General features: G+C 40.7%; 1 protein-coding gene across 8 annotated transcripts; it reads left to right on the forward strand.

Moving 5' to 3' along the window:
• Nucleotides 1–2,248: 2,248 nt before the first annotated feature.
• nlgn1 (neuroligin 1) lies at nt 2,249–226,860 on the forward strand. Of its 8 annotated transcripts, none has more exons than XM_015360880.2 (8): nt 2,249–3,268; nt 45,107–45,976; nt 46,450–46,509; nt 89,773–89,832; nt 93,519–93,671; nt 213,342–213,554; nt 216,217–217,006; nt 217,697–226,860. In XM_015360880.2, the coding sequence occupies exons 2-8, from the start codon at nt 45,487–45,489 to the stop codon at nt 218,523–218,525; spliced, it is 2,595 nt and encodes an 864-aa protein (XP_015216366.1). In that variant the 5' UTR covers nt 2,249–3,268; nt 45,107–45,486; the 3' UTR covers nt 218,526–226,860. The 8 variants fall into 8 exon arrangements, with proteins under 8 accessions (XP_015216366.1, XP_015216367.1, XP_069053523.1 ...); XM_015360881.2 differs by lacking the exon at nt 2,249–3,268 and adding an exon at nt 32,003–32,450; XM_069197422.1 differs by lacking the exon at nt 2,249–3,268 and adding an exon at nt 32,003–32,450 and having other exon boundaries at nt 213,342–213,527.
• The last annotated feature ends 1,038 nt before the right edge of the window (nt 226,861–227,898 follow it).

The following is a 227,898-nucleotide window of genomic DNA, read 5'->3' on the forward strand; positions in this document are numbered from 1 at the left end:
CAATACTTAGTGAGTAGAAAATAATACAAGACCTAAATTATATTATATTTTAAATCCAAATTATAGGTATATGCTTCCATTTGGAAGCTCTGAATCAAAAGCAAATTAATATTTTATATATTAATTTTAAAATAAAGTGAAGAAAAATACACTCTTGCTATTTTACAGCCATAAAGAAACATCTTCTGTATTTTATTATAACACAATACAGGACTCTCCCACAAGTCATTCCAATTGTTGTCCTTTGGCTGACTTGCAAAATGAAAATGGATGAATGAATGATGATACAGTTCAGCATGTACAGCTACAGTTATAAATATATCTGGCAATAAAATACAAAAACACAACAAATATCTGTTGCATGACAATAAAAGAATCAAATGTAGTTACAAATCAAACTTTGGTGAAATGACTAAGATATAATTGCTTCACAGTAATTTTCTTACTGCTTTCCTGCTGCTTGTTGATCTGTTCCACTCCCCTGGTCTTGATAAAAATGACACCCATTTATCATGTGCATGAGAGCTAGACACGTTTCTGTTTTCTCTTGACTGCCCAGCTGCAAAATCAAATCCGAGATCAAGTACAAAGACAAAGGTTGGTTTCCTAACACAATTAGTTTCGGCCACGCTGGGTGTTTGCTGTGCTACTGATGACAGGAGAATGAACTCTCCAGCACAACCTCATTTTTTATGAATGATCAGTTGTTCTGATTTTTAATTCCAGCTGAGTTCTCAGTTCCTCTTATTAATTAATTTTATTGTCCCCCGGGTCTCTCGCAAACAGGAAGTTTGTACAGCATGCTCTGCTGGGATCGCACGTTGCCTCGATGATAAATAAGAACAGTTATAAAAATGAGGAGGCCATTGGATCAGTCTTTTTCCTTTGGTCACACTGCACTCGACTGATGTCAGAATCTCTTTCAGATGATTCCTGAAGAACTTAAAGAAGCTTGAAAATGAGAAGTGGCCACGTGGCTCATCTAGCTTGTCTGGTTGCTGGTAGTTTCTTGTTCTGAGAATCTCACTGGCCAGTTCTTGAAGAATGCTGGAGGAATTTTGTTAATGGTCTATGAATAACTTTCCTTCATTCTTTAAGTGCAATAGAATACCATCAGGACCTCAAGATGTGTTTAAATTACATACGTCTAGTACCTGCAGCACTGCTGACTGGGACCAGATTCCACACGTTAGGACGCATGGTGAGAAGACCTGCCACAGTTCTCAACGATAAATGATCTTGTGTTTAATGCTGCAGATCTGCAAGGCAGGTACTTAATTGAAAAAAAGAGAGAAAATTATTCTATCATCGATGTTACGGTTTGAAAGCTTAACAACAGTGACCTGTTTTTCCTTGAACTACATTATTCAACGAGAGAACCAAAATCATAATATCTTCAACAAACCTTCACAGGCTTAAATGTCATTAAACTATATTTTCGTAATTACACCGAGTGTTACCAATCCAGCAAGAAGGGTCTTTTATCGCCTCATGCACCCGAAGTGTGTTTAAACCGAAGGGGTTTCTTTAATAGATTAGTTTATTCTTCAGTCCCTCTCCAACAGCGCCTCTGAAGGTCTGTGTAACGCTGGTGTATTCGCTGCGGTGTCTAACACTTGCTAATTGGATGATAACGGACTATCGGGATTAAGTGTATAATCGCGATGCTGCCGAGTCTTTCAGAAACTGAAGTTTCTCCTTTTCAAAATATCCTCTTACGTTAAATATTTATGGTAAACCCACAACTGAAAAAAAAGTGATTGTTAAAAAACGTTTATATATTTAGGTTCTTTTCATCATGTCAAATATAATTACCCTGAAAAGTTAAGAAAAACTGAGTAATAACCTAGCGATTTTAGCCCGGTCTTTTTACAAGTGGATATGAAAAAGAAGGAGGCAATTTACCGGAATTTAAGATACAATTAACCAATTAAAGTTTAGAAACCTGATTGATCTTAACACAGCGGACGTGTGAGCCGAGCTAACCGCAGAGCTGTTGCTGGTATAATTATTTCATATTTTTATTGGGATTGTACAGCAACTTGTTAAACTACACCACAGTTAATGGCTCCAAACCAATTAATTACCTATTGCGCGCACCTCGCTGCTTAATGTAGTGTGTGGTACCCAAAGCCACGTTAGAAGAAACTAAATCAAGTGCATGCATTTCTTCCACCGTGTTATATTAAAGGGGGTGAAGTGAGTCATAAAGTCCTTATTTTAATAAAGCAGACGGATGCACACGGAAGAAGACAGCGCCTTGCTCTCAGTTACTAGTACTCGTGAAGCTGAGAGATGCGGCTTTCTTTCAAGTTTTCGATTTATACCGACGATGCTTTTCCCCTTTTATCATCCCCAAAACTTAAATCTTTCCTGCGGCACGCAACGCTCTGCAGTCCAGCTCAACCCAGTGGAGGAGAGGAATTACCTCCGTCAGGACGGAGATGCGCAATTGGCACCGTCGGTTGTACAAGTGACTTGGTAAGATACGCTTTCTCTGAACCCCAACCGCCCGTCGCTGCATCATTTCAACAAGCTTCATGTGAGATCTCTTCCCCCTTTTAAACGTCATGTCTGACGCGCGCCCAGCTCGGACCCCATCACTGTCTCTGCTCAGAGTCCCAGCTTTTCACCGCCGGCCGGCGCAGAGCCGCTGATCGTGCCTGCGAGAGCTGAGGAAAGGTTTTTATTCAACTTGGGATCCGGAGGTCTAACATTTGGCGTGTTGCTGGCGTCTACAAGAAGGAAGGAGAGATGCTGTATGCCTCCACTGTGCGTCCTCTTGCTACCTATTTAGCTAAAGAAACACGAACTCTCCACCCTTAACGGTATCGGGAAATCTTGACGGCGTCGTAAGAGACAAGGAAAAGAAATCTCATCCTTTGCCACTTGACACCCACACCCGCCCCCTCTTCACCAGTAACCCGCGCAGTGTTAATAGCGTTTCAAGGCGTATGCGTGGCTAATTCAGTATTTCACGCGGCTGCGCGGGATGTCTGGCAATTAAAACGACATCGTGGATTTCCTGTCGACCTGTCCAGGCGTGCTGGCGCACCGCGAGAGAATAAATGAAATTTAAACGCAGGTACAAGTCTTCGCCTCCACGGCGCGTTGAAGAGGCTGGAATACACCTCTCCAGTGACCTTATCCGTGATTTTATTTCTCTTTCCCTGAGATTACGGCTGTGTATTTGGATTGAACCAACATTGTAAATCATTGCATTCCTATATGCCCCAGAGCTGAACACTTCTTTAAAGTTTTTGAAGAGGTAAGATCTGATCCTTTATTTCCTAATCTAATGCCGTTGCGTTGAAGGAGGACTACGTGAGGGTACTGTGGCTGATTTCTAACGCGTGGGTGTCATACAAAGCTCCTTTTCACCGAGAAGATACCATGGCACAAATGCGTAAAAAAATGAATGAAAAGGGTTTAATAAAGTGCTGGGCTCAGTTCTTTTTTAATGTGTGCAAATCTGTGAATGCCTTTTGCGTTTCCTGACACTAGGCACAAAGGATGCATAGTGTATCGCTCTCCCGAAGGCTTGGCACGCATTTGTGATTTTATATTCAGTGCATTACCAGGAGAAGGAGCGCTCCAGCCCAGAGTGCCGATCCAGCTAGTAGCTCCGTGAACTTTAAAAGAAATTGACAAGGCGTGTAGTGAGCACTTTGAGAAGAGCCCTGAGCCCCGGTTTACACCCTGAGAACCCCTTTTTAGACCATGTTTGCGGCAGCAACAGCCGACATTGTTCACAGCCGCCAGTCTGACAAACTCGCGGTCTCTTGCGTTCCTCTCCAGGTGACGGAAAGCTGCTCCGCGCAAATTCTCTCTCCCGGTTTCCCCTTTGGAAAGCGGTGATTCCTTCAGGGCTCACTCACACCGCGCGATCTCCGGGTGCAAGTGATATAGTCTTGTCTGTAATCTTCCTATATACAGCCCCTTTCCGGTAGTGGCTGCTTTCACGAGGTTAAATTTGAGGAGTAAAATGAAGTATAAATTTGAGACGGCAAACGAAAAAAAAAGCATAATTTATACGACAGGAATTACAATCATGAGCGTTTTGTGAAGTACGTGTTCTAAGTATAAACCCTAAGTTATTTTGACTCACGTTTGGCTCTGGAAAATATGCCGATTCTTAAAGCTTTGTCAGATTATATTAACAGACTGAACAGGAATTTGAAACAAATCATTGTGTATTATCAGAGGTTAAGTAGTGTAGCTCATTGTAAACTCACTGTAAATCTCACCTTAAATAATCGACCTGTAGGAATAACCTGCAGGTGGCAGAAGAGCTCAAATTTCTCTTGGCCAGCTTGTTCAACGTGTTACACAACTGACAGCGCTAATTCTAATTGAAGTTCCGTTACAAATATATATATTTCGGGCAAAGGTACAACAAAAGTACAGCATTGGTGTCATCTTCGTACTTTAAGGCATCTGTTTGGAGAATAATCATGCTGCATGTGTTCAATATATGTAAAAACCAGGAAGCACAGTACATCAGTTTATACAAAATATTCGTCTGATTCACGGTTACGTCAAAGCAAATTCCCAGTTTACCCCGGTGCGCTACAGTTGGTTTGGAAGCAGTATGTGCTGCAGAGAGAATCTGTCGGGGTCTGTGTCCGGAGCCGGGAGACGCGAAAGATGAGCATCGAGCCAACTTCTCGAAGAGGTTAACGTGCAGTAAATTCCCGACACTTTTTTTTTACAGAATAACATAAATAAAGGTTATAATGCATTATACCACAGTGCATACGGCTCGATTTATAGCTGCTGTGCTCGTATTTGCCATTCCTGAGCAAATTTCATGGTTTATAGGGACGTTTATTGCCTTCTAACGAAATGATGGTGACACGATTCGCAGAAAACGCTTCATGAATAAAATCAGCGGCTGGGAGAAAGGGATTTCTTCCAGCCGGTTTCTGGAGCGGCCTGCAGTGTAGAATTCCCATACAAAACATGAATAGAAACTGTATTTTCAAACTGCTTTAACTTGATGTTTATGATGTATATAATAGAGAAATATCTATTTCTGCCGATGAGCATCCCACTATGGAGCGGACGACTGTGGCCTGTGTACTCGAGGACAGTACCTTGCCGACTCCGAGATGTAGGATTTTTTTTATTTTCGCTCATTTTGTACGCTGCATCAGCGGGCATTGAGAGAGAGAAAAGCCGGCGCAGTCTTTGCCTGCCTCTCGCTGGAAGCGTGTTGGACTGTTTGCATGTTCCACGAGGAACGTAATTAGTCGCCTTATATGTATAATAATTGTCACCAGCTGTGCAATTAGACAACGTGATGGCAGACAGTTACCGGGTCGTGGTTTCTGGTTCACGGATGCCTCCGCTAGCACTGTAAGCACAAAAAACTACAGTGTATTAATCTGTGAATAAATGAAGTATAATGTATGCATTTCCATATATTGACATGAGGTTAATTGTTTTGTAGTTTTTGTCCATGTTCTAAACTTTTGATACTCGTATATTGATTTTATAAAAAAATAAATAAATGACATGCCATGTGACTTGAACGTCTGTTACAAAGGAATATTGGGGAAAATATAACACTTACTGTATGTCAAAATGTTATCCTTGCTATGGAAAGCAGTTGCATGATTTCGGGGTCATGCCCAGCTGCTTGACCAATCAGGACTCCTTTGTTTTTTCCTTGACATGATGACGTTCTGTCTCTACCGGGGCTTGCTGCGGTGTGTACAGACTTCAGTACTTGCAGCGAAAGCTGAAAGGCGCTGTTAATACCTCGCAATTAGCAGAGCCAGTTGGAGTTGTTTTCAGTGACCTCCTGGATTTTAAAATGTATTCCCGCCGTTTAACGTTGCTCAAGTCCTCTAACCTTCTCAAAAGCAACATCTGTTGCCCTGTTTGCATTTCAAATTTTCTCTCTCCGTCTGGGAGTGTGGCCATGAAATGGCAAACTGCTCATTAAAGAGAGTGCAGTTTGTCAACAGTTTGAAATGTGATTGGTTTTGGATTGTCTAGGGACCCAGTTGTCCAGGCAGGTGTGGAAGTGAGCCGGGTGCTGAGAATTAGTATTTGGAAACTTACCATCAAATGCTAAAGGACTGACAGTATTTCTGGATGCTGAGGTTTTGCATCGAATGGATACAAGTGTTTTATTTTTGAGGGCTGCTTTTAAATGAATGCAACTGCAAAAGCTGCAGCACATCGAGCTTTACCATTCTCGAGCCCAGGCCTGTTGAGAAACAGTGTTGGCCTACAGCGTGGTGCCCCCTATTTATGTGAAACATCTGGAAAGATGCCTGGTGAGCTACTGTATTCAGCCTGATGGGAATGGTTTTAAACAGCTGCAAGGAGCTGAAAGAGAAAAAAAAACATCATTGTCGTGACAGCAGGAGACCTGTTGGGAGTCTGAAATGAATGTCTGTAGGAAGAAAATATATTGACTAAAACAGTCTCCTCCTGATTCCTTGGTAATAATTGATATTTCAACAGCAATCCTGTGACTTGCTTAGTTCTATTCTTGTTCTGTTACAGCCTGTAGAAGGCAGGTGTGCTCACTGTGACTAGGCCTTTACATCTGTTCCACCCCTCGATTTCACTGGGTGAAGCCATGTTTTAATACAGAGAGCAGTCACACAGAAAACAACCTGTTAAAGATGTATGTACATGTTTTAAGGGAAATAATGACCATAATCTACAGGGTGCCTTGAAACCAATTACAGAATTCAGCCTTTAATACTGAAGTACAGTACATGGCTTTGCTTTGGATGTGTAGTTATAACAGATTCGGGGTTTTACATGCACTGTGTTCAAAATGCATTCTGTAGTTGGACTGATGTGAGCAGGTGTTTAAGTACAGTGTCTACAAATGAACACGTATGAGCTTTTCCAGTTTTGCTTGTTAAGGAGCCCCATCTCCCCTCTGCTGTCACGAGTTCTCCTAAGGACAGCTTTCGTTAAACATTTACTGTATTTCTTGGAAACCTGTCGTCCCAGATGGAGCCCCATGGCTTCTGCTGTGTGTTCGTGTGCACAGTCCAGGAAGTTTTGTACAGCCTGGTGCACACGGAGGAGTGCTGTATGCTAACCAGCAGGGGTTCACTCTTGGAGACCCTATGATCATTAATCATCCCTCTGCCACTGGGCTGTGGGTTTGTCTCTGAACACTTGTTGTTACGCTTGCAAAATCATTGCACTTCGACATTTTCTTTCCTGCATTCTTTTATTTTCTAAAACATTTGATTATTTTTTACATTTGTTGTAACGGGGGGGAATCCATCCAATTGTAACAACGATTTAAAAAATGTTACGTATTTGCAGTTCTCAGTACAAGAGAAAAGGATACTCACTTGTCTGTGAAACTCTGGTTAATAATGGTCAATTGCTTCTGCATGAGCTCTTCAGTGTGGCAGCTGAGGCTGTTCCTGCTTTTCATTTGCTTGGCTGTTCCTGCTCATTGCATATTAACATCTGTTTGTAAATGTGCTCTAGATGCATTAGCTGGGTCCCATTCACTCTGAGTGGCACAGATAATTCATTGCAGGCGATGCTTTAATTGGCATCGAATCTCGTTACAATGGCTCTGAAGCTGCATTAAAACGAACCCCTCTGCTGCCATCACTTTCGTCCTCTTTCCAGTTTGATTGTTATTGCTTTTGACTTGAGAGGAGTTCGTGTGCGTTAGCCATGGAGAAAACGCCCATACTTTCTGTTTTATTTTTTCTTTCCTTTAATTCAGTACTGCCAGTGGGTGGCATGGTGACCCTGTTAGCCCTGCTGCCTCACGCCTCTTGGGTCCAAGATTGGAGTTTGGGCGTCTCCTCTCTGGAGTGCCTGGTGTGAGTATGGGTCCTGTGATGGACTCGTGTGCCTTCCAGGGTGCAGGCCTGCTGTCAGCCCTCTACCTGCTGGGATAGGCTCCCGTCCACTGTGACCCACTAGGAATAAACCTATTTTTGAAATGTCTGCTGTTAATTAGCTCATTTTGCCATTACGGCTTCGCGGAGTCACAGGACAGAGTCATGTCGACTTCTCACACACCATGAACCTGGCAGGGAGGAAATCCAGCTGTGTCAGTTACTAGCGCTGTTTACGGGGCCAGTCAAAGACGAAAATAAATGTTAACTTCAAAGGTTCAATTACATTTCTTTGGCAAGAGTATTAAATTAATTGTAATTTGTATTCAAACTGCAGAGTCAAAAGGATTTACTGTACTTTTTTTCTGGGCCTTTAAATCAGCTGTGGTTAGAATTTATTTTAATTTGTTAGAGTTGGGTTTTCCCTTAAGGGGGAGAAAAAACTGCCATTGAGGAAAAGTGCATTCAATTCTGAAGAAGCGTAAATTGAAATTTAAATATGTTTATCACATGCAACACAATATATCAAGGCAGTAGTGCATCCAACACTGTAATAAGAGGCAGGGAGAAAGCAGTGTCTTAAGTCAATAGATGGACTTGGTGTGCTTTTAAACATAGATATTGTAACGCATATGGCTGACATTAGAGGTTGTGTGAGCCGGCTTACCAGTGCGGTGACGTCACCGCCCTTCCCTGTGAAGAGCAGGGACCTCACCCGCCAGGCTGACAGGAGATTTCCCTTTAGCTCAGCTGGCTGGGTCCCTGTTGAGTGATGCTGGAGGCCCGGGTTCGAGTCCCCAGAGGTGGGGGGCAGTGGCGAGGGCGCACACCCACGTGAACCTGGTGTGAATAGCATGTGGAGTTGATAAGGAATTTCTGTCATTGGTTTAAAAATGTTTTTTTATACAAGAACTTAAGGAATGTAAAGTAGTAAGTAAGGAAGCAGGAAGATGCTGTTGTTTTAGAGCAGATACAGAATCCAAGGCTAAACTGTTCATATTAGAAGATACTAGGGATTTTCATTCAAATATGGATGTTGCTATTTTTATAAAGGCTAAAGATATTAAAGATCTATAATCTTTGTGACCCTGTTCTTGATATCACTGGAGCAGAGATGGCAGAGTTCCATTTCAGCATCATTATAGATGGGGAGTCTTTGGTGCTAGCTCTCAGGAAACATAAAATACTGAAGTGACATCCCATCTGGAAACAAGCTGTACACTGTGGTCTCTAGTCACAGTACAGGAGTTTTTCCTGAGTGAGCAGGGCTCTCCCGAGAAAGAGGAGGAAAGGATGGCTGTCTGAAAGCAGTCAGTGGAAGTATTCAATTTGCATTTAACATCAGTTGCCGTCCTTTGTGAAGTATTGCCGTATGTTTCAATGCTGACGTGTGCCTAAATACCCCTTGATTTCTGTACGATAATAACAGCTTTGAGCAGCTGTTTTTTGCTGTGACGTTTTCTGTAGAAATAAAAATTGACATCTGCGAGATGACAAAGAGAAATTGAGAGCACCGCACTCAGGGTGTGCCCAGTGTCTGAGGGCGTCAGGAGTCAGGAAGAGGGATCAGGAATTAGGCTTTTCTCCGTCAAGGATGTGGAATGGAAACCTGTGACATTGCCGCTGGCACAGTGAGAAGTGCGGCCTTCTGCCTCTGCATGGGCATCAGAAATCTCTGAGTACATGGAGCCAATTGCAAACATTACATGCTTTCCCCGACGTCTGCCATGTGAAGTAAGAATGCTGGAGGTGCAATGTGCTTTCAGGCCTCTCAAGCCACGGCTCCCTGGGCCATCACCCCCGACTGACACCCCGACTTTCACATGAATCGTAACCCCACCTGTCACCCCCAGCTGAGATCTCGCCCATCACCCCCGGCCAACACCCCGACTTTCACACGAATCGTAACCCCACCCATCACCCCCGACTGACACCCCGACTTTCACATGAATCGTAACCCCACCTGTCACCCCCGACTGAGATCTCGCCCATCACCCCCGGCCAACACCCCGACTTTCACACAAATCGTAACCCCACCCATCACCCCCGGCCAACACCCTGACTGACAGCCCCGACTTTCACATGAATCGGCACCCCGCCCATCACCTCCAACTGACACCTCGCCCATCACCCCTGGCCAACACCCCGACTTTCACATGAATCGGCACCCTGCCCATCACCCCCGACCAACACCCTGACTGACACCCTGCCCATCACCCCCGACCTTGTGCTATTAGCGATTAGCCAGTCCTGCTCTTTCTGACATGGGAAATAAGATGTGAGGAAATAAGAAGTAGCACCTTCCTAGAGCTCTTGGGTGTGATATTTTTCTTGTCTGAGTTTAAAATTAACAGTATACAACATTTTTATTGACATTTCTTTTGCAAATTTGTTAAACTCTTTCTTCGATGGAGCAGATATTTTCAAGCTCTGTTGTGTTTCAAAGAATGATGAGCATGGGGATGCTGAAGACTGACAGCATGAAGTCTGAATTGCTAACCCTGAACACGGTGTATTACACAGTGCTACTGTATATGTATTACTGTACATTTTTGCAAGCTTATAATAGTGGATGAGCATAAAAGAGGATATTTTTGATCTGATGAAAAAGGCTTTTAATCTCATGTTTATAGGTAATGATAAAATATACTCAAGTGAGCACTGTAATCCATCTCGGCATTGAAACTGAGCTCTAATAAGCCTAATTCAGGATCTTAGGGTTTATCTCTAGTGTTCAGGAAGAGCATCATTACTTTAAATGTAATTATTCTAATTGTATATACAGTAATGCTTTGCTAATGTAAACAATGCATTCTGTAATTTATGCATTTTCTCCAATTTGCAAGCATTGTACTTTTTCTGAAGAGGTTTGTGCTGTAAACATTTCTGTTGTGTTATAATAGCTGCTCTGTTTGACTACCCAGCACAGTGCTTGTGCTGTGGCAATCCCTTGTGTTCACGGAGTCTTTCCTCTCTTGAGGTGGAGCGAAGGCCGAAGACCGTTAAAGACGAAAAAGCCATTGAGGGTCAACAAGAAGGAGCTCCCTTAGCACCTGAGCCAAGCCTCCACTTTAGGAAAAAAACAACTTCTTTTTATTCTTCTTCTAGCCTTTTAGGACTGCAAGGTTCACGGCTTAAACTTGATATTCTTAATCTTTTATTTAAAGGGAAATGGGCATTAGATGCATTTAATGAGTCTTTCAGGGACCCTGGTGTCTCACTGGCTGGTGCATGCAGAGTTTCAGAGGGAGGTCTCACGGGGAGTTTAGGATAGGATAAGATCACTTTATTGGCCATATGCAAGTTCTTGCATTAGGAATTCGTGTTTTCGCATGCCCCAGCTTGCTCTCCATGAGACACACAGACAGGGAGAGAAGTTTGGGGTCAGAGCGCAGGGTCAGCCATTTATACAGCGCCCCTGGAGCAGCTGGGGTGAAGGGCCTTGCTCAGGGGCTCAGCGGAGTAGGATTCCTCTGCTGGCCGCAGGATTGGAACCAGCAACCTTCCAGCCACAGTCACAGATCCTCAGCCACAGTGAAAGTACTAGAGGTAATTTAGACAAACTCTGAGGCCTGAGGCTCTAAGGGACACATGAGATGTTGTTCAGAGGCCAAAGCACATCTCAGGACAGGGGTGAGACCCGTTGGCCAGAACAGAGGATCCATCTGTTAGAAGCCTGGCAAAACCGAACTGAATTAGGTATTATAGCCTAACAAACGTTCCTGCCATTGCATGTAAGCTCACGAAGAAATACCTGCAATGAAAGTGGGGGTTAAGTAGTAAAGGTACGGAAATTGAAATCAGGTCTTGCTTTGATAACCCGCTAGAGTGCTTGAACAACCAACAGCAGGAATCACATCAAGCGTTTGATGTGATATACACTGTATGTTATATTCAGATTTTCAAAAGGCTTTTTATTAAAGTTCATCATAAAAGATTAATTCTCCAATGACAGTTTCTAGACTTGTAAGGAAATGGGTGTGCAGTAGACTTAGAACTGGTTATTGTCCGGGAAACAGAGGATACAGATAAGGCACAAACGCTCAGACTGGGGTGATGTAATTAGTGGAGTCCCTGAGTATTGTATTAGTCTGTATCTGTACAAGGACTGCTGCTCTTCCTAATTTATACCAGTGGTTTAGATTTTAGGATTATTAATAAATAGGTTATTAGGAGGATTAACTTTGCAGAAGATGCAAAGGAAATTCAAATTGACCAAATTCAGGACTGGTCAAACACCTGTTACATTACATTTATTCATTTAAACCATTAAAACCGTTATGGTATTATACCAGAATACCTTGTAAAACCAGAGGCAGGAAACACTTCAGAATAAGGAACTTTGGACTGTGTGGGAGTAAGGAACAAGGTACCCAGACAGGGTATTTTTAATGCCCTGGCAGGATGAGACAATTTAGCCACTAGCAACCAAACGGGCTAGATGAGCTGTGGCCTTGTCTTGTCCAGATTCCATCTTGTTAAAGATGAATTTGTGTTTGGAACAAAGGGCCTGAAACATGGGTGATGCTTCAGGAAGTGGCAAGATGAGACCCTCAGATCACGAAGTTCCCGGCAACAAAACGTCTTCCCTGCTTGTTGACTCTTTTGTTGAATCTGAATGTCTTCAGTATGACCAAAAAACAAGTTTGTGCATTGTCCTTTATCTCCCAGTTTTTAAGTATCCAAGCTGTGAAGTGATGGTTGCAGAGATGTTTGTTAGTGTATCCATTTTGCAAATTAAAATTAATGTCGATGAGCTCCAGAATATCGTCCCTGCCCAACTTTAGATGCATATGCCGTACGCCGAGAGTTTTCATAGTGTGGAACTTGGTGATGTTTGCTAAGACATCTGTCAATATCTCCTAATTCCTGGCGTGTTTCTGCATCAGTGCCCAAGTCCCGCAGTGTTACCTCACTCATTGTGATGCAGACCTTCATCTACATCCTGAGCACAACCCTAAACCTTTTTCATATCTACTTAATTAAAATCTCAAAATCCATCCTGCCTCACAATAAATACAGAAAAACAGCAGAGGAGAACCATGTGCCGAAGTAAATGACAGAGTGTTTGTACAATCTATGTTCTTTACTGAAGCCTGTTAGAGTCTTTTTGATAAACAGTGCTTTTACACAAGCCCAGAATTAGCCCCTTCTGAAAGAAAATAAGAAGCTGTAAGAACAGAAACAAAGACAAAGGAACTTTGGTGCATGTTGGTGATAGACAGACATCTGCTAATCGGGCTGTGACAGCTTGATTTCCTCTGTCAGAAAAGTGATGGCCCAGAGTTTTTCACCGGTGTAAAAGCTCCAAATTATTTCAGGTATCTCAGGCTGTGTTTGTCTTCTGACACTGTAAGTGACGGGAACAGCAGAGGCAGGAGAAAATGGGAAATAGTTGCTGAAACCACTTAGTGTTCAGCCATATCCCTCCCTCTGTCCGGTCTGAGTCAGCTGAGTGGCTTTGTTCCACCCATGTGTGTTCTGGTGGGGCTTTTCACTTGCTTTTTGAGGTCTGGATTCAAAAAGTGAATTCTGTAGAACCCCACCCGGTTTTATCTTGCCTGTCTGAATCATCATGAGGCCTAGAATAATATTGGAAACAAACTATATAAGGCTCTCCATGGCTTGGCACCTCAGTACGGGTCTGATTTATTATCTTCCTCACCTTGTAGCCTTAGCCTGTCTGACTCTGGTTTACACTTTGTCCCCCAAGCCCGTCTACACTCTAGGGGTGACAGGGCTTCTCCTGCTGAGCCCCAGACCTCTGGAATTCTATCCTCAAGGATATCGGAGAGTCACCTTCCCTGAGTGCCTTCAAATCCAGGCATTAAAAACCTTCTTCAAAAGGCGTTTATTTGATTGGTGTCTGTCTGCCCCTTGGATTCTAAACCCTTGTTTTGTGCTAATTCTGTTATCTCCTCTCCTTGTTTTTTCATACTGCAAAGTGGTTTAAGAAGCTTTTAAAGGCACTATATAAAAGGATGTGTGGTATTATAAAATTAAATCTTTGAAATTTCACATAGAAGTTGTTTGTTTTGGATACAGATATACAGTTCTATCTATTGGCATGTTTGTATTTGGTTGTCTTGGTCGTTTTCATGTTTTCCCTGTTATTATCTGAAACTCTACCTGTGGAGGCTGACCTGTTAGTTCAGTTTTCCCACCAGCAACAACCTTCTGGAAAACCATCGGGTGTGCCAGGACCAGGAGTGAGGATCCTTATGCTACAGGCACTGTTAGAACTGCTGATGCCGATTCTTTGGTAATAAACCATAGCGTGACTTGGGTTACATAAGCCTTCAGACTGCAGCCCTACAGGCCTCTCCTGTCGGGTTGCTTGACCGTCTCTACGGGGAGAATGACGTGCCCTCCTGAAGGCACCTCCTGCAAATCTCTTTATTCTCGAACAAGAAGAAACGGAGAAATAAACAAAAACAAATGCGCAGGGCCCTAAGACGGCCTCTTTCCTGGAACTCGGATTTGATGCCCCAAGCACTGCTGGCACACAGCAGCGGAGTCCAGGGCCCGGACTAGCTCCTCGGAGGGTGGGCTCCTCTGCACCATGTAAGGAGATTCGGGTCCTGCGAAGTTTTCCACGATGCCCATGAGTGGAATGGCGCCTGGCTGCCCTGGGCTTCTCGGAGGCTCAACAGCGGCCCTGGCAGATGCACAGCAGCGCAGAGGCCAAGAGCAGGACTGTAGAAGAGGAAAGAGGGTCCCTCTGCTGCAGTGGCCATTGTTGCCCTGCTGACAAGAACAGGAGTCGCCGCCCAGGACTGACTCGGTGCACGTGAATTCTCTGTCTGTGTCGGGTTTTGCTTTCTCAAAATGCATTGTCGTGGTATGTATTGGTGGTGCTGCTATATTTGTTCTTCAATGCCATTAAGGCATTAAGATGCGGTGGCCCAGTGGCGGGTTTGCACAGTTGTAGCAGGAAGGCAAACACTGTTGTCTTGCCTTGCCTGCGTTTCCAGGACCTGCTCGTTTAGAGATGGTCCAGCTCACGTGGAAGTCAGCCAGCAAGTGAATCGCATGCCAAGCAGGACATTGCCAGCACCCTCCGGGTACAGAGTGATTCACCGAGGTTGTGCGGTGTCCAGACTCTTGAGATTGTGTCAGTGGTGGAATACTAATATTCGCGTGAACATGCGTTTCTGGTTTCTGGGTGTGAGCATGCGTGTGGCTCTTTCAATTGCAGCCGTTCGGAAACTGGGGTGAAGACTGGGAGATAAATCAGTCTAAAATAAATCATTAAGAATGAAACCTTGTTGTTTATTAATACAGAAAGCTCCTAAGAGTGTGCCAGCAGTGCTTTGAAATTTTTGTCTCTTAATAGTATAAACATTATGGAGCATAATCTCTGATAAATGCATAGAAAATGCATTTTGACAGTGTCTGGGATGCAGTCAGAATCTGCTTCCTGCATTGCAAGCACTGGCTTTTAAAAAACATTGTGTAATAATTCTTTTCAGAGATGGGCTTTAACTTCATCAAAGCTACTGATAAATTGTAGGTAAGCTGGTAAGGAGCCAAAGAAAAGGCCCCGACAATAACAAGATTATGTTTCTGGTGCTTGTATGCACTCTTTGATATGACTTGTAGTTTCAGGTACGTTGTGTGCTTGGGATATAAGTAATGTTTTTGTGCTGGAGCGTGTCAGCAGATGATAGCTGAGCTGACGATTTTCACTTTAAGTGCAAGTTAGGCAGATTCTTTGCATGTCCAAACAGCTGAGATGCACCCATAAATAGCCAAGGAGAAAATGTTATGGGACAGTTAACTCAAAATTCAGAATTAATAAAATGGATTTAAACACTGTCTCATCTTCTAAGCCTTGTGTTTGGTTGTCATGTGAAAAAAAACATGCACATTTGAAATTCTGTTAGTCTTTCATGTCTGACTGAGACCAGAACTTGAGGATGAGAGCGTGGACAACATCAGAATATCTAGAATATCTGAGTTGTAAAGGCCAGATCTCAGATAATACTGCTAGTTTTGCTGGAGAACAAGTTCAAGTTCACGTTTGTTTGTCATTCTAGCCCTATTGAGTCTGGTGCAAATACAGACAGGACACTGACATAGACATTGTAGACAGGATACAAATAGTGCAAAGTGCGGATAGGGCAAATACATAATACAATATGCACAATGCACTGGGGGGATTTAAGCCCTGTTTCTGGAATTGGGGTGGGTACAAGTAGATTCCAGGGTGCTGAGGAGCCTGACAGCCTGCAGGAAGAAGCTGTTACAGGGTCTGGTGGAGCTGGCCTGTACCCTGCGATATCTTTAACCAGATGGTAGGAGGGCAAAGAGATTACGGGAGGGGTTGTGTAAAGTGAGCCAGTCCAGGCTCCCGTGAAGCGTAGTTCAGGACCCTATGCAAATGGCATAATCCGGAAGTAAGTGGAGAAGGACAACAGGGAAAAGAGGTAGAGGATCAGGACAGGTTGACAGAGGGGGCGTGACGACGGTGATCCGGTGCTCAGGGGGCGTGGGGCAGGCAAACAAGTCCAAACAGTCCAAGGGAGAAATCTGGGGCGCAGTCCAGGGTCCAGGTGCTGGGAGAAACATCCAAGACAGACAAGGTTAAAATCTGGAATGGGATCTGTAACAGGAACAGGGAATCGGGAAGATCAAAACAGGATAACGAGGCCAAGCGCTCCGAGAACCTTGACCCAGGTCGTCAGGATGCTGTGATGAAGCCGATGCCATTGGGTCTCTCCTGGACCTGCGGGTAGGCGGGCTTCCGGGCGTCCGTCTGCCAATGCTGAGCCAGGACTAGTGAGAGTGCCAGGCTTAAATAATGACAGACTAAACAGGGGGCAGGTGTACGCAATAAACTAAAATACGAAAGGGTCAAAGCGCACTTAAGAGGAGGGATGACGATCCTGACAGGTGGGCGGGGTCATCTACTATACTGGATTCCCTGTGTAAGCAGCGTTTGTGATAGGTGACAGAAATGGAAGGGAGGGAGACTCCAGTGATCTTTTCAGATGTTTCCACAATTCGTTGCAGGGTTTTGCGTTGCATTTTCCAAACCAAACAGTGAAACAGCTGGTCAAGGGTGCTCTCAGTGGTGCTTCTGTAGAAAAACAACCTGAATGTTTTGTTCTGTTACATCTGCTTTAAGGTTAATTACCTTGCTAGATGGATCGTAATGTGTTAATACCCCTAAGGCTCTTAAACAAACATCCTGCTGTATTTATTACAAGAGAACGGAAAACCTGAGCTGCTGTTTTAATATAGCTTTAATCAGAAGTGGATGGAGCAGGGTAGATGATTGTCAGAGGGGGGGTGTATGAGACTCCAACACACTGAAAAGCACTGAAAGTAAAGACAGAAGAGCATTCAATGCAAGGATGCAGCTCTGTAAAGAGGCATTTTAATTTAAGCATCTCCTTTTTACATATTTTCAATTGGTTCCTTTCTAAATTTAGACTTTTTATTCCTAAATTACCATCTTTCTTCAGTAAAGCAATTTGAAGTATGTTTTTTTTCATCTTCAGGCACATTGAGCCACGTGAAAGTGAAAGGAGCCACCAGAGAGGGCTGATTCCTCCAGCCGGTATCCTGTTTATTTGCAGACTCCTCCAGGAGCACAGGGCCTTTCAGACTCCTGTGGTTGCTCGGCCAAAAGGCACAAGAAAGAAAGGAGACCCACAAATGAATCTGACTTAACATAAGAATGTGAGAAGCTTTACAAATGAGAGGCTGTTTGGCCTATTTGCTCATAGAGAAATGCCTCCTTTTCCAGCTCGGGTTTCAACTTAATGCACGCCTTGTTAGTTTCCACTTGTCTCCTCTGTGATCACGAAATACAAGACTTTCAAAATCTATAAAAAATGTCAACAAGAAGCTCACTCTTATTTCAGCTCTAGATCTTTTTAGTTAATGAATCATTGATCCAGGTGTGCCTGTACAGCATGTGAGCTCCAGCTCTGTTTAGCTAGCGTTAGAATGCATCTTAGTATATGTGCACATTTGTGTGCGAATGTTTCCTTTTTTAACAACTGATAACATGATTAGCTCTTCTACTTTCGCTCACAGTAAAGACACATAAATGGTCTGGGCTGATAACATTAATTGACAGGGGGAAGAGAGCTTTCTATTTCTGTATGATAAATCCAGAACAGATTGTGCCTTAGGAAGGAATAGGTAACAAAGAGAAAAACTATGGTCAAGGACAAACAGATTGGTTTTTGTTACAGAGGCAAGGTTTATTAGATTACACAGGGCTGAAGAATCTCACTCTGACATCTAAAATGAAGCTGGAGCTGTTGAATACCTAAAAACAAATCCATATTCAGCTGAAGGGATATCCTGTTCTCTAGGAAACCAGGTTTAATGTCCATAAGTAGCTAAACCTCATTACTCTGTTGTCAGAAAAGAGCAATGACACAGAGGAGAAGAGCTAAATGTCGCCCATCAGAGGTAAAACATGTCTCAGAGGCTGAAATGAAATGGGTGTTTCTCAAACAGTGGTTTTGTAGAAATTTGTTAGTCGTGATATTGTTAAAACAGTGATGTGAAGGAGGAAAAATAGCTGTGATCGCAATGACTGAACTACTGGAAATTCTTTTAAATTATTCAGCACTTGACTGGGCTTGATCTTCCCTGAGAGTAATGGATCTAAACACAGCGACAGGAAGCTTCCAGCTCGTCTCAATAGCAAACGAAAGGGCAGCAAAGGAATTTGAAGTGAGCCCTTGTGGAAGCTGCCTGTGTTGTATGTTTGCATGTTAATTTCACATCTCTTGCCATGGTGCTGCTTCTGGATTGTATATCCATTTACTGCACTGTGCTTGAAAGGAGCACAGCTGCGTGCTTGCCAAGTTATAGAAGTGGACTAGTGGGCACTGTTTGAAGTGGACTAGTGGATGTTGTCCTGGATAGAAGGCCCTTAAAGACATGGCATGGGTTATTGGTTATAAGTGCTGAAGTATAGGTTTTGAGCGATTTGAAGCACTTTGCTCTTCGTTTTCCAGATGACACTACATTCGTCTGGGGCAGATGCGTGGAAGCAGACTTTCAGAAAGCCCTCGGTTAAGTGTCAGAGGTGTTAGGTGTGGCACTTCTTGTGGCTGTTGTGGCACCATACAAGTCTTGTGCTGCTGCCACTCAGTGACACCTCGCTCAGTACGTGACATGTTAACGAATGTTTTGTTTCATCGAAACGCATCCCATGGGCCCGTAGAAAGCAGTCATGCTTCTCTATCCCATTTCTGGGAAGAGCGGGCTGGAGCTGAGCAAAATTCAAACAGAAAAACTTGTTGGAAGCTTGCAAGGGGGGTAATGCTTACTTCACAAATGTTGGGCATAATCTGTATCAGGTACAGTATGTTGTTACTTTTTAGAGGAATTTTATTTTAAAAGAGGGGGAAAGTCATGGAATAATTAATCTCTTTGCACTATTTGACCTTCTCATTTCAGGGCTGGGCGAGATCCACAGAAAAGGCTGATTTCTGGTCATCAGTGTAGTAGCTGTAGAGTCTTGACTTAGGGGACACTATCATTAGTAATCTTACTCAGAGGAGATACAGAACTGAGGAGGGCCTGGCTCTTTTAATAGTGTGAGTCCTTTTTATTGAATTTCAAAAGGGAACAAAATATGGTTTAGCATTTCCATATAGGAGTCCTTGTGAATGTGTTTTATGTGCATATATATGTAAGCAAAGAATTGTATTTCCTGATACGGGTCTTTCTGTTCGCTGATGTCATGGATGTGGGTGATGAACTGATGAAGTTAGCTGGTAAAAGGTTTCAAAGGTGCATAAATCAGCTCGGTGGGCTCCTTTGTTCCTGCTTTGACAGGAATCGAGGCTGTGCTCCTCTGGTAATGGGTTACTGTGTTTAATGTTCATACAGAGGAGGCAGAGCATGTCATTTACAGCCTCAGGGACGAAACCCCCCAGAGCTGGCAGACAAGCCTGAGGGAGAGACAGCAGTGGGACATGAGGACGAGAGAGCTGCTGCAGAGCTGTAAATGAGCTATGTAAACTTGGTAAGAGCAGAACAAAGGATCCCCAAATCCACTGTGCATCATGTGTTCAGGGTAACAGTCTTGACACAGTGTCTTGGCTGTCAGGAACCCTCCTGATATGACATGATAGTGCCAAATGTCATTCAGACGAAGGGTAGATGTGGCATATTGATACAGTCTATTGCCTGGGAGACAATAGGATATTGTTCTGGGGGCGTTCTTAGCTGTCGGGGATTTTTTTAGGCTAAAAAATTCCAAACATGGACGCCTTCACCTTCATTGTGAATTGTTCACCTTTCTCTAACACTGTCAGAGGGGTTATAATTCCAGGGAATAGCCGACACGTGTTTGGTGTGCTGTTGTAATGCTCTGAAACTGGTCATCTTTTTGGATCCGGTACGACATTGAATCCAGAGATACGGAGTCCCTTCAGCCACACTGGGAGGTGCATCTGTAGGTTTTCTTAGTGAAAAGGCAGAAATCGTCAGTCACCTTGGTGCAAGGCAAGGTGAAATGGATTGTAGTCATGTTTTTGTGCAGATAAGTTTCAGAGACTGAAAAAAAACATTAAACACAAATGTGTATCGGACCCAATTAGTATCTGTTGTATTTTTACTACCTCTCAGTATATAAATAAAGTATGTATATATACATAGTGTAGGCAGATTGACTTTTCTCACTGTATGAAGGCAGAAGTTTGAATCCCCATGTAGAGTTGAAGTACCACTGTGATTTATACAGTCCTTATAACTCAGCACAGCACCATCAGCTGCTGATGCAGGGAACTGGGACTGCTGTCCATGTGTGTCCTGTTCTCCTGCGTGAGAAAAATGCTTATTGATCGTTTATGGTGAATAAGTATGACAGTAACACTTACTTCACATCATTCAGTAAACATTCATTTGGAAAATGTGGTTTATTTCAATGGGATGAATGACACTTATGATCAAAATGGAAACCAAGCAAGCTCCTGCTTCATGAAGGTCATTCCTTCCATTTTAAAAGGTTAATAAATTGCTCCCTTATTGAGAGCTGGAGTGTGGAGCAGGTAGCTCTGGGATCTTTTCGTGTTTTGTGGCAGCCGAGTCGCTGGTTACCATGTGACCAGGCCCTGTGGTACAATCGTGCCTGGCGAAGAGATGTGTGACCTAGATACAGATAGATGCCATCTTTCAGGAAGCAGTGTTCCTGGCTCAGGCCAGGAAGGACCAGTTAACTCACAAATATGGAAGCATGAGAGCTGTGAAATGTTCTGTTTACCTCTGAGAATTGTGAGGGTATCCCTGAAGATTAACTCAAAAAGATGTATCTATGAACTGTTTCCCCACAATACCTTTAGATGACTAATAGTGAAGCATGTTTAAGGCTGGAGATGGGTTTCCTTGTTCTTCGCTCTTTTGCAGTACAGCACTCTGGTGCAGAGACTTTGCATTTCACATTTTTCCCTGAAGTCATTTTAAGCTTGCATACTGTATGAACAGTCACTATGAATTATAGTAATATTGTATCTCAAATCTTACACTGTATACACATACCTTCAGATTTAATGTGAACAAATGTAATTAGTTTTTTTTAAAGAAAATGTTCCAGTTCTGAAATCCATCACCTTTGTTAGTAACAGACAAATCACACATGTGAAGTGAATGATCACAGCAGAGATGTACAGATCTCTGACAGGTTCAGACTGCAATTCCAGGTGTAAGGATTAGCTCCTCGCTGTTTGGAAGGACAGCGCGAATTCTGAGTCTTTCTACTGTATTCACCTGTAACATGACTAGAATGAGAGGCAGAAATTATAAGCTCTGCATAAAGGTTTAGAGGAAAAACTGTATTTTTACAGCGTTCTTTTGTGCTAAAAATGACTTTTGAACTTCACTTGAGAGGATGAGAATAGGAAACTGGCATTATTGTTTTTTCTACTTATAGCCAGCGCATTATCATCAAGTAACTGTCTTGCATCCATTGGAAAGAGCTGGATTTCAGGAATAAAGACCATTGTTTCAGCCTAAGCTCATCATCCCTCTAAAGCATCAGAGAGAGCCAGAGGAAAATGAACTTAAATGAGCTTTTAAACTGCAAATGGTTTTCTGATTGTTGTTTAAAGACTAGCGCTCAACAATGCGCCAAATTATAATAAAGAGACCATTAACAAATGAATAGTAAAAATCTCAAATGAAAATGTTTCCCCATGGGGCACTTTCTGCACAGTGGAACGTTATGATAACCATTCTGTATCTTGCATTAGAACAGCAAAAAGTTAACTTCAGCATTTCAGCCAGGCACTAAATAACTTGTAAGTCAGGAATTCAATTAATTACTTGTAATGGAAAGACTCTTTTGAATAGGAAATTTCAAATTCACAACATTAAAAACAGCCACTGCTAAAGGAAATACATCACCCCTGTACTGTACACCTTCATTTATTGTTAGCAAGGGCATCGCTACAGTATGTCATGGAGACAGCATGTGAATTTTAAGCATGTGGTGAATATGAAGCTCTTTTAAAATACAAGTTCTCATCTCATTTTCCTGAACATATGTATTCAAGCCTGCTTGAGGAGTAAAATTATGATGTCATGTCCATGCCAGCCATCTTTTAATGAATTGGTCATTACAACTAGAGGTGTCATGGCTCATTTCATTTGGGTTTAGTGAGCAGAAGTGTCGTTCTCTTGTCTGTAGATAATCATATGCCTTGAGTGTAAAATGGTAAGTGGTCTGTCTGGGAAAGATGAAGATATAAGATGTCAGCAGCAACAGAAAGACACTACATGTGCTGTTACATTGAAATGAGCTGCAGTACAGCAACAGGGCTAACATGGGGGAGTGGACTTCAGCAGGGGCAGAACTGCACTGTGTCTTGCATGTGAATCGATACAACAGGGCCATCTAAAATACAGCATACAGCTCTGCTAAGCAGAAAGATGTCAGATGCCGGATGAGTGCCCTGCCCTCTGCAGACTCCCCAAATCACGATGTTTCTCCTCAGCTCACGTGAGCTTGCTTGAGCCACGTGCCAACAGGAAGCAGCTGACCGCGTTGCAGGGGCTTCTTGTTGGTTAAACTCCCATCCTGACCCGTCATCCTGTGCGCAAGACCGAGGGTGAACGTGGAGGGGAGAACGAGCTCGTGGAGAGCTCTTCGTGGGAATAAGCCTTACATCTGCTTCTCATACAGCAGGGATCAGCACGCTCAGATAGCATATGCAAATTCACCGGAGATACGTTAGTCTGCAATCTAATCCCCTTACTGTACTTTCCACATGTGCAATAGTTAATAGCCAAGTCATGGAATGAGGAAGAATTTCTATGCAGGTTTAGCTGTTGGCATAAATTGGTCTGTCATTCTGTTTGCTACACAGCGTATGGAAACACATCCTCCGATTTCCTAAATAAAAAAAAAACATTATTACTTTGACTTTGCTGGGGGAGTCTTTGTTAAATAATTATAATTAATATTTAATTGCTTTGGCAGATACATATTGTATATCCACAGCAGCTTACTATGATATGATATAATAGAATAAAGTAAAAAATAAGGACACTGCAAACTGGAAGTGTAATGCAAAGTTTGAGACAGGCAGAATGTCATAGTCATAGAGTATGGCTATTAAATAAGGCACCCCGAATGGATGTGAATAACATGTCATAGTAATAATGACATATACAATAAAACTGAACCAAACAGGGATTGATTTAATAGATACATTAGCACTGCTTTCTAAGATGCATGAATTGAGATTTTCAACTTGGATTTAAAATTGCTTGTGCAGTAAGACTTGCAGCACACAAACACATTTCACCCACAACACTCCTGAGCTCACAGAGGTATGGGACTCCTTCCCTGTCCCCAGCTCTATTTTGTTTTGTTAACTCCAGCCCATGGAAGCAACAGCTGCCTACCCAATGGCAGGGTGAGACCAGTCGTTATCACTGACGTTTCCCCAGGAAGGTATTAAAAATAGCAATCCACCTCATAATCCACGTCGGCACTACCCTTTGAAGCAAGGACTGGGACTTGCTCAGACTCTAAGTAGTAAAAAGGAGAAACTCTTAGCATTGAACAGGGAGAAGCTATGGTGTAATATTGTGTAATCAGGCAAAGGGTCTTGGAAGAATACAGGACGAACACGTTATTTAGTCGCTTTGTAACTCGTGATCTCACAGCAAGGTCCAGCTGGCAGATCCTCTTCTGTAGGAGTTATGCTGCTTTACCAGGAGATTTGCAAAGACCCACCAAATACAAACCTAACAGACAAGCTCACTCTATGAAAGAAAGGCAATACAGCTGAAGAGGCACTCGGGAATCATGCGCTATTAACCAGTGTACTTACAGCAATGAAAAACCTGATTACATTTGACCAAAGTGTTGGGTTATCAGAACACACTGGACTTTCCTTTTGGAATAATTAAGATGTGTTTTGATAAACTCTGGGACTCTAAAGTCATATGCAGTCTGTTCTCATAACAGAGTCGTTGTTGACTCATTTTCATCAGGGGTATCTTAAGACTGCGTATTAAGGGAAATGTCTTTCAAAATATCAGTACTTGTTTAGTAGGCATACTGTAGCAGATCTATTTGAAAATAATTATGTTTCTTTGATAATTCTCTTTTTTTCTAATAACCTTTGGTTTTAAAACCTGTGTTGAAAGAGTAACTGTATGTCAATAAAAATAGAAAGAATCGAAAAAAGAATTTAACCATTGTGCCTTTTTCAACTGCTAAAAGCAGACTAAACATTCCTGGCAAACTGATTCCTCTACTATTCATTGATAAAGTACAAAATAAAAATTGTTTTCTGTGCAGTTTTCATTTTACAGGCTTTATGCGTGCGAGAAGGGAAATTAAAATCCATTTTCTATTAAAATATCTCAGACTGTAAGTACTCAGCCTTTGTCTAATTAACCTGCAGCAGACAATGTTTATGCATATAAAATAAGCAATGATTTAATACATCCATATGTATACATATGCAATTAATACATTAATTTAATCCTTAATCAGAGCTTGTATGCCGCGACCAATGCTAATTGTAATTAAATTCAGCTTGAAATTTATTCAGTACACCATTTAACAATTTCAGATTTAATCAAGGTGAAGGTGTTATACAGTTTACAATAACAGAGGTCACTTTTCCCAGAAAGTTGGTGATATGGGCCTTAATTTATGTTCTTTGTGTTTGTGGTACAGGCACACTTCTTACCAGCAGCAGTACAAAACTATCAGTACAGGAACTTAAATGCATTACACTTGGCCCATTTGCTCATAGTGAATTGACCCAGGATGTCAGCTTCATGAGAAAAGCTGGGCAGTTTATTGTGCGGAGAATTTAGTCTTCAGTTTTCAGTATCCTGTACTTACAGTAGCTGTCCTCATGCCCCCTTTGTTTTATACCTTTTCTGTTGGGGTGGGCTGTCTTTATCAATACCTGTTTAGAAATGTAAATGCAATGCCCTCAAAACCTGTCTTCTACATTAAAGATATTTCATTCTTTCTACCTGCCTGTCTCCAGCTTTCCTTTGAGCCCAGGGATGGGTCTGTTTTCTCCCTGACCTGGTGTGTTTGATTCTGTTCTTAGTGCTTGAGGGAGTGCAAGACAACCTTCAGATATCATTTTTTTTCAGATATCATTTGATGTTCTTTTCTTTCACAAAAGAACACACGCCATTTTCATTAGATTAAAATCACGACAGTCAAATCTTGAACTCTTCCGTGGCCCCTCTAGAAACTTCACTTAAATACAGTACGTTCAGTACAGATCTCAGCAGCTGACACCTCTACCATCTGGTTTTACACTATTGGCTGTATAAATGGTTACCTGCCTTAATAAATGAGGTGGCTGTTTCAGTTTTGTTTGAGTTTGCAGCAAGGTAAAATGGATGCCATGGTAACCGCTATTTCTCTTTATTTAACACTTAAACTCTACAATATAAATTTCCTTTGAAATTGCATGAGCTGTACAAATAAAGCTGCACTTTGTGGGGAAAAAAACATTTTTAATACAATACTTCAAAGAAACATTTTGTCCTGGTGTTTTACTGTATATCTGTCAACATCTTTACCAGCAACACCTCATTTGTAGCTTGTCTTAACATGCTAGCATGGTTACTGATGTTATAGGATGTTATTCTAAAATGTGTGGAAGTGTATTTGATGTTTTTATGTGTATGAAACACATATATGAAGGAAAAACAAATCCTTACTTTTCAAAAAGGATTTTTTTCTTTAGTTTTTCTTTGCTTGCTGCAAATTCATCCTTACTAATTTCTAATGATTACATCTGATATTTCTAATACATACAGTGGCTTTTGTGATTCTGTTCATTCCCTGCACAATCAGTCAATAATTTAATTAACAGCATGTTCTGGCAATTGTAAAGATTTTCTCTTTCCATCCCACTTTCTTCAAATAGTCTAAATATGATAATATACAACAAAATCAATATTGGAGAGACAGCATTCTCGTTTTTGGGAGTGTATTATTTCATTATGAATTACAGATGTGTTAGGTGTGTATCAAGTTTCTAAAAACAGACAAATGGTCTTTGACTGGAAAGCATATTTTTCATGGCAAAATCCAGTTAAAAGTGTTTTACACACCTTTTACAGTTTCCGTCTTCAGGATGTAGATCTTGTACTTTGGGTAAATGGATAATACTATTCTGGAGAAAATAGAATTGTGTGAAATGTATACATTGAAAAAATCTACAGTTAACGAACTTAGAATTGTTAAGGAATAAAGAGAACAACAGAAAAAATGTTTGATATAGCACCTGATTTAAAAAAAAATTTTTTGGAACATCCCACTTTTTTGAGAAAATTCCCAAAAGATTTGTATCATACAGTCTACTATGTAATGTATATCCCCTGCAGAAGGAAATGTGGCAAAACTACTTTTGGTGAGTTAGTAGTTAGAGCTGTAATTTAAACTTACTAAAATGGGGCTTTTCTTCATTCCAGACTATTTTTACGTTACTCTTTTATTTTTATTTATGTTTTATTTATTGACAACCTAGATAATGTGATCCCCTCTGCACAATGAGAGACCTTGGAGTTCAGGAGTGACATATCCCAATATCTTCGCAAATGCTTGGCTACATTGGTAGCTAGCAGTGCGACTCATCATTCAGTGAACAATCCAGGTCAAAAAGTTAATACGCTTTCCACTTTCTTCTAGGTTCCGAGATTGAAATCCATGCTGTTGAAATACTTTTTATTTATTTTACTTATTACAGAGACAACGGAGCCTCGTTCACACTGAGATTCCAGGTCAGGGGGTTGGCGAGTTACAACAGACATAACACTAGCACAAAATAACAAGGTTGAGACAATTTAAACTGAATTTCATACCAACATTGCTTTCAAGTCCATCACCGTGGTTATTAAAAAAAACATTCAAATGGAATACTCTGCGGCATTTAATAGCGATTCTTGTGAATTTTATCGATCAATGAAGGATTATTTTTTCGTTTGGAAAGGGACAATTATCCGCCGACCAGCAACAAGAATTACTGCACAGTAATTTAGTACATTTTCAACACCAGCCATCCAGATAACCCTAAGGGCTCCTTTGTGCATAAAAGGGAATAAACTGTAGCTGAATTAAACGTAGGTATTGCAAAACCAGATCTTTGTTACTTACTGTAGAGGGAGAATGAACACTGGGACTTGCAAAAGCACTAAGAAAGTGGTAGCAAACAGATTTGACATCACAACTGAAGCAAGTTTTTCTTATTTGGTAGTATAATTGGGGAAAAAAAGGATATTCATGCTCAGGTCTGACCACATAAACAAGGCACTTTTCAAAACCTCATCTGGAAGCAATAAAAAAGGTTTAAAGGTTAAAAGTGAGCAAAATATAACGCGTGCTTCAAAAACAAAGATGAAACTAATGTGGAATTTATAAGTACTTAAACATAACTTTAGAAATGCATCTGGAGTGTATTGCAATTTTAGAAAGAACAGTGAGCAAAGAACTTTCAGTGTCATTCTGCCTGGATTAGCTGTGCAACAGAACAGCAGAACTATCCTGGCTCCCTTCATGTCCTCATAAGGTTTTTTTGGTAAAAAATTAAGTTCTTTGCCATTATTTACACAGCCATTGAAGTGATATATTTCAGCACCCTGGACAGCTCTAGTGAAGGGAAAACTGCAGTGCTTTTAAGAAATCACTAGCTGTCTGGCCATTACAAAAGGCGAGGTGTTAAATTGTCCCACGTGCTGACTCTTTAGCTCAGGGGTCCCCAGTTCTGCTCCTAGGGGTGCTTTTCTTCAGGTTAGTCCTGCAGCCCTCTCAGAAACCTACATCAGCTCGTTACTGACTCAACACTCTGGTGCTTCTGCTTTGAAAACACCTGGAGACCAGCAGACGCACCGGCACCCCCATAGCTGAGGGCCCCTTCTTTAACATGACATACCCAAGAATCGCTGGCTGGGACATGAGCCAGGCTCCGTCAGCTCCTCAGAATCTGTGCACTGGTGTCGCAGGGGTACCTGTGGGATCAGTGCTACAGATCTAGAACAGAGGTAATCCTCTGGGCTGCTCCTGAAGTAAGGGGTGAGATTGGCACCTTCTTGCCTATGCAGCGGAGTGGCAGCAGCTGTGCCGATGTTAGAATTCCACAGCCCATACATACGAGATGAAAGTCATCATTTATATCTCATTGCTCATTTCCTCTGCCAGCTCTGCCTGCAGTTGGTCCTGGCTGCTGTAGTTGATGTTCAGAGTTGGCCTCTGCAGTAGGCATATTGTTTTGTCCACTGATTCGTTACAGTCTGATGATATCAAATAATTTGTTCTCGCTTCTATAACAGCCTGCTACCTTCCCAGATGGCAGAGCTGAGTTTGATGTCTTTATCCACCTTGTCATCAGTCTGAGTCAACAGCAACAACAGAACAACAATAATAACATACAGTATTAATAATTCCTAATTGTTATCAAGTCTTCCTTAAGGAGAATAAATAATGGTGTAATATGACAAAAGAATAAATGAAATTAACTAGCAAGGAGAACTACGTATAGAGAACCCATTGGGAAAATATGATTCATGTTTATGAAGGTATTGCGTAATATGTTTCGGTACTGCAAGCCAGTACTCCTGGTGGATTATGATATTAGATTCTAAGAAACTTGCTTATTATTTTCTGTTTCTCAGCAGTGATTAATAGTTAAGAATTCAATGCAGTTCTTGTCTTTTCAGATTGGAGGCACCAAGACTTTTTTTCTATTAATCAGCTGCTGTTTTATGGCATAAACTGATATTTTGTAACTGCGTGAATTGCTGTTCAGTAATTTTAATACATTTTAATAATCTTTTTGTTTTGTGTTTCTGCATGTGCCTGTTTTGCTTTTGGTAAATCCTCTCTACTCTGCCAATATTATTTTCTTATTCAAATTTGACATGGCTGAATGAGTCCCAGCCAACAGAACTCCTCTGCTTTCTAGAGAATGATTTATCATACTTCAGGATGTGTGCTCACCCAAAATAAAAATAAAAACAAAACCACTTCAATTATAAGACCTTCTTTGTTGCAGACATTTTCTGTTTTTAAGTAGGAAGAAGAAGAGCTTGATCCTGTGTTGGAATTATCCTGGCTATATGATATATTTATATATATTTGTATATCAAATATATGCAGCAGATCTATTCTAAATAAAAATCGATCCATTATAAGTGTATATCACACTTTCTGCTCTTAGACTTTCTCTCATCTTAGACTTTCTCTAAGAGGCAAGGCAGAGTTCTTGATATAAGTGTGCATGTACTGTAGCTTTGGTTACCTGCAGCTCACCAGAGAGAACCTTGCTCTGAGTGAGGACATCTCCCTGAGCAGAGGAGAGTCGAGTGAGGCAGTTAGAGCACTGTGTGTGCTTGCTGGCAGCACCCAACATGTGGCCAGACCCAAGGAAAACACAGGAAAACCAGTGTGATCACCGGCAGGTTTTTCCTCCAGCACATGTGCCACTCGGTCTCTCTGAGTGGGGCTTGCTGTTTTCCTGATGCTCTCAAGGGCGGACTGCCAGTGCCATTGGGAATCTCACCTCCATGTTCCTCGTTGCAGGGGTGAGGCTGGCTGGGAAGAGAGATTCCAAAGCAGGACATGTTAAGATAGCCTACACCCTGTACAGAAGAGCAAAGGGCAGGCAAAGCATTGTTTGGGGGATAGTTGAGAGCAAAAAGAAGGAATAAGCGAACCAGACGGTGTGCTGTTGACTTTTTTTCTTACTAAAGACAAGATTCTTAATTGAGATGGTGAAGCAGGAAGCCAGTGCTCCATCTGCTTAATTATGCGAGGCTTTACACTGATAAATCCACTGGTTACACTCAGCAGGGGAATCAAGGAGATGGAGCGGGTTGTCCTGTAACTGAGAATTAATTCTCCCCACTACACCAGGCCAGGAAGGCAGTGTAGTGGAGGTTAGAGCCGCGTCCTTCTCAGAAATAACCAGAATATCTAAACCCAAGCACATAACATTCTCCACTGACTAAAACATTTTTGTCCACTAGTGATAGTAATGCTGATGACTGTCATTTATGATACTCGGTAACCCGCACGAGTGTACATATTTTGATGAGGTGCAGACAGGAAAAAGTGTCTTTAAACTGTAGTTCATCAGTTCAAAGCTGGAATAGTAAAATAACACTATCTTGCCCAGTGAGAGAGCCGTAGTATTTAAGTTTCCATCTTGATGTGAACCAGCCTGTTGTTTTCATCAAGATATTGATTACTGAACCTGTGGCTCAAGGCACTCGCAGCACATCAGCGGCTGCAGTCGGCAGCCTGTGGGCGAAGCTGCAGTGACCTGGAGCTGGGAAGCATTCCCGGAGTTCCCTGCAGTCCCGGGAAAGCTCCTGGAGCCACCCGGGCACCCTGCGCTGCGTGCCAGACACGACCCGTCCACCAGAGGTGAGAGGGGGCGTGTCTGCAGAGCAAAATATAACATTTATTGGAAAATATCTGAATTCTTACATGAGATTTAATGTGTCTCCCTCCTCTTGGACATGTTACACTGGTTGGCCTCCTGGAGCGCCAACCAGCTGTCGCCGCTGTCGCTGTGCGCAGGGGCTGAGCCTGCTGAGGAGGCAGACTTTGCCTTTCGAAGGAAAGAAGTCTGGAAAACATGCCAATCCATCTGACCGTATATATTTTAAATTATTGAACGGAATGATTTAACCTTCACATGGCTTTATTTTCTAGAGCGACTATGAGCAGATGAGGTATGAGAAACAGTCGTGGGACACGGCAGTGGAGCACAAATACAAAATGAGTACAGTATCTCACCACAGAGACCTGGCACCAGCCAGCAGAGCCTCTTCTCATCGCCGAACACGACGGGTTGTTTTTGTTTTCTTTACATTACTGAAGCAATCTATGCCCCTTACGTCTCTTTGCAAATTTATTCTTGATTTCAGCAGTGGTAATAACTTTGTGTCTGGGTTATGGGTCAAAGTGAATTTCTAGGAGCTGTACAGACCTGCAGTCAGTGGAACGGAGGAAGGAGTTGGACCGGTTTCTTCTGCAGAATGTCTGCATGGTCAGAAGGTGGCTGTGAACACGCGGTGCCCGTGCTGTCTGAGGCTTGAGGTTGCTGAACCCAGTATTTAAAAGTGACCTTCCTTCTTTAAAACAGGACCTGACTCTTTGACATGAAAAACAGTTGTCTGGCTGTTCTGGTTTCCTTCAAACCTTTGTACAGTGTTTGATGAAAGGCCTCAGGTGAAAAATGCAATGGTATCGAACATGAGCTTTCCTGTTTTTGAAGGAATATTGCTTTTAAAAGAGCTAAATGATCTACGTTTTCATTACTCTTACTCTTTTTTTTTAATTACTCCTGCTCTTTCATGTGGTTCCTATTAATACTGTCGTAGTTGAGGGGTAGGCTTTAGATGTGTAAGATCTACAGGTTTCAGGTTATTCATGTGGCTTAGATCCACTCACACTGTCAGTCATATGGATATAAAAAGGATCTGTATCACGGCATAAACAAATGAAGTGAATTGTACAAAGTACCTCTGAATCACCAAGGAGAAAGGTAACAACGGTTGACGCTATTACGGAATCCAAAAACCGCTTGTCTCTTTAAAACTGGACAGCAGCTATTGCAGTTCTACAAAGCACCACTAGGGGAACCTTTGCTCCATTTTTACTCGGCTCGTTCCTCTTCAGTTCGGCTTGTCTGTGTAAGGGACAAGAAGAGATCTCGGCATTTTACCAAGCAATGCACCCAGAATCGCGAAGAGTGGGGGGAAAAATCCTTTAGTTCTTTAACATTTTACAGAGTGGAGATCTCGGAGGGGCTCAAGCAAGAAACTGAGCCTGGGGCCATTTCTACCGAACACGGGCTGATTGGATTAACACCATTCTCTGAGTTAATTACATTTTTAAAAAGAAGAGGAAAATGGTTTGAGAATTTGCCTTCTGCTAAATTGCTGGATCTAAATAATGTTGAACTGTGAAACCCGGTCTGCATCCTCTAAGTAGGATTTTCCATGTTTTTCATTCGGCTTTTTGAGGGATTTTTTTTTCTGGTGTAACTGAAGAAAAAGAAATGGACAATTCCGAATTAACAGAAAAATCCATGGCAAAATTCTCTCTAAGGTGACAACGAGTTTGGATTCCAGTTCATGGTAAATATCGAAAGATTCGTATCTTCATTATGAAAGTTTGTATTTGTGTTTCAATGTTTAAATAGAAAAGAGGTTCAGAAACTAAACACTGTTGTCGATCCTCAGTTGGGGTATATACCACCTAGAAGATTATAGCTGACATTAGTAGACTTCAGTTTTTTTAACACTTAATTTAAATATAAGGGTCGCTCAAATGCTGGTATATTTTTCATTAATTAAAAAAAAGATGAAGTTATTCTTTGGTTTGAAGGAAGTTTGTACAATGGAGGTATTAGTGATTCAAATTGTAACCATGTTGATACAGTAGCAGAGGTAAAAATAGACCTAAACTGGGCTTGTATAACGCTGAAGGTCTTATTCTCTGTTCCTGAGGAACGAACCAGCAAAAAGAAAAAAAAACATCGAAGTTATTTGCGTCTTCCCTTTCCAGCAGTGCAGGATACATCTGGATATTCCGGTCACATTTAGAGGGACATGCTCTGGGTGGGAGACGCTTGACGGACTGGGTATAAAATAATGCGTGCGTGCACTTTTTGTTAAATAAGTAAATCAGGATTTTTAAAGTGTAGATGTGTGTTTGGATTTGTGTTACTAGTGATACCATCGCCACAGAAGTCCGTAATGCGACCTTTATAAATACCACCTGCAGATTTTACTAAAGGACCCAAACACAACAATTCTTTGCAGTAAAGAATCAGTAATTCATTCCTCTGCAAATTGTAATAGAACATCATCCTCACTTGGTGAAGGAAAATCAATTTTCAGCTGCCTTAATTAAAATTAATCAGACAAATTACTTGATATTAATTGACTTATAATTAAGGCTCGAAGCTAGCCGTGAAGAAGATAGCGTGGTCTCATCATTTGAAGGTGCATGTGTTTTTGAAGATAAAGGAGATCAAATTCAAAAGATTCCTCTATTGAACCAAAATTTTCTATTAGAAACGTTCTAATTAACCAAACACTATGGATTTGTATAATTTAATGTATTTTTTCCAGCACAGCAGTATCTTTTATAGGCTGAAAAGTTGAGATTGAGTCGGGATTATGTAGCAAAATCTCGGATCTGTTTATGCGTAGAAAACACCCTAACTTCTAAGGAGACCGGAACCTAGAGGGCAACGTTATTGTTGGCTATTGTCAATATTATTGCATAACCAACGATCCGTAAATTGGATGATTAAATACTAGAATTAGGCAAGTGCTTTTCTACGCGCGTAAAGACCAAACTGTGGAGTATTATTCAAAAGATCGTTTGCTATTAATCATTGGACACCATTTGATAGTACTGCTGTTTGCATACGTGGGCATTTTTCCAGTTCAGTAGAAATAGCTTACTTTGCTTCTAATTACCACTATATAGATGTGTATAGTATATCAATAGGCTTTAAGCGCAAAGGATGTCTTATCTTTCATTAAGGCAGTCCTACGCACTTTAATATAAGTGAGATCCGCTGTGCTCAATTGTGGGGAGGATAGCTGCTAAATTGAAATTAAAAGATTAGAGTTCTTGGTATCTTTTAGAAAAAGGGGTTCGTGTTTTAAAAAAAAAAACTCACCTGAAGATTTACCGAAATATCTAAAATACAAACTGGCCAGTTTGAATGTAACGTGTTCCTCTACAGTATGGGCTTCGCATTAAATACTGTAGCATGTTAGCAGTTGTATTCACCTACTATTGTAGTGTGACTTAGAATAATTGCAGCAGTAATTGGAACAGGGGGAGCGGAGGGGAATCGTTAAAGAAGACGGCGCTAAATGGCTGATAGCCAGTTCATTTTCACGTCTTGACTGTCTTTCATCCGAACACCTTGCACCTCGGGGTACCTACACAGCAAACCTTACCCTGTGCGCACAGGGGAGGGAGCTACGCGTTCATAAATAATGAAAAGACTCTCCTGTCGTAATGGAGGGTTTACCGTGTTTTAAAAAACTACCGATAGTGATTTAACATCTCCCCTTTATGCGCAGACATCTTTGATAGTCTGTTCTGCGTTGGAAAATAAAGAAACAAAGAACGGAGCCGATGACAGAGAGGGCGAGGAGCCTGCGGAAAGCTGCCCCGAGCGGTGAGGGTGTGGGTGGGACGCAGATGTGTGTGCGGTTGACCACAGTGACCCTGACGAGGCCGAGGCGCTTTAGAAGCTGGGTAAAAGCATGGCGTGTGTAAGCGTGGACAAACCGTGGGAAACGTACTGTACATGTATTCTCCGGGGCACACTTCCATAACAGCACAGTTTTGTTCTGTGTTGAATCTGCACGTTATAACACGAATGTTGTTGCTGATGGCCAAGCTGGTGGACCTGTCGCCACACCAATGCAAGCTTCAGGCGTTCATGTAAAACCAGACTTTTGCTCTGACAGTGGAGTCCTCAGACTCATGCGTCTTTAGAGGTGGCTCTCGGAGCTCTTATCGCCAGTGATAAGAGGCTGCTCCTGGAAGTCAAATACTGTAAACACAACAAGGCTCCGTCCACTCTTATTGCTGTACAAAGAAGAACATGGTTGGTCTAATTAATATGGCTTGAAAGTGATGGAAACAAGTACTTGACCCACCTCTTGGAGTTAAAGGCTGGCTGGTGGTGAGGGCTGAACAGGCCTTTCCACTGGAATCAGTGATGTGGGCCCAGCCAGCTGGAGACCCAGTTTTATTTCTAACCAGCCCACTGGCAGCGAGTGCGATCCTGATGGATTCCTCCTAGACCCGGCGCTGTCCAGCCCTGGAGCTGAGCTGGATGCTCCAGTGTTTTCGGTGCCACTCGTCCTGGTCTTCAGCCTTCAAGGAATTGTCTGGCTGCTGTGTTCTCGCTGATCCAAGGGAAGAGCAGGAGGGTGCTTGGCCCTTATTGTGTGCCCTGTCTCTAGCTGTTTGTAACCTGATGGGCTGTCTAGTTTGCATTGCCTCTTGTTTCTATGTGTCTTAATAATTGTATCATGACTTTTCAATACCTAAATAAGCAGGAGACTAATTTGGAATTAAATTGGAATTTGGAATGGAGATGGTGATGGTGTAAAAGGGAAAATCCTTTTTTCTTTCCTTCTCCTCTACTGAACAGTCCAGATCCACGTTAAGATCTTACCGTGTGTTTCCTGAATAGCCCAGTTTTCACTGTCAGGTATGCTTATACCTGTGACTCAGTGGAGCACCAGGCCTGTGGATTGCCTGACCAAGTCCATCAGTTATACAGAGAATACTGACATCCTTAAAATGATTGAGAAGACCTGTCTCTTCTCTGTAGGTTTAAATGTGGAATTTAGTTTTACTCTTGGTTTTACCATGTCAATATGCTAGGCCTTTCTCTTTCTTTTCACTGCTGTGTGTTACTGTGTGTATGCACCACAGTACATCACCTTGAGTATCTTGAAAATCATTCATAGATAAAATTGTATAATTTATTGTAAAATTGTACCTTTCACACACATGCTGATTAATACAGTAGTTACAGTCTCGGGATGTTCTGGTCACACCTTGCACAAGCCTATAAGGATCTGTCCCTCTGGCTGGAAGGTTGCCGGTTCAAATCCCATGGCCAGCAGAGGAATCCTACTCCATTGGGCCCCTGAGCAAGGCCCTTAACCTAAAACTGCTCCAGGGGCACTGTGTACAATGGCTGACCCTGCACTCTGATCCCAAGCTTCTCTCTCCCTGTCTGTGTGTCTGTGTCTCATGGAGAGCAAGCTGGGGTATGCAAAAAGATGAATTCCTAATGCAAGAAAGTGTATGTGGCCAATAAAGTGATCTTATCTCTTATGTCTGAGCTGCTCCTTGTGTGCAGGTGGCGGTATATATGTGAGATACAGCTGGCCTCCTTGTGTCTGGGCTCCTCCTTGAAAACAAATAGGGGTGATGGTGACACAGCCCCATCACAGGTAGATAGCTTGTGTGATGCAGGACTAGTGCCTGAGGATTCAGGTAAAATGGATGACTATGTTGAGACTAGCTGTTAACATAGGTCATCCTCAGTCGGGGGTCTCCAACCCTGGTCCTTGAGAGTCCCTGTCTGTATACAGTCTATGATTGAGGATAACCTGTAAAACCGGCGGGACTGGGGGCCCTTTAGGACCAGGGCTGGAGGTACTGGACCTGGCCTTAAGTAATCTTGTCAAAATATTCCCACTTTTAGTGGGATGTTATTTCCAGTAGTGGGAGAACTGGAAATGCCATGCGAGCAGTGCTGTCAAATTTAAATCAGGCTCAACACCTCCGTTTTCCATTTCGTTTTTCAACCAGGCTTTTTTTATTGATCCCTTGTTTATTTCAACAACAGAATGGAACATGTCAGCAAGACCGTAAGGTTAAAGAGCATAAATTAAGTTTAAAACTATTCACAGCGTAATCAATGTTTGAAATAATAAAGTGCAATAAACAGAGGCAAGACTGTGATAAAGACTGTGTGCATTTGCATACCTGGCTATGAATCCTAATGAAATTATATTCAGTATTTGGAACAAGGGGAGAGGCGGAGTCAGCTACAGACCCTGGGTGTGTAGCCGGGTCTTGAACAGAGGTGGTCCACACCTTTATAGTGGCTGGACATGATTTGTTGATTTGGCCTTTGGCGCATTCCAGAAGAATAACATCCCTGAAGCACCATGTCGGGTATCGTTGAAAGAAAGAGCGTGTTTCCTCCACGTTTGTGGAAGAGATTTGTTGGCTTAACTCAGTCCTGCCAGGAGAATCCTGCACTAATGTCAAGAAAGGCAGAGTCATTATTCCAGAAAAATAGAACAGGATTATTATTATTTGTAAATCTGAACCTTCAAAAGCTGGGAAACAGTTTTCACTGCATACATCCAGAATCTCTTCACAACTGGGTATTCCCAAAATATATGCCCCTGACAGAATGTCCAAAAGGATTTAGTCTTTTCATTTTATGAAGTATGTCTGGAATACACTTTATCTACAGTATGAGTTAAAAATAATTATTTATTTTAAAGGTTTTCAAGTGTTAAGGCTCCTAACATGAGAACACCTGATTAAACTAGAGCATCTCTCTCTTTGTTCTGCGTTAAAATCCTGGCGTTTTGCCTCTCCGGAGTCTGATCTTGTCAGGTCTCGGAAGCTAAGCAAGGTTGGAACTGGCTGGTTCCATGAGGACAGACCATTAATCATGTCCGGGGATAATTTCCCTCTTAGTAGGATTTTAAGCACAGCAATGCAGGGTTTGGTGGCACTGTACTTCAAGAGAATTTTACTCCTAGGTACATTATAAACCCTACTTCCACTTGTCTCCTAAACTTAATTTATTTTATCAATGTTTTTTAAAGAAACAGAGCAAAAAAACAGGCTTCGGCGATGGAATACAAACTGTAAATGCAGGCCCACAGTATGTGCTCACAATGATAATTGTGGGCAATCTACACTCCCTTTCATGCCTCATTGCCTTTTAAATAAAACATAAACTGTCGATGCCCACTGGGTTACTCGTTGAGTCTCAAGGGACAGGACACGGTACACAGTACTAGCAAAATATGAGTGGGTTTGCACTGAGTGGGCCGCCTGTGAATTCTCCCCCACTGTGAGGGGCTCAGCAGTCCTGGCCTGTGGGAATGTAGTTCCTCCTGGGACAGGGTCAGTAGGATGGACAACTGGGAAGTCGGTTTGCTGGGCTGGTTATTCCAAGGTCTGGTGTTGTGGTACTGTCACAATGTCCAGCCTTCTGTAAGTTAGTGTCTGCTTGTGGGGTTGTAAGGTAGTTTGAGGAAGTCTCCTTTTTTTCTCCGCACGGAAAACCTAAAACAAAGTTTTGAGATATTGACTGGAAGTATTTAGGATAAAAAACCTGTTTAAATCCCTTGGTATATTGGGGAAAAAACGGCCACATCACTGTAATGTCAAAGGCATAACCACAAAGAAGGTAATGCTTTCATAAAAAATGAAACGACAAAATACTTGTCCCTGTGATATATTTACACAAGAGATTATGGCCTGACAGAGCAGCATGAATGAGAGTAATGAGTTGGATTACTGCACACACTGGGCTTGCCACGAAGAATAAAAGTTAAACTAGTTAAGCATGTAATGTGTTTTGAAACATGTGTGAGTACTGGTGATAGTAAGGAACAGTAATTGTACTATGAAGCAAGTGCAGCACAGAGCAGAATAAATGCAGCACATTAGCTGTTCCACACCTATGTGTGGGCTTGGCTGTGGGCATGTCACCTTTGAGTCACATGTGAGTCCTGCAGACCATGAAGGGATTGAAGTTTTCTTCTAGTCCCTGGTGTCCAGGATGATGAATTTAGCACTCATTTTGCTTCTCAATGGTTTTTTGTAATTTGTCTTTATCTACCTGTCCCTGTTAGTTTGCCATTTTTGCTTGTTTTGTAGTTTTGTTTGAAATCGTAAGATCATCATCACAATGTAAGCTTGCTGCAAGCACCCCCAACCCTTTGGCTGAAGAATTGCCTCCTGTCTCCATTTTAAATGCATGCCCACATTGTTTGTACTTGTCCTCTGGTTCATGTTTCACTGTTGATTCTTCTAGTCCACTAGGTTGTCTTTCTTGGTGCCTTTGAGGATTCTGAGTACTTGCATGCATTGTCTTTGTTCAAGACTGAAACGGTTCAGTTCTTTGGCCTGTCTGAATAGCACTTCTGTTTAAGGAATGTATCCTGTGCATTAATATGCGTCTTGTATTTTTTTAGATTGTGGTAACCAAAAGTATACAAAGTATTCTAAATGAGGTTTTACAAGTGCAGATGTGTTCTTACTTGTCATTTTTATTTTAATTGGACCTTTGGATGATCTGGGAGGATGACCTCCCATAAATGAGTGTGACCCATGCAAATAAGGTAAAATAAAAATGCATAATAAGCATAAAAGTCTCACTTTTTATCGGGAAACCCTTGAAGTGGTGCATGTGAGCAGTAGAATGAAAATGAAATGCTCACGACAATTCAGAAAGAAGAAATGTCCGTTCATGATACTGCTCGGTCAGGGCTTTGCAGTGTGAAGGTGACTGGCTATGTGACAGCACTGGGGAGGTGCAGTCCTGATTCCACAGTACTGTTGGCCAGTGGTTGACTGAGTGTCTGGCAAGTCAAATCCCATTATCAGAAACCTGAAAGCAGAGGAAAAGGCTAAAAACAAGATTCACAGATATGTTTTTCTTAAAAAAAAAAAAAAACAACAAACCCTCTTCGATTTTGCAGGCGCTGGAGCTGTTATATCTGTGTCTTGGTCTAATTTGCTGTGATGTTCAGCATTTAAACCTGTAGCTTGGTTTCCCAAGAGTCACTGCTTTTCATACTGGTTAGAGTTGTGCAAGCTTACATTGTCTGAAATAGTTCTAAACTGGCTTATAAATGTAATGAAAGTGTGATGGGAGGTGAATTGAGATCATTAAGGTCAGTTAGAGCTTGCATTGAAGTACTGTATAGGGATGGGATGTTTAGCCTGTGATAGTTCTGGTTTGAACTCCTGTTTTACAGTATAGACCGCTTCAGCGATCCTAGATGCTCTTTGTAATAACCTATAGCTTTCATCCTGTATTAAAAACAAAAGGCAAAAAAATACGTTCGAAAATCTTACTCAAATGCAAGAGATAGCATCTCCTCCATTGGCATGCAATTAGGATGTACAGTAATTATTACAGGGTAAAAGATTGACAAAGAAGTGTTTTCTCATGGAAAGACTGCATTTGGGGCTAAAAGATAGATATGTGTATCACCATAAATAAAATAGAGCATTAAGGCGAAGGAATTTAACTAGAGGAATTGAAGGTCTCAGAAACGGTTTGGGTCGGATATATAAAACACATTCAGAGGAGTTAGTGGTAGGGTTGTGCCACAGACAGATCGAGTGTCTGAGCCACTCCCTTTTGAGGGCTTTTGTTTCACTTAGAGCTGGGCGATAATTCGATAACGATAATTATCCCGATATAATTTTCCTCGATATAATTTTAACAGAAGTTCGATAAATGTTCGATATATATGTTTATGCTTTGCGCATGATATGCACATGCGCACAAAATACTGCGCGAGTGTGCGTGTTTGTTGCAGACCGGGCAGCTAACAGATTTGTTTAATGTTTCTGCTGTTTGGCAAGTGTTTGTTGTGTTCTTAAAATAAAGAGTTGTTTAATTTACCAATTAACTGTCTGGTTTCTTCAACTTTCAAGTTTAAAGGCAGATTTTTCTCCTGAGTGAAAGAAATTATGATTTGACATTTATCATGATAATTATCGATATCGATTGATGAGCAAACTTTTATCGTGATAATGTTTTTGGCTATATCGCCCAGCCCTAGTTTCACTCCTCATTTCTTTATTGCATTTATGTTGGCAAGCCTTCAGAGACCGTGTTTTTTTTGCTGGTTGCTTCCCATATTAAGAGGAAATTGAGAGAGTTCAGTTGCCCTGAACTGGCAGAAATGGCCGCCCTACTGGAGCAGTGCGTGAAGCGGCGGGCTCTGGTTTTCAAGGCTGAAAGGGCCGAGGTGAGCTTGCAGAGCTGTGGCAGGAGCGAACGTAAATACCCGGGTGTCAGCTATTCAGCTCTTGGTCTTGAAGCTGGAACTGGTCTTGTACACGGAAAACAAAAAAAGGACTGAATGTAGGACTGACCCTGGAGTAGTAATATCTGCCAGTGGCTATATCACCCTGCAGCTCACAGCTGGCAGCACACTGAAGCTCAGCAGGTGTGAGCCTGGTCAGTATCTGGATGGGAGACTCCCGGGAAAGCTAAGGCTGCTGCTGGAAGAGGTGTTGGTGAGGACAGTAAGGGGGTGCTCACCCTGCAGTCTGTGTGGGTCCTAATGCCCCAGTATAGTGATGGGGACTCTAAAATCTCATCGGATGAGATGTAAAACTGAGGTCCTGACTGTCTGTGGTTCCTCGGAAAGAGTAGAGGTGTTCACCCGTCGCCCTGGCCAAATGTCTCATTGGTAAAGGCCAGTCATGGCCGGGTGGTAATCCAGGTTTATGAACTGGCTTCGTCACTCTGCTCTCCTCCCCACTGAGAGCTGGTGTGTGGTGAGCGTTCTGGCGCACTATGGCTGCTGTCGCATCATTCAGGTGGGGCTGCACACTGGTGGTGGTGGAGGGGAGTCCCCATTACCTGTGAAGTGCTCTGAGTGTCCAGAAAAGACCTATATAAGTGTAAGGAATTATTATTGTCTGCCAGTGTAAAGTGGATGCAAAGGTCCAGGTGAACTTTTGCCATGTTGCAATATGCAGCTTCGAGATTTGGCTGGAGTGTGGAAGGGTCACAGGATTTCATGAATACTGGGATGAGTCTAGATTGTTTCTTAAGTATTTCTGATACCTCTGTAGCCGAGAAGAGTTTGCATTTGCAGTTTCTAATCTATATGCTTTAAATTTGAATGATTATCTTGGGTTGCCCACAGTCTGTACTATTTCTACTTCAATTTCTGTAAATAATACTACACATTGCATATTGAAGTGATAGTTTGCTTAATGTCAGCAATGTCTCTCAATCCCTGGTTCATCTGTGATCTATTTTTGATGCCCTAGGTGCTCTATATTTACATTTTTTGCAGTGGAGAAAACCATGCTGCCTCTGAGCCACTGGATAAATACTACTAATATCTTCATTCTGATAATTAGTCCATACAAACTATTACACTAAATTATTTTAATAATCAGACCAAACAGGTGGGCACATTTTTTACAAGATTGTGTCTCTGTAATAAAAATGAATGTGCTACCTCACAGTGTTTACATCTGTCATTGCTCTTCCACTTGCTTTAGGTCACCTAGATAAGTTGCAGTCTCATTACCAAATTGTAATGGTTAGGGGAATGACCTATGTGTCAAGTCTTTTAAACTTAAAAACTTCCGATCTCATCGTAAGCTTCCTGGCTCTTCTTTCCTTTTTTTACCTACTTCTGGTTCATAGTCCTTCATTCAAAACAAGCAAGTGTTAGTATTTTAGAATGGGAATTTGAGATTTGATCATTATGCATTCAGTAACTTCTTGTGACAACATTTGGAACAACAGTGGAAGTTAAGAGGAAAAGACAGTAGGAAATAAAGGGGTAAGTGAGAACAGGAAGCACTTCTTTACTCAAAGGTTAATATGTACTGTAGTTATAGGTTCCCTAGAAAACTGAAACCTGTTTGAAACGCTGAAACCTTGGGAAAGCAACACATAGGCTGGGAATTCTGAGGTATTCTCTGTCTAGGATTTCCTAGGAGGTAATGCGTTCAATTACTGAAACTGTCTACTGTCTTCCCCCTAGAGAAAGAATTTCATTCTAGGTGGAAAGAAGAAATGAATTAGTTAATTGATTGATTAATGTATAGATTGTTTATAGGATTAAATGTCTTACTGAAATAAGTTGCCAGTGACCTGGGCAGAACTGAGGTATGTTGAAGAGATTTTATTGGCATCCTGCAATGCTTCATAAGCTTGAAAGGAGAGCAAACAATGAAGAAAGTGCTCGGTGAAAAGGATGTCTGATCTTAATACTCTCAGCCTGTTGCAATCAGTGATGCTATTAAAATGAGCTTGAGGAAAGAGGGTTTAAAGCTTCTCGCAGCTTTTTTTAATCACTTCCAGCAGTGTTTTTGCCCTCCCTATTGTACCAAGAAGATACAGCAGATTTTTCAAGTAAAGCCTCTATTTATAACTCATGCAGCTCTTGGAGTTTCTTAATTGTTCTCTGCCTTGTTTTCTGAGGTGGTGCGTTACTGCAAGGTTCACATGGAGGTCAAACATTAAACATTAAACACTTAAGGTGTGGAAGAACATGTTATTTCTACAGGATACTGGTTCTGTAAAAAAAACACAGTGGCACACCCATGATCTGCAGTGGCCAAAGGCCAAATGGTTTTTTATTTTATTTTTATTAGTCATGCTGCACTGTTATTAAAATTGTGATAGTACAATGTCATTCATTTTCAGGCAGGTCAGTAATCTCAAATTTGCCAACTGTTAGTTAAAATGCAAGTTTGTCAGCTTGGTGGTTGTCTCTTTATGTAGAATGCATGTAAATCCGGATCTTTAATAAGATGAAGGGTCATTGCATGATTGTTGTATTACAGTGTGTTTGCAATAGATCATGTGCTACCATTAAAACTCCACTGAGGCCTGTTGGACATAGAGGTAAATGACTATCACTGTACCTGTATAATTGTGGTGGGCTACAACAAGTTACACAGTTGTATTGATTAAGTTGATTATCTAAGACCCTTCATAGATAATCATCTAGGTTTGAGTATCAGCATCACAGTGTTGGTCTTTTCCAGTTTGTAAGCTTCACCCTGTTATTTTGCACTGTTAAAACGCCCAAGGGTTTTCTGAGAATGACACATCTGTTCTGGCTCCATAAGAAGTGCATTTTTTAAATGGTAAAGCTACTGCAGAGTCTGAACCCCAGATGCACCAGTTGAAAAGACAGCCTTGAAGAGCCAAGACATGCCTTCTTCACACACTTTCTATCAATAATCGGCTCACAGAACAGACAAGTGTGGCTGAACAGCTTCAGTTCAATTCAGACAATCCCCTAAAGGCAGCAAAGTGCAAAATTTCATTTATGTGCAACTATGAAACGGGTGGAGTGTAAAAAAAGCATGGAACAATTCCACAGTTACAACAAAAGCCTCCAATGAACTGAAAAAGTATTTTAGGGTAGTATGGATAACATGAGGATTTGAGCAAATTTCTAATGTGAAGAGCCAGCTGTGGTCCCAAGTGGTTTCCAATTAACCAGCCTGCTTTTGCATTTGTCTCCAAATGAAATAAAGGAGACTTAATGTTGATTTGAATTGACCTCTTGTTTTTCTGCTCCACAGCATCTATGATTCTAGCAAGGTATTACTATTGAATAAGTAATAGGTTTATTCCATGCTGAAAAAAGAAGAAAGAAAACACAACGTTTCGGCCTTGGTGCCTTTTTCATGGAGGACAACACACACTTCTTCAGAAGGCTCCACGGCCGAAACTTTTTTCAGCACAGAATAGACCTATTACTTGTTCTTTTGCAGCCTACGCATGCTGACACAGCTCCCCACCTGAACTACTATTGAATGCCAACATTCCCATTTGGGAAAAGTAGAAACTACATGACATTGCACTGTAGATCAGGCTGCGTTTTACTGTCTGTCTCCGATGGGAAAAGGTTGTTTCACATTATAAATGTGCTCCCATACCTCATTAACACTGTTGCTGTGGAGAGTCTATATTTAGTTGTCATATACATGGAAGCTTGATGTGTTAAGATATATTCTGCTTTACAAAGACAGCCATTTCTGTGAGCAATATAAAACAGATTAAGAACGGTTTAACATTATCATCGTGTCTGTCAGTAATTATTTTTTGTAAGTGGTCTGGTGATATCTATCTACAGTCTCTGTTGAATGTGAAATTTGTGTCATAGACAGATTTTACGGGTTCGGGAAACCTTGGGGGAAAAAAATCAGTTTTGTTTTGACAGACCCCATACATCCACTTTGTGCTTGGACCAGACCTACTTTTTGGGGTAAAAAGTTGTATATTCCTCTTTCTGTGCCAAAATAAGGTGCTTTCTATAGAGTGATAGTTATGTCGCCTCCAGTGACTGATACAATACGATACGATTGAAGGCGATTTCTAAATGGTCAACTTGGGGGCCACAGAAGAGATTGCACTGAAGCCGCCAATCTGCCCTCATTTTTCTGCCTTATACTAATGACCCCTTTTTTTTTCCTGCAGGACACCGGCCCCGCCGCTAACTGGATTTGATTTATAAGAGGAAGCTCTGCAGTAAATGGCGTTGCTCTTGCTATCGCTGAGATGGAAAACAGCATTGTCGATAGGATGTGTCCTGATGAATAGCGGCGAGTGAAGATGTGGCTTCTTCTGTGTGTGTGAAATCGATGGGAAATAACTTGCCATGAGAAGAGTCTTTGAGGGCTTTGACAGTGCTGCGCTCAGGAGGCTCGATACGCTTCTCTTTGACCCCCCTGTTTGGCACCTCAGGAGTGGATATAAATAGGGTTCCTTTCGCCCCTCCGCTGCAGAGATCTTTGCTGCTGCTGCTGCTCTTTCCTGGTTGGGTGGATTTGTGGCCCGGGCTGTGGGGGAGGGGAGCCATGTCTCTGCACAAGCCCGCTCGGCTGAGCTGCGTGTGGAGAGGGAGGGGGCTCCGGCTCGGCTCCGGGGTCGACGGCCCCTTCGTTCTCTGGGTTCTGGGATTTACGCTCCAGGCCGTCGTGGCCTCCTCGCAAAAGCTGGACGACACGGACCCGGTGGTGACCACCAATTACGGCAAGGTGAGGGGATTTAAAAAGGAACTCAACAACGAGATCCTGGGTCCTGTAATCCAGTTTCTTGGGGTACCTTATGCAGCGCCCCCGACTGGAGAACGGCGTTTCCAGCCTCCGGAGCCCCCATCCTCTTGGTCCGATATCCGCAACGCCACCCAGTTCGCCCCCGTTTGCCCCCAGACCATCCTGGAAGGAAGGTTACCGGAGGTCATGCTTCCTGTGTGGTTTACTAATAGCCTGGAGGTAGTCTCAACATATGTCCAAGACCAGAGCGAAGACTGCCTTTTCTTAAACATATATGTCCCAACCGAGGATGGTGAGTTAACAGCAGCAACGAACAGGGACTTTTTTCTGCTTTTTTTCCAAACAATTCCAAGCATGATGATTCGTGCATGTTTTTTGTCTTCTATATGTGCATGCTGCTGCTTTCTCTGTGTGCGCGTGCGCGTGTGTGTGCGCGTGTGTGTGAGCATCAGTCTCCTAACTTCCTGTCCACACTCATCCTGCCTTCCTGCACAGCACGCTCATCCAGGTGACCCCAGTTCCTCCTCTGCCTCCCCTCTCACGCTGACTGAGAAGGTCCATCATTTTGTCCATTGTGTGTGCAGGCACAATGAGTTGGGATAATAAAAGAAGGATCTATCTGATGTTAAGTAATGATCATGATGAATAAGAATTAAACCTTTAAAGAATATTTTTTTTCCTCTAAAGTTAGATAGTGGTGTTGCATGCTCCGACTGTCTGTGATGGAGCTCCATGTTATTTTTTAGTCTTCTATTCATTTTGCAGTAAAAAGAATATCCAAGGAATGTGCCAGGAAACCCGGCAAGAAAATATGTAGAAAAGGAGGTATGTATAAAATATAATGAACGCTGTGCCACGGAAGAGATTGTATTTATCGACATCAGAGATGGTCGTCCGCTGGTGTTCTGTGAGGTGGAGAAGGTCAGAAACTTTCCTGTACTTAATGACGTCTCTGAAACTTCATTAGGAAAAGGAGTTTGAATTAGATTCGAGGAAGTTGCACTTGCAAAACGTCTCAAATAAAACGGATGGTATCCGTGTTCCATTGGCTTACACTAGCTGTACCGATCACGATCTCATCAGGGGCGGCAGGGCCCAGTGGAGAAACCAGGACAGGAACCATGATAAGATATACTGTATACCGTTAATATGACTACTTTGGCTGGAAACAACATCATCATCAAAAAAGAAAAATCGTTGCACGCTATTTTTAATCACTTACCTGGGGGAATCTACAGTATTCTCCATATTAATATTAGATGTCGGTTCCATTAAAACCCTTAAGTGCATCTTGCAGCACAAAAATAAAACGTCTCTGTGTTGTAGACTAGCTCTCTGACGGGTCACGTTGGCAGTGGTTACAGTCACTTTGCTCTGGTCTCTTTATCCTCTGCCACCTCCCAGCTTGCCCCTTAGGAGGCTCTTCAAAGCTCCGGTGAGACATGCAGGGGGCAGCAAGTCCCCTTCAGGCTCAGGGCCTGTGTATTAACTGCCTCACCCTGACCAGGAGGTGAGTAGCCAGCCCCCTCCACCCCCACCCTCAGCCACACACAGACACAGACCTCCCCACCTCGCCCAGCACATCTCAGACAGGACTGTTCCCTGCAGCCCCCGTGAAGAGTGAACATCACATTCCTCTGCTCTCTGTCTGCACAGGGTGGGGTTTTTCATTTCAGCATAGTGGAAGAGAATTGTCTCCCCGATGTTGATTTTTAAAACATACATTTTTTTCATTTAATAATAACAGCCATTCATTTATTGTATCCTCAGTGCAACTGGTTCCTGTGAAAGAAAAGAAATGTCTCCTAAATTATGATGTATAACCAGCCTGCTCTGCATTGAATTTTGCATCCCAAATTGGAGATTCTCTCTCATACAGCAAGTGCACGCCAATGAAATCTTTCAATTATTCTTGTCTGTTGGGATATTCTTAGCAATTTTGTTCCAGCCATTTTATTTTAATTTTGAGGCATTTGTATTCATTATAGTACTAGCTGTAATGAAGAATAACATACTTTTTCCTGTGTTACAAGAAATGAATCTCAATGAAATGGAAAGAATGCAGATTTTTCCACCTTTGCAATTAAAATTGAAAAAAAAATATACAAAACTAGGTTGGCAGGTAGCTTATGCATGTTTTGGCAATTCTATCTCACCAGCTAAAACGTCTGATTCAGCCCTCTTATCTTCACTAAGCACCAGTGAAATTACACCGCAGGCGTAGTACAGCTACCTACAAGCTTATTGAAACTGAAGTTTATTGGAGCAGGAAAAGAGCAACAATGTCTGGTTTCTGTTTTCTTCCAGTCCAAAAACTTTTGAATTCATTGGCTAAGTTTCCCTGTGCGAAAGGGGGGGATGTTAATTCTTCTGATGTAACGCCTTTTCTTTCTTTGAGCAATGTGTTGAGCCGGATTGGGAATACTGTACTGTGTTCGAATCGGCCCACGTCACATATTATTTTCAACACCCAACACAGCAGTTGCATCACAGATAAATTTAGCAAAATTATGAAAAGAGTATTTTTTGTTATTAAGGAAATCCTGAATGTGGTTTACATTCGCTCTGCATTTCTGACAACAGAGATCATTCCTGTCATTTTATTTATAAGCTGCTCAGATATATATTTTCAAAGTCTGGCTGCACTGTCCTGAGTCTTCATGGACACTTTGGTTATCATCCAATTTGCAATATTTTTGGCTGCATTTGGCTGAAACAACCTCAAAATGTGCTTTTGCAAGAGTAAACACTTGCTATTACTTTTCTGTGTTCTTATTGTTACAGTGATTGCAGTCCACATGCTGAAATATTTTTTTCCAAATGTAGTCTTTCCAAGATGTACTTTTTTTCCCGTTCCTGTGGAATTATTTGCTATTTGCTTTTTGCAATATGGCCATAACAATGCTGCTTATTTTAAGCGTGCATGAAAACTTAGCAAGTGTTTCTCACAATGATGAATCTTACAGCCAACATGATGTTCTCTGTTGTTTTTTTATCCGTATGCTGTTATTTTCTTTGGGATGGTTATACAGTACTTGTCTGTAGAAGACACTAGTGGCACATGTGATAACTGCTGTAAACTGGGAGATCAATGGATTGATGGATTTTGTGCTGTAAACAGAGAAACATGGGGATGGATCACACTCCCGAAGAATGCAGAGCCTAGTCTGTGCTGTTCAGCAGTGTGCACTCTTGTTAATGCCCCCAGTTTAAAAAATGCTAATCCCTCAGATAAAAGTGTATACGTTAAACAAAAATCAAATAGACTACCTGGCTTCTTTCGGGCAGGTTTTATTAGAGACAGTCTCTGGGGAGCTGCCAATAATATTGTGTGCATCCTTCAGGATGGTTGGACACAATATCCTCATGCCCCTCTGGGAGGAGCTGCTTTGTTATTTATTTGAAACTTCAGTCTGTGGGTTTATTACAATGTGCGTATTCCTCTGGATCTGCATGCCCTTCAGAGGGGTGGCGCTGAAAATTGGTTGAAAGGAATGGGCTACTAAAAAGGAGTGTTTCTCTGTATTTGGGTGCAACACTGCAAAACAAAAGAAATCTGATCTGTTAAGTAAACCCTCAGTTAAACCCACCATCCTGATCTTTAGAAATAAGTTGCATTGTCTTTCTGAGGAGAGGTGTAATCTGTAGTTAATTTGTTTTAGAAGAAAAGGGAGTCAGTCCTGGGTTTTGGACTGCAGGGGTCTGGCTGCTTCAGTTCATCAGATACTGATTTTTATGTTATTTCTGTTTTTGTTGTGGTGAGCTTTAAAAGCACACTGCTGGTGACATTCTGCTGTTGTGAAAAATCTGCGGTGAGATTTATTTTAAATCAAGGGAGCACTGTAGGTGGTCACCACTGCATAATAGCTAAGCAAGAGTGCAGGTTTTAGTGTGGAAACTCCCAGCTTCAGGGGGACGCCTGGAATAAAAAAGCAATAAGAAAGGGATCATGGACAAATCCATCGGCATCAGCCGACAAGATAGTCAGGGGCTTTGCTGCAGGAATGTGCCTTTTGAAAATGTGAATGCTGCGGCCTGGTTTTTCGATAGATGAACTGGATCCTCAGGGAAGCTCTATGTCTGTGACGCGTGTGTCACGTTGTGGGTGAAACAAACTTTACAGCTTCTGGAAGTTTTTATCTTGTCGAACTTCCTCTGGGACACAGCCTGCTGAAAATCCTCACGTTTCGCTTGTCTTGACCTTGGGGCTGACCCTTCCACACTGCGTTGTCTGCAGCTCCTCAGCCTCCTTCCCCTTGGAAAGGATGGAAGTACTGATGCTCTTGCGAGTTTGGTTGCTTACTGTGGTTGTACATTGTTTCTACTTTGATTCTCAAAATGGACTTAAGTGCTTGAGCAAAGTACTTCTAGTCAAAGGGAAAATTATACAAGATACAAATCTGTCTGGTAAACCAGGACTGTTTCGAACATAAGCCTTGTCATTCTGGATCTGAAATGTTATTTGATATCAAAGCTGCTCTTGGGTACAGTGAGAAGGGCAGCAGTTTGTCTTGTTTCTGGCAGGAGATCATACATGTAGCTCTCAGGACCAGCTCTAGGCCTCACTTTCCCAGTGTGAGAGACAGGATAAATTCTTCAGCCCTCCGTGAGAACAGCATCCAGGGTTTTATGAAGGTATTTTATATCTTTAGCACTAGGAAAGAATTGACTTACTGATGCAATTACTTAAATAAAGTAGTTATTTCTAATGCTGTGTTATTACATGTGACTCTTCTCTGTCTGAAGGAACTTAAAATGAGTGATCTTACAATCACTCATTAATTTTATCATTATTGTGGAGTACAAAATGAATATGAAATTGTTTACACAATATAATGCTGGAGGCAAAACTACCATTTGTCAGTGCGAGTGTCTTTTGGCAACTTGTGTGGTAATTCTTGATTGTTTCTTGTGTGATAATTCTTCCTGGTTTGCAGAAACTCAGTTTCGGGAAAAAACAATTATAGGTTGAATCCTTACCTTTAAAAAAAAATGCACCACTAAGTAAGCAAGATTAAAAACGGCTCTGAAATGATTTGGGAGGTTTCCTGATTGTGATGTATCGAACACCCCAAAGCCAGTATAATTTGTCATCAAATATTGATGGCAGCGAAAACTAAATCTGTTTTGGTCCTGTGATATTTTATAAATGTTTTATAAATGACACTTAAACAGAATAAGCATGTGAGGCTAATGAGCCTAATTCCCCACTTCTGTTGACACTGATGCTCTTGCTGGTGAAGGGGGAGTGGTGACATGCGAGCAAACTGCAGCGCAGCTCTCTCTGATACGGATTCCTCCCAGACCGCCCGGGTCACTGTCGCTGTGCACTGCAGGTTCTCATGCATATTTAAGACATGCAGCTTGCAAACGAGGAGGGAGGAGGTCTGCTTCACATAAAATAGCCACCCAAAAGGCTTACCAGACGGGGGTGGGCAAAGAGCTAACTAGTCTGCAGATAATTATTTTTAACTAAGACGTTTTTTGATTTAAGATATCAGACCCATTCCAGAGATATGATCTCAGAACTCCTTGTGAGGAAGTCGGTGCGATAGCAAGAGAAAGTCCATTGCTGCAGTACGGAGCGGCGGCTCCGTGGAGACACTGCCGTCACATGCGGAGCTGTTTTTCAACGTATGAACAACCTCGCCCAGTAAGCTACAGCTATATTGTTCCTGTTTAAAATGTAAAAAAACCAAACAGATTCTTGTCTTTTCTGTGGTGCGTGCTCTCCCACCATTTTGTTTTTTGTCTTACCAGTCAGTCCTGGAGGTTAAAGAGCATAAGAAAGGTACTGACTGAGGAGCCCATCTCCAGTCCATCTAGCCTGTTTGGAAGTTAGTAGCTAATGGTCTAAGGGTCTCATCCTGCCATTTCTTGAAAGTTAACAGAATATCAGCTTAACAACATGGATGTGTAGCGTGTGTACTGCCACGCCACTTTGTCGTGGTCTCAGTTTAAAATGCACGTCTGTGTAGTTTTCACTTGTGTCCTCTGATAAAGGGAAGCTTTTGAGTCCCTCTGCAGACTGTAGTATTGTTCTGATGGTAACTGAAGGCTGAAACTATAGAGCACAGTACTGCTGTTTACTGACCCCAGAGCTCAGGAACATTTGATTACATTGCTGCAGTTACATTTATACATCTTAACATCACTAACCTCAAGAAATGGCCACATTACAAGAGCACAGCGGTTTACTTCCGAGCTCTGTTTGCCCAGAGAGGGACTCATTGCAGTGGGTGTTGGATGTGTGCAGTGGACTTTAGCCACAGACTCTATACCCAGAAGTAACCTGCTCCTCCTGAATTCTCAGCTGTAGGGTCCCTCAAAGGATAATGTTGCTTTATTAGCCCTATACAATTTCTTTCATTAGGAATTCGTCTTTTGCGCAGGGTCAGCCATTGTACAGCGTCCCTGGAGCAGTTGGGATTAACCAAACCCTAACCCAGCGCTCCACCCCGTATATATATGTACTGTATATATACAGTATATTGATATACCTTTGTTAACAGTGGATGATAAAGTCAGTGTAATGTGTTTATTTGGTGTGTATATGTCTAATATTTCTTCATTTTGACTTGACCTGGTCAGTTCCATTTCCGATTAATATGCCTTACAGGTCCCAAGCCATGGTTTGTTAGGGTGGATTATTTTGAAAATCCAGGCTTTGGTGTACCCATCCATCCATAAACTGCATTTTTATGTTGCTCAGGCAGCATAGGACACAGAAGACAGGCCCGAGAGCGCACCACTGCTCTTTCTGGATTCCAGCATGGGTTTGGGGGTGATGTACAAAACAAGCGTTTCACCAGGCCAGCATTGAATCCAGGGCAGAAATGATGTGAGGCAGCTGTGTTAACTGCCATGTCACAGAGCCGCACAGAACTTGAGTTCATTTAGCAACGTTTAACAGTCAGAATATAGACTGGTAGTGCATATTTACTGATAAATTAAGGTGAAAGCCAAAAAGGGAAGAGGTATTTGAATTTACTGATTAATGTGATCTTTAAAGCCTGGGTTTTACACATCTTTCCTGTATATGCCCTACAATTTTTGAGAGATTATGGTTCAATGTTTGTAATTGTGAACTGCGGCATTTCTCGTATTTGCTGTAGTGTAATATTGTACTTGGATTTAATTTGCTGAGAGAGGCTCAGAAGCTTTTATAATATCAGTATTACAAACAATCAGGGTTATTGTAGTAATTTTATCTCTGAACTGTGAACATTGAATTAGTGTCATGCTTAGCAGAAATGTGGGCTTAAAGATGAAGCGCAAAACACCAAATTTTGTTTGAAGATTACCGTATAAAATGTGACTTGGTCTGTTTTACCCTCTGAAGAGTGAATGTTTTGTAGGCTGAAGAAAGAAGTAAAAGAATATAACCACTTCATTTTAAAGCTCTTGTTAAAATGCACGCAACACATTTATGAGAGATTTGCAAAAATCCAGGAAGTGTGTCCATTTATCTTGGCTGAACTCTTGTGTGTTTTGCTTCATAAAAATGCTCAATCAAGCTGCCAAGTTATTTTAATTACAATTTATGCTAAAAACAAAAAGGACTCTGGGTTTGACAAACTAGTGTGTGGTACTTGGCAGTGTTCCTGGAGACGCAAACGCCGGTGACTAAACGCTAGCTAGTGAAGATAACAATGGGCAGGCCTGACCCCGCTTTTGTTTATCACCCCATTTCAAGCTCTTTTCAGCCTTTAAACCGGAGCTTAGTTTAGGGTTTTCCGGGTTTTTGGTTGAATGGCAGGTGACGGCCGTCTCTCGCTCACTCACTCGTGTTCAAACCCTCACTTTCTTTTCGCTTTAAAAAGAACAGAAGGACTTTGGTAAAACGCCAGGTATGATGGCAGTGAGTGCCTGTATACCAACATACTGTCCATGCTATTATGAGAACAATATCTTTTAGGATTATTTGTGGTGAATGTCACAGTTCATTTGAACGGTCTTGCTCCATGTTAATAAGCGTGACCACAAACGACACTATGCCAGCAGTTTTGAATATGAAGCCTAATGTGTGGAAATCATAAATGGTAGCCTGTGATTTAAAATTTACAACTTCCTTTTAAAACAATTATTCAATTAAATATTAAATAAATTGTGGGAAAATATCTGCTCGCCAGTTGTTGCACTTTGTCACAGGCTGGAGAAAGTCTTAAGAGCTCTCAAGCCTATTCGTGTGGAAGAGCTGCCTGTCTGGCCAGTACAGAGACCCTGACTAATTCCACTCACCTTCAGCAGAGCTGCTTGCTGGCTTCATGCTGGAGAACAGCTACAGTTTTAAAAAAGACATGGAAAATCTTACTGGGATTCCCCATAAGAAATTGAATGTATTGCCTTATCTTCACCATCTTGAGTTTCTTTTCAAGACATAATTAAGATGTCAGACTTCACCAATAATAGGGTTTGAAGCAAACAAATGAACTGTATAGTTTTTTTTCTGCCTTTTACTTTTGCTGCTCTTGATTTTGCATCTCTTGATTCACTCGTGTAGCGTTTCCTAACCTCCTGCTGCTTGTTTTTCCAATCTCTCGACTTGTGGACCTTGGCCAGCGTTTCGTTGGTGGTTGCACGTTGAGAGCAGTCATTGGTGTGGCTGGCCCAGTGGAGCGCTCCTCGGGGCCGGTCAGGGGAAGCCGTGCTTGTATACGAGTCAGGGGGTTTTCTCCATCCTCTCCTGTTCCCACCTCAGATCAATGGCGTTCTCCATGGCTGCAGCCATTACTAAGGCAGCCCAACACATCCTGCAGCTGTAATTATATTACTACTGTCAATAACTCATCACTCCCATCATTAAGCATATCGGCATCCCTCAGATCGGCGATCGGTGTTGTTTTTCTGCTTTTAGCTTTGTTACTTCAGTGCCCTGATCACCTGCTTTGTTTGTTCTGTGGAATTGTTCTCCCTCATCTTAACTTGAGATTAAAAATCTCTTTTGTCCTCAGTAATACTTTGTGTATGTCTGCCCCATGTGCTGCATATAGTACACGATGTGCTGCCATGCTTTGGTTATCGTTTACCAGATTGTTTTTACTCTAGAACAGCCCCAGGTCCAGTAGTTCTGCCTTCAGGCATCATCGAAATCCACTTCATTCTGTAGTGTTTTGGGAGCAAAGCTGATTTCGAGTGGAAGCAATATTGAGGTCATTAGTATTAATGTTGTCAACTAAATGTGGAACAGCAGTTTCCACACTCTGCAGACAGACTGCTGCTGCGTGTTGTTGTCCAGCGTTCGTGGTTTTGCTGCCGACACCTTATATATCACCTTATATATTATAGGGTGCGGCAAGAGTGTCCATTTTAACATCTGTCGGATGAAAGTGCACTGGCTGTTTCTTCCCATGGATTGGAAATGCAGTGAAACTCCTTGTAAGGGAGCAAAGGATCGCCAGTTTTTGAAGAGAGAGCATGAATTACACACTGAACACGTAGCAGATGCTGCTTTGTACGGTGTGGGACTAGAGCGATTCCCCCTGACCCAGGTCCAGGCTCTGCTTTCATCGGCCCCGGAAACGGAGCAGCAGGGGGATCTTTCATTGGCACGTTTATCTGCTGGCCGATAAGCCAATGTCATTTACAAGTATTTGGCTAAGAAATCAGTTTGATAAAAGCAGCTTCTGATTTTCCTAGAAAAGGCATTTGAAAGATTTTGTCTTTTGGCATTGCTCAGAATTCTCCATTGTCCTGATTAATGTTTATTGAAAGCTAAAGATCGTGTTTTTTTAAAGTATGCATGAGAAGGTTCTCGAAGTCACTGTAAACATTCATAGGAAGGTTATTTTTTCTTTGGCAGAGGAAGTCAGGTTATTGGAGTTTGCCTGATAGGGCACATCTGAAGATCTTAGGATTGTGTCTGTCATCAGTCACATCTCATCTGCGCACACCTGAGATACAGCCACAAGCAGCTGCACAGCTCCCGTCTCCGCTGCAAGTTTTCACATTAATCTTTCTAACAAAAAAGTCAGTAATCTGTGGTCTTCTATGGGGATTTCCATAGTGCTTGCAAGGTAACCTTTCAGTGAAAATCAGCTCCAGTTTCAGTGTTTCAAAATGAGAAAATGAAGTGGCTAAATTCCAAAAACCAAGCAAACCTCACACAGAGAGAGCTGATCTCCATCATCGGCTCCCTGTGAGCTGACAGCTGATGCAGACTCCACTGCTCCTACAGACATGCTCTGCTGCTGTGGGAGAACTCTGTTCTCTGGTTTATACTAAAACTTTCTGCTTTGTTTGGCTTCTGTGATTTTGCAAAGGTGCTTAGTAGACTGATCACAGATTCCTGCTGACATGTAATTGTCATTTTTTTCCAGAAGAAAAAAGCTATTTGAAGTCTAACGATGATTTGACAGACTTAATAACCATCTACTTGGCCCTTGAGCTGCTCTAGAAATTAAATTTTTGACACACTAAAAAGGGGGCCAATAAATCATTTTTCTTTCACTAATTATTAGAATGAAAGGGAGGATTAATGATTAATGAGATGAGAGGCTGTTGAAGGACAGATTGCCAGTGAAAAGAGAGATGCTGTCTAGGTAGCCTGGAGTGAAATGATCAGTAAAAAAGGGGGCTAAGTGGCACAGCTGTGACTTTCCTCACTGTAGACCCGGGTTCAAATCCATCTTAGATCTTAAGAGTGACAGGTGTTTGGCAGGCTCAATCAATCTGAACATTGTTCAGCGTAGTGAGGAGGGTAGAATGACTTTCATAGACTCTTTTTTCCCTGCACAGTAGAATTTCACCCTCATTTTTGGAAGTCCTTGTAGAATTTAGAAATACCATTGTACCTACAGATGCAATGGTAGTATTTTCTATTTATAAAACATACGTATTAATTAAAAACCTCTATCAACCTGCTGCTTGTGACATTTTGAAACTGATGCCCAATGGTGGGTTCCTTATGGTATATAAAGCAAGAAACCCGTGATAAACAGCAGCTAGAAATGATGTGCCAATAGAAAGAGGAGCAAGTTTTGTAAACAGAAGCACTGTTTCAAAAACTGCTAGCTGATAAATTACCCTCATTCTTCCTTAGAAACTCTACCTTAGAGTTTCACATATTACATTTTACATTTGTGGAAATGAGGTAGTCAGCTCTAGGATAAAAAGCAAAAGAGAGTGAAGGACAGTGACGAGTAGGGAATGATTATCAATATGATTATTATATTACCAGTCATAATTACTGAATTTGGACATTTGTCATGAAATGTAGGTATACAGGGCACAGACATTTTAAATCTCTTCTTTAAATATAGGAAACCAATATTTTGAGTACTGCAATCGAAGACTACAGCCATGGCAGAAAAGCTAATATCTTTGATAGTTTTACATTTTTACTAGCCTGATGTCCCAAAATCCAAAAGTGCTGTTATACTTCCATTTTTTATGCTAACAAAATCTCAGCATACAGGTAAAGCACAGCGGAAGGGAAATCATAGGACATTTCGTGATTAATTGTATTGTATTGTAAGCTGTATTGTATCGTGTTAGTGCAAATCCACTTAGTCTGCTCTTTTCATGAGCTCTAAATTGCAACAAAAACTTGAAATGCAAGAAATCTCCTACAGCCTTTTTCCCTTTCTCTCTGTTATTCACTTTCAAGGACCTGCAGCACGTGGTGGCAAGCTGAATTGTGATGATAGAAGATATGAAAAAGCATGCTCTTTGTTGAAAGCAAAATAACTTGAAGGAATGTGTAATTTTCAAGGCAAATCTGACACCAGAAGCTTGCTGTCTGACCTGCCAGATTGTTGCTTCTGGGTGGAAGCGCAACAGTGATTTCCGTTGCAGGTTTGGTATTTAAAGACTCGAGAAGAGAATAAAGCGAGATTGATGTTATGATGGATAGTCGTTGACTCCTCACCTTTTTCCTTGCATTTCAGCATATCGAGCCTTTGTCAAATGGCAGGGAAAATCTGCAAAGCTATTACCTCAGTGTCTTTCTAAATCATATGCCTCTTCAAAGAAATGGCTTCAGTAATACCTACCATTTACCTGCCAAATTATCTATTACATTTTCTGCTTTACTTCAGGCTTGTTTTTTTTTCCACTCGGGGGAAACACTGAAATGACAAGAAAGGTTCATTTTGTACGCTGCATGCTGTTTTACAGTATTTGCTTTATTTATTTCTGTTCGTATTGGCAGTGGGTTCATTGCAAGGTTTTAGTCCAGGGAAACAACTTCTGGATCCATCAGCAGGCAGGAGTGTTTGCAGCTCTGGAGATGTAGGGAGTGAAACCGCTCTGGCTAGGTAAAAAAACGAAACAAACTACTCCATGAGCCACCAATTATGCTGTTTATAATAGTAGTATTGTTACAACATCATCCATAACAGCTGCACATTCAGTGAATTTATAATTGTGAGATAAAAGCAAGATGACTTTAATTGAATTCACTGATGTTGGGAACTAGGGTATTAAAATCATATTGTGGAATTAAATTTGCTATGAATTAAGATATTTTGAATAAACAAAATAAAAACTAAATTTGTTAATCATATGAGATTTTTTTACCGGGAAGCCTCACTGAACAATTTAATCACAGTTCTTTCTAAATTTAATTTTCCCTATAATTAGCATAAGACTCACTTGCCATTGTGTGTGAAGTCTGCTTTGTGCGTGTCGGGGAAAGAAAAGCTGTAGCACTTGCAACATGCTCTATTTTTCACTGTAAGAAAGACTCTCATTTTATCTTAATGATACTTTCGACATCAACTTCTTCATAAAAACTAAATTAATTTAGGGTTTATTATTTAATTGCTAATAATTTCTTGGTAAAAAATGGAATTCAAAAACTGTTTAATCTAGTAGAACATTTGTGGAGTGCTTTAATGAACTAAACTCCTTCTTTCTCTTCCCTTGGAAATTCAGTATTCACTTCTAGGACTTGGGTTTCTAAGTGTCCATCTGCTCCAAAGACGTGTTCTGCCAGTTCAAGGGAAGCAAGGAAGAAGGCAGAAAACTTGAATTAAACTTTCATTTAGAAAGGAAACAGGAAATGACGGCTTCCTGAGTACACATTTCTTTCAACCCTTTACAATGAGTGAATTCTGAAGAAAAGTGTTTTGTTCATGTTTACTTTTTATAATTGGAATATAGAGAAGGACGATATCTTTTCAACCCCCTAAACTGAACTACAAAATCTGGTGTTATTTGCCAGTGTCTGGCCTCATTGTCACCAAGCTCTGATGATCCTCTGTCACGTATCATTAAGGCCATGTGGCCAATCACTATTAAACCGTCTCTGGGTCCATCTTTGCAGGCTGGGCTATTTTAATAGCTTGCAGTGTGCATACATTAAAAGATAATTAGGCGATCTCCAGTGACGATCTCAGTCAAGAGTCAATTAGAATGAGTTTTTTGTTAATGTCACAATGAATATAGAGATAGCAAGACTGCAAGAAAAGCTTGACAGATACTAATTACCGTGTTCAGTCTGGAGACCCTGTGGAGTTACAAGCACAGTACCTGCGTAGCTTATTTTGATCCTGAGACACAGAAGTTGTTGCGGAATTTAATTTTTAGGTTAACCCCAGAATCCTGTGGTTTATAATTTTACTATGTGTGCATTTATTTTTACCAGAAAGGATTTCGTTCTCTGTATTGGTAATGTATTGTATCTTCATGCGAAAACTCATGCCAAGGACTCGCTGACAAGGTCTGGTAGGCTACTCTGAGGCTACCTTTTTCTCTGGTGCTGTGATGGACTGGCGTCCTGTACAGGGCTGGTCGATTTGTTTCCCCCTGCGTTTGTGAGATCCAGGGCCCCGATAGTGCAGTCCTCACCCTCGAATGCCTCTGTGATTAGGGAAGGATGTGTGCTGAGATACCCTTGTGTGGGATAACCATCCATAAACTGTAGCAAGTGTTTTAACAGCGGTGGAATATTACAGCCACTGTTCTAATAGAGACAGGCGGCTGAACCTCCTTGAAGAGACTCCTCAAGGCTCCACTGCTCAGCTGCCTTTCAGGCCTGTACCGTTAGCTCAGTGAACTAACGGTAAGAAATCGGCTCTAAGAAGTGTAATTCAAACCACAACCTAAGCTGTTGGTAAATGGGGCCCTACGAAACAGATTTATATCATGCTGTCCAGGTGCTGTGTAAATGATTTTTAAGCAGTTGATGATAACGCACTGATAATAATGCATCGGTTCATTTAACAGATTCATCTGACAGTAGGAATCGACAAATGTCAAACTGAAGGCTAGGTTCCAGCGGGGCGAGGGGTTTTCACATTTTAGCGGTTTTGAAAATTTCACCCTGCTATTCCTTAGAACAAGAGAAAATAAGAAATAGGACAGATTAGGATAATTAAGATATGAATTACCTTTGATATATATTAAAATATTTTGTTCTTCCAAATCGTCTCGGGTTAAAAACCATCAGTAGCCCAGACCTGAGATCTAATCATGTCCCAAAACTCTCTCTTACAGTGATCAGCTGTTGCCTACTGTCTGGTGAAGCCTTGCAGAGACCAGGAATAGTTGGTCCCTGGGTTTGAGTTGGTCACAGGGTTTGAGAACCCTTGTCCACAAAGTAACAGGGTCATTCCAGTGATTAGCTGGTTTCAATGTGATGCTGGAAGGAAGGGCAGCTTTATGCTGAACCTTCAACTGTTTTCCCTTCTGTCCTTTTTCTCTTTTCACCATGACCTGGCTCCTCTCCTCTCGCAGTAGGACTGACTGTTCCTCCTTACCCATGACTTCTAGAGCTGCACCAGCAGAGCGCTGTGCTGAACAGTGCTGCAGGCTAGCACTTTATTCATCCAAATCAGCACCCGCTCAGCTTCCTCAGATCGGCATGTGACAATTTTTGGAAGAAAAAATGAATAGAATGACAAAAAAAAAAACATCCCTGCACATTTCAGTTTGTCCTTGAACATGGGAGAACTGGTGAAATAGTGTTGGGTAGATATTGAAGAACTGCCCCCACAATGAGAGCTCTCTCTCCTCTATCACCGCGGGTTGGGAAGCAGAATGTAGCCCCACTGAAAATCAATCAGCCTGCATTATTAGGTTAGTTACAGAGCAAGGGAAATGATAACCTGAGCAAGGCGAATCTGGGTAGCTTGTTCCAAGCTTCTATAAGCCTTTTCCTGTTCCTGGTTTTAAACGTTCTTCCACACAGTTTTCACTTCCTTCCTGGTTTTTGTTTCACTTTACTCCACTGGATTGACTATGTTTACTGATATCTGCAGGGATGTGAGCATATGTTGTTAAAGCTTATTGTCTATGGGCCTGAAGTTTAGAAAGCAGGATACGCACTTGGGAATATGAAGGTGTAATGGAAAAACCTTGCACTGTGTATTATTATGAAAACATGTGAAATATTTCCAGACAGTATGTGCAATAGCTGGGTTGGGTTCTTGTCTTCATGCAGTGTCTTCCTGGGGCTGTCAGGCTATGTGATGTTAAGGTGACCAGTCTCTGGAATTGTGAAGTATGGTCCTCAGCTTTGATCAGCGTGATCCTCTATACCGGTACTCACCTTTACTGTATGTACAGCACAGTCTCAGCCACCAGGAACTCTCTCCTCTTGGCGAGAGTCAGCAGTGTTGCGGTCTTCATGCGATGCAGGGGTTGGCTGTAAAATAGTCATGACGAGAATGGGACTTCCTGATGTATGTATAGTGTCAGATACCATATGTCCTTCAGGCTCAGATTAAAAACGTTGTTCATTTCCACACAGACAAAGCGTGGATTATTCTTTGGTGCCTTATAGGAGGAAAATGGCAAACAGACCATTCATTCGCTAAGGAAAAATTGTCAGGGGTCACGGCTGGAGAAACGGGGATGGGCTATTGCACAGCGCTGTTCGAAAGAGTGATCCTGTAGGTGCTGTGTGTGTGGCTGAAATGACGACAGTGCGCCGATTTGGCAGAGGCTGACACAACATCCAATCCTCTTCTAATAAATTAGGTGAAAACAATCTGGAACACTTGGATGCAAATGAAATAAAGCCCAGTAATCTGTGCATCTGCCAAATGGCATGTCGATGTTAAAGATGAAATTCCGAGGGCTTAAGAATGGGCTTATTTGCAGAGTTTCTTGTTTATGTGGTTTAAAAACAAGCTCTTTACAAAACAGGCTGCTGCTAGTGTGGAACAGCTCTCCAAACAGTCAGAATGTTGCATTCTGATTGAAATCAGGATTTCTGTCTAAAAGAGGCTTTGTTCCAGCCTTTACTTTGTTTTTAGTTCAATGCTTTCCACTTAATTAGCTGGCCATAGCAGTAATTGCTGTTTTTTCTCAATCTGGTAGTTTGTAGTAATTATGCAGAACTCTTTTAGAAATAAACAGTGTATTGGTTAACTAACCCTTTCTGGTGTCTTTCAATCATGTTTATTGTATTCTGTAGCAGTTTTTGTGGTTGCAGTTACAAAATGCAGAAATGTAATATCGCCTTTCCATTTTTTATTCACTTCTATTGGAATAGCAAAATATTTTTTTACATAGGAAGGCAAATATGCCTTGTATGTAGTTATAAAAAAAATGCAGTACTCATAAAAAATAAGAAATACAGCCCAGAAATATAAATGACAGACAGCAAGCCAGCTGTACTTTACGGTGTGGTGGTGCTCTGCTACAAAGTAACCTCTACACTAGCAATTGTACGGATTGAATGACTGTTTAGAATATTAGCACTTAGGAAAATTGCAATCCGTTTAGTAACCTCTTTCTGGTGTGGCACAGGAGTTTATTTCTATTAAGCACAGGACAGGAAATTATCCAAATGGTCTCTGCTTTCTGTTCAGCTCTAAGCAGACTTCAGAAGCATAAGGGCTTTAGATGTTATTAGCAGTGGATATTGAACTTCAGAAGATATATGGGACTCACCATTAAATTTAGGACCCTGTTTTTATCTCTGTGGTGTAATTAGGTGCAGAGGAGACTAATTGTTAATGGCATGGCCTTTATTGCAGAAGGTTTCTTTTATTTTAAATGGAACAGTCTGCTTTTGTGAGGTATAATTAGGTTTTATAGCATTACCTGGACCAAGCTTTTCCTTGTGGTTTTTACATTTTTACCAGCTGGTATTTTGAAAGCAATTAGTAGAAACATAGCTTTTGTCTCTCAAAGCACTGAGCACGGTTTATTTTCCAAAAGCCTGGAGTTTCTTTTAATATTCCAACTTGTTCAGATAAAGGGATATAATATCAGCAAAGGGAGACACTTTTATTTCTGTTACCCACACCAGTCATGGAAATAAGACTCCTTCTCCATAAGGTCCATTCCAGGTTTTACTACATATAGGTTCTTATGCAAATTGTGCAGCTGAATCGGAATAGTATTTGTAATATTTCTTTATCTCTACTTGTTCGTCTATGGAAATTTAACTAGATAGGCATGAAATATCCAGCACCTGCGGCTGGCTTATGTACAAGATTCTGTGGCTTGTAAAATGTGAAATGACCCCAACCGGTGTGTGGTAGGAGCTTTATCTCAGTCTTTGTGCAGAGGTCTGCTTCTCACTTTATTAAACATCATGTGTGGAGACGGTAGAGGTATTCCCTGAGGAAGGCAAACCAAATATTCGTTTCGCATTAGCGTGTGAAGAGCTGTCACAAGGTAAAATAACAAAGCACTTCAGAAGTGATGTACATACCCATAGAAAGTTTTATTAAAACAGTAAGTTGAAATATAATAAATAACATACTGTATACAAAGGGACTTTTTAGAAGAAAAATGTCTTTTTAAACATTTGATCATTTTTTTTGCAATGTTCATACAATAGTGAAGTCTTTATTGCCTCTTTATCTAAATGTATTCTTTAAAGAAAATTAAAACAAATGTTTAGATCTAATAAGAGTGGCGATTATTTTAGTACAGTAATACACTTGAAGTAATCACACAAAATTTGGTGGGACATTCCCGAGAGCCAGGGTGTTTGAGATTGTGCTCTGCAGTGGCATTTCTGGGGAAGCTAAATACGTAACCAGGTAGAGCTGTGCTGCATTGCGGCCACTCCAACACAACTATATGCACATTTTTTTATTCTGTGTTCAAATTGCACTATGAGACTGCAGATGACCCATTTCCGGGGATATTGATTTCTCGATAGGCAATTAGTCCAGCTTAGCCTATTTCTTGTTCAGATTATTATGTACAGACTTTGCTCAGAGCAAATACAATTTGGTGGTGTAAATAAAACATTCAGCTGACAGCTGACCTCTGTGGTCTGGGGTCTAATCAAGAGTTACCTCACTGCTGGGCTCTTGTGTCTCTGCTGCTCCTCTTTCAGAGCAGGTTTCTTCCTGTGATGTGAATCTGCTCTATGTGTGCGGTTATATTCCACAAAAAGCAGGCTAGGCCATTTACCCGAGTGGCCTCTAGTCTCGTCAGTCACGGTGCTTTTCGTGAATGTTAGTTAGAATGTGCCCCTGATCGGAAGAAGGTCCAGAATGTGGGAAGAGACACGCGTGCTGTAGACCACAGTTGTGCAAAACTTCCACAAGGCACCGCAGTTTTGTCAGATGCGAATATAAACCAAAGAGGAGTGCCAAAGAAGAGGCTGCGGCAGAGGATGTTTTTTAAGCACCAGTAGCCCAAGTAGTCAGCACTCTGCACCCAGGGCAAAGGCTATGGGGGGAAATGCCCTCTGAGAAACCACTGCTAAAGAGGGGCCCCACCTCAAGGCATGATCTGGTTTCTCCTCGGCGGCTTCGAGGTCCTCATCATTCAGGAAACTGTTCCCGACTCCCTTAACATGACCCCACTTTCGGCAGATCCGCGTTTTTTTAGATATTATTAGCAGTGGTTATTGAGCGTCAGACGGTATATGGGACTCGCCATTAAATTTAGCAGGCAGAAGGACGGGGAGGGTGCCTCTGCTGTACCAGCTGAGCCGGGTGCTGGTGCTCTCAGGTTTTGGAGGTTAAAGTCTTGAGAAGCAGGCTGTCTTTGAGTGTGTCACAGGGGTGAGGTGAAACTCCAGTGGGCCGGTCCCAGGTCTTGCCTGCTATTTTTCTCTTGTTTCCTGTAGCTCTTTTGCCATGAACAGAGGCCCGGAGGTCAGACCTTGAGCCCCCCCTCCCTCCAGCTGTCCTTCACAGAAGTGTCACCTGGCAGTGCTTCTGTTTGCCACAGGCATCTTGCATCTGTGTGATGGAAAGCTGCCCGAAAAGCGTTAGTTTTTGGGGGGGTCACCGAGACCCTTAACAAAATCGCTTACTGACCAGGAAATAACACCCTCCGCCTTTGACAGTTTTAGCAGTATTTAATTACTTGTTAATTTATCATGTATCTTTAGAAATTGTGATGGCAGTGAGGCTGATCCTGTATGACAGAAGAAGACTGAAGGCTGATTTCAGCTTTTCCACAGTCGTCTCTCCTTACCTGGTTTGCTGGAGAGCAGTGGTAATGAAAGTCGACAGGAGACCCTAGGTTGAAAAGATTGCGAAGGAACTGTAGATTGTGTTAAGTTACCATTAACTTGCTGCCTTTTGAGAAACCCTGTGCTTGCTACAGCTTCTTATGTGTGTGTGCGCCAAGGCCGATATTATTGAGCGTTTTCCAAATGGCACTGTTTTGAAAGCTGGAAAACGCAGCCCTGATGTCAAAAAATCAAATAAATGTTTAAATTGCCTACGTGGACCTAAATTAACATTCTGAAAAAATGTGCCATCTTACAAACTTTACCAAGTTGCCTTTCTTTTCAAGTACAAGGGAAAAAGAACAAGAATGAAAGTGGATGTTAATTCTGCATGGTGGCAAATGTTTTATGAAAATTACTCTACATATTTTCTGTTTTATCGATCCTAGACCATTTATCAGATGTGGCCTCTAAAACAATGGCTTTCATGAAAGTGGAATAGATTTATTCACAATGGCACTGTGCGTGCTACTAAATCACATTACAGTATTGATCTGATCTGCATTATTATTGCATAAGGTATTAAAACCAGCATGTGAGTTTTTATGACAAATGCTGTACTGTTAAAATCTATGCAGTGCTGGCTATGTTACATACTGTAACATTTCTGGCACCAGTTGTATGTTGTAGGACACCTGTATAGTTAATGCTTGTAAATGTAAATTAAAGTAATGACTTTCTCACAATTTGTTTTTATTTTAGGCTTAATGAGTAATTGTCTTTTTTTTAAAATAGGGAATTCAATTTTCTTTGTTATTATGTGGATAATATTCCACATGCCATCCAGTGTTTTCAACTGAAAACCAGGTCAAAAACAGACGTCTTGAGAATTATTGTTCTTAACTGAGAAGTGGTTATAAAAATAATGACTTTACTGTAATAAATTGATCACGGCAAGCTGAAGAAGTGAGCTTTTAATTAACGTTGACAGGAAAACCGACTTGTGCTCAGAAACACTTTACTCTAAAAATGCTTGATAAATGATTTGCTTTGACAGATCAGATAGCTTGAACAGTTGGGTTTTATCATATTGTAAGCCCTGTAAATATTTACCAGATCCTTTGATTCAAGGTTTGCTTTTTGTGTTAATGAGGGAATGCTAGCCTCATTAAAATGCCAGTAAAATTTTCACAGTTGTATATTTTACTTTGTGCTTAGAATGTACATAGACACAGTACTTGCATCATTCTGAAACTGCTTGGTAAATGAAACATTATATCAGTTTATCTTTCAGAGTTTTTTTAAAATTGCAGTGACATACTGTATGTTCAGCCTTTGTTTCATGAAACTGAAAAATCTCCTATATAAAACAGTATACATTACGAGAGAATCTAGTGTTTGTTGCAAACTTTATGAACTTGAGCCTTATCCTTTGCAGAGTGAAGTTAAGGTTTGGTTCAGAACTCTCCTCTTCACACTGGTTTTTGGACACCCGAGGCTCAAGATACCCTATAGAAAGGCTATTTAATTTAGCAGTTTGCGACACTGTTTTCTTTGAAGACGTCTTTCTGAACTTAGTATAGGGTACCATTGTTTCACGGTGCTAGCTGTGTGTCAGCTTTGAGAATTTTACATGCAACTATTGTTAGAAATGTTATTATAAGAATTTGCTTGAGTTATGAGCTTGACGTACTGTAGTTGCGTGCACTACCATAGCTATAGTGACAGGCTTCTGTTTGACAAAGTGCAAAATGACATTGCTGGTGTAAAGTTCTTTTACTCACACACCAACTGTGTCACACCAGACAAATAAAAGGAGTTTTTATTCTTCAGTTTGTCTTCTATGCCAAACCTCCACATTGCGTACTCTTTGATCCACCTGAAAAAGACCACAAATAAGTACATGATGCACAATTTGTTGTGTCGTCTGCAGTTTAAAATATTTTTTAGATAATTTGTTATTTTATGAGATATATAAATATTGAAAGTATACTGTATTTTTGCATTTGCATGCACTGTTTTTGTACCTTTCGTCACATATGCATTGTTATTGTGAAGACTGGCTGGATGAGAGCTTCCCTGACATTTTTCTTCAATTAACAGGAATTTTCTAGAAGCCGCTGTTATTTTGGAGTAATTTTCCCAGAGGGGTTTCTCCAGGTGGAGCTGTCTCTGGTATAGACTTGGATTGCTTGTAACTTCTTAGTCAGTGACAGGACACACATTCACATCAGTGAATCCAGTGTTAAAGGACTGGAAGCAGGAAATGAGAGCTGTATCATTTGAACATATGTATATAGGCAGGAGTGCTTCTTTCTTTTCAGGAGCGTATGTTACCTTTTTTGCTGCACCATGAGCCAAAAATGTGTAATAATCTCTAATAGTTCAGTTAATTTCCTCTTTCAAAAGGTGACAATTGCAGTATGTAAAAAAAACTCAAGTGAGCAATCTTTTTAATATTTCCGTCTTGCACATTGCTGGGGCTCCAGTAGTCCTTTGTTTCGATGGAGACGTGAGGCTGAAGGGGATACCGGAACCCGATAGGGATCTTCCCGAAGATGCGGCAAGCGCAATTGGAATTGGACCCGTCTTTAAAACAGACTACATTCATTTCACCTTCTGCCTATAAGTCTGTGAGATTTGATGAATCTGTTTTTTGTTATTAGAACTTCTTTCCTCCGTCGGCTTGTGGCCCTGCTATTGTCAGCCCATCTCGGATGAGTAATTGCGTCAAGCCGTTAGGAAGATATCATAGCAACCGTAACACTGCAAACACAATGAGTGAAGGGTCTGCAGTCCAGTGGTTAGTCATTAATCAATGAAACAGCAGCTTCGATCGCCAGGGCCTGAATTCATCTCTGCTATTTGATTTCCCCTCCAGCAACCAGTACAAGTTACTTTTATTAAATGACTGCTGTGGAGCAGATTGCTTCGAACAATCTGCAGGTTCATCTGGGTGACGTGATCGCAGATACCACTCCTTTAACGACAGACCAGGACTTGATGAAATTAACAAAAACAGAAACAGTGGGATTTGCTGCTATGGATGACACAACTAAAATAAAAAAAAGTCCTAACTCATTACCGGTGCTCTGCCACACAGAGGAGAAACGTACCTTAAACAGGGGGGTCTGGCTCCACCCCTGATGATCCAGGGAGGAGCTGCCCAGCTGTGAAACGGCTCAGACCTGTGGAGCCTCAGGCACTTTAGAATGGAAAGGGATGTTTCACAGAGATTGTACTGCTCTGTAATCTCCAAGCATCGGCCCTTCTGGAAACAGCACAGTAAACGTGACGGCCAGAAAAGGAAAGTTAGCTTGCAGATATTGTGATTTTGAAAACCTATATCTAAGCACTTGTTTTTCTTTTTGAACTACAGTACAGTCCTTTCTCTAGTGTTGCCTGTGTAGTAAAGGTTATTGCAACTGAAGAAGAGGAGAGTTCAGGAAAATGATATGTAGGAAATTGTCAAATTGTGAGCTGTCCTTGGTGCATCGAGATTTGAAGAGTATTATTTTGTAGATAGGAATCTAGACAACGATGTCACTAGAGAGTGGAAAATTGATTTATTTAAATTAACACTCAGGGCAATGTTGTTTTGGGGGGTTGTGACTTAGATCAGGGTATTAATTAGTCAAAAAACTCTTCAGTCTATGATACAATATCCACAAGGGCATCGTTCACACTAGATTAGGAATCTGCCAGTTATTATGGTCTCTGCCATAATAACTGTCCATAGCCAGTGTGCTGATGTTATTAATGATATCATAAACAGAAAAGCGACCAGTTCAGGTTAGGCATGTGGGTCAGACTGTGGTCAGAGCTTTACTGCTAATGTCCGTTTTAACCAGCACTACAGGATGTTTATCACATTTGTGTCATTTTATTAATGCCTCATCTATATAGATGATTTATAAAGCCTTTGTCAATGCTGCTTGGAACCCCCAGGTGTTACCAGGAGGTCTTCTCTCAAACCGCTCGGGAACGCTGATGTCTCCGCAGGGTTGCAGGGCTGTGCTCGGGGTGTAAGAAGCGCTTGAGAAGACCGGCTGTCCGGGAAGGTGTTCTCTCTCAGGGGCGTTCGTCCCAGAGCCTCCTGTCAGCAGGCCGTATCCGTTTCTGGTCGGCTGTTCCAAATCTGTCAGCCGGATTTCACAAGTGCTCATCTGAGATTTCTCCGACCTCAATCTGAGACATCTGTCAGAAGCGCTCGATGGTTCTTCCGGAGGCGCGCGATGCTGGTGTATTATTGAAAGACGTGAAATGGCGCCGCAGTTGACCTGTGGCTGATATGGAGCGCAGAGACAAGGGCCTGAGCCATCTTTTACTTATTTCATTGACTTTGATCATGACCGTAAATAGGTTTGTTAGCTGTCCAAATACTTTTTATTTTAAGTCCTGCAGGTTTTTTAGATAAATTAACTGTGGTAATTAACTTGATATCAAGATATGTTAATGGTTTCTCTGTGCAGCAAGCGTTTACTTAATTCTAGGGTCTTAATTTTTTAAGCCTTTAACTCTTAACAGGGTATTATAGGTAAAAAGACACATTTTGAAATGAAATGGTCTCTAGCAAGCATACTTGTACATAACTTTCTTTCTCTCTTCTGTTTCACCTTAAAGTCCTGAACTTTCTGAGATTTTTCTGCTTGGGAAAAATGTATTGTTTCACTCAGTTAAAAAACATATTTAAGTCTGTTTATGATTAAAACTCACAAAAAAAAAAAAGCGGACAATTTGGGTTCTGGCTCTACTGTAATAAAGGAAATTATACTTATTGACTCACCACCAGCATAATCGCACCTATGTTCACACCTTTATACCTATTTCATGTGTGTGTATATCCATATATGTTTTCTGTATAAAATTGTTTACAGAAAAAAAAATTATGATGCCTAAGGCATTACTTTTCTTTAGGTCTCCTGAGGCTACGAGACACCACAGTGCAATGATTTTCAATGATGTGGGGAATTTTTCTGCAATTAAAAAATATATAAAATTCAATTTTAATTCAGTTCAATAGAAAACTTCAGACTGTGTCCAAATGAGTTGGAAAAGGGCTGAATCTGCCTGAAGTTAGTAGTTCTTGAAATTGCCCGTTTACTGTAGAGTAATAAAACTTCCATACTGTATAATGTTATGAAGTGCTTAAAAAATGTGAACAGGGTCCATGCAACTTCAGTACTAAGTGCACCTAGACTCGAACTCTGCCAATTTCTGGATTATTGTTACCAGCAGTACCTGTTATAGTATATACATTTCAAAACAATTAAATACAGCAGATGAAGCTGGATGCCTTCAGGTTCCACAAGGATCCCAAAAGTCTGAACATCAACTGCAACTTGAAAGTGAATGAAGCTTCCCAGATGCACAAGGCCCGTTCCTAATTCTGAGCCATGGTGGTTCAAAATTAAGTGAAATGACCATATCCAATTCTGACCTGGCAAATGTGCTAGCAAGTGTGATAAAAGGTCAGTATGTTGGTGTTGAAGATAAATCACTCTGTAAAACCATAGGAGTAAAAGCTGAGTAGCTGAGTAGGTCACAATGGGACCTGCCCCAGACAAAAAATCTGCCTCCCATCGTCGCGTTTTCGTGAAGGAGCTGTTTAAAGATGTCACAGCACACCACACACTGAAGAGCTCCCAAACAAACCTCACTGCTATCTTGAAAAGGTGATACTGCCACGTGAATTGAGCTTTTTCACTGTCATCTTTATCATACATAAAATTTATGTGACCGATCGAACAAACTGGGATTTTTTCCTAATCGCTATCTTTCTGTTCACAATGTACATTTGTGACCCGGTGTAATTTGACTCAGTCAGAAAGAGTGCTATAAGACACCAAACTTCATTGGTTTTCATTGGCATTCATTTGTTTTCTTTTAAGCAATCATTTTCAGCATAAACTATATAAAAATATGCCAGGCCTTGCATGGGTTGACGGAGAACACCAAATTGTCATAATATTCTGATATTCCCACTAATCTTGTGAACTCAAATATCTCTCTGGTCAAGTGTTTAAAGGATAGCTGTGGTCCCCAATTTCTCAGCCGAGTTATTAAATCTCGGTAACAAAATAATTTTCATTGATGGCATGGAAAATTTACAGATTTTGAATTGAGTACAAAGTTGTGAACATTGAGAAAGTACTGTAAGCCTGCTTGTTTACAGTGTAGTAGGGCCTTTTCACATCACTGGATGTTTTGTTGCCTCATTCTGAACCACAGAACATGGTGCATACCTGGAAATGTAGTCTATTTTGGGATGTAAATTGGAGGATTTAGAAGTGACTGAGAAGTTACTGTACATTTTATTTTAATTTTAGTGTGGCTTGAAATGCACTCATCAATGCTGATTCTTTCCAACACTGAAATATAAAAATAAGGTTACAGTTCCCCTCGAAGCATGAGGAGCCGGGTTTACGTCCAGAATTTCTTTAAGTGGTGGAGAATAAAACTGCATCTATTACTCGTTGGAGAAACCCGTGATCCTAGCCAACACGTAAGTGCACATTGTTTTGTAGAGATGAGGGCTTCACGCATGGAGCAGTGTCCCAGAAGTCAGGCCAGGACTACTCTGCGAACTAGAGCAAGCTAATTACCTTCCCGTGAGGTGGTGGATTATGAGGCATGTAGGCACAGGCTGGACCAGATGAGTGACTGAACAGACTTCACATTTGACATCATCTACCCCCCCCCCCACCTCCTAGAATGATTCCCCTGCCTGAGATGAGCAATATTTTGCCCGGCTTTTTCCTGAATAACCGATTCAGTGTGTTTCTTTAAAATCGCATTGCAAAGTTGAGTCTCGCCACCCACCTTTCATAGTAAGTAGGGCAGAAAGGATCTCCAGATTATTAGATTTGCACAACTTTGTTTATTGTTTATTAGACATCTTGTTTTGATGAATTGAAATATGTTTTATTACAGACTTCAACTGTAATAAAAATCTACTAGACTTTCATTATAGATTAATATATTTTGTGTGCAAATGACATTTTGTAATTCAGAACTGTATTGTTATGCTGCAAAAACAATGGTAGTCAGGCAATCTGCCTTGAGAATGCTCTGATTAAAAGGTGCTATATAAGAATAAAATTGATTTATTAGGCATTGCCAAAAATGCCTCAAGGCCAGTATAAGTGTAGGCAGGCGTACCATTTTATAGTTCAGTCGACAGCCCTGCGCTGTATTCATAACTCCAAGGTTTTTTTTTTAAACTGGTATTGCAGACAATCGAAATGCTTGAGGGAGAACCGCAACTCCAGAAACTTCTGTCATGTTTCCCTGCAAGATAGGTTACAATCCTACAGATATCTTGAAAATAGCCCAGCTCCCTGTGCAGGAGTTACGGTTTCTTCAACAGTAGTGGAGACAAATCTCCCCAAAATGGCCTCGGGGGGGTATCTGCTCGAGATCCTGGGCCGAGTATAAAGGACGAGGGCAGGAAGGTCTGCTCTGCTTGTCCTCGGATGATGTGTGAGAATGTTAAATGTCGGGCTGAGTTTTGAAGGTCAGACTGTGCTCTGAGGGCTGCTCATACCTCAGTACAACACAATAAGATTTTTGCAGCTGACCCAGAAATAGCAAATAAGGGCGCTAGCACTCGGCTGGAGTACGTGGGTAGGAGGTGTGCGCGAGTCGGAGTCGCTCCCTGTCACTGACAGCACGGCCGTGCTGCAGATGAGCTCTCCGGCCTTGCGAGAGTCCGGGGAAGAGGACAGCCTCTCCATCACGGAGCTCTGGAGTGCTCCATCACACGAGGGTCTTTTGGCTTGGATTGGCCACATTAGGCCCAGCACGTCGTTCTGCCTGGTGTGACAGCTGCCGCAGCAACTGAATAGTTAGCTTCATCTTCGTCAGCCGGGAATGTCACAGTTATAGGGCCTCACAAAGCAAGACAATTTATAAAGCTCTCGCTCGCGTCCGCCTCATTGTGCCTAGTGCAGCCCGGCTCAAACACTGGAGCTCTTCAGCTAAAACAGGGATTTCCTGCACAACTTAAATTGTTCCCATTTCCATTCCCGTCACGTTGCTGGTGATCACCGTGGCAACTTAACCATTACTCTGTTGTCTTGACTACCGGGCTGATGTCAGCCCCGGGTCCGCGTTGCTAAATTTTACTACATGCACACATCCTTAAGTGGTGATAAGTAATTTATACTGAAAAGAGTAAGACCTAAAACTTTTGCTGTCGTTACCAAGGTCAAGGATTTTTCATTTTTTTTAGAGCCTTATTAGCTGTGAGCTAAGTCAGATCTGAGCCGAGCAGATTGATTGTGAACGTTCCCATTATCAGCATGGCTACAGGTGATTGTGGCCTTTCTGTGACAGAGCACAGCTTTCATGTGTTGTGTGTTTCAATAGGCAGCTGACATTTGTGAGAGCCAGGAGATGTGCTTAACTCTTTCACAGCAGTGTGCCACTGAGAGCCAGCCCTTGGAGGTGCAGGACATCCAGGAAATAAGAATCCACCTCGCTTGGCTATTACCTGCATTGGTGGCCATGACCAAGGAGATGACAATTTCCACCACATTTCACACACAGTAATATTTCACTGACAACAATGATATAACTTTGTGGAAATTATTATACTTCCGAAGTATAAGTTTATTCTATAGAGTTATTCTCTAGTTATAGTTTTTATAGTTGTATAGAATATAGTTATTCTATATTCTATAGTTATTCATTGTGATGCACAGAAACCATGAGGGGTTGATAAGTAAGCGTATGTTTGTAATCTTGCAATGAGTAGTTCAGAAAATGCACTTAGGAATTAAAACACTCTGGGTGGTTTCTGCTTCTGGTGCAGTTGCTTTAAGATCTGTGATCAAGCTAGTGTTAACAGTAGTTGCCTGTCTCGCACATCACATGATACCCTAATTCTGCTTTAGCTGCTGCAGACATCTTCCTGTGCAAGGCCCATTGATAAAATGCATCGTGTTTCACCAACTGCAGCTTCAAATGAATATGAACATTAGATTTTCTGATGCACCATATAGAAAATTGTTCAAATATTCCGATGTTTTTCATTGCTCTACTTTACATACTTGCATTGAGCATTCTATGGAGATCCCCTTAATGTATCTAAAAACTTTTTTGCACAGATGCCCCAGGCTGCTGGTGCAAGTCACAGAATAGCAGGCCATGACGTGTAAGAATTCCTCAGTGAAACAGTTAGCTGGTAGCTATTTTATATAACCACTTGCTGTTGCTTTTTGCTGCTGTTAAAGAACAGAGATTCATCATTACTTTAATATTAAAAAGGGAATTCACAAATAATTTTGTAGTTAGAGGGCAGAAAATTAGCTTTTATGACTGCACATGACACTTTACAGTTACCATTATGTGTATGTTAGTCGGTGAAACTGCTATACGATGCTTATTAAATTGTGAAATATCTTTCACATTTCTGTGTAATCCATTGAGATTCAGAGATCTCTTTAATCTTGGTTTGAATGCTTCTAAAACAAAGTGGAGGGGTTTATAATGGGAACTTAAGGCTAATTTTCAGTACGGTGCTGTTAATATCTTCTCATCTTCGGTCTTGCTCATGAGGTGCTGCACGAGGCCGCTGTAAAGGAGCTCTGTGCATTCCCAGCCTGTCTGTGGGAGAGTGCTGTCTTTGAGTTCTGATGTGTCTGCTGTGTATGTCAGGCGAGCTCGGAGATGGAATGTTTCTGCAGCTCTGATTCCTCTGGAGATCTGAAGATGGGTAACCTGGATGCTTTCCTTTTTTGTGCTTCCTTTCAATGTGGGCGAATGTCTTTAAAAGCACAGGATGTGTACACTGTGGGTGGGCACCTGTCACGGCACACTGGGGTGATAAATGTCAATTGTATTACTGCTATTGTCTGTCTTTCCAATCTGGATTCAGAGTTCAAGGGAAGAAAAATTCCATCCCTATATAACAGGGATAAAACCACAGAGGAATTTTTGGCTTTCTGAGTCTGTTAATGGCAGCTTTATGAAAGAAAACTACTAACACACAAAAAAGGAGGTTTTTAACGCTAAGAATAGAAGGAAGATAGTTTTTTTTTTGCATCTTTTAACATTAGGAATTGTAAGACGTGTGCCTCATTGTAGTGTTCGTTCAATTTGCCTGAATAGCACATAATTTGGACACAGGTTCTGAAGTGGTTTGTCGATATTAGGGGGAAAGAAACACTTGAATAATGTAGCAACTGTGCTGTCTGTGCCAGGAGCGTCCCTCCTCAGCTGCAGGCATGGGTGTCCAAGGCACGATGACAGAGGCACAGAAGGGGCGCTCATTCAACAGGTTAGACGAGGCCTTTGATGAAACAGACATTGATTATTCTGAGAAGCTAAATGCAATATTATGTTTGTGTTTGTGTTTTGGGGGTTTCGCCTTGCTGGGTTGTAAAGTACAGTGCAGCTTTGCAGTCTCCTGGCGTGTACGAGGAATCGTCCACATACGGGCCGTCAGGCAAGCTGATGTTGGGGCCCACGGCCTCCGGGCTGTTGCAGCCGAGCGCCCCTCGCTGATGGAAGAGCTGTTGAGGTGCAGTGGCTGGAGAAGGGGGACCCACAGCGTCATCGCATGTTCCAAAACGCTGGACCTCGGCCGCTGTGGTCTCACGGTGTTGCCGGTCGTTACCGGAAACGAAAGCGCGAGAGCGCGGGCTTGGCGTTTCCCGGCGTGTGGTCTGTCTGCAGGCTCTTTTTGAGGCTCCTGTGCAGAAGGAACGCGAGCTGGCTCAGCTGGCGCCATGGCAACACTGAGCTCACCTGTCCTTGTGAGTGGGAAGTGTGAAAGTAACGAGTGTTTGATATCACGGGGGGGAAAAGTACAGGAGGCTTTTAAAGGTCTCAAGCTATTAGAACAAATGTTTGTCTTTTTATTCTTTTGCTGCAGGTTGTTATCAGGAATCCAAGCACATACAGTAGGCCGGCAACACACATTTTATACCAAATCCAGAGTCTAATGTGCCTCCTTTTTCTTTTCATACTTTCTGTGCAGCACTCAGCCTACGTTTGTTCGGAATTATAGTGCTCCTTGTTGCTGCACTTTGTGCAGTGCTGGGCATCAAGATGTTTCTTTTTTAAAACCAATTGGAGCGGCTTCCCCTGTTATGCTTTTTAAGAGAAAAACGAACTCTCCTAATGGCATGTAGCCTTTTCAAATTCTTAGTATGGATAGAATCTACCAAATAAATTCATTTTTATTAAGCTGCCTTGTCCTGTTTTAAGCATTAGTATGGTTGTTATTAACAGAGCAGAATTTTAGGTCCGATATCCTCAAAGATAAGAAATAGAAAAGCTGCTTAGAGCATCATTTCAGAATGGAATATGTAAAAAAAGGAGACATTTCCACACGTTAATAAATAAAGATTGAAGATTATTTTGAAGAGTCCGTGCTTTTAGTCAAGGTGATTTTAGAATTAACTTTGATCAAATTGATTATTTTGGTCAATTATATAGTTCAGTGTATTTATTATCTCGCATATAGTTGCAAAGCGCTGCATAGATTTGCCTCATTAAAAGCATTTTCATGAGTGTTTTCAGAGTGAATGATCAATCAGCCTTGTGTTCTTTGTAGAAATCTATAGTGGACTGTATGCTCAATGATTTTCTGCCATTTTTTAATGTATCTGTAGCACAGGTCAGTGCTTCCATGGGAAGAATTGTATATTTTGCATGAACTACTTAATCATTCCTGTTGATTACTTGCAGAGGAAATCTATAACTATTTTGCTTTGTCCTATTATGAGCCAGTACTTTTTTTAGTCTTCAAAAGTGGGATGGAGCAAACTCACAGGTTGACTTCAGTTTGGCATGTCTTGATGCAGATTCAATGTTTCCGAGACTGATTTACTAGTTCATTACTCCTTTCCTTGAGTGAGAGCCTGCACAATTTCAATCACTTTTTGAAAGAATGCCTGCTCTTTGTTACAGGAGTAATAGTTTTTTTTTAATACAAAATGGCACGTTTTATTATATTTTTACACCCCTTCTTGGCCTTAATTATTTATGATGTTTCCTGCATGTGAATGCATGTTGCCTGTGTAAATATTCACACAGCTGTGGTCCACTATGAGTACACTATGAGTGTCCCTCTGAGGTGATGCACTGCTGCCCTATTTTAAAGCTACCTTATTCAGTGCACTGTATAGGAATGACAATTTTTCATTCAGTGGCCTCCACAGACAATATTATATTTCCCACCTTTGAAATATAGTCTTTTCAGAGCAGACTCACAGAAATTAAGGCCTTACCCTGACTCCATCGTGTAATTTGTTTTTTTTTCCCAGTGACTATCAGATTTTGAGTGCTCACCTGCCAAGTTTTTAAGTGTGTCAGCATATGATTTTCAGATTAGAGTAGTTATTAGGAACAGCTGTGGTTTAGATTTTGTTAATGCCCCTACATTCACTTAGATGTATATTCTATAAGAATGTTATAGTCTTAATTTAGTGCTTTTTAGTGGTAAAGAAAAGACAAGATCATTGTCTAGCAAATATTCTGGGGCACTGGCCCAGTCTCAAGTCCAGCATGTAGTAATATAAATCTTGAGATTTCTGCATTACCTTTTTCAAGCATTGTATGGTGCAGTGCATCAAACAACAGTTTTTATTCGGTAAGTGAAATCGTTTCTAGTGAACCATGAAACGGAGGAAAGTCAGCTCTTTCAAACCCACAGCCTTACGAAGCATTTCAGAATGTTCATACGTTTCTCCACGGTTCAAGTGTATAAAGAATTAGGTCTCTGTTTATTGCTAGGAAGGCCACTGTGCCTGTGATAATTCTGTCAATACAGTATTTCTTCAGGGCCTACTGTACCTGCACCTTTGAAGCACTATATGCAAAAACATTGGTGTTCCTCTTCTGCACTTAAGGCTTAAATTAAGATATTATTCATTTATTTTTTGAAAGAAGCCCAGAAGCATTTCGTATCTGTGAGCTGGAATGGGCTATTTATTGCTTTAGGCACTTTCCCATATTAATAACCAGTATAAAATAAACAAATACAATACATTACTAAATAAGTGTCAAACAGACTCTAGGGGATATGATGTAGGGGTGTGCTCATTAACTTTAAAATTGTAAGAAAAAAATCAATTATCCAGGCTTGGCTGATGATGTAATTGAGTGGCCTGTGGAAAAAATTAATTACTTTTTGACAGTAACTCTGTGCTGTGCAGGATCTGCTGCTGTTACACTTAGACCACTAGAACTTAGGACATTAGTGACAATTACAAAGCTTTAGGCACCAATTGATTTTCACTTCAGCTACCCTGAGATGAATTTTAAATGGGGGCTCTTTAATGTACCTTTGCAAGAAACGAGAATCCCTCTGTGGCCAAGTCACTTTGCGGTTAATATATACTATCCATGCCCTTGGCTAATGAAGCTAAACGTTTCATTCTTCTTGGTCGTTGCAAAGTTAACATGCATTCATGCCAACTCTGGCCAACCACAACTGCTTATGTGTTGGAACAGGAACAGGAGTTTCTGTTGTAGAACGTCTGTGTCAGCATCCAACTTCTTTTCATGTTGGACCAAAAGTATTTATTCTTGAGGTCTGAATTGCTGACATCCTATTCCCAAGCCATTGCTTGTGTTCTAGGTACTCAGTTTTATAGAAAATGTACTTTTTGTAGGTTTACATTTTTTCATTTTTCCTAAGGACGCTTTTCCTCTGCGTAGGCGACTCTGTCACCTTATCTTTTAATTTAACTTACTGTAGTTTAGTGCTGAATAACATCCCTGACATTCACATGTACTTGAGAAGTGCCTCCTCAGTAATGTCTTTGTGATGTAGTATGCACATACTGTATTCACAATTATAAAGAATTAAGATGGTCACCAATGATAGGAAGGCCACTGTGCCTCTTTTAATTCTGCCAATGTACTGTCTTTTTGTACTATTTATTTATATACCATAAAGGCGCACTTGGCTCATGCAGGATTTCAGCAGTCAAAACCCTACATGTTTTCCTAATCTAAATTCAATTCAATTAAAAAAAAAAACACCATAAACTTAACAGGTGCTGCAGGACTAGGCCTAGAAGAGTTGCCTCTCTTTATCCATCACCATGATCTGCAGATGTATCTATATATTTACACTTTTGTTAATATTGTTCAAATTCAGAACTTTACTATAATCAGAAAATAGCACAGCAGATTATTTTTATCACAAGAGCTCACAGCAAAACCAATTTTACCGATATAAGATCCGTAAAAATATTAACAAATACACCTGGAAGACCACTTGTATCTGTCGCAGAAACATTGTGATGATTGCCATGTGAAGCCTCTAGTGACTGGCGACATGTTGGCCCTCTTTTTTAAAGGATATGGGATGTTTTATTTGGTCACTTCAGGCAACGAGTCCTATTCTAGAACGCAGTTTATTGGCATCCTTTGATGCTGAATCACTGTACCCTAGATTAATGAATCTGTTCTTTTGAATATAACGGTTCAGTTATTTGAATTAATTCTATAGATTCCTTTATTTCGTTCGCTTGCTTCACCAAGCCGCTTGAGTGGAACGTCACCACTGAATCGAGTCATCGATGGACTTGGCACTGCTGAATAAATTATCCACTGAATCAAGTCTGAGTCTGAGACCAAAATAACTTTACTGAATCGAGCCAGTGATCGATACTGCACAACTCAATTGAGCGAGCCAGTGAAGAAAGCGACGCTCTGCTGCACAGTACTGAATCGAGTCCGAGTGATCTACTGAATTGAGCCCGAACAACCCAGCAATACTATGAAGCTGTAGAGTAAATAAACATTACTCTTTGTGGTTCCCTACCACATAAGTAGATATGAAGTTTGACAAAGAAGATCATTTTTAGAAAATTCTAGAGCTAATGTCATAAAGAGATATCTAATTTGATGAGAGCCTAGTCTATTTACCATGTACAGTTGTCTTTTGCCGGGAAGTGGTAGCATACATTAATAAAAATATTGCCAGTGTGATATTTTTATAATTGGATGCACCCACAAAGGTGAATTTATTAACAGACAATATGAAAAATAATAAAACAGTAACATGATATATTTAACATCTACTGTATATTCTTATTTCTCAATTATCAAATCAAAGGAACATCTTTATAATGCAAAACTAATAAAACTGCACTTTTATTTGCCGACTCATATTTGCATTCATAAGGTGAAGACAAACAGTATACATTACTGAAACTATAAAACAGGCAATATTACGTGTTTATCCTCTAGTAAAAGTATCAGAGTTAAGTATTAATATAAACTGATATTATTCAGACATTTTTGCAAAGTCAAATCAATACAGAGGATGAAACTGAAAGGAAAGGCCACTTGGCCCAACTAGCCCATTTGGTAAGAGCTCTTCTTCTTAATTGAATGTTTGGAAGGACTGCTAATTAGTAGTTAATTGTCACACCATTCTCATTTTGCAATTTGTGATTGTACTTACAGAGTAGAGAGAGCACCTGCTTTGATTTCTGATGAAATTAGCCAAGCCAAAATGTCAGATGTCTGCTATGATCTTCTTGAATTAAGGAGGATTTTTAATACTTGATTGTTCATTAGTTTTTGGCTTCACAGTTTGGGTGAGGCAGTGGAAACACATCATTTAGGAGCAGAATATGAAACGATCTCCCTACTGCGAGTGGTTGTGTGTTTGTCTTCAGGCACCTATTTCTGTGCCACATGTTGACACCACCTGTCAATACTGTAGTATTCGTCTTCCTTCCATGTCTGCAGGTTTATTAACAGTAAGGAAGATATTTAAGAATAACAAATGTAAATTCCTCTCCCTTTGTGAGGTTCATTGGAGAGTTTGAATTTTAAAATGCAATAGGTTAGGAAATTGGCCAGTGCTGTCCTGCTGTCGATGAGGAGTTTGACTTTCCTCCGGGCCACTGCTAGTACAGCTGTTCTTTTGAGAACTGGAAGGTGAAGACAACTTCTTCTGTATTTAACTGGCACCAAAGAAATAGCTGCCATCGCTTCATGCCAGATTTAAATTTAACATCATTGTGGATTCTACAGCACCATCATCATTTACCGTGTGCTTTGTCTCTTGAACAGTCTCCATGGCAGTCTTGTTTCTATTGCTGAAGTAGGAAAGCCTCACTCAACAGTGAAATTAAATGTAATACTACACCCCAGTCTTTAAGTTCCACGGTTCTGGGGCTTTTTCCATTCATGCACTAATGCTATCAAACTAAATTACCTGACTTTTGTCTTCTTCCTTAATCACAGTGCGATCGCAAGTGAGTGGACATTTGTTTGCCTGCCCTGTTACCTATTGGCTCTTGCCTGTGCAGTGCTGTGCAGAGCTGCTTTCTGTCTGTGCAAGTTGCAGCAGGTTAATAGAAACTTGTTTTCTGAGCCAATGCTACAGTATTTTAGCCTATTGCAGAGCAAACAATTCATTACCGATTCTTACTTTTGTTCTAAATTTGATTTGTGAATAGTTTGAACAACTATTGGAGTTGGTGGAACTAGATTACAGTGTGTTCAGCCTAAAGCATATATCACAGTAATTTGTAAACTAGGAAATACATTTATAAAAATAAAATAGATTTTAGTTTTTTACAATAATTACAGTAGCAGGAAAACACTAGCAGGAACTGGTGCACTGGGGTTAAAATGTACTATGGGTAAGAACGTACACTAAAACAAAATATTTGCTGGGCCTCGGTTTTAAAAGTGACGACCACAGCCGGTACGATGAGATGCAGTTTTTGCTACAGTGCTGTATGTTAAACAGTGTGCTTATAGAAAACTCCCCAGTTAGAAGCCAACAATTTCCACAAATCTGCCGCAGTTGTTCCTGGCCTGCCTTGGTGCATTCCTTTCAGGGCAGGATATTCTCCTGGACTCCTCACACCTGGGCGTCTCGGATCACCTGCATGAAGGATCTCTGAGCCGCATCAGTATCCTGCCATCTGCGGCACAGACCCTATCCGTTTAATTGGTTAAGCAGTCATGTCAAATCCCTTTATCGCCATAAGTTGAAAACCCAGTGTTCACCACAGGGATTTAAAGGGACTATATCCCCTCGCAGAGAGAAAACAGAAAATGCATTGGAAAGGAATTAAGTTAAAATACTGAATCAAGTTTCAATTTCAGAACTTAAAAGTTTCATACAAATTTTTAAATCTGTACTTAAAATCTCCTACTGTGGTCCACAGTACATTGAATGCTGCCTACCATGACAGCAGATTATATGTACATAAGAAAGGTTATCCTGTAGGACAGCAGTACAGATGCACAAGTATAACCTTTAAGACACCATTTAGTATCTGTTAAGTTAGGAAGATCAACAGTCTTAGAGGTGTGTGAAATCCTTACCTACACTGTACAGTACCTGAGCAATCATTTCACAGAAGTGAAGAATAACACCTGGACAAATTGAGGGTTGGAGAATCTAGGCCACTTCATGATTTCCTTTCCTTAACAGAAAACTTGCATAAGGTTTTTGTTATTTGGAAATGTCTCCTTGAAAGAAGCAAGAGCCTTCATCAATCTTTCAAGTAGAGAAGCTTTGCTAGAATTTGCGGGATGGGAGTCTTTGTTTTCTTTTTTTAATGTCACCTTTTCAGTTAAATTATACTTCTGCAGCAGGTTGGACTATGGAGAGACCTTATTATCAGCCAATAGAGGCCCACAAGATAATGACATGCACCAGTAATTAGTTGGCTAATTAGATTATTGTTGATGGGTTAAAAGGGCATATTCGCAGATGGGTGTGATGTGTGGTTTTTGGGTATGTAAAGGGGGTCATGGTGTTAATAGGATGGCTGGGCTTTGGTAGCAATCAAGAGTCTACTTGCGAGGTCTGTGAAGTAGCACCTGTACAATTTCTGCATTTACAGTACGCCTCCTGTACCCTACAGTAATTGCCATTTTGAGTCTACATGGGCACAGATCCCTGGAACCTCTGTGTTGGAGGTTGAGGTCTGTTTCACCTTCCAGTTTAAAGAGTGTCTTGTCTGCTCTAGAAACCAAGTGGGCTCAATGGCTTCCTCTTGTCAGCTTCTTCTGTATTGAATGGAAAATTGTGCCAGGAAAGATCTTATACTATACTACTGTATTGTACTTAAATTGATTAATAAAGATAAAATGTGTATAGACTTTATATGCTTTTTTTAAAATGTGGAATAATAAAGTATATTTTAAACCTTATTCATAGAACAAGTAATAAGGTTTATTCCATGCAGAAAAGAGAAGAAAGAAAACACAACGTTTTGGCTGTGGAGCTTTCTTTGGGTGTGTCAGAAGAAGGCTCCAGAGACTAAATGTTGTTTGCTTTCTTCTCTTTTCAGCAGGGAATAAACCTTTAACTTGTTCTTTTGCTGTCTACGCATGCCGACACAACTACCTACTTGAACTATTATTCATAGAAGATTTTTTTTTGCTGAATTTTTTTAGGGTTTAACCTCTTTCTAATAATACTCTACTGTAAGTATAGTGCTCACCCCCTCTTAATTTATTTTATTTTGAATTCTTATTGATCATTCTGGGGAAATCCAGTGTGAACTAAAACCAAGAGTTGGGTTATTGTATTTTTTATAACCTTTAATTCAGAGTAGCTGTCATTTTTAAGTCAAGTTATAGAACTTTAATTTCAGTATGAGGGGATATGTCTATGCAGAGGTTTTGGTAGAGATAAAAGGCTTCTGCAGTGTTAGAAATAATAAAAAAAAATCTTTAGATTAATACTGTACACTTTAATTCCTGTTGACAAAAACTACTATCAAACAGAATTTGCGACAGAACAGAATTAGCATTATCCCCAGTGTTTGTATGTGTGCTGAACGTTTGTCTTGATTTTGGCCTGTCAGTTGTGACCCTTGTGATGGTGAGACAAGAGTGAGATGTTTCAGCTCTGGCCTTGTTCAGAATCAGATGGCACAACATGTTACCTGCCTTTAAATGTTGTCAATTCTTGGTCTAATGAGCACCAAGCAGTTAATAATATGAAGCTATCGTGACATTTTGGTCCCCATTTCTCTGTACTCTCCTCAGGGTTTTTTTTTAAATAACCTTCCTTTTATGACATTCAGTGTTGGTATTTGAAAACAGACTTGGATTTTTTTTTCATGTAGTTTCTGGACCTTTTTTTTTACAGGTTTTTCGATTAGGAAATGTCAGCTATGCAAGAGGAGAAAGATAGATATGCAATTTCTATCTATACTTTTTATTGTTGCATTATTTTCTAGACCTAGTTTGTATTTTGTCGTGAGAAGAAAGCTTTGAACAGGAGCAACTGCAGCCTTTTGCTTTCATGCAACTTTGTCTAGTTATTAATTAGTTTGATTTCCAGGTGTTGTCAACATGTTCTGAAATGTTACTTTATTAGCTTAGACGTAACATATCAAGAAGGCCTATGGATAATGCATACCTCATTGTGAGTGCGTATGTCTGAATATGTAAAAATTTCATTTTGAACTGGTGTTGTATTCACAAATTGTCTTTTAATTATCTTTAAAAGTAGGTTTACATGAATTAATTAACTCGGTGACGGTATGAATCTGCTTGGGCAGTTCTAAATGTGATAAAGACATTGGTCTTTTGCCAATCACAGAATTGCATGTATCATAGGTCATTTCTGCTTCCATTTGTTCAAGGCAGTTGATCCCAAGAAGCAATAATACAAATAAATAGAAATCAAGAAGTGCTCAATCTGAGATCAGTTGAGTCTCCATCATTAATTAGACTGTCTCTGTCGGGTTTCCGGATTCATGTGTTTGTAGTGATGCCGGGTTTCTGTGTGCTGTCTCTCCTGTACTTATGAAGGAAGTTTAGGAAGAGACCATTGCAGTTGTGGCTGCTTGAGCACAATGTTGTCTGTGACCTCCTGAAGTCGTATGAATATTCAATGTCACTTTGATCTTTATTCTTTGGCTTTTGCACGTGTAGTGATGTGAAGGTTTTAATTTATTGTTACAATCAGAAATTGTAATGGTAAATTACTAGAGTACATGACAACTTTTAGAAATCAATCAAACATAAAAATTATAGTCTCACACATGGATTCTAAATATATAGAATACAATTTGTTATATCACCAACAACATGCATAAGAAACAACAAACATAATATATTTGTGAAACAATCTGCTGTGATATGAAAGCCAGTCATGCACAATGGGATTACAAAGAGAGAATTAATAACTTCAGCATTAAAATAAATGTACTATAATATGTTATGGCTTTCCTTGTTTCTCATATAATTACATCACATTTATATTCGCAGATACAAATAAATATGTATTTACTATATTGAACTAAACTTTAAACATGTTTGGAATACAAGTTCAACTCTCGAGAATTATAATGTGAATGAAGAAGTTTCATACTCAAAGATCCATTGGCCAAACGTCCTTGATGAGCTCACTGACTCGGTCGAGCTGACTGGATTGGCTGGTCCATGGTCTAAATTGCTGTCTCTTTGCTGGGTATGTCCTGGGAATTTCCCAGTGCAGAGAGGAGAGAGAGAGAGACAGAGCTTTGCCTTGCACTTTGGCTCAGCAACCAGCGTTGATTCTCTGACAGCTCTACCAGAAGTTAGTATTGCTGTACTTGATACTGAGTATAGTTGGATATTCAGGATGTTGACAAAAAGAGTCCAACTGTCTTATTTCATTGATCAAGAGGAAGCAACAGTGAGTTCATGAACACAAGATTTATTCTGTTTAAGAAAGAACATTTTGGGTAGAGTTCTTTACTGACTCTCACTCTCTTGGCATGGCATCTTGCAGAAAAGGAGAGGAGTTTAAAATGTGACTCGGACTGCTTGCAGTAACATGGGTGAAAAGGTCAGTAGGCCAGTTCAGTTGGAGAGAGATGAGGAGCCATGGTGGATCATGGCTCATTGATGGATCTTCCTGAGGATGATCAACAATGACCTTGGGCTAGTGGTCTTGGGAAGAAACACTATAGACTAGATTGTTCAACATTGCTTACAATTTTATGATGTCTCTTATCAAAGGGACCTCTTTAGCTGCTTGGCCAAGGCACATAAAGATTTAAATAAATATTTAATAACCCTTAATTCTAAGTGTAGTAATAGGCCTTTTGTACTGTATGCAGAAATTTAAAAAACAAACATGGTAACATTGTCTTTGATGGTAAAGCATGCTGTCCTGCTGAGTTTCAAATTTCCTTTAGCCTAAAACATGGTTATAACACTTGAGTGGATCACATGCATGTTTAACCACAGTGTCTTTGCAGTTTCTTCTGGGAAGATTTGAAGTGTTCTGACTAGAAAACACACTTCATTTCGTGAACAAAACCTCAGTAACTTAGGAAATATGAAAATAAAACTTCAATGCAAATGATTGCTATTTAATATTGAATTATTATATGTGTCACACCTCCTTAACCTTAAAATCATTTAAAAAAACAGGCAACCCTTAAATACTGTGACATTGTGGAGACTGTACCTTTCTCAAAATATCAAATAATCAGAAGATATAGTAAGCATCTTAACATTAGCTCTTTCTTTTATGGAGTAGCTTTTCTGGCTGGATGAATAAGATAAAACAAGGTTAAAATTTGCAACAATAAATTGAAAAGAGAAGAGAATGGCAAAGACCACACAGAATACTGTACTGTTTACCAGCAGGCAGGAAAAAGCCCAGTCCATTGACTTTCCTCATTGTGACAGCCTGATGATGAAATATAATCTCAGCAGAAAGCAGGGATGTTAGAGAAGTCCCTGCTATTATTCTCGTCTGTCCTCAGATTGATGTACTCAGTGAAGTAATGTACCTGCAGCCCTGCTGTGTATAGAGCATGATGAAGTGGGTGCAGTCTGCATCCACACCTTAATGGTCGATGTGTGGTCAAGAAGAGCAATCCATCTCAATCTCTGAGGTAGATAGACGTAAACTGCAGAGTGTTGTCTGAATCCAGACTCTGTATCTTGTTTGCTCATTCTTTTTTGGCTCTCACCCTCCAAAGCTCAATTTTTAGAGAGATTAAGAATATCTCTAGATCTTGTTTTCAAACAGAATTAATGCTTTCCCATTTAAAAATAGTACTGTATAAATCGCTCTTTAAATCATGCTTTTCAACATGGTGTAAAGGACTTTGAGATTTTATGCAAGGTGATTGACTGGATTTCTATCTTGAGATATCCTTGAGCTTCTGTCAGCTCCGTACGTAGTAATGTTCTTAAATTTAAATTAGTAGTTAGTATTTAAATTAAAATTTGTTAACTGCTTAACTTGTTTGTTCTTTTAAGTTTGTAGATACATTTTTTTTAAATTAGGTTCATGCTGAAAACCTTTCACTATCGACACACCTTCACATGAGTGTGCTCTCATTTAGGAAGCAACAGTTTGCTATTATGTACTGTGATCTTATCAGATCATGGGAGCCAAGCGAGACTTAGTCAGTAAGAAAAAACAGGCTGCTTACCAGAATTTCCAGATAGTGACCAGGAACACAGCACTGTGGGAGGTACATTCCATTGGATGAGATGCCAAACTAAGGTTCTGAAGACCTGGTCATTAAAGATCTCTTGGCTTTTTGTAAGAGGAAGGGTAATTCTTAGTAATTCTACTCTGGGAGTGTACAATCTGTCCTTCCTACAATTTCCCCATAAATTAACTGGAAATGTAGTGTCTCTGTCCACCCGCTGGCCTTGTGCGGTGGTGCTGCTGGCTGAGAATGACAGCTGTGCATCACCCGTTTGGGGGCTACACTTCAGGGGTTGTCCCTGGTGTATGCATGTAGAGCTTTGTGATTCTTTGGTGTGATGGACACGGTTCAATTTTGATGGTGCTACGGAGGTGTTTTCTAACACTGGGCATAACTTGTGAGTTTACCCTGCTTACCTACCCTGAGATCTTACATGTTAAACGTTACAAAAGTAAAGTAGGGATACTTAAGAAAAACAATTACAACATAGTATAAAAAGTTTAGGTTTAGAAAAATAGCTAGAATGTTGAGGAAAATGGATATTAAACATAGTATCTACTTCACTACTTCTTACTACTTCTCCTGTTTGCATTGCCCCCAAGCCAGTGATATACAGTACTACTACATCTGTTCTGCTATAAAAAAATTAAAATAGACTGAATCGAGATGCGCTACATTGAAATAGGTCTTTTCCCTTTGTGGAACAGACTAGTGCTTTCTGCCTTTTAAGACAAAAGGGTGCAAGTCAGAATTAATCCATTATTTGTCTTCTTTTGACATGAGCTGACAGATATAAATGGGTATGTTGCAATTCAGTCTGTTTTGCATTTTCTCAGAAGATAGAGAATTCATCATAAAGTGAAGTAAACTTTATGCATTTTCCTTCTTTTGACTTGGAAAAAAACTTTCTTGTTTGTTATGCCTTGATAACTTCTAATTCTAACATTTGTTTTATTGTTTTCTCCAGTTTGTATTTTGTCCCTACTGAATTACTGTAGGTGTTGTTCAGGCTTCTGCTGTCTTTCCTGTAATCAAGTTCTTATGAAAAAATGTCTAGAAATATGTCCTGCATTAGATAAATAAATTTAAATGAAGGAATGCATGAGTGTCTGCTTTGAAAGCTCATCTGTCATCTGTCATCTGTCATGTGTTTGTATCTTTCATTGTGCTTTACTGTTGTGGTGTGATTGTTCTTGAATGATATGTGAGCTTCTACATTTACTAGTGTCCTGCTGGGGAGCTGCATCCATTACGCTCTTGGCTTTTTCACCATTTATGTAACTGGAATGTTATTTTCAAATCTCTGCATGTATTTTGGTTTTTAATGCCCGTTTTTGAATCAGAGACGCTTTCTGTGTCTGGGCTGCATCCTTCAGAATTAATTCTTTGTCATTAGCGGTAACATTCTACCATGGCCTTTGACTTCCTCCCTGCTGTATTATTCTTTAATGAAAAAACTAATCTTCAACATGTAGATGATTATTAACCCCGGTCATACAGTATTTTAAGTCACTAAGAAATTGTTTTTTCATCTTAGCATCTGCATTTTGCTACCACCTACCTGCCAGCAAATTACATGTTATTTTTTTTGCCTTCAAGATTGAACTAACTGCATTGTAGAATAACATTTTTATACAGCTAATTGCCATGCACAAGTTTCAAATGACACAGAATTGCACAAACGAGCAGTCATTGTAGCTCCTACAGAGTCACACTAGAAGGAAACAGTCATGTTACTTTGGTGCTTGTCCTGTAATTCCTAAAATTGGTTGAATGATCTCCTTTGACTGCTGTTTCAAAATTGCTTGGACACATATAGTGCCGACTGTCTGGAAATCCTCTTTTTGTGTGTGGAATGTGCCCTTTTCTTGGCTGTTTTATCAATAAATAATATAGCAGTAGGTTGTCAAAGGTTGCGGGGGAGTAATGATCATGAAAATGATAGTTACATTCTCTTAATATGTGCATGTTTTTGCAACAAACGGCGTATTGCAAACGGGTCTTTTCAGGGTCCAGTTCCAATTAAAATTAAACATGTAGGTCATACTTTTGAAATGTGTTGGAACTCTAAACAACACACCAATGTTTTACAAAAGATATATTTTTTCACATGGTGGGATTGCTTTTGAACAAGGTGAAAGTATTTTCTTGTTCTATTTCTTTTGCAGTAAAATGCTTTCTAGATCTTAAGTGTCTTTTGATCAGCCCCACTGATAAAATATACAGAACGGCTTCCTTTTTTTTTTTGTCTAAAAATAGTACTTTTTTAAAAGAGACAAAGCCATTGTACAACTGCTGTGTTTTCTTAGCAATTTTTTCAGGTTTGTGTGTTCTTGAATGCTCTGTTTCCTCCATTCTCTCCATTCTTGATCCTAGGTCCCCTTACAAAGAAACAGAACGATGATTTAGTCGATAATGACGGTGCAGAGGATGAAGGTATTTTTTGATGCCCAAATGATATGCATGACAAGGAACCCTCCAGTTTTCTTCTTTTTTTTTTAAAATTTCTTGTCCTCTTTTTAAAAAGTGAAGATTTTTTTCTTCCTAATTTTTGATGGATGTGTTTTGTCTTTTTTGCTTGATGTTAACCTATCTTTTTCTTTTTAAGAGTATGTTTATTGTTACCTGTTATATAGACTACTTCATTGTAATATCTCTAAGTGAGGTTTTTGCTTGAAATCTTTCTTTTTTTTACATATTGCATCCCACCTGAAAATAATCTGTGAGACTGATAACAATGACTAATATCCCTTCTAACTATTCTTAACACTTTTTGCATGATTTTTCAATCCTCTGCTATTTTTATATTACTTCAAAACACTACAGGCACGTTTTATACCTGATTCAATAATACTAACATCTCAAATCAACTTTAATGTTAGTTAGAAACATATTTAAAACTACAGTTTCTTAAGCAACAGCAATATTCCTGATATTCAACAGATAATAATGTCTAACTGTGCAGAAGAATAATTCTAATTCAAGCAGTGTAAAAAGTCACCTTTAAATTTTGCATCAAATATTTGTATATTAAACAAACACGTTTTTGAATATCTACGAGATCACATTATTCACATTCACGGGTCAGATTAACTTTACAATTTGAAAAGCTTTTAAAAGCTAAGTAAAAAAAAAAACCAAAAGGTAAGAATGTCTTTTAATCAGCAGCCATCATTTGAGCCATTACATTGTTTTGCCATTAAAGAAAAGCAAATAACAGAAAAAAGGCAGAAATCGAAACTGAATGAAAGTATTGATCTGGGATTGATAGCCCCATGAGCTTTGAAATTGAAACTAATTTTCTGATAATATTAATCAGGGGGGAGTTCATCATTATTATTAAGACCTTGGCTTCCAAGCTACAAGATTATGGAGTCCATTCCCAGCTGTGCACCCCAATTTCTGCAATCTACCCAGATGTGTTAATAGGAGCTGCTGTTGCTTTTTAACCCACAGTGGACAAAGAAGAGACTACCTGAAATTGAAAAACGCTGATTGGTAATGAACTCGACTATGAAAGCACCTATTTTTTTTTGAATCCACCATGGATATCAAGTGCCACAGTAATATTAGAGAGCCCTTTATTTCCCAGCAGAAAAAAAGGACCCCTGGCCGCCCTTGATACAAGACTGGTGGACATTCATCAAGGCGGGACTGGTTAAACAGAAACCACTGGGAGGTGCCGTGGAAAATGATTGTCTGCTCTTTTCAGCCTCAGCAGGAAAGGGGGCATTGAGTTGCACCAGTTCAGGAAGCTTGCTGTCAGTCAGTCATTTTCCTTTTATTACACTTTAGAATTCAAGTGAGATCACAGCCTGACCAAGAGTGGAGGACCTGGCCCATAGGATTCTGCTTCAGCAGCAGGAAAACAAATCATGGCTAATCATATGATTAAAGATGAAGACAAAACAGCTCAGCAGAGCTCTGTTGCCTTTATTGAAGTGTATCAAAGCAGTATGCATGTACCTGGTAATCATTTCTAATCAGCTCTGGTCTCTGAAAATGATACCCATGATTTGGAAATGCTGGTTGTTTATGAACGCACAGCACTCCAAGATGAAAGAGAAGAGGACGGCATAAATGCATCTTCAGAAACATACCCTGCAAGCCCTGGTAGCACTGCACGTACACCGAGGCGTCAGCTGTCGGTCCAGCCTTGGAGGACATGGCCAATCTTGAACCCAAGTAGCCCTGCCAGTGCCAACCAGCTGTCTGCTGACATGGTGGAGTCCAAGTTAGAAAGATCTTTGGACAAATTGGGGCCAACCTGTGCTTTGGGATAGAAGGCTTAATGGTTGAGCATCTTTTGCAAGCAAACTCATTCACTGGTTGACTCGACGTACTTAATTATTGTGTCATTAAGTTACTGTGAAATCAGTTGTTTCTGTTTTGAGGGAGTGTAATTCGAAGGATAATTTGGTATCCCTGTGGATTTGCAGGAAAGAGCTCCTCTCTTGTCCCCTGCATCACTAAGCACTACGGACCTACGTTTAGTCTGAGCAGTGAGTTACTGCCCGATCCAATTTCGTCTCTTGTAGTTACATGAGGTTGTGCAGTGGAGACTGAATTAAACAGGGTTCCTCCCTCTAAGGTGATGGTACACACTGCCGCTCTGCCAGGGCTGTTTTTTCATGGGAAGCTATGATTCTTCCATCTGATGGTGGTAATGATGCACTTACCGTGTGCTGTGTTTTATTTGATGCTGGGAGGTCATCTGGATTACAGGACTGATCTTCTGCCCTTATGTTTCAACAGTGGGTATGGAATGGACTCCCAGCCTGGCAACACTTGTCTCCAGATTCACTGAGAGTCAGGTTGCATTTATTTCTGAGCATCACGGAAATAAGAAAGAAAACCCTTCCTGAATGCTTTTTTTTATCACGGACAATTTTATCAGTTTTGTTGGTATGCTTTTATTTTGTCCTGTGTTATTAATGCAAGTACACATCCAGCTGGTGTGTAGGCTGATCAAATAAAAGAATCAGAGTGAATTGAAGATGTTAAAGAAATCGCAAAAAATAAACCGTGGTTACGGTTATTAAACCCGTCTGCCTATAATCACTGCCTTTTAATAATGAAAACACTGCTATAATGCGACTGCAGAGGATATAACAATGAAAAGGGAATTGGTCCTTTAATTCCAGCCTCTGCTCTTGACTTTCAAATGCTGTTCTGCCTTCTGCTTGTAACCCTTCGAGAGGGTAATAACAGGAAAACCATTTTGGAGTGCTGAAGGAACATAACGTTATTTCAAAACCCAAGAGGCTGCCGTGATCTTTAGAATTCTTCATAACTGACATTTGGTTGAAGAATGTGAATGTGAAAAAGCTCCTTACTTTCTTTTTACTTATCAAGATAAAGTATGTTAAGACATGCAAAAGCATGTCCCTGAACACTGCGCTCATCAGCAAATCCACAACAGAATCTCATCTCTGTTCTCTGAAGGTGCTTGACTAAATACACAGTGTAAAACATCCCTTGAAAATGTGAGGACTGCCCTGAAAGAGAGAGAACCTAAATAAACTCTTTTATCCGATTGAAAGCTTTCAATAGTTGTACAAACATTCTGGAAAATCACACTGAGATACGTGCCACTGAAAGGACAGCTTGACTGTTGTAATGTGGATTATATGACTAATTGGATAGAGGCTAAAAGCAATGTAATTATGTGAGTAACATGATGGACAAAACGGCCTTAAGGCAGAATTAACTGTTCATAATCAAACATAATGAGTAAAATTCGCAAGTCTTGTTTTTGTTCTGAAATCTCACATTGTTCTTTTGTTTATCTCTCTTCCTTTAGTCTGTATTTAAACCACATGAAAAATTTTGCCTAAATGATACAAATTAATGGTCTTTAACAGTTTTTTTGCTTTACACTGCTAGCCGATGTTGACCTCTGTACTGATCAGATTCCTTACAAATATTTGCAAAGTACCAGACACATAACACGCATGTTGCTTAAGAAACCGAGCAAGCTGACATCTAAACCTGCAAATGATTTGTCTCAGGTCACTAGTGGTAAATAAATGTGCAGCTTGACCACAGTTCAGTTTACATTTCTGGCTGTCAGGTTGAATTTGTTCTTCAATTATTTTGTCCTATTCTTTCTTCCCTCTCAGACATCCGTGAGAGTGGGAGCCCGAAGCCAGTGATGGTGTTCATCCACGGAGGCTCGTACATGGAAGGAACAGGAAATATGTTTGATGGAAGCATCTTGGCAAGTTATGGGAATGTCATTGTCATCACTGTTAACTACCGGCTTGGGGTGTTAGGTAAGATGGTAGATATTTTACTCTCCGTCTCCTCCACAAAAATGTCTCTTGTAATGGCTTGTGTTCAGCAGTTATAAAAGAATGCCTGGAGTTCACTCCAGTTTAGGTTGTGCTGTCATTTTCTTTTCCACAAACCTAGGAAACTGTACTCGCAGGAGCTGATTTACCTTCTCGAATATCAGGCTTATGAATATAAAACTTTCAGGACCGATTTTCTGCTCCCACATGCCAGCTGCAGTTTGTGTCAGAGAAAGTTTGCTTGGAGGCAGATGATATAACATGATAGTAAATAGAACAGATATCCATTACCACTGATTCTGAATGCTGTTTGCTTGAGTCAAGGCTGCCTTCTGAGTGTCAAAGGAGCTCTCATTGGTGTCAGTATTTTATTATTTTCCACTTTTATTTTATTATTTTCCCCTTAAGTCATTGTGTTCTGCAAATGTTTGTGTGTCAAGCAAGTGTGCTGTCTGTTTTAATTCTGAGTGCTTTTGTAATGAAAATGGCTTATTTTTGCTCAGCAGTTTAAAAAAAAAATACATTCACACAATTCAAGAGGACTCGGTTAAGGCTATTTTAGCATAAAACTCAACAATAGTTTCTCAAATTTGATGGAAATGTGTAGGAAAGAAGACTCAGAAGGACCTGTAGCATAACAGGTAAGTTGAACTAGCCTGTAGCCAGGCTGTCGAAGAGCACTTCCCAGCAGTTTTTATTTTCACTGTAAATAAGGTTTTCAGAGGTTTGCGCTGCAGAAGGTAAACGGAGACACCACAGGTGCTTTGTGTGAATGTGCTTGTGAGCTAATCTCTTTGCTCAATTAATATGTACTGTAGAATGGATAGACTAATAAACACCTTTGTGTGTACAGGGTTCTACAGTTACGATTGTGCCATGTCTAGTTGTTCAAATTATATTTGAAGGAACAATTTCTAGCTAATGATTTGTTATTGTTGAGGTAGTCGTACATTTTTTCTGTGTAGTTAAGTTATGCAAAGCTGTAATGAGGTTGTATTTATTATTTATTGCCTTCTGTTATTTTTTTAATTGGGATTGGACTCTGAGGTGCTTTGTACTCTCTGCTGAAGCTTATGCAGTATTTTGTGGAGTCTTATTGAAACAGCATGAGAGGAGCAGACCCTCTGTCATTATCTGCATTACCCTGGGTGTATGCAGGCAGTCACACCACCGACGCCCTCCTGTACAGACCTCAACGCTTGCTGCTCAGTGCCACTTTACAGCAGTGCCCACGCATTTATATTTCTGATGTGACCTCTGCTCTCGGTCGACTATTGATCAAGTAATGAAACAAAGGACAACCTTAGATGGGAAAAAAGCAGCTATTTACAAATCTGTCTTTTGAATACAGTCTCTTAATTGGTATAAAGCGTGCACCGGGGAGTGTCGCTAATTGTATTGGAATCATTTGCTTCCAGGCATATCAGCAACATTCAGTACATCCTTTCAAAATAGAGACACTGGCTTTTTCCCCCAGATTGAATTGGGTTTCTTTTTTTATTTCTAAGCTTTGCAATTTTGTTGAAACAGCTTGAATTTTTCTTTGTGGCTTGTGTCCTGTCCAGTTTGCAGTCCTGTCCTGTGACCTGTGCTTCTGGGAAAGGCTCCAGGTTTCTTTGGTACTCTCTTGGATATACACTAGGCGATTTTCTGATAAAGGGTGGAGAGATAGAGTTTTTTTGATGGTTTTGTATTGCTCTGAGGGGTGAATTGCCCTGCAGCTGGTCTTCTGGATGGATTGTGTTGAGCAGGGACCTCCTTTCTACAGTATAGCTCCCTGTACATTTTGTGTTACAAAAATGAAACTCTGGGCCCTGGGTGTAGTTTCTTCTGAACAGCTGTTACTTCTTGAGTTTTGCACTGAACGTCAGGATTATTGTACAGTCATAGCGGATGAGCTGGGTGTTTATTGTTCATGTAACACTGAAAACGTGGCGATGACTGTAGGCCACAGAAGTGCTTTTAACCTCCAGAGTGTGCAAGAAAAAGTTCTAGTAGTGTATGTGTGGCTGGTAATTGTCACCATTTTGAAAATTGCTAAACTGAGTAAACTGGGCTTCAAAGTGGAATGTGCCCTGTTAGATACAAAATTGAATTGTTTCCTCTCTTGCATAAATAATCCATTCCAGTTCACCAGCTGGTTGCTCGTTCATCTCATTTCAAATACCGCTTTCGGTGCTATTTCATGTCAGGGGAACTTTCTGCTGAAACCCGCCATGTCCAGAAATGTCACCCAGATCCCATTCACTGCCTGCCCCCATGTTCTTCACCCATCTGCGTCAGACCGATGATGGGAGTGGGTGGGCAGTCTTGCAGTCTTGCTCTTGGACAACAGTGATTGCTAGATGAAGGAGGTACTCTGATGGACTTACGAAAGTGTTGGATGTTTGTATCCTCTCGATATGGCTGCACTAAGGAGAACAAGCACTACAGAGTTCTGCATTTTCTTGGGCCCTGAGAAAAACCTCAACTCATATACCAGTTTTCTACAAGTCTTAAAATGCATGGCACAAGATTTAATTTGTGTGTTGGGTGTATTTTTTTCAACCGTGTAATGTGCTGTTTTCAGAAAGTTGTTTTTAAGTTCATGAAATATGAACGTTTTACCTTGCAACATATTTTAGAGGTCAGTTTTTTTTATCTCCCTGGAAATTAGTCACTGCTGTTACAGGTCAAGAGTTTCCAGTGGGTGAGTTTTTCTAACAGATGGTAAGTGGGTATGAAAAATATCTGACGTTTACTGTCGTTATCACATAATCATCCTCTTGCACTCCTGCTCAAAAAATAGATACTAATAAGATAGACAGCACAGGAAGCAGCCTGTTCACATATTTTTGATTTAACTTCTCATGTAGCTTGCTTTTGCTAAGTGAAATATGCTGTCTCAAATAAAGTTCATGTTTTGGAAAGGCCATAAAAATGAAGCCCTGTGCTGGAGATAAATGTAAATCCTCCAAGTATTTCTCAAATACTGAAAGTATCAGTTTCTGCGATAATTCAGTGGCACAGATTTTAGCATTTCTTTTCACTTGCCTTGATTATAGAGGAATAAAGTAACTGTCCAAGGGAACCTTTCTACAATTTATATCAGTCCTTGCACTGTAGCGATCCTGCAGGTTCATTTATAGGCCCATTTCAGAGGAGATGTGCTGTTGTAAATTGTCCGCAAATATGGTTAGTTAGGAGTGTGGCAAAGCTGCCGCAGAGAGAGAGATTTATTTCCCTTGCCACTGGCCCAGAGCCTAGACCCTTCCTTGTAATTTGGTTTTACCTGTTATAGAGCTGAGAAGACAACTGAAACTGCAATGGAGGCTCCTGAATATGGCCATTGTGTGCTCAGATAGGCAGAGGGGAGTTTCGATACTCCCTGTATGCGATGACATGTGAAGGATGTTCCCCAGCGATCTTCGGGGGATCGACACTGCCTGTCTCCCCGGCACAGGGAAGCTGTGTGGCCTTGTGCAGCGATAGGTTGTAAAGCTCCGCACTGCAGAGAGGGGTGATGATGATGTAGTAGTTTTACACATTTTGACATTTCATCTCGCTTAGTGCATCACAGTGGGAGACTATTTCATTAACATTGCTGCTGAAACATCTACAAGGTCTACAGCTGGTAGTTAAAGCCCATTGACAGGGAGCATAAGGGATTCTTATCGCTCTTCTTTTCCCCCCTCTCCTTTTCCAACAAAGGCCAATGGCCCTCTTGCTTAATGCATGGATAACGCATTTCATCTGTCTCCTCAGATACGCAGATAGTTCTCTCTGTTCCAAGGGGTAAGATAATGTTTTGACTTTGAGCCTAAAATATTCTGGTACACTGTCAAGGATACAGTATGTGGTCCTGTCTCTTTTTGTTCTAGTCAGACATTCATATGGATCTACAGATCCACAGATCATTGTGTAGAAGATGAGCAGGACAGGACTTCCTGGGAGACCAGGGGAATACCAGGGCTGCTGCCGAGACATGGTCTAACAGTTGACTGTGATGTCACATGATTCAAAGAGTGAATCACTTGGCATGAGCCTCGTGAAACCATGTGAATTTAGTGCCTAGATTGTGGACCTGTCTAACATGGTGAACTGAATGAAGCAGAGTTATGGTTCTCTTTCATCATATGCAAGAGCAGCACACATGTCGTGAACACATGGAAGTGATGGATAGGAGCCCTGTTGGAGGAATCCCTTTATTTCTCAGTCTGAGTTAATGAGTTGTTGTTATTATTGCCACTTTGTGTTTAGTTCAGCTTCAATCACAAGAACTTCATTAGTTGTGATGATTCCTGGAAAATTAAAAGATAGTGTTGGTGGGTGGGGGCTTGGGATCAGGGTTTGATTCGAAGGAACAGACCGGAGCAGATTGCTTCTTGTCACTTCTAATTAGTATAATTATCATTAATTGCCATATTTAACCATAAATATCAATTACTATGATTATTAAATTTTGCCTGCTATGAAAAAAAAGGACACAGTGAATACGGTGCATACTTATCAACACCTGTGTGTGTTCCAGCTCTCTCTCCCCACTGCAGCGAGAGATGCGGAACGATGAGTTATTGCAGTCCATTTAGTATCCTACTGGGGAGAACTGGGGCACCGAGCAGTGTCTGTGTATACAAGCTGCCTGGAGAAGCATGGACCCTTTGGCTGTGGAGAGAATGCCTCAGGCACTTCAGAGACCACCACTCCGCATGTTTCCCTGCTGTGCACAAGGGAACTCATACTAGCCATTAATATTATTCAACAAAACCGTTTCATACAGAAAAGTCTAACAATGCACATCACATTGCCAGCAGCTTCTGGGCTCCTCTCCACAGCCGATCGATAAATCACAGGCCATGGCCCTGAGTCTGGAGTGCAACTGCAGGTTTGCTGGCGAGAGAGGGAGGGACGTTTGACAGTGACCTGCAGCATCACAAGATTAAGCCTTATCCACAGCCCCAGCACACACACAGAGGGCGAGAGGTGTAAGGGTAAGCTTGTGGAGTTTAAACCAAAACGAGCATTGCAGGGCACTCCTGAGAGAACAGGGGGTTTTTGATCGGTCTTTCCACTCGGGACCTTGTTTGCCATTCTCTGACACAAGATACACATGCTGTTCACCCTTTGGCTGGCTTTATGTCTTTTCTGATATTATCCTCGGTGGAGATGTTCATTTACCAAACCAAGATTATTTGCGATATGGCTTTGTGTTTTTTGGAACTCGGGTGTTGTGGTCTGCTTAGATATTCACTCAATAGTACCTTCCCAATACAGTTTGTGCTAGGCAGTACAGAGGTGATTTGTCTGACTTTGCAGAGCATGTGTCCATTACAATCCTTGGAAAAGCCATAAATAAATCTGAACCATTCCCATGGAGGGTGCTCATGGATTAGGGACAAGAGGCAGGGAAGGGCTGGTGCACTCAAGGGACACTAATGGTAGTGTTATAGGAATTTATCATTGAGCTAATCTTTATATACTGTATGTTTTCACCTTTATGAAGATATTTGGGTGTGGTGGGGGAGGGAATGTTCTCCCTATGTCCACATGGGTTTCCTGCCATGTGTTAGAAACTCAGCCATTAAAGTAGTTGGCCAGGCTAATTGGGCACCATGATCTTACGGGTGTGCAGGGATAATAATTGTCCTCATTGTTGTCCAGTCTGCTCTGAGAGTACAGCCACTCCTCACAGGACCTGCGATCCATCTTTCTGGATGCATACAGGAGCACACAGGCACTCTGTATATTAGATTTAACTGGAAGTAGCTCAGGTTCAGCTTCACGATACCTTTTACGGACAATTTGTTTTTCCTGTTTTACTCGGTTTACTGGCGGTGAGTCCAGTCTAATTGTCGGAACACAGTTCACTTCATAATCCTAAGGGATAAGTCTCCGGCTGGCACGGGCCTGACCGTACTTCCCAAGGGATCCCTGGGATAGCTTCTGGCTCCACAGCGGTTTGGTTTGGCCGGCTGCGCCATCCTTCGGCATCTGCGTGTAAATACTGTACACACTCCCGTTCCTTCCCCAAGGGTGTCAGCTGTTGTCATTTCTTATCTTGCTGTCACGATCGAGAGGCAGTATTAAATCAGATGCTTTTGTCTGAGACTGAATAAGTATACAAATCTAGCCTCTTCGACCATTTTCAGAAGATCATACTGTATCGCCCATCGATCTCATTTGGAAGCAGTCATTCCTCTGATCTAAATCTTCCTTTCCACCTAAAATCCAAATTGAAGTACTCTTTGAAATAACTATGAAGATTGCTTTGGCATTATGTTATCGAGTCTTTCTTTACAATAACCATTAACCTGTCTGACATGTCTAAAGGACAGGCAGCAAGTGTATTTATGTGAAGGTTACTTTTGTTTTCAAGTTTTCAAAAAAAACACCTGGTTCACAAAGTGCAACTTCACATTCAGAAGTGGGTTTAAACTGGAGAATTATTATTTGTTTCATGTAATGCAGATTTAATTTGCAAAACATCATACAGTAGGGCTGCATGAGGTGTTGTGACAGTGATTTCTTACCATTATAATCATTAATAACTAGTCATATTAGTCATAATAATCCAATTACATGCAACTTTACCATCTGTCTGTGCTATCTATCGAGTGTCACAGAGCACATCAGCCTGCTGGAAATCACAGCTGAGCTAATTGGCTGTTATCCTAGGAAGGACAGTCAGTCACATGCTCTAGTTGCTATGGGTCAGCGCGGCAATGCTTTCTGTTTGCTCGTGTTAGACTGTTAGAAACAGTCTTGTTATTTGGATTAAACAAAGCACTGACCTTTATTTAACTCAGAACATGGCAGTAATATCTCTGAACCAAATCCTATCTGTAAAAGGCAATGATGATTATAGTGGTCATAGTGTGCAGGATTATCTGATGTTAGCATCTAGAAGTTTCCAAATGGTATCTTTCTCATTTGAAAAAAGGAATAAGCAGCTATATCACCCTGCAACTCACAACTGGCAACCCACTGAAACTAAGTAGGTGTGAGCCTGGTCAGTACCTGGACAGGAGACTCTTGGGAGAAACTAAGGGTGGAATAGGTGTTAGTGGGGCCAACTATATGACGAGGACACCATACTGTAAAAAGGTGTCGTACTTTGGATGAGACGTACTGTATAACTGAGGTCCTGACTCTCTGTGGTCATGAAAAATCCCAGGGCGTTTCTTGAAAAGTGTAGGGGTGTAACCTCGGCGTCCTGGCCAAATTTCCCATTGGCCTTTATCCATCATGGCCTCTTAATAATCCCCATCTCTGAACTGGCTTTATCAATCTGTTTTCCTCCCCACTGAGAGCTGATGTGTGGGGAGTGTACTGGCACACTCTGGCTGCTGTCACATCATCCAGCGGTGCTGCACACTGGGGGTGGTGGAGGAGGGGATCCCCATTACCTGTAAAGCGATTTGAGTGGAGTGTCTAGAAAAGCACTTTATAAGTGTAAGCAATTATTAATTATTATGAAAATCTAATTTGCTGCTCAGACAAAGATACAGTACTTCCCACAGGTAATAAGAAACAGTAAGTAGAAGGCATTCTTGTGGTCTTGAAGTGTAGCATCTACACTACATTCTTCCCCAACAAAGAGGAACAGACAAAAATGATGCTAGTGAGAGGGCAAAGGTGTTTATTTTTAAGTTAGTAATTTCCAGGTAGGTACAAAGATTTACAACTATTAATTGTCAAACAGTAATTTCTTATCCAAGTGAATAAATTAGACAACTCATGAGACTGCATCATTTGCATAAAATTCGTAAGAGTTTTCTCTGCCCTTAAATTCTGTAGGCATATGTCCTGAATAGTAAATCTGGTTTGGCTAATGTTTAGCCAACAGAGCTTATGATAAGCAGAGCAGAATATAGTGTACAAATGGAGGAATAGAACAGGAACACAGCTTCAGCACTCAATACTGGGGAACAGAACCATTTTAATGTGAAAGAATACTGAGCAGTTGTGGGTTCTACAGGGTTAGAAGTACAAATGATCCATCTGCTCTAGTTGTGCTTGTTCTTTCTATTTTGTGTTTCATTTAAGGTCTGTGAGCTGAGATTTTAAATTAAAGTTAAATTTTATTTTGTAAATCAAAATTGTAACAGCAGGGCTAGGAGAGTCTTTCCCTCAGTTACATGAATTGAAAAAAATACACTAATACATGTTTTTTACTGGAAATCAAATTACAGCACATGAAACCCATAGCAGAATTAGTCATATAAGGAAGCTCTGGCGTGTTTAATTTTTGTGCTTTTAATTTCTTTTTATTACAGTCAGTTTGGGTTATTTATTTCTAAAGCCAATTGTGATATTAAAATTTCACAGTGAAAAACAGTTTTAGTTTATGTCTGACAATAACATTGGTATTTAAACAGATGAGTGGGTTTCAATTACTTCTGCTTTTCAAAAGTGGCACATTTTGCAGCTGTGAGTTGAGCAATATACCAGAAGGAGAGTGATATTTCATTTTTTATATTTTCTAAATATTTCATCTAAGGCACTTCTCTGGGCTTTTACTTTTAAGCCCCTTTCGGATTTAAAATGATGATGCTCTTGGCACCAGGTGAAATATGAGGCTCAAGTTGGTGTGCCACACTTGTGCAAAGAGCAGAGGGACATTAAAGAGCTCGTGGCTGCCTAATTAAGCAGTATATTACCGGTGCATTGAATTAAACATTTATCTTCATGTAACATAAATTAATACAAAATGTAATTTATAACACAGAATTAGAACTGATTTTGCTGATGACAAATAAATATTATTGTCTGGTTGAAGAGAACCTGTTTAGTACAAGCCTAATAATTAATTTTAGTAAAATATGGTTACCACTAGTCTATTAGAATTTTTCTTCTTTTTGATGTGAAGATGAAGCTCGACGGACTCTTGATGTACATGAGTACAACCCCCTGAAAGAGCACGTGTCTTCTGGGACTGTAGCTGTCTTAGGACAGTTCTCTCAAGGCTGCTCGTGGCAACAGTTTTTAGTTTTCAACCCCATTTCAGCAAGTACAGTATCTCTTGCACCCAGGAGTCAGCCTGGACATCATGAAGAGAAAAACATTAACTACATTTATTTAGGATCAAATCCTCTAGTCCTAATCCAATATGCAAAAATGGGAAGAGTCTGGGAGATCCTGAATTTTGTACTTATCCTCCAGGTCCCACATGGGACATATACATTACAGTACTGTATGGCTCCATCAATCCCTGTCTTGTGCCTCATGTATGACCCAGCACTTTCAGTTCAGTTATCGCAGTCTTGCGCCATGTTGTTAATACCCTGGGTATACATTATAGACAGACCTTTGGTGTTCACTCTTGGGACATTCCACTTGTCCGAGTCAATTTATCCAGCCCTTCTTAATCTCGAAAGGCGGTGTTCTTGTACAGATCCCCATTAGAAATGTTAATGGTCCAGGAGATGTTGTAGATCTTACTGTATGTACTGTATGGTAGGTAACCCTTATGAAAGACGTTTTCTCTCGCTGCTTAAAGTTCTTGAGCTAACATTTCCATTTCTGAAAGCTAATCTAAAAGTGTTAATCTTCCAGCAGAACAAGGCAGGGTCTGAGAGTACTACTAGGATTACAGTGGCATAACTTGTAGAAAATAGTGTTGAGGTCTTGGTGTGACCAGCGTTTTCATGCCATGTACAGGAGACAACCATAACCTTTGTCAGCTGGTGAAGCCTCCCACAGGAGTCTGTCCAGAGCTGATAAAGTGTATGCATCAGTGCTGCCATGACTGTGTTCATGCCCAGGGAGGCCATGCCCAGAACGGGGTAATGTTTTGTTATCGACAGTGTGTCATATTTCATACTGACATTTCAAACATCATGATAGGCTTTTCCTTGAGCTTGACTATTGACTTCTTTGAACAATCATTTATGACATTTGTTTTGCTGTCTATTTTTAAAATATTTGAATAAATCCATTTGACCCTGATGTTACCATCTGATCCATCAGTATAGTTCACTACGTGCAGGCACATGAACACTGAGGTAACCATCCTGTGTATTATAACTAGTAGGAAATGCAGTGGCTCTTTTCAGTTTGAAAGTGGAAAACCTGTCTGGGTTATGAATTGGATCTGCATATTTCCAGGCAGAGGAAATTCAGAGAGGTAATCCAGTGCTTCAGAGGCAGAACCACACCCTACCACACACAGATCTATTTCAGCTTAATAAAATTAATTTCAGTAGTACTTTATTGATCCTGTGAGCGAAATTGCATAACAGCAGCTTAACACAGTCAACACAGCACTGTGTAACGGAATGATACAATAATACAACAATACAATGCAATACATACAATACAATCAGTACAGTGGGAAGTGCACTAAGAAGAGTTGCTCACTGTCCAGAACATACAAAGAACAAAACAGAACAGAACACAAGAAGTTGTATTGCACAATATAAATATAAATGTATTGCACAAGTCCCTGGCATATATTGCACAAAAACAGTTGTAAATGAAAGAGCCAGATGTAAACAGAGTTTATTGTTTAGTCCAAAACCAGGTCAATGTCAGTGTTGCCTCTGCCCAGACACACAGTGGATGAGTTGTTCAGTCTTATAGCAGAAGGCAAGAATGACCTCCTGTAGCACTGCGGTTGGATCAATGTATTGCTGAACGTGCTCTTCATTCTCAAAGTAGTACTGAGCATTGTTACAGACCCCTTTTCTTTCATGGGTGGGTGAGGGTGGGGTTCCACACAATAATTTTATGTTCCTCATACCCAATATATCTGAAGCTCCTATAAGAAATACAAATGCATAATGTGATTAAGTTGCCCAAGACATTGCTTGGAAAAGCTGATTTCATCTCTATTTGTGCCTGCAGAAGAACAGAATCATTTCAGGTGCTTCCTGTCTCTTCATGTCAAATGGCGTGACGCCTACTTTCCAAATGATCTCAGTCCTGGTCTTCCTCTGGCATTCTGGCCAGGCTGCCAGGCGCCCCACTAATTTGTTCTTTACTCGTCTTTTTTTTGTGTCCAGGTTTATATCTGTTCTTCTAACTTAAAGGAATTGTTCTAGTAATTATTTGTGAACCCCTGTATAGTAAATCAATACAAATTTAACAATACCAGATTTACTTAATAGCGAGCCATTGCCTTCCTCGAGACAATTTAGGTCTATTTCAGGAGCTGCCCACAGCCTGGGAAAGAGCTTCAGGATGGCTCCAGTTTGCTCTGGTGCTCGTAAATCTGAAAGCCCCCACTGCTGTGCCAAAATGGAAATTCAGATTACCCACTCCAATCAAACGATTTCTGACTTCTACACAGTCCTTTAAAAGGGAAGTAATTTTAAACAGAAGAAAAATAAAAACAGGCCTGTGTGGAAAATTGTACTCCAGTCTGAGGAGCGTACAGAAATGGTCTGGTAATTACTGTCATCTTTCAGATGGAAAATATTTTTTTTTTAGGAAATGTGGTAATTATTCTTTCATTACAAAGACAATTGTACAGATGTAGCTTCTCCAAAACAGATATTCTGTCTATTGATGTCCTCAACAATGAGATAAGCCTTTCTTTGATTCTTATTTTTGACTTTTGAAAAATGCCTGAAAATTTGGAGTTCACCCATTTCAAAGCCCTATTGCACTTTTTCTATTTCAGCAAAAACTCAAGCCAATAAAAAATCAGATGCAAATTACAATTTAATGATGTAATGGCAGTTATTATATTTTAGTAACTTAAATCAAGAGAAATGTTTAATTAAGCAGGGCAAAAAACACTGCTGTCTTATCATTATAGAGGCATTCACATGCAAAAACTTTTCCTTCAGCTCTCAACACATTTCTGATCATATACTCACATACTGTCGGTGGAATCTAAACTTACTGTATAAGATCTGTCAGGGTGAAATCGAGATATGAGCTCTTTGGATAATCAGTAATTTTTCTAGGGACATATTATAAAGTCTTCTTCATTTTGACTCTGTAGCAGACAGTGGTGAATGCCTACTTACGGAGCTGATGTCTGTTCTGTAGGTAATCTTCCCCTATGAGATGAGAGCAGTCGTGTGCTGGCAATCAGCTTCAGAAGTGCCTTTTCTCGAGTTCATTGTTGTATCTGCATTGAGGTCTTACCTAGATACTAAAAAAGGAGAGCAAGCACTTGTCCACAACCTGCTTTTGATAGCTGTGGAACTGCTGTGCAAGCAAAAGGAATGAAACTTTAATTACAGAATGCACTCCAGCCCTAATTATATCACTGACCCATGTGCTCAATGTACTGTAATGAGTTTTTTGCTCATTGAATTCATGTGATTTAAACTGTAAATATCACTGGTAGGACATATATTGCTACCAGTTCTCTTGGTACAGGAGTTGGAGGGATACATTATGGACGCAAATCTACATATATTCCATAGTGGATCGATATTGGATTAATTATGCAGAGTATGTCAGTGCTGTGCTGTGCTTTAAATCAGCAGCAATTTAAATTCTGCCAGTAACCCACCACAGCTAACATTTTGGAGTTTTACATTTTTCATTTATTGTCATTCCCCAAATTATTATTTTGCAGAAGCGCTATAATATAGTTTGTTTTAGTGTTGCACTGAACCTGCGGCCCATTAACTTGAATTTTTTTTTAGCAAACCTTCACAGTTGCGTTTTGAAAGCCTGAGAGCCTTCTGTGGGATAATCGCTGTTTGTGTTGGTGTGCTGTAGGCAGGAGTCTTCGATGTAACCGTAGCAATGTAGGTTCTCCGGCGTGCGTGAGAATCCTGTTACAGTGCAGAAGTGCTTCCTCAGGGAAGCGCTGGGTTCTCCCCAGAATTCCATTCCACTTTCAGACCTACAGTAATTCTCTTACATGGTGGAACATCTGCACGTGCTGTTTGCCTGTGATGAAACACTCTTACTCACTGTAATCCAAGGATAATTATTTCAGATCAGTTCCTCCCTCCCCCACACCCACGCTTCCAAAAAGTATCCATGTGGGATTGTGAATGTCACTTACCTTGAGCAGGTTCTGCTCCGTTGAACAATGCTCTATTTAGCACACAGCAGTGGAATTCTCTTAGTGGAATGAAATCATTGTGCTGCAGCTGAGCAATACAGAACATGAGAGAGGTGGCAAATGGGAGGAGGTGAGTGGCTAAGTGGCCAGAGGATCTTGCCCAGCCACTTCTGCGAGGAATCCAGGCTGCCATCTTGAAGCAAATTGGCTGGGTGGCCCCTTCCAGACGCCCACCAGACAGAGCAGAACATGCTGCCATGGTTGAGTCCTCTCAACATGCGTTTGACATGTGTTTAGTTGAGTTGAGTAGCAGAATAAATGAGACAAATTCGAGAAATAAACGTTGCAACTCGGTAGGTTTGGTTTTTCTCGGCTTTGCACCCCTCCCCTCCGCTGTACAAAGTTCTGTGCATAAGGAGGCCATCGCAGTCCGTGCTGTGCTTGAAGCTGCAGGTTTCCCCAGTGAAGGATCCCTCTGCTGCTGTTTGCAGTGTCTCCTCATACGGAGTCCAGGAAAAGGCCTGTTTTGCAAGTCAGACACTCTGCGTTCCTCCATACAGAGATACACTCCTGGCTGTATCATCAAAACGAGCCTCCAGTTTCAAATATTTTTATTGTTACTTTATCTTCACGTTGCCACTGCCCCCATGTACTCAGTTGAGATTTTTTTATCATCTGTAATGCATTACTCAGTATAACAGCATTTTTAAAATGCACATTAGACATCAGTGGATTTTAGTTTTTTATTGTGCATTATCAGATGTGGGAGTTTATTATGTTACTTAATGTCATGAAGACATTACATCTTTAAACATGTCGGTGTTAAGGGAATTAATGTTTTATTCAATCAATTATGAGCACTTTTCTGCTATGTTGCTCACATACTGTACATAAACGCAGGTGCATATGGGTATTGGTATCTGTTGTTTCTTCTGCTTTATTCCCTTTCTGAAATGCTGCTGATATTTCATTGTAGATTCTGCAGTAACCGCTGGGCTGACTTTGTCTAAGGCTTGTAGTCTAAAATTCTGAATACTTCAGATGGGTTTTCTCCGACGAAAAAGGCTCAGTTCTTTTTACATGACAGTGTCAGACATTCCTTCGAGCTTTGGAATGTACTCTATGTTCTTACTCTTTTCTGGAGTGATTCCTGAGCTGCCATGTTTTATTTCTAACATGGTGACCAACGTTGTACACACTTTTGTGAAAGAGGTCTTAATAATTTTCAACATAACATCCCTTGAGTCAAGTTTTGCACTTTTAACCATATACCCTTACTTTTTTATTACCACTCCTTATTTCCTTGCTGATACTACTCTACGATATCCGGAAAAGGAAAATGCCTAACGGAAACACCTAAGTCTTTCTTATACTTAAAAGCTCTCCTACCTGCATGTAATCCTATGGTATTGTCTAAACTAGGTCTGCCAGGTGTTTGCCTTGTGTTTTGGAATTTCATTTGCTAATCTTGGGAGCTTAAACTGACTGAGAATCATATTGCCATGCAGACAATCCTGACGTTTACTGATGTGCAATAGAAGAGAGACTTATTGATCTGTGTTTCCTTGGTTGGGTTTTTGCCATCCTGTTATGGGTGGAAGATCCATGAGCTTTGTTCCAGTCAATGGGTTTCTCCCTGTCGGAGGAGCTTTGCTAATGACCGATGAACAACCATCCATTGTTTCCTTAAGTACAATTAATAGGCCCTGGAGCTTCCTGTTAAGTGCCTTCCATACTGGTAATACACGTAAGCCTCTTCCTTGCTAATGTAATAATTCCATTCTGTCTCTTTAAATAAATACAAATGATACAGTACAGTATATACGAGAGAGGTGTTTGAAATACGTTGTCATCGACTCCCACGGGGACAGCAGCAGCCCTTAAAGCTCATTACATGGTGAAATCTGTATCAGCAGACAGGCTGCACTGCAGTTTTATTAAGCGAACCACAATGACACCCGGCTACAGGAGGCTGCTAGCGCTTGTGTGATGCCTGACCCTTAGTATTCATCTCCCGGCTGCCAGCACTCCGCAAATGAAGAATATTATATATTGGGGGAGAAAACGGCACGAGGTGTAAATTACTCATTAGAGTCAAAGAAAGGACCTTGCTTTTAACCTTTAAGATCTAGACATTTTAGAGGCAAATAAGCATGTACCTCTAATTGTCTTGCCAGTTAACATTCAGGCTGTAGAACACTTCACAGGAACAGCTTACTGTGTACTTGGGGACTACTGAAATAACACATCCAGTATTAAACCACAGACCACACCTGTGCACAGCAGCAGAGTTTATTAGGGAAATCTCATTTGCAGTTTTTTTCACTTTCTTAAACTATTGTTTCCATAAAACATTTAAGGCAAAAGAACTATTCTCTCATCGTACCAGGTACAATTGGATCAAAGCTGCCTCCTCCATATTTGCTCCACTTGGATGCTGCTGTGTGCGTCCTTCTGGGTGTTAGTGATAGCAGTCAGTCTTTTTGCCACAGCTTTGACTAAAATGCAATTTATGTCACCACAGTTGTTGACAAGAGCTTTTATGTTGGGTGCAAAAGAAGAGCTCTTTGTACAACGATTAGAATTCCTTTCAAGTGTGCTCTGAAAGCTAGCACAAAACCTGCACTCTTCCAGAGCCGTCTCTGCAACAGCCCTGGAGCTGAATTCCTCCAGCTGCACTGTAGCTGCAGCTAGCAGGGAAGATCTTTCCTGCCCGCACGAGAATTGGGGTGCTTGCTGATCCTTTACAAGTGAGCATTGGCTGCTGCACTACTGTACTGTATATACAGTACAGCATACGCTACATTTTCTTTTTAATCAAGCTTGATTTCCACATCCAGAAGTTAAGCTGTCTGTATTCATTTTAAATCTGGTGTAGAGCAGGGATTGAGCAGTTAGTCCAAACTGGAAATGCCTCAACATGCTACTGCAACTCTTACTCCATGCCTCAGGACTGCTGGAGGCAGGGCGCCGACAACTGCACTCTTGGTGCACTCTTGGGGGAAATGGTGTCCGATTCCCCCGTTTATTAGCCTGTACTGTGAAGGCTGAGGCCTGTGGGCCTGTGAATATGACCGCACTCTCGTGTCACTGCTCCCCAGTGAGTGTCTGATCACTGATCCCCCGGGTAAATCTCTAAACCTGCCAGAAAGGCACACTTATATGATCACAGTCCTGTGCTCTGACTGATTTCAAATGGCTTTTCCAAAAAGGGTATTATCTTTAGGTGTCCATGGCCGTTGTCCTGTCTGGTTTATGGGACAAAAAGGATTTTTGTACGTCTGTGTGGGCGCCCTGGCCATTTTCTCTGCAGGGAAGAGCTTTGACACTATTAAAATAAGAGCAGAAATGTAGCTGCCAAGATCTTGCAGCAGCAAATGAACCCCCAACTACAGGACATCAGCTTGAATGTACCTTTGGGTCAATAGTATTTCACTGCCAGGGTGGTGTTTATGATCTGTAAAAATGAAAACCTCGAAATGTAGAATCTGCACTGAGAATTTTCTGCAGGATCCGTGTACAGTATGTTGTTAAGTAAGGCATTCTTGCTTTATTTCTTCATCCCTGCTGGTTTCTAAATTGCTCATCAATGCCTTAATCTGTGCTAAAATGACTGGCAATGCGGCAGAGATAAAATTATGATACACAGACTTTTAGCACCATTATAAAAATTGATGTTTTTTCTATACAATTCAGCAAACATCAGGGCAAATGAGATTTGTGGGAATATAGGCTCCCGCTGTACTAAAATGCTCAGCCTTGAGTTAGCAATAATATGGCTGCAACCAACACTCCAAGCCCAAAAGATAGCAGCCAAACTCGTCTGTATCTTAGCATCTCCTACTGGTGGTTGGAAAGAGGGATAACCTTAACACAGTGGGGGAAAAGTGGGTGATTCTGGAGCCTACTCAGTGGCTCATCTGGTAGAGGTTCAATCCTGGGTCATGTCACCAGCTGACAGGAGCCGATCCAAGTATCCATAATCCTGTAAGGCACTTAGTCAACCCCATGGATTTCCCCATGGATTTCTCCTGAATGAAGTGTGAACCACGAGCCAGAGGATGCCAGTGGGAACACTTGAAATGGAGAAGATAGAATAAGATCACTTTAGTTGCCATATACAGTTTCTTGTATTAGGAATTTGTCTTTGAAGCTGTTGAAGCTGAGACCCTGGCATCTTGCAGGACATGGCTGAATGTGATCATTGGATCAGTGAATAAAAACCTAAACCTTTGAGATGGGTCGAATGTCTCGGCCCTGTCTGTAACCTTTGTGACTGGGGTTCCTGCAGTGGGACAGCTCACAGCTGGCTGCGTGGTGGGGTGGGGTCAATAGGTCAGGGCTCTCAGCTCCCAGTTTCTCCTGGGTCTCCCAAGCACTTGCAGGCATGTGGTACTTCAATCAAAAAGATGTGGACCCTTCCACTGAGCCTGGTGGTGTTCGTGCCGATGTGGTAGGGCCCTGGGACTTCAGAAACTAACATGTAGAGGTTCCACTCCACACAGAAAAGGAGCTTGCACACCAAAGTAGTTCCCTGCTTTGACCTCAGTTTCTTTGGAGCAGCTCTCCATGCTATCCTCTGGATGAACGTTAGCTAAATTTTCCAAAAACCATGTTTAAGGCAAAATCCACCAATTCAGCTGTTCTCGGAAATTTGTTCTTTTCCCTGGTGAGGACTGCAGCCCAGTGCCTGTCGCAGCTTTAGGACTCCAGCGCTTAGCCATGCTGGAATGGAAGAAAGAGCACCTGGACAAGACCCATGAGAAAATGTGGGAACATGTAAACACTGAAGACTTCCTAGTCTGGATTCGAACCAGGGCCCAAGAGATGTTAACCATCACACCACTGCATCTACCTAAAGTGGAATTACACAGTATATTGTATATGTTTTTCATTTCTCCTTTTTTCCCCATTCCCAAGTTATCACTTTATATATTTGCACAATGAAATACTTTTTTTTGTTTTCAGAGGGAGAGATACAGATCTTTCCCCTGGGTAGTAAGCTTGGAAAATCCCCTTAATGAAGTTTTATCTTCTTGTCTCTTTCAGATATGCTATTCTTGTTTTACTGACAGGTTTGTCCAGGTTACTGAAGGTGACATAGCCCTCAGCAGCAATCAGAGTATTTACAGCATATTGCAATGTAAGAGGATTTCATGTTTAGGGGATTTACTTTATCTGAAGCTTAATTTTTCTAATACAGAGATATAGCAGTGACAATCCTACTAGCCTAAGTTGGAAAATATTATCTTTGTGTGGGGGAATGCTACATTTAAAATAAGTTCAATACATGTTAATATGCGTGCAGTATATACAAGAATGTTTCAAGGAAATGCACACCGCATAAAATGATCACACAATTGATGTATACTGAAAAAAATTGTGTATAACTGTAATTTCCACATAAGTAACCAATTCTGTGACCATGTTATTAATCTAGATGATGCAGCACATTTAATGCTTTATACAATGAAGTATTTTAAGTAATAAATATGACTATACAATCTTTAATAAAATAGTCTAATTTTCTTCCTCATGCTTCCAAGGTAAGCTGAGAAAGGAGGGAAACTTTATGAAATTTCATGAAAGGGTTTATTTATAATGGAGATATGGCCCTCATCTGACACTCATGGCCTGCTGTTTTGTGTGTGGGCCTGCAGTGTACCTCTGTCAGACTTTAGCTCACCCATACTGGTAAACTGGATGTTTTTTCAAAAAAACTGGTTAAAATTTAACATTTGTTTTCCCAAAAATGATGGATTACTTGGCTTGGTGATAAGGACCACGTACAGAACAGTATACTGTAGCTCTTCCCCCTGCGGTGTGCAGGGTCAGAGACATCTGCTTGTTGTCCAATCTGCAAGTCTGACACTGCCCACAGCAGGGCTATTATTGAGTAGGTGGACTGGGGGGGGGGGATCTTGTGCCCCTGATATTCGCAACACACAGGTGAGCAGCAGTTTACCCTGTTCTTTGGCCATCCCTGGGATGCTTGACCACTTCATAATCGTGGACAGATAATAACGGATCCCAGACATGGACCAGTGAGGTATTAGCTCTCCAGGGCGGGCAGTGTTAAAGGTTCTTTGCTTCGAGATGTGTTGTAAAGATTCCAGGAAGGTCTGGTTACAATCCTGTAATGTAAAGGTAATTTAAGTGGGAGGCTGTGAAAAAGATCTGCCTCCTTTATGACTGCTGTGGAGTCAAAAGCAAACTCTGGAAATGAAATGTCAGTGGCGCAAGCAGCCAAGGCAGAGTGTGAGATAGCTATTTAGTTTTGTGGGATTTCTGACCGTGGGATTTTTAAAACGAGCATTAAGCACAACACGGTACCTTGGGGAAGCCAGAGGAAAGATGAGCAGAACAGGAATGCGGTGGGCTCCAGATCCTGGCAGCACAGGGCAAGAGTCCCAGAGTGTTACGCTTTCTTCCAGAGTCCCTTTCTGTAGGCTGTAGGCCGCCTGCACAGCATTGATTAAGCTTTAAAGGTCACACTAGGGATTCTAACATGTGATAGAGGAACATATGAGGAAACGACCCTTAAATGGAGCCACTGACATTGTTATTACATTGTGTTTTGAGGAAGGTGGAAGGAATATCTTGCCATCCTACTCAGCAGTCTGCTTGTGTTTTGAAGAGAGGTTGTGATCATGATTTCTGTTCTTGACAAATTGGAATCTTTTCCAATCTTTTGAATCTTTTCCAGTCTTTTGATAGTTCTTAAGGCAGGAATTCCTCAGCAAATTTCCAAATAAGAAAATGACCAGACAGTCCCCCCCCCCAATCTTCTTTGACGAGCTGTCTCACCACATGCAACAGAGGAGGTGAAAACTGAAAAAAAATTAAAGCAGTTCTCGGAGGGAATTGTTGCCCATCTTGTTTAAAAATTCTGATTTTTTAAATGTCACCATGCTGCTCAGCAAATTATTCACCAAGAGCTGCCTCCTCACCGGGTGGCTTGGAGCTCCTGCAGCTTCATGTTCACTGTGTTCTTTTTCCTTGATCCCTTTAGCTTTTTGATTTTACTTTTTTTTTAAACTAAAATAGAGAAAGTGCTGGCACCAATCCAATCACATCTGAAACCTTCTTTATCTGGTGTTAGGTGATTACTTATCTCAGCGTTGGTGAGTTTTAGGAACCCAGTAGAGACTGAAGAGCTTACGGGACAAGACAAAACAGTGGGTGAATTGAAAAAGAAAACAGAAGAGGCACATTTATTAAGCAAAATACTTAACCTGCACCTGGCTGTTAGGCGTCCTCCACATGTCACCAGGTTTCTGTAAAACCTGTTGATAAGAAGGCCTGTCTTTAATTCAGGGCTCCAGTAAAGGAATTCTTGGAATTCGGCTGATTATTTCCTTAGTCCAGCGATTTTCTGTAGATCCTCCTACAGTAGGTGCCGCCTCTTGGCCATTTCAGTCAATTCAGTCCACTCTTATGATGTCACATTTCTTGTTGGTGCTCTAACCCACTCCTTTCTAATTCTTGCTATTCTGTGCATATCATTTTCCATAAGTCTTTGACTTGTCTCTACACAGTATCGCTCTTATCTGTCATTTGTCTACAACATACAGTTAGTGGAAAATGGAAAAGTTTTGTGTTTGAAATACCTGGTCAGATTCTTCCGGGCTAAGTGAATGAAGCAGATGGCAGAGATATAGAATTCACTGTGAGGATTAAACCCTTTAAGTCTATTTCATAATAGCAACAGTCTAACAGGATGTCCCTTTTAAACATGGTTCCTGGATGACAATGAAATTTGGAGTGCTTGCCGTAGCACAGACATAGGATTTATGCAATGATAGGAAAATAGTTTGTAAATGCTCTCCAAGTATCAGTTCTGGGCATGGGTGTCATCTGAAAATCCATTTTATGTTTTTTTTTTCTAGTGACATGTAGTCATTATAGATTATAGTACAGTAAATGTATAGTTCAGGTGGACAGCTGTGTCAGCATGTGTAGGCTGCAAAGGAACAAGTAAAAGCTTTACTCCATGCTGAAGAGAAAAGAAAGAAAACACAACGTTTCGGCTGTGGAGCCTTCTTCTTCACACCCAAAGAAAGCTCCACAGCCGAAACATTGTGTTTAATTTCTTCTCTTTTCAGCATGGAATAAACCCTTAACTTGTTCCAGTGTACTGTATATATATATAAAAGTTTGTTTTTATACTTATTTGTCTTAAAGTCTATTTACCTTATCTCTGGTCTTAGAGTACTGTATGTCGCACTTTCATTCCATCACTGACTTCTTTTGCACTTAACTGAATTAATGAAGTGGATAATCAACTGTGTTTTTCAGGTGTAAATCAGGTGCTAATTAAAAAGTGCCTCTGAAACCTGCAGGAATCTGGCAGATCTTGAGTTGACTGGAGTTTCCTCCCCTGTTGTATGAGAATAGAGATGCTTTCAAGTAACACCAGGCTAAAATAAGAAATTCAAACTTCAAGGTGTTCACAGTCATCCCTGTGTTTTGATTGTATTTCACTGTTTTGTGTTCTACAGCTTTGCATTTTTTAATTGAATCTTTGCTTCATGTTCCAGGTGTTATGCATAACTTAATACATCCATGTGCGTTTCATCCACTTTTTATGACTGATGTTAAAATTATTTCCAATCTGCAACCAAATCCTGGAACATTCCTTTACATGAACAGTTCTACTCTACATTTCCTGGTGAATAATTATCAAGGTGACTCTAGTTGGTGTGGTGGTGCAGTCTGTAACTTCGCCAGCAAAATGTGGGCTTATGCAGTAATGAAACTATAGGAGCCTTAATCCCGGCTGTATCAAGCAATGACTCTGACTTTAAATCCTTCTTTGTGCCATACATAAGGCTTAGGTATTGAAAAGTGAGAATTATATTCTGAGTCTGCTCAGAATAAAATTGAGACACTATTATGATATAAAGAAAATAAAAATAAGTTAAGACATTTAATAGGAAATAAGCTTTGGCATTTATTTTTGACAGCCTATTAGCTTTGAAATAGAAGGATTAAATTCTTTCAGGATGTTTTTGCTGGGAACTCAAAGAGAGATGTCATTGTTGTACTGCCTGTCTGCTATATTGGTCCAACGCAAAGAATACATTGCTTTTGTGATTTGTCCTAGGCTTTTTTATGAAGAATGTACAAAAGTTAAACATCTGTAATTTTTCTCCAATTTCTCTGCAATTGCCTGCATATTGATGAATATCATCAACAAAATCGATCATCAACAATCTGTTGTTAACTTTGTGAATTGAGGAAATAAACTAAATCAACTGAATTGAAAACATTGTTCTGTCTATCACCTATCTATCTATCATCTTGCCTTTCTAATTAAAAAGCAAGAAAGTTTGTGAAAGAGGATAGGTTGTTGGCTCTTAATGGATAATTGGTCTGAGAATCTCATCCTGCTGTTTCCTGAAAGAAGTTGGAGCATAGGAATCAGGAATCACATGGGAAAATAGGAATTTGTTTACAAGGAGTGGTTGTGCACAGTATAAAGGAGTAGGCGGTGTCTGGAGCTGCAGAGCCATGCTGCAACTGGGCCACTGGGAGCCTTCAGTGAGTGATTGGATTGAAAAGCCGGAACTCATGACTTTCTCACACCCTGTAGCCCCGTTCGCATCCTTTCTGATATTCTTAACGTATCAACTTGTGTTCAGTTAAAAAATAAGGAGGACATATTACTGTTGCTTTTCACCAGGTGATTCATATATAATACTGTACATACTGTATATAACACAGTATATAAGAAGAAATGTCACTGACAGATTACATGAATGCCTGGTAATTAATAATTTGGAAAGTCTTTCATGAGTTGCAGTGCAGATCATTCAAAAAAAGATTTTGCTGTATACCATAGGTTTTCTTCCAATGAATGCAAAGCTTTTTTCATCCCCCCCCCCACCCCCACCCCCCCAAGCTCCTGTCCAGACATACCAAAGAAAAGCCACTGAGATTAGTGTTATGATAGCAGTGGATTATCATTTAGGCAATTTTGTGTAATACTGTGTATTTCAGTACTGTCTGACATGCAGATGTATTCAAGTCAGTTTCTCACTGCTGGTCTTATAAAGAATCATTTGATACATTTATTTGGATAATCTACTTTTTCAGTACTGAAGGGTTTCTTGTCCTTAAGCGCTGCGTTCAGCTCTTTGCTGTCCTGCTGACAGGATTGCTCGATGTGGTGAAAAGCTTAATTCTCGCTCTGACTTGCCGGAGAGGCACCTGAAGGTTGGAAATCGCTCGTTCTCCTGGGATGGTAGACTCAACTGCCTCTCGCCATCACAGGCGATGTGTGTCTTAACTGGAGAGGCTTGTGAGGCAGAAGGTGTCATTCCAATTTCAGACCTATTAACGAGTCAATTTCCTTTTTAATATTTTACTTTATCAGAGTAATGATTTCGTCCTGAATTATTGATTTTCCCTGCAGGCCTAAGGGCCAGGGTTAGCTTGGGCATGCGGTTAGGTTCGTATCTTGCGTTGCACTGTTGCGCAGTCGAATCCACTGTAAGAAAGTTCTGTCAAAATGCTTGAAGTAATTCCCACTGGCTCAGAACTTGTCTGCATTGTGATCGATCCATTCCACCTAACTCAATGTTACCACAGTATAAGCCATTACAGTGAGGTGTTCTCTCATATTTTATTTATTATTTTTCAATTTAGTGAAAATTAAATCAATTCTTATAATGTGGCAGATTTGTTTTCAAGACCCATGTTCATTGTGTTTCATGCTTAACAGTATCAGCTGTTCCTGTTGATTTCTTTTGTGCTAGTCAGTAAATGTACAATAAATGCCAGATTTTTATTTTATTTGTTCCTGATATAGTGCTTCTCTTTTAGTTATTATAGAAAATATTTTCAGTACAGTGACAGCTTGTGTCACTGCTTGTCAGCAGACAATGAAGCTCATGAATTGTGACACTTAATTCAGTAAAATAAGGCTGCATTAAAGAGATTAAATGCACAACACCCAAAAAATTATTTGGAGGGAAAATTGGAAAAATCTGTGAATGAAAGTTTAATATAGCAAATTAAAATCAAATTAAGGAATTTGAGTTAACTTTACCTTTAAGGAACTACTAAAATGCTTACAATAGGAAAAATGATTTGATAGGATTAGGTCCTTCAAAGTTTAAATTAAATTAGACTTTTAAGTAGTAGAAAATGAAAACATAGCCGTACAGTGGAAGTGGGGAAGATTTAGATTTGGAAAGCACCACAGGAACATTACCTGCCTTTGGCTGCTGTTTTCACTGCTGGGATAAGTAGCATTTTATTTTACTTAAGAGTAAAACCCTTATGTGACTGATGTTAAGCCCATTGCAAAATTAACCCAAATGTAAAATAAAGAAAGCTAATACAAGGGCCCAGTGGTATATCTCTTCATGGGGCTACATGTTTAAGCAAAAGCAGCAATTATTCCAGTGTTTGATGCTCACATTTTTGTATTGTGGACCAGTAGTCAGTCTCTGACCTTTGTTCCAAGATTTAATACATTTCTGGTCTTACACAGACTCAACAAGGGTTTCAAAAGTGCTCTAAAAAAACAGAAAATAAAAAAAACACATTCTGAAGTTCATTTTTTATTCTGGCTCTCGAGGATGTTTATTAGATGTGAACATTGATCTGTTTGTTTCCTTGGCAAACATCGTTGCTGGACCACAGGGATGTATCAGTCTTGCTCTTCCATTTAGACCTCATGCAAATGTAAGAGATTTAGTGAAAACCTCTGGTTTCCTCTGCAGCTTTATTGCTTTTACTCCCTCACTGGGGAAGCTTGGCTGGTGTGGTTCTGCTCAGATCAGTAGATTTTTAGGAGCTGGGAAGGAAATGACATGCAGTCCTTAAGTACAGAGCACCTGCAGGTATTAGAAGGACCAGGAAAGGTTAGCTGTGCTCTCCAGAGGGATGAGAGTAGATAGTGCATTACCTTGTTAACGCTGAGAACACACTGAAACTGCAGACGTGCTCCCAGGGTTTTCCTGTGCACACTATTGCGTGACAGGATATAAAATTCAGAGCCATGACTACATGAGCTACAGTTAGATTTGTACACTCTACAAATCACAAAGTTGACCACTGCTGGCACAATTTAAGGTACAACTGTCTGTCTTTAGAATATGTAACAAATCTTATTGTGCTCCAGTAACTCTATGATTATTTTGTTGTTTTGTTGTTGTCTATCATGCTGCAGTAATGATTACTGATGAGATGTAGGATTTACTATGTTACATTTAGCCCACTAGGGGAAACACAGGCAACTTGGGCACAAGAAAACTCAAGAGAAAGTTGAGGGTTGCAGGTTAAGGGTATCAGGACCACAATCTTCATGGCACCTTATGGGCCTTAAGAAAGATTGCACACTAGAGGGGGCATTGAGCCAGTTTTGATAGTAACTCAGCCATTTCTAGAAAGAAACCAGGGTATCAGGTTCAACAATGTTCTAGGTTCTGAATTCCATACTCTATATTATAATCTTTCTGTAAAAACATGCCTCCGGTTATCTATTTTAAAAGCTTATTTTTCTATTTGCATGTACCATTTCTTTATTAACTGTCATCTGCCAGGTGTTTGTCTAGTCATGAAACTTATGTTGTTGATGTGCAATATTTGCAAATAATCCTAATTTACTATTCCAGAATCTAGATTGTTAATATGAATAAGAAAGTCTCGTGGTCCTTTGACAGATCCCTGTGGTACTCCACTCATTATATCACCCTGATATCAGCATTCACTTCTTATGTCTACACTGTTTTTCTGTTCATTAATTTATTCCCAATCCATAAACTTCCTTCGCATTGTCTGTTTCATGCAGTTAAAGAATTAATCTTTTATCTGGAATGTTTTCCAAAGCCTATTGGAAAAACTCATCATACCATATTGCAACAAACCAAGCATACAATTGCTGCTGTTGCTTGTTCAAATAACTCTTAACAGTCTTACATTTTGGCTTCTACTTAATCAAAAGACAAAACACTGGCTTTAACACTATGTACACATGCATTGGCAAGAACCCATGGATATGATAATCTTCGCGCTGTTGAAATTAGGCTTTTTGGACAAAAAACAGATTTACAGTTTATGACCTGTTGGTTGCAATTCTCATTGTTTCATGGCGTGCCAGGTTGCTTCACTTAACTCCTGTTTTCACTGCATTACACTGGTTAAATAAATGTAGTTTACAGTGTACAATATTTAAGAAGGTAGTGTCATGTATTTTTTTGAATGGTATGTGCTCTGTTTATTCATGAAAATATAACTAAGTGATGAGCTGTATTTATCATTTTCAAATTCTGAAACCTTGAAATATGTAACTGTTGTCTCATACAGTATGTACTGTATATTAGCCCTTCGTGCCAGATGTGCTTGAACTGTTTTGTTCTGAATCAATTCAAGTTTAAATTGAAGTTCCTACACTGAGAACACACTTGCCTGGACAGATGACCTTGCGGGCAGATTGTAGGGGTGTCCCGGCTGCACCTCCCGCCGATGAAGTTCTGGAGGTCCTTTCTTATTTGCAGACTGCTTTGTGATTCTTTGGGGTGTTAAGCGCAGTAAGCTATCAGACTTATTGTCAGTGTGTTTCTCCCGTGTGTTTGTGGCTCTCGCTATCGAGGCACGCTTGGACATGCGGAAAGCGGCACTGTTTGGGATGTAGAGGCCGGAGGTCTGAAGTTCCCGAGGATGGTGGTGAACTTGGCAGCTCGCACATCTCGTGCTGTAGATTCCACTGTCAACCACACGGTTGCCAGGGATACCGGCTCTGGGGCCCCGCAGCGGTGAGGGTTGAGGATCACGCGTGTTGACACGGATGTCGTGATGATTTGCGAAGAATTAGCAAATGTGCTGAGGGGAGAGGGGAGAGGGGCGGGGCAGGGCGGGGAGGGGACAGTTGGTTACAGACGGGGGGGGGGTCACCTGTCTTTTCTCCACTTTGGTGCTGAGATTCTCTCTTCACAGTGAATGCTTTCCAAAGGCCGTATGTGTGTGTGTGTGTGGGGGGGTGGGTTGGTGGGGGGATTAGGGGTGTTCTGGTTCGGCCCCTTTCTCTGGACTGGACCACTACTCCCTCCAGACCTGGTTCTGGGCTGCAGACGTCCGACTCCCCCTGTCTTCTCATGAGCTTCGGCACTGACACTGCCACCATTTAAAAATCACATTCAGGCCACAACCACTGATCCATTGATCAGATCTTCAGAAGCGAAGGCAGATCTGAAATGCGGTTTGTATTTGAAACATTTATGGCCTGTTTTTTGCACCCTGTGTGTGTGTGTGTCCTTCTGGGTTTTTGGGGGTATTTTTCCATCCATCCCAGAGATGCAGGTTGTAGTTAAGGATACGTTGCAAGTACAGTTTTCATCAAAAGTGTACTCTTTTCTTTGGAGTGGCGTGCCCTCCTCTCCTCCAGGGAGTAGACTGTCTTTCATTGTTGCCAGATAAATAAGAACCACAGGCTTAAAGAGTACAGAGGTCATTTTTCGTTGAAATATTCTATTTTATTATGAAATGGCAAAGAGTGAGTCAATTTAGGGTTATGAGATTAGCAACCAGCACTTGTGTTCTTTCGAGAATGTGTTGGATGTGGCCCTTGGATCAATTAGCTGCTATATACCAAAAGACCTGGACAGGTGGCCTCCTCTCATTTGGAATCTCTTTTATTAATACAAGTATGAAATTGCAAATACGGTATAGAAATAATTCCTCAGCAAAGCAAATAATGTCAACAAGTAGGCAACCTTTCTGCAATGACTGAGGAATGTAAAGGAAAAGACAACGGGCAGTTATTGGCAACAGCTTTATAGTTTGTACATCCATTAGCTTTCATTATAATAAATTACTGTCATCTTACGTGAGCCAAAAGAAACCGTACCTGGAAAATTAATTCTGTACCTGTTATATTTTGAAGGATTTTACACCTACGAAAAAAAAAAACTGCTGGTAAAGGGAACGGCTGTGCCTTTGGATATTAAAATGTTCTGACATGTAAATATTAAAGCTTGACTTTGTTTATAATTTTACTTGCAGTGCATTTAGCAGAGCCGTAAATATCCATGTCACATGAAAAATCCAGAAAGCTGTTTTACTTAGCAAAATCAGACAACTTTGTGTCTTCCAAGTGTGGGCTTGGATTAATATATACAGTTATGTTAATGATCTTATATGTATTAGTGTTGTGTATATTGACATTTTAGGCAGACAAATGTCACACATATCAAATGCCTAGAATAAATTCTGTACTTTAATATTTTAACAAAAATATTTTTTCAAGGGGTGCTTTTGTTGGTGCATTTCAAAACAGGTTTTATGCATTATGTGTAATATCTAAAATATGCTTTCATTGTGTGATTCTTTAAATTTGTGTCAGGACATTAAACTGTACATACTGATATTCACAAACAGTTCAGTAAATCATGTGTGCAGATTTAGAGGAAGGGTCTGCTACAGAATCCCAGTCAGTGAAACACAACAGTTCTAAACACTTAGTAATCAATAAAGGCCTCAGTTTTCAGTCTGTTAGATGAGTGTTCTGTTAGGAAAGGTTCTAGCATTCGAGTTTATCAGTACTAGTGATTATTAACTGTTTCATACAGTAATTGCAAATATATTATGATTTCTTCTAAACCAGAAAGGTTTATTGAATGGTGTTCTAACAGAGCATTTACAATAGTATTAGTTATTTGGCCATGAAGAAAGATTTTTAAGACAAACTTAAAGTTTGAAATGTAATTTGTTATTTTTAATTAAAAAAAACATTGAGCCCCAGATACCTGAAGCTGTAGATTATTTTTCATCTACCTTTCTTTAAGCAGTTTTAAATGCATTTTGTGTCAACTGTCAATTGTGTTTGACCTCATTGTTTGGCCCAGTGTTCCACTTTTCCCAACTGAATAATTCCTTTTCATTGATAGTCATCTGAGTAAGGAGCTAAGGAGGTTCATCATGCCTCTTAACTTTGAACTAATTCTTATTTCTTCTCTTGTTTCTTTTGGTGTATCACAAGAGCAGTTATTATGATGTACAGTATCAAACAGTGCCACATACAGTACGAACCTCATAAAGTTTCTTCTATCTCCATCAAAACCACTCAACCTCACTGTGCAGGGCAGGGAAATAGAGGCTCACTGTGGGCTGAGTAGAGCTTGCAATCAAGCACTAAAAGCAAATGTCACAGCAAAAGCTAAAATACTTCTATGTTCAAATGTAAAAAACGGAAATCAAGACTTAAAAAGATTCAGAGGAAAAGTTGATCTTACCAATGAACTCACCTAGTAGAAAGCTGAAATTTAATATGTGGATAGATCGATTAACTACAATGACCATGCATTGCAATTTGTCTAGCAAAGCTTTTTCCATTTGAATGCCTGCAGAAGTGTGCATTTAATTTGTGAAGAAAAGTTTTTATAAAGATGTTTAAAGTGTTGGGTTTTGTGGCTTTGCACAGTACAGTATGAATAATAGAAACCAAAGAGAATCTCTTTGAGAGCACAAACCAATCAGTACTTGTCATTTTTATTTTAAGAGTGTGAACCACTGATTCACAAGGTGATTTTTCTGTGTGGAGCTCCTCGTCATATGGACTGGGACACAGAGCTCAATGTCACACATCTTCCTTGCTTCCTGTGTTTGTAATCTTGAATTATGAGTGGAATGGGCCACTTGCTTTAGCGAGCGGGTGGTATTATTGTTTTCTTGGAGTCATAATTACATTTTAATATTTAGCACCATAAAAAAGTACTTAGCTTAATCCTGAAATTTCTTGATTTTATGGTGATTATGGGAAAGATTAGTATAATCTGTTAGAGTGTCCTGGTGGTTTTGGAAAGAATGCTTGATTTTATCTGGTGAAATTATTAGGTTTTCATATTGAATTGATGTCACAGTAACTTGCATGTTAATACATATTTTTAAAATAATGTTTTCTTGGTGATGCATTACTGCTCTCTTGGAAAAGGGCAAATCAGTTGTATCACTGCATCCAAAAACGTTAGACATCTATACATTGCTGCTTGAATATAAATATGCACACCATCTATAGTATATGCAATGAAAGTCTGTCTCCTTTGCTGTCATGTATCACTGTAGCACTGTTTTGAAATATTGTAGTGTAAAAGAACTCTATAATTTCTTTACAGAACTGCTTTAAGCTGTAATGTGGCAGAATGATTGATTTGCTTTTGAGAAAATTACAAAATAGGTTTGAATAAAAAAGCCGCTTCTCTGCATTGTAGTCCAGTGTAAATAGCGTGTAAAAGCTAGGCTCACACCTGCTTTTTAGGCATCCATCTGTTTTTTTTAACTGCATTTTCAATATTAGTGGCCTTACCCAGATCGTTAACTGTAAGGAGAAAAAATGGGAAGTAGCCAGGTTTAAAGGGTATTTGATTTTCTTTCATGGATTACAGTATCTTAGTCTCCTCATTGTCGAAATGTCCATGCTTATTTATGTTTTACAGACATTTTTTAATAAATAGCGCTCTACAGAGATCTCTTTTTAAGCTGCAGGTACTGTGCCCAGTGTATAACTCAAGGGAGGGTGTGTGGATTTTGTCTTCTGTATCAATAGTAAAAGTGTTACCAAAATGAAAAATTGGTTAAATATAAATGAAGCTGCCTCCGGTCATATAGACAATTCTTAATTAAATTGCCAAAAGCACTTAAGCCATCCTTACGGGTAAAATAATATGCCGGTGGATTTCCCTGCAAGACATTAGGTGTCAGAACGACCAACAAATAAGTTCCATCAGGAATTGGCTTAAAATTGGGAAAAAAAGGGCTTCAAGCAGGCACCTTGCAGGACAGCTATGTGAGTGGAATGCTTAGCACAGACAGGCTAATTTATCATAGTCCCGTTGCCAAGGCAACAGGAGTTCTTGGGGATCATGTGACCCAAGGCAGTTTCTGTTGACTGGTTCTGACTGACTGTCGTTTCAGAAAGGGATCCTGTGTTTCACTGTGGGGAAAAAAAAAATAGGAAGAAGAGCATTGATATGTATTGAAAAGGCTTAATAATAGTATCACCAGCTGTGAAAGCAGCTCTTTGTTTAAATGGCATTTGTTTTGATTAGGCTGAAGCCCCCTTTCCTTAATTTTGTACATAACAAGACCCTGATATTTACTGACTCACTCATTTTGCGTGTCTGTATTAACCACACATAAATGTAAATTACATTAATGAAAGTGCAGCCCTGAAACAAAACATTCCTTTTGTGACAAACTGGCTTCATGCCTTACACATGCGGGAGACTTGATGTCTCTTTGTCCTCAGGTTAGTTACAACACTGGCTGAAGCCAGAATTCCAGCACGTTATTCTGCAGGATCTCTTGCAGAGCAGACAGGCTATGTGATGGTCTCGGCTAACTCATGTCGACTCATATAACTAATATAAAACGTCATTTTAAAAATGCACACTCTAAGTCAGAATGGCATCGAAAACCTTATTCCTGTGATTTGTATGAACATCCCTGTCTGATATATACAGGAACCTGCTCTGTGCTGATTCCAGAGTGCGGGGATAAAATGTCTCCTCTCTCTTGTGGGTTCAGACGTCTCTGCTGAGTATAGGCCATGTAGAGGGATTATTGGACAGGGTCTTTTTCTCTGCAGCATGTCTTTCCTGATAATTTAAAAAAATGTTCGATGTAAGGAAATATCTCTGTGCCCTGAGATTAATCTTGATGCTGGGCTGCCCAGTTGGCCATTTTCCTTATAGACAACAGAGCCTAGGTTGCGAAGAAGCTCAGGAGCTCCCGGCCAGCAGCTGAGGTCAGCACTCGCACTCGTGGTTCAGTAAGTCAAGAAAACTGGTTCTGCTCCCAGCCGTCTCTGCAACGTTTCTCAGAATCTTTTTACCCCATTTATTCCGAGAGTGGCTCTTTATCACCGGTGTGGCTCATGAATGCTAAGAACAGGGTTGGGATCAGGGATCTCTCCCAAGTGCCTGTGGGCCCACAGCGATGTCAGTGCAGGACAAGGCCTCCAGCTGGCTCTGTGTACCGCTGCAAAGCCACCTGCGTGCCAGAAGATGTGTGGCTCAGCGATGGTCAGGTTGGAGGAGCTGGTCCTGCTCCTTCTCCTTGCGAATCTACAGGGGGTTTCCCTGTGAGCTGTGAGTCAAGACACACCTGCTGGATCCAGATTGGACGGACACCTCCGCAAGCATTGGGGTGGCTGAAACACGGGAGCTTAAAAAACGTCCCTGCAAACCTCACAAAATATCAGTTTTTTGCATCTCAGATTACTCCATCATTAAAAGAGCCGATTCCACTTACTCACTTTCCTGTGATATAAAGTCAAGTTCTTAGTGCTTTCCAAAAATGCCACTGACCTCCAGATATCCTCAGGAACGCAGTTTATAGTGACAGAGGACTGAGGTGATAATAGTGTTACTCCCTCCTCCTGACACCACAGCGTCCTTCACTGTCCTTCTGTAAGCTGAGAGCTGGGTCTCAGATCCCCCTGTAGTCTTGTCTGTCCATGACGAAGAAAGTTCAGTTTGGCCCAGCAGTGTAGGACATTGCTTTGAGCCCAGGGATGTTTCTGGTTGCTCTTATCTGCACAGATACCAGAGCAGCAACATCCTTATTATTATATGATGCTGGCAAAATCTGTATACAATATTATATATATTATATATTATAATGTTCTAGGCCCTACTAGTGCATTGTATGATTTCAACACAACATCCCTTGATTTTAATTCCATGCTTTTAACTGAATACCCTGCACCTTTGTTTGCCTTTATAATTGCTTGTCTGGAAGATGTGAAGGATGTCAACATAAATACCTCAGTCTTTTTCATTAACTGCCTCTTCCAGTCCTGCATTTTGCAATTACACTTTGTTTTTGGTACCTGCATGCAAAACCCTGTGCTTATATCTACATTAAATGAGGTGTTTGCTCAGTCTTGAAACTTGTTTATTTCTTTTGAATGTCATATGCTACTTCTATAGTGTTTGCTAATCCTCATAATAATCCTCCTAATATCATCTGTAAACATACTGTAACTAGTTTATAACAATTAAGAGCAACAATGGTCCTAGTACAGATCTCTGGTAGTCCAATAATTATACCCCCATTTTGAGTATTCGCTGCTTACCTGTTCCCTCTGCTTTCTTTGATAACTAATCCAATCACTCACAAAACCCGAATGACAACACCTGCAATCTGAGAATTGTTTATGGTGAGCTTTACCAAAAGCCTTCTGAAAATCGAAATACTTCACGTCACATACTCTGTGTATCCATTACTGCTCTTTCCTGTTCAAAGATAAATTTTTATAAATGAATCTGGCAAGATGTACCTTTTCTAAACCCATGCTGACTATTTCAAAGCACATTTCCATCTCAACAATTCTCCAGTTTATCCAATACATGTAGCAGATGTAGTAAGATGTATTGGTCTGTTATTATTTGATTTAGTTTTCTAACTCTCTTTATGTATGAGGTACTACATCAGCAATTCTCCAGTCACTGTGTATTACCCAGTCTTGAGCGACTGTTGGGAGAGTTGCATCAATGGCTTCTGAATTACATCTCTTGTTTGCTTGAGTACAGTTAGTAAGATTCCATCAGGCCCTGGGGATTTATTAGACTTGAGTGCTTCTTGTGCTCAAACACTTCTGCCTCTTCTATGCTAATACTGTTTAATACAGACCTTTAACCTTCTGCTGCACTACTGCATGTTGTTGGCTTCTTCCTTAGTGAGCACTTGAATGAGGCATGCATTTTGCGCATCAGCCATTTCCCTCTCACTATCTAAAAGTTCCCATTTCTGTCCTGGAAATATCTCCTACAATTTCCATTGGCCTTTATGATACACTCGTATCTGTGCTTGTAATGCATTTTACTCCTTTTCAGTAACTGGATCCTGTTCTTTTTTTCATTGTTTTCTAAAGTGCATTATTTTCCCTTTTATTATTTCTAATTGTTTTGTTGGAGTATTTGGGATATAATTTTTAACTCTTCTTTTAGTCGTGTTTGAGATATATTTGTACTGCGCTTCAAGCAGAATGTTTAAAATAATGCCCTCCATTTTCCACCGATTCCATATCTATCCTGCCCTATTATATTTTACGTCTCCTAAGCTGCTTCTATTTTTTTTTTCAATGTCTTCTTTCTGGAAGTTGTGAATTTGTACTGTGAGCAGTTATACAATTTACTTATAAATACATATACAGTACATACTGTTCCCAAAACACACCACATTATGATCCTGGTTCCTCAGCCGTTAGCTTACCTGTTTGCCTCACTGTCTTGATAGAAAAGACCAGAGCCATACAGGCATGTACTGTAGGTGTGGATTCTTGTCGTTAACCATGATCACAACTTCCATTTGCGATGCTGATATTGGTATTTCCCAGATAGTTTGGAAAGTTATAGTCACCCATAAAACCTACTTCTGCTTTGGTACATGAATTAATCTTAATTATGCAGTGTTGAATTAGTATAATCAACATGTATATTCAGTGGTCTGCTAATACTGTACTTTTGAATTTTTTTAATTTGTCTGAATTTTTGTTAATGAGTACTTATGCATTAATGGCATATTGATCTCCATAATGTTTGGTTGGTCATGTCTCTGTGATTCCAGTAACACCATGGAATAGGTGTTCCTATTGTTTCTTTCTGATGCTTCTGACAGTTAAGTATCATTTGTTTTGTCTGCCCTTTAAGTCTCTTGTGGTCTTCGCTACTCATGTGAATTCCTTTTTGGGCTTTGTGAGTTCTCCTGTTCAGGTTGAAATGGTTCTGGATTTCTGTCTTTATCTTCATGCCGAGGTGACTGGTGCTCCTACTATTAAGATGTTATCCATCAGGTCCGTACAGGAGGTCTTTGACCTGGACTGATTTCCAGTGGCCCAGAAAGCTGAAGGCTTCTTCTGGCAACCATGCCTCCTCCATACAGTATGTTGGGTACAAATATTATCTTATCTTTGCTCAATGCTGGTAGGATTCTAGAGAAATTGACTGATTTAGCCCTGTTCTTCCATATTATGCTGGAGAATGGAGTCTCCAATGCTCACTACAGTACATCTCTTTGTGGACTCTGCGTCAAGCCCAGTGATTGAGTCCTGTGGTCAGTGATGGAGCTGCCCGGTCTGTTGCAGGTCCTGGAGTGGGGCGATGTGATGTTGTCTGGTGATGTGGGGCACAGGGTGGAAGTGCTGGGATGGGTTGGTGGAATGTATTTTCCACCAACAAACACCAGCAAGAGGTTTGTGTACCCACGTTGTGTCTCTGCCACTCTAGGGAGGAAATTTCCATTAATGTTGTTTTTGTGAGTTCTTCAGTCTCCTGTAACCCTTTAAGGGTGTTTAGTTCATCCTCCAGTATGTTAACCTTTTCATTCAGGTTCTGAGTTTTGTGATGGATACCAAAAATGTACAGTAGTTTGGGACAAGATGCAGATTACTGGTTTAAAGTACTGGGAAAGTGTAAATAATGTCAGCCTTCCAGGCTGCAATTAATACCGTTTCAGCTACTCCTGCAACACTGACTTGCAAAACTCATTTAAAGGAAAAAAAACTCATTAGACGACATTTATAGGAACAATAAATAAGAGAAAGATTGATCGATCTCTCAGATCATTACATGGGATGAATGCTACAGTATGAACAACGATTCTCTGAATTTAGACTCATTTCCTGTAATGCATATCGTCTTAGTATATTGTGAAACTCTATCTGTTATTAATGAGATCATCAATAGGTTCATGGCCCAGCTCACCAAATGCCAGAAATGACTGGCATTTAATCAAAATCCTTGTTTTTTTCTGATGGCTCTGTAAAGCTTCTCAAAGAGAATTATTTAAGGCTTGTTTACATACTAAACTCTGGTAACCCAGAACTGAATGAAATGAGAGTTAGGGAGATTGTGAGACTGCTTCAGAAGAAAATAATGACATGCTCCACATTTAACAACAATTTAGACACTCATGTGACAACAGGCTTGACCAAGTCCTTTTCAGTTTCACCAGATTTATGTGGTTGAACACATTTTGGGTATACCTTACCACATTCAGATACTACATTATAAAAACCCGTAATCTTTGCATGTTTCAAAAGTAGGTGAATTGTGTTTTTCTTGGTATTTTCGGTTTGTCACTGCTTTTGTGGTGCTTTTAGTGGAAGTCCGGTTCAGTCACTTAAGCTGCAACCTAACTTGTTTCAACCACATGGTAAAAAAACATAACACTTACAGTAGTAAATAACTGCATTGGTCTGAATGTTACATTTCTTAATGAGATTTAAGTAAATAATTTCTTTTAAAAAGTATTTTGTCTTGGTAGAGGTTTTATTTCAGTGGGAAATTGAGTTTGCCTATTCTGATTGAAACAATCTATATTTTAGCAATTGTTTATCACTATTAAAGGACATATATTGTAATTGAGTCCATAGTGGATTATTAAATCTTGGCTTTTGTACAGGGCAGAATGCTTTAAGAAAAAACGTGCCAGCCTTCATAGTATTCCTGCATTATTTTTTATCTGTCTTCAGTTAAAATCAGTTGCTTTAAAGGTTATGACCTTTTAAGATAAATATATTTAGATTTGGTTAAATAGAACAACACTGTTTCCCATTGCTTAATTTACTATTCATAAAAGAGCTCAGTGTTGCCTTCTGGTCTGCTGAGATGAGTTGCTTGTGAACTCAAAAAAAAAACTACAGAAGCTTGTTATTAATATTAATATGAGTACTGCTTCATGGAAAATTGAATGTAAATACTTTTCTTGAGGAGAGAATGTCGCAAAAAAAAACTGTTCCCTTCAGTGAAAAAATGCAGATTTTAAAATGAGCTTTTTCCGGTATTAAGTAGATGATTCTTCATTTCAGTTCCTGGAAAACAATAATTATAAAATGGACTGAAAAAGCAGGGCATAATAACGATGACAACAACAACAACAATAATAACTTTTAATTTATAAATCACTTCTCTGAAAGCCAAGGATACCTACTAAAAAGTAGGGCAAAAATACATTAAAAAAGGTGAGTTTTAAGTTTAGATTTGAAAAGAGTCAAGGAATTAATGCCATAGTGTCAGTGCAAGGGGGTTCCATAAGTAAATAGCAGCAACAGAAAAAGCAGGACTTTGTGCACGGTCTGGCATGTGACAGGGAGCCTTTTATTGAATATGTGACTTTATAGGCAACCAGTGTAAAGAGAAAACTGTAAGGTAGGAGTGATACACTGCCGTGGTCTGTTGTAAGAAGTCCAACTGCAGAGTTTATTAATGCATGAATCAGGCACTGGACAATGATAGAAATTGCCCAATGCAGGCAATTTATGAGGTGAAAAAATAACATTTTTCATATGGGGGTCATAAGACAGGAGAGGATCAAGTGCGACCCCCAGATTTCTGACTACAACTGACGCGAGAATGGGGAAGCCCTCTACGATTACTGTGAAGCTCTCCAGCTTTTCCAGATGACATTAGCTGCCACCAGGAAAATTTCTGTTTTGTCACAGTTTAGCTTCAGGGAATTTGATGTCAACCAGAGTTTGATGTCTTACAAACAAGAGATAATGTGACAGAGGTGGGAGATCAAGTGGTGAAGATGTTGGAATAAAAATCTAAGTATCATCTGCATAACTGAAACTAAAGATCATGTTTGCATATGGTCTAAACTAGAAGATGCATACTTTATAAATAATAAAAGAAATGGTCCCAAGACTGAGCCCTGCAGCACACCAAGATTGACTGGGTCCATGGGAGATTTATGAAGACCAAGGGAAACAAACTGTTGACTGCCAGTCAGATATGAGCAGAACCAGTTAAAAACAGTACTTGATAGGCAAGAATGCTTGCAAGCATTTGAGAAACATCAGATGATTTACTGTATCAAAAGCTGCACTACGATCAAGGGCCATAAGGATACTTACAGCACCCCAGTCAGATACGAGTAAATCATTTATAACTTTTACAGTAACAGTGTCAGTGCTGTGATTAGAGAAAAAAACTGCACTGGAATGGATAAAACAAATCAGTATCCATCACATGAGCTTGTAATGGATGTACAACCACATGTTCTAAAACCTTAGCTTGGAATGCTACTTTAGAAATCGGTCTGCAGTTCATCATTGTATCTGAATCCAAGACAGGTTTCTTTAGTACAGGAGTGGTTTGAAGCAGCCTGTTTTGAAAGCAGCAGAGACCACACCCGTGGAAATTGAACTGTTGACGATATTGACAATAAACGGGCAGATGTCTGGCAGGAAAGCTTTCGGTAAAGAGTTGGGGATGGGATGTGAAGTTGTTTTGCAGCTGTTAATAATTTTTTGTAAGTTGGTCTGAACTACTGTACTGTAACTGAGCTGAATTCAGAAACGTCTATCGGGAAGGGAATGTGAATGAAAAACCAGGACTCAAATAGTGGTCAGAATCATGTACAAGGCTGAGGCTTATTCAGATAATTGTAGATTTATAGCATCAATCTTGGACTGAAAGAATTCCAAAAACAATTCTAAGACAGAGGTCAGGGGCGGAAAAAGGAGCAGAGTGTTCAGACGGTTTAATGAGCTTGTTAATAGCAGAGAAGAGCATTTGATGATTTCCTAGTCCAGAGCTGATTGTATCTGAGATACAGTATAGCAGGATCTGGCAGAAGTTAGAGCAGCTCTGTAGACTTGCAGGTGTTCATTATAAGCCTGAGTATGAACAACTAGGACAGATTTTTTGCATAAGGACTCCAGACACCGCCCAGCTAGTTTTAAAGAGTGAAGTTCAGGTGTATATCATGAAGAGGAGCACTTGAAGGGAATGGAGGGGCGTGTTAAGGGGGGAGTAAAGTATATTCAAGGAGTACTAGTCAATGCAATATTAAAATTACTGACTAGGTCAGTTGTTGAAGATCTTCAGACTTGTAAGTACAGCATTAGAGAAATCGGAGTAGTTCACAGATTTCAGATTTCCAATAAACATACAGTCATGTAATAACACAGCTTAGTGACCAGGAATTTGTAGGTCAAAGTAGTACCAGTATTATCCCTTAAATAAGCCACTGTTGATGTTACTGGTATAAAGCGAAAGATCCATGTCAGATGGAAATGTAGCTGTCCTTTCTTCAAGCCTATAATCTTCAAGACCATGATGTTTATTGGAGATCTTCTTAACATCAGCCAAGACGACCATTCTGGGGAGTAGCAGACCTGTGTTTCCAGGTGCCTGTGGTGATCAGGGTCAGGGTGTCAGGGTTTTTTTGTGTCAGGGTGTACAAAAAGGGCCATTGTGCAGAGGTGTGTGTGTGTGGCAGGTGTTGGCATTCTTTCATGTTTGCACCTACTGTTGCCCTGTGCTTTCATCCATATTGGAAATTGCGTTGACCTTTCCAAAAGGACACATGAGACTTAATTGGCCTGGGCACAGAAGGCAGATTGAGTAATGGCATTGTTTTTTAAAGAAAACAAACATTGAGACAACCATTCAAGGCTTTTTTAGTTTTTTGTACGTTTGCTTTTTATCAATGCTATCCCAGAAAATAGTTTTTTTTTTATTCAGAACCATTGCCAGCATGGATCTGCGTGGATCAGTGGCATTCTGATCTTAAATCAGGCCTTGAGCATCTGTCAGTTTTGAGTATATTCATGTGGGTTTTCATCGGGTGTTCTTGTTTCCTACCACTTATCAAAGATGTGCCAGTTAGGATTGAGTAGCTACTTTAAATTTTCTAAATAGGAAACTTATTAGGGAAATTTCAAGGGTTATTATTACTTACTGTTCCTGAATCAGCTAAGCTATGAGACTGTAGAGGGACGGGAGACACAAACAGTCTTCTCTCGTCATGGACTTTTCTGATGTTTTGAAAGACAACTCGTACAAAACACTCATTTTAAGAGGTACAGTATGTTTAGCTTTTTGCAAATGTCTATGGACGTGGCCCCCTGTGTGTGAGGACAGTGAGAAAGCAAAATGTGTATTGCTTAAATGTTCACTTCCTGTGAAGTAACATAACAGCTACTAGAAGCTCAGAGTGAAATCCTGTTTTATACAGCACATGTCTTATATAACCCTCTCTGCTAGGGCCTTGTGTGCACATCTAGCAGGCAGCAGCTGGAGAAAGAAGAAAAGGAGAAGGGGAGAAAAACTGTGCACGTAATGAAAACTTTGTTGTGGATGTAATTTGTCAGGAAGCGAAATTATGTAGTTTTCACTTTCTGTTTTATAAATCAGAGCTGTTCTAAATATGTGCCCTCAGAATTCAGAAATGACCTTTATTGTGCAGAGATGTCCTCAGCTTCCCGGCTTTCAGAATTTCTCCATTGCGTGTTTTTCCCTCTAGTCCTCTGGGGCTCTGGCTGAATGTGGTGCACTCCTCTGCGGTTCTCTGATAATATTACTGTGGAAAAGGTTGATTTGCTATGGCTGAATACCGATAAAGGTTACTCTTTCTTGTTTTAACATAACTGCTTTACTTTCATGTCTAACGCTGTCAGGAAGACTAATGAATTGAGTTTTTATAGAGGCTTTTATCTCTGTTAAACCAGTCCTACTGGACTGTGAGGTAATGCAAAGTACCATTTTTATTTCAAGCATGTCTTGTTTGTGAATTTAAGAGATGAAAAGTACGTCAATTTTGTCTCTCGCTGTATTTAAAGTCGTGGAAAGTAAATCCATTTTTTATGCTTTCTTCACTGAGAAATTAATTAGCATCTATTCATTTAGAGATGAGACATTATGTGCTTTTAATTAATAATCAAATACAGTCTTTTATGTGTGGGGGAAAATGAAAGCTGTAAACTATTTTTATTTTGTCATTTCAGACATAGTCCATGTGATACCATCTAATTGATGGATTTCTTGCAATTAGGGCAACTGAAGCCTCTGTAAAAGTACTTACCCCAAGGAAAATGGAGCTTCTTGCATTTTATTTGGCATTGAAGCTAAGTACTTTTTAGCAATTGAAAAATATGTATTCCAAAAGGACATAACTGTCAAAGTCTAGAATAAATAGACTCTTAACTCCGAAGTAGAATTGCTGAATATAGTTAAATAAGTGAATTGGGCTGTATTCTGTACAATTTTTTGTATCAATGAAAAAATGTTCATTGAAAATTGTAGTGGAATGTACGTTATGAATGGCTCTCCGATAATGTGGTGTATACACAGAGGTTCTAGGAAACACCATTCCCCATTGCACAGCAATCCCTCACTGTCCGAGTGTGCCGTTCAGGAATATTGCCCAGGACAGAAAGTGCTGTTGCAGCCCATCATAGGTGCTTTTATAGAAATTGCAGCACCAGAGTAAATATTAACATTCATACAAGAGTGTTGACTAGAGTTATAGTTTTAAAGCCACTGTCTACACAGTTTTTGTATCACTTCACCAGTACTTACAGGCAATATATTGCATCTTATGCCTTATACCTTATACCTGTTTTTGGTGCTGTATGTCATACTTAAGCATGTTGCTTTCCTGGGCGTGTCAAAAAAAGGTGTCAGACATTGAGCTTCTCTCTTTATTGAAGCCAAGGAAGGGAAGGCTTCAACATCACTGGCTATTATTATAGCCTGAAGTCTTGACAGCAGAGGCAATGTACTGTATACAGTATATATGGCACAACACCTGCAGAGAAGAGATGTCACTTACCGATGGGTGCTCTCACGTGCAGTGGTCGACTCTTGATGTTATTATCGCACTACCCAACTATGATAGGGCAGTGCTTGCTTTAATGTGGCAGGGCTCCGTAAAATGTATAGGACCATACTGTTTGGGCATCATGCATCTTTGATCCTTCTCTAAACACATTTAAGATGACCGGCACAGCTGTGTTTTTGTGTGTGTTGTGTATTAAATCAGTTTCATTTTCTTGGTTTCACACAACACACATTTGGTTAGCCTGGCCTAAGCACGGCTGCCCCTTTTTTCACTGTAAGCCCTGCCTAAGTAAAATAATTGTGGTTTCTTTACAGCTTTACAGGCACAGCACAATCTGGACTGTCAGGAACCCTGTCCAATTAAAAGAAGCTGAGTGCTCACTTACATTCTCTGACACACAGAGTGACATTTTTATTCAGAGTGAATATGACAAACACCAAAGAAATTAGGAATTAATTTTAAACCCTGTTTAGCACAGAGTCTTATCAAAGCGACAAAAGCCTTTGTCTGTGAAGAAGCAAGGTGCGCAGCTGATATGCCTAAATTGGCTCCAGGCATCTGTATGTGTTTATGAGTGACAGTTGCACTAATCATCTTCAATGGAAATTAAGTCCAGAAAGCTGATGGCAGGTCACAGCTAAAGGTTTGTATGATATCACTGGGAAAAATCAGCATGCTAAATGCTGCTAGACAAGCTGTTCTTAAACACATCACAGATAAGAGAGCACCTCAGAAAGCGAAGAAATGAAATCACAAAGAGAGGCTTTTCGCAGCACACAGAGCCAAACCTGGAGATGTCTCTGTGGCGGTGTGCTCGCAGAGACGTTAATTTAAGGGAAGATGACACTTCCAGCGTGTGCCAGTGCTTTAAGGTGAAGCATATTTCCTGAAATTGATGAACAGCCCGATAAATGCTGACACACAACTAGACCAATTCTATTCAACACAAATACCTCTGGGTAAGCCAAAAGAAACCATAATTATCTTTGGACGCACACATTAAGATTTACACTGAAGGACTAACGCAGGACCATTACTATTCAGAGTCCGTCTAATCATCCAGGGCAATCCAGGTCTCCTTCTTTTTATTCTCAGACTCATACTGATGTTTATCATCAAGCAATTTTCTAACAGTGTATTTCTTCATTGTTTATCCTGGAGCACATCACAGCTTTCAGGCCTTCAGCAGAGTAATTCAAATTAACAAAGGACCCTATACACGCATTAACAAAATTGGGTTGATCTTGCCCACTCACGGTGCTGTCCATGTCAGTTTATCAAGAGATTGGTGTAAGCAGCTACTGTTTTCATTCCTTTATGAAAAAAATTCTACAGGTTTCATAGGGAATCAGTTGGTTTGGAGAATCTCCGTAGAGGATCTATGCTATACCATGCAGACTAGATGGGCTTAATGGCTTCTTTTTTGTAACCTTTTATTCCTGTGTGCAATTTCACAGAATCAGAATACTGTATGGAAAATATTTTAATGAGAGCCACTGCTCTTTGTTTCTTATTGATAATGCTTTGTAATGGCAGAGCAGGGAAGACATGACTGTGTGGAGTAGCACCCAATTCCTTATTTTAGAAAGAGACTCCAGTCCTGTCCAAAGAAAAAGATGGGAGAGAGGGGGGTTCAGACTAAAACCAAGAAGTAATGCATAATGTCAAAGTGCTGAAAGGTAAGCCGGTCAGGCTTGGGATTCGTTCTGATTGTTTTCACTGAGACACTTCTTTAGATGATTTGGGACTATGGTACTGTATATACAGAACAGCTTCCAAAAGCTTGTCCTTGAGATAATGCAAAATGATGTCACAGGTGATGGGCGTGTCTGTACTGATTCCTTAGGCTCACTGAGAGACTGTACAGGAAGCCAGAGAAACACGTTCTACCTGGATGGAGCCTTACAAATACAAATGAGTCTCAGCAGTAAGTTTCATCCATGTGTTTGCCTTTTTGGTTGTTTTCTTTTTTTTGTACTGTACTGAGGTTTGTATTTGACATTTGTCTTCCAGATACTTCCTTTCAAAGGTTTATTTTTATCAAACAAGTACTCTTTATTTAATTCCCCCTTTATAAGGGTTTTGCACGTTATAGTCTCCTTTGATAATTGTTAGTCCCTTGTTCTCATTTGCTGTGCTTATGAACATAAACAGTGCTTCCCTGGTGGTGGCCTGTTGAGGTACAAATACTCCCTTGTGAAGGCTGGTGTTGCCCCATTTGAAGACACAACTAAAGAATTATAGCCCGTTGAAGTTACTTTTCCAGTAGAGGCATTGAGAGAATGTTAATTAACTTTTGATAAACTTGTGCCCAGACATTGACATCAAAGGAATGCCCTTCTGAATTTTACAGAAAGTGCTCCTAAACTCAATACGTTTGGAATTGGCATTAATAACACCCCACACTGCAGGCATCAATTATCCGGTCCGAAGTGCTGTCAGAAAGGAAAGTCTCTAATAAATGTAGGCCTCCCTGCTGTCGGAGGTTATTAGCTATCTTCGTTTTGAAGATTGTATCTGCAGAGATGTGAAATGATGTTATTAAGTTTGAGCCTTTGGCAGAGTGATAAAGCCTGGCCCTGCATCGTTGGTGTTTGGGGGCCTGACTGAAAGTAAACCCTGTATCAGGGCTTTGTCTGGCTCTGTGTGCAACTGCTCTGAAATATTTGGACTGTGAAAATTATGTGCATATAGATTATCTTGACCGTTGTCGTGCTGGAGAATGCTGGATTCTTGATACCTGCTGTGCTGTTTCCTTATTTGTGTCACAAATAGCTGTAAAATTGTAATTGCTGAGCTGTACTACAGCCTAAAGTGTAGGTGCCAGCCTTGTTCTCCAAACCTTTATCATAAAACACGAAGTGGGTTATTATGTATAGTTAAACACAATGCAAAAAGCTTTTGTTTAAAAAAAGAACCTGCTTCTGCACATTTGGTAACATTTAAATGTTCTTTAAAAAATAAATTGGTTTATTATTACTGTGGTATACAGTATTTAGACCATAGTACAGGCAATTGCAGTTTCTACCTGCGTTTAGGGAACTATGCATAGCTGAGATGTTGAAGAGCTAAATGAAGCCGTCATGAACTAGGAATAAACACAGATAAACAAAGAAAAACACAAAGAATGTGTTATAGTCTACCCTTACAACTGTTCATTTTCATTTGCACTGAACCCATTACAGGGATGCAGGAGGCTTGCTGTAGACACTTTGAATTGCCTATGCAAACCACATAGTTTATTATTATTATTTTTAAAAGGGGTGTAAGGTCTGTTTGTGCTTAGAAATGAATGAGAGTACCTACTGTACAGTACATGCCAGCAATTTGGTGTTAATACATTGAAAATAAAAAAATCAGATACTTTTTTAAAATGAATAATCGCTTTCGATCATACATTTTCAAGGTGGGTAGTCATGGGAGATTACTCTTTGCATATTTATAAAATGTAGGTCACTTGCAAAACAGAATGATAAATTCAAAGACCAGGGGCGATATGTCCATCTCCACAAGGAAGCCCTTGGCCACAATAAATCATTATTTGCAGTATGATCAAATACAGAAAGGCAGAATCTCTCTTCAGAAATATAGGACAAGATGCATCAGCTGCCTCCTAAGAACATAAGAATGCATGACATGCTACACTACAAACAAGAGTTTGATAGTTTGATACTTAGTAGTTAATTCATCCAGGGATCTCATCCAGCCCTTTCTTGAAAGAAATCAGGGTATCGGCTTCAACTACATGAGTGGGAAACTTGATTTAAACTCGCACCATACTTGTAGGCTAATAATATTAAGAATTCTGTTCCATCGTTAAAAGCCTAGGGTGGACAGTGTATTGACCAAAGTGTTGGCATGACTTGAAATCATGATTGAAAATGTAATTATACCTCATTGAGGGGCAGTATTTTAGTCCAAGGGGAGGATATTTGAAACTATCACACTTGTTTTTTTATGACAGCAAAATAGTGGTTTCTTATTTTGCATCTTGTTAGTAACAGCAACAGGGTGCTTTTCACTCTTTGGGGTCCAGGGAGACATTCGACCTCCATTTCCTGAAAGCAAATGCACTAAGTATAAAGAGCAAAAATTTACATAAATAACATTAACAGGTGTGAAAACGTATCTGCAGTTTGAACCTGAAGAAATGAGCAAATTTTCAACAAGAGCTAAAGCTTCTAAGATTTTCCTATTAATACCCTCACTTTATTATTTAGTCTATTAAATAAACACATGCATGACTAATTGGGTGACTTGTTTTCTTTTTTAAAAAATTGCAAAGATATCCATTTATTTTTGACACAGCGAGAACCCCTATGAACATCCAGGTGACAGCAGGCGCCTATAGCACCAGAATCAATGTTGTGTAGAATCAGATGGAAACCCAGAAACACCCTCCAAAGATAAACATAAATGTATATGGTCCATGTTTTTCTTCTTCTTTCACCTTACTTGACTTTTGGGATGTATCAACATTTCATTTTTTTTTATATTTGGAAGGTTTGTCATATGGACTTGCTCTTCTGTACCCAAGATCAAAAGTTTTCTTTTGCTCAAGATCAAAAGTCTTCTTTACCTAAGATTAGCATTCTTCTGTACTTAAGATCTACAGTCTTCGATACTCAAAATCAACAGTATTCCTTAACTGAGATCAACAGTCTTTGGTACTCAAAATCACCATTCTTCTGTATTCAAGATCAACAGCCTTTGGTACTCAGTATCAACAGTATTTTCCTTACCTAAGATCAACAGTCTTCGGTACACAAGATCAACATTCTTCTGTATCAAGATCATCAGTCTTTGGTACTAAGGATCAATAGTATCACCCACCCACCCATCAGTGTTTCCCACCAAAGAACCTCCAGAGCCGATTTAGACAGCCTACTGTAGGTAGAGGTTCAGTGCAATAAAGATCTTTACTTGTCAACAGCAGCCGAACTCCACTGTCCTTCTTGCGAATCGGGCAAGTAACTTGAGGTACAGTACAGGTACTGTACATCACAAAGATGTAATTAGAGCTTCCCAGTGCGAGATCGTTAGTGCCTTATATCTGTTTTATGGGTCGTACCTATATTGTGCAAAGTGTAAACCACAGTGCTTTGTTTTCAGGCATGCAGTAGATGGGCAGCAACGTTTGCTTCAGTATATTGTTCATCTTCAGACTCAGTTGTCCCTTCACAGATCTGAACACAGGCCCTGAAGGACCCGGAGTCTGTGGTGTGGTAGTAATTTTTCTCAAGCATTTCACATGATGTAAGAATTTTACATTGTAAAGTTCTTTGATAACCCCATTTGAAATTGACCTTGGGACACTTAATACTTTCTGGAAGTCCTTCTTCATACCTGGTTACAGTCCTTCATTGTAAAAGCAATTGCTTTATAATATAGGGTTGTTCTTTCATTTTTTTTGCAAGATGTCACTGTTTTGTGGGAAAAAAAATAGATGCATGTCATGATAGCAATTCATTTTTTTGAGTCAAGCGCTGTGTAAAAATGCAAACACCCAGTCTGCTTCAAACATATAAATCAAAACTGAAACGCCATAATTCAGATCTCTAGGCCATTAGGAATTCATCATTCATCAACAAAAGTACCTGAGGAGATGTCAGTGCCAAAACTGAGTGATTTTAATGATAGAAGGTGTGTTGTTTTATTTAATATCCTCTTTAGAGTGTTTAAGGGATTTTGGATCTGGGAGGTTCTCAGGCACAAATGTCTATACAGAATTAATGGGGCACAAGCAGCCTTGAGCCACTGTTTCTATAAGGTGTCTAACCTATCTGCTTTGAGGAGCAGCACTGTTGTTTTCTTTCCATAATCCCATTTGTCATCCGATATCTTGTCATGCATTGATTCAGCTGCTTAAATCATCTTTAACAAACATTTACCACGGCTCCAAAGCTTTACCATGCAGTTATGAAGCTTTTAGTTTGGTCTGACAGTGTCCTGTGGTGTGTAAAGTGTGTAAACTCTGCTGCAAGGTCATTTCAGAGTGATTTGCACACAGTGCTCTGTTTTTACCATGGTATGCCACAGCAAATGCTTACAGGAGAAGAGAGTTGAAAAGGATGGGACATTGTCACTTTTTAATTATTCTTTATTTAATAATTTACTTCCTGCGTCAATAGATTCATGTACAAAAACCAATCAAATCTTTGAAGTGTGAACGCATTTAATTTTTCAACACTCCAAATAACTCTCGCGGCTAAGCCCTGCAAGTGCAGATAAAATTCAGAAGATAGTTCTTTTTTCAATTTGTCTCAAAATCGAGTCTCCGTGTCAGGGATGGGAGAAATACAGACAGGAGCCGCCTGTAAGGTATTTAATGCAGAAAATAGGTGTCTGTCAATATTGATTTTTGTAAGTGCAAATGCAGGGTTTTTTAATGTATCCTCTTATAAATGCGCTCTGCCTGCATTTTAGTGCACATAAATATACTTATAAAGTTATATAAGTTTCACCATTATTTTGCCAGATGCTTTAAATGCAAAACATGCTCGTTATCTTTTTAAGTTATCTGTGTAGAAGTCTGATAACAATTAACTCTTCAAGCCACCAGAGGTTTGGATTTAATTGACTGAGTCCTCAGGGTCTATTCAGAAGTGTTCTTCTAGAGAATATCCGATGTTTGCAATGATGCTTTGAAAATGTTTAGGAAATTATTCAGTCTTATGATTCAGGGCAAAATGTACCTTGGGTCTGTGTAGATTGTGTTTCTGTCTTTTCCAGTCCTGTGCTTTCTGTTCAGCGATTTGAACCCTCAGACTCTTCAGCAAAGTTTTGTCTATGGAGGAGGAAAGAGCTTTATAATCTCAATGTAAATCCTTACGCTTAGTGTGTCTCTCTGACCTGAGGCCAGGCAGCCTGGTGAGCAGTTTGGTGCCCAATGTCAAGCTTCTGTCCTGCCAGCTTTCGAGTTAAGATCTCCGTGCGGCTGGCGAGCTGGCGTGCTGGCCCTGGCTCCACTGCTCTTTTCCTGCTCTCAGCTCTGCTGGACAGGGCAAGGGGTTAATGGCTGTAGTCCAGGGCTCCAATTGAAACTCATCCAGCCTGCCCCACGACCCCATGCCTGCCAGGACTGTCAGCTACTTATCGTACAGCTCCTTGCAGGCACCTTTGGAAGCTTTTGTTACATGAAAATGAGGCCAATGAGGGGAGAAATGAAATCAAAACCATCGTTATGTGGTTACGACAGAAGGTGTCTCTTTGTTCTTTTGTTGGTGTTGGTAATTTCTTGGATGCTGCACTGACTGGCTCATTGCAGTTCATCTCATTTTCACTCTGTTTATTTTACTCCACAAAGACTAGAACATCCCTCTGTAAGCCTGTCCTGTCGCCCAGAGCCTGCCTAGTGTGTGGCAACAGGAGAGATGGGTTAGAGCAGCGTATTTAAAGGATCACTCAGTACTAAAGGCGTAAATAACATGGGAGAAGTCAACGCCATGGCTAACACCACTGTGTAAATGGCTCTACTGTATGGTTTTTCAATAAATGTCAGTAATAATACTCTATTTATGTGGGATTTATAGTTGCATCTGAAGACCATGAAGAGTAATTGTTCGGTGTGCAGGATGAGAGAGATCTATAAATGCCTTGAGTTGTACATAGAAAAATAAGAAGGTTTTAACATCGCGATTCCTGTACTGTTCTGAATAACTCTTATGGTGTTTTTTCAAATACTTATTGTTTTGTTGCTTCCTTTCCGCCCATGACTGTTGAACAGCGGTAGTTTGTGTCCCCTTTAGCTGGTTCAGCGGTGGGGCAAACTTGGGGTCCGCAAGGCGTGGACCCTCTCGTCCTCGCAGGAGTCCCACAAGGTCTCAAGTGCTAAAGTGGAGGTTTAAGAAAGCATCTATTTCAGTTGCTGTAGTGAATTCGTAGATCCATGTTCAGCAGCACTCTCTCAACATAGAGCAGAGCCTGTTCTGCCCTTTGCTCTCAGAAGGGGGAGCAGCCTGCTGGAGAGCTCTAGTCTTATCTCTCAGCCACCAGAGGGAGTTTCAGCAAAGCCTGGGTCTGTGGAGTTGTCTGTGGAGTCCGCTCCTTCCTCCCACGTGAGATATGCATTATATATAAACTACAGTACATTCTCCCTGGCTGCCTGTCCATCTGCCGTGTTACAGATTTTCTGAAAAGAGGTGAAACTTGAGATTTTTTAGCACTTCTGTACGGAACAGCTGACGGATGCGGTCTTCCGATTGCATTTTTTAAATGTCAACATCCATCTCAACATATACTGTAAAAGTCCTTTTCCAAAGATCATGGCAAGCTAACATGAACAGCATCCGTTTGCATCCAATGATATTACACCAGAAAAGCCTGGATCATGGCTACCACCACATGCCACTTTTCTGGTGCTCTAGCCTCATTTCCATTAATTGGGTTTGCCTCTGTCATCACCATGGCATCGCCCATCCTAGAATTTCACTGTTAGCTATTAACTGTTATCACTATAAAAAGGCACATTGAAAATGAAAGTCCTGTGTTTATTATTGCTTAAATAAATTAAGAAGCATTCACAAACACAGCAAAGTCTCCTTTTGGAAAGGGAAATCAGATTTGCTATGACAAGTGCCGTTTTACGATGAGAATTACTAATATAATGAGAATAAACATCTGTCTTAATGTTATGTAAACAAATAGAATTAGTACAGACAGCTCTGCCCTGCCCTGAGCTGTCAGCAGTCAGGGGTCCTGGCGAAGACAATCAGGTTGTCGGAGGAGATGATGAATTTTGAATACGCTGTAATCACCTCTGGTAGGCTGAGCCTGACTTTATAGCTGTACTGGTTCAGCCTCAGTGTTTTAGATTAGTGAGTTCTGGGACAGCCATTGGATGTCATAAAGACTTCATTAGTTGAGTTTTAAAGAAGAGAGGAGTGTTTTCCCCCAGGGCAAGCACAGCCATGCCGTTTCTTGGGTGACATGCTGTAACCAGTGTGGGGGTTAAGTAAGCTTGCAGGTGAAACTGACACAGCTGGCACAGCTGGTACGGGCAGAGTCAGACCGTGAAAGACTGGGATGACATGCAAACTGGTCTGCCATTCACTGCCTTGAGCTTGTTCTGCAGGTACTCCCAGAAGCGTGGGGCCCATCGCAGGGCAGCACACACAAGCGTACAGGGAGAGCTCAGACGCATGAAGCATGTTTCTGGGAGACGGAAGAAAGTCTCCAAGGACTCTGAGGCAAAAACCCATGTGGAAGGTGGCCTAGGCTGGAACACAATCCCAGACCCAAGAGCTGTGAGACAGCTGCCCCGACCTCTATGATATCGGCTGTCCTTCAGTTTGCCCGTGAGGTTTTTCCTTGAGTGTCCCTTGATTTCAGCAACACATTGAAGTCAGTATTATGGTTCATGGACTCTGAAAAACCCATATTCCATACTTAAGGTGGTGGGTATTTAAGACAAAGTTAGATTTTATGAAACTGACAGCTGTTCTTCACTGCTGCAGATAATTTTCAGAACATATTAACAGCTATTAAAGCCTCTTTTTTGCTTATTGCAAATAGAATCTAAGCTGTAATATTCCCCCAAGGGGCTCTGTTTTTACTGTGAGTGTTCCAGTTCTTATTGTTCGCCGTGTAACCGAGAGCTGTATCTCTGCCCATTTGGCTTACCCTCTTTAAATTGCTCGTGCTAGACTGCAGATTCTCGGGGAATTATCTGACTCCTACAAAGAAATGTTCCACCTCAATTAGAATTTTCCCATTTGAATTGTAACTATTTTTTTCCTAGTGTCTGGTATGCACTCTTAATTATCTATACTTTCAGCAAGCTAATAAAGTATTTTATCATATAACACAATTCTTCGGAAGCAATGATGCCGAACTAATCCAGATTTGATACATTTTTCTGATTTCAATGAAAGTGGGGTATAATAGCCTCTAAAGAGATGCAAAGTCTTAAGAGATGCAAAGATGTATTGAGCACTAAGGGCTATATTTTGACCTCATTTACATGAGGAAATGCAGCAATTTCACATTTTCTTAAAGGAATATAGTACCTTTAAGTCTGGCATTGGAAGAACTACCTTTTTCTCTGAAAGTCTGAAAAACATGCTGGATAAATCTTGGGGTAATGATGATGATAATGAACAATACATGCATATATCATCATCATCTATCATCAAAAAGATTTAACCAAGATACCTAATATCAGGGATCAAAATATCATTTAAAAGTTTTAAGGGGTTCTGGACAGCGATATGGGTGATCATGAAGTCTGATTCTAGGTGAAACCTGACACAGATGAAGTAAAAAGGTAGGCACATTTTGGGGGACTGCTTGTAGCTTTCTTTCAGAAAATGCTTGTTTGGAAAAACATCCTTCTCTTTTGCACTATACTGTACATCGAGTAACGCAGTTACGAGGTTGATCCTGGGAATCCTTGGAGTTCTTCTCCATGCCTTGGTCTTTCCCTGGGAAAAACTGAAATGCATAATAATGTTCAATAGGAAGAGAATATCCAAGGCAGCTAAAAAAGAAAATAGGTTCTGTCTTGTAACTCAGATGAAAGATAATAAAAGATAGTGTACGTCAGAAGATGAATAAAGCAGGTGGAAGGAATAATCAGAGTCATTGAAGAAAGGATCTTCTGCTGGGCTGAAGGATGTATTCTAAAATGACAGCTCTCTGCCAGGCTGCTTGTCCTTGTCGTTATTCCTTTGTGGAAAATGGAACGAGATTGTGCGACCTGCGGCAAGCACAAGTTTATTGTACTGCATCATGAAAGCCAGAGCTAAAAAAAAAGACCAGATGAATTAAGAACTGGAATTAAAATAAAGCATGTGTTATTCCAGTAGATAAAATAGTGCTATTGAGACTCCCTGGCTATCTTTCCATTTGCAGTCTTGTGAGTATGGTTTCATGAGGTTTATAGAGTTTCTTTTAGTAATCTGTTTGTGGCCAGCCTGGCCTGCCATGAAGAGCCCTCTGTGGCTCTTCCAGATGTGGCCTATGACCAGGGACCACTCAGCCAAAGCTGGAGAGAAAACACAGGGGTTAAGGCAGCTGGGCATCAGGGCCCAATCTGCGATCTCAGCTTTTCGGAGTCTCAGTAGATCTTGGATCTTGTCAGAGCAGCACGTTATAATCTTTTGATTATGAAGATACAGTAGGTGTGAATACAGCAGCGTGTATCCTCCTCAGTCGGAGGCAGATGGCAATTCACTTTTGGGAAAGTGTCTAATTCTCCATTAAATGGCATACACTCATATAGAGTATTCACTGTTTCAACCTTGGAATACATTCTCTGGAGGGGACAAATGCCTTTTTATTGATTTTCAGTATCATTTGCAATATTCTATTACAATCAAAAAGATTGATTTAGCAGTGTATAATGAGGTGCCAAGACTGTACTATTGAGCTGTAAATGGGATAGTTTTGGTGCCATTTGAGGCTCTTTGTGTGGCTCTGAGGAGGAAGCAGTTGCTAAGAGACTGGAAGAAGCATGGCGGTCCACGAGCTCAGCCCTCCATCAGTCACCATGGCAAGTTCAGAGCTTGTTGAAAAAAATGCTGGCGTACTCCTGAGCTTTCCCCTCTGCTGCTGTCCATCTCCTCTGATATTTTTATGAAGTGAAAAACAAACGCAGGTTTCACATTTCGAGATAAATCCTGTGCAGACGGCAGGTTGGTTTTATTACAATTCTCAGAACTTAATGGCAGCCCCCTGCGTGTCTGAAAGGTGGTGTAATTGGTATGATACATGAGTTAGCAGCATGATTGATTGACCAGGACATTTAGAGAACACATTGTGCGAACAGCACTAGATTAATGAAAAACATTGCAATTACAACTGTGAGCTGCCTAAAGCAAGGATGCATATACATTACCACACACTAACACTTTTGTCCAAATTAATGGAGACTCACTTCAGAGAGCCTAACCCCAGCAGAGCTGCGGTACGCAGGGAGCTGTGCTGAATAGAAGGTGACTCAGCCATTAGAGGAAAAAAAAATTGCAATGAGGGTGGAAGAATGTGTTTGCAGTGCTCGATAGGAAGAATCTAATGGAGATTAAATTACATTGCCAAATGTTATGACTTTAAAAAATCCATATTGTGATCTCCCTTATTACTTGATCAGATAATTTTAGTTTAATACTTTGTTTTATGTAAAGTGGTTATTCATTTATCCAAATATTGATATGCTACAAATACTGAGATGTAGACAGATAAAGCTACAGGAAGGAGAGGTTTGCTAGGCGGAAATATAAACGTCATCAAGGCTGCAAATGACAGCCCATTGAGCCCATTGGGCTTTGAGCAGTGAATTGATCTGATCTAGCCTTTTCTTGAAAGAAGCTAGAATAACATGACCGAGGAGCATTCTGTTCCAGATTCCCATTGATTGATTGATTTATTGATTGATTGGTAGGCTTCCTGGTCCAGATCTGTAAGAGCTGTGTCATGCACCTTTATTAGTTTTTTTAACTATTCTTGACTGATACAATGTAGAAGTGCTGTTTTTTTAAAGTATTGTAAATGAGATTTGCTTTTTTAATATAATCACCTTTATTGTCAATTATTTCGAAATGCAAAGGCTGTCGTGCATGAGAGTGTAAAAGTTTCAGATGCCCGGGGCCGGTGGGCCTGTGGACAGGCTGCGGTGAGGCGTCGCTAGAGCACAGCTCTGCTGTGTTTCCTATCACTGCCGTTCAGTACAGTTCTGCCGGTTTTCACCTGTATATGTAACCTCTAAAATCATCAAAACAAATCATATGAAGTACAGTACTTCTTTTTCAATATGTTCAAGACTGATAGTCAAAACAGCATTTTCGTGTTCCAGTTTGTACAAGAGTGTCCCAATTGAATGTTTTTCATATGCCAAACAAAGTGTATTTATAATCTGCTAACCTGGGGAGCCTTAATTGTATATTATTAGTTGGTTATTTGACCTGTAAAATGCTGTAATGGTTTTCATGGTGTGCAGAAGGCTGTAAAGGGAAATTTGCTCTTGATGAAGATGAACGTAACATTACCCAACAAGTCCCTTCGCTCTGAGCACGGTGGTCTGAAGGGAGCTGAGCACTCCCGTCTGTGCCAAGCAATGTGATTGTGAGTGGCAGAGTGCAGGCGTAAAGAGGCCTAGAGGCTCTGGAGCTGCCAGTTTGGTCCTCATGCATTAACACTGAGCAGCTGGGAGGAATGGCCTGGCCTCACAGCTCCCGAGTCCAGGTGTCGGCTGCTGGTTTTGCCTGTGGTTTGTCTTTGGTACCGGTGTCTCTGTTGGTATGTTTGCTTGATTTGGAGTGGCTGAGTGATGCAGGAATTCCACTGCTGCCCCCTCTTCAGAGAGAGGGCACAGTGCACAGTATAAGCAATTAGAAGCATATCTCCGCAGATCATATTCCAGGTTAACTGTGGTGGTTGAAAACAATGCCTGTGTTTACTCAACAGACAATTTGATTAATCCTCTTTTAAGATGGCACTAAATCCAAGTATGTGAATTTGTGGCATTTTGATTTAAAATGGAAATTAAAGAACAACTCCCAGCTGTTGGTGTGACATGGGTTTATCTATTAAGATATTCGTGCACATTTACATTTTTGCATTAATTTAAGAATAAGAATAAGAACAAGAAATTTGTCACTGTCTCAGTTCTAAAACTGTACAATCCAGGTATAAGAACCAGGTCTTTCCAAAACGATTGGTGCCTCATAAGATAGCTGTAGTACTTACTTATCAGCATTAAATCTTTTCAGACTAACCATGTGCATGTACTGTAAGCCTTTATTTCACATGCACTTAAAATCAACATGTCTGGCATGTTGTATCTCAAGTGTCAACATGTTGTGCCCAGGCTGGGCTGAACCTGCAGTAAGGGTCCTTCTGGACTGGGCCCCCAGTGGTCTGCAGTGGGACCCGAGCCATGTTAATGGACAGGTGAGCACACAGCTGGCTCTGGGCCTGCCTGCTGGTGTCCTTTAACCTGCGGGAACACACAGGTAAACAGCCACTCCCAAACCCGCCAGCGAGCTACACATTAATAGAGCCCTGTGGCACTGGTGTGTGCCCACCACCTCCCCCTGCAGATTTCAGAAATGCAAGTTTTACCTCACTGTCAAGGCCCGTGAAACCCAGACTGACACTGGTGGACTTGCCGTGTGGCAATTGGCAGGGCTTTTTGTTTACAGGCATAATACATCACTGTGCACTTTTAACAAGTTTGTCTTGTGATCAGGTCACAGAGAGTGTAAGATTTTTATTGCTGAACTTGCAGCCAACTGTCTTTTTTGAAGCCAGTATATGACAATGCTTACAAAATTATTTTTGGATTTGTATGTAGTATTAAACGATAGAGCTGTGTAATCATGGAATAGAGAACTTGTTCAGCCTGTCATATGTCATTCATTCATCAGTGCCCAGAGGAACTGTGAAAAATAGGCACAGACATGGATTCTTTCAAATTGGCAGAGGATGGTTAGTTACTGGTGAATCCCAAAGTTAACAAGCATTTTCTCATCTGGAACTTAACAGATTTTAAATGGTTGATGTCCATTTTAAGTGACAGTTGTTGGAATTAAATATTTTAAAGCAGAAATTCACAAATGACGCTGAGACAGAGTTTTGAAGGGAAAGTGCTGAGTAAACCCCAGTTAATTTTGAATCCTGTCAAATGTGCAAGAGAAGGACTGATTTTAAGAAGTATGATGAGTGATGGAGTGTAGCACCAACAATGTTGCAAGGATTGAAATATCTGTTTTACTTGTATTAAATATATCACAGGTTTCATTTTATCTATCAGTATTTCTGTTTACATCACTTGTATCCATTCCTGAAGAGCAGTTTGTCGAAATTTATCTCCACTTCTTTCAGCTTTAATCTTAGTGTGAAAGAGGGATGAAAAAACATCCCTAAATTTAATCTGACCTAAATTTCATCTGATAAATCTGCTTCCTGAACTTTTGTTTTTCAAAAGTGATAGCTGCTTTACATTGATAAAGCACTAGAGGGTCTGAGGTCTTCCTTCAGACATAAACAACTTTGCCCCAGAATATTTACCCCCTAATGCAAAACAGTTTTAGTCATTCATGACAGTAATTGCTACTTGACCTAACCAGTGAATTACTGTACTGACATTTTGAAATGATATCTGGCCACACCATGAAAGTCTTTGGTTACACACGGGAAACAGTTTTAGTTGGCAGAGCTGCAGTCCATGTCTTCTTCTCCTTGTAGCATTTGTGAGTTTTTAGATCCCTTTGTTTTGTGGCTTTCTGTGAGTCCTGGAAGTCGTCTGAGGGCGTGTCACAGGGTGAAATTGTAACCTTCAGGAGACAGCATATCAGCCTTCAATAAGCTGCTTATGGAAGGAGGGATAAAGTTTAGTACTGGGTGTCAAAAGAAGAAGTGAGTGAATATTTTTTGTTTGTTGCTCAACAGCCTAACTTCCATGGCCCTGCAGGAAGGGCTGTTGATCTTTCCTTTTCCATGAGTCTGCACGCCTACTGAGGTTCTGACAGGGTCGTGTTAATTCAGCATCATGCAGCTCTGTGCCGTTTTCCTGCCCCTTACCCTTTTTAAACCTTCACAGCTCCCTGTCCCCTCCTCGTTACCAAGGGAACAGTTTCTACAGTTATGGTTTATACTCTCTTTTTTATGAAGGCGATCACCCTACAGGAAAATCATGAATTATGATTGGAGTGCAGTGCTGCCAAGTCCTGAAAAGGAATGGCTCTGATGTAGTTCAACATAGTCAGCAACCATGCTGAAGGACATCAGCCTGCCTTTTCCAACACTGGCAGCCTGTGATGGATGCTGGAGATAAAAGACCAACCCTGTTAGTTTTGATTAGATGCTTTGCAAAGTTATCTTTACTTAGTTATTTTAATGACACAGTTGGTGGAACAGGAGGATTTCATTCAGGCTTAAACAGTGCTTCCCAAACTGCTTCTTGAGAAACCAAACAGTCCTAGACCCTGCTTCTGTCCTGTCTCCAATATCTATTTTAATATCCTTTTACTATGTCTGTAGTAATATTGATGGGGAGCTAGGTACACTTGCGAGGTGTGTGCTTGTTGCATATGCACTGTACAGCACAACTCAATCAGTGAGAAGTGCAGTTTGTAAGAATGCAGTATTGTATGATACTTCCCCACACATTACTGGCTGCAACTTTTTAAATAACATTACTTTCCTTTGTTCTGTTTTTGTTATTGATCTTCTGGTGAGAGTCAAAGGACAAACACATCTTCCCCCGCTGAAAAACAGCTCATGAGAAAAGGCATTTTTAAAATGGACATTGACTTCCATGTTTTACTGGAAACAAGAAAAAAACATTATCAGGGTATCAGCTTAGTGCAGGAACATTACTTCCACAGCTGCAGGGGAAATACAATGTTACTGCTTCTTGCCCCGCAAAATAGCCCATCAAGAGCTGACCACCCTGATGCTGGAGCCGTGCTGAGGAGTGGGGTGTGGGCAGGACAAGTCAGAACTTGAGTAGCTACATTGAAATTTGATGCTGTTATGTTGGCACGTAGGTCAATTAACTAACGAGATTCCTTTAGCATTTGGGGGCGTGTGATCATTTCTTCTCCTGTTTCTTCATGCTCATCTGCAGGGTGTTGAATGCTGCATCATCAGCTCAAACACAAGTCCTCAAGGCGTGAGAGAAAAACAGCAGTGTGTGGGCAGTAGCTTTGGAATTTCACAGAAGTAAATAAGAGTCTTTTTATTTATTTTACCTTTTATGCAACTACAGCGAACAACTCCTTATATTAGAGTAACCCTTTCACACCAGTATTTTCTAGAGGGGGCCAGCCTGTGAGTAATGTCGATAGGAGGCAGTGGCCTTCCTATGAAAGGCAGGTTGATTATGCTCCTTGATATACAGTACTGTACTATACAGTAAAACAAATGCTTCCTTTGACAGAAGTTTAAGACAACGGGAGTAAAAATAGGAAAAGGGGGTGGAGGGGGCTCTGATTACTCAGTGTAATTATGTAATTAAGTGGGATTAAACTTTCTGAACTGACGTGCCTGAAGCACCCCCGCCCCTTGAGACGCAGGCCCCTTCTCCAAACTTCCACTCGGAGACCAAGCCTCTGGCACACACACACACACGAACAAGGACCCGCCGCCATGAGCTGCTGCACTGTATCATCTTTATTGCTGTTCTTCTGAACCCTTGAGAGCAAGAATTGCGGTGTATATATTTATTCTGTTTGTGCTTGTGTATATATCTAGCCTCCCATACGAAGAAATCGCAGTTTGCCCTCTCCTGGATGTTTTTCCTCTGTTCTTGATAAATGCCCCACTGGAACATTGCCATGTGATTTCCTCTGAGCTCTTTTCTTGTCCTCTTTTTCTACTTGCTGATAAATTATTTTTAAATACCTTAATTGGAGAGCAGTCACCACTATGAACCCGAGAATATATACTATAAACTGTACTGTATATACTGTATCACACACCCCCTATGTTTTTTTAGGACATGGATAATGGGGCACTTTTTTAAAAATGTGTTTGCAGGGAAAAAAAAAATCTTGAAATTGCAGTCCCCTTTTCGTCACTGGTAATTTTCTATTTTTTTTAAATTTCCATTTAACGCAAAGGCTGAAAAACATCATGTCATAGTTGTCAGTTTGAAAAATGTGTATCTCAAACAATTAAAAACATATTGCTTCAAAAATGCTTTGACTTCATACAGGCTTTTTGTCCACTTTGGAGACATCAGTATTATTTTAGCTTTTAAACATCTAACAGTTGTATTCATATACTGTATACATACATTTTTATTTTTGTGGCAGGAAATATTTCCTGGATTTGCTGGTGTTTTACAAAGGACTAGTTGGAAGGAACAATGAAATGCATGCAAACAAAATGCGAGCAAAGAGGCACTTTAACACAGCTCTATGGCCTCTTGCTTCCTTAATAAACCTGTTTGCCCTTATGAGATTCAGAACATTTCTAGAAGAAGATAATTACTCGGTTAAACTCCCTTCCCCATTTAGGTTTAAAAATATATGGTATACATTACATCAAACACACACTAGATTTCAAAGACCTGAACAAAAATCATGACTGTTACTGCACTCGCTGAAAGGGTCTAAGATCCATGAAGTGCCGAGATTTTCTATCTGAAGCTGTTTAACATCTGAAAGGAATGTTAACTTGCATGTGCAACTTGTGAATCCTTGACAATTAAAGAGGAGTCAAAGTGGGTCTTCACAAGGCTGTCTTAATGGTGTCTCAGTCTGGGGGTACACAGTTAACAGCTGACAATTAAAAACTCTTTGAGTGCTGATGAGAAATTAGAGAAGATTCATGGAGAAGCTTGGCAAATTGGTTGTTAAATGAAATGCTCTACCTGTGTCCTAATTAAAAAGGCATTATTATGTATTGTGAAGAAATGCTTCTGAACAGGTTCTCTGATTACATGTGGATATATTGTAGTTTCAAGTGGGACAACAAACCTTTTAGGAATGTCTTCAAGAAGCTTACCTAAAATTAACAATGTGTCATTATTCTTAATCTCTGTGATATTTTCTGTTTTGCTAATACATTTATCACAGACAAATTGCAAAGGCTACAATGCATGTCAATACATGTCTACTGTACATATTACAAGACATGCCATAATGCAAAGTGCATTATCGTAGGGGCTGGGGGAGGGGTAGCAGTTGTGGAAGACTTTAAGAGTATTTCTGATACTCATGTTTTTTCATGTGCAAATCATTTTCTTTTTTCAGTGGTCATTACTGTATACAGTACTCTCATCCAGGAGAAGACACTAGAGCACATGGAAGCTACAGTACAAAATTAAATGCAGATTATATTGTGTGGGCATTGAAATGAAAAAGTGACAGTGCACAGCACTTTAGAACTGCAGAGGTCAGTGAGACTGAGCGCACAGAGTGTATCTGCAAGCTCAGGTCTGAGCAGGGGAGTGTAAAGAAGATCAACTGGAGAGTGTGGAGGAGGTGATGAGTGGACTGTAGATCTACAGGAGAGTGTGGAGGAGGTGCTGAGTGGACTATAGATCTACAGGGGAGTGTGGAGGAGGTGATGAGTGGACTGTAGATCTACAGGAGAGTGTGGAGGAGGTTGTCAGTGGTCTGTAGATCTACAGGAGAGTGTGGAGGAAGGTGATGAGTGGACTGTAGATCTACAGGAGAGTGTGGAGGAGGGTGATGAGTGGACTGTAGATCTACAGGAGAGTGTGGAGGAGGTGATGAGTGGACTGTAGATCTACAGGAGAGTGTGGAGGAGGTGATGAGTGGACTGTAGATCTACAGGAGAGTGTGGAGGAGGTGATGAGTGGACTGTAGATCTACAGGAGAGTGTGGAGGAGGTGATAAGTGGACTAGATCTACAGGAGAGTGTGGAGGAGGTGATGAGTGGACTGTAGATCTACAGGAGAGTGTGGAGGAGGTGATGAGTGGACTGTAGATCTACAGGAGAGTGTGGAGGAGGTGCTGAGTGGACTGTAGATCTACAGGAGAGTGTGGAGGAGGTGATGAGTGGACTGTAGATCTACAGGAGAGTGTGGAGGAGGTGATGAGTGGACTGTAGATCTACAGGAGAGTGTGGAGGAGGTGATGAGTGGACTAGATTTACAGGAGAGTGTGGAGGAGGTTGTCGGTGGACTGTAGATCTACAGGAGAGTTTGAAGGAGGTGATGAGTGGACTGTAGATCTACAGGAGAGTGTGGAGGAGGGTGTCAGTGGACTCTAGATCTACAGGAGAGTGTGGAGGAGGTGATGAGTAGAGTGTAGAGGAGGTGATGAGTGGACCGTAGATCTACAGGAGAGTGTGGAGGAGGTTGTCAGTGGACCGTAGATCTACAGGAGAGTGTGGAGGAGGTGATGAGTGGACTGTAGATCTTCAGGAGAGTGTGGAGGAGGTGATGAGTGGACTGTAGATCTACAGGAGAGTGTGGAGGAGGTGATGAGTGGACTGTAGATCTACAGGAGAGTGTGGAGGAGGTTGTCAGTGGACTGTAGATCTACAGGAGAGTGTGGAGGAGGTTGTCAGTGGACTGTAGATCTACAGGAGAGTGTGGAGGAGGTGATGGGTGGACTGTAGATCTACAGGAGAGTGTGGAGGAGGTGATGGGTGGACTAGATTTACAGGAGAGTGTGGAGGAGGTTGTCAGTGGACTGTAGATCTACAGGAGAGTTTGAAGGAGGTGATGAGTGGACTATAGATCTACAGGAGAGTGTGGAGGAGGTGCTGAGTGGACTATAGATCTACAGGAGAGTGTTTAGGAGGTGATAAGTGGACTAGATCTACAGGAGAGTATGGATGAGGTGATGAGTGGACTGTAGATCTACAGGAGAGTGTGGAGGAGGTGATAAGTGGACTAGATCTACAGGAGAGTGGAGGAGGTGATGAGTGGAGTGTAGATCTACAGGAGAGTGGAGGAGGTGATGAGTGGAGTGTAGATCTACAGGAGAGTGGAGGAGGTGATGAGTGGAGTGTAGATCTACAGGAGAGTGTGGAGGAGGTGATAAGTGGACTAGATCTACAGGAGAGTGTGGAGGAAGGTGATGAGTGGACTGTAGATCTACAGGAGAGTGTGGAGGAGGTGATGAGTGGACTGTAGATCTACAGGAGAGTGTGGAGGAGGTGATGAGTGGACTGTAGATCTACAGGAGAGTGTAGAGGAGGTGATGAGTGGACTGTAGAGGAGGTGATGAGTGGACTGTAGATCTATAAGAGTGTGGAAGAGGTGATGAGTGGACTGTAGATCTACAGGAGAGTGTGGAGGAGGGTGATGAGTGGACTGTAGATCTACAGGAGAGTGTGGAGGAGGGTGATGAGTGGACTGTAGATCTACAGGAGAGTGTGGAGGAGGGTGATGAGTGGACTGTAGATCTACAGGAGAGTGTGGAGGAGGGTGATGAGTGGACTGTAGATCTACAGGAGAGTGTGGAGGAGGTGATGAGTGGACTGTAGATCTACAGGAGAGTGTGGAGGAGGTTGTCAGTGGACTGTAGATCTACAGGAGAGTGTGGAGGAGGTTGTCAGTGGACTGTAGATCTACAGGAGAGTGTGGAGGTGGTTGTCAGTGGACTGTAGATCTACAGGAGAGTGTGGAGGAGGTTGTCAGTGGACTGTAGATCTACAGGAGAGTGTGGAGGAGGTTGTCAGTGGACTGTAGATTTACAGGAGAGTGTGGAGGAGGTTGTCAGTGGACTGTAGATCTACAGGAAAGTGTGGAGGAGTGATGAGTCGACTGTAGATCTACAGGAGAGTTGAGAGGTTTTACAGTGGACTGTGCAGATCTACAGGGAAATCAGGTAGAGGTGATAAGTGGGTTTAAGATCTACCGATAAGTCTTGAGGAAGTGATAGGTGTACTGTAGATGTAGAGCTCAATTCAAAGAGGAAAATATTGAGGGATTTCCAGAATGCCAAACTGTTTGGATATGGAAACATTTAAAATAAATTTGACATAATATTTCTAGTAGCAGAAAAAAACAAAGTGTTTTTTATTTTCCCTCTTAAAAGTTCAATGTTATGGATCTACTGTAACTGACTTCAGCTGCAGGCACAAAAAATTTAATAGATTGTGTCCATTGCAATGTTAATTTGTTTTGTCCCAGGACTGGATGAATATATTTGTCTTCTTAGGAGAATTGAAGTGAACTCTTCTTTTATTCCCGTTGAAGCCCATTCTTTGTGGTCTTTTGTTTCTTGGTGCATTCAGTTCATGTCAAGGCATAAGTAATTCCCAATCATTCATTCCAGGCTAGACATCAAAATTCTTGCCAGAGAGATCTAATTGAATGAGTTTTCATAAAAAGGAACCTATTACTACATCACAGTTTGGGAAAGTCTATATAAATTTGTAAAGGATTAATTTTATATTAGCAGTCGCCGTCTGCTCCAACACAAATGCTAATTTTAATGCTTCAGCAGCTTTTAAATATCTGTGAATGTGTTCTGGTACAGTGGCTCTCACCTTAATCACAACCATGTGGTATAATCCCATTGTTGTGACCATATTTCAACATGGCTGGGCGAACAAAATCCGACACAGTTAAAATTAAAGACAAAGAGGTCTATCTACATAATTTATAATAGCCATGTCTAATGTAAAAACCCCTCTTTTCAGCTGGCTTCATTAAAATCCATGAATTTGTTAGAAATTCTATTATATAGTGAAGCCTTTCTTGTGGGGAGAAGGCTCTGAATGAATGAGCTGTGATTTGTATTAGGCCTCAAAAAAGTTCTAGGGAAGTTCCAGTTAATTTCATTAACATTGTAGCCTCTTAATCACAGCAAAAACAAAAATGTTGGTCTTCAGGATAAAAAAGTATATCAAAATATTGTTTTTTTAATTTAAAATACAACAAATACTATGAAAGGCTTTGCAGTGATGTTGGGACTTGCTGTTTCATTAAAATGTGTTTGAAACGTTGCAGCATTAGTCATGTTTACAAACACTATTGATAACGTTCAGTTTGTCTTTCATGTATTTCTTAGTCTCATTCTAACATTTTTTGCAATAGAAATATCTCTTAGTGACTGTATGTGCAGAATTTTTCTCAGTATAATTTCAGATGTTCAGTGATATGTAGGATCCTGAAAATCTTAAGCATGACTATGATATTAAAAGGACTACTAAAATAAACACAAGATTGAGATAATAAATCAATAAAATGATCTTAATAAAATTCTAATATAAAATATGAAATAATAAAAATAAGAATACAATTTTAATGAGGAGTGCTGCCACACAGACAAGAGCAGCTGCATTTGTCTGTTGTATTATTAACTGGAGAAGTAAGAATTTTATTTGGAAAAAAACATGACTGTCTCTACAAATGTGATGAGTCATATTAGCAAACACTAGTGGTGGCTGTCTGTTTTTCTTTAGCTTAAATATTCCTTAGGTTCGTTTTAACATTTTTCACAATACAAATATCTCTTAAAAAGACTAGCAAAATGCAAATTCCCGTTCTCAGATTTGAAAATTAAAAAATCAAAAAATGAAACCATTTGATCTAGGCACACACACCTTCAGGCCTTGAGATTTCCATTCCTATTAAATAATCCAGCAATTACATTTCAATAATTAAATAATGAGCTGCCTTTGACTTTGGAAAGATGTTTAATTAATCAGTTAGTTAAATTAAATGGTGACTTTTTTTCTTCTGAACAAAAAAGCAGATCATTCCTTTCACCCTGTGTGATGAATTACTTTCAATACTTTATGCAGTTCGAATGCAAATCCATAAGAGCATAAAAATCCAGAGAAATAAATAGTTTCTGTCTCTATTAACAAGTTACACTCGAACTCAGAGGACTTTCACGTGTGAGTTGCTTTCACAAAAATAAATGTAAGGAAACTGCCTGTCTCTCACATCACATCGTTGACTGCAGAGATCTAAGAATCGTTTGCTAGTTATAAAAATACACATTGTTTCTTATCAAACTTAGTGTCTGGTTTACATCAAGCATGTAATAAATAACACAACAGCAAAATCTTTTTTTTCCCCTTTTTTGTCAAAGACAATTCTATGGCGGATGAGAAGATATATTTGTGAAAAATGGTTTTTGGAGACTGGAAAAGAACTACAACATACTGCTGACTTGGTAGTGTAACTAACATTCCTGCAGGGAAAAAAGTGCAAGACCTGCGTATTGTACACAGTATTCAGAATGATGAAAAACAGGATGAGGTGGGGTTTGGACATTGACTTGATTATTAACCATTTTTCTCTGGGTTCAGTTTGGTCAGTTGAGGGTCTTTAAAGTGCATTAAAATTCATGTTTTTTTTACACAAGGGTTTTGGAATACCATTCCATCTAAAGATCCAGATCAGAAGTATAAAATACTGCAGCCTCAAAGTTTTCTGAAAATTAAAATATCTCGCAACTATTCACAACCAATGTACAGTAAGCAGAAAAACTAGCAGGGAATATACAGTGTTGCAAGGTGCTGGAATATGTAAATGGAATTATTTTGTATGTGTGATGTGAGATATCATACTGCATGTTCTCACACCTTGTACTGGGCTCCCTGGCACTACCCACTATCACAAACACCTCATTTAATACTCTGACGAAAATATAGATTCAGGTTCAGTATAGTTTCATGTACAATGTAGAACAACACTTAATTTAGCAATTTATTTCCAAATGCACTGACTGAGTAATTTACTGGAATAGATACTAAGTACTGTACTTAAGTTATAGATAAGAGCCGTTTGTAATTAATAATATCAAAAGATATCATTTTAATTACTGTTTCTTCTCTTTGGTCTCTGTAAAACTTTAATTTGGAACCTCCTTCATCCATGGTGAATACTTGGAAATCCAGATACAGAATACTACATTCCAGCTCTGGAAGGCACTTTCCAACATCATTGATGGCATAGTCATATAAATGGCCATCAGAATTTAACCACCTGAATTAATTCATTAGTTGTAATTGTTTGTTTCTGCATGCAGAGATTATATTAATCAATTTAGTTGTAACTGTAAAGAAGAATTAATAACATTTCAAGGACAAACAGTATTGTACATTTCAGATTAATTTATTATTATCTAATTTACATTATAAATTTTAGAATTGTTTAGGATTTAGGATTATTTAGGATTATTGTACAAATAAGATAGCTATCATAATGTATGTCTTGCGACACTGACACTAGCTGTTGATCCTGATCATGTGTTTTCCACAGCAAGAATACGTCTCAAAAACCAGGAATGGCCTGATCTAGGCCCAGGCCAGACCACATTTAACCTCTCTCCTAATTTCAAATTGTAAAAGCAGTTACCTGTTGGCATGTGTCTAGCCCAGTCCCTCAATTCTGGGACAAACCCAGAAAGAAGCAATATGGGTTTTCTCTTAAATATTACTTGTAAGACAAGTATTTGTTATTACTTAGTAGCCCGTGAACACCAGCTGTACAAAGCTTTGATAAGTACTGATTACCATGTGATGGTAACTCATTCCTCATCAGTCGGTTAGCTAGTTTAAGACGTTCATACAGGATTCTTCTAGAGGGCTTCTGTGAACTTGGAAGGAATGTGTACACCGTATATGGGTATAAAGGCTACCTGTCCTCAAAGAGTCACCAAAACATGTTCTGGTTAGAAAACCTCCAAATCTGCTAAAAGCACGAATGGAACTAACAGAAGTCATCCTTTCTAAGAGCCCATTGAGACTCGTAATGCTTCTCAGATAAAGTGCAGAGAGTACAGTGTAGCCCCATTGCTACCAGGAGGTTTCACCGTTAATGTTGTACGTTACCGTTCTAACCACAGGCCTGCCCCTGGAGAACACTGTTGCCGATGGTTTTAATTGCTCAGGGCTCCATTCAGGGCACATTTTTATTCTGCTTCTGCAATTAAGCATGTCACTGTGTGGGGGGTTAGAGGAGAATAAAGTGCATTAGAGATTTTCATTCCCCCCACAAAGCTTAATGCTCATGCTGTGTGTATTATTATTTTTTAAATTCTGGTTCTAATTAAAGGTATTTATATAAACCCAACAACCTTTGTGCTCATTATGGCAAACGTTCAATTTATCCAATTAATTTTAAGAAGGCCTTCAATTTATTTTGAAATGGTTGAATTCCTCCGGGAGAGTGATTAAGACTATCCGTCTTCCCCAAAACTGCGGTCTTTTTTTTTGTTTTCATCTATCAAGATTAAGTAGTTGCAAACTGACATTCTAGACCGAGCCCGCGTCCCTCCCGTTTAATTACATCCAATCAGTTTGCTATCCTTCTTTAATTGGGTGACCACACCATCGTGTGCATTGATGTTCCTGAGCATTGCTTCAGCAGTTGCAATTAGAAGCCTTTTAACAGCTCTGCTGAAAAAACAAACCAATAGTCTTGAAAATGAACTTGATGGAAGTGTAAATTGTGAGAGAAGCTTGTCACATTTCTTGAGGATTGGTTACAATTTTGAGATATTGTCTCTTAAAGGGTGCTGCAGATTTGCCACAATCAAAAGACATAAAGTAAGTTCACAAATGAATCTCAAGAACATAAATTTGGGAATCCAAGTCACATATCAGTATGTGTGATTGTATGTAAGTGTGAAATAGTACTTCAATTTGTCTTCTCTTTTAAAAATTAAACTCTTAGTACAGTACATGTAGAGAACTAACCTTAAATTTTCCTTTTCTGAAGAGACATTCTAAAATACATCCTTTCTGCATAACTAGTTCTTCTCAGTCCCATTAGTGTCACTTTCATGTGATTAGAAAAGGAGCGGTTTTCAGTTTTGATATGGAAGTAAATAGCTCGATGATGTGGCTCCTCCTGCTGTGGCTGGCGGTGTTTTAGAAGCATTTGCGCACAAAAAAGAACAAAGAGACAGAAGTGCCTGTTGTGATTAGTCTCTGGGGTGTGCTCAGAGAGGCCCCAGTTGATAAATGTGACTCGCAAGTGATGTATGTCTCCCTTGTCGCCATTATTTGTCAGCTGCCATTCTATTGCTCTGCTGATCAACAGAAGGACCTCAGTGGCACGTCCCTGGTAAGCGATTGCAGCTCTTCATCAGTAATGCCAATATACTGTATGCCACCTCTTGTTTGTGTAGAGTAGACAAAATAGCTTTAATTTCCCAGGAATGACCAAACCATGAAAATGTATTGTTATTAACGTGCATGTACAGGTTATTCTGGTTATAAATTTATTGGTTCCTCTTGGCTTTTTTCGTTTACGCCAATTAAAAGTATGTGAAGTGAAGGTTTCCAAACAATTACAATAACTGAAGCCACAGTCTGTGGAGTCCTTTTTGACTTATCGCATTCTTAAAGGAACCACTGTCTTAACTATCGATAGCTTTCTGCTCTTATGTATTGTCTTTCATTTGCAATCTGTTCTTCATGATTGACTCAGTGCTTTTGTTTTGTACTTTTCCATTTCCATCGTGATGTCAATCCTTCATAAGGAAATTAAGATTTGTGTTAAAATCTTTGCGCACAGTGGAATTTTCTGATGTGAATTTAATGGTATATACAGTATGTGCATTATTTCTGCACTGTAGCTATGGCACGGTGACATTTTTGCATCCTAATAAATTTAGCACTTTCATCTTCTTTACATGAGTCAATTATGCTCTTCATTTCTGTGGAATGTATTCACATTTATTCAATTACATTTTATGAAAAGTGGAATCGGAATGTTTTTGCTAGAAAAAAAGGATTACAACCCTCTACTGTGAAGGAAATATTAATGCTTTAAAAGATTTCCAAATGTTGCCAGTATCCTCCCTGCTGCAGAAGTGTCGTAATTACAAATCCTTAATTTGCCACTGGCTACAATTTGAAGGCAATTAGAAGATTTCACACCACTTTTCCCTTCTAAATTGCAGAGAACTTGGTGGAGTTGATGTGCTTTTATGATCTAATCGAAGACAAATGCTTGACACAGTTAGGTCAAATTCATGCTCATTGACCTTCTGATTAAAAATGTAAGGAAAGGTGTCAGGAGAGGCTGAAAGACTTTGAATGCTTTAATGATGAAAACTTTAAAACCTCTTTACATGGAAGGTGGTCATGCATGCCATAGCCTGACATGGCTCTGAACTAGAATCAAGATTTCTCCCTGTTCCCCAACCCATAGAGAGTCATTCAATAGATTATATACAGCCATGGCAACATGTGTTGCTTGAAATCATGATGTACAGTATGAGTATATGTAATATATCTGCGGTATGTACTGTAAGTGTGTAGATGTATGGCCAGTTAATTTCCCAATTTAATCTTGAGATAAGCTGAGGGTGGGGGCATCATATGTGGAAATATAAGGACATCGTACATGGACAGTATACCAGTATCCACTGGCTCCCCCTTCAGCTCCTAGTTTCCACTGGCTCCCCACTCCAGCTCCCAGTATCCCAGTATCCACTGGCTCCCCACTCCAGCTTCCAGTATCCCAGTATCCAATTATTTTCTGCGGGTGAAAACAATTAAAAAGGTCTAATTGGTTCAGTTAAGGGTTCAATTAAGCAACTGAGAGCCCAGCTGGAAGTACAGCCAGCAGGTGGGGGTCACCGGGGGGGGCAGCCGAATGACACTAGTTTCATGCTGACTCACTGGGACCCAGAGTGCCGACCTGCGTGCGACTGTTCACAGGAAGAGTGATTCTCTGATATTGAGGCTCAGTGGCTCATTGCGTTAAAGCCCTGCCTTGAAGTGGGGAAGATTGGAATCTGCTGGACATTTTAAAATGTTCCCTTCCGCTTTTCCCCAAGGACAAGCATGAACCAGGCTTAGGGAGTGCATCTCTTCCAGTCTCACTTCGCTCGTGTCCTGCACACTTGCAGGTTGCATTACGTTGTCAACTGCTACATCATTCTGCAAAGCACTCTTTGGCTAAATGTCACGAAATAAAATTCCTGTAGACCCAGCTGTCTCCATTGCTGTACAAATCGTTCAGAATTTATTTTACCGTCCCTCTCCGAAGACGGCGTCCAGTGACGAAGCTCCTCTTGAAGAAGGTGTCTTCTTTTTCTTTAAAGAGAAAGAAAGCCTACTAGGGGGGTCCTCTGTGACCTCGGTGTGGCATGGCATTTGTGCTTCATTAGGAGATTGCGGTGAAGTTCCGCAGTGCACAGCCAGAGACAGGGAAAGGTCAAGCAGAAAGTTGGGAGCCGATGAGACAGGACAGAACAGCCCGTGCACTCACAGCAGAGGCAGAGGGATTTATTATAGTGAAGCTGTAAGGCTTGTGCAGTGCAGCAGTCACCAGGTTAGCAATGAAATGTAAATCTTGTTCTCATTTAGTCTAACTGCACTGACTCTCTCTCTTATACTGAAGAATATGCATTTTCTAGGCATTATTGGAGTGGAGTAGGGGGCTGGGCACAGCAGTGATGCAGTTTGAATAGATGAGAAAGGAGGCATTGGGGATGCACAGCTGAAACTTGATTTAACAACCTCAGCCTGGATGCATGGATACCTCTGGTGTTTCCTTTCCCGACTACAGAGAGGTTGCATGGTTGAAGTAGCTTTATTATGGGGTCCAGATATTTTTTTAATTGGGAGGAACAGAAGGAGGTTAGGGCTGAGAGAAATCCCTGTCATGGATTCTCGACATTTGCTCAAAGCTTTAAAAACAATCAAGTAAAAATTCTCATTTTTCCTTCCTCAGTCATCCATGTTTTCTGGTGGATGTGTATTCCCCCCCAGCTCTCTAATTAAGATTTGCATGTGACTTCTTAATGAAAATTAATTTAATGAGACACTGAATATTGGTGCGAATGAGGCACTGAGAGGAAGAGCTTTGGGCTGTGTCGCCAGTCCACATGGGGCAGGGTTTGCAACACCATCTCTGTTCCCCTGTTCTGGTTTGCACGATAGAAAAAACGTTTTCTGACAAAGGTAAAAGTTTTATGACAATTTACTTATTTCTAAGGGAAACTACAGTAGATACAGTACAGTATGTGTTTTTTTAAGATCACTTTCTTGGCCATACACAATTTCTTGTATTAGGAATTTGTCTTTTTGTATACCCCAGCTTGATCTCCATGAGACACACAGATGGGGAGAGAAGCTTGGGGTCAGAGCGCAGGGTCAGACATTTATACAGCGCCCCTGGAGCAGCTGGGGTTCAGTGCCTTGCTCAGGGGCTCAGCGGAGTAGGATTCCTCTGCCGGCCACAGGATTGGAACCGGCAACCTTCCAGGCACAGGTGCAGATCCTGAGCCACAGAACCACTGCCCCGCCGCATTTCTGTAATGCATTGTTACAGTGCTTTCACAAGATACTCATATGCTTTCCTTGTGAATCACTAATTAACTGTGAAGTGTTAAGTTTTATTGAGGGAATCTATATAAACATCTGTACATATGTGGTTCTGTATAAGCCAGTATAAAACCATACAGTATATACTATAATTCTATATAAAATCATTTAAGGTTGCTTATTGCTTTGGCTTTCCATTTGTGAGACAGCTGTGGTTTTTCATCTCTCAGTCGGATATGGGGCCCTTTATATCTGTGGTAGAATTTAAAGTGACTGCACCTTGGCCTTCTTCACAGCATTCTCTGATTCCAACTTGTTATATAATATTATTAAGGTTATTACAGATGAAAAAAAACATTAAGTATTTTTAAAAAGGAAACACTTTTAATCCTTATGATGTACTGCGGTATTAGAGCTGAGCTGCGATGTGACTTAGTGTTAGCAGTCTTAATGCTCAAGTGCGGGAGACACTTTTCTGTCTGGAGGAGCTCCTGACATTTCAAAGGCCCTCACAGTTCTGTATGTTTTATTAATTGACAATTTCAAGCAGGTTTTTGTAGCACAGACAGATTACTCTACTTATGGATAATGCAGATGTGGAATACAGAAGCTTCACAATCGCAGCTGTTTCTGCTGGCTTCTGTAATGCATGCAGGCGAATGGAGCCACTGGCCGACGACAGAAGAGCAAAGGCAACTGACTGAACTCGCCAGTGTGCTGTGGTGAAGCTCCACGCATGCTGTGGGTGGGATTGTGTCGCTGAGGCTCATGAAAATATGGGCCTCTGAACTGCTGTAAAGAGCTTAGTTTGGATTAGAGGAAAAGACAGATTATGTGACTTTACATTCCCTTGGTAGGACGATCAAGTGACTGACTTTTCAATCTGGAGACAGTTGAGAAAGCATTAGCACTGCAGAAATCTGGAGGCAAAGGCGTCTGAGCAGGAGTGGAGCACGGCCACCGACCAGTCTCAGCAGCCACAAGGCCCCAGCCGGGACCTGGTACATGAGCTTTAATTTGCTCTGCATCTGGTTTCCACAGCTGTGCTTTTGGTGCTTTCTAATCTCAGCAGTCAAGTGGTACAGTAACTGCCATGAACTGTGCAGGCAGAGAATTTCTTTCTTTCTTGTTCTTTTAGTCTGTAATAAGCATGCTGAGATTACTATGTATTTTGTAATTTTGTGTATTCCCAGTTTTCCCTGTGCCAGGTCTAAAACATGTTGTCTACACATACGTACTGTGAGTCCAGCTGGGTTTGCAGATTTTTGGAAACCTGTGAAATGACATTTTCTGAGCACAGTCACGTGACACAGGAGGTTGCGCTGGGAGGTTGTGTGTGGAGACTTGAATGACAGAGCACAGTAAAGAACTGATAGAGTGAACCATTTCTCTCCATTCAGTTTGATTTCAATGGTTGGATTTTTATTCATGTCTCTGAGGTACAAAAGGTTTTCAGCTTTTAGTTTCTTTTAAAAAATGAAATGGGAATAGTCACTTTCGAACTTGGTTCCACTGATTTGCACCAGCGCCCTGGCAGTGTGCAGGGTCCTATAGTTGTGAGAAATTATGTGAATTGTAGTCCAGCTCGAAAAATGTTCCTCAGGAGCTTTCCTGATCCCTGTGAAAACCTGATTCCCATATTGTTTCATGCTAAACTTACAAATCTGTGGTATTTGAACGAAAAAATGTATTTGTAAACAGCTGGATAATCCAGCTGTGCTATTTACAGTAGCACATAATGATACATGAAGTGAATAAATTAAAAAAGTATTATCATTTCAAATGTGTCATGCCAGAGCCCAGATCATTATCAGGTAGCACAACTGAAAACAGTGGAGCCCGATGTAAAAGAAAGTTTTTTCAATATACTGTAATGGCTTATCTTAAGTAATGCGGTTTTCTATGCATTTATGTTTGCCATTAATAAACTTTCAGAAACATGTACAGGTATAAAAGTCAGGCATGCAAAAAACACTGTACTATGCAGATGATGTGTTAAGTACCATCGTAAAGAAGAGCAAATCAAAAGGGTGGTTTAAATCTATATGGAGTCTAGAATCCTGTCACTCCAATAGTCAGCTTCAATGGGAGCCCATTGGAAGGCTGTAGCCCTGGCTGATTTTAGGAAGTATTTAGGAATAACACGGATTGTTTGATCATGAAGAATGCTTTGGAGCAGGTGGACTGAGTAGGTACTCGAAGAAGAAACGCCTTGATCGAGAATGTATAGTAGATATAATACTGTTAAATAAAGTATGCATTTCCATCACCAAGAGTGATGTAAAGCTGGTTAATAATACATCATTGTGAAGTCACATCTGTTAGCTTTGGACTGGAAAAGCACCAATATTAGGGCTCGAAGTAGAGACTTATATTACCTGGTCATAACACCTTCTATCCCATGCATTACTCTGTTTATATAGATGCAGCTTGTATTCTTTCTGTGAATCCTGCAGTTTATCATGCGCTATGGTGTGCCATTTGTCTGAAAGCTTTTTCTTGCTGCAAGGCCTTGTTAAGGCACCACACATCGATTTTATGGTGCCTTTATTATGTGGATACAGAATATTGGGCTTCTGCTTGCATTATTTATGCACGGATATTTTGAAGATACAGCGCTGCGTTCTTCATTCATGATTCATAACAGCCAGACAGGAGGATATTGATACTGTTTGTCTCCTTTCAGAAAACAACCAACACACCCAAATGGATTTCCATATTCATTTCCTTAAAATTTTGAGACCAGGAAAGCACTATTGAAATTAAGTATTGTGCTTACTAGAGTTGACAAGCCACAGCAGATCATCACTTGTATGGCACAGTTCATTGCATACTGACTGTGAGTGGTGCTCGTTGTTCTAAGCATATACCTGTACTTTTAGCATCTGGTCATTGTTCCTTTTGTGGCTGAGACAGTGGCATGCATGAGACTCCTGAATAAGGTAAAACCCCTCTAAATGTCAGAAAAAATAAAACGTCAGATTAGATTAAAAAAATCAATTAGTGTATCAATGCAAACTCTACAATGTATTATACAGTAACTGAGCTCCAGTTCCATGTCCTAGGAATAACATAAGACTGTATAATATGGGTCTAACTTGCTGGCCAGTTACTGTATGTCCAACCGGTCTGCCTTGGGCTAGTTGCAAATGTCTTGTGCTGTATAAACATCTGGGAGCTGGAGGGGAAGTGGAGTTAAATGCCAAGATGCCCTTATGTCAAGGAAAAGCTATTGAACATTTACAACTGCTCCGCCATTCTCATCGCCTGGGCCTCTCTGCTGCGATATGATTTTATTGCGTCCCCACAGCCGTTGAGATAGAGGTGATAACCCTATCTTTCCAGCCAGAGTGCTGAGCCACAAACTTTCTGATTTGATCCATAAATTGCTTTTTGTCCTGAAAAAAAAAACCTCAGGAAATACAGAGGCTGGTGTTTACATAACAGGCTACTCCCAGGCTAGTCATCTGTGCTCTGGCAGCGCTGGAAGAAAGACATAACTGTTCTGATTGGAGCCTGGCGATATGAAATCCTCTAAGGAAAGGCTTTAATCTGTTTGTTAAATGGATGATAAGTGGGTATTTCTGGGATTTGTCATATGTACTGTATTCATTATAGAAAGAGAAAAACCTAACCTAGAGTACAAAGTTTGATCCACAGCAGAAATAACAGAAATAACTCGCCACACCTTCAGCAGGCTTACAAGTACTATTTTTACACGTGTGACCATAACTCCTGCATCGTCTCATTAGCTTAAGCATGTTTGGAAAAGCAGTGACAGCACTTCCAGAAAATGGTGCCATGTGTTGATTCTCATTAGCACATTCAGTCACAGGGTGCTCCCTTTTGGATCCCAGGAGAGCGTCTGTTCCTGTTTTAGGGCTGAACAGGAATGGCTTGTGCATAATATGTGTACAAGATGCTGAAGCTCTGGTGTGGTTTATTGCTTATGTGTTGTCCCCCCAGAGCTCAAGGTAATGGCAATCTAGTCTCCACTTTAAACTCTCCGTATTGTTATTTCTGAATTTCTCTTTTAACAGGTTTCTTACCAGCTAGTATTGCTTTAAATGAGCACAAACCTTTTAAAACATGCTGGATGAGTTAAAAATGTTTTTCCAATTAAGTCATTTCTAAAGATACAGAATCCTTCCGAATCACCGGAGAGATCTGATAAAAATGCACAGTGATGAGGCCTATTCTCACTGCTAAGGACACATTACCATTATCACCGAAAAGAACGTGTTTAAAATAAAAGTCGCTGAAACTGCAGATGATCTGGCAATTAACACGTTTTAACAAGGTTGTTTCTGTTGTAAGTGATTCTTGCTGGCGCTACTTTTTAAAGGAGAGATTTGGCAATAAAAACTCAGAGGAAATGTTTTCAAAGTGGCAACTAAATCCTTGTTACTTTGAGCCCTGGCCAGGATGAGTGACGCGTCTGGGTATAGGACAGGGCTGTCAGCTCGTGCCTGATACACATGAAGAGCCGGGTCCACAAGACCGAGAGCAGACTCCTAGGACTGCTGGAAGTGATCACTCTTCCACAGCTTCAGCTCTTGTTGGATCCCTCTCTTCATGCAGTGGGAAAACAGATGGCTGCGGATGAAAACCCTGTCCTGTCACATACTGTAAGTGTAAGTGCTGGGATGTTTTTAAAGACAGACCAGCCGTGTTGTCACACACACGTGGGAGCTGACTCTTCCTCTTCCGGCTCGGGCAGCTCTGTTCTTTATTTCAATAGACCGGCAGAGATATAACAACACTGGGACACAAAGAGAGACTCAGAAGAACACATGGTCATTCCCCAGCAAGCTGAGCTCTTCTCAGGGACTGGCAGCTTTGTTTTCTCCTGCAGAGCTTGATGAGACAAGGGGCTGTTTAGTGGGATTGTTTGGTTAATGTTCCCCCCACACAAGCCAGAGTGATGAATTGAGCACTTTGTGCAAGTATATGGATTGGCAGTACAGGTCAATAGAGCTCTCTATTAATCTTCAGATCACTTACAGCGCGGTGATGAGTGGACACCCTATTCCTGGCATGAGAAGATAATTAATTTTCCATAATGTTTCCACCCTGGATATTAAAACGAATGGTAGGTTGCTTTCATAATACAGCAGCTCAGCGCACTTGGGTTCTAACATACAGAGGTCTGGTGAATGTAAAACAGAATAAAATGTAAGCTGGGCACCAGAAAGTCAGGTGAAAAAAGGCATTATCTGTCTCAAGTATCAACTGCCCTCATTGCCCAGGACACGTGCAGGACCATGTCCTTCCCATTAGGACTTAATAACAGGGCAGCTTCCCGGCAATCAGCAACATTATAAATAACGGCATCATTCCATCAACAAGTTCGCGACCCTGACAGGCTGCTGAGCTGTAAGGGAGGTAAAAAAAAGTTATTCATTTCAGAAGTCAGTGATTGATTTTCGCATTCATCTATCCTTGTCAGAACCCGCGTATTAAAAGTGTCTCATGAATGTGAGATGCCGTGTTACTACATTGCTTCAGCTCACATAGCTGTAGAGAAAATAAACAGCACTTGAGAAGCATTGCCTTTGTACAGCAATGATGCCCTGAATTAGAATGTGTCTTCCTGTCGGGCAGCTGGGTCTGTGCAGGGCCGCAGTCTGGAGCAGTGGGAAGGCTCTGGACTGGTGGCCTGGAAGTTATGGATTCAAATCCTGGTTTGGGCACTGCTGTTGTGCCCTTGAGGAAAAGACTTTGCTCTGGTAAAAATACCCAGCTTGGCAAAGTCAAGTCACTTTGAGCATCTTTATTTGTCCCTAATTAATACGTCAGCTATCATCAAAGCAGATACAGTACTTGAGTGTGAGAAAAATCACTTTTGTTTCCTCAAAGGTTTAGATTTAGATGTCCAGACTTCTTGCTCATACTATAGGTACATTTACTTTCCTTTTCAAAGGTTTTTTTTGTCTTCCTCCTTTCTTACTGCACCCCTTGGTATGGAGGAATCTGGTTCATGGAGCAAGAAAGTAGGATGGAGTTTGGTGTTTGCCCAGGTAATGCGAGAGCCTTTTCAGTCTTCTTCGGCTGCACATGGGTTTCAGTTTAAGACACACCATAACCTGGAATTTCACTTGGCTTATTCTTTATAACAGCTTTGAAAGGGAATAAGAGCAGACCATGAAGAATGGGGTGCCGTATCTTTAAAAATTAATATCCCTCAATGTACCAGGCATGCTTACAGCCAACTTTAAAAAGGTCTAGATGTCGTTTTGGAACAGGAAGCAGGACAGCGGTTGTGTGGAGTTGAAACTGGTGTTTCTGTTACTGGAAACAGAAAAATAATCATTATGAGCAGAATGCAGTAATTCTAAAGAGGCTTTATGATGTAAAAGCACATTTAAAAGGAGTGCATTGTATCCAAATATATCATAACTGAATTCTGAAAAATGTGAATGTGTTTTTTTGTTCTGATTTCGAATCACAAAATATGGATTAAATATGTAGTGGGATGTGGTATTTATCTACATACCAACATACAAACATGTTAGTAGTGATATTTTTTTGTTTAAAAATAGATTATTTTTTGGTTGCAGGGGTAACCTTCATAGACTATAACCCTGTGAATTATCCCTGAAAAAAACATTTTTGTTTTCAGGACAGCAGTTGGATTACAGGTGCAAAAATAAGTCCTTTCTTTAATGTAGCTGAATTCAGAACAGCTCTTCTTAAAGCCGTTTTCTAGGTGCACATTCCTCTGCCGGAAAAATGGACAGGAGAGCAGGAGAAAAAGCTGGCTCTGCAGGCGAAGCTGGGAGCGAGACCACGTGACCAGTGCATTATGGAGACGAGTGGAATATTCGCTCTGCGCTCTGTTCTTTCCCTGTGTGAGCGCAACGGGCCAGCTGGCACAGCTCTGGAACACTGATGCCTCGCATTCCAGTGTTTCCCCCTCCTCAGCCGAGCTGGGCGCGGGTGTGCCATACGAGCGTCTTTCAGAAGCCATCAGTGAGCGAAGCGTCACACGTCAAGTTTCACCACCACCCCCTCCCACCCCAGCAGGCGTCAGTGAGACAGCGAAAGTCGATCATCTCTCCGTGAATAAGCTGCTCTTCCCTGAAGGGGGCAGGACTGGAGGTGCAGCGGTTTTCTCGCCCAGTCCAGTTTTGTGTGTTCCTCAGTCACCAGTTCATGAAGCGAGGCCCCGAGCGGCGGCCGGAGAGTGAGGCTGCCGTCCGCTGACTTGTGGGATGGGCTGAGTGTAGCCTGTGGTCTCCCTGTGTGCTGGGCCTGCTTGTCGTCCAGAAGGGCACGCGCCCACCCCGGGGGGAGGCACAGAGGGTGGCGGCCTGTCCTGCCTCCTAGACGAAGGCTGGGAATTGCCCCGTGAAAGGAACAGGCAGATCCCGCGCCGGATTGCGAACGCCGTGCTCCTCTCACATTGCCCTGGCAGCCGCTGCGTGTCGGGCTTCAGTAGCTTACAGCTTTCTACGGCTTATTTAAATTACACATTTTCCTGGCTCGGCACTTGAAAATTAATCCATCTTAATCTTTCTTACAAGTACTGGGGAAATGTAAGTCCATGTGAATAGTTTGGTTAGATGCTTCTACTTACTTTTTTTCCCTCAGCCCCCAGTCTTCCTTGGTAGTTGAATCATTAAGAGTAATTGGAGACACACTGGGAATTATTGGATGGTCATACTGTAGCGAATTGTGCATTTCTAACTTGTTTCAGACAAGGAGGGTACTGTGTTAGGCATTATGTTTCAATTCTATGTATTTGTAATGCTTGGCTCCTTTGTGACTGATAGTGGGAGCTGTGGTGAGTGCAACTGAAAATTCATATTGTCCACTTTTCTGCTGTCCATGAGCTCTGTGTGAGACCAAGGTCAGGCTGCAGCTTTAATGTCAATGTTATACAGCCAAAAGACAGTACAAGTACTTCTATAATTCAATTATTTCACATCCATGCTATATGATTTCCTGCTTGTTCCTGTCCACATTGTTTTCTCATTATTTTTCTTTTTACTAAATGACTTATAATAATTGGGAGTATTATGAAATAATTTCACGAACTGACAATTGCAGTATGTCAATTTAATCTCCCATAATGACCATTCCACTGATTTTTTTTTATTACATTAAGGAATATCATAAGTTCTAATTGAATTATATTGCAGTTCAGCTTTTGCTTAATAATGTTTTTCATCAGCTTTCAATTGCGATAATAAATGTAAATTTGTTCTGCATAGTACTGTGTATGAGCACATTAGAAAACCACATATCGTCCTGTGGTTCTACATAAGAATCTAAAAAGTACTTAAATGAGAGGCAGATATTTGGCTGTTCTTGCTTGTTTGGTAGTTTAGTACCTGAATGCATCTTAAACATCGTCCAGCCATTTCTTGAGGGAGTCGGAAATCTGGGCTCTGAGCTTTCTGGCTAGAAAGCCTTTTCCAGACACACACCTCTTCTCTCCAGCAGTCCTGCAGCCACTCACCTTGTGTTCCTGATTTTGAGGATGAGCCACTCGTTCCAGCGTGACCGCCCCAGGCCCGGCTCTGACCAGGGTCCTGTCCACTCACTCAGGAAGGTGTGTGGTCTGGGCCATTCAAGAGTCCTGTCCTAACTGAATCCTTCACCATCACTACTGTTTCTCCTTATGCTTGGGAGAATGGCCTGGGTTTTCTGGGGCCTATTCATCCCACCATTTTCATGCAGACTGCCTGTGCCCAGATCCACATCCAATAAGACCTGCAAATCTAGACAGCTATCCTTGGGGATGCAGCCCTTTTGCAGAGAGCTGTCATAAACCTTCCCTGCCGCTGTGGCCTGGTCGTCCCCCAGTTCTTTCTTCCTGCCCCCCTGCTCGTAGTACAGAGAGAGCCAGCCTGCTCCTCCAGTTCCTCCTCCTGCAGCATTTCTGTTTCAGCAGAGATCACCAAGCTGGGTCTCAAGTCTCTTTGGCTTGAGACACCCAACCAGCTGGCAGCATTGTCTTTGTCTAAACAGGCAGCTAGTTGTCCTGCAAAACACCTTCACACTGAAACGGCCTCACACTTTTTTTATTTATTAAATACTCTTTTTAGCTGAAACCAAAGTTTGTGTTCGGGTCAGAATACGCCTGAGGAGGCGACAAAAGTTGAGCCCTAAAAACCTGAGCCATAAAAACATTCTCCCTGCCCCTGAAAGGCAATCAGGAATAATTTCCAGGACAATGTGAGTTTTTAAAGTGAAACAAAGAAAAGCACAAAAGGGCTTACAATACCGATCAACAAACAGCAGTGCTTCTGGTACTGTAGCTACTTCCGGGCTTTGCAGACCCAATCTGTGTCCTGTAGCGAACCTGCGTTCTCGTGACAATCCTCGGTGAAACACGCACGTCCTCTCTCGTGTGATTTTACAGCTGTCTGAATCACGCCGCACTTAAGATAAGAAGAAAAAAGGGAGTTCAAAGATATTTATAGGACTGGAGCGCGTCACAAATCTGATGGAAATTTGTAATTCTAGTAAGAAGTTCATATTTTTAAGTGCAAAGGGAATGGCAAATCCTGGAGTATACTGTCAAAGCAATGTTAGCACCATGGTGAAATGCATGCTGGGGTAGTACCCTTCTCCTTTACCCTTTCGGCTCTGTTTGACTTCCAGCCATCACCTCTCCTCTGCTCGTCTTCAGATGAGGAAACAGGTTTCCACAGCACTTATTCTGGAATGATTTTCCTTCCTTACTTGCAGCAGCACAGCCTGCAGCCAGCGCCAGACAAGTGCCAACGTGGTGCATAATGAAGGAAGTGTTGTACATGTGAGGGAGCCAGCAGGCGTCATTAACCTGTCGACGGTGTGAAACCTGTCGCTGCTGTTCATGTCTACAGCAGCAGAAGATAAGAAGAGGAAAGACAGCATTTCCAAAATCCAGGGATCATTAAACCACGAGCCCATTCCTGAAGCACCCAGCCACTGTGTATACATAGCAAGCATATACAAAAAATGTACATTTTCTAAATGGGCCCAATGACCTCCTCTTCTTTGTTCTTAAAACTCATGCTATTCTATATTGACTTTAAAATAGGTCCTGTACGTGACCCTATTATAAAATCACAAGCATATACATCCTCAAACTGTTTACAGACTTAGTTCTTCTAAGTATATATATAATATTTCTTTCCTGCCAATGTGGATGTTCTGCAAATCTTCACCAAAATATTTTTATGTCCAAGTTTAAAAGGAGCATGGACGACTGAAAAGCTAAACAGAAATGACTGCTGTGGCCTGCTGTATGCATGTATACTGTTAGAGCTGCTCCGCTATCTACTACAGCACAGAATAAAGTATGAATCTCCTCCTCCTACTACTACTCTTCTGCTGCTACTGACTGAACTATTATTCTAACTGCTGTATGAATCATTTAGCAAGATTTATGACGAAATCTTGAAATAGAGCCCTCGATTATCATTGGCTTGCTGATAATTAAAACGTGCCCCTTTCTCTTCTGTGCACCGAGCGGCATTTCTGGATATTGTATGTAATCTATAGAAGATGCTGACAGGCGATTGGCCATGAAGCTCGGCATGGGGAAGTGTCGACAAGCTGTTAGGCCTGGGAGTTTGAGTTAATGGACAGCTAATATCATGAGTGAATGGTAGAAGTGGAGCCTGATCTCTTTGAGGATGGAAAATCAATAGTCTATTAGAGTGGTCGGGGCAGGAGAGAGAGGCGGGGAGAGGGGGGAAGGGGGAGGCACAGTCTCTTGGTTCCTCGCTCGCCTGGTCTGCCAGCCTCTGCTAATTAAGCGCCAGTCTGGAGACACCAGCGAGCCCAGAGGACTGAACTGATAATGAGGAAAGGGGGCCAGGAGTAAACGAAGCCACCACACCATAAGGCATGCTGACAAACAATTAAACCTCTTTATCAGCGCAGCCTTCTTCCTAGAAATAAAACAATAATATGGCAGCTGGAAAACATTTTAGTGGTGGGGGCAAGCATACAGGACATCCCTCCTAGCTGGGATGAAGTGCCAGTCGTGTCCTTCTTTTCCCACTAAGGCTTTTGCCTTGAAGGGTATCCAGAAGGGAACTTTGTCCAAGTTATTGAAGTTATAAACAACGTGTTGTCTCTCTATCTTGTACCTTGAGCATTAATGGAAAGTAATTTGGACGTAACAGCTTCTCGCTGTTGCCTGTAGACTGGAGTTGGCAGTGGGCAGGTCATGCTGAGCCCTGGCATTCATAAAACAGCTTATAAACCGTGGCCCTTTTCCAGGCTTCCAGCAGGAGAAGCGACAGGACACAGCCTGTTCCTGAATTCACATCCTTGTTTCAGGCGCATGTCTTTATGTGTTTCTGAATAGGAACATTAAAAAGCCTGGAAAGAACAAAGGCCGTGTAGTCGTCCCTAGGAACAGACATAAGTTCAACAAAGGGAGGGACAATTTTTGCTACTGAAGTCAAGTCCTGATTCACTATCGAGCGATATCTTTTGTGAATGAGAGAAGGAAGCGTATTAACAGTTTCTCTTCCTATCCAGCGGCGTGTTGTCACAGTTGGTCATTTTATTTTAGAGTGTGGCTGACCCGTCATTGGTTTGAGTTTCGACTCGGTGCTTAATAAAAGAGGAAAGAATTCAAGGAGGGGGATCTGTTCTGGGGGAAATGGAATTGACCTAGAAACACATTCGTGTGTTTTCAGTACTCCTCTCCTACTGCAGCGAGCTAAGCGGGTTGTTGCTCCAGGTAAATGTGTGATGTTGGCTCCCAGGGTACAGCTGGATCTTCAGCAAGAATGAGCAGCTTAAACCTTGTGGAAAGATTTTATCTGGCATAATTGACAGAAGTTGTTTGCCACACAGCGCATCACACTCTATCGGAAAGGGAAAAAGAAATCCAATGTTACATACCACATGCACCTGCCTGTGACCTAGCAATACTGGCATCTTTGAAGAGGCATGTCATGTAATATTTTATAGCTTCATTAGGTTGTTTTTATCAGAAAAAAACACAGATGCTGACCTGAAGGGGTAAAAAAACGTTATCTGAAATCTCACTTCTTCCTGGAAACTTGAGGACAATTCGTTTTGTGTCATCTATTATGCAATGCCACTGTTACTGTATCTCCACCCTTTGTATCTTGACCCGATGCAAAAGCATTGTGGATAAAAGCGTCAGCATAGCGAATAAATGTAAATGTACCAAAATGACCAGTAACCATAATGTTACTAATACAGTATGTTCCACAAACTGCTTAACAGTGGCAGTAAAGAGCTACGTGACTAAGAGACTGTATCACCTCCTGTGCTTTGAGTTAATCTTGACTTTTATATGCTGTAAATGGTAACATCACTAAAAGGTGATTTCTACCAAAATGGCGAGATGAGTCAAATGTCCTTCTCTCCTTTTCAACCTATTTTATGCTCTTAAGTCTCCTGGACCAGCTGCAGTTTTGCGTGGAAGCTGGAGAGGCCTGGGGCCTCAGTGTGACAGTGCCAGGGTGTTCTCTCCAGTGTCTTGGCAGAGCCCCAGTAGCTTCACGGTCCAAATGCCGAGATGTACAGTACATTGCAGAACATCTGGTCGTTTACCTGGCTCTTAAGCAAATTTCACTATTTATCACCCTTCTGTGTTTCTGTTTGAAAGAAAAAATCTTTCCTTTAGCTTCCCTACATCCTGCAGCATTGGCAGGAATTTTGTATGATCTTTGGAGAAACTAAAAGTGTTTCCAGGCAGAGATCACTGGGAATGAGGCGCTGTAGTAGGTGATGGGAGTCCCTGTGATTGCTATGGCAAATTAATGGTACTGTATATGAATTCAGCCTGCATCATGTGCCAGATATTTCCGTATATCCCTATGCAGCACCTACTGCCACAGGCACTTTGAATGGTGATTCGAGTGCATGTGCCTGACTTTGCCCAGCCTGTACCCTGTACCTTTCTGTTTTATGCTTTTTCTGTGTCACTATTCTTTATTCTCTTTATACCATGATGTCACTGGTATTCATTTTTTTGTATTTTTATTACACCAATGTGCTTCTCTGCTCTTTATTCTATTTTGACCATTATTTCCCACAGTGATTTATTTTTCTTTATTATGTTAATGCAAGTCTAATGGCTGCGAAATAGAAATTAAGAATTAGTCATTACTGTTTTTCCTTAAAGGAACAATACACAAATCAAACACAGAACATACAGAAAACAAAATAAGTGGAGTTTAATACGCAAGACAAAGCATTTTTTGTCAGTTAAACACGTTGTCCTTTAATTCTTATTCTCAGGATGAATGCATGTTTTGAGCAAGATTAGCAAGTTCAGTATGTATATTTACCATCTTTAGCACTAGTGTGGATTTGAATTCCTGATACTAATGATAATTGCATTTCTAGAATCACAGCAGTGGTCCAATGTGGACTTCCTGGTCCAATAATGCCAAGAGTAACTTCAATTCCTTATTATTTTGTTGGTTTAGAGATTGTTTTTTAAGTGGGTCAGGTTTTAGCACCTATATACTTCAGAGAATAATTCTATTAGAAGCCCAAGTCAAAGACATGGAAGAATTATTAAAGCAAGAAGTGATGATTTTCTTTTTTTTTACAAATGCATTTTTAAAGTCAGCTCTTTGAGTTTGTTGGCTAGATTTCATTGGCTGTTTCAGAGTTTTCCTTGGCCCACCTGGTAGATGAAAAGCAAATGAAGTGAGCTACACTAGGTGGCAGGCAAGCCAGGGCTCCACAGCAAAGCAAATCAGCACACACATCATCAGGGCCAGATCCTGACAGTGTGTCGCTCAGTCGCAGGCAGTGTGGAATTGTGGGACAAGCACAGAGACAGCGCAGACAACAGAGCAGTGATTGAGGGTGTTTTTTTTATTTGAATCATCTATAATTCCCAATAAAAATTAAATTAAAGCTTTTAAAAATGTCTAATAAAATGTTCAATTAAAACATGTAGAAAAAAATCAGTACAGTTACTAAAGTGTCCAAGATCCGGAGTAAAATGCTCAGCTGTGCAGATGTCGTTTTATTGTTTGGATTTGTTATCAGGTACTGTTTTGGGTGAAGCACTAAACATTTATTGCTCAGGACAAGCAGATATTCCCAAAGCCTTTTTATTAGGGTTTATATCCACTTTGTGTACTGTTCCACTACAAAAATGTTAGATCTGTGACAGTAATTACAATGCTTAATTTCCTGCATCGAGTCCTTGAATCCCCATGAAGTTAATATTAAATTCTTAGATTTTAAATACCTTGAATTAATGGATGTTTGATTTAGCTGTGTGTTTTTAAGGATCACATAAACCTAAAACTTGAAACCTAATCCTGTGCTGGATTTGTAGATATCCTGTTTTCTAATAAATTATCTCTGTGCGGTGTTGTGATAACTTTAAATATTGAAATGCATTTTCTCATTCAGCAGCATCAAGCATCTGCTATCTGTCAGGGATGTGAACATTGTCTTTATTGACTGTCACTTTTATTGATCCTTATCTAAAATATGTGGTCTGAAAGTGTCAAAAGGATTTCGTTCTGTTTTTTACAGTCTTTATAAATTCTGTTACCTATTATGTTTCAGACTGGCTTAGTGCACGTATCAATTTGACTATTAATGCTTGTTCCTACAATATTAGTTGGAATTAAAGTTCTATCTGTGTATTACTGTACCTTTCATGCACTGAGCTGGTCAAAGTGTGGGAATACAATACAATCATATTAAATAAGATATATTATAAAAAATGAGTATTTTATGTAAATTTAAAAGCTGAAACTGAAGACATTTGTAATAAAAATGAGGAAAGGTTTCCACATTCTGAGGGCATTACTGTATAACAAAATGTTGTACGTCAGCATCAGCAGAGTAAGATTATTATACTTATTCACTTATATAGTCAGATGTCTATCTGTTTAGTGTTTTACATGTTTGGAACAGAATTATGAAATGAATTTTATAACAAACTGGAAGCCAGTGCAGTATTATTAGCCCAGCTCATGTGCTCTTTTTTTAGCCTAGCAAGAATGTCAGCATACAGTGCATATTCTGCACATGCTACGTGACATGGCAAGAATTGCATGCATAAAGCATTACATTAGCTCAGTCTAAACTAAATAGTAAATCAAAGCATTTTCAGCATCAATTTAAAATATAGATTTTTATATATGTAGAATAATTTTGATGCCTACCTGACTTGAAATAGCCTTTTGCGTGTTTTACGGTTCTGATCTAACTGAGCTAACGTTTCACGTTATTACTTTCTATGTTAGAATACGTCATCTTTGTTGAATGTGTGCTCCTTGTTCTTGTTTTTAAGTTATTTATTATGTGGTCTTGAAAGCTGGTTAAGAAACATTTTCTAGTTTTATACAGTAATTGATTGATTGAACTTTTCTAAATGGTAAAATAAGGTTGGGTTGGGGAGCTGATGGTATCTGTGCAAGTCATGCTCTTGAGGGACCCCTGTCCAAGATCTTGCCAAGGGCCTTTCAGAAGCTTGGGCCGGCACCCGTGTCTGTCCTTTAGCATGCTTTAATCATTCTCGTCCTGACTTTACTGCTTTTATCATCGGTTACTGAAGTAGACTTTCTTTGGGTCATTCCCACATACGGTACTGTAGCAAGAAAGGGAAGCCAACCTTTGATATAAGGCGATGTTTGTTCCATAAGCACAGCGATTCCAAGCCCTTTGAAAAATCTCAGGGACTGAGTGCTGACAAAGATAAAGCAGCCTTACCCCTTTAAGAAAATGTCATATGGACAATTAAACTAACATGCTGCCTGCACAAGGACAAGGGTGCTAAATAAGAGAAGGAGCTCATAAAACGCAGAGAGGTTCTTACAGAATTATTGATGCATTGTTGTCGAGAGCAGTGGAAGTAAATAATACCAAAACATATGTTCTATTCATTGAGGGTTGAAAGATTTCGAGCAATTAAAAATCCACGCCTATGGATATCTTGCAATGAAAAAACAAAGACAACAACAGAAAAAGAGCAATAATGCTCTTAGGGCTGTAAATATGATCTGTTTTTCTTTCTTGATTTGCATTTAATTCCCTGTTTGAGAGCTGCTTCTTAGGATGTCAGTAGTGCAGTGGAATTGTACTGTGGAGAGCTGGTTTCAGAGGCTTCTGGGGGCCATTCACTTAAACCTGTCCCACTTAAGCAGTGATGAACCTCAGGGGCTGTTGTTTTCACTAATGCATCACAATTGCCTTTCTTGATTCATTCAAGAGCGGACCAGACTCCCGGCTTATTGCTGCTTTTCACCTCTGAAGTGATCTTTTGTTTTGTCACTGTCTCGCCAATCAGCGTTGTTGTTTTTTTTTTTCCCCACAAATCAAAGTAAAATTTACAATCTGGTTCAAAACATTGTTCTTTTGAAATCTATTTTGTTTTAGATTAGCAAACATATCACATCCAATGTTCTTGTTATTAAGCAGACACTGTTCTTTGAAATATATTTGTTTTTTGCTGTTTTGTCCCTTTGAGAGAGAATAAAAGTGGATGATCAGAAACAGAATACTGATGTAATGTCATACAGTGGAGGTGATAAATATGTGGCAAGTCTGAAAGTTGTTTGACAGCCTCATGTGGAGTTCTATGCACTGTCTTCAAGCAAACTGTGAAATATAGTCTGCCCTTCATGTTTAAAAATTACTTTCAACGCAGATGGTTTAAGAGTTTTTAATCAGGGGATATTATCACTGAGTTGTTTTTTTTTAGAGAAATGAAAGCAGGCAAAATGGGTCATCTGCAACAGTGTTCTTGAAATCTCCAAACTCTTCTTGCTGGATTCCTGCTCGTCGTTTGCACGTGTTGATGTTAAGCTACTGTGACAGATGCTTATTTCAAAATATATCAGACGCACATCAGCATAATTGTTTGAAAGTTGGAAACCCACTGTCGTAGCTTTAAAAAGCTCGAATGCTAATATACATACTGCATATATATACTATAAATACTGTATGTGTATCATAGCTCACACTTTAAGATCAGCAAACTGGAATTTACAGTGCTGAGTTTGTAAACCCCCTAGGTGGGTCTTTATTCTTGTATATTTTAGACATAAACTACAATCAGATCATCTTGAATGTCAAAATAAAAGATGATAATCTAATCAAATCTATTACATAAAGGCATGATATTTATTTATATTAATTAACAAAATGATCCAACTGTATACATCCTCATGTGAATGTAAGCACATACTGTAGGTTCACTAACTTTCTCAAGCATTGATGACTTCATTCTAGAAGTCATATTAGAACCTGCTATAACTGTTAATTAGTCTCTTGCGTCATCATTTAGGTATTTTGGCCCATTCTTCCTTATGGAAGTGCTTCAGGTAATGAGATTTGAGGGTTCCCTTGCGTGAACAGCTCATTTCAAGTCTTGCTGGAACATTTCAGTGGTTGATATTAACTTGACCGGTCCAAAATGCAAAATTTCATCTTCTTCAATCACTCTCCTGTAGATCTCATTGTCTGTCTTGGATCATTGTTTTTCTGCATGGCCCACTTCCAGCTCGTCTTCAGATGATGAATGGATGGCCTGACATTCTTCTCCAGAATTTGCTGATACTGTACAACACCAAGCTCATGGTTCTGTCAGTAGTGACAAGTTGTCCGGGTCCTGAGACAGCAAAGCAGCCACAAAACATGATACTCCCACCACCATGCTTGATGGCTGGGATGAGTTTGTCTGTTTGGTTTGTGTTTGGGTTCTTTTTTTTTTTTATTCCCTCAACCCACATTTACCATAAGTCCAGCTTCAGAGCCCATCTGTCTCAGGCAAGATGGAATAAGTGACTGATTTAGCACAGAAGAAAGAGCAAGCAAGACTCAGTTCTAGACTGTATGACTTTGCGCATTCTAAGTGTAATTAACACTGTATAACAAACTCTTTCATGTCTGCAGAAAACAGCCCTCAGAGGGCTGAAGCGTATACTGTATGTCCTTATTCTAACATCTATCGTGACAAACACGCTGTTCCTTGTGTTTGTCTAGTTTGACCTCTCACAGAAGATGTTGAGTGTACGGAGACAACTGCTGCTGTGACCATGTCTTGTCAGCGGCAGTGTGGTCGTACTTTTGTTGCCTGTTGTTCAGAGATAATAGCAGTGTTTCTGTGGAGACTGGGGCTTGAGCTGTAGTGCCCACCTCTAATTTTCTATGGGGGGATTAGAGGTGTAGTTCTAGTGAATGGAAGGGAGGATTTACTGTATATGCTGAGTGTATTTTATGCTGTATTTACAGTAGGACTGTACACTACCCCTCCAGCATGAACGATTGAACCCGTTTTCCGCTGCCCAGTCACTTGTACAGTACAGTATGTGTTAGAGGTGTCTGCGATTGCGGTGGTGCTGAAATTGTGGGCTTGTACCTCCACGGGTATGCAGCATGGTTTGTGCAGTGTTCTTATGCATTGTGTAACATTCAAACAGTGGTGGTCATCAAATAAAAACAGAGACTGGCATCCCTCTGAGCACGTGAGCCCTTCCTTATCGATCCCTGTCAAACATATCCCAGTGAAGCCGTATTTCTGAACCCCTGCCTGTACTGATTCTGGCTGCTAGGAATGGGTTCAGGTCTGCAGGCAGGGGTCACCTACAGTACCGTCCTCACAGTCAGCTCAGTCGGCCCATTCTTCCAAGGAAAGTATTGACACCATTCCAGTTTGGAAGAAATAGTTCCAGAAGAATGAGGTGTTCTGTCAAGACCAGCGGTGTCAGTGTGGCAATACAGGCTGCCCCCCCTCAGTATGCTGTAGCCATCTTTAGAAACACAATTTATGCAGTTCCATGTGAAAGTTTTCAAACTTTGTATTTCACTTAAAGTTCAATTAACATGTGTGCAGTATACTGTATGACACCAAATATGTAACACAAAACACAAAAATGAAGATCCAGTTCAGGTGTTTGATTCTTACGGGAGAATTGGCATTACAAGCTCAGATTCTCAGTTATTTTTCTCACTTGCAGAGAGATACAGACTCTCAGTGCCATAAAAACATTGAACAGAATGAACTGAAATACCAGCAGAGGAACTTTGTTTTAGTGATAATCAAGAAGGAAATAAATGGCAATTTGAAAGTCAGTGCTGCTGGAATGAGATCCTATTTCTTCAATTGATTTCATGCAAATCAATTAGAAGGCAGAAAGATTTTAAAATAAAAATTTCAATAGACACAGAGAAAACAGAATCACACGATTGTAATTAGAGAATGTTAAAGAGTTGCTCCCTGGTAAGCTTTTGAATCCCAGCTGCTGCATTTGAAGAGCTGGTATAATGAATATGCTAGCTGGGGCACTGCAGCGCTGCAGAGATGGAGCAGTGTTGGCCTTTCTGGGTTTCTGAGTTAATTGGCTGATTGTGGAGCTTTCTCCCTCTGTAATTTATTACTCTTCCTGCCTGCAAGTGGGACTGTGGAGGGTTCACTTGACCTTCCGGTTTTTAGATTCCTTGACAATTTGTTTAATGTCAGCTGGGGCAACATGCAAGACGCCTGTTTACTTTGAAAGTTAAAAAGCACTATTCCGTCCATGTGAGTGCCAGTATGAACTGGCCATCATATGACCAGCACCTTCTTGGAGTCACTATCGCTGTGTAAAATTCTGTTTATGTGACACATTTATTGCTGCCGTTTCTCTTTTCGACATGTTGCCAATGCCCCTCTGCTCTTCCTGCCTGGCACACCCCTTATAATGATCTTGCAATGGCCTGCCCCTGTGAACCCCTGCACTGGGCAGAGTGGACAGATCGCCGCATGCTTGGCACTTTGAGCTGGTGATGAGGGAAGTTTCCCGCTCTGACGTAAATCAGCCGCAGGGTGTTGCGGCTCTCCGATTCCTCCCTCCATTCCTTCTGCCTGCCGCTCTGTTTTATGTGACTGATAATTTTCTTCACCATTTAAAGGCCAGGGCCCCTGTTTGGGATGTTAGCTGGTTGTCAGACACAGATCTGACAGAATGACACACTAATCGGTTGACCCAAACCCAGTAAGACACTGGGCTGTGTGGCAGCAGCTGCGTGCTGCCTTTTTAGTTTTGACTTATTGGGCCCCTTCTGAGCATCTGCTGTTCTCCAGCGCTGGAACTGTCATTTCCTTTCACATGTACATGAGCATATGTCTCTGCATGGAGATTGCTGCTCCTGTTTTCCCTCAGCACAGGGCTGATGACTTAGACACAGAACCAGGACAAGCACGAATGTCACAGAAAGTATTCATTTTCATGACTCATCATGGCTCTCAACACAGCTCCCAATTAGCTGTGTTTGAAATGAGACAGTAGTATTGCAATGAAAGCTTGACTGCTGAAATTCAACAAGAGTTTCTGATGATAAGATAAGAACATAAGAAAAGTTGAGATGCAGAGGAGCCTATCCTGCTCCTTGCTTGTTTTGCTCTTTGATTCCAGAATTTCATCTACTCGTTTAAGTACATCTACTGTATATATTTAAAAACACGAAGCAAACATTCCTCAGGCACCACAGAAGCTGCTTAGCTTTATTCTGTCAGGTACTCAATTTAAAACATTTCATTTTTGTTTCCGTCTTTTTATAGGATCGACATACGTGAAAAAAGATGTGACATTCAAATATGGACCAAGGAGGGGAAATATGTAAATCAGCTTTAATAAAGATTCTGGAATACATTTACATTTACTGCAAAGTCTATTTGAGGCAGCAGCTAATGTTCCTCCTGAGTATATCCCAATGGTAACAACCGCAGAAAAGCATTCAAATCATATTGTTCTCAGATGGAGCCACATCTGTAGATTAGGACAATATATTATTTATTACTCTGTATATGTTTATTTATGGTACCAGAGAAGAGTCTTTTGATTCTGTTGCCTCTCTCCTGGGCTCTACTGGGTCAGCAGAAAAAGTACAGTCCGTGGGGAATCGAAGCTTTCATACGTGCAGAGCACTCAAATAGTGAGGCGGAAGCATGCGGAGATATTTCAGCCGCTTATACTGTATTGTGGTGATTTCAGTGTCTACCAGATAAAACCAGGCTGTTCTGTGCCATGATTACTCAAACCAATCTAAGGTGATATCAGCGTGATAGATCATGTTGAATTCTAATTATTTGTGCATGATATATTGTGGTCTACACCCCTTTCGCCTTCCATGTTTATTGAGCTGTTGTTTGTCCTTGCAAGTCGTGGTTAAGATGTTCTATAGAGTGATGCCATGCAGGACACAGGATGATCAAACTGAGGCTGAAGTCAGTGCCGCTCTGACCCCTCACTAGAGTTATTCTGGAGGTGATACTCCTTCTCCACTCACAGCCCTATGTGTTTTGTAAATAATCTAAAACTATCTCTGTGTTTCTGATAAAATACCCCTTTCGCCTTTCCAAAAAACTCTGAAGAAACACAACAAAGAGTTGTTGAATTTACATTGACCTCAGAGAAGTTTCCTGACTTGCTTATATCTGAGGTCTTCTCTTTGTGTGAACTCTTCACACTCACTGCACTTACTCTGCACAGTCTTCCTTCACATTCATGAACAATACTGCAGGAGTGCAGAGACCTCTAAACACCCATTGCCTGCAAATATTGTTGTACAACAATGAGAACTTTTTGGTCAAGCAATTCTATCGAATTCTATCAACATATAAGCACTTAATAATTTACAAAAGCAAAAATGTACAGTAGACCTTAAAAGATTAAACCCTCCCCTGAAAACTCAGTACAAGGTCACTAGACTCATTGCATTTCGATAAGAATCCATCAACTGTGGACTTGCTAAATGTGATGCTAAAGGTTGGGAAAAAAATGCTTAGCCACACAAAACGCTTTGACGTGTATCCAGATGACAGGCTACAGAGCTAGACTTACTGGGCACCATGCAGTCTAAAATATACATAAACTTCAGCTTCATATTCATATACTGTACAGTGGGTGGTCATTTTCACTGGCTATTAACCAAATATGACTACAAACCTTTAATCAGTATTAAATGGAAGAAGACACCCCAAAACACCCAAAACTGTAGATGGTGTCTACAAAAACACTTGAACTCATGTTTATTTTTTGTAATAAAAGCCAAAAAAGCAGAAGCCCACATTCTAATTTCTTAAAGCCTTTGCCTTGCCTGATTTCAAAATGTAAAGGTCTGCTGAGAAGCTCCTTTTGCACGCCTGAAGATGAGTTTGAAAATAAATGGCAGTGCATATTTCTGCAGAGTGTATTGGTCAGGACACACGTAGAATTAATTAATTATTCCAACACACGGGCTCAATGATTTCTTCAGTTATCGTTGTAGCACCACGCTAGGAGATATTACTTCTTTGTGAGAGCTGGGTCTTTGATCTAGCAACTTAAAATAAAAAACAAATTTAACTAATACTACGCTTGTTCATTGTTCATTTTATCCCAGAATGCTTTCCAGCCATGTTGAATCTCAAAGGGGTGTTTAGAAGTTAAGGTAAATAACAGTTTTATGGGAAACAAGCGATATGAGCTACTGGTAAAGACCAGAAGTGGTGGCTGCCTCTCTCTAACCCGGGTGGCACTGGCTCCTAGTGTGCACAACGCCCCTCTGTCTCTCACAGCAGCAGACCGCCTGCTTCACCTCCATCTTGGCTCGGCAGGGGCTGAAGATTTGACATTCAGTGGCTCCCATTAATAGTGATTATACCCCTTAAATCGTGCATTGGTAATGATGAGGATGTTTCAGATGCCCAACTGAGCAAGAGCATTGTGGAACTTTGCGACAGAGCAGACTTTGCCCAGACTCACATATACTGTACTTTATGAATGTTCCGGCAAGTCAAAAACCAGGAGAAGCCAGCGATCCTGGCACAAGGCGAAGGTGACACAGACCTTGAAATTTAGCCGCCTTCAGTATTTGTAATTATCGTTTCTACCGTGAGGCAATTAAAACCCAACAAATGAGCATGTTGTATTTTTAATGGCCCTCAGTATATTTTAATGCCTCAAATATTCAGTACATAGAAGCCTCTGTGAATGCAGATGGATAATGAGAAGTATGTAAGGCTCTGCCTGCACTGTAGAGTGTAGCACTGCTGGAAAAGACAGAATGGCTCTGCAAGTGACCATCCTTGCAGCCTCATGATGCTGCATTTTCATATATTTTGACATTTGGGTTTTCTGCATATTTCAAGCAAGTACAGATACTGTACCTGTACCTTACTATCACTTCAGAGAGCATCCTAGAGCACACGGATATGGTATTGTTTCTCTGCACGGGAAATTCAATAACATGTCCAATAAAATCCATTCCAGAGGAAAAACTTCCCTTGCAGCTGGTCTCTTCCATAAAATTTTCATTATTGCTGCAGTACCATAAGAGGAGCCTGTCCTTAAAATAACTTTTAAGTGAACAATTTAAGTGTAAAGCAGAAATATTAGGTGAGTGGGGACTGTGTGCACTGCCCTGTGGCTTATCCAGTTCAGCTGGGTTATTAAAAGAATTAAAGGAACTTCATTTCCCCTGGTTTTCATTTAAAGCTTATTTTTAATACAAGTAACAGTGCTGTATAAACACACTCTATATTAACAATTACAATAATTAAATATACCAATTAGTTTCATGTAAATTATTCATATGCTTTCACTGTTGTACATAATTATACAGTACTGTATATGAGACAGAAACACTGTCATTTGTTTCTCAGAACCTTGAATATACTGTAAGCCCTCCATTAATTTGATTTTTTTACATGTAACACTACATTTACCAACTGTCAACACTCACTGAAAACTCCAGCCCCGTAAGTTAGATAAATTTGCATTTAGCAGTATTCCCGGGATAATTGAATACTGTATTATTGACTATGTGTCAACAGTATGTTTCTCGGGAACTAACTCTGTTAGGGACAGTTTATTGTGGTTGAATGTCTGTGTCTTCTATCTGTGCTGCAGAGGCCGGGCAGTCTGTAACACGAGAGGAGAAGAGACTCGCCATTCTGTTTATAACCCTTGGTCCCGAAAGGGAAGAGTCCACTCCTGCTTCTCCGTGAATCTTGGTGATGTGAAAGTGTGTCCAGTCAGGCCACGGCAGCAGGTTAAAGGACAGGTTAAGGTTGTGGGAATGAAGGACACGATACCCATCCGTGTTGTGGAATACCCTGATACACTGGCTTCTTCCCAGCAACGGCCAGACAAGCCTCTTTCCAATATGACATCACTGCAAACCTTGTTTCGAGCACAGCAGCTTGGTTTGTACTCGACGGGGTACCAGGAGGTGTTGTGACGCCGATGATGTGTTTCTGTGCTCTGTGACGCACTGACACGCTGTAAAGCGCCTCCAGTTCAACAGCCCTCTGTTCCTCCAGTTGCTCTGCTGGCTCTGCTCCTCGCGCTCCCGCCGCTTCTCCCAGCCCTGTTCAAACAGCCCCTCTGGAGGGGGTTATGCCAGGGCTACACAGCTACGCTCCTCGGGGCCTTAGAGTCCCTTGCAGTTTGCATTGCGTCTGAGCTCCCAGCATGTTCATTTCCCAACTAAACCCTTCCGTTTGTGCTGTTATCTCTGTGAAACTGTCAAAAAGTTTTCAACGGGTGGAAACTTTACATGCAACTCTGAAACGTTCCCGAAAACGATGTTTCCGAGGCGAAAACGGCCGGCTCAGCGGCAGGAGCGGGGCGTGGATGCCCAGCAGGAGTGGGCACTGGGACCCCTGGGGAACGTGCCGGTGGCGCCACGTGCACGGGGAGGGAGCCGCGCGGAGTTCAGAGCACGTCGCTCTGCCACGGAGGTGAGGGCCGGTAATTAAAAAGGCCAGCTATCATGCGCATCGCAGGCTGTGCTCTGCTGAGTTGTGTTCGTATTGATTAGATATCTGCGGGCCAGGCCAATCAGAGCGGCAGGCATTCCAACAGAGCGAAGGCGGCGGCGCTTGAGAGATAATTGCTTTGCAACTGGATCTGAAATGCCATCTGAAAAAAAATCAACTCCAAGCTGTTCAAGGCACACACTGTACAGCTGGAATGGAATGTTGTTAGCATTTTATCTGTTAAATATTCAGCTCATATTCAGTCTCAGGGCCTGTAAATTACATGAAGAAGTACAGCTCATGGGGGATTTAAGCTATGTCAATCCGTTTTGTCGTTTTTCTCTCTCTCATTCACCTCATCTTTCCATTCGCACTTCAATAGAACAATTTAAATGTATTATTTCCTGTGATACCTCAGCTTTACTTTAAATGTAACTTATACATTTAGTATATCAACAAACATTATCCGCTTATTTTTTGAGGTGATAGCTTCACAGCAGCGCATAAATTCTCCTCATCACGTGACAGTGCATCTCTTCGAGGAGTGTACCTCATCAGCTTCATTTAAATCCACAGATTTAGACGAAGAGTCACAGGAACTGGCAGCTGTTTGAAATTTGCTCAGGTGACTATATAACACGATGACTTGTTTAATTGAAAGAGTTTGCGTCGTGAATGAACATAGACATGTTACAACTGGAAGTAGTTTCTCTTTCCTTTCCTACATGGCCATACAAGAATGAAAGACATGATGAACGATTGTCACCGCAGGAACGGTGTTGTGGCTGGGGATGTCAATGCAGTGGATATTGACAAGGACCCTTAAAGCTCTTTCACAGCCACGCAGTGATGATGGCCTGAGGGTTTCACAAAGCATCACCATGGGCCGCCAACAGGCTGTCCTATTGAAGAGAGATTGGCCTGATCCATACCACGGGGCACTGGAAATCCCAGAGTAAGGCTGCCCTGCTGCAAGGAAAGAGCTGATATCCTGGCTTCTTTCCAGGGTGAGATCCTCGGATCAAGTAGCTTCTAGCAAGTAGACACGCTTGGGGGGGCAAATGGCCTCCTCTCGTTTGTACCTGGTCTCATGTTTTAAAGTACACAGGCTTTATTGCATCGAAATTTCACTCCTGCAAGTAAGATGTGTCTAATATGTCTTTAGGCCACAATGCTACTGATTATTAGTCCAGACTAGTGGATTATTTGGACTAGTTATCCTTTAAACAAGGAGTGCTGCTGTGACATGGAAGTTATCATTGCTGCTCCAGGATGTTTGGTTCAGTACCTGTCCGGATGGGTTTTCTCGGGTTGCCTTGTCTCCAATGGCCTGTTCTTAGTGACACGAATCGTGACCTTCATCTTAGCCTCCTTACACCTGCAGGTTTGTGAACAAGAAAAATATCCACAGTGTTGTGGTGCAAGATAGTAATAAAGACAGGTAAACAAAACAGCCCCCAAAACTCTACTGAGATTAGAAGAAGCTTTAGCATTTGGTGAGACAACCTTTCCTTAAACATCCCCTTTATGGGCAGTGTTAGTTGTGTACAGGTTTGATACCTGGTGATTGGAAAAAGAACAGCTCCATGTAGGGAGTCCAGCCATTGTCTCAAGGTTAAGCCTAGACAGCAATGCTTTCATTAACCTGTGTAAATTAGAGCTAAGGAATGAGAGAACCAGATGGAAGTCAGTGTGTTAGAGTTGGGGTTGGTTTTGAGGAATCCTGGTGTGTCCCATCAGCACATACTTCATAAAACACACACTTACAGTAGGAAGGAGCTGGAAGGAAAGGTTCCACTCTTTTAGTCATTTAAAACATATTAGTGTCTATAAATGTGCATTCTTATCAACTAAAGGATTTTAGGGCCTCTCTTCATGAATGCCTGCTGTCAAGCAGCTGGGGGCACAGTGAAAGATTTTCCATTAGAGCTCTGGACTCCTGGCCTGTTTAGGTTTCTTCTGACATGTCTTTAACAGTTGGCATAGAGCATTTAGCATGGCCAACATCTGTCAAGACAAGCAAGAGGCTCTCACAGTGCTGGAACAGGCACAGGATATGAGAAGAGGGGTTTAGAAGAGCAGATGTTTAAGAGAATGTATTGAGCTGCATTTGCAGTGATGGGCAGAATTTTCTGCAATGTCAGCCTCATTGTAATGGCAGATGATGTGGGATGGGATCTCCATTAGAGGGGTGGGCTCTCCTACTCTTTCCCTGGGCTTTTAAAGGGGGTCACCAGGCAGAGTTGTTTGGGAACCTCTGATGAATGATTCCTGTATCTAGATACAGAAATGAATCCTTTCAAAGCCATCAGTTGTCTTCTATGGTTGCTTTTCATGAGTTGCTTATTTGTGTGCTAAGTAGTTGTGCAACAAAAAGTGTTTTTCATAAACTCAACTACACTGACACCCCTTTTCACGGCTCACAGACCCATCAGGTGCGTTTCTTTTAGGTGTCAGACCCCCAAAAAAATCTGCTGGTAATTTTGGAATTTCATCTGGTCCTGTGTTTTATTTGTAAAACGAGTTGTCATGACAACAGGTGTGCAAACAGCACAATTTCTGCTTTGTCTGCATATGCAAATGAAAGCAAACAGTCTTTTCACTCACATAATGGCTTGTGTCTGAGCGGATTCATGCACAAGGTCCATCCATGTTTCACAGAATTTTTCAGTGCAGGGTTTCAAATATTTATTCATGCATTCTTCTGTTTAAAGAAGAACTGCATAATTTACCAACAACGGAAAGTTTGTATAAAATAAATGTAATCACAGAAAGAAACATGGAAAATGTATTATCCCCTACTGTATAATGCTGTTAATACAAAATCAGCACTGATATTTGTACAGTGCCCATATATTTTAAGTGGCCGCTATGAATTTTGAAAACAGTGAGTGAGCTGACATACTGTATTGTAAATAGAAGATACCTGCAGTCCGTTTACCATTTTAAAACAAAACAACAATTCAAGTCTATTTTCCATTACAAGAAAGAGCCTGCTCTCTTCAAACTATCATTCAGGTATTTGTACATCTGCAGATGTTGTTATTAGCTCTTCCTTGCACAGAATTGCTGTTATGCTTTCAGTTGCTTTATTTCTTTAGTCCTACCATTAATTAAGTTGTTTCAATCCCTTGGTGTATTAAAGACACAGCAAGAAGTGATGTTACAACATAACACCAAGTCAGTGAAGATTTGTGGAAACCCCCTTGTGGGGGGAGATTATTTCTTCAGGTTATTAGACAGGTGTATGGTTTCTTCATGCGAAGGGCTCTTAATCGGGAAAATGCAATTTTCTCCTTAATGATCCAACACATAATGCAATTAGAAACATTCTCCTGACATCTCTTATTCATTGCCTAATCACCAATACTTGGGACCAAGGGAAATGGGAGGATAGTTTTCTTTACTCTCATTTTACAGGAATCGAAATGAAGGTTTGTTTCATTATCCACAATCAGATACATTCTCTTGAAGCACACAATCTTTTCAAAAGGAGGGTGAAACCTCTGGGATTTATTTTAATCATTGCTGTGCAGTGATACTATTTCATATCCTTTGTGTTCAGGTGTTCAGATTTTTTATCAATACGTATTGCAAATAGATCAAATATAATCTTGTTCACGTCTACAGGGTATCAACACTCTCTTTCAAATATTATACTACGTGTTCTGCAATGCCAGGTTAAGTGCTGGTTTGTTCAGCTTTAAACCTGATGTTTAAGCATTTTTCTCTAATTGAGACAGTTATACTGTATACTGTACACACATTGACTGAAAAGAACAGAAAAAAGGTTACTAGCATGAAGCATTAAGCAGAAAAACTGATTTTAAAGTCCCCATGTGAAAGACGCAGTCTTGATGGAGGTTTGCCAAAAATGAGCCAATGTACAATTAAGGGTTTGGGCTGTATTTTTTGCTAAATATGCTCTGTAAATGCTTTAAATGCCCTGAGTGTAGCTGACATTAAAATGAACCCATCTTGAAACAGCAGATCAATTCCAGCAAAAAAAAAATAGAGCAATTAATTTATTCAAAACCTTTCTACCTACTGTACTTATACACTGTAGAAAATACAAAGCACGCTGTGCAATACTTAAATCTCAGGTAGGAAAGTTGCTCAGTAAAACATTTTTTTGGTGTTACATACTATGTACAGTATTTATACACATAAAAGAATTTCCAAAGGTTGTGCATACAACAAAAAACACCTAGCCTCTCAGATAACCGTTTGGTTTTTATAAGATGCAAATTTTCCTTTCGGTCACAGTGTCTTTGTCTCCTTGGTGATTCTAGTAGATAATTTGTGTTACTCTGGTAAACCCCAAAAATAAAATCCAAACGAAGAGCTGCCAGGTTCATGCATCTCTGCGTGGAATGTAAATATACAGTACCAGCAGGCTCGGCCAAAGGTCTGTGCTGTTCAAACCAGGATGATCAAAACTGGCTCATCCCTTCAGCCTGCTGAGTACAGGAAGACTTCAGTACAAGTTCTCTGACGGTAAGAAATATTGACAGCCTCAGCTTCAGTGTTTCACCTTACTGTTTGCCTGCTGTCATCCGGAGATCAGGGCCACACAGTTTCCCGAAAGACACTTTAGCTGCTGTAATAGGTATTTACACACGTGGTTTCAGAGGCTGCCCTCTATTAGACATGTCCTATGTTTGGATATACCGTAACGTACGTAAGTAGGAGTAAGGTTAAAAGTTGGGAATACACTCTTCTTCCCAAGGATATTCCAAATGAAAAAAAAAGGTGTTAAATGCATACTTGCAAGTTTAGAGTATCTTGGTACTATAGTTATAGTATGTTGGGACCCCTGCATTTAATTAGTTAGGATATTTTAGGCATCATTCGCTATGATGAATGTACTGTATGACCAATAAAATACCACTGAAAAACACATGATTATATTATTTAGCAAACATTACTTATCATTAACTTGGCAAATCACCTGTTTTCTTCAGATACAGTTTTCTAAGACTTAGATGTCTTAACTGTATCAACAGAATCTTTTTTTTCCTGTGTCAAAAAAACCTCCTGCTACTCTTTTCATATTTCTTCTCCAGCTGTCTTGTTTATTCAGACGTGGAGCACACAAGTGCTGTTCAGCGAGTCACGGCTAACTTCCATCTTTTCCATTTCCATATTCATCACGTAGTCATGGTTTTTTGCCGAGCGTCCCTGGGGGATGTATTGTGAGAGAGAGTCAGGGCCCCGGCCTGTCAGCCCTGTTAGCAGACGATCGGGTTCTTTGAGCTCTGGTTTTCTCGTGGTTTTCCAAGCTGCTGTTACTGCCGGCTCTGGTCACACTGCACGAGGATCCATGAGGTGGATCTAACAGCTGGGCTAATAGTACCCTAAACACCCTTCCTTGCAATTTTTTTGGCATCACTTCCTCTACTAGACTTGTTAGGCTTCCCCTATTGCGAATGCTCCTTGTTTCCTAGCTGCAAGAATGAACAGGTGACATCTTTATTGGGCGTCCCCTGTGAGGTGTGTGGAGCACTGTGGAAGACATCTGTTTTTCCCTGTGTGAGTGTGCAAATGATGAAGAATACATTCCAGGCATTATGGACATAATGCAACTGCAGCCACATACAGTCCCAAGCAGAGAACAGAGCGCACACTGGCATGTGCAGGGCCTGGTGCAGAAGAATCGCAAGTAAGCCACGACAGAGCTGGAAAAGCAGAGCTCTGTCTATGTGGGGGCGTGCACATTTTAATATGGAAGTATTCTCTGCATTTCGGTGTTCAGATTCAGGTTTAAACCAGTCAGGGAAACTGAGTTTCAGTGTTTGTTCTTCCTAAATGCCTTAAGGGGTTTCTTTGAAACTTAATTAATTGAATACCCTTTCTGCAAAGGTGAAAGTCAGAGCTGAAGTTACTTGATGGTGTTTTTCTTCATGCTGCCAGCGGGCTAATACAGTACATCATTTTACAACCAATCTATATATTTAGGTCGGCTGCAGGCATCTACATCAGAAGGTGTCACCTGGTGTGCTTCACTGAAGTAGCTCAGAGGTGCCTGGGATGACCTCACCTTCTGCGCCGGGTTCACGGTAGCTTGACAGCCCATTTAAAAGGAGCGAAGAAAAGTAAAGGTGGATTTGTCTGAGCTTTTCATGAAATATTAAACTTTTTCAGATCTAAGGCTCACGATAAACCAGGATCTATTGGCAATCCAGCATTTTGTTTTTTCGTTTTGTAGGGTTACAGCAAAGATCTCCCTTGCCCGCTTTGAACTGTTACTGATAAAGCCAGCAGAATTATCAAGATGTACCACTGTATGACAGATAATACAAATGTGTTTCACTAGCGGCAGGGGCATCTCACTGCTGTAGTTATGGTAATGTACAGGAATTCTTCTGGAGAAGCAATAAAAAAGTTGCTGTGTTTCACTTTTGGAGCCAAGGCTTTCTCTGTACAGTGCAGTGCAAGCTGTTTGTGTTTCTCACACATTAAGACAAGTTTGACAGCTGGTCCCCAAAGAAGGTCTCGCTTTCCGTTTAAATTTTTAGCAGCCTGCAATATTTTGGAACTTTCCGGTGGGGCCTCAGTCTTTTAAGCAGGCTGCTGGATGGTATGAATTTTTTATTGCTGCAGCGCAACACTAATAAAATCAAACAGGGGTTTTGCCAATGTTTGTACAATTAATTTTCAGACAAATACAAAAAAATTATAAAGCCAAAAGTACAAAGACGCAAAGAAAAAAGAAACGTTTGCTCTGATCTGCTCTAAGTACAATTTAGATATTATACCTAATTTACATTCTTTTCCTTTCTTTCCATGGGTATGGCCCTTTCAATGGCATTTTTAGCATTTTTCAACTCTATTCATGACGGAAAGATTTTTATATAGATTTTTTGGCAAGCTTATCTGTAGGCTCTAACGATCCTAGGTTCTAACAATTTAGGTGGATCATAAAGGATTCTTTTCACAAGCAAATCTCTCGGAATTCCCTTGAGTTGGGTCTGAAATGAAACTTTGAATGTCATGGCACATGGAGACCATCTACCAAACATTATGTGGAACGGCCTTGGTTGCACAAGTGTGCAGAGCAGGCTACCTTTGTACCGAACAATAGCCCCCAAACATTAAAATATTAGCCCCCAAAAATGTTGTTTAATGGTCTGTGCATCTGACATATAAAGTATCCACTGACATCAGGTACCATCCAGTTCAAACATGTATTTGAAAGAAAAATCATCCCATTGACCCAAGACCAGATTTAAATTTATACATTTTATACATTGTAAGATGGAGTTTATTCAATTCAAGAATGAAAAACTCATCAGGTTGATCAGGTCACCAGGTCAGTGGTTATACAACATCTGAGGAAGAGATAATATTGACAAAACAACCTAATTTTGACCCTTCAGGGTGTCATTCTGCCATTGTTTCATCACACTGGACAGATCAGTAATTTTCAGTAGCTGGAGCTGTTTTTCTCTATTTCTTGAATGCTCTCATTTGCTAAACTGTACATTAGCAGATTAAGCTGTGAATGTAATGAATCATCCATTTGATGCAGGTAAGCTTAGGGCTAGTAGAAATGTGATGTTTTCAAACGAGAGAAAATAAAGTATTGGTTATGAAGGGTACAGTGGAAGCAAACTGTAGCATTAAACCTGACTAAAGCAACACAACAGAGGCGGGAACAGGAGCGAACTCAGCCGTAGAATAATCTCCCGTAGGTCCCTCTGGCTGTTTTAAGGTCCCCTGCTCTTTTTTAAATGGAACTGTGTTCCGGGACAACTCAGAGGCTGAAAGCTTCATAAGCTTTTCTGTGGGATCCTAGAGGAACATCCTCGGGCTCCTGCCTAGTGGGTGTGGAGTCCCTTGGTGCTGAGGAAACGCTAAAGTGAGGGCTGGGTGTTGGCGGCTGCCTCAGTGAGAGGGACTTTAGCAGTTCCCCCTTCAGTACGAGCCCTGGTCCGGGTGTTGGGCTGGGCATTGCTGCTGTCACACACGTCTCGGTGATTCAGCCCTGGAGTTGGAGTTGTGACTGCCTCTTTGCTGTAGTCTCGTGTTCTTTTGTCTCTTCCTCGCCGTGCGTGTTGCTCATCCCCCACTGCGCCAGTCGCTGTCTTAGCGGGTGACAGATGAGGCAGAGGGAACGGAGGAAGCGACCAGGGTCCCTCAGAGGAAAGGGAGAGAGAGAAGCTCAGGCGTGGAGAAACTTCTAACACGGGCAGCACTTGCCTGTAACAGAGGTCCTTTTTATATCATAGCTCACCAGGACTGCTAACATAATTCAGAAAAAAAACATACAGTATACTGTATATTGCTCTATAAAGAAAGTGCATAACAATTGTGACAAATCTATACACGTACTGTACAGTAGCATCCAGTTAATTGTAGTGATTCACACTTTTGAGTGTGTCTCTGTGCATCCAGAGATCATGAAACCTGGGGCCACATCAAGGAATTCAAGCATGTTTTCATACTGTAGATTTCCTGAATTTGCGGATGCAAGTCCAGACCAATCCAATCCACACCAGTAATTGTGCAGATTAGTCTCATGGCCATAAATTCACAAAAAGAAGGAATTACAGTATGTGTCTTGTGCACAGTAGTACTACAATTATCCATTATTGATCTTCAAGTGGAAATGTCTCAACAAGCTGGAGCATACTGCTTCAAGATGTCACATCTTATGAAACAGCATCTGTGCACTTCTGAATCATGATGTCAATCTTAGGGCATGTTCAGGGCACCATTGAGCAAACAACACCAGCACAAGACAATGACTCAGGGTAACACCCCAATGGACACCTGCCAGTCGGGGAGCTGGTGACCATCTGGCATGTCCACAGCCACTGTACACCACAAAAATGAAGCGCACATGCCTTGGAATCACAAGACTATGACGTCATGAATCTGTGATTTATATCTGCACTATGTGGTCTTATGCAGATGAAGACCTAGAGCTTGAAGACTTATAGAATCAAGGTTTGTACACTGTTTTAGGAGTGCTTCATCTTTGCTTCAGTTATCATGTGGTCATTCTGTGCCTCAGCAACACAACACCTCCTCTTTTTTGAGTTGGGATGTACTGTATATCACTAAATGTATCATGTTTTAGGCCGACCAGATGTCCTGAATGTCTTTCTCCCATTTCTAAGCTTTTGGAAAATGTGTTTTGTGGCTTAAATTTATTTACACACCTTTGCAGTATCATTACCCTGACTACGTTGTCTGTTATTCTTTTGATAACATGCTGTGTTTGACATATTGTAGGGTTGTTTAGATATGATATTTTACTTAGTGCTGTCTGTAAAGATTTAGAGACATTTATTGTGTTTGACTTCCTGTAGTTCTCCAGGTGTGTCTTTGCTTAAACACTGTATGTAAAAATAGTTTTTCTCTTGGCTGCAGTGTCACGTCAGAAGTATGATGAATGGCGAAGGGCTTTTCCCTTACTGTACATTTGCGAGAATGAGGGAGTGTGTGAGAGCTCAGGCTGGAGTCTGTGGAGTTAAAATGTTCTCCCCTCTCAGCCGAGAACATGCCAGTGAAGGCACAAAGCCATGTATTTCATGTCTACATGGAAAAAGGCAAAGCTGAGCTTTAAATCAAATGAAACACCCCTGAGCCTCTGGCGCCCCGGCGACAGAGCCGTTCTATTAAGGCAGTGGAATAATGAGCCACACGCTGCAGCTCCGCTGTGCTGAGCTGATTTTAAGATCAGTTGTATAAACCAGTATCCCAGCTGCTACTGATACCAATATGTGCATATCCCAACATACACCTGTACTGTATATGAACTTGGATTACTCTGCGCCTGGACAGCCACATGCATAGTCATGGTTTTCACTCCTTGCTAGATGATTTTTAACGAAATGGTTGAATCTTCCCTACTGTACTGTATATGCATGACCAGCAGCAGGACTCAAATGCAGTAATCTCTTACATTTTCATGAATTGTTTGGAATGCTAGATTAGCAGGGGTTTTTGAAAAGATACTGTATTGTACCATATCATCATTCTCAACTGCTCCACATTAACCACAGAAAACTCCAATATACTGTAAATCATTACAGCCCCTTGGTCTGCCTGATACCCTACAAATGGCTACCACCAGCACCTCTCTGCTCCACACTGCCCTCTAGAGGTGCCTTGTAGAACTCATTCTGCTGGACACCTGTTCTCGTGCAGGGATGGGCAGGTCTTACTGATGTCCAAGATGGGAAATGAGATGCTTTGCAGTCAGGTAAAAGACATTTCATGTAACACAGCATGAAACCATTAACAAGTAAGAAACACACATGCACCGGATTAGGAAACAAGTTATCAGCTGAAGTAATCTGGACAATTTAGAAAGACAAATCAAGAAGAGAGATCATCAGTGTATGAGATAGATACAGAAGATAGATGGATGGAAAAACAATATCTAAAATATGTAATTGGTCCAAATGAAGCAGGTTAATAGTGGTGAGAATGAAGAATAGTTCAGTTTTATTGCACTTGAATCTGTGTACCGGCGCTCTGATGGAAGGAGCTCAGACTCGCTGTGCAAGAGGTGGTCATGACAGTCAGTGATCACATTGGCCCTCCACGCTGTGCTTGGTGAAGACATCCACCAGTTATAGCTGTTGTGTGCTGATAACTTTGCAGGCTACCTTTGTTATCCTGCTCAGTCTGTTCTCATTGCGTGTATTCAGCTTACCAAACCAGGCCGCCGCAGTGAATGTTAGGACAGGTTCAAGAAAAAGTCTATAGAATAAAGTTTTCAACCTGGTTCTGGAGGGGGCATTGGCGTGTCTGATGGTAAATCAGATATTAGTAAATTATCAACAGTTGAGGGCTGGAGGGACTTATCGTTTTCAGTCCCTCTGAATCAACTGGGAGCTCGACTGCTCAAAACTTCCTTCACTTGCAAGAAGTAACATCCCTATCCTAGACAATTTTACAGACTCCTCTCAGTCCTGTCTAGCACCCCAGCAAGCCATTTGAAGCACTGCGTTTGAAACGATCCACTGACCTGAGTGAATCCTGTAAAACAGCTGGAGTGAGACCAGTTTTCAGGTTTTATATTGATAAGGCATGTTTGATGGAACAAATTGCCCAAGTGACCAGTATTCAGCACGTCGGGTGTATTAAGACCCTGGTGATGAGTATGTTTAATGAAATGTAACGGGGAATCTGTCAATCTTGATGAATTCTGAAAGCTCATATCCTGCCTTTTAATCTTCTACAAAGCCGTGATAGACTTTCCCTCAAATCCTCTCCTGTGGATTGACCTTCCGCTTACTGTTAAATGATTTAAATGCAGCAGAAATGCATCTTCAAACATATTGTTATTTTCTTAAATGGGATCCTGCAAGTGTGTCCTGAATCACCTGCCTGTGGACATCGTTTCCTGGACCGCTGGGGTTCGTTAGAGGCAGCCTGCCAGCAGGGACTGGCAGGTTTTTAAAGTTATTCCCGGCAGCTGTCGGGTATAGAAAAGAGCTCTTTACTTCTTACAGAGCCCCAAGATCACTATAAATATTTAATTTCTAATATGTATTAGTCTTTAAATAACTTCGTTTTCTTTGCTTCTTTTATTCTACTTCAAATGTCCCCAAACCCCCCACCACCCACCACCACGGCCTGCTGTGTTAAAGGTCCGGAGGAAGACTGGAGCAGAAAGCTTGTGGGCTTCCTGTTAGCAGCTGTCCCCTCCTCTCTGCACACAGGTCTCGTTCGTGCGCAGAGACAGAGCGGCTTCGCTTCTCCAGCCATGAACTGCTGCCAGCATGAGAAATTACATTTCAAACACCAAATATTCTTTATTCTTTCAAGAGGAATTCAATTCCAAAGAATCTATAATTCAATGTTATTATTTTATTAAATCTGTTTAAAGATCCTTTGGCTGTGTAAAACGTCTGTAGGCTGTTGCTATAATTGTGCATTTTTCTTCCAAAGCTGTCGAGATATTTTTTTATTTTAAGTATTAAATTGGAAATAAATAACTATTTAATTATTTTTTGTCCATCAAGCAGAGTATATGTTACATTCCTCTCCTCCAGTTGTTAATAAGAATGGAAACGTAAATATTGGAATGCGAATTCAAGATTTTTTTTACATATTCTAAAATGATTAATGTCTGCAATTCTTTTAACCGTTTTGACTTCACAGTCACTGCAAATACATAGTAAAAAAAAAAGAAACTTAAGGTGAAGGTTTCATAAACACAGCGCAAAATGCAACCTTTTCATAGTCAGGTTGTTTTTTCATGTGACCATTTTTTTTTTTTCATTTTTGAAACAGGATTGCTAGTTCTTTTTTTTATACCCCAACCCAGAGCCCCAAGCCATAGATCTGCCAGCTTCACAGCCACAGCCTTTGCACCAGCAGGCCGAAGAGCTGAAGGCGGCCACGCTGTTGTCCTCCAGACGAGCCCTGTGGCCGAGCAGGGGAGTCTGCTGCTGGACTGTGGGGCCCAGGCCCAGGGCTGGTCAGCAATGAAGCCTCCAGACTCTCAAACACTTTCTTGCTGCTCCCTGGGAGCTCCTGCTCACTGTGGGCTATCAGCAAGCTAACAGAGCCTCTGTCGGCTGAGACATAAGGTGTCGTCGGACGCTGACAGTCTTCTCTTTTGAAGTATAAACCATCCTGGTTAGTCCCTTATTCGGGGCACAGCATGTGTATAAAGAGGCCATGATGTATATTTTTAAACCATATTTTTTTAAAACTATTTGTTTAATGCTCTGCCAGACAGACTACCTCCAATGATTGAAGCCCGGTGCTGAGCCCAGTCACAGTAGGCTGTTTTCTACACAGAGCTGGAGTGACAGTTACTGCAAATTTAAAACATAATTTCCCCCATGGAAAGAATTTGCTTTTGGCAATTGACTTGTGATTTTTTAGTGACAGAACATATTGAAGTGTCCCCATTCTGACAAGAAATGGTACGACTTGAAATTCCAAGTCCCAGAGTTGATTTTTTTTTCATTAAAATCCAATCTAAACCTTCTAATTATGTTAAAATAAATAGTGCCTTTGTGGTTTGTGAACAGTATAATCACACGCTTTTCAAAAGCAAAGCAGTCATTAAGTTTTTCCTGTTGTCTGTTCCGCAATTCGAAGGGCATAAACTAACTCATTACTGTAACGACCCAGTGGTAGGCGTAGTAGTTTATTTCAGGAGCTCAGGTTGTAAGAAAAAAAGGTGACCGACCAGCAGGTACAGCGTTTCTTTGTTTTTACATCACTCATCCTGACTGCCAGCCCTGGAGAGCCTTCACAGGCAAAGCAGTGTCCCATATGGCTCCACATATGGGAAGAGTTTTGATTTATACCCCTGAAGTCAATAAGTGATTCATTAGGACACAAGATTGGTCACAAACAAGAGGAGGAAATTCGGCGCATCTAGGCTGTTTGGTAGTGAGTACTGTAGCTAATTGATCAGAGGATCTTGTCCAGCTGTTTCTTGAAAGAATCCAGCCTTCAACCTGGCTGGGTAGATTGTTCCACACTCCCACAGCCCTAATTCAGTTATTAACACTGAATTAATAACTGTTGGAAGTTGGAATAAAAAAAACCCTGAGAAAGCAGGGTTTGGGCCTCAACAGTCTATACAGTATATACACACACAACTCTTTATGTATAGATCAGTTTCCTATTCTCTGTCCTGAAAACAACTCCCTTTCTGTTAGTCATCCCATGTCCTGCTTAGCTACTGAATTTGAAATACTCACCTGGATCGGCCCTGTCTATATCCCTTGGGATCCTGTATACTTGCATCAGATCTATTCTCAGTTACTTTGTTCTAGACTGAAGAGGTGTGGCTTGTGTTTAAACTGTCCTTAACAATCCACTGAGAGCAGGAATCATGCTTGCTGCTTTTATTTGATTTCTTTCTAAGGCTATAATATACAGTATTTTCTGTGGTATGGCACTGAACAGTGGGCAACATTAACATTGACTTCCTATAAAATTTAATGTAATAACCCACCTTTTATGAGAAATCTTCTCAAAAGTTTCCTGGAATTCTAAATGCTGTACATTGTCGTGTTGGATGATATTTTATGTTTTAAGTTTTATACTACAATATATGTTATCTATGTGCCTTGTTGGAAGAATTGTAACACATCAGTTAAACAAGGCCTAAACATATACAGTGCGTATACTGTAAATGTAACTATTTTAACACACTTAAGTTAAGGATACAAATATTATTACTGCTGATGTTGAGTTTTATAGATATAAAAGTATAGAGTATACTAGAGAATGAGTATGTGAGCACCAGAAACAAAAATGTAAAAGATATTTTGATGAAGACTCCGTCCTGCTTATTATCTGCTACATCCCATTTACAGAATCACACACATATGAATATCTTGTACCAGAGTAGTATCAGTGGTCAATTCTCTCATTTTGAAACAAATTACTCTGTGATGGATTTAATAGTTCATTTCAGAAAGCACATAATTTAGTGTGAGACGCTAACCTTTACCATGCACAATTGGACAATGAGCGAGAAAATGAAATATTTAAATGGTTTCCTTGGGTTTAAAAGTAGCACTGGCTTGAAAACAAGCACTAATCAAAAAGGGATAGATGCTTTGAGGGCGGAGAAATGAGTTTCAGGCAACCGTTCTGTGGGATAAGTACTGTGACATCCTTACTCGTACAGTGAATTGTAGACATTGTCAATTTATTTGTTCCTTAAAACTAAGCACAGAAGTACTGTGGAAAGTGGTAATCAGAAGGGGGAATATTGTAAGCTATTCTGGCCTCATGAGGTGTAATGGAATAAAACTTTATTTAGCATTTAAGACAAAATAGTGTACTAAACATTTAATCCCTAGTGTCTTGGTTTTCTAGGTTTGAGTTATGATGAGTATGGTTCCTATCCGCTATTTCCAGTACAAGTGTGGGGGAAAGCCAATTAGTAATAATTTCTGCTGCATAAATTACTCATGAAACCAGATCTTGTGTATAGGTCTCCAAAGAGTAGTGGAGCAGTGCACACAGATATTTATTTATTACAGATAAATAGGTCCATTATGTTACCCAAGCAGAATAAATAGAAGAAAAGCTTTGGAATTTTATTGTTTTATTCTGTCTGAATTGAACACACATGGAAAATAAAATTCAAGTGGTGACTCTACTGGCAGTGTCCGAATCCACTGTCAGTTTTTACAGACATTGTTTGAAACGCTCAAAGACCATCCCTCAGCGAGTTAACAATATGAGAATATTAATTATTTTCATGTTAATACACATTAAAATATGAGTAATGTGTAAGTGTTTATTGTACATGGACGCTGACCACAGTGGACAATGAAATAAGCTCTGGAATAGGCCAGACTCGGTTTCTCACTGCATACTGCACTGTACTGTAGCTACAGACACTGGGTCAGTACAGAACGTTGACAGGCTTCACAGTCTTTGTTACAGATGTATTATGTGCTGCTACAGGTTGTTCTGTACAGTACTAGAGAATATCTTCTGTAATTGTATTGTTTTCTTACTCAAAAAGAAATGCCGGTTTTGCATTCTAGTCTTTTTAGACTTATACTGTACCTTTGCTTGATTGAATGAGTCTTAGGTCATTGCTGTGCTTTACTCATTTGATATTACTTTAGAATCGAAGAATTCTGTGCCGTTCAGTTGTATTTACAGGTGCCCTTACTGTACATCTCCTAAATGTTCATTTAAAAAAAAATACATTTTAGCCATATGTTCAATATATTTCACCTCTTGGAGCTGCAAACAGCAAGGATTCTGTTCTGTTCCGTTCACAAATTGTGTAACAATGTAATGCTGCTTTTTTTATAGTAAGTAACAGGAGAATGTAAATGACTTCTCGCTCATTGTTCTTTTTAGCCAGGGGCAACAGCATTCATTAGCAAACCTTAAACAGCCGCATCTCAAAGAGTTTAAACAGGGAAGCTCGCTGTCAAGTCAAATACAGAGAGATAATGAGAATGTTCACGTTGGTAATCCGTTGGTTTCTAGCGGCCACCAGTCACAGCTTGGAGCTGGCTTTAGGTGCGTGTGTGCTGCAGTTAGCCGTCCGCAGGGAGAGGAGCTGAAGGACAAGCTCCAGGGAGAGGCCAGAATGCAGTAATACAAACGTCCACAGGGGTCAGTGTTGCCCCAGTGTACCTGCCGAGTATCAGCGTTGTGATTCTTTGCTGTTGATTATTAGTGTAAAATCACCACTTTCTCCTACAGGTTAAAAGATTTTTTTAAAATATTGTCTTGGTAACTGGTTTCCATGATTCACTGCAGCACCTGTAGCCAGAAATTAATGCCACATTTGGCAGCAGCAGCAGTGATCAGTAAATTAAACAAGGAGACAGCAATAATTATTCCCCTTGCTTTATTTTAGTGAAAGACAATCTATCTGTTTATGCTGTAAGAGTTTGTGAACACTTGCTGCTGTAATAATTTGTACAGATTACCGTTTAAGTGACTTTTTAAGGATAGGAGGAGCAGGTTGAATGAACAAATACAATATTTTGCTTGGGTGAATTTTTCACAGCATAATGCAAGATCTACCAAATGTTAAAATGACAATTTCAAGGAGTTTCCAATCTCTGTTGCTTCATTTACCTTCTTCACCTTGAAATGGATCCAGGATAATACCTCTGTCAGATTTCACATGTCATCAGGGATCCCATTCTCTTCCTACCTGCTCATATTTTGTCAATGAAATGGAGATTAATTTAAAATCACATCACTTTTACAAGGAGAATGATTAAATTGTCTAAAACATAAAATCCAGTCACAACTCTCTGCCAGAACTCTCAGAATTCTTTGTGACAGACATTCAGTTTTTTTCTTGTTTTTTTCAAATTCATTGGATCTCTCTTGAACATTGCAAACCTTTTCTGAAAAAGTGAATGATGTTTCTTTTAATCTTACTGTATATCATTTGCACCTGAAATATTCCCGGTTGCTGTGATTCTGAACACAAAAAAACATTATTACTGAATACTGTTTTACTGTAAACTTTCATTCTGTTATTTAAATGAGAAGTGGGATGATATACAATCCATAAAGACGTCTTTCTGGAATGACACCTACAGGCTGTGGTCATGTAGATCAAGCTTGAAGCTATTATCTATTAGCAATGAGCAACGAAACTAGTGATGTTTGTCATTTGGCTGAAAGGAATCTGTCTCATTTGGGCCCTTTTCCATGTTACTATGCACAGTCTCATTTAGCTGCAGGGCCCGGCAGACAGGAAGAAGAGCAGGCAAAGTTGGAAGGAGTGGTTGAATTAAAGTTGATCAAAAATATAGCTACAAGAGCCATGTTTAAGATTAAACTAAGGTAACATATATTAATTATACTAAAAACCTGCTTTCCTTTTTAGATTATTTTTTCTTTATGTAGAAAGGAATTGCGGCTTCCTTTTTGAATGATCTCTTTGCTGGTGAAGAGCAGTATCTACGGTATATGAAAAAAAGCTTTTCCCCAGCAAAGTGCCATATGATCTAGAGAGTCTCTGAGATGAAGTACAAATTTGTAGATTTATTTTGTGAGGCAGCTGGAACCTGAAGTGGCAGGTTATACAGTTAAGCAGCTTAACAGTTGCATTTTTTTTTACCATTTGTAACTCAGTCGAGCAATAGGGAAGGTAGCAGGTGCATGCTCCCAGATTAAAGAATAGGAGTCTGGAATAATTATTGGATCAGAAAAGAGCTCATTTTAGGCTAATGAGGCTCAGTCTTAGTTTTTTTTGCCTTTCAAAGCTGTTTGTGAAATGTGTTCTGTTGACCTCAGCCTCATTCCTACCTGCCAAATCTACCTATGCACTCATTCACCAAACACATGGCAGTCTCCTGGAGCTGGACAGAGGAACAGGAGCTGGAAATGTGTTGAGAATTAGCTGCGGTGAATTATGCACTGAGCTGCTAATGCTTTGCCTTTGTCCAGTCTCGCCCTGGAGGAACGAATTTTGGCTCACGATGTCTACAGTATATCTGGCACATTTGATGTTTTATAAAAATTTAACGGAGTGGCAAAATAAATTAGGACTAAATTTAAACAAAAAAGCAGAAGAAAGTGGGTTGGAGGAAAAAACTTACATCTGAAAGCACTGTGAGTTCAATCTCTTCCTCGTGACTGACTCACATCATTCTTGAAAGCCCATTTGATGTAGATGAGACAGGAGAAGGCTGATGCTTAATGGCTGGAGAACAAGCATTCAAATCCCCCTCCTGTGGTGTCTGGTAATACTAAGCCCCAGTTAGCATAAAGGGTCTGGAGCCTTTCCCCTGTTTTCAAGTCAATTCCACTAAAAGATGAACACAAATCATGCTGCAGCTCTTCTTCTCTGTAAGAAGTCAAGTTCGTATCGTGCCACCTGCTGATTTGCTTCTGCTAATGCAACTTACTTATTGGACAATATTTTCCAGTCCGCATACATGTTACACTTTTGGATTTAAATAGTTGTATTTAATGGGTGCCTCTCATTTTCGTACTTCATAGGTAAAACAGAGAAATGAGTCTAGGGCACCATTTAAAAACTTCAGCAAAAAACCTTTCACTGAGTGTTTGCTGTGCAACTCGAAAGTGTGTGACTCACAAAATGATTTCTTATAAGCTCACTGTAACAGTAATTCATTGTAAACTGATGGTGTGTGGACTTGTCAGACACTTTGTCTGTGTGGTTGCATGTTTTAAACATGAATGCAAGTCCGCTTAAGCTGGCTTTGTGGTTTCATTCCACCCAAGATCTCATTTTCTTTAAGTGAATCATTCTAATGCCCAGATTACGCTTGTAGTTATTCAGTGGTTTGTACAAAGTTCTACACCCTGCTAGAGTGTGGGATTGACTGTCGCATCAGTATTGTCTGCATAAACATTAACTGTTCTTTTAGTTTGAAAATGAATTCATTGCTACTGATCAAAGCCACGCATGGGGTACCTGCCCCTATTTCAGTGTAATGAAGAGTGAGCCTACGGCCCTGCAGCTCCAAGCAGAATAAATGCAGCAGTGACTGATTTTCTACTTATACAGTACTGTCATAAGCATGGCTACAGCTAACTGCAGGTGGACAGAAATGAGTGACAGGCTTAGAAATTGATATGCACAAGTAAAGAGCGTAACTTCTGATCTGGAATCTGAGTTCTGAAGTAATGGGCATCTCAGGATGGAAATCAGAGGTGAGGGGAATGGGGACTGCCATTAAATGGCTTCACTGGTGCTCCACATGCCCACTTTGAGTTAATCAGCAATTTCTCACAGAGACATCTAATCTATGAGTATAAATTACTCTGCAGTCTTATTATTCCTTAATTGAAGAGCACCAATGTGGAATTGCAAGAGATGAAGCCACAATGATTCTGTCCTCAATTAATGAGGGAATCGCAGTTCTCTGAACATTCCGGGGTTGGATTGCTCAATACTTAAAGAGAAATAACATGCAAGCCTGACACACAGAAACCTCCTACTCTTTCTCTGTTTTTTTCACCACATAAGGCCTTTGTATATGTATATACAGTAAAGTATATAGCTGCATGTTTTCTACAGAGAATTCAAAGTACATACAGAAGAATGAAAACCCATTCATGCTCATGGGAAGGGCTTTACTGAGGAGATTTAACAGTGAGTGAGATAAAGGATGGTTGTGCCAAAGGAAAGGGAAGCTCTCTTTAGTTCCTAGGCCCAGATGCAAAAATGTAACCTTTAAATATGCAACTTGCTTTCATTCTGCTGTTCAAAACCTAATTTATTCCTCACAGCACAGCTGCCAATGAAAGTCAATCATAGCAAAGGTTTTTAAAACCTCAGGGTTAGGAAATTCACATTTTTCAGAAACACAGCAGATAAACATTATTAGTGTGCTTTTTTAATTTAGAAATGTATAAACTAACAGCACCTGGTCTGTTGTGTGTAATATTGATTATTAAAATACAATCTAAAAAAATCAAAGACCGAGCCTGACATTTAGGAGAAACGGGTGTTTGTGAAGAGAGTTTTTCACATCTGCAATGCATTTATTGGTGTTTTGTTGTGTTTATATTGACTCTACAGACTGGTAAATGAATGATAAAAGAATAAACAGCTATTATCTGCTGTGTGGAGTTAATTATAAAAGCGCCTTCACTGTCAGTCTTCAATTAGTCATTTTACAAATTCAGTGCCTAGAAGTCACTCAGGATTGAGCCCTTTTTTGTCATTTTGTTTGATGTCTTAAAATAACCGTGATAACAGTACAGGGAATTTGTGCTTCAGCACCATGTGATATGTACAGTAAGTAAAGGACTCATGACCTATTATAAAAACAAAATATGAGCCCAATAAGGGTGATATAAGGAGCCATGTGTTGTTTGGCTACAGGACATCAAGTCAATAAAAGATGACAAGTTTTGCAATATGTCCCTTTTTGGTTTATTATCATTTACTGTATTAGTTATTGTGATTACTTTTTGTCTTTATATTTAACAATAATCTTGTATTTGAAAACAAGCCAAGGAAAGGAAGTGTATGGGTTGTGGTCAGTGCTGTTCCCAGGCCCTAATGTGACAGTTCTCAGACTGTATGTGGGGGTGCCCCAGTGACATCACTATTTCAGACTTTGACACAGTGGGGTTGACACTAGTGCTCAGGGGTACAGGCATACACTAAAATAAATCCATTCTCAAGTCTCTGGAATAAACAATTTCTAACTTACATTTTTGATAAGTTTGCTTGTATTGCTTTGTTGTTGCTCCTTGTGGAAAGAAAGTGAGAAAAGACAGTTTAAAGCATGTCTCTTTCTCCCATTTTTTCAGATAATGCTGTGTTGCACAGTTTCTTTTGGCTTCTTGTTTCCTGCAGAAACGTACATGTTTCCTTAGCATTTTTATTTCTTTCTGGCCACTGTCATTTTGCAAATGCAATGCCTGTGATCTAGATATATTATTTCCCCCTCTTGAATACATTAATTTCTTGCAGATTTACAATAATCTTACCTACTTTAGACTTGGGGATGTCATGCTGTGCAGGCATCGCCTGAAGGCCACACTGCTGTAAGTGCACAGCTCTTCACCCTGAGAATACCCTGCCTCGGTTTCAGCCTTATACTTGGATTAAGAGATATCATGAGGCTCATATGCCGTTACTCAAGCAACAATATGTTTTAAAAAAGACTAAACTATGTCAAGCCTAATTAATGCACCTTCTGTATATAAATACAATAGACTGTCCACAGAAAGGGAGACAACGTGATTCCTGAACAGAATATCCAATGCAGAATAAGTGCATTGAGATGCACTAGATGGTTGGAAATCTAAGAAAAACCTGAGGTTTGTTTGCGCTTTGTTCATGAAGTGAGAAAATCTCCAGGCTGCTGAGATGTTCAGGGCAGCTCTTGCAGTGAAATGTGCTGTGGCTGTGTGTCCCTAAAGTGCAGGAGCTGAGTGTGAAAGAACAGGCACAGCACAGTGATGCAGTCATTTAGGGTAAAGGGTGATACGCAGAGTCTAAAGCAAATGCAAGTATTAAAGTCATCAGAGTGCTAAGTATGTGTGAATATCTTACTAGTTCTCATAGGACTTTCTGTTTAAAATACAAAGTTTTATTTTGATTAAAATTAAGATCAGTTGACTATACCCCATGTGATAAAACCTAACAATACATTTCGATCATGTCTCCAGATTAGATGTGGTTAAGTACCAATCCTACTTATGCAACATATTTTTAGTTGAGTTTTATGCTGCATATGATTTCCCTGAACCAAAAGCTTTCCACATTTATAAAGTTCTTTTCACAGCTGCTATAAAGGCAGCTTATTTTCATTAAACTCTAGAAACAAGAAACTTCAGAAAAGAAAAAAAAAACATATTAGTCTATTCATACATGAATGCCTTTTATTTTTTTCCATAAAAATATTTTATATGCTGTGGATTTGGAGCTGTCTGTGCTTAAATTGGATTTCCTGAATTATATTATGCGTAGCGTAACAAAAATTGACTTTATGCAGTAATAACTCCTGTTTTATTGCAGAAAATTATGAAAAGCAGAGGCTTGTTGGTTCTGCATCGTCACATGGGCAGCCTTCGATCTTTGGCATTCTGAGATGTCACGTGATTCTGGGCCCTGGGTGAAAGGGCAGGGTAACCCACTCTTACCCTGGGGCTGGAGACCCTAGTCACGGCAGAGCAGGAAGTAAAACATGCTTGGCACTTGTGAGCAGCTAACCTACCTGTTAAGAGGCCCGTTAATAACTGGGCAGAAACGCTCCAGGAACACAGCACCAGCTAGACGTGTTGAGTAGGATTCATGGCCGCTGCTGGTTTGAGGGCTTCATATACAGCTAGAAGAGGGGTTCAGCTCACATGGGCTGGGGCAGTGTCCTAGCAAAGCCCAGTTTATGTACATGGGAGTGCATTGCAAGAACAGGGAAAGTGCCATTGCCCGTCCTTGATGTTATGAAACATCCTCTAGATTCTGGTCATCATGCCAATAAACACAACACTAGTGTTACGGTCCTGTTGTATGTGGCCATTGCACAAATTTGACCTTATTACCTTTAAAACATAAAGGTAATAAAGTCAATGGTATAAGAATACTGTCACCTCCTATAAGCAGTATCTCTGTTTAGACTGAGAAGTGATTTCAGTTACATAACATTAACTAAGCGTGAAGTAAAATATATTTGAGTAACTGCCTTGGTTACAGTATTTAACAGGTGTAGGTCTGAGAAATGTTTCTAATGTGTTTTGATTTTCCTTCATTATCTGTCTGTGGTCCACACTTTCCCTGCTACACAGGAGACAATTTATATTTGCAGTGCTTAAAAAGAGATGAAGAATGTTTGATTATGATACCTCTCATTTAGGTACAGTACATACTGTACACATATTCTCTTTCCAAAACACGTGTGTATATTTATATCCATGCTCTGTGTATGTGTATACTGTATATTGTAAATACACTGAGAATCATTATAAATGTAACAAATGCTATTCCAGAGTTTTGTCAGCTCTTGTCTGTATACAACTGAACCTTTCACCCCAGCCCTAATTTTATAAAAGTGGGAATTTCAGGATTTGACCAGAACTCAAACTATATCTCCAGACGGCCAGCTTTTGCTTTTGACATAAATATATACACAGAAAGTATGTTACAGTACACATAAACATCCATGCCCACCATGAAATCCATACTTCACACGGTCTTTGCATGCTTACCACTTGTTATAGGATCAATTGTCTGCCTGAGACTTGCGCCGAGCTCTTTTAAGATGCACAAGGAAGAGGCCAACCTGCTTTGTGCTACCAACAAAATTACACCCCATGGAAAACGCCAGCGATCTCACGCTTCCAAACCAGAGCCGACCGCTGGCACTGATGCAAGTGCTGAGAACCTCGCACAGTGCAGATAACATTTGCCCTGAGTTTCAGTTTGATAAAAAGGCATTAAGATGTTTTCTCCAGCATTAGTGCTTTGCCCAGTGATCAAAATCTCAGCCATGACTTTGTAAGAAAAGAACAGAGCTGCACAAGACTAATTTATAGTAATATCAATCTGGTTCATTTTAATGACTTTCATTCTTTAATCCAATGTGAAGTTTTTAAAAGTCATTTAGTTCATTCTACTGAAGATATTATAATATATTATCTGACTTGAATGTCTTTCGCTGCAGCTCAAATTAGTAACCTTAACTCTTTTAACTTTGAAAATGAAAGTGAGTTCTCATACAGGGGACTGTGTTTTCTCTACGTTTTCAGCGCAGAGCTGCAGTATATGAAGTAAAATGGCAGACCCTACAGTGGTATTGATGGCACTGATCCAATAACCTGTCTTCTTCCTCTTTGTTTGTTTGTTTTTCAGGTTTTTTAAGCACTGGTGACCAAGCAGCAAAGGGAAACTATGGGCTCCTTGATCAAATTCAAGCCTTGCGCTGGACGAGCGAGAACATTGCTTTCTTTGGTGGTGACCCATTACGCATAACTGTTTTTGGATCTGGGGCTGGTGCCTCTTGTGTCAATCTCTTGACTTTGTCCCATTATTCTGAAGGTAACCGTTGGAGCAATTCAACCAAAGGTATAATGCAGGTTGCACATTTTGACAATTTTGGTGTCTGCATGCCACAGCCATTAGTATTTAATTTGACTCTAGTGTTGATTTGAAAACAGGAAGGAGCAGTTTGTTTTGGAAAGCTGTTTGAGATTTTTTTTTCTTCCTTATTTTTCTGAACTGTTTGCATGATCACACTTTTTAGTGGCACACTCTCCTTTTTCTCTCTCCAGCAGATCTTTCTAGAAATAACTTAGAGTGGAATTCTGAACCGCACCGATAAACTGTATTTTTCCTTCAGCTCTTCATTTCTTTATTTTCAGGACAAAAGGCTGATGATAGGTCAAAAAGGCTGAGAATAAGGGTTTAACATCATACAGATAGGTCTCCCAGACCAAGCAGGATTTCAATTTATGCCCTGTGTATAAAACAGCTGTGAATTATATGTTCAACGCTGTTGTGAACGAAAACATTTGAAGTTCAGCATGTCTGGTTCAGAAATCTTTTGTCTAAAAACTGCATGGAAGTTGCTTGCTGTCAGCTAAGAAAATAAATTTGAGTGTTTTGCATGCACGATCCAAAATTGTCAAAGCATCAAGGTCACGAGCAAATTTCTTCAATTTATTACCCCTCTGTGTCGGTGTCCGTTTTTTCTGTTTTTGTCACTCTTCAGTAGAATTGCTCAGGGCCACAGGGCAGCTGTAATGGCACAGTGGGAACACTCGGACTGTGGTGAAGCCATGTGTGTTTAACACCACAGTGCTTTCATGACACCTCTCCTGAGCTTACAGTCGCTGAAGTTTGGGATTAGCTGAAATTAAAGAGAAAACAGTCTTTTGCCCAATTTATTTCTTTTTGCTTTTTCTAGTTAACAGATTCATACTTAAATAATTTGAAAGTCTCACAGAAACATGTTTATGCATACAGTAATCCACAAGTAAACAAGTAAACGTTTTTTGCTTTATATTTTCTTTAAAAAAAAGGCAAAACTAAAACACTACATTGTAAGGAAAAACAGAAGATTAATTTGCTCTAATATTATCTTCCCATTTTACAGTACATGTAAAAGGTACAGCTCCAACACTATAGTAGGTAGTTTATAATACATATACACTTTGTATAGATGTGGGACCTCTTGCTCATTGATGTATCTATTGTGCAATTTTCACGGCCCATTTTGACCATTCAGGGGCAAAGATCAATGGTTTTGCAGTTAAAGTGAAATAGTAGCTTCAGAAAATACTAGATCTAGCAAAGAATTCTCTGTCTTTTCTGTTTTTCTGTTCAATTCTTCAAGACATCATAAGACTACAAATAACATTTTTTTAAAAAAGGAGAGTTACATTTAAAATAAATAACTTTTCTGACCAGGCCCAGTAGAATGTTTTATTCCATTTTCTTGGTGCTGACAGCTGCTTGCAAAACCAGAGCCATCTGGAAACGAGAGATCTGTAGCTGGCAGGACGCAAATAAAACCCACTCCTGGGTGAAAGAGCAGGGCATGTTCTTATACAGTATGTTGTGAGTTTGAATAGACAGAGAGAGATGTATACTGTACTCTACTTTTCATGTTCAGAATAAACTCCATAACTGTGTTTCTGAAACTCTTTCCCCTTTACTTGCCTTCTGTACAATACGTTGTCCAGTTAACACTTCATTTATCACTTGACCAAAAGGCTTTGGAAATCAACCACTGTGCTGTACAGTATGTACAACGTGCACACTGACAAAGCTGAAACTTTTACAGAACTGTTAAAATATGTCCATTGTTCATGACATTTGTTATGGTGGTTTTGCACAGTGCAGTGAAACAGAAGGGATAATATAGTTAAAGAAAATTAAGAAGTTACTCTGTTACACTCTTACCCCAAGCTCCCCTCCCCACCCACACACACCCACATGAAAGGTGAATATAATCATTAGTCGTGTCAGTGATAGCAAGCTTGGAAGAGGTCCCATGGGTTGTCATGGCGATATCAGTGATAATCTCTCAACTCTCAGAATCATCTCTTCCCTTCCTCTATCTCCACCCTCCTCTCTGTCTGCACGGTCACATGGGACTCCCCTTGTCCAGCTCCTGTGCATTGTCACTGTGTCTCACCATTTCGCCATTTTCAGAAGCCACTGACTTTTTTGTTCTTTTTATGTTTTCATGAATTCCTCTCCAGAGAATAAAAATAAATAAAATTAAATTAATTAATTCTGATTTGTTTTGATAACTTGTTGCTAAATTGGGGTTCTGAATGTGATCATTAACATTAACTTTAATACCCTTTTGATTCAGACTGATTCTCCAGTTTTTGTAGCCTGTGAAAATATTCTATAGCCCGTTACTTTGAAAGTAATTGGTGGTTTCTAAGCAATTAAAACTTGGGACATGCACAGTTTAGTTACTTGCTGAAAACCTGTGATTTAGGAATACGTATTACCTTATCATACATCTATTTATAAATAGATACATCTGTCTTATTACTTTGCTACTCAATAAAGAAAATCAAAGTAAAATTTAAGCCCAACAACATCTTTGTTTATATTCCCCATTTCCATTAAGTCCTGAGGTCCCATCACCGCATGACCATGATGGACAGTGTTCCCCCACCAGCCCACCTCATTGTCTGGACTTGAACACGACACAAAGGGCTCTGCATGCTGCTTCAGACATGTTTTTCTGCTTGTTTCCCGGCTGCAGGACTTTTCCAGCGGGCGATTGCGCAGAGTGGCACGGCTCTCTCCAGCTGGGCGGTCAGTTTCCAGCCGGCCAAGTATGCCCGCATGCTGGCCAGGAAGGTGGGCTGCAACCTGCAGGACACAGTGGAGCTGGTGGAGTGCCTCCAGAAGAAGCACTACAAGGAACTGGTGGACCAGGACATCCAGCCAGCCAGATACCACATAGCCTTCGGGCCGGTGATCGACGGGGACGTGATCCCCGATGACCCCCAGATCCTGATGGAACAGGGGGAGTTCCTCAACTACGACATCATGCTGGGGGTCAACCAGGGCGAGGGGTTAAAGTTCGTGGAGCTCATAGTGGACAACGAGAATGGGGTGCAGGCCAACGATTTCGACTACGCCGTCTCTAGCTTCGTCGACGACTTGTACGGCTACCCGGAGGGGAAGGACATTCTGAGGGAGACCATCAAGTTCATGTACACGGACTGGGCCGACAGGCACAACCCCGAAACCAGGAGGAAGACCCTGCTGGCCTTATTCACCGACCACCAGTGGGTGGCGCCAGCGGTGGCCACTGCGGACCTCCACTCCAGCTTTGGGTCTCCTACCTACTTCTACGCCTTCTACCACCATTGCCAGACGGAGCAGGTGCCCGCCTGGGCAGACGCCTCCCACGGGGACGAGATCCCCTACGTGTTCGGGCTGCCCATGATCGGCCCGACAGAGCTCTTCCCCTGCAACTTCTCCAAGAACGACGTCATGCTGAGTGCGGTGGTGATGACCTACTGGACTAACTTCGCCAAGACCGGGTAAGTAGCCAGCCAGCCTATTTGACTGACCTCACCTCACCGTATCTGTTCCAATACGTTTGCTGAAAGGTGTAAAATGGGTATCAAGTAAGCAGTTTCTTTGTGCTACTTTCACTGATGCAATTAAAGCAGACAGTTATAATTACCCTTAATGTGGGTTATCTAATGTGGATGCAAATGGATTGTTTTTAAGATATTTAAATGAGTCAAAACCAAGGATGAACAATGGATTTAAAACGCTGCATATACTGTGCATAAAAACAGTTTGTGTCTGTAGCAAGTTGCTTTTTTTTCTAATGTAATGTGAAATGTGTGTCATGTTTGCACTTTACTGTGACGTTAAGATCTTTTTTCCTGTCTTGCAACACCATGCCTGTGTGGACAGCTCTTTATTATACAAGGAAGGGGTAAAATTGCTCTTTTACTTTCCCAGAAAAGGTAATCCCGAAGGGGCACTATTCACACAGGTGTCATATCAAGTGGCTTTATAACCAGTAAGGGTGACTTGATGATGCTGTCAGACTGTGGTGAAAGTGATTAAAGTATTCTATCTTCTCCCCTAATTCTATGTACAGTACTCTTCAAAATGACAAAAACAACAGAGGGATATCTGGTAATGGAAAGAAGGTTGTTAGGTTTTGCTTGTTAGACACGTTTTGCTAACATAAAACCTCTTTTATCTCCTCTCAGCGATCCCAACCAGCCAGTTCCTCAGGACACAAAGTTCATTCACACCAAGCCCAACCGATTTGAAGAGGTTGCCTGGACCAGGTATAGCCAGAAAGACCAGCTGTACCTCCACATCGGCCTGAAGCCCCGAGTGAAGGAGCACTACAGAGCCAACAAGGTCAACCTTTGGCTGGAGCTCGTCCCCCACCTGCACAGCCTGAACGAGGTCACCCAGATCATTTCCACAACCACCAAGGTCCCACCTCCCGAGGTGACACCCCGGACCTCCAACAAGATCCCCGTCATCACCAAGCGGCCCGTGACCACCCCTTTCCCCACGGAGAACCAGGAGAGCCAGAACCAGGAGACGGGTCCGTTTCTGGAGGACCAGCGGGATTACTCCACGGAGCTGAGCGTCACCATCGCAGTGGGGGCCTCCCTGCTCTTCCTAAACATCTTGGCCTTCGCCGCCCTGTACTACAAGAAGGACAAGAGGAAGCACGACGTGCACCGGAGGTGCAGCCCGCAGCGCAACACCGCCAACGACCTGGCCCACACGCAGGAGGAGGAGATCATGTCCCTGCAGATGAAGCACACAGACCTCGACCATGAATGTGACTCCATGCATGCCCACGAGGTGGTTCTGAGAACTGCCTGCCCCCCAGACTACACGCTGGCCATGAGACGGTCGCCGGACGATATTCCGCTAATGACCCCCAACACCATCACCATGATCCCCAACACCATACCGGGGCTCCAGCCCCTGCACTCCTTTAATACCTTCAGTGGTGGCCAGAACAGCACCCTGCCTCACCCCCACCCCCACTCACACTCCACCACCAGGGTATAGCCAGGGAACAATTCATGAGACAAAAAAAAAACGATTCAAAAAACTTTTCCTCCTCCTCCTGAGTAGTCGTCACGGTGAGTCTGGTACTGCTGAGGCTGAAAGGGAAAATGTAATTTTTTTGTAAAAAAAAGCAAACAAAGAAACTGAAGGATACGTTTTGTTTTTCTGGTATCTTGACAAACCGAGCTCAGCTTTCCCAGAGCTGGTTCACACTTGAGTGGTCTCGGCGCGGTTGTTCCGATGCAGTCGTCCGAGGGGGGAATCTCAAATTCTGCAGAAGGGAAGGAGAAAAAGAAGAGGGGCGGAGTTCCTCGACCGAAGGAAAAGGGAAATGTCCCACTGGCGGCTTTGAAGCGCAAACGACTCATTTCTGAAGACAAGAGGAGCCGCCACGCCCAGAACTTGGGCATATGTTAACGCCTGCAAGGGAAGGATTTCAAGCACGGGAAAAAGACAACCGTTTCACAAATATTATGCACAAGGGAGACATTCGAGAGATGTCTTGGATTCTTTTCATCCGTTTATTTTTTTGGAACAGTTTTATTGTATAGAACCTATTTACATATCTAGATATGTAGACAAAGCACCAATGCTGTTAATGCCCTGATGGGCACCGATTCTGCGATCTGCCAGTGGAAGAAAAGGGGATAATGGCACTCTGGCAGATACAGCTTCATCACATAAGTGCTGTCTATACCAAGAGCTGGCGGACAGGGGACCTGGATATTTTTAGCACGATTGCGCATGACAATTTATCTGCTTGGTGGCTGTTCTGCTGATTAAGTTGTAATTAAAATAATTTTCATCCCCATTGGAATTTGTTTGAAGACGTACTTCTCTGACGGGCTGTGGCCCATGGAGTAATGCGCAAGAGCAGGGGCAGGGGTCCGGGCTGGGAGGAGGGGGGCAGGAACTACAGTAATTACAGTACGTACACAATAGCTACAGTGAACATGGTTAAAAAAGACTAGTTTTGTACAATGTGTGTTGGTACAACTTTTTAATAGTGGTGAAGACTCGCTGTTATAAATCCCAAATGAGGGAATCTTTCATTTATCTCTCTTTTGTCAGTGTTATCTGCAATTTTCCATCCTTGGTTTTCTGATCCCCTTTTTAGCCTGTCACCACCATCACCATGATCACAGAGAAGTCATTTCCTCCGGAGTTTCTGTCCTTTTATACAGCAGATATTTTGTTTATGCAGGAAATCAATAAACATGCCACTTGAGTATTTGATTGGTTGCAATAAATTCTCATAAGGCATGTTCCCTAACATCTAAATTAAGATTCGTGTTTCTGTTTTTTTTAATATACTGTAACAGAAGGGTTACAGCACAGACACCACAAACTGGGAAATTGTTCCTAACCTATAGCTAGAATTTCAGACTGAAGTCCTAGGACCAGCTATAGGAAGGTAATGGCTGGTCTCGCAGCAGATGTCTGTGGATATTTGTGTGGTGCAGAGTCAGTTCCCTTTACTAGTCCAGCTGTCATAGGATTCCCAGAGTTCTCACACAAAGTAAAAATGCTAATATTCCCTTTTCCTGGTTAACCTCTCTTAACATGCGTGTGAGCATGAAAACTCATATTGCGCGACTTCTTTTCCACTTGATGACAGAACCAGCTCCTTAATGACTAAATTATTAATTAGCAGGATTAAAATAGTAATTAGCCTCGCTGGTTTTATAAAAGTACAGCAATGGATTGCATTATCAGGGTTGCAGGTTGAGTCTGAGTGACCCTGCAATAGGTTTGTTTTGTGCCCATGCATACAGTATACAGGATGCAGTACTTAGACTTTAGTTTTTACTTTCCGTAAAGTCTGTGTGCTGAAAACGCATTGCCAGAAGTCCCATCTCCCTGGACCCAGGCCATTCAAGGTCATCCCTGTGTCCTGCACACCTGTGTGACAGCTCTGTCTGCTCTGCCCTTGTGCTATCAGAGTGCTGCTTCACTCTGCCAGATGGTGTTGTGAGCATGACGAACGGCAACGTGTCCTCTAGACATAACAAACCATAGCCATGGTTGGAGGAAAAATCATTATTTTTTTTGTATCTACTTACAGATATCTTAAGCTTATTTACCAAAGTGTAGATGATTTTATATAACCTTGGTCTAACTCAGAGGTCCCACTGTCATGAAGATCTGGTTTTCCAGGGGTGGTGCAGGACACAGACTGCAGCCAGTTCAAGCAGAATGTAGTAGTTAAGGTGGGGAGCTGCGTCAGCGTGCGTAGGCTGCAAAGGAACGAGTAATACAGTAGGTTTATTCCATGCGGAAAAGAGAAGGAAGAAAATGCAACGTTCCGGCCGTGGAGCCGAAAGAAGGCAGAAGGAACCAAAAGGCTGAATGAATGCTGAAAGCCGAAAGAACACCTGAAGAAGGGTCCATGGCCGAAACGTTGTTTTCTTTCTTCTCTTTTCAGCATGGAATAAACCTATTACTTGTTCCCAAGCAGGATGTAGCCATGATGCTGGGATGGACGCCCCGGTTCTTGCTAAAAGATCAAGTGGACCTCAAGTGTTGGGGGTCCCAGTCTAACTTCGCATACGAAAGCATGTTGTGCAGCGTATAACCCCGTCGTCACTGTACCGGCTTTTATATTCAGCCCCAAAGGGAGGAGCTTCACGCTGGCCCACCAATACCAACACAGGCCAAAGGAGTGCATATCTCCTGCATGTTTCCGCCTCTTGGAGGCCCATCGAAGTTCCTCCCAGTAACCCTTCCTTGTCAGCGGCAAGTGGGGGGAAATTAAACCTCCCCCTGCTGGGCTGTAGGACCAGGAAGCTTCAGAATTTAAAGTGGGCGCGTTCTGCTGCAGGGATAAAAGCACACGTGGTTCAGATCTGCAGTGACCTTGAATGCCCCGCAGAACTGTTAACATCAAAGCTCTTTCGCTTTTCTGCTGGTCATACAGTACATGTGTGTGTGGGCTGATGAAGCTCTAACGCAGGAAGAAAAATGAGCTTTTCAGGGAGTGTCTAAATGTGAATATTTAACTTCTGATTCCTGTGTGGATTTGAAAGCAGTAGTCCAGCAGCCACTTGTGGTAGTACAGTATTTATTAGATACTGATGAAATGTACAGTAGGTTATTTAGAATGGTTTCACTTATCGGACACATTGTAAATGTTCTTTACAGCACAAGAAAAATCCCGTCTGCCCCTGGACAGGCCAGGGTCAATCCTGTCACAGCGTAGTACTTATAACTGCAGAACAAGACACCTGCTGACAAATGATCAGGGATCGCTGGAACAACTAATGAATATTATGAACATATTCTACATCTGTCCCAAAGCATTTCCCGTGCTGCTTCTTTTTTAATTAATAAAGGAATTAATATGCAGAATGACTGTAATGTTCCTTCTTAACTGTAGTGCCCAGAATAGCATTAGGAGATAGAAGATGTTCAGCAGGGGCAGCTGTGCGCTATAGTGTTACAGTACAGGTCAGACTGCTCCCTGGTCGTTAAGGTGGTCGACCAGATGTGTTGCTAGGAGCTTACCTGGACAGGGTTAAAAAAAGTCAGCGGAATACATTGTGAAGAAGTGTAATGCAAAGTGCCATTTCTTTTTAACAGGCATCATTATTTGTTGTCTGTTTCATACAGGACCCATACATTATACTGGTCAGAACCTCTCTACATCAGATCGTTGCTCAGCAAGTGGTATCTTAGCCATTTGTTGCTGTAGTTAAACAGCATGCAAGCTAATTCAGCAGGGTCCACTGATGAGGGTCTGATGAGCCTGAATCTGGCCTCCATAGAAAAGTGCTTCTCTTGCTCTTTAATTCAGAATACTGGCATTCCGTCTGGTGACAATTTTGATTTCATTTAGTGTTTATCTGCAAAGAAAGGTGCTCACACATTGTGCTCAATTTTACTTGGTTATCTTTTAGAGAAGTGAGCTGCGTATTTTGTCTCTGATGTGGCATTTTGTACATTTTGTTAGATCCCTTCTAATCTGGTAGCACTGCAGTTATAGTACGTGTCCCACAGATAACAACCAGCAAGAAACAACAAAGGAAGAAATCTAAATAAGCAGAATTTTGCAGGTTTTGGATGTGTTTTTCTAGTAGGAAAAGGAGAACTCGCATGTTTAAAACTACTTTTTTAATTTCAGCATTCAAACTGATTTGTAATATGCAGGTTGAAGGTCTTGTAGAATTATAGTTATTCTACATACAATCAATAAAAAATAAGGTATTTTTGAAAGGCTTAAAATGTTCAAAAATGCATTATAATTAAAAATCAACAACAATTCCATTCTTAAAAGAGTACAAGATTAATGCATTAGGCAGTCCTTTCAATACGTTCACGTTTAGAACAAATTGCCAGTCCTGTGGTTCCTAATGGACTCCCATGCTGTTGGTCTAATTCTGTGTTGTTGGCATAGGAGAATAATATGATCATTGGCTATTGCCAGATGAGAAATGGCAAAATCAAACTTCTCATTCTTGTTTGTAATCCACAGCTTCATGTGTTCAGTCGCGAGAGTCGGAAAGAAATGGCACAGTAGTCTTCGGGGCATTTCAGCTGCTGGGAGAGAGGAGGTTAAAACGATGCTGCCAGACTGCCTCTCTGACAGCTTTAGACAGGATGACCCTTAGATTTCATTTCTCAGTCAGGGCAGGCCAACCTTGTTTGTCAAGGACACTATCCTGCAAGCTATACAGAGATCTGAAATAAATGGTAATTTTGACCCATTTCATTCTGTAGCTGAGCCACTGAGTTTATCAAATGCTGGGGCTAAACAAACCCCAGAAGACTCTCCTAGACCGCAGCAGGCCATGTGAGAATTCTGCCTCGGCCCCGCGAATTTGTCTTCTCCCTCGCGCCACTGGTCCGGGGAGCAGAACAACAGTGTTAAAGAGATGGAGGAAGCAAGCATGTGAACTAGGAAAATATTTATTGGGAACAAATGTAACATTATTGCCAAGCCAATCTCTCACTTCTAGCAGGCCCGATGAGAATGAATACAAAACAATCCCTGCCGTTCTTTGAGCATTTATTTAAATGCCAGTTGGTGCAATTTCTGTGAATTTTCTGTGAATAATGTTTTACAGCCTACTAATATAGTATTAATGGTATCCCATCATTTTTGCTGCTGCATTTTATAGGGTATCATACAACGTGCCAAATTTAAACAGAATGTTAATGTCGACAGCATAAAACTGGGTAGACAGCTATGGTCTTTAGAGCTGTAATAAAAGGCCTTTGTTCCACACAAATACACCGTCAACAAAAACACAAGTTTCTGAAATTGAGTTTTTAGGCTCAGGCTTCTTTTAGCCAGCCTGTGGTCATTCATACTGCTTGATTCTCTTCAGCTTTAAGAATATCTGTAAGGATAAAATGCAAACTGTTTGCATTTTAATACAGCTTTGAAGACTGTACATTTGAAAAGAAGGAGAAGAGTTTAATTCTGTTTTTTTATTTAGCTAAACCACGCAACTTGGAATTACACTGGCTTTCATGTGTTTTGACAGATATTGATGCTTGTAAAATGTTCTACTTCTGTGCTACAGTATTTGTTTAAGGTAATTAGCATTTTTAATTTTCCAGTACCATATTGCTCTCTCTCTATTTTTTTATTTTTATTGTTCTACTGTAAGCAACTTACATTATTTTATTTTACTTGGTCAAAATGTGTTCCAAAATAATTGGATTAGTCTGCACCTCACTGCTGTGCTTTTGTTAGTCTTCAGGGTTTGTAATGAGAAAATCTGTAAATCATCATTTCCTTCTTTTCATATGGTTTCTTTTTTCCACAAAATTACAGTACATATCACATATATTTCACGACCTACTGTATAATTGTGTATGCTAGGTCATACTGTATGTTAGATATTTCGGAAACAATTCGGGCTGTTTTTTATTGGCAGTAAAGCCAGATTTAATGTTTTTGCAGGACTTCCTGCTTGACATTTTGCTAAGACCCTTCAGGGCATCGTGTCCACAAGCTGCTCTGTGGTGGCGCTCCAATTCTCAGTCAGTTTCGTTTGCGCTTCTGTCTTTGAAGATCACTGCTGTTACCTAACACTTTTATTTGTGATTGCCAGCAGCTGATTCACAAGATTTAAGTCAGGGGGCTAGACAAGCCATGTGGAAAAGGAATCCAGCTTCCTTGCAGACCTTTCCCAGCTAGGCTGTGTAGGAATTGCACTGCAGAAGGAGGGACATGTGGAAGGCATTCGTGACGAGGCACACAGGTGTCGTCTGGGGTGTTTGTGGCTGTGCTGGGGTTCCCCCTCACAAAGTGGCAGTGCAGTGTCTGTTTTTTCCCCTTCCTGACACCACCTCAAGGAACTGGGATCGGTCCACGAGGAAGTCTGATATAATCCCAGTTAAATTGCTTGAGGGGTGAATATACTGTATTGCTGTTCCTCTGCCGAAAAAACGTCCTAATTGCTTTCATCTGACCAAACCTTTGCGAGATTCTCAATAGTGACAGTTTTATACTTGATTAGACATTCAGACACATTTCCTCCCTGAATCATGGTTTATGTCAAAACCTTTTCAGCCACTGCTGTACATGTATATGACTATGGAATTTGGGCCTTTTTAGGTTAGTCTGAACTGCACATGTGGAGTATACAGTGTTTTTGCAGTTGTGTTTTGGGAGGGCAGGGCCTGTAAAACTATCTTTTTTGTTTTATTTAATTATTTGGGGGCATTTTCATGTGCTTGCTGAGGAATGTTACAGTAAATGCACATATCATTCACTGCTTCAACAAAAAAGGTCTTGAAATGCATCCATTCATACCACCGCATGTAGACTTTATCCCAGAAAAGGCCTAAGCAATAAACAGAGCCAATGGAAGTCATAGAAAAGAGACTTCTTTTCTTGTGCTATTAAATTATTCCTAACAGAATTATGTTCTATTGACACTATTGACACTGTGGCCAAGGTTATTTGTATATATCATATAAAATATGGTCCAATGTCACAAAAGTTGACCATAAACTGTGCATCCTACATACTGTATGATGCCTTGGAGTTTTGTGTTTGACCCATCTGGAAACTCTAAAGAGAATTCTTGAATTTATAAGGGATTGTTATGTTTTTTCCTACATAAAATTCCCTAAATCTAATATAGAGAAAGGAAAAGCCATCCCCATCAGAACTCTGATCTGATGACTCTAATCCCACTCTGGCACAGTGATTCCAAGTCTGAACAAGACTGATTATTGAAAACTCTGAAAGGGTCTGTGCGGTGGCACAATGATTTCTAATGTTTCAAGGGCCCCAATGCTCATGTCTGTCCAGGATGTGAACAGCTGGCAACTTGCCTGACCAACCACAGTGCTTGCTTCAGTTTCCAGAGTGACAGCTGGATTATATAACTGCAAATTGAGTGACTTCTCTTAGATCACATTGACTGAAATCCACCCGGTAGCATGTTGCGCATATTGTTGAGTTTTCTACCAGCTGGTGATAAATTTAAATAGTTCCAAAGACAGATGACTTTAGATTTACAGACATGGTGTTAGTTTAGTGTTGAAGCTGTACGAGAAAGGAACACAGTGAGTTTCTGACTGAGGGCTCAGTGGTTACTGTCAGAGGCCTGTTGACATCCTGTTTGATAATAGTCTGCTGTATCCCATTACACTGAGTTTTGAAACATCAAACACTTTATTTTCTAGAAACTAGTCGTCATTTACAAAAAAAATGTTTGATCTATGTGCTTTCTTTATCCCCAAGATATTTTTGCAAGCATATGTTCTAGCCTTAAATAATTGCTGTGTATTTAAGCTATGTTTTATGAATACAAATGGGTGAATTACATTGTTTTATATAGTGTAGCTTCATATTTTGTGAAACTAATAGAACGTCCTGTCCATATCCAAAGCCATTTGATCTCAGACACAAATATAAAATATAAAAACACAAGAACTCATGTGCCGGGCTCAAGTCTTAGCATGTTTCTGACATAAATCAGAAAAAAAATATTTAAATGAACAGTAAAGAGCTAGTTACCTGTTTTGGTCTGAACAGTTGATTACTAATAAAAGCTCAGCAGAAAATTGTTTAAAACACAAGAGATGCTTTCCCCCTTTTAAAGGGAGTCAGAATGTGAATATAGTTTCATAACAAGTACAGTAAGTATTCCTAGAGTTTGGAAAAGTTGTCTGCTGGCTATATTTTAAACATTGTTATTGTTATTTTGTTTTCTGCTTATTTTCTCTATCATTTTGAAATGAAAGACAGAACAACCCTCATTTTCTTTCTGTGTAAGGACTGTTTTGCCTTCAGTGACTCAGTTTGTGTTTGGACATCCACTTTCATGAGAGTTTTTAATATCATTAATAAATATGATCATATTTTTTAACTTGCTTTGGCTGCTGTCTTTACTCTTTTCGGAAGTCAAGACCCCTGCAGGCTCTCCACACTGTGATGAAACCTGGATTCCTACAGATGTGGATGAGGCTCTCCCAGGCAGGCTGGTGTCCATGTTCCTGGAGATACTCTGTCTTTAAAACGGTGTTCTATTAATGTACTCAGTCGCTTGGTTTTTCTTAGTAGGACAGCAGTTCTTTTAGGGTAAAGGTTTTTATTCAATGCAATTTTTTTAATAAGACACAAATTAAATACTTATTTTCTCGACTGAAAAGCAATCTTTTTTTTCCATTTGCCATTATAAGACAGCGTTCTTTCTCACATCCAATAACTGAATGCAAACAGTTACCAAAGGTAAAATGAAATACTGATGCTCAGGTGCAGCAATTAAAACAATGAGGGGATCCTGCTCTTCCAGCAGAAATCCCTGTTCAGTGCAGCATAAAGGATCGTGTCCCTTTGGACAAAGCCAGATTCTCCTGGGGAGACCTGAGCAGCTCAGAGGCCTTGTAAAATCCACACCTTCATGTTACCACTGCCATTACTGAAGTTCATTAGCGATGCACTTACAGTACTATAAAGATGAAATATATAGTGATTTTAAATACAGTTGTGGAAAAAACAATAGATACAGAAACGATTCCGTGCAAATGCAGTAAAAAAGAGTTTTTAGTGACATGCAGGGAAATGTGTGTTTCTGGTGAGTTTGACAGTCCATCGAGGTACGTAAAGTAGATGGCTTTAGCTATCCTTGGGAACGACCCCTGTGTGTGTGAGTGGACTTCCTTTAAAACATGTTGGATGCTTTTGTTCACTCAGCATTTCAGACGAGAGGTTTCTGAAACAGGAGAGTCCCAGACCCTCAGCTTTCACATCCGTCTTCAATCAGCAGCTCAAGGTCAAGTTTGATGTCAGACCTGCAAACCCTATAGCTCTCCAGGACCATACTATAACAGGACTGTCACTGTTACTAAGACTCACTGTAAAAATCAAGATATCTTGTACTGTACTAAAAGTAATATAAAATCTGCTTAA

This window comes from Lepisosteus oculatus, chromosome 13, assembly GCF_040954835.1.
Source record: "Lepisosteus oculatus isolate fLepOcu1 chromosome 13, fLepOcu1.hap2, whole genome shotgun sequence".
Lineage (NCBI taxonomy): Eukaryota > Metazoa > Chordata > Actinopteri > Semionotiformes > Lepisosteidae > Lepisosteus > Lepisosteus oculatus.

Excerpts from the sequence above, each read along its gene's own strand:
- nlgn1 (XM_015360880.2), top strand. The coding sequence starts at position 45,487 with ATGTCTCTGCACAAGCCCGCTCGGCTGAGCTGCGTGTGGAGAGGGAGG. Across the intron at positions 93,672-213,341 it reads CTACCGGCTTGGGGTGTTAG|GTTTTTTAAGCACTGGTGAC; the intron begins GTAAGATGGTAG and ends TTTGTTTTTCAG. Across the intron at positions 213,555-216,216 it reads TTGGAGCAATTCAACCAAAG|GACTTTTCCAGCGGGCGATT; the intron begins GTATAATGCAGG and ends TCCCGGCTGCAG.